The sequence below is a fragment of the Panthera tigris genome, chromosome A2 (genome assembly GCF_018350195.1).
Source record: "Panthera tigris isolate Pti1 chromosome A2, P.tigris_Pti1_mat1.1, whole genome shotgun sequence".
Taxonomy (NCBI): Eukaryota; Metazoa; Chordata; class Mammalia; order Carnivora; family Felidae; genus Panthera; species Panthera tigris.
This window is the reverse complement of record NC_056661.1, coordinates 21,319,850-21,605,638: the sequence shown is the minus strand read 5'-3', so window position 1 is coordinate 21,605,638 and position 285,789 is coordinate 21,319,850. Positions and strand designations below refer to the sequence as shown.

General features: G+C 45.4%; 5 protein-coding genes across 23 annotated transcripts; all 5 read left to right on the top strand.

Moving 5' to 3' along the window:
• The first annotated feature begins 5,823 nt into the window (after positions 1 to 5,823).
• Positions 5,824 to 41,491, top strand: RFT1 (RFT1 homolog). Its single transcript, XM_007081902.3, has 13 exons — positions 5,824 to 5,933; positions 9,417 to 9,502; positions 11,942 to 12,058; positions 13,163 to 13,352; positions 14,126 to 14,227; positions 18,633 to 18,770; positions 25,551 to 25,629; positions 28,512 to 28,562; positions 29,492 to 29,622; positions 30,967 to 31,111; positions 34,722 to 34,827; positions 39,659 to 39,908; positions 40,468 to 41,491. Exons 1-13 carry the CDS (start codon positions 5,871 to 5,873, stop codon positions 40,633 to 40,635), a joined length of 1,626 nt encoding a protein of 541 aa, XP_007081964.2. The 5' UTR covers positions 5,824 to 5,870; the 3' UTR covers positions 40,636 to 41,491.
• Positions 41,492 to 72,860: 31,369 nt separating this feature from the next.
• SFMBT1 (Scm like with four mbt domains 1) lies at positions 72,861 to 200,785 on the top strand. 16 transcript variants are annotated; one of them, XM_042979149.1, is made up of 25 exons: positions 72,861 to 72,878; positions 85,214 to 85,286; positions 94,842 to 94,915; positions 111,630 to 111,699; positions 112,103 to 112,167; positions 139,997 to 140,151; positions 150,347 to 150,441; positions 161,097 to 161,337; positions 169,191 to 169,279; positions 171,400 to 171,646; positions 172,304 to 172,398; positions 172,906 to 173,007; positions 174,471 to 174,621; positions 176,921 to 177,003; positions 181,105 to 181,231; positions 182,452 to 182,565; positions 184,866 to 184,908; positions 186,429 to 186,499; positions 192,060 to 192,199; positions 192,864 to 192,973; positions 193,701 to 193,876; positions 197,233 to 197,411; positions 197,596 to 197,841; positions 198,855 to 198,983; positions 200,115 to 200,785. In XM_042979149.1, exons 6-25 carry the CDS (start codon positions 140,124 to 140,126, stop codon positions 200,253 to 200,255), a joined length of 2,607 nt encoding a protein of 868 aa, XP_042835083.1. In that variant the 5' UTR covers positions 72,861 to 72,878; positions 85,214 to 85,286; positions 94,842 to 94,915; positions 111,630 to 111,699; positions 112,103 to 112,167; positions 139,997 to 140,123; the 3' UTR covers positions 200,256 to 200,785. The 16 variants fall into 16 exon arrangements, with proteins under 16 accessions (XP_042835083.1, XP_042835092.1, XP_042835077.1 ...); XM_042979158.1 differs by lacking the exon at positions 72,861 to 72,878 and adding an exon at positions 73,302 to 73,552 and having other exon boundaries at positions 186,435 to 186,499; XM_042979143.1 differs by lacking the exon at positions 72,861 to 72,878 and adding an exon at positions 73,302 to 73,552.
• Positions 200,786 to 207,914: 7,129 nt separating this feature from the next.
• On the top strand, positions 207,915 to 262,191 carry LOC102958362 (store-operated calcium entry regulator STIMATE). Its single transcript, XM_042979142.1, has 8 exons — positions 207,915 to 208,144; positions 243,947 to 243,995; positions 246,059 to 246,154; positions 249,457 to 249,578; positions 254,423 to 254,535; positions 255,572 to 255,649; positions 256,424 to 256,573; positions 258,430 to 262,191. Exons 1-8 carry the CDS (start codon positions 207,985 to 207,987, stop codon positions 258,544 to 258,546), a joined length of 885 nt encoding a protein of 294 aa, XP_042835076.1. The 5' UTR covers positions 207,915 to 207,984; the 3' UTR covers positions 258,547 to 262,191.
• Positions 262,192 to 263,783: 1,592 nt separating this feature from the next.
• MUSTN1 (musculoskeletal, embryonic nuclear protein 1) lies at positions 263,784 to 265,625 on the top strand. The gene is made up of 3 exons (XM_007081911.3): positions 263,784 to 263,850; positions 264,983 to 265,115; positions 265,278 to 265,625. The coding sequence occupies exons 1-3, from the start codon at positions 263,842 to 263,844 to the stop codon at positions 265,382 to 265,384; spliced, it is 249 nt and encodes an 82-aa protein (XP_007081973.1). The 5' UTR covers positions 263,784 to 263,841; the 3' UTR covers positions 265,385 to 265,625.
• A 2,275-nt stretch (positions 265,626 to 267,900) lies between these two features.
• ITIH4 (inter-alpha-trypsin inhibitor heavy chain 4) lies at positions 267,901 to 284,043 on the top strand. 4 transcript variants are annotated; one of them, XM_042979141.1, is made up of 24 exons: positions 267,901 to 268,038; positions 269,577 to 269,737; positions 271,736 to 271,840; positions 271,987 to 272,149; positions 272,288 to 272,398; positions 272,889 to 273,014; positions 273,909 to 274,025; positions 274,288 to 274,456; positions 274,558 to 274,683; positions 274,866 to 275,047; positions 275,142 to 275,327; positions 277,437 to 277,576; positions 277,837 to 277,991; positions 278,291 to 278,317; positions 278,596 to 278,649; positions 278,805 to 278,858; positions 279,117 to 279,239; positions 279,818 to 279,940; positions 280,065 to 280,091; positions 280,180 to 280,296; positions 281,383 to 281,557; positions 282,989 to 283,143; positions 283,271 to 283,367; positions 283,826 to 284,043. In XM_042979141.1, the coding sequence occupies exons 1-24, from the start codon at positions 267,949 to 267,951 to the stop codon at positions 283,893 to 283,895; spliced, it is 2,853 nt and encodes a 950-aa protein (XP_042835075.1). In that variant the 5' UTR covers positions 267,901 to 267,948; the 3' UTR covers positions 283,896 to 284,043. The 4 variants fall into 4 exon arrangements, with proteins under 4 accessions (XP_042835075.1, XP_007081969.2, XP_007081970.2 ...); XM_007081907.3 differs by having other exon boundaries at positions 279,114 to 279,239; XM_007081908.3 differs by lacking the exon at positions 278,596 to 278,649 and having other exon boundaries at positions 279,114 to 279,239.
• The last annotated feature ends 1,746 nt before the right edge of the window (positions 284,044 to 285,789 follow it).

The window sequence follows — 285,789 nt, the reverse complement described above, 5'->3', positions numbered from 1 at the left end:
CAGACTCATATCTGAAGGCAGACCCTGGCAAATCACCTGCTCACCCATGCACGTGCACACTCGCCTTCCCCGCATGCATATGGACACATGTACCTGAACTTGTATTCTTTCACACATATGTGTCCACACCCTTGAACTTGTTCTTCACAGAGCCCTCAGTCCAGCACTAGGCCCCAGACCAGTCATAGAAGTCTGCACTCCAGGGCGGTCAGAGTCTATTCCTAAATCCTCCAACGGGCTGTGCCAGTTGCCTCCTATGAGCCCTCACTGCTACTGCTCTCTGGGCCCAGCACGTCCCTCTGTTTGACCAAGCCCTCTTGCCCTTTCAGGCACAGCTCAAAAACAGCCCCGGCCAGAAAGCTTCCCTGATGCCCCAGCCAGAAAGATCTGACCCCTCCCCCTGAATTCTCCCGGCCCGTTTTTTCCACCTCAGTGGGCCTGGTATCACTCTTGTGTTTTCCTGGAGAGGGACACTGGGGTTCTGAGAGGACAGTGGTTATGGCTCATTCACCCTCATGCCCCCTCCCAACGAACAGCACAGGGGAGGCGGTGACTCTTAAATAGAGGCTGTTTTGAAGTGAACCACACTGAGCATGGCAGGTTACCCTCTTATCTCTGCACAAGTCAATGACCAGAGGAGCCAGCAAAACCAGGGGCCTGGGGCTGCTCACCCTCAACCCATGGGCAAACCCTGGGCCCCCAGTGCTGCACTGTACACCCTTTCCGGCCTGGAATTTCTCCAAGACCGTCACCTAGGCACTGCCTCCAGCCCCTGCTGCCCTGCCCACTGACCCAGAGCTGAATCCTGACAGCAAACCCCTGCAGCCTGGACAAGCCTGGGGGCAGATCTCAGGACTTACTTTGCCTGCTTTAAGCAGACAGACTCTCTCAGCTCATCGAAGGAGATTTTCCAGGGTGCCTGAAGAACTGCCCTTAAGCAGTGCTTCTCGGAGCCTGGTGCACTGTATCAGAACCATCTAGGGTGCTGGTTAATGCATATATTCCCAGGCCCACCCCAGCCTTCTTGAATCGGAACTGCTGAGGAATCAGCATTATCAATAAACACTCTAGTTTAGTCCTGGTTTGGAGTCTGAGAACCATACTGCCAGGGTCAAATTCCAGCACCACTATTTACTAGCCCTTCGGCAAGTCCCTTAATTTCACTGAGCCTCAGTTTCCTGGTCTGTAAAATGGGGATAATAATGGTGCCTACCTCGTGGGGCTGCTGTGGGAGTAAAATGAGATCATGAAAGCGAAGTGCCCGGCACAGTGCCAGCATGGGGTCAACAAATATGGACTATTAGTCGCACAGCCACGTTCTCATGTCCAGGACTTCTGAATGAGGGGCAGAGCCTTGAGGTTTTCCTGTGGGGAGGGGCCCTGGGGGAGGTCCTCCAGGCAAGCAAGAAACCTTGGTAGAGCAGGGCCCTCACCCAAGACACCTGCCACCTAGCGGCTGGTGTATGGGACCGTGCCCAGCTCTGTCTCCACTCTGCAGAGGCCAGGGGCACCACTTGCCCTAGCTTCCCCCCTGCCTCGCCACCACCTGGCAGCCCCCCTCCCTGCCTGCTGCCTGGGGAGCCTAGCTGGCTTGGCGTCAACCCTGGCACTCCCTCTAGCTTTGTAATAAAATAGCCTGTTTGGGTCAGCTTTCCTTGGCAGGGAGGCCACCTGGCACAGAGGGCAGGACGGAGGGGGGAAAGCCTGGGGAAACAGATCCTTCAGTGACCACTGATTATAGTCTGGTGTCCTCACTGGTTCCTCAAACCAGGTGACCCCTGAGAAAGAACCCTTCTTGTCTTCCTGCTTTTCCTAGAGTTTCATCATTCATTTATCCATGCATTCACTCATTCAATAGCAAAATGTCTAATGTGTGTCAGGCACTGAGGCTTGACGGTGATCACCAGGATTGGCAAACTTTTTCTGTAAAATAGCAAATATTTTCAGCTTTTCAGGTCACACTCGTCTGCTCTTGTAGCAAGACAGTAGCTGTAGATAGTATGCAGACAAATGGGTAGATGTGGCTACGTTCCAGTAACACTTTATTTGCGGACACTGGAATTTGAATTTTATATCATTTTCATGTGTCATAAAATATTCTTCTTTTGATTTTCCCCCCAACAGTTTGAACGTGTAAAAACGATTTTTAGTTCACAGGCTGGATAAAACAGTCAACAGCCAGCAGATAGCCGTTCACCATCCGTGAGCTTAGCCCTCCACACAAAAACCGTGGGGTATGCCATGCCCTGTTGGTGCCAATGCTGTTAGGAGAGGAAAGTCCTTTGGAGAGGCTCAGCATGGAGGTGAGAGAAGCCTCCAAGCCCACTGCCGCTCAACCACTGCAGCCCTCCCAGAGTCCATCCCCTCAATGCCACATAAGTTCCCTGTGGTTTAGATATGCAGACTCTTACGTCTCCTTTGGGACTTGCAGCTTTTTTTTTTTTTTTCAAGTTTATTCATTTATTTTTGAGAGAGAGAAAGCACAAGTGGGGGAGGGGCAGAGAGAAAGAGGAAGACACAGAACCCGAAGCAGAGTCTCTGAAGCAGGCTCCAGGCTCTGAGCTGTCAGTGCACAGCCCAACGCAGGGCCCGAACTCACAAACCATGAGATCATGACCTGAGCTGAAGTCAGATGCTCAACCGACTGAGCCACCCGGGTGCCCCTGAGACCAGAAGTTTTTCAGGGCAGGAACATCTTCAAGCATTCAGAGTCAGAAAGCATCTGGGTTCAAATAGCAGCTTGACTGCTCCCTAGCTGAATGACCTCGGGTGAGTCACTAACGTCTCTGTGCTCCATTGTCCTCCATTGTAATACCCACCCCATGAGTTGTTGAGGGGATAAAGGAGTTGAAACACGCATGTACAGTGCATACGTGAGTGCCTGACATGGAGCCAGTGGTCAGTGCTCATTGACACTGAGCACAGTCCTTTCCCCCACCCACCCCAGCACCCAGTATGGCTCTGGGCACAAAGTGTGTGCTCAGTCTCTCCTCACTAAGTCCTGACTTCCAGAATGAGAGAAAAGGCCTCCAACTCCATGCCCATGATCCCTTGGGGTCCGTATCCTGGACTCCGGATACGGAGGCTTTGCCCTCTGGACTTCACTTGGAGCATTTCCCTTTTGGCTTCTTTGCCCCCAGCAAAATGACCTCCTTGTCCCTCCTAGACCAGCCCAGCAGGTTGCCCAGGGTTAGGAGTATGTGGACATGAAGAGCTCTTGGTTGGTTCTGCTTCAGGGATGAGCTATGGAGGAGGTGGCTGCTTGGCTGGGGATAAAGGGAGCAGGAGCCTACCTTGCCTGCCAGCCCAAGGTCCATGGCGGTGGACAGCCTGCCCAGGTCAAGCCCTTGGGCATCTCAGCCATTGGGCCAAATACCCCAGCCTCCTAGCATTTTTTTCCCTCCTCTTTAGGTACACTCCTCTCCCATGTGTTGATTTACTCTGCCTTCCAGAACAGCATCCTCTCTCCCCCTCCAAAAACCTCTATTACCTTATTTATTTCATTTTTTTCATAACACTTATCACTATGTGAAATTTTATTTTTATTTATGTTTTTAAATGTCTATTTATTTTGAGAGAAAGAGACTGCAAGCAGGGGAGCAACATAGAGAGAGGAGAGAATCCCAAGCAGGCTCTGCACTGAGCCCCATGTAGGGCCCAAACTCACAAACCTTGAGATCATGACCTGAGCCGAAATCAAGAGTCAGACGCTTGAACAACTAAGCCACTCAGGCACCCTGAAATTTTATTATTAGGAATTTTTCGGTATCCCTTCCAATAGAATTTAAGTTCCTTAAGGGCTAGACTTTTGTCTGTTTTGTGATTACCTTCGCAGAACAGATGGATAGATAATCTCTCTTATTTAATAGGTGAGCATACTGGGGCACCTGGGTGGCTCAGTTGGTTAAGGGTCTGACTTTAGCTCAGGTCATGACCTCACGGTTCATGAGTTCAAGCCCCGTGTCAGTCTCTGTGCTGACAGCTCAGAGCCTGGAGCCTGCTTTGGATTCTGTGTCTCCCTCTCTCTGCCCCTCCCCTGCTCATTCTCTGTCTGTCTCTCTCTGTGTCTCTCTGTCTTTCTCTCAAAAGTAAATAAACATTAGAAATTTAAAAAAATTGGTGAGCATACTGAAGTCACCAGGTTAGTGAGTAGCAGAATGAAGATTCAGGGCTAGGTCTGTCTCATAGTCAAATACATTCTGAACCTCTACCATAAGACAGAGCTTGATGAACCTGGCAAGATGGAGTGGTGGAGGAGAAGGCATAGGCCTTGAGTCCCATAGTCTGCTTCCAGCAGCAATAGCAGCTATAACAGGGCAGGAGGCATTTATGGAACTCCTAGGAGCCTCTCCAGCACTGCTGCAGGAGGCAAAGTCAGGTGGGCTTCACTCTTGCCTTCTTGAATTCAGCTCATGGGCTGTTTAGACAGAGACACACATTCTAGCCTCTTCACTGCAAAGCAGACTGCGCTAGAAGCTATAAAGTTCACAAAGTGCTTTCCAGGTGCTGTCGTAGTCTGCTTAGACTGCTATCACAAAATACCATGGACTAGGTGGCTTAAACAACAGGAATTTATTTATTGCAGTTCTGGAGGCTGGAAAGTCCAGGATAAAGTGCTGGCTGGTTTGTAGATGGCTGCCTTCTTGCTGTATCCTCACATGGCAGAGACAGCATTCCTATTCCTCTCTCTCGTCTCTTCTTAAAAGGGCACTAACCCTATTCATGAGGGTACCCCACTCATGACCTAATTACCTCCCAAACACCCCACCTCCAAATACCATCACGTTGGGAATTAGGGCTTAAACAGATGAATTTGGGGAGGGCAACAACATCCAGTCCATAGCAGGTGCTGACTGTATTACTCGGGAAATCCTGGACAATGGGGTCTTGGAGAGTGGTTGCAGGGGGAATGCCATCAGAGAAGGTGCCTTGGGCAGAGGGCAACAGGAATAAAGGCCAATGAGAGAGGGCCTGTTTGAGGAATGGTAAGGGCTCCGATGGCTAGGCCTGGAGAATGCTGGGGAATGGTGGTGATGGTCTGAAAGGTGGTTCAGAAGGTAGGCTGGGGTCAAATCACGGAAAGCCTAAAAGAGACTGGGAAAGTGCCCTCCCTAGGGATGCATAGTAGATAATAAGAACAAGGACAGAGCAGCTGATGCTGTGTGTTGGGTGCTTTACGTTTTACAAAGCAATTCCCAGCCATTCCTCTGCTCTGTCCTCACAGCTGGAACATGCGAGCAAACGCTGCAAGTTTAGGATCAGGAGCCCAGGGTCCGCTCCACTGAGGCAAAAGTTGTGCAGTCTTGAACAAGTCGTCTTACATCTCCACTGTCTCCCCTTACTCCTCTGACAACAGGACCCAATTCTCACAAGTTTAGGAAGGATTACACAAGAGCACACACGTGAAAAAATGCTGCACTTAACTTCTGGTCCTCAGTCCTTTCTTTGTAAAACAGGGACAATTCCTGCCCTGCCTCATTTAGGGGGCTGTGGCGCAACTTTGTAATCAAGGCCAAAAGGGAAGAATCTTATTAACAAGGCCGGAGAAATCAGTGTTTCTTGGTTAGCAGGCTGAGAGCCTCAGGGAAGAGGCTTGGGGCTACTTTAACAGCTTCTCCTAACTTATTTGGGACGGGGAGGGATAGGCACAGAAAACGCCTAAGCTCACACAAAAGGGAAAAGAGATGCGGCGCAGGAACACTGACGTCACTCAAGCCGCTCACTTAAAGGGCCAGAACGTTTCTTGCTTCGTCCCCGCCGCCCCCAAATCACCAATCAGAGAGCGAGCCGCCCCATGACGCTATCTCCCCGCGACTAGGCCGGCTGGCGGCGGCGGCGTTTCCTGGTGACCGAGGCGGGGCGCCGAGGAGATGGGCAGCCGAGAGGTGCTGGGCCAGGCGGCCCGGCTGGCCTCCTCCGGTCTGCTCCTGCAGGTATTCTGCCCGGCCGGCCGCAGACCAACCCGCAGTCCGGAGGCGCGGGGAGGCGGCCCTGGGGCCCTTGAGAGCGCGCTTCGGGGCACACCCAGTCCCGTCGTGGACCCCCACTACTGAGGGTTCAACAGGAGACGGTGGCGGCGGAGAACCGGCACCTGGGCAGGAGTTCAGAGGCCTGGCTGGGAGACTACAAACAAGTCGTTTTCCTTCTGAGCGTTATATTTCCCATATGGTAGTAGGACAGGGTTAGGTCAGGTGGCAGGGGCGCCTTTGGTGCTCTAGAATTGGATATTTTTAAGGCAAGGAGTTCACTCTCTCCTTCCCCCACCGCTGACCCTCAAACATCTTCTTCAAGCTCTCTGACTCTGACTGAGTTCATAGAGACAGTATGGCATAGCTAAGAAAAAGATACCTGGGCTTAGGCAGCCCTAGATAGGAAACCTGGTTCTACTACGTGCTTTCTGCATGAACCAAGACAAAGGATTTCTCTTGCTAAGCCTCAGCTCCTCATCGGGAAAATTGGGGTAATAATAGTACCTAGCTCATAAAGTTTCTATGAGGCTTGACTGAAGTCATTCAGATAATTGTATTTAATGCTGTACCTGGCTCTTGGTGGGCACTTAGTAAATGTTAGCTGCATTTTCCTTCTGGCTATGTGACCTTAGATAAGTCACTTCCCCTTCCTGGCCCTAATTTTCATCATCTGTCAGTTAAGGTACATACCAGTTGGTCCAAATGGTGTCTAAAGATTCTTTTAACACTAGGAGTTAGTCATTCTAAGTGGCTCAGTTCAGCCCTTATTCAGAAGAGTCCTGAATCCACCCTTCCCCTATATTTTAGAGGCAGCATTTCACTTGGATGTTAAGAGAGAGAACCAGGCACATGTGAGCTCAGGTTTGGTCCTTGTCACTTGGTAGTTCCCTGCCCTTGTGAAAATCGCTTTACTTTGAATATCAGTTTCCTCATCTTAAATGAGAACATTAGTGCAACCTCATGGGGTCATTAGCAAGATTAGATGACATGCCTGTTAAGTGCCTGGCGCATTATAAGTACTTAGTGAATGTTAGGTATTTTTATTATAGTAATAAGGATTTTCTTAAATGGTCATTATAGGAATGGAATGAAACAATTTACATAAAGCATGTAGAAGAGTTCCTTGCACAAGTCATGTGCTTAATAAACATTCACCTAACCCTAAATTAACTAAACCTTGAAGGTACCAAGTTTTTTCTTCTATCCACGACATAAAAAACTGAGTTCATTGCTTTATCCGCAGTGCTGATTGTTCAGGCTTTGATGATACCTTACGGCCCAGATTGGCTTCATAAAAAGAAAACAAGTCTTGGGGCGCCTTGGTTGCTCAGTCAGTTAAGTGTCCAACTCTTGATAGTGACTCAGATCGTGACCTCGAGGTTGTGAGGTCGAGCCCCGTGTCGGGCTTTGTGCTGACAGCATGAAGCCTGCTTGGGATTCTCGCTCTCTGCCCCTTCCCTGCTCGTGCGCATACAGACTTTCTCTCAAAATCAATAAACATTAAAAAAGAAAGAAGGAAGGAAGGAAGGAAGGAAAACCAGTCTTAGCAGAAAACACAATGGACTGGGAGTCAGGTGGCCTACCATTAAGTCAAGCTGGGTCATATGATTATTATGTGACATTGGGCAAATCACTTTGCTCTGAGTCTTGCTTCCTGTGCATTTATCCAATTGCTTTTAAGGGTCAAATAACAGATGTGAAAGCTTTTTTAAAACTGTAAAGTCCGTTACAAAGTTAAATGAAGACTGTGTTGCTAAGGGCCACTTACATGGAGCAAATACTGGGTCGCATGAACAACATTAGAGCTTCATTAACTTGGCCCTTTCTTCAAACCAGTTAGGTTTAGACCATGGTAACTTTGACATTAAATTTGACACTAACTGTATGTACGTCATTTTTTTAAAAACAGCCATAATCTAGGCTTCCTAAGTGTTTTAATCTGGTCTTGGATGTATTCTCAAATTACAATGCAGACACTTGAGGTAGCTTTGCAATTACATTGTATCCTGAAAGAATTTGAGCTGGCCATAGTGAAAGTGTTAATTCCTTTCATCTTTTTTTAAAATTTATTTATTTTGTAAGGGAGAGAGCTCATGAGTGGGCAAGGGGTGAGGAGAGAAGGACAGACAGAATCCCAAGCAGGCTCCACACTGTCAGCGGGGAGCCCCAGGCAGTGCTCAACCCCATGAACTGTGAGATCATGACCTGAGCCAAAATCAAGAGAGGCTTAACTGACTGAGCCACCCAGCGGCCCCCATGCCTTTCACTTTCATTGTCAAAAATGCTTTCACCTCTAAGGTCTTATTTGATGGTTGTTACCAACCCTGTAAGATAGGTAACCTCATTTGACAGGAGGAAATTGAAGCTTATAAGAGTTAGGAGACGAAGGGCTTAACAGCTAAATGGTGATTTGAGACTCTCAGCTGAGTGGTTTTTCCATTCAGGGCTCCATGAATTGGCTTCAAATGTCTAAATTTGAGTAAAAAATTTGGTAAGTAGGTATGTATCTGCATGTTTCTAAGGAGAACTTTTCATCAGACTCTCAAAAGGCCGCCTTTGACTCCATATTGTGATATCTTGGCTTTGGAGACCTTGCTGCTCTGTGACACTTCAGGGACAGTGTTAAACTGTACTCTCCCTTTTTGGTCATACCTTTCCCTGGAGATTTTTAGACTGTTGTGGTCCACTGGCATATTTTGATTGAGTCTTTCAAATTGCACCTGTTCACAGATAACTATGAGAGGTTTGTCATTTGCTCTGGAGCACACTGTGGAGTACACCTGTCATGCTTCCTGGATGCAGACGGGGGCTGAGGTTTGCACCCCGCTCAGCATCCCCCTTTAGCATCCCCACTTAGCACCCTGTTGTTCTCTGTCTCATGGAAGAATTCTTTGCTCAGGTTTGAATTGACAGGTTTGAAGTCTTGGGATATATCCCTTTCAAATGGTAATAGCTGGAAAGAGATTGAATGTCATTATCAGAATCCCCAGATATTGCTAGGCAGAGAAGAGAGATTAGACCCTGTGATTCCTGGAGATTCTGCCATTCCCTGCAGGCTCCCACTTGCTAAGTGTGTGCTATTTCTCAACAAGCTGGAGGGAGGGCCAATGTGAAGCACTGACTAGAATTCTCTGTCTCCTGAAGCGCCTGACTTTGAGCCCAAAGGAATTCACTGACTTGTCAGGCCCTCCCTCTTATCAGTAAATTAGAGAGATTTCCAAGTGCCTTTGTGTGCTGTTCTACCATTGCACAGAAGTGCCAGGGGACCCCTCCAGGAATGAAATTTCAGCAGAAACAGACAGGTGGTATGTCTTCAGGAGGGTCTCTATGGCAGAGCTGCTGTACATCAGTGTGTTATTAGAAAGAGCAGCCACATTGTTTTCATTTCAACAAAATAAATATTCCCAACATAATTTATTCTCATGTATTTTTCTTCTTTCTCTGTAGGTGTTGTTTCGATTGATCACCTTTGTCTTGAATGCATTTATTCTTCGCTTCCTGTCAAAGGAAATCGTTGGCATAGTGAACGTGAGGTAAGAAGGGAGTACCCTGGCATTGCCCACAGCTCACATCCCCAGTCAGGGCACCTGTGTGTCACCCTCAGATTTTGGAAGCAGGGGCCTTTACTGGAAGTGGAGTGTTCTAGCAGTGGGCTGAGGAAGAGCACGCTGGGATGGGGGAATGAGCAGGCAATGCTACTTTTAATGGACCCATGGAGTGTTTTCCATTAGCAGCCTCCAAATGCACATTTCTCTGCCAGCTGTTCCGGTTTGTCTGCTCTTAGAACCCAGGAAAGGAGTGGGAGTAATTCACTGCAAACCCTGTCTCAGGTATAATCCTGTGTTCTTGTCCTGCTGACAGCACAGGAAGCAGGAATCCCGCGGCTGGTGAGGATGTGCTTCATAATTGCAAGGCTGGAGCAGCCTGCCTTCCCTCCTCGGTGACTTTTATAATTGGAAAATGGTGGTTAGGGTGACAGTGTGCATCCTTGTCATGAGTCCCTTGGCAGCTCTTAGAAGGCTGCTTGCTTTGTCTTTTAGACTCCATTTGTTCCTTCTACTCTCTTTTCTGTTCAAGGGCACCCACGCATATTCTGTATTCACAAATGACACAAAAGTCTATGAAGTGATGTGAATGCTCAGGTTAGCTCAGCTTCTCAGGTGTATCTTCATGTCCTCATAAACAAGACCATATGTTCCAGACAGCATTTTACATCGAATACCCACCAAATGTATGCTCTGGGCTCCGTTTTCAGAGCTTAGAGAAGGTTCTCAAACTTTGATGGCAAAGGAATCATCTGGGGGAGTTTTGCACTAGGTGGGGCTGAGAAGGGGTCCAGAAATCAGGATTTTGACAAGTTCCTTAAGTGATTTTGAAGCAGGGATCATATTTTGAGAAATACTGTTTTAAAAGTGGGAAGGGGGGCACCTCATTGGCTCAGTGGGTCAAGTGTGTGACTCTGTGATCTCAGGGTTGTAAATTTAAGTCCCATATTGGGTGTTAAATATAAATATTTATATTTATATTTATATAATATATAAATATATATTAAAAATAAAATCCTTAATTTTATTTTTAATAAAACTAATTTTAAAAAACTAAAAATAAAATCCTTAAAAATAAAATCCTAGGGGCACCTGGGTGGCTTATTGGTTGAGCATCTGACTTCAGCTTGGGTCATGACCTCATGGTTCGTGGGTTCGAGCCCCACATCAGGCTCACTCACTGCTGTCAGCACGGAGCCTACTTTCTCTGTCCCCCCCACCCTTTCTCGGCCCCTCACCCACTGGTTCTCTCTCTCTCTCTCTCTTTCAAAATAAATAAACTTAAAAAAAAAATCTTAAAAATAAATCAAGCAAGCAAGCAAGCAGGAAGGAAGAGGACCAAATCTCTTAGGTGTTCAGATTTGAAAGCAGTTTGGGCCTCTTGCCATCTGGTCTTCCCCAGATTCTCAGGTCTCTGCTTTGACAACCTTTATCTGGCCTGCCCTCTGCTTAACATACAGTTCAGTCTCCTCCTTCCCAATGTTGGACAGAAGCACTGCATAGCAGCATGGTCCTTGGACATCCTCAGAGAGACCTTAGCCCAGCTAAGGTCTGTCTCCACGGCTGTCTCCATTCTGACTTCATCACACATGGCCTGTTGATGAGGGAAAATCTCAGCTCTTACTCATGCAGGTGCAAGAGGGTCCACCTAAATATTGCCCACCCGGGAAAGATGGCAGACAAGCCTTGCTGACCTGGGCTGCAGCGGCCTCTGTAATGGCCACCAGCCTATTGCCTATTGCCTATTGCCTATTGCCTGTCCTGAGATGCTTTTGGCCAGCTTTTGCTGCCACTCAGAGCCTCAGCTTCTCTCATAAGAGCTCTCATTGGTCACCAGTCTCAGGGTGACCAAGAGGTCCCCTTGCTCTGTGTGGTCATATCTTGTCCTTTTCTCCTATTGTCAGAGCCATACCTCTGCCTACAGCCATGAGGCCTTAGGCTTTGGGGGCCACTGTGGCACTTTCTATCCCGGATATAATGCTCTATAGGCACACACTCAGGTGTCCTTAATTTGGTTCCTAACTCTGTTGTTCAAATGGATCAGACTAGTACGCGGACCCTGTAAAAACTCAGTGCCCTTCACATCACCACCAGTGATTTATGACCAAGACTTTTTCTTTCTGTCGCTGGCAAAATCTCAGAAATTCTCTCTATGAAAAATAATTAGAGTCACTATTGATTATTTTTTGTTAATGTTTGTTTATTTTTGAGAGAGCGCACAAGAGCGAGCGGGGGAGGGGCAGAGTGAGTGGGGGGCGGGGGGACTGAGAAACCTAAGCAGGCTCCAGGCTCTGAGCTGTCAGCACAGAGCCCAATTCAGGGCTCAAACACACAAACCACGAAATCATAACCCAAGCTGAAGTCGGAAGGTTAACCTACTGAGCCACCCAGGCACCCCCATTATTGATTTCTGCTTTTCCTTTAAAGGCTAACACTGCTTTACTCGACCACCGTCTTCCTGGCCAGAGAGGCCTTCCGTAGAGCATGTCTGAGTGGGGGTGCCCAGCGAGACTGGAACCAGACCTTCAACCTCTTGTGGCTAACGTGAGTTGTGCTTTGGCAGGAGAACGTGCAAAAGCAAGCGTCGTAAGTGTTGTAAGTTAAACAGCAACACTTGCCCAAAGCTGAATTGTCTCCAGCCTGGGTTTCTGGGGCCTGGGCATGGGACAGGAAGGAGAAGGCATCCAACATCTTGGCTGTTTCCTCTCTGGATGGCCAGGAGCCAGGAGGAGGCTGTGGGTGGGGGCTTCAGGGCCAGGTTTCTACCCTCTTGGGAGGTTGTTTCTGCCCTTCCTGATGCCCACTCTGGGCCCCAGTGGGCCTGTGCCGTCTTCTTTAGTCCTAATCTTTCCCCCTCCCTGTGGTCTTTTCTGAGCTTTTAACAACCACTTAGCATTCTTTGAAAGCCTTTTAGGGCTTTCATTATATCTTTCTTCAATTTTGTAATGTTGATTTCAATTCTCAGCCCTTGAGAATATTCTTGAAGATCAAGTACATCAGCTAAAACTTGTAATGGCCTTTCTGCAGTTAGATTCCTGCAGGGAGGGCTGGCACTTGAGGTTTTTTCTCAGTGCTGCCTTCCGTAACTCCTTCTTGCCTCATGGAAATGACTGTCACGAGGCTGGTAGGTATTCATTTTATTAGAGGATGACTGTTGGCTACCCAGTCATATTTAAGTGCTCTGTGGTGCACATGCTAGGGGACACTGTGCACTGGACTGTTGCTTATTTGGGTGCAAGAACTGACTGTATACTATATTTTAGTCATTTGTGTGCAAACCACAGGCACATACTTGCCAGGAGTTTTGTTTATCTCGTCAGTGTCACACTGTGGATAGGAGCATATACTTACGAGTTAGATGGGGATTGGGCCCTGCTTCTGCCCTTGGCTAATTGTCCATGACCTTGGCCAAATTCCCCAGTGCTTGTCAGCCTTAGTTTCCCCATCATTTCAATGGGGTAATAGCAGGATCATTGTGAGGGGTCTGTGTAAAAGGGGTAGATCTGAGTGCCTGGCATGTAGTAAGTGCCTTAATAAGTGGTAGCTATTTTTAAAATTCTATTTCTTTTCTGTTCAATGTTACTATTTTAATATATATATTTTTTATTTTTAGCATATTAAAAAAACATTTTTTTTTTCTTTTTCTAGGGTCCCCCTGGGTATGTTTTGGTCCTTGCTCCTGGGCTGGGTGTGGTTACAGTTGCTGGAAGTGCCTGATCCTAATGCCGTCCCCCACTATGGAAGTGGAGTGGTGTTGTTCGGTCTTTCGGCTGTGGTGGAGCTTCTGGGAGAGCCCTTCTGGGTCTTGGCACAAGCACAGATGTTTGTCAAGCTCAAGGTCAGCATGCCTTCTGCTCTAGTGGGAAATTCGAAGAAGGGAAAGAGTGGTTTCTTAAAAAGATTTTCTAGGAGTGATGATTTTTTTCAGATTTGCATTTAAAAAGAAATTTGGAAAAAGGTAACATGATCAGTTTAATTCATTCCCTTGAAATTTGGCAGATGGGCTGGGCTTAAGTTTACATCTGCTATACTATTAATGCAAAAACAGGTTTGCTAATAGGGAAGTTATTAGCTTAGATAAGAATTTAAGAGGACTGTGAAGGTTTTTCAGATTTTCCTAGTGATTCTATTTTTAATTGTGTGCTAATATTAATTTTTCATCTTTTAAAATCTGTTGTTTAATATGTACAAAAGAATATATGCTGTATGTGTAAATCTTTTTTTAAAGTTTATTTATTTTTGAGAGAATAGGGACAATGTGAGTTGGGGAGGGACACAGAGAGGGAGAGAGAGAGAATCCCAAGCAAAGAGCCCTATGCGGGGCTTGAACTCACAAACCGTGAGATCATGACCTGAGCTGAAATCAAGAGTCAGACACTTAATCAACTGAGCCCCCCAGGCACCCTGCTGTATGTGTAAATCTTAAAGCATGATAATACTGAAAATCTATGAACTTACCACCCAGCCCAACTAGAACATTGTCATGCTATGTCTAACCACATGCCCCACCCCCATTGCTGGGGTAACCACTATCCCAGGTTTCTATTTGTCATTCCTGTGCATCTTTAGTTTTTAATAATGTAAAGTGCACCCTTTACTACATATTTGCAGGTGATTGCTGAGAGCCTGTCGGTCATCTTCAAGAGTGTCCTGACAGCTTTTCTTGTGCTATGGTCGCCTCACTGGGGGCTATACATTTTCTCTTTGGCCCAGGTAAGGGTTATGGCTTTTCACTTTTGTATAATCTAGGTTTCTCCATTTGATTTTCTTCTTCTTCTTTTTTAAGTTTATTCATTTATTATTTCTGAGAGAGAGAGAGAGAGAGAGAGAAAGAAAGAAAGAAAGAAAGAAAGAAAGAAAGAAAGAAAGAAAGAGAGGGAGGGAGGGAGGAAGGGTGAGTGAGCACAAGTGGGAGATGGGCAGAGAGAGAGAGGGAGAGACAGAATCCAAAGCAGGCTCCAGGCTCTGAGCTGTCAGCACAGAGCCTGAGGCGGAGCTCGAACTCTGACCGCGAGATCATGACCTGAGCTAAAGTCAAAAGTTTAACTGACTGAGCTACCCACGTGCCCCTGATTTTTTTCTTCTTGTTCCCGTTACTGTGTGGTTTACATTTGCAGTATTCATGCATGTGAGGCAGGCTGGAAGCTCTAGTAAGATGGTCGTGACAGTTCTTTTCTTTTGGCTGTCCATTCTACACCACGTGCTGATGCTACTGATATCCCCAGGGGCCCCGTGAAGCCCCAGCACTCGGCCTCATTGTCAAACATAACAACTCCTTTAGATGTTCTGTGGGCGAGCCTGTACCAAACTCACCTTTGATTGTCTTACTGTCTCATGGAGGAGGGAGAAAAGCAGTGAGGGAGTGGGGTGGGAACCAAATTGCATGTGCGTTTTTTTTCCCTGGATTTTAATCAGTTGTTCTCAGGATAGGAAGAAACTCTGCCAAGCCTGTTTGAAGCTTGCATTGAAATCTCACACAATGCAGAGCGCATGAATTGAGTGTTAGCAGGCGCACTCTCACTTTCAGCAGCTCTGGCCTCGTTGCCATCCCAGTTTCTAGTTCTAGTTCATATCTGTAGCTTGAATAAAAGTACGACTAGAGTATAGTGCTCATTTTAAAAACAAAACCTAAGATCAGATAGATATCAGAACATCTTATAGGACAAAGCAGTTTGTAATTTTTCTTAATGTATAGGAAGGTAAATTAAAATTCTTAGTCACAGTTTTAGTGAAAGTCTTTCCTGTGTCCTAAGCAAAAACCGCAAATGTATTTGTGAACACAGTAAAAGTAGATTTAAAAATAATATTATAAGAATGACAATTACCTCCCAAAAGCAGTTTGCAAACAGTTGTATATTTTAGAGAAGTTATTTGTGATTATTTTTGCCATGTTTTATTAGATCTGGGATTACAGTACTCTGCATTCATCATGTTTTTGATATATTCTTCCTAATAGAACAGGAGGCCATGGAGACGCCCAGTTATTGGTTGGCCCTTCTTGGGAAAGGTGCTTGCATTATGACTTTCTGATGGTCCTAGCTCCCACTCAGGATACATCATAGGTCAGCAAGGCTCATTCTAAGTTTATTTGCTTTCTTATTATAAGACTTCAGAGAGCTCTTCTCTGGTACATTCTCTGTCAGTGTCTGTATGAGAGGCCTGAGGGCCATCAGCGCCTCATACCAGCAGGCGATCCCTGCCCAGGGCTCTGGGATTCTCCTTTGTCCAATGCACTTCCAGGTTCCTCCTTAAACAGCTCCTTACCCCATCATATATCAAATACCCCATCTTTAGAATATATAAAGAATTCTTACAACTCAACAACAAAAAGACAGACTACCCTAAAAGTGGGTAAAGGAATGGGATACTACTTGGCAATGAGAAAGAATGAAACATGGCCTTTTGTAGCAACGTGGAGGGAACTGGAGAGTGTTATGCTAAGTGACATAAGTCATACAGAGAAAGACAGATACCATATGTTTTCACTCTTATGTGGATCCTGAGAAACTTAACAGAAGACCATGGGGGAGGGGAAGGGGAAAAAAAGTTACAGAGAGGGAAGGAGGCAAACCATAAGAGACTCTTAAAAACTGAGAATAAACTGAGGGTTGATTGGAGGTGGGAGGGAGGGGGAAGCGGGTGATGGACATTGAGGAGGGCACCTGTTGGGATCAGCACTGGGTGTTGTATGGGAACCAATTTGACAATAAATTTCATATTAAAAAAATAATAAAATAAATAAATAAATAATAAAAGGGGGTAAAGGACCTGAATAAACATTTTTCCAAAGAAGATATGCAAATAAATAGCCAATAAGCACATGAAAAGATGCTTAATATCATCAGTCATTAGGCAAATGTGAATTAAAAATAATGAGATAACTTTATACTAATTAGGATGGCTGTTATCAAAAAAAATAAAAATAAAACCCAGAAAATAGCAAGTGTTGCTGAGGATATGGAGAAATTGGAACCCTCATACATTGCTGGTGGGACTATAAAATGGTGCAGCCACTGTGGAAAACAGTTTGGCAGTTCCTCAGAAGGTTCAAACGTAGGGGTGCCTGGGTGGTTCAGTTGGTTAAGTGTTGGACTTTGGCTCAGGTCATGATCTCCCGCATCGAGCCCTCTGCTGTCAGCACAGAGCCCACTTCAGATCCTCTGTCCCCCTGTCTCTCTGCCCCTCCCCTGCTTGTGCTCTCTCTCTCTCTCTCTCTCTCTCTCTCTCTCTGTCAAAAATAAACATTAAAAAAAAAAGTTAAATGTAGCACTGATGTATGCCCAGCAATTCCACTCCTAGGTATATACCCAAAAGAATGAAAGCATGAGTTCAAACAACTTGTACACAGCAACACTATTCACCATAGCCAAAAGGAGGAAAGAACCAGATGTTCATCAACTGATGAAAGGATAAACAAAATGTGGCATATCAATGCCATGGAATATCACTCAGCCATAAAAATGATAATGTGCCACGACACCATGAACTTTGAAAACATTATACCAAATGAACAAAGCCAGACACAAAAGGCCACCTATTGTATGATTCCATTAATATAAAATGTCCAGAATAGGCAAGTCCATAGAGACAAAGCAGAATTTGATTGCCAGGGACAGAGGAGTAGAAAGTGACTGCTTAATGGGCACAGAATTTCCTTTTGGAGTGATGGAAATGTTCTGGAATGAAATAGTGGTGATGGTTGTACAGCACTGTGAATGTATGAAAAGCCACTGAATTGTATGTTTTAAAATGGTTAAAATAGTCAACGTCATGTTATGTGAATTTTTCCCAATAAAAAGAGGGAAGGATCATGTAGTTGGGATTCAGTGCATGAAGACTACTCACAGGTTGTTACTGCCCCCAGGCGCTGCTCTGTGGGAAGATGAAGGGAGGTAGGGAACGGGTCCTCTTGTCACAGAAGATGTTGCATCTGGTGCTATGGCTCACAGCAGAGCTGCTGTGTCTCAGAGGGCTTGAGGCATGAAAGAAGGATGGTGGATGGCGGGCTCTGTCCTCAGGCATGGATAAGGGTGGAGAGCTGAGGAGCCTGAACCCACTAGACAAGACTCCCCTTTCTCCTTGCTCTGTGCCTTTGCCACAGGGGCAGACCTGACGTTACCAGATTGAAAGCGGGGCCTGGAGGTCCTGTTCCTTCCTGAGCTAGTGCACATTGCTGTTCCCAGGGGGGAGAGAAGGAAGAAGAGAGCTTGTGAAAGGGGCTGTTTGGATACTCCTCCCAACCTGCAAACAAAACCCCAGGCTGCCGCTCCTGGCCAAAAGCCACCCTTTTGTCCTGGGTGAGTGGAGGGAAGCGTGGGCCCTCCTATCACCCCCCTGACTCCCTCCCCTGTCCTGTAGTAGCTCTTGCCTTGCCCACACAGTGGACTGAGAGGAGGGAGCCAACAGCTTTTTTCTGCTTTGTAATCACAGTGTGACAGGCTTCCTGGGTTTATGGAAAAGCCCCCATCCTAGATGATGGCAAGTCCCCGGATATTAGCACAGCACATATGGGTCCTCACGGTGTGTTGTCTAGGCGGGAGACTCGTTCCTTTGGCCAACTACAAACATTTTGAGCACATATGTGACATTGCTGTGGTGGTGACACTATGGGATGTCTGTCATGGAAATTATGTTCTGCCTGCCTGGAAGCACTGTTCTCCTAGTCAGGTCAAGGGTTTGGAGCACTTTTCCCAGAGATGCCCCAGCAGAGCTGGCTTTTAGTGAGTAGTGCTCTTTTCCAGAGGGTGGGGCATTGCTCGCTAGAAGGTACAGTTAATAAAGACGGTTCTATTTCTCTTTTTTTTAAGATTGACTGATTGATTGATTGATTGATTGATTGATGAGAGAGAGAGAGAGAGCGGGAAGGGCAGAGAGAGGGAGAGAGAGAGAATCCCAACCGGCTCTGCGCCATCAGCACAGAGCCTGATTCAGGGCTCATACTCACGAACCGTGAGATCATGACCTGAGCCAAAATCAAGAGTCGGATGCTTAACCAACTGAGCCACCCAGGCACCACAAGCCATTTCTTGATTGGCCTTTGAGGTCAAATTCATAGTTATATCTTAATTCTGCCTATATTAAAACTGTGCAATTTAAATCCATTATTTTCTTTTTTCAGCTTTTCTATACTGCAGTTCTGGTGCTCTGCTATGTTATTTATTTCACAAAGTTATTGGGCTCCTCAGAATCAACCAAGCAACAGACTCTTCCTGTCTCCAGAATGACAGATATGTTACCCAGTATTACAAGAAGTAGAGTAAGTAATACATTCTCTTATCATTTTAATCACAGATCCTCATTATCCTTGAAAGGAAGAAACTATTACTTTCCTGTTTATTGCTATAATAGCAAGGATAGTTCCATAGCTTATATTTATTGAGTGCTCACTAAGTGCTAGGCCAAGGTTTCTCAGCCTTGACATTGTTGACATTTTGGGCTAGATAATTCTTTGTTGTGGGGGCTGTCTTGTAGATTGTAGGATGTTTAGCAGCATTCTTGATCTTAACCCAGTAGTTGCCAGTAGCTACCACCTCTCAGCTGTAATAACCAAAAATGTCTCCAGACACAAATGTCCCCTGGGGGATAAAACTGCCCCCCTCGAGAACCACTTTGCTAGCTCCTATGCTGGGTGCTTTCGTGCCTTATTTAATGCTTATACCAACTCTGTTTGCCTGACATTATTATTGCAATTTTAGGGTTAAGGAACTGAGGCTTAGAGACTAAATATCTGCCCGAGGTGAGGGTCAGAGTGAGGGCAGGAGCCTGGAGTGGCTTGAATCGCCACAGAGCACAGGCTGTAACCACCGCGGGCCACTCTCTGTTTTGCTGTGTCTTGGTTTTTCTCAGGACTGCCTTCCAGCACAAATGGTCCAGCCTGCTGACAATGCAGGGTGACCCCTCCAGAGCTCCATTACCTAGTGTCAGGCCAGTCTCTCCGGTGACCCACTTTCCCATGTAGACCACTAAGGATTCTAGCTGCTGATGTGTGGGAGCGAGGAATAACCTTTTTCTTCTGAACTCTCCAGCTCTCAGTCCATTTGACTTCTATTTCCTGACTCTGGTGGGGTCACTGCTGCCTGTGGCCCCGGCGTGGTACACGTGATGTTATGCCACGTTGCCTCTGCTCAGATGCTTTGTGAACTGGGCCGACTCACTTTCCCTTTTCCCATACTTGTTTGCCGCCCACATGTGGTGCACGTAGTGGAGGTGAGGCTTCAGCTGGACTTCTCCTTATTCCTCTTTTGTGATTACTTGAGAAAGTAGGAAAGTATTTGAGATATAAGTCTCAGAACTTATGGAATCCTGTTAGACAGCTTTTCAAGAAAGACCAGATGTTATGTAACAAAGCCAGATATGTTCTCATTTGTTAGATAAGAGTTCTCCATTCCAATCACACAGATCTCACCTTTAGCCTAAATCAGCATGGCAGTTTTGAGATACCATGCTGCCTCATCTGCAGACTTGGAGGATAAGGACTCGGGATCGCTTCTCCTGCGTAGAGCTTCTGCCACCTGCCCACAGAGCAGCTTTTCATACCGGGCCAGCCCCTGGGCCTGGCAGTATTTTGGAAAAGAGCATTTGGACTATTAACACAGGCAAGGAGAGGGTAATGAAAAGAGCCTCAGTGTGTATTTAATTCTGTGGTGGGCGTACAACTCTGAGCTGTAGTTTACTCGTCTGTCAAATGGGGATACTAAAAGTACCTTTCTCCTAAGGTGCTTGTAGGAACGGGATGAGATGGGGCATCTGAATACTTAACACCATGGCTGGCACAGGTGGGTGTCCATAAGTGACAGCTGATACCATGCCCCCGCCCCCCATGCCGCTGCTGCTCTCAGTAGGGATAGCTCCACCGGCACATCCTAGCAAAGCAGACGCTGGTGGCATCGGGGCAGGAACCCAGTGGTTTGATCTGGCACTCCGTCCTGAAGGCACCCAGGCTCATATTTCTGGGACAGAAGTCTTGACCATGAGAAGGTATGTGTACCTGTTACACACAGTGAGCCATTCTTGCTGACAGAGCACAGCCCTCTGCCAAGTGCTGTCTGGGATACAGATATGTAAAGTGATTGCTGGGCCTCAGGGAGCTTCCTGTGCTTTTGGGAGGCAGCTATGGGATGCTGATATGAAGCCTGCATCACTCTCTCCAGACCTCAGGGTCCTTATTTTCTTTTTTTAATGATTTATTTATTTTTGAGAGAGAGAGAGGGAGAGAGAGCGCATGAGTGAGCATGAGTGGGGGAGGGGCAGAGAGAGAGGGAGACACAGAATCCTAAGCAGGCTCCAGGCTCTGAGCTGTCAGCACAGAGCCCGATGTAGGGCTCAAACCCACGAATCATGAGATCATGACCTGAGCCGAAGTCTGACACTCAGCTGACTGAGCCACCCAGGCTCCCCTCAGGGGCCTTATTTTTAAGGTGAGATAATTAGTCTGCACAACCTGTGAGGCCCCTTTGAAGACTTAAGGAATTGTGAAAGTATTTGAACTTCAACAAAGAACTGTTTATAATAACTACCACTGACTGCATGCTTACTCTGTGAGTGGCACTCTGCTAAGCACTTTACATGGATTCATGTGCTTAAACCTCATAGTAATAACCTTATGAGATATTGTCTCCATTTCACAGATGAGAAAACTGAGGTTCAGAGTAGTTAACTGACCAAACCAAAATCCCACATCTGAATTTGGACCCACTTCTCTCTAACTTGTATCTGTGAACTAATCTTAGTCTGTGTTTTTAATCTCCCTGCTGTGTAGTCTTCCAGAAGAAATTGGCTTATTGCCCAAAGTAGTTATTTGTTGACTTAAAAATTGGGAAGTTCTAGGTGGAACAATTCATTATTCAAGTTGTTTTTTGTTTTTTGTTTTTTTTAAGAGAAAAGAAATGAGCTGCATCTGAATGCAGTGGATGGCTTTACCACCAGCAGCATGTACCTACCTTGACCCTTGGGAGCAGTTTTCTGCACTGGGGGTTCCCACATAGAGAGCTGGTCAATTCCATTCAAAATCAATTTGACCAAAATGGGAGATTTATTTCCTGTACTTGTAGAATTCCATCTTCTGCAAAAGAGACTTACTTAGCCTTAAAATAAATAAGTGATACTTCAAATAATGGCTGCTTTTAGATCTTTTCTATTTTTTGACACTTCTGAGTGATTTTTTTTTAATTTTTTTTTAACGTTTATTTTATTTTTGAGACAGAGAGAGACAGAGCATGAATGGGGGAGGGTCAGAGAGAGAGGGAGACACAGAATCGGAAGCAGGCTCCAGGCTCTGAGCTGTCAGCACAGAGCCCGACGTGGGGCTCGAACTCACGGACCACAAGATCATGACCTGAGCCGAAGTCAGCCGCTCAACCGACTGAGCCACCCAGGCGCCCCACTTCTGAGTAATTTCATATGAGAGATCTGCTAATATTTAAGTAAAGCTGAGGCATTTAACACAGCAAGCATGTCAGAAGCAGTATTCTGTGTTAAGCACTGTACCAGGTGCCCTGAGTGGGGTCCCTGCCCTCAGAACTTGCATTGTGATGGGGAGATAAGATGTGTACTCAACTAACCATTGCAAGACAGTGTGTGTGTGTAGTGTTGACAAAATAGAAGCACAGGGAAGGGACTGATGAATTCATGCAGCAGCATTGAGGAAGGCTTCTTGGAGGAAGCTACTTTTGAACTGGGCCTTGACACATGGGTGGACAGAGGTGAATGGGCATGTGTGGTAGAAATGCTCACTTGTGGCTGCGGGAAGAAGACGTTTGCTTGGGCCCCATTATCTGCCCATCACTGTGTTGGCACTGGGATTGCAGAGATGACTGGGGTACTTAGGTTGGCTGAACAGTGGGGGAGGGGAGAGGAAACAAGGTGGAAGGAGTTTATGGCCTGCTGGGCTAAGGCCAGATAGAGGTGGCCTTGGTGCTGTGGAGCGTGGGCTTGATTCAGGGGCAGCGGAGCCTAATGAAAGGTTTGTGAACAGAGCTGTGATCCAGGTGCCTGTGTCGAGGAACTTACCATCTGTTTCAGATTTATCAAGTGTCTTGTTTTCTCTCATTCAGTCCTCATACCAGGAGATAGACTCCTTATCCCATTTTGCATATGAGAAAACTGAGGCTTAGCACTAAGAAGTTGGGACCTGCAGTTTGAGCCTCAGTCTGTGAGCTTGACTCCAAAGCCTGAACCCTCCCAGCAGGATGAGCTAGAGAAGAGGCTGGAAGTGAAGAAGCTCATGAGGAGGCAGTCCAGATGAGAAGTGATGAGGACAGTCAGAGGACATATGAGCGTGAACACAGCTGGGGCAGAGGCCATAGGCCCAGAGCAAGAGGGAGAGGAAGGGGTACTATGTGGGATGTGGAGGTGATATGGAGACTAGACCGTGGCTGCAGACTCCCTGGTGACTGTTGTCAGTGTGGGAGGCACGTGGCTTCTGGACCGTCCTAAGGCAGGAGAGTTTGGAAAGGGGAAGAGTGACCCATTAAAGCATTGTGAGCCCCCAAGTTCAGATTGCAGACATTCCGCTGTGGTTCTGCCCATTACCTTTTGCCATCCACGCCTCTATTTCTCCATCAGTACAGGAGGCAATGGAATGGCTTGTTGGTCAGGGGATTCCAGAGAAATGCACAGCCACGTAGACCAGCTAAGCAGTACCAACCTAGCTCTTGTGAAATAGGCCTCTTTGACCTCCTGCCAAGTGACATATCCATCCTAAACAAAATAGTAAAAGCCCAAAGAATGTGCTGCTTCTTTTCTCCCACTTCTTCTCAGCAGAGACCACTGAGAAGAAATCCAGTCTCTGATCAGACTTCCTGTCTCTATGTCCTGAATGAGCATTTTGGAGATAGTAAGCAGTGTGACCATTCCTTCTAAACTGTGGGTCCATTTAAATTGAAGGCATTAGGAGAATGGAATGCTCACGTGTGAGCTTTCAGGTCAAATACAGTGTCAAGATTTCACTCTGGTAAACAATCTTTTTTTTTTTTTAATGTTTATTTTTGAGAGAGAGAGAGAGAGAGAGAGACAGAGCATGAGTAGGAGAGGAGCAGAGAGAGAGACACACACAGAATCAGAAGCATGCTCCAGCCTCTGAGCTGTCAGCAGCAAGCCCGACGTGGGGTTTGAACCCAGGAACTGTGAGATCATGACCTGAGCCGAAGTTGGACACTTAACCAACTGAGCCACCCAGGTGCCCCTGGTAAACAATCTTTTAGAGTTCAGTCATCTTCCCAACCCCATTTACAACCTCCTGGCAAGTAGGCTTCACAAAAGCCCCATGGGCAGCTGTAACTGTTCATTTCCTTTGAAAAGAGCTCAGGCACTGCTATGCAGCACCCCCCACCCCCCACCCAGCCAAAAAGGACCACTTGGCATTGGGGTGCAGGCGAGCTGCCCATGGCTCCCCTGGAGCTAAGGGAGGGATCAGTGCTGGTGATGATGTGGCTCACAGTGCCCCTAGTGGTGGTAGGTACTCTGGCGCTTTTTGCTGTTGGGAAAGGAGATGCCCAATTTCCTTGACACTGGGGAAGATTTACTCCTGGGTTAGTGCTCCCCATGGCATCTGCTCCAGGTCCAGTGATGCTCTGAGGACAGCATGGCTTGGGAGATTCAGGCTTGTCCTCACAGTGTCTAGAAGAAACGCTCTGAAAACAAGGAGTGAAGATATTTGAAGCCTGAAAATGACCTTCGTTTTTAAGGGATGCTCTAGACTTCCTCTGTCCTGAATGGTAGCCACCAGCTACCCTGGACATTGAGACGGGCCGTAAGCACACCATAAGCACTGGATTTCAAAGACTTAATATGAAAAAGATAATATGAAATGCCTCTAATATTTTTTTACATGTTGAAATGATAATATTTTGGGCTAAATAAAATATACTAAAATAATTTTATTTCCCTTTTACTGTTCACTGTGGCTGCTGTAAAATTTAAAATGATATATATAGCCTGCATTATATTTCCACTGGACAGCCGTGCTCTACACAGATGGTTTTGGGGCCAAGATCAGGGGTTCATGTGATCGGGACAGGTTCCACATCTGCCCTTGGGCCAACTTCCATAGCTGTAACTGATCTTTTGGAGAGGTGGAGTGGACTTGGCCTTTGTGATTCACCCCTTTCCTCCCAAAGAGCCCCCCTGAAATCCTCCCTTTCAAAGTCATCACTTTGAGTTAATAAGAATTTTTCAAAATGCAGGTACCCTGAGATTAAGAACCTAACACCTAGACTGAACATTATGGGATCTCAGGATGCCTACATGAGAGAGGAGGGGCCTCCAGAGGGAACTGGGGGAGATAGAAAGACAAAAGTCACATCCAGCTAGCTGCTCCACTCTTCCAGTTTGTGGTCAGCAGTCTGGCCTTGAGACTGCCTGTGTCTTACAGGTTAAACTCTGCCCTTCCTAAGCATTTACTTTCTCCTTACCTTCCTATCCTTAGGAAATGGGCAGTTTGGTGCCTCCCTGGGAGTTTTGGAAGAGCCATATCAAAAGTTTTGGGTTTGTTTTTTCCTCCCCTGTATCATAACCATTTTGAGTGGTTTGACTGACCTGGGAAGCCCGGCTCCCTTTTGAAATACACAAGCAAAGCTCATATACTTTGTATAAAGGGACCCTGGATGGCAAAATACAGCATTAAGATGTGGGGTGTGTGGAGCAGAATTTGTTCTGCAGCTTGGAATGCTTCAGACCTATCTCAAGGAGATAAACGACTGTGAGCTGTGTGTTAGATACGGTCAGCTTACCATCTGTGCAACAAGGGGATAGCACAGTTCCTTAGGGGTCTCAGTGAATGAATCTTTGTAGGCCCTTTACAGAGAGGCTCTTTCCACCTAGGACTTTGTCTTCATGTTTAGCAGTGGAAGCTCTTTGCTAGGATTTGCCAGGATTTGTTGGTTGCCTTCTGTGTGCTTAGCATTAAATGAAAAATTAATGGACACTCTCCAAATTGGGATTTAGGCACCAAAATGAGTTTCCCTCTCGTGTAGCATTATTGTACCCTTAGACTTGCAATGCCTGGGAGATTTTGTTTTTGTTTTGTTTTCTCTTCTAGGCTTTTGTAAATTGGAAAGAGGCTAAACTGACTTGGAGTTTTTTCAAACAGTCTTTCTTGAAGCAGATCTTGACAGAAGGTAAGTGAAAGGTCACCCTGAGCAGTCTGGATACCATAGTATATATAGGTGAGGGAATTTCACGGAACTGCTGATTACCTAGACCTGGACCATTTGCTTTATAGAGCTCCCTGACCTGAGGAACCTCAGAAATTGGAGCTTTTTAAATAAGGAGGACACTGACATTTACATACCGAGGGTCAGTGCCATTATCTAATTTCTACAGGGTCCTACAGTAATGAGGAACGATTTAATTTGAATCCACATCTAATTCCTAAACCCCATGTTTTATCATTTAAAGAAATGTATTATGCAAGTTCTTTATGAATTACACAAAACTTGGAAAATAAAGAAAATTATCCATAATCTCATTATCCTGTCCTAACTTTTTAGACATTTCTTTTTTTGAACTTTTTTTTTTTTAAGAACCGAGTTTTCATCATTTTATTTTTTTAAGCAGTCAGAGTCACCCTTATGTGATAGTGTGGCCAGGCTTCCAGTTTCTTAAAGCTTTCCAGTTTAACAGTGACAGAGCAATGCAGGCAGAGGGTTGGCACAGAGCTGCACATACAGCTAGTCTTTCTCCATGTGTGTATTGGTTTATTTATGCCCAGCTGTAGCTCAGAGAGTGAGGCTGGAGGCAGCTGGAAGCCAGTAAAGGCAGTGGCTTCTCTCCGCATAAATGTCATATGTCGTACACATACATATTTGTTACTGAACATGTTTTTAAATCTTTTCAAAAAATTATATTTTAATTATAAAAATAATATAATTCATTACAAAAATTTTAGAAAATAGAAAGTTCCCTATAATTCTAGCATTCTAATATAATCATCATTATTATTATCTCGTTATTTTCCTTTTTTCCCCTGTCTTTATTTTTCATTAATTATGGTTCCAAAGGGAAGTAACTCCCCTGAGCCACTTTCCCCGTCTGTGAGTTAAGGCATAGAACCAGGAGGGCTCTGAGGGCTCTTGAGCTTTGACAGTGCTTATTTCTAGCCTGAGTCTGTAACATTGCCATTACAAAAGTGAAACTCACTCATAGGACTTCTGGGGAAAGTAAGGTCAGAAGCCTTTGGAGAGCTGAGTGAAGGTGCCTTACCTCTATGTTGCTTGGGAGCAGGATGTGCTGTTTACCACCGTCTCCCCAGAACCCTGCTGGGACTGCTTGTGATCAGTGTTCAACAAATTTTATTGATAAAGGTATCTGTAGTGAAATTGTATATTGTGATAGTTCACGTTGTTAGAATGGGAAAATCATTGGAAGGAGTTTGGAAAGGGCATTTGCTTTTATGCACTTTGTTTTCCTCCCAGAGTTTTAAGAGCAACTGAAATGAGTTAAGAAGTGGATCCAGTCAAGCGATGGCCTGATTGTCTAGATTGTAGTGGCTAGGTTTGTGGCAACAGGTGTGAGTTAGCCAGGCCTGAATGTGATACCGATGGCTTCCACGGTGGGGCCACCCTGGCCTGACTGCCCAGGGCTGTTAGGAACCTCTCAGGGCTTTCATCTCCATGGCTGTGAAACGAGGAAGTGGCTGGACAAGGACCACCCCCACGAGGTTCTTTTTATCTACAAACTACAACTCTAAAAAACAGTTGAAATCATTCATTGTAATAGCAAAAATATAGGTGCTGTTAACTTCTGCCCCCACATTTCCTGAACACTGTGTGCCAGGTGCTGAGAATACACAGATGAATGAGTTACAGGCCACAGCCTCAAGGAGCTCATTCTCTCACCAGAGACACAAACAGTTGTGTGGTTAGCTTTGAACCAGGGCTGCGAGAGCTATACTTGGAAACATTAGCTCTTTCGAGTGCCCTCGCATTTCCTGGAGCTCTGCTAGGAAACAAGGGACAGCAATGTGAGGGAGATGTGGTTCCTTCCCCAGGGAGCTTACAGAGTTGGGAAGGAGAAGCCGCTTGTACCAGAACACATAGAGGTTCCTGTGGAAAAGCCAGTCTAGGTGGCCAGCATGCTTAGAGTGGAGGCTGGGAGCAGGAGGGGCCCAGCCTGAAGCAGAGCAGCTGGAGGGGCTAAAGCCTGATGGGGCAAAGCAGAGGATGACTATGTGATGGTAGGTGGGGATGAGGTTGGTGAAGGAAAGCTGAAAAGATAGCCTGGGGTCGATTTACAAAAGGCCTCAGGTGCAGAATTACGGAGCCTGGACTTTTTGTAAACATCAAGAGCCATTTAAAGGTGTGAAAGCAGGGGTCACCTTAAGATCTGTATTTGCAGAAGCTGGGACTGTTAGCAATGAGGATGGATCAAGGCAGTGCAGAGACACAGATAGGAGCTAGTGATGTCCTGTGGTCATGTGGGCTGAGTCTGAGAGGGTGCAGGGAGGACCAAAGGGAGACTTGAGAGAAGATCCTCACTGCTTCTAGTCTCTGAATATCGCTTTCCTTTTTGAGCAAGTTTCTAGGAAGTGAGAATTTGCCCTTTACGGCTGTGGGCACTGCTCAGAGCTCCATCCATCCACAGTGGGCCACACAAGGAGGAAACCTGATGAGCCTGTGCACATAATCATGGACCTCTCATTTCACAGAACCTACACTTAAAATTTGGAACAGTCATTTTTATTATTAACATATAGTAATCTTACCTTCCTCCCTTTTTTTAAGTTATCAGACTGGTCTTATTGATTTTGTTTTTGTTTCAATTTAACTGGTTTGGAGATTTGCTGTCAATAAATCCCCCATCACTTGCCGTTATTACTATTTTGAGATTATGGATAGAATCTTGTTTGAAATCAATATTAAGAACATGTCTTTAACTGACTATATAATTTTTCTCCTTTGAGACTATTTGCCAGCTGGAAAGTTGATAGTCGATAAGAGAAAAGGAAACAAGAAAATAATGTGCCCTTGAAATGCTAATTATTTTGGTTTTCTATTTGTAGGCGAGCGATATGTAATGACCTTTTTGAACGTGTTAAATTTTGGCGATCAGGGTAAGATGAAATTCTGTAGTGAACACCATTAGTAGATAATTAGTAATAGTTTTCTCTGCGGTTTGATACAGTTAATGAAAAATATACCTGATGATTATAAAAGATGAAGATTGGAAAAAAATGATTCCTAAAGATTGAAAATTGTTGGTTTCTGTAAATATATAGAGTGTACTGACCGCCCCCTCTCTTGTGACTCGGGTGGCAGGTTCTCTGTTGAGATCCCCTGGTTCCTGCAGAGCTCTGGTGTCCGTCTGGGGTTTGGGGGCACTGACAGAAAAGGGAGCTTGCCATCACAGTCACAGAGTTGCCCTGTGATCGTGCGGCTAGATAAGTCTCAATACTTTCTTTGTATTTATTTTTGACTATAATCCTGAAGTAGTGGAAAGAAAAAAATTTTTAAATCAACTTGGCATTAATGATTTCTATTAAAAAAAAGTGCTGGTGCTGGAAATGTTCTGTCTTGACTGTGTCAGTGTCAGTATCCCAGCTGCAATACTGTGCCCTGCTCTCACAAAATGTTACTATTCATGAAACTGAGTAATGGATCTGTGATTTCTTAAAACTACCTGTGAATCTATAATTACCTCAAAAAAGTTCCATTAAAAAAATTAAATTAGTGGGGCACCTGGGTGGCTCAGTCGGTTGAGCGTCTGACTTTGTCTCAGGTCATGATCTCAGGGCTTGTGAGTTCAAGCCCCACATTGAGCTCTGTGCTGACAGATTAGAGCCTGGAGTCTGCTTCGGATTCTGTGTCCCTCTCTGGCTCTGCCCCTCCTTCACTCATGCTTTGTCTCTCTCTCTCTCTCAAGAATAAATAAAACATTTAAAAAAAATGTTTTTTAATTAAATTAGAAAGAATGTTAATGGTGCCATGAAAACTCAAATCAGAAAACTAGTAGGATTATTGTTTCTTCCTTTTTTTCTTGTAGGTGTATACGATATAGTGAATAATCTTGGCTCCCTTGTGGCCAGATTAATTTTCCAGCCAATAGAGGAGAGTTTTTACATATTTTTCGCCAAGGTGCTAGAGAGAGGAAAGGACGCCACACTTCAGAAGCAGGTAGTCTTGGTTCTTAGGTCACTGTCTCTCTGGTGAATGCTCCAATTTCAGGGTAAACAGACTGAAATGTGCAGCAGCCAGTTTCCCTTCTGTTTGATCTGAAATTTCCTTCTAGATTTCATTCTTCCATCGCCTTCCAAATGATGGTAGGACTCTGAGCTCACTTCTTTTGAAGCCTTCTCCCTTTGCCCTGGCTGGCCCCTCCCTTCTCATTCTTAGTCCTTCTTTGTAAGCTCACTCTTGATCCAGCCTTCTCAGAACTCTCTGCTGCCGTCCCCAGTACGGCGCATACCCCTCCCCTGGTCTAGGCGTAGCTGGAAGAATCGAGGTTGCCTCCTCCATCCTCACATTCTCAAGAACCACAGGCAAGCCGAAGGATGCAGAGTCTGGGACAAGGCTCGTGTAGGGCGTGGGGAGAAAAGGATGTGGTCATTTGGTGTCACTCACCACACCAGTTGCTTAATAAGCTTCTTAAAGACCGTGAAGTGCCCAGAGCTACACTCTTCTATATACTCCTATTGATAAATAACAGAAGAGATTTTAATCCAGGCGTATTTGGTTGTCGAAACTTCCCTTTTTCTAAAACCATCGAAAATGTCTGACTTCTCTTAGAATTAAAAGGAAGCTAAATCACCCTCTTACATGTCTTAGAAGACATTTTGAAAAATACAGTTTATGCACAGTTGACTGGTTCTCAGTCGATTTAGGAATATTTTCCTAAGCATACTTTGACAGGAATGTCAGAATTTGGAGACGTTTGTCAGGAGAAGCACACTGACAAAGCCAGCCGGCTAGCAATGTAAAAACTTGCTGTCCATTTAAGAATAAATACCAGGGGCGCCTGGGTGGCTCAGTTGGTTAAGTGCCAGACTTCGGCTCAGGTCATGATCTCACAGTTCGTGGGTTCGAGCCCCGCGTCGGGCTCTGTGCAGACAGCCTGGAGCCTGCTTCAGATGCTGTGTCTCCCTCTCTCTCTGCCCCTTCTCAGCTCACACTCTGTCTCTCCCTCTCTCTCTCAAAAATAAATAAACGTTAAAAAAAAAAAAAAAAAGAATATCAGAGAGGAAAGCTAATGTTTCCTAAACAACCTTTGAAATAACTTATCCTGAATGAGTTAAAAACCAGACCTCCCCTGAACTACCTAAGAAGGCACAGATTGTCTTTTTTTCCTTCATTTCCTTCGTGCTAATTGACATGGAAACAGCATAGGCTGCAGAAAAGCAGTGACGCCTCTCAGCAGGTGAACAAGTGATCTGTAAGACAGCAAAGAGAGATAAGGCCAGATGTGAAGTTTTTCTTTAGCTCATGATTCATCCAACTTCCTTCCCTCTCCCCCTGTCCCAGGAGGACATGGCTGTGGCCGCCACCGTGTTGGAGTCCCTGCTCAAGCTGGCCCTGCTGGCCGGCCTGACCATCACCGTTTTTGGCTTTGCCTATTCTCAACTGGCTTTGGATATCTACGGAGGGGTCATGCTTAGCTCTGGATCAGGTACGTGCAAGAGTTTTGTCAGATTGATTCTAATTTCTAAACAGAAATAGAAGAGTCTTATGAAATTCAAAAACTTGCATGCATATGGGTTGATACTTGTCGGTATAGGGGACATTGTCAGTGGCTGGGATTCTGAGGCCGTTCCCCTCATACAAGGTCAGAAACATCTGGGTACCATTAGGGGGGTTTGGCACCACATCAGCCAGTCCCCCAAATTCACTTGGAGAAGTCATTATGAATCTTTGGCTCTCCTCCCAGGCTTAAGATGTGTCTTGCGGGGCACTTCCCTGTGCACCCTCTCGGATGAGGGAGGAAGGCAGAGAGCAGGCTCTAATGAGTCTCCGCTTGATACTAAACACATGTGAAGGTAGTAAATGCCACATAAATCTCACGGCCTGATGCATGAGAGCCTCTGAAGGATAACTCAGAGCCATTTGCAGAGAATAAAATTGATCTCGGCAAGTAAAATGGTATATTTAATCCAGTGACTCTTGGTCTTTGAAGGACAAAATTATCGAACGTGTCTAACTTTGAAACAGCGGTGCCCAGGCCACTGAGCACCTCACAGCACTTGCTAGGCCCTGGGGACTTCACCAATTTCAAAATGTGCTACGCCACAGGCTGGCAATCCACTTGCAGTGTTTCATCTTGGGTTGGGTAAAGATGTTTTCAGTTCCTCAAGGCACTAGACAAGAACCCTGAAGTCTTCTTTCTGCTGCCCCATCTCAATGTAAAGGGCTTTGTCAGATGCCATTTTACAAGTTCCCTGGCATGTTTTGGTCTCCACTATAATGGTCCCAAACTTAGGGTATTAGGGGAGGAGGGGCCAAGTTTCTACACAAGAGCCAAGGTCATTAAGTTTGGAGAAACACCTGCTGTGAACCCAATGAGGTGGTTTGCAGCTCCCTGCGGGCTTGTGCTGTGAGACCCTGGGATTCCATCAGACAGGCAGGGAGGCCTCATTAGGAAGCCATTAGTATGAGTCAGTGTGCAGAGATTGGGGACTTGACTATTTCACAGTAGCAGGGCCTCCTTAAAAAAGGTAATCACCAAGAAACAGCTTGTATTGTAATGAAATCACAGGACATTTTCATGAGGAGAAGGCTGTCCCATCAATACAGTGTTCACCTGGTGGAGTAATTAGTCATAGAAGGTACAGAAACAGACTGCTGTGATTGTGTAGCCCTTTTGCTCAAGTAAGAGGCTGGTCCCAGTTTTCAGCATTGATAGATTTATCAGTTACAAGGGTCAGTGTTAGTTGATTTCTAAGGTAATAAATTCTGTTTCTAATGTTTTATGTCAGTCATTAATAATTTTAGATTCAACATGATGAGCACTGAGTAATGTGTAGAATTATTGAATCACTATATTGTACACCTGAAACTAATACAACACCGTTAAAAAAAATAACAATTTTAGATTCAAAAAGATACTCCTTTGGTATCCTCTTCAGAAATAGGAGAGTCTTAAGAATAGTCTGGATTCTCAGTCTCTGAAAAAAATGTGCTGTTTGGTGAATCAGCACTGTTGTTATTTCTTGCCTGGCCCAGGGTTCCATCAGTGCCACTGTCCTAGCAGGGTCTTCTAGCATTTTTCTCCTTGTGGTAGCTGCCTCTCACATTGACCAAACCTTCAGCTCTCTCTCTAACACCAATGGTGGCTTCTGGTAGTATATCCCCAACCTTGGCCCCTGCTGGCTTTCCTTCCCTCATCTCCTTGCTCTGCTCCTGACTCTTTGGACTCATGCTGTGGATCTGAATGCCTTTCCTTTGCCAGAAAATATGAACACTGGAATTCTTTTAGTGACTAAGTTATTGAGGCCTAATTTACATAAAGTAAGATTCTGTACTCTTAAGAGTACAATTTGATGAGTTTTGACAAATATATACACCCATGTAACCAACATCCTGGTTGATAGGTTCAACACTTTCATCACCCCAGAGAGTTCTCTCAGGACCCTTTCCAGTCATCTGCCTCCCTCTACCTCAGAGGCAACCACTGTTCTGATTTCTATCACTACAGATTAGTATTGCTTTTTTTTTTTTTTTAATGTTTATTTTTGAGAGAGAGAAAGCAGGGGAGGGGCAGAGAGAGAGGGAGATGGAATCTGACGCAGGCTCTTGCTGTCAGCACAGAACCCAGTGCGAGGCTTGAACCCACGAACCGTGAGATCGTGACCTGAGCTGGTCAGAAGCTCAATCAGCTGAGCCACCCAGGCGCCCCAGTGTTGCTTTTAAAAGGGACTTCATATAAATGAAATCACATGGGGCACCTGCGTGGCTCAGTTGGTTAAGCGTCCAATGTCAGCTCAGATCACGATCTCTTGGTTCGTAGTTTGAGCCCCGCATCGGGCTCTCTGCTGTCAGCACAGAGCCCACTTTGGTTCTTCTGTCCCCTTCTCTTTCTGCCCCCTCTACTCACTCTCTCTCTCTCCCCCTCAAAAATAAATAAATAAACATTTAAAAAATAAATAAGTTTTTTTAAAAAGCAAATGAAATCATAAAGTATGGACACTTTAATGTTTGGTTTTTTTTCCCTCAATATACAGTTTTTGGGATTCATCCATGTTTTTACACGGATCAGTAGTTTTTTTCTCTTTGATCACTTCTCTGAGAAGTATTCCTTTATATGGCTGGCCCACAGTTTATTCTTTCTCCTGTTGATGATCAGTTTGGGCTATTATGAGTAAAACCGCTATGGACATTTTTGTACAAGGTGTTTTGTGAACACATACATTTATTTTTGTTGGATGGATATTTATGGGTGGAATTGCTGGGTCATAGGTTTTATTAAAAGTTGCTTGGCTGTGGGGCGCCTGGGTGGCTTAGTCCGTTGAGCATCTGACTTTGGCTCAGGTCATAATCTCTGGCTGGTGGGTTCGAGCCCCACGTTGCTCTGTGCTGCCAGCTCAGAGCCTGGAGCCTCTTCAGATTCTGTGTCCCCTCTTTCTCTCTGCCCCTCCCCTGCTCATGCGTGCTCTCTCAAAAATAAACAGGAATATTAAAAAAAAAAAGTTGCTTGGCTGCCTCTTGGTAATGGCCCTCCTAAAAGAGGGGATCAATTCCATTTTTAAGGCTCCCAGTCTTTTGTTAGCAGATTTTTCCAAAGCTTGTTAGTTAGCTATAGAACTACATCACTATGTTTTAGAAGAAAATAACACGATGGTTACTCTGATTCTCCCTGCAGATTTGCAGAGGGGTTCTGTCTCTAGTTTTCTGCCGCTCCTGAGCCCTGGGCTTCTCCCCAGTGTCTTTCGTCCAGGACCTGTTCAGCCGAGGTTCTCATACATGCAGGGCCACTAGTGGCCTTGAGTGCTCAAACCAGCAGACCTCTTCGTGCAGATTTACAAAGTGAGAAGACTTGCTTCCTGGCCAGATGAGAATTTAGTTGTTAAGAGAGATTTGTAGGCTTAATCTCAATTGCTCTTTTGTTTTTAGCCGTTTCTTTTAATCGGTGCCATGGAATACTGGGAGGCCTTCCAGATAGTTAAGACCATAGTCTTGAGCACATGTCTGCCCATTGACGGTACCAGCAGGGCTCCTGAGCCAGTTCTGGTACGTGTGGGCCTTCTGTTTGGGCTCTGGAGTCTCCGTGGGTTGTTTCCTCATAGGTCCTGTTTTGCTGCGTTCCTACTGTCTCTACGTCCTCCTGCTTGCCATCAACGGAGTGACCGAGTGTTTCACATTTGCTGCCATGAGCAAAGAGGAGGTCGACAGGTAGGTAACCTGAAAGACCCGCCTTTAATCACGGCCTTCCCCCGAGTTGCCAGTCTTCTCTCTTTTCGTCCTGAGCGTGGATTCACGGAAAGCTCTCGCAGAGGCAGCACCTACAGCACTAGCGCCATGTCCGGGCTCTCCGGTGTCTGCGCACGCACCATCCGGTTAGTCTTCCCCACGCACGGCCGGGGCAGCAACCCCCCTTCGCCTCCCTTTGGAGGAGGAAGAAATCCGGGCCCCGTGGGGCTGTGTTAGTCCAGGTTTGCAGAGACAGGCACAGGACCAGCTCCACTCCTCCACTGCCTTGCCCAGTGCCCCTGTGGGTTACCACGGAGCTTCTGCAAGATCCAGAGTCCTCCACCTGAGACTCTGATTTGTAGGCCTTGGAGAAACTCAGGGATCTGTGACAGCTTTCCTCAGAGAAAGGCCCAAGTGCGCATATATGTTTGCCACAATTTTTTCCCATCCATTGACCCCAGATCAGGACCTCTGCTCTGGTGCCTCAGACTGGTTCTTAGCACTGGCCATCAGTCAGAATGCCCCCTGGAGCTTGTTTGATGTGCAGATTCCTTCTTCCACCACTCTCCTAGCACGCTTGTGAAACCAGCCACCTCCCGACATGTGTGTTTTTTAAAAGCTCCTCAGTGATTCTGACACCACCTCCTAGCTTAGAGCTTCTGACCCTCACCCAGCATCATTCATCTCTTGTGTCCCAAATGCCAGAAGTAGCATGGCAGTATCTTAAGGCATCACTACAGGATGAGGTTGAGGAGAGGGGTAAAACTGATAGGGGAAAAGGAGAGGAGGAAAAGGGAAAGACCATAGAGGGACGGGTGCAGATAATGAGGCAAGTGGTCCTGGTGATCCTCTTGTCCCCTGAGGCCTGGATCCCTTGTGGGAGGCCTTGTACTGCCTTTCTAAGGCCTTGAGTGCCATCAGTAGCCCTCAGGCCCAGGGGTGGAGGTGGGACAAGAAAGGGTAACTCAGAGAGTTGGAGAACCTTCCTCTCATTCAGAGCAGCCTCTTTATGCTTCCAGCCTGGGGCTGTTTCACAAGGAAGCTTGGTGACTTTGCTACCGCACAGTCGAGAACTGGAGCCCAGAGCAGCATCTTAGCCCAGACCCACCAGAGTCCCCTAGGAGTTCCAGCCCCTCCTAGACCAACTGAATTAGCCTGTAAGGGGCTGGGGCCGAGGAATCTTTCATCACATAGCTCTAGGAGATTTCTGATGGGCAGCTACGGTCTGAGGAACCACTGGCCCAGACCAGTTTATCGGTAAAAACTACATTGAGCACTGTGACCCTGTACATATTAGGTGGACATGACTGAATGAAGCCCTCACGAAGCAGCAAATACCCCAGTTATGTGCAGACACACTGATGATTCTTAATTCTGTTAGATTGCATTTTTCAAACTGCCATGTCATGACCCAGTAAACTGATTTCTCAGCCTACTTTTAAGTCACAACCTGCAGTTCTCAGATACTGGTCCAGATAGGGTTTTTACTTCAGGTAGTTAAATGTGTAGCTATAAAACTACTTGGAGTCATCCTCTCCACCCTTTTTTTCCCCATGGATGAAAAGGTCTATTTAAGTTTAATTTTGAAATACTGTGTTGTTATTTGAAAGGTGTTTCAAACGTGAAATAATTTTTAGATATAATGTAAAATATACTAAATGAGGCACTGGGCCACAGTACAAAGAGCTCTGGACAAGGAATCTATCTCTTTGGAGGGAATTTTGTTGTAATAATTTCAGCATTAGTGTTAAGGGGGAGAGTCAGCACTAAGCCTGCTTAAAATGGTAAAATGTATCTTACAATCAAATCATGAGGGAATATAGACAGTGGCTGGCTGCTTTCTTTCCTCTTACATTGCAATGAACCAAAAGAAACAACTTTCTAAATTCGCTGTAATGCGATTTTGATGATATATAAACATCTGGAAAATTATTTCCATGGTATTAGTAGTCAGCATGGAGAAAACACAGAACCAAAGCGCCTTCTAATGCAGTTTTCATCTGTAGCAACGCACTTCCCCAAAGAGTGAAATGTGTTCCCCCTGTGTGTATTAAACCCAGCAGCCAGGTTCTGTCTGGGCCTGCGGCCCAGCCCCCAGCCCTTGTGTGAGCACATGGCACCTGGCCTCATCACAGACCACAGCATTTTTTATCTCTGTGAATTTAACCAGACATACAACTCCAGTAAGGATTTTTATAGTGGGTTTGGGCAGTTTAGTTAAATGTTATGATTGATTTACATTGGGCATTTTAGATTCTGAATTGAAAAAAAAATACTGTATTGATAAAGTCATGGGCTTTTACTTAAAACTTTAATCAGTGTTTTTCTAAATTAAAATAGGGCATTTGGTTGGACCTGGAATATTAGAAAATCCTTTGAATTCCAAGTTTTTTTGTTAATAACCTCATAATATATATAGACTCTGATTGATGGCCTTTTCGTCTTCCCTGTTGAAGAATTTTTGTTCTGTTTTGTTAAGGAGCTCTCCATTTCTTTTCATTTGACAAATGCTTTTTGAGCATTTGCTTTCTAATAGGCATCGTGTTAAGCTCCAGGAATACAGCAATGAAGAGACAGACGAGATCCCTGCTCTCCTGAAGCTGACGGTGGGGGAGGCAGACAGCAAACACGTAAATAAATAAGGAAATACTGTGCAGCTCAGATAACTACAACAGGGTTATGCAGAGAGAGTGAGGCTCTTTTGGATTGGGAGGCCCCTCTGAGGAGGTGGCATTCAGGCTGAGGCTGGGTGACCAAGCAGAGTCTGCTGTACAAAGATGGGGCAGAGCCTCTCAGGCACAGGGGACAGGGACACAAAGGCCCAAGACTGATTTGTTGGCCTTTGAATGTCCAGCGTGGAGCTGGTCTCCATAATTGTTGAGTGAAGGACGAGTGCCATTTTCTCATGTTGGCTCATGAGAGACTGGCACCATCCTTTTCATGGCTGCGGAGGCCACATTGATGGCTGTGCCTTGATGTGCTCAACCAGCACCCGCTGGGGGACACTGCAGTTGTTGCCACAGCCCACATCTTTGACCATCTATGTCTTGATAAGCATGATTTTAAGCCTAGTATTTTCTTGGGGCCATGAAAAAAATCAGCATTCATAAAGAATTTACTGTTTACATTAACCAAACCTTATAGAATAGTCATTATTGTCACTAATTTTGAATTGATTTAAAAAGTGGTATTTTAATTGCATCTTTAAATTTCCCTTATTTTCCTGAAGTGGATTATGCCTTTAAGGCTATAGATTTGTGAGTTCTGGAAATTTCAACAGCTGTAGAGCCATCTTCTGACAGTGAAAAACACTGGACCCTTATCATTATCAGCTCTTCCCAAATGGCCACACCAAAGAAGCCACACTGTTGAATTCCTTGCTGCTTGAATTAGTATGAATTAGCTACTGGTTTCACCCATTATTGACATTTTACTTAGAGTTGGGTGAGAATGACTTTGAAAGTTTTGGAATCTCTTGCCTCAAATCCAAGGATTAGTGTAGTAGAGCTGTCTGAGATATTTTCTGGGGGAGAAAAAAAAAGATTATATAGCTCTACTTCTTTTTGTAAAAGAGGTCATGTAACTGGTCTGTGATGGTCCCCACCCTCAGTGGCTTGTTATGAAGTTGGCAATTCTGATCATTGATCAGGTGTCAGTGAAAAGTATACCTCCCTTGTTGGAGGATTGTGTGTGTGTGTGTGTGTGTGTGTGTGTGTGTGTGGTATTCTTATCACCTCCTCTGATAAAGTATATCTCCATAGCACCTTGGGCTTGGTCAGCCTGAGGACTAGTACCTGGGCATTTGGCATAGTGGCTTTCTTACCACCCCTTGCGTGCTGAACCTGGGTGACCTATGAGGTTTCCTAACCCAGCAGACATAGCTGGGGGACCTAATGGTTTGGTTCCCTCAAAAACTATGTACCTAGAATGCCTGTTGCTCGCTAGGCAGAAACCATATGCTGGAGAATTTTGTTCATGACTGTACAGCCTTTTGGAAGACTACAGCAGCTGTTTTCTCTTTGCTAAGACTCAGTTGCCCTTGCTGAGACCTAAAGGTAACTAAGCTCATGCTGCTTGAAGCCAGAGAAGTAGAAGGGCAGCATAGTCCATCCAGTCAGGAATCCAGAGAGCTCTGGTGACATGAAGAGCAGATGGAAGGATGGGGACACTGCAGTGGTTCAGGCCTTGCTCCCTGTGTGCATGTCACTTTGGAGGCTGGTCACCTGTTGTGGGTAAAGTCTCCTGGCCAAGGTTACAGGGCTTCTGCATTTCCCAAGGGAAGCAGTATGCATTTCCCCAAGTTTAGGGCCCAGAGTCAGGTCACTCCTTAAGCAGATTATTCAGCCTCTCTGTGCCTGGTTTCCTTGTCTGTAAAATGCATCGAAGCCTCAGAGCAGGGCCACGTGTGTCACTCACCAACGTATCCCCGCACCCCTCACAGTGCCTGTCTCAGAGTTTGCATTCATATGTAATGATTACCCTGTCATATTCTTTGTGCCTCACATTGAAGACCTGGGCTGAACAGGATTTTTATGTGTTTTGACCACAAAGTGTCAAATCACTTATCCTTAAAAACCATAAACATCTTGAATTACTCATTTTCTCACTCTTCTATTCGGTGGGGGGCCGGGGGCGGCGGGACAATGACATTTCCGTGCTACCCATATAGCATTCATGGTTATGAAAACTAGCTGGGTCATGGCAACTCAGAGGTGCTTTCTGTGATCTCATGTTCACAGCCACTTATTTTGGAGCAATCTTATCTTGGGAGAACGTACCCACTGCCCTGCTTTGCTTGTCTCCCTCTCTGCAGGTACAATTTCACAATGCTGGCCCTATCATCTTCATTCCTGGTGTTATCCTACCTCCTGACCCAGTGGTGTGGCAGTGTGGGTTTCATCTTGGCCAACTGCTTTAACATGGGCATTCGGATCACACAGAGCCTTTGCTTCATCCACCACTACTACCGAAAGAGCCCTCATAGGCCCCTGGCGGGCTTGTGCCTATCACCGGCCCTCCTCGGAGCATTCGCCCTCAGTGGTGGGATTACTGGTATTTCTGAGGTGAGACTCCCGGCAGCCTTCACACTACATGATTTTGCAAGCTGCCCACTGTCCCTTACTCTCGGCTCCCCCTTCCTCCTCTTCCTGAATCAGCTGGGCAAGTGCCGTGAAACCTTGGTTTGTGAGCATAATTCATTCCAGAAACATGCTTGTAATCCAAAGCACTCATTATATCAAAGCAAATTTTAGGAACCATTGACTCAGTTGTGATCATGTGACATTCAGCATCACATACTACTCGTTTTGCAAGACATCACTCATTTATCAAGTTAAAATGTATTAGAAGTGTTTACTCATCTTGCAGAACACTTGCAGAACAAGTTACTCACAATCCAAGGTTCTACTGTATTTGCCACCCCTTCCCCTAAGCCTCTAGGACAGCATCTTATGATAGACGTGGCCAAACAGTGTTATCAGTGGGAACAGAGAAGCCCCTCGGTATGCGGTTGTCACCCCTTTCTGACCTGAAGCTGGAATATTAGGGCCTCCGCTTTCCCTGGCTTACCCCAGAGGAAGGCCATACGGATGGAGGGGTGATGACCATGCTTTCTTCCCACAGGTGTTGCTCTGCTGTGAGCAGGGCTGGCCAGCCAGGCTGGCGCACATTGCCGTGGGGGCCCTTTGCTTGGGAATGACTGTTGGGACAGCGTTCCTCACAGAGACCAGGCTGATCCACTTTGTTAGGACTCAGTTAGGTGTGTCCAGACTGGCTGACAAAACCTTGTGACCGCAGAGGCGTGGACACCTGTGGCACCTGGACCAGCCGCGGGGTAGTTTTGTGCAGGTGCAGAAGAGCCCTGCTGGGTGTCTGCGGTGGAGTAGGACTGACCCAGGCAGGTGACACGTCGGAGAGCTGCCGGACTGAACGCTGTCCGTTCGAACCTCCCAACGGGAAGGAGGAGCTCCGCTTCTAAGGGAAGACCAAAAAGCTCTTTTAAAATCGATAACATTATTTTTGTCACCAGTCTGTTCTAATCAGTATTTTTCCCTTTGATTAATGTATTCCTTTCTGCTGTGATTGACCTAAGGCGCCACATACACCAGCAAACTATCTCCTGGACGTTATAGTTAACATCCTGGCCCGGAAACAGATGTGGCCACTTGACCCTTCACAGGAACATGGAACTTACTCCGTAAGAGAAGGAAGGAGACCTGATGTTATGCACCAAATTAGAACAGAGATGGCCCTGGAGTTGTGGCTTTCCCCATGTCAGCACTGTGGTCTGGGTTTTTAGAGAGGGAACAACGTTCCTCAATGAGAAACCCAAGAAATGAAAACGCAGAGTCTTTTGGGTCACATTTCCCGGAGTTAGCTAGGAGGAGTCACACACCTCATCTTGGCTGCTGTGCACCCCAGACCACGTGCCTTTCCAGATTCAGTGCAGGCTGGCTCAAGACCCCCGGCTTGGCTACCTGCAAGAAGGCTCTGAGGGAGCGGTGACCCGGTGTGAGCGGCCTTGGCCCCTGAAGGGAGCGCTGTTCTCGCGGAAATTGCACAGATGGCAGTTGAAGCAGAAGTGGGGTATTTTTTTCCTTCAGAATAAAATGGGGTGCTTTCTGTGTGGCAAGCCCCTCCCTCTGGCCCATTGCTTCCAGCACTGCTCAGTAACCCTGAATGCCAGCTTCCGGACAAGAGTGGCAGGCCTGGGGATCTGGTCCCCCAGATGATGGTCTGAGCCCTGCATCCCGCACCCTGCAGCCAGCAGGCAACATCATCAGGCATCGTTCTCAGGTGGCAAAGCATTTTTCTTCTTTCACTGATATATTAATTCCTTTTGGGTATCATTGACACAAACCGTATCCTGGATGGTAATAGTGATAATGGTGATGGTCATAGTGGTGCTGATGTCCCACACTTTCCATTTATACCCAGAAACAGGGCAACTTGTATCAGGTGGTGGTTTGGCTAAAATGCACCCCTTTAATACACACCCAGGGGCCAAGGACCAAGACCCACAGCACATGGAGACTAGCACCAAGCCACTTGGACTTTTTATCTGTTCAAAGGGAGAATGCTTTGTGCTAATTGGAAAAGTAGCTAAATGCAAGGTATCATTGCCCAGTCAGAGACCCTCCCAAAGCGTGGCCTTGACTATGCTCATGTAAGGCATGGTCGGGCTAGCTTAGAACTGATTGTCCCGTGGGGTGGGGTGGGCAGCACGCACTGAAGCAGCCCTCCCTCCCTCTGTGTACTTTTATTTACCTCTTGAGTGTACAGAAATCGACCTTTAGGGCTTGCAAGTTCCTCCTCTGCTGCCCTTGGCCACCACCCTCTCCCCTGGAACCCTGTTACCCACCGCATGCCCATTTGACCCCGGACTCCAAAAGTGGCCCTTAAACTACCTGCCTCAGGATTGCCTGGTTGCAAGTTAGAAATACAGCTTCCCAGGACCCACTCCAGACCTTTGGAACCATCATGTCTTGGGGCAGGGCACTGGAATCAGCCTTTTTGGCAAACTAAGGTTAGCACACCCCATCGTCCTCACCCGCATCAGGGTTCGGGACCAGTTGTGCACACGTTCACAATGTTCATTCTCTGCTCCAGGAAGAGCTGCTATTGCCTAACAATATTGCCAACTCCCCAGCTCTCGGGAATGGGCCCAGCCAGGTTTCTGCTGTGCTCCCCGGTGTGGAGGCTGGTGCTCTGGTCTCTCATCCCTCACCCCGCACGGTCCACCTGGAACTGCTGTCAGCACAGGGCTGCCGCGGTCAGGGCCAGCTCCTCTGTTGTTGTTTTTTATTTTTTTATTTTAGTTTATTTATTCTGAGGGAAGACAGAGAAAGCGCAAGCTGGGGAGGAGCAGAGAGAGAGGGAGACAGAGAATCCCAAGCAGGCTCCAACTGTCCACGCAGAACCTGATGCAGTGCTCAAACTCACAAAACTGTGAGATCACGACCTGAGCTGAAACCAAGAGTCGGTCGCTTACCCTACTGAGCCATCCATCCTGGTGCCCCAGGGCCAGCTCCTCTTGAAAGATGGCCAGCTAGGCCAGTGGTCCAGGGCTCCTTCCCATGTCCTACCTCCCTGTTTATAGGAAAAGTAGTCCCACGGCTGAGTTTTGGGCAAGCAGGTGTGTTCTCACTATGAGCACCTGCCTCCTGGGCTGTCAGCACGTTGGCAGCAGGCCCTCTAGACTCTGCTGACCTCTGCCTCTACCCCCTGGCCACCTCCTGGAAATGTAGTTGGGCCCGAGCGCTGGCTTGAGGGCTTTCCCTTGCCAGTGCCCTAACACCACACCATGTTTGTGGACGTGTGCCGAGCTCCCTCACTGTACCTGAGCAGAGTTTCTGGGGGGAACTACACATTTGGCTTTAAGTACCACTTAAAATACAGTGAGGCTGCTTCTCCATGGAAACCAGTCTCTAAAGCACATCCTTTTAGTATATGTGCTGTGGCAACAAGCACGTCTAAAGCACGTCCTTTTATGAAACGAAGAAGCCTTTGATGGTGAGAATAACAGTATTCCTTCTGTGCTGCTCTGGCCGTGTGCATGTGTTGGTGACTTCAGATTCGGCCATTTGGGTCCCTTGGTGAGGGGATGCTGCTGCCACGCTACTTAACGCTCACTCCTGGCTCTGGAAGTGCCGTGTGGCCACACGCCAGCCTGCATCCAGCAGGGGGCACACCCTCCTGCCTGTTTCCTGTGGAATTCGATTGTGTTGCTAGTTTCCTGTCAGTCCCCTGATTTTAAAACAAATCCATTCTTTTATTCACATCTTTTCCTTCCACAGAAGAAAAAAATTCAGAAGGATGGTGGGCAGATAGCTGGAGTATGTGAACCACCTTTATTCCTCCTGGGAACTTTTTCTCCTGCAGTGATGCTGTGACTGGCATGTGGGCCCTAACTCTGAAAGAGGGGCAGTTACCCAGCCTCTGCAGGGGGATCTTCTGTGTCTGGGACAGAAAGGCCTAGCAGCACGCTCCTCTTCTCCCCTTCCTGCCCCAAGCACCGTTTCCCATCATTTGCTGGGCTTTTCTGTTTCCTGTCTTCTCTGTCTGGCCTGGTCCTTGTCTTGGTCATTTTTTAAAAATTAAGCAGCCATCCTTTGACGGATCAGGACTCCTGTCAGGCAGGTAGGGCAAGTGTGTGATTTTAGACCGTGATTTGGGGGAGTCCTGGGTACCCTCTCACCTTCACATCTTCCTCCATCAGGTGCTTGACCATGTATGTATTTAATTTGGAAATTTGACTTTTGAGCCCATCAGATGCTCTTGTTTTATTTTGCTCTTACTTGCTGTACCTGGGTGAAGTAGCCCTTAATGTAAATATTTCATTTGCTAGTTAACTTTCAAAGAAAGAAGAAAAAAGGTGCTTTATTTGAAGAATTTGAGGGAAAGGAAGATGCGTACTGATTTGCATCATCATCTGACCCCACTTACCATGGCACGATCAGTCCTGTTAGTCAATGTCATTGCTTTTTAACCAGAGTCATCTGGGTACAACATAGTAAAATTGGAAAACTGGGCTCTTAGTGTCATTCAGCCTCCTTTAGGGGCCTAATTAAGAAGGTCTTATAAATTCTTCTTAATGAACAGAAGTGGCTGGGTGCCCCTGTCCCAAAGTGCAGTCAATTCCTTGCCCAGGAACTTCTCCATCACTCCTGGGCAATGCAGCGTAGGTGGAAGGGGCTTGGAAGTACGATGCAGGGAGTTAGGTCTTTCCCCTCATGAGTTAAGTCCTCACCAGAGTCCGTGCACCCAGAACTCCGTGCTAGCCTCTGCAGGCCCCAGCACCCTCTGGAGACCCTCCCCACAGCTTGTGAGACCTAGTGCAGTACCCTGTGCCCCCCACTGAACATAAAGGGTGCGCAGGTGCACCAGAGCCGTAGTTGGCCAGTTGGCATGCTGTTTTGTTGCTGTGTCAGGTTCCTGAGGAGTTGAGGGCCCCTGGTTGCTGACAACAGGCCCCAGGAACTCGGGAAGGGGGGCTGTGAAGCCCCCTCACCATGAGGCTGGAGGTGAGGCACCAGCGAGCTCCTGGCCCTCTCTGCTTCTCCTGACTTCCTCCTGGGGTGATTCTTACCTCTTCTGGGGCCCCAGATGGTGGGCAGGGCGGTCGGGCTGGCGGGCGGTGCCAAGAGGAGTCTTCAAAACCAGATGCTGCCTCAGGCTGAGCAGCACTGTCATTGATGAGACCTTCTTTCTCACCACCTTTTGTCTCCAGCCCCCAGTCCTCTCAGCTGTAACTTCTGTTCCCGATGCCAAGCCCCTGCAGGAAAAAAGGATCCGGCCCAAGTTGTCCATAGCGGGCAGAGGCTGTGGGGCAAGGTCACAGTGAGCCAGGGGATGGGCCGCTCTTGGGGCAGCTGAGCCCCGGTTCAGTCAGCTCTTGCTGGGTAGGGGCTGGGCAGGGTGGCACACTTCATCCAGGGCTGCTCCTTCAGCCGCAGGAGCTGCCTGAGGGCCTGTGATAGAACAGCCGACTTGCAAAGGAATCTCCGCAATCACCGTTGATTTGTCTCGTTTCCTCCCTCCCTCCAAAATGTAAATGTGTCCCAAAGTTATGACCCCGTTGGCTACACTGTCTCAATGTTGCCCTGGCCTGACAAGTGCATTTGGCAGAGGCCGCCTGGTTCACAGTGCCAGGTGGGAAAGGGGCCCGGAAAACTGACACCTCTTGGTCCTTGCCTCTCTTCTGCACCACCCTGTCACAAAGTGGGGCCTTGGAGCAGGGCTCTGATTCCGTTAGAGCAGGCAGTGAGCAGGGACTGATTAAGACACGACTGCATTAGTCACATTGGACATGACAGCTGAGCAGCATGTTTCTGGTTCGTGTCTGGGAGACCCTGACACCCTTTTCAATTATGTGGAAGTAATAGTGTGTGGCTTCTACATGGCCATGTCTGGCGAGGGAGGAGGCGGTCTGGAAGGAAAGCATGACTCACTGAGGGCAGCGCTGGTTTGTTCCCGGCTCACCTACCCCATGCTCACTTCTTTGCACTCGCTTTTGTAAATCACAAAAGGTGACACAAGGGCAGAATGGCATACAGGGTACCAGAGGGCCTCTCCCAGATGGCCTTTTCGTTTCCACCCTGTCCCCAGGAGAACTATGACACAATTCCGGTGACACGGGAGCCTCCATCCTTTCAACAGGTGCGTGAACCCCTCAGCGCTGGTTAACTCCAGCCTCCCCGGTGTCGGAGCACATTCTTGTCCAGCCCTCATCAGAGCCTCCCGTGGCCATGCAGGGGGAACCATGAAAACAGGAAAAGCGAGACTGTAGCCATGACAGACATGGGAATGTTTTCCTCCAAACGTAATCCCAACCAAACTAGGGAATGTTGCTAAAATAGCTTTCCGTTTCCCCTAGGGCATTAACACAACAATTTTATGAACAAACCAGATGAACAGAGCGCATTTTTAATGTTCTGAACCACAGCTCAAGATTCCTTTCTTCCTTCTGTAGCTCATGAGATCCCTGAGTGGCATCTCTCCAATGACAAAAGAATGCTCTGGCAGGTGTGCAGATGTCAGGCTGTGGGGGGTCAATAGAAGGGACAGAGCTCCTTTCCATTTTTTCTTTTGTATCCATGAGTAAAATCATGTGGCGCCCAGGCTCCCCAGCGGGGCTGATGGCATGATGCCCAGGCACACTGGCGACTTGTCCTCGCCTCCTCGGCTCTCCTGCAGCAAACCTGCAAACACAGGGCTGAGAGCCAGGCTCTGGGCGGCAGGACCCCAGAGGCGTCCTGCCTGCAGTGTTTCTTCTATCCGCGGGGTCACTGAGGAAACCCACTTGCATCCATGTCTGCCTTCGGAAGCACACAAGCAGGGTTTTGTTTTGTTTTTGTTTTAATGTTTACTTATTTTTGAGAGAGACACAGATAGAGCGTGAACAGGGAAGGGGCAGAGAGAGGGAGACACAGAATCTGAAGCAGGCTCCAGGCTCAGAGCTGTCAGCACAGAGCCCGACGCGGGGCTCGAACTCACAAACTGTGAGATCATGACCTGAGCCAAAATCGGATGCTCAACTGACTGAGCCACCCAGGCGCCCCAGGGTTTTGTTTTTTAAATGGCACTTGGTGGTGAACACATGCCGTCAATTATACGCCAACCTGGCTGCCCTTTCCTCACTCACTGGGTGACCTTGAACAAGTCTCCCCCACTCGGCCAATTATGGAGCACTGAGCGCGTGCCAGGTACTGGGTGACCACACACTTGGTATGTGTTAGCAGTTAGACCTTCAAGCTGCCCCATCTGTCGTCTGTGTGTTACAGGTGAGAAAGCTGAGGCACAGAGATGTGGCTTGATTTGCTCCTTGGCCACCCAGCTAGGAAGAAGGTGACAAGGGGAGCCTGGGTGGCTCAGTTAAGTGACTGACTTCGGCTCAGGTCATGATCTCATGGTTTGTGGGTTTGAGCCCCATGTCAGCCTGCTTTGGATTCTGTGTCTCCCTCTCTCTCTCTCTGCCCCTCCCCTGCTCACACTCTGTCTCAAAGATAAACATTTTTTTAAAAATTAAAAAAAGAAGGTGGCAGAACTGGGGTCGACCCTGTGTGCCTGCTTCCTGAGCCCTGCCCTGGACCCCAGCCCTTCCTCCCTGATGCGGGCCCAGTGTGATCTGTGGAGGTAAGGCCTGGGCCTGAGCAGGTGCAGGTGCTGTCCTGCTCCTGTTCCAGCAGGGGCAGCGCTGATTTTATTCGTTTTGCAATTTGAGGGTTAGTTTAAGAGTTTGCTTGACAGAAAAATTCTTTTTGTTAGAAAACAAAACAGAATAAATCCTGAAATCCACAGGGTTTGATGTCTGAAAGCTCTGACCTTCTAGGGCTCATTTTCCCCTGCAACTCCTCCCCTGCTTCAGCCTTCGTTTCGTCTTAAAGAATGCAAGGTCACTGCTTTGCACAGCCATTAGCATTAGCTTGAATAAGAAATATCTGGAAGAAATAAATCTGGCCAAAAAATGATGTTACATTACAAAGAAAGCTCTCTGAAGCCCATGGCCCCCTGTCTATGAACGTCCTTGACCACAGGTGACGCCAGTGGGAGGGTGGCTGGCTTTGGGACTCCCAGGCCACTTCCTTACCAGGAGATCTTGCTCTCTGTCATCTGTCACTAGGCACCCCGCAGGGCCCAAGGGGCGTGTAAGAACAGAGGCAGCTCTAAGAGCTGTGGGAAACAGCCCACAGCAAGTCTTCCTAAACACCTCGTGGTCCTGTCTTTCTTTTCTGCTCTCCATCCCTTGGCCAGGTTCACTCTCTGGACACCCCACCCACATCCGTGCCCACCCAGGCTCCACTCTCCCACCCTGTGGACCCAACTCAAAGGCCTATTTCTGGATGAGCTAGCAGAGGAGAGAGAAGCACAGGCATTACACCCGCGGAGTTCACTGCTTTTCCTTGGCTCTGTCACCCACGAAAGGCATTGACCCAGAATGCACGGTATTATAAACACAGTCCCCGTCCCTTTCCTCGGCTCCTGCCCTGGCTGATGGGAAGGGCGCCCTGGGGAACCCAGCTGCTGTCCACACCTGTCCAGCCTCCAACCCTCACACCTCTCCTCTCCTCCCTGGCTACTGGGCGTTTGCCCCGGTCAGGCTCAGTTGCCTGTGCTTCTGACCTTCCAGGCTGCTCTGTCCCCATCCCATGCCTTTCCCTTTCTTCCGACAGCCCTGTTTACCTTCTACTTCTAGAATGAGGAAGGTGGTTTTTGGTGGGGGTCCCAGAGAGGGGCCTGGAGGCAGACCCAGCCCCACTTCAAACTGTGTGACCTTGAGCAAGGCAGTTTCCCTTTGAGTCTCTGTTTACTCGTCTAAAAATGGGCATAAGACCACTTGCCTCATAGGGTGTGGCAAGAAATAAAGGAGAGGCTGCAGAGGGTGCCCAGCACCAGCCTAGTGTTTGCCCTGTGAGTGGAATAAGTCTGCCAAACAGCGTTTGTGAGGAACTGTGGCCCTGGGAGCATTTGTTTCACCCCTACCTGCTTCCTCTTCCCCATCGAACCCCAGTCCACAGAAGCTATGTGCCTGTGGTTGAGTCCTTTCTTCCTTAAATAGAAACCTTTCTTTCTCCTTTCCTTGAAGGCAAAGCTACAACTGAAGAGGAAATGAAAGCCCCTTCTCAGCCCAGCTTGCCTGGAGGGGTTTACAAGGGTGAGATATGGGTCAGGGAGACTGCGCAGAACCAGGCCCTAGGGCCCCTGAATCTCGGTGAACTCTGGTAGCCAGGCCCAGAGAGGCAAAGCCACAGCTTCCGGGGAAGCCCAGCCTGAGCGGCTCCCCAGAACAAGAGGGGATGCTTCAGAAGCTTGTTAAATGATTTTCAGCCATTTCAGAAATTGCCTCAGCTTGTTGTTTAGATTTCCCTGCAGCCTTAGATTAAAGCAGAAAGAAAAAGGGCCCTTGGCGATAGAGGAGAACGTGGCTTTGTCCCAGGAGGGCCAGCCACTGTCGGCAGCTCCCAAAGAAGACGGAAAGGCCTGAGTTGGTCCTGCCATGTGGGTGGGCGGCCGTGGCTCTGGCTCCCACAGCCTCAGCTTTAGGCCCAGGCCGTGGCACCCCTACACGGCCTCACTCACCAGTTTGCCAGTGCCCTCACCTTGAACCCACTCATCATGGCTGATCTAAAACCTGTTAAATTCTTCCTCCTCACCCTAAAAAAAGACCACAAAGAACAAGCACTGTCTCTGCAATCAGCCCATCTGATTTAACCTCTGTAAACTCCATGTTTGTTCCTTGTGGTTCCCTGGCTGGACTGGGAGGAGGGTGCCAGGTGCAGATCAGCTGGCTTTCTCCTTCCAGAAGCAGCCCGGGAGAAAGAGAAAGGCCAATTGTTGGGGGTACCCATCAGGTGCTGTCTTGAGTACTACTGTTAAGGTGGGTTTCCTAAGAAGGGACAGGTGTTCTGGCCACAGTTAGGACTTGTAGACAGCACGAAGGCACCAGACATGTCTGATCCTTGGGGAAGGAGTAAGGCTGTTGACATTCAGTATCTGGGTCATATCTGAGTGGCAGGGGTCCATCAGGCCTTCCTTTTGCTCCTCTTGCTCCTCTTGCTCCTCCTTAAAGAACTGTGACCTGGGTGTGCCTGGTTGTGACTCACACAGCCCACTGCCCCAGGCCCCCCATTCCCATCAGCCTCTGTGGGCCATTCCTCCAACCTCTGCCAGGGCTCCCGTTGCCTTCGCAGCCTGGGAGATGTTTTGGCCCTGGGACCGGCTGCTGATCCAGATGACCAACAGAACCAGAGAGCCTGAGAATCACATTCTAACTCCAGCCCCGCCTTTGTCTCTTCGTAAGATCCTGGGGGTTAACTTGACCTCTTCTCCATCTCCAGAAGGTTCTAATCCCTGCCCTGTTGTTCTGGGGCCATCATGGGAGCCAAGGAAAAGTCCCCGTGCAGCATTTCTCGGGGGCTGACGTGGTGAGCCGGAGAGCAAGTGTGCCTGTGTGCTCCAAGACTGAAGCAGGGAAGTAGACCAGAGTCAGATGTCTGCATGCACTTTTTCCTGATAGCAAATGATTTTACGGGCACCTGGGTGGCTCAGTCAGTTAAGCGTCCGACTCTTGATTTTGGCTCAGGTCACAATCTCACAGTCGTGGGTTCGAGTCCCACATCAGGCTCTGTGCTGACAGTGTGGGGCCTGCTTGGGATTCTCTCTCTCTGTCTCTATCCCTCTCCTGCTCACGCTCTCTCTCCCTCTCTCTCTCTCTCAAATTAAAAAAAAATTTTAAATGATTTTATCTCCTGATACTGTTATGTATGTTATATATTTTGTAATATTATATTATAAATTATAAATTATGCCAGGGCAGCCCTGTAGACAGTTAAAAAGACAACATCCTGTCCGTGGTCTCTTCACTTCGCATGTGGTGCACTCACCTTGCCCTGCTTATGTTGCCATCTGCAATGCTCTTCCTCACCTCCTGGTGTACAATTTAAGGCTGCCTGCAGTTTTTTGCTGTTATAAACTGTATGACAGTGACTATCCTGATGTGGAGACCTCTAAGTATCGGGCCTTCTTCTGCATTTTGCCTGCGGATTAGCCCTGATAGCCACTTGCTGTAGCAGAGCAGGTCACTGTCTCGGCACTAATCTGGGCCCAGAAGCCTGGGACGGAGAGAAGACTGCCGGGGCCAAGCCAAGGTTATGACTGACCGGCTAGAGAGCCCCTGACTCAGGACCTGCTGGCCAGTGGGCTGAATCCCTCCTTTCACTTGGGTTCCATGTCTGGAAAGGACTACACATGATGCCAGGCACCCAGCAATGGTGAACATTAACTGTGGTGTCACGACAGCCTGTCACTCGGTCATTCAACCAACAACTGCCAAGGCCAGGAAAACCCTGGAGGAGCAGCGGGCCTTGCCGCCCCTGGTGACCGCAGCCAGCGACCGGGACCCGAGACTTCAGCCTCCACTGGATCCTCAGCCGCAGACAGAAGGGTTCGGCAGGCTCGTTGCAGGCAGTGTGCGTCTGTCAGAAGGCATTGCTTCCCAAAAGGTGTCAGGGAAGTCACTGATGCCCCAGCTCTCCTTTGTTTCAGATGACTAATCAGCCTGGCTACATGGAGGACTTGGGGACAAAAGCCACCGGTAAGCAGAAAGGAGGCAGAGCAGTCTGGGAAGGCATCTCTGCTTGCTGCCCCCGCTCTACCCCTGGGATGATGTGCCCTCCATGGGCTAGTGGCTTTGGACCTTGTCTCCCCACCCAGAGGCATGGCATGCATCCCCTTAGGCTCGTGGCCCATTTTTGCAGCCTTTGTGGGTGCTTGGTGAGCTGCCCGGTCCATAGATTGAGTCCCTGGTGTTGACAAGGTCACCCCAAGCTCTCGTGCCTTTGGCCACAGACCTGAGCACCATGCTGTCTCCTGACTCTGCGACCCTGGGTGGTTACTCCCTCTCGGGCCTCAGCCTGCTCTCTATCTAAACCCTGTCTGTTTTTATTTTCAATTTTTCTTTTTTTTTTTAATGTTTATTTATTTTTGAGAGAGTGCAAGGAGTGGGGAGGGGCAGAGAGAGAGAGGAAGACACAGAATCTGAAGCGGGCTCCAGGCTCTGAGCTGTCAGCACAGAGCCTGACGCGGGGCTCGAATTCATGAACCACGAGATCATGACCTGAGCCGAAGTCGGACACTTAACTGACTGAGCCACCCAGGCACCCCTTCAATTTTTCTTTTGATCAAAAATAATACATGTCCAAAGTTTTAAATGTGGAACAATACTACAAGGCTGATAGCCCCACACTGGCAGGTTCTGCCCCCACCCCAAGGTCCCCTCTCCTTTCAGTTCTGCTGGCCATTTCTTCTTCTGTTTCCCTTCTTATTTCTCAATTTGCTCATATTGCTATTGAGAGAGAAGGTGGGGGGTGGGGGGAGCACGAGTGGGGGAGGGGCAGAGAGAGGAGCACAGAGGATCCAAAGCAGGCTCTGCACTGATAGCAGAAAGCCCAGTGCGGGGCTTGAATTCACAAACCGTGAGATCATGACCTCAGCCAAAGTTGGACGTTTAATTGACTGAGCCACCCAGGGACCCCCTATGTTGCTATTTCTTGATTTTCCCCCTTTAGAATATGGCCTCCATAGTATGGGGCTTCATAGTAGGAGCTCTGACAGCCACTTCTCCATACACTTCCCTCCCATCCTCCCAACGTCACAATCTGGGGCAAATTGATATTCAGTGTTTATGTGTCTAAAACTATGTAAACATTGTTCTCTGCTAAACCAAGTAGTACACTATTTCCTTTTGCTAGAATCCATTGTTTTTCCTCAAGCTATTAATTATCTCTTTTTTTCCATTTGCTGCTTCTTTGTGTGTGTGTGTTTTATGCTCTCCCCTACCAAATCAGAAAACTCTGAGCAAACACCATAAAGCTCTTATCAATGTGACTAAGCCCTGCAGTCTGGTAGATTCCATGTTCTCCCCAGAGACGTTGCCCCATGCCCTCACTATCCCACCCATGGGCCCTTCTTCCCTGGAGGGAAAATACTGAGGCTAAGACAAGTTGAGGGACATTGCCAGACAGCCTAGAGGTAGTAGGATCAGGTGGACCTGGGGGCCTAGACCAGAAGACAGCCTCGAGCTGCCACAGCCCAGCAGGGTGGTGGCTCTGTCAGTGGAACCTCGCAGAGGGTTTAACGTGTAGCCCTGCGGAGGGCTGAGTGCGGAGGGCAGAGGCAGGTCCCGCTGCTCATCCCGAACGGCCCTTCCCCGGACGTTGCCCTGTACCTTCCGTCCTTATCCCCAGGCAGACTTGACCACAGGCTAGGCCACTCCTTTCTCTGACCACCCTATGGCCACCTTCCCTTAGATACGCAAAACCAGGCCGCATCCAACTGCCAGGCTGAAACCGTGAAGAGTCGTGGCTCTATAACAGGGGCCAGGCATTCAGCATGAACAAGGTGGGCCTTCCCAGCCCTGGGGGCAGCTGGAACCCAGGGTAGGAGGTAACCACTGACAGCTCAAGCCCTCTAGAGAGAAGGACCCGTCCGTGCACGTGATGCCCCCACCCAACCGCCCTGCATGCCTCCCAGGGCCACCAGTGCCCTCCTCATCCCAGACAGGGCCATTCTTTTCCACCCCCCAGGTCTCCCTCATCGGGGGCCTGATCTCTGACCCACTCCCCACCTTTGCTGGGCAGAGTGGCTAAGGTCAGCTCTGTGGAAAGCGTGGAGGTTAAGGTCATTCTGGGGGCCCGCAGGCCCACTCGTCCAGTTGTTCACATAAAGGCAACTCCAGCCGTGGCTTTCCGAGTCCCTAAAAGCAGCACACATCCCTGACGGGGACAGAGAGAGCCTCCTGAGTCCAGAGCTCTTGCCAGAAACCCATCGTCTGGGGCCACTGTCGGCCACTGTCCAGCTTACCTCAGAGGCTACACACCAGATGCTGTCCGTGTGATTGAGCAGGTGGGAAGCCAGATCTCAGGGGGTCTGCCACTGGGCCAGGACCACCCCAGGGGCACAGGAAGCAGTGCTCGGCACATCTCCCCTGCTTCAGCCATCAGGAAACAAGGAGTGGATGTCAGAGGCACTTGGGAAATTGAAGATGCATAGATCTCTCCAAGCAGCCACATGCTTTCAAAACAGACAACTCACTAGGATTTAATCTGCAACTCAGATTCAATCTGCTAAGTAGAAAAGAAGGTGTGTGGTTGTCATGGCAACACCAAATTGCCCGGGACTGGTTGATCTCTAAGGTGGGGAAGGGAGGGGAGCAGAGCGAAATCTCTGTCTCCCTGGCGGGGATGTTCTGGGGGATGGGGGCCAGGCTGGACACACCTGCATTCTTCCCATCACCCCAGCTCAGGACTGAGGGCCTGAGCCTTGCAGTGTGGCACAAAGGGGGCTGGCCGGCTCAGGGCACTCACTCTGGGGTCTGGGCTCAGGCATAGGTGTTCCAGCCCCACCACACAGCACCTTGGACTTGGAGCCCCCTGCTCCTCCTGACCCCCCGGCCTGGGCCTTCCTGCCAGGGCTTGCACCCACAGGCCTGCTCACGGATGGCACATCCCCTGTGTCCAGTCTGAATGATCAAGGGAACAGCAGCCTCACCCAGAGAGTGCCAACCACAGCCGCACGGAGGAGGATATGGGGCTGATCCTTCCCATAACAAGTACGCCATGCTGCCAGCCTGGCTTTTTCTTCCCACCAAGAACAAAATGGAGCCAGCCCAATGGGTTGCCAATGTGGTCCATGCCAACCTGGGTTCAGGCCTGGGTGGGGGTGAGTGGTAGAGGAAGGAGAGGGCTGTTCCAGTGGAGGAGTTAAGCACCAGAACCTTCCTACCCTGAGGCCCACCTTATCACTGGTCGGCCTCTGACCATCCAGTGCCCTTAGGATGAGGTCCTGACCCTCAGCTGGCCTCGAAGGCCCTGCATAGCTACATGTCATTTTTGTGGTTGCAGGGCCTGGCCATAGGAGGGGCTCAACGAACACTTAATGCATGAATGAATGAGCGGCTGGAGGCATGAATGTGTGAGGACTGGGAGGAGAGGAAATAGAACAGGTTGGGGTGAGTAGCTGGTGTGAAGGCCTCAAATGCGAGGCTGAGAGGGGGCTGTTTGTCAGGCCCCCCATCCCCCAGCTTCTGTCCTAGTCCTGGAGAAGCTCCCACCTTCCAGAGGGACCATTGGGGTCCCTGGCAGATGTGGCCTTGTCATTTGATCCCCGCTCAGAGAGACAGGGACCCTAGGGCCCCATCCCCCAAAGCCTCGCTCACCTGGCCCCTAGTGGGGCCTGCCTCCTGGGACCCTGCAGACGTGACTGTTTTTGCTGCACAGTCTGTGCGTCCTCCCTCTTGTTCAATTAGTGCTAATTGGGAACAGGAAGTCAGGGGCGGGGGGCACTCTGATGTCCTTGGCAGAACCTAGAGGCTTCCTGGAACAGGCCCTTCCCCAGAGCTGCGGGGTCTCCTGTGGGACCCAAATGAGATTATACCGAACCACATGTGCACAGAGTCCTTCTGTCCAGGGGGCTTGGGCTGTCCCGGTCACCTCCTAGCCATGGTGCCAGCTGCCCCCAGGGATGGGCAGGCCCACCCACCCTTGTTCGTGTTGAATCTTGTGCCTGGCAAGATCCACTAACTCTTCAGTTTCAGACTCTAGAAACGAAGGGTAGAAGGATGCGGGGCCTGGCATGGAGGGGCTGGGGGTCTCCTGAAGCTGAGGTCCCAGCCTCAGCCCATGGCTCAGTAAAGGCAAGAAGAGCCTTGCTTGTCTGCCCAGGCACACACTCTTGCCTCCCTGGAGAGGTGGGACTTCCCCTTAGATTCCCCTCCTCCCCATGTCCCTTGCCCCCTTTCTCTTGGGGCGGAGATGGGGGTGTCCAGAGGCAAAGCACATTTTGTGTCAAGCTCTAGGCTAAGTTCTCAACTCCAGTGATACTTCCCCCCGCTACAGGCACTGGTCACAGCCTGATGACAGAGGCTACAGTCAGGGAAGACCACACGCCAGCCTGGGCAAGACACATTCCCCATTCCAGAGCTAAGGCTCTCCTACCCCCCTGGAGTGCTTGTGTTGACCATCTGTGAGTGCCCTCATGCTGGGCACAGGCAGGCATCCCTTATAGCGGACTCAGACCCTGTCACCCTAGGACCATTCGGGGCCTCGGGCTAGGGGGCTCATATCTGGAAGCAGGGCTCTCAGGGCTTCAAAGAAGCTCAGAGATGAAGATTCCTGGGTGCTGGCTCTAGGGACCAGCCCAGTTTCCATCTCTATGAAATGGGCTTGTTCCTGTGCAGCAAATAGGCACTAGAGAAGGCAGAGGGGGAAGTGGGCTCCTATGAGGCCCAGGAGCTGGGGAGAGGTCCGGCCACCAGTGGCCACTAGAGGGCAGAACCTTCCCAAGTGTTTCCTCCAGAAGGCTAGTGAGCAGGTGAGCCGGGCTGAAGGGAAACAATGGCGCTGCGGGCCCCTGGATGCAGATGCCCTATGCTACAGGGACTCTCTTAGGCTCCAGGGGAGCCTGGGATGCTGGCCAGAAGTCCACCTGGGGCCCGAGACCCCACAAAACCGCCCTGAGCCTTTAGACTTTCACTTCTGGGGTGGGGGTGTCCGTTCCTGAGACTGCCCAGTCTCCTCTTCTTAGAACATCAGCAGGCGAGGAGCAATTAGAACAGGCCCTCCAGCCTCCTCTGGGTACATTAAGGAAACAGAGGCAGGGAAGGATTCACCTGACTGCATCCTGACATTTCGGTTGGGGTAGACATTTCCTGGGAGCTGACCATGAGCCAGGCAGCCACACGGTAACTCCCTGTGTCAGTGCTGTTAGAATTACCCTGCTTTTGCAGATGAGGAAACTGAGGCTCAGAGAAGTTTTCATTTGCCTGAGCAAGGGTGGTACCCAGATTCCAGCCCAGGCAGGGTAACGGCAGAGCCTCTGTTTGAGCCACCACACGGTTTCGATCACACACCCTCCTGTAACCCTCCTGACATGAGTATGTGTCTGCATGCCACAGGGCCCTTAGTAGCTATGGCAGGAATGGGGTGCCTCTCCCAGCCTGAGGCCTCTTGCCCTCATCTGGACCTGGCCAACAGCGAGGCCAAGGAGCACTGCCTCTGGGGCACATGCTCCATGAGGATGCTCCCCCTCCACTCCCCTGGGCCAGAAGCTTCTCCATGCTCTGACCACTTCTCATTTAGGCCCACTTGGTGCTAGGGGGAAGTGGGTGCTGATTAAGAGAACCAATGGCAGATTGCTGACCTCATGAGGCCATGCCTGCAGCCACGGAGATCAAGGACCAGCTTTGAGCCCTTTGCTTGGCCTAGCTCCTTCAACCAAGCTTGGAGCTCTCTGACCAAGGCAGGGGATGAGTAGTTCCTGGCTCAGGCAGCCCCACCTCTGCCCTGTGACAGAGAGGGAGAAGCCCTCAAGCCCTGGAGCAGCTGGGCATCAGATCCCTAGTGACAGCCCAGGCAGTTGGAGGCTGATCCTGGCTGTCCCGATACCGCCAGGGACCACTGGAGATCCAGGGTGGGTTGGGGGCCTGTTCGTGGAGCTGTTGTTGTGTTGTGGTCCATAAAGGGCTCATGAGGTTGATCGGAATGGAGACCCCAGCTTGGCTGTTGGGTTGGAGTTCAGGGCCCTGTCAAGGGCTGGGGTCCGATGGGGAGGTAGCCCTGAAACCAGATCTTTCTCTACAGCCCAGACTGGTCCCTGGTGTGTTAAAACCATGAGCATCAGGCAGGCCTGGGAGGGTAACTCTACTGGCAGTACAAACAAGGGCAGAGAGGAACCTTGCCCTCCAGCCAAGTATCTGGAGAATAAACCCTTCAGACTGCAGAGTGCACCCCCATTAGTGCAAGGGTCCTCTCAGCAGCTTCAGGGCCCACAGACGAGGATACCCAGGCTCAGTCTTCACCACCCTTTTGCCAATAGCTTCTTCATGGGTCTCCTCAGCTTCAGTTTTTTCTTTTTCTTCCTTATTTTCAGCTTTCAAAAAAAATTATTTTAACTTCTAAAAGTAATTATTTAGTTTTTATTATATAAAAAATACATGAACACATCCTCATTTTAAAAATGTAATACACAGGGCGCCTGGGTGGCTCAGTCGGTTAAACATCCGACTCTTGATTTCTGCTCAGGTCATGACCTCATAGTCGTGAGACTGAGCCCCACATCGGGCTCTGTGCTGACAGGGCAGAGCCTGCTTGGGATTCTCTCTGCCCCTCCCCTGGACGCTCTTTCTCTCTCCCAAAAAAAAAAAAAAAAAAAAAAAAAAAAGGAAAAATGCATATGCATTGTGATAATCAAGATAATCAATATATCCATCACTTCACGTAGTTGCCTTTTTTGTGTGCATATGCTGAGAACTTAGGATCCACTTTCTTCCAAAGTTCAAGTACACAGTATGGTATTGTTACCTACAGTCACCATATTGCACACTAGATCTCCAGAACCCATTCATCTTGCATAACTGAAACTTTGTACACCTTGATCAATGACTCCCAATATAGCCCTCCCCCCAGACCCTGGTAACCAGTCTCCTTGCTTCTGTGAGTTTGACTATTTTAGATTTCACATATAAGTGAGATCATACAGTATTTGTTTTTTGTGTCTGGCTTAATTCGCTTGGCATAACGCTCTCCAGGTCCATCCATGTCTCCACTGGCAGAATTTCTTTCTTTTTTAGAGCTGTATAATATTCCTGTATACGTGTGTACATTTTCTGTATCCATTTATCCATTGATGGGCACTTAGGTTGCTTCCATGTCTTGGCTATTGTGAATAATGCTGCATCAAACCTGGAGTATAGATGTCTCTTTAAGATCCCGATTTCAATTTCTGTGGATAAATAAGCACAAGTGGTGTTGCTGGGTCACACGGTAGTTCTACTTTTAATTGTATGAGGAACCTCCATACTGTTTTCCATATTTTGCATTCCCAGCAACAATGTACCAAGGTTCTCTTTCCTCCATGTGCTAACCAACACTTACCTTTTTGTTGTTGTTGTTGTTGTTGTTAAATAATAGCCATCCTAATAGGTGCGAGGTGATATCTCATTGTGGTTTTGATTAGTGATGGTGAGCACTTTTGCATATACCTGTTGGCTATTTGTCATCTGTGTGTCTTCTCTGGAAAAATGTTTATTCAGTTCCTTTGCCCATTTCTTAATCAAGTAATTTATTTTTGTTTTTGCTTTTGAGGTGTCCAAGTTCCTTCTATATTTTGGATATTAACCCCTTGTCAGATACAAGGTTTGCAAACATTTTCTCCCATTCTGTAGGTTGTCTCTTCTTTTTAAGTTTTTTTTTTTTTAATGTTTATTTATTTATTTTGAGAGAGAGACAGAGAGCGTGAGCAGGGGAGGGGCAGAGGCAGAGAGAGAGAATTCCAAGCAGGCTCTGCACTGTCAGCACAGAACCTGACCCGGAGCTCAATCCCATGAACCATGAACCTGAGCCCAAATCAAGAGTCAGATGCTCAACAAACTGAGCCACCCAGGTGCCCCTCTAGGTTGCCTTTTCATTTTGCTGACTCGTCTTTTCTAATTTAGTGATCACTTTTATTTCCTCTTCTATAAAGAGTCTGTTTAAAATTTTTTAAGTTTTATTTTTTTATCTTTAAGAGAGAGAGAGAGAGAGAGAGAGAGAGAGTGCATGCGTGCAAGTGGGGGAGGGGCAGAGAGAGAGGGAGACAGAGAAACCCAACCAGGCTCCCTACTGTCAGCACGAAGCCAGTTGCGGGGCTCGAACTCAGAAACCGGGAGATCATCACCTGAGCTGAAACCAAGAGTCAGATGCTTAACTGACTGAGCCACCCAGACACCCCAAGAGTCTGTTCATATCCTTGGTCCATTCCCCACTATGTGTTTACCTTTTTCTTATTGATTTGTAGCACTATGCATTAGGGATTTTAATCCTTTGTTACACATATGGCAGGTATTTTCTCCAGCCTTCCACTTGCATTATAACTTTGTTTATGGTGTCACTTGTCACACAGACGTATATTGCTTTCTAAAATGCATGCCTGACCTTGTCTCTTCCTTGCAGAAATTCCTGGCTGTATCCACAGAGTGCAGTACATGCCTGCAGCCTGTCGGGGGAGCTCAGGGACTGAAAGCCAGGGCCTCCACCAATCGTTCCTGGAGTGGCCCTCTCTGACCTCAGGGTTCACAGCTGTCAATAGGACTAATGCCAGTCCCTGCCTCTGGCGGCTGCAGTAGGAAGATCACAGTGGGAATGAGCCCTTGGTACTGTCAGCGTCAGTATCATTACCATCCCAGCATCAAGGCCTTTGTGATCAACCCCCCCAAACCATTTCTGGTCTTATCTCCTGCACTCCAGCCAGGGGCACCGCTCACCGTTCCCTGCACCTGCCCACGTCCCCACCTCCAGATTTTGTCTGTGCGTTTCTCATTCTTTGTCCCTGACCTCCCCAGGCCTCTCACAATTTCTTAGTCTAACCCCACTAAATTTCCATCCCCCCTCCGTTGGTGGAGACCTGGTGCCTTCACCCCACCCAACTCCCACTTTTCTCCCTCTCCTGAGGCCCACCCCCTGCCCTTGATCCAGAGCTGCCATGATTTGGGGCCCAGCTGGTCTTCCCATTGACGGTGCTCTTCTCAGGGAGGGGAGCCAGGTGTTACTCATTTCTATTAGCCTCCCCCCTCCCTGGCCCATCTGAGAATCTCCCTGGGACCTGTAGCCTATCCTGCCCTCTTATCTGAATTACCAAACCAAGGAGGTTCACACTCAGCTCACGTGGAGGGGCAGGGGGAGATGCCCTAAGGCCTGACCTCTGCCCAACCCCATGGGACATGCCCAGATTACAGAGGTGGGAGGCACCTGGTCCCAAAGGTCTTTGTGTCTACTGAGGCAGGAGCTGTCTGATAAGGCCTCTCAGGAAGCACAGCCTGCCAGCCCCTGACCTCGGCTCCTTCCCTGAGCCTGGGAGACCCTGGAGACTGGGGTCAGCTGCTGGAGGGGCCCTCTCCTCCAGGCTGGACCTAGACTACACCCTGGCCCCAGGTTCTCCCTGACATCTGACAGCAGGGCTGGCTGAAGATGCGCCTGGCATGGTCCTTGCCTGGGCCTAAAAGTGACCCACTTGGAAAAGGTCAACCTTTCCTGGACCTCTGCCTCTGGATGAGTAATCTCATTATCTCTGGCCTTACTTTCTGCCTCCAGAAAATGGGGTGAAGGGGCACCTGGGACAGGAGGTTGAGAGGCTTTGGGCAGCTGGAAGTTTGGGCCCAGTTCCTGAGAGCTCCATGTGGATTCTAGGTGCTGGGAGAGGCTCAAGTGTCCTGGACCTGTGTCAAGCGTTTCTGCACTTCCTCCTAGAGCTCCCCATCCCTCTCCCATGCCCTCCCACAAAGAGCACTGGAGATTTCTGGCTAGCCACCAAGGGCTCCGGGGAAATAGAGTTGGGATGGAACCCCAGTTGTGATGGAAAAGCCTGTTCTTAGGAGGTCCCAACTCACTTCCCTTTGACCAAAGAAGGCTCCGCATGCGAGGGGGTGACCAGGGGGGATGGCAGGATGGGCCTTCTGCCTGACTGAGGCAATTTGGAGGCCATGTTGGAGAATGTCTGAGTAGATGGTTCACAGGCAAGTGATTGTTCTCTGAGCTTCTGCTTTACAGTCTGTAAAGGGGCAGGCTACTGCCTACCTCACAGGGCCGTGGTGAGGACTGGCTGAGCTGGCATGGGGACAGACCACCCAGCACGGTGCTGCACACATACGACACGGGCCACAAGCGATTGCTTGGCTGAAATTGCCCTGGATTTAGTAGATTGATGCCCAATCCATGGTGACTGCTATCCTGGTGCCGGTTGTTGGTGGGGCCATGTCTGCAGCCCCTGTGCACACCTGTAAGTCCATGCCTGTTGCTGTGGGTCCTCCTGGGATGTGTGTGCGTGTGTGTGTGTGTGTGTGGTCTGTTTCCACGTGAGGACAACCATGTCTTGGCACAGGTGTAGGTGTGGGTCCCTGGGGATCGTTTCTCCTGCAGAACCAGTGCTCAGAAGGCAGCAGGTAGGAGGCAGTCTGAGGAAGGCTGGTGCATGAGTGGAGGGAGGAAGGGACAGGTTGAGCTTGGGGAGAAACAAGGCAGGAAACAACAACAACAACAACAGAGACAGGTCACTCCATTTTGGGTGCAGTTGCTGAGGTCTGTTAGCGGCAAGCCCTGTTGTCTCCTACACCAGGGCGGGCCCTCAGGAAAGGGTTGTGCTGAGCACCACCTCCTGGCAAAGTTGGCTTTCACTGGCCCTCATGATCCACCCCAACCACGCAATCCAAGGGCCTCAGAAAAGCCCTGGGATCCAGTGGCAAAAGGTGGTCCAGCTCACTTGAGGGCAGGAGATAGACTATCAGGCTGTGATCTGCTGGCCAGTGGTAAGAGTCTCTGTGCTGTAAACCCTCCATACGTGTTTCTGAGCTCCTTCCCCAGCCAGTGGGCTAGACGTTCAGTTGTGACTGATACCCGAGCGAGGAGGATGAGTTCCCAGCCAGGGTTCTGCAGGATGGGGTGGACAGAGAGGGCACTAGTGTACAGGCACAAGCCACCACCTGCTTTCCCCCAAAGCTGCCCCTTCCCAAGGGCACACCCTGGAGGCTAATTTTTCCTATTGAAGAATAACTTACATTCGGTAAAGTGCACTGATCATAACTGTGCAACTTGACGGCATTTATATAGATGGACACCTGTGTAATTGTGACCCTGAGCAAGATTCGTCATTCCAGAAAATTCACTTGTGTCCCTTCCCAGTCAGGGACTGGGGTAGGGACTGGGGTCCCTTCTTCTGGGGTATATCCTGCCCCAGAAGAAACCACTATTCTGACCTCTAGCATCAGAGATTGGTCTTGATGTCCTAGAACACCAAGTAAATGTACTCATACAGTATGTTCATTTTTGGGTCTGTCTTCTTTTATTATTATTATTATTAACGTTTTTTATTTTATTTTTGAGAGAGACAGAGTGCGAACTGGGGAGGGGCAGAGAGAGAGGGAGACACAGAATCTGAAGCAGGCTCCAGGCTCTGAGCTGTCAGCACAGAGCCCGACGTGAGGCTCCAACCCACCAACCGTGAGATCATGACCTGAGCCGAACAAAGTCGGCTGCTTAACGGACTGAGCCACCCAGGCGCCCTGAGTCTGTCTCCTTTTGCTCAGTATAATGTGTTTTAGATTTATCCTTGCTGTCACGTGTAACATTCATTCATCCCATTTTATTACTGGGTAGTGTTCCATTGTATGAGTGTACCACAATTTGGGTATCTTTTCTTCTGTTGGTGGGCAATTGGGTTGTTTCCAGTTTTTATCTATCATGAATAAAAGTGCCGTGAATGTTCTTGTGCAAGTCTATGTGTGGACGTGTTTTTATTTCTGTGGTTTTATTTCTTCACCTATGAGTGAAGAAACTGGATCACAGGGTAAGTCTATGTTGAACTTTGTAAGAAACTGCCAATAGCAATGTATGCAAATTTCAGTTTCTCATCCTTGGAAGTCCTTCTGCTCCAAACCCTCAGGTGCCTCAAAGAGCCCACTCCCTGGCCCCATCTGGAGATGAACCTGGCTGTTAGAAGTGGCAGACCTCCTCCAGGGACCCAGAATCCTGCTGCAATAGAGGGGTCTGGCTGATGTGGGCAGGTGAGGGCTACACCCTCTGGGAGGGAGCAGAGAACTCACATTTGGTGAGCACCAACTAAAAATCAAGCACCACACAAAAACCTTTAGGTACATGGTCTCTTGGAATCCTCTGGTTTCTGGGGTCCTGTGACAAAGGGCAGATAGACTTTGCTGTTTGAAGACAGCCTGCGCCCAAGGCTGCCTGTCCCTAGCAGCCCTTCTTCCCCTGGCACCATATTGGATCTATTACATGACCCAGCACAAAGGCACTGAGAAGGTCTGTAAAGCCTCTCTTCAACCTGCCCACCCACCCCACCCCCCTGCACAGAGGAAGAGAAGGCCCTGAGAAAGAAGGGATTGTGCCCCTACAGTAATAAGCAGAGCTGGGTTACAACTGAGATTTCCTGCTTCCTTCTCGGGAGAGGAAATCAGGCCTCCTCCCTTAGAGAGAGGCTTTTTCTATGCTCCTCTGTCATGGAACCAACCCTAGGGAGAGCTTCACCCAGCTGGGAACACCTCTGGGTGCAGGGCATGTTACAGTCCTGTCTGTGAGCATCAGCTCAGCCTGCACAGGCACACAGCAGGAATCAACGAGAGGAGGGATGGATAAGTGCTTTAGTCTGGCTCTGCTGCTTGGAAACATGCTAGCAAAGTCCTTCTCTTAAATGGTCACAAGTGTGTTCACAGCTCAAACCCCGAATCTCAGAGCTGAAGACATCACTGAGTGCAGTGCTCGGCTTTCAACAGCCCGGGTGCTACCAGCCAAATTTTAAGGATAAAGTAATTGATATCAGGAAGTGAAGTGACTGCCCCAGGTTTTGTACTCCAGACCTGACTGGATGAAGACAGTGGAGAATGGAAATTGGAGGCCTCAGGAGCAAGACCCAGCACGAATGAAGATCACACACCTCAGGAATTACGTAGTAAGTAATGAGAAAATTAGGATTCAATTGATCACACTTCATTTTGTACAAAGCCGTTGGGTAAAGCAAGGTCCATTGGCATTTTCCTGGATTATGTCTATATTATGCAGAAATCTCTTTCCTCCCAAATCTACCCAGTGCTGACAGGCAGGGACCAAGTTGGGGGCCTAGAGGCAGCACCATGCTTTTGGCTGGTGAGCCTGGCCAGGTTACTGTGAGGCTTTTGTGCATCAGGGAGATTAAGCTGCCCTGTTACTATAAGAGGCATCAAACAAACCTATTAAATGTCCTTGTTAACATTTTATAGATTAACACCAGTATGCTAACAGTTATTGTATATAAGCTGTAGCTCAATAAAAAAAGGGGGGCGCCTGGGTGGCTCAGTCAATTGAGCGTCCGGCTTCAGCTCAGGTCATGATCTCACAGTTTGTGGGTTCGAGCCCCACATCAGGCTCTGTGCTGACTGCTTGCTCAGAGCCTGGAGTCTGCTTCAGATTCTGTGTCTCCTTCTCTCTCTGCCCCTCCCCCACTCACGCTTTGTCTCACTCTGTTTCTCAAAAATAAATAAATGTAAAAAAAATAAAAAATAAAATAAAAAAAGGAAAAATGGCAGCATGGGAAAGGGTGGGGGATGAGACACAGGGCTAGGACGGGTGGAGACTGTGGTCTCCAGTTCAAGCAGGCAGGGTATGGAGAGAGGACCTGAGCATCAGAGGGATTCAGGCTATGTTTGCGCAAGCCCAGCAAGTGGCTCCAGTAGAGAATAGGAGGGTCTGTGGTCACATCTCCCTTTACCTTCTCTTCTCCTGGTGGGCTTGAGCTGCCGACTCCTTTCCAAGGGCCCAATAGCAAGTTATCTTCACAAATGTCCTACTTTTGACCCTCCAAGAGGGCCATGACAGATCTGGAGAATGTTCTGTGGCTAAGTTGGCTCTGCTCCCTACTCCTTCCTGGCTATGGGGTGCAAGCAGCCAGAGATAGGAATCCTTGGCCAGCACAGGGAGACTTGGTGTCCTGGCTTCAAATGCCAGCACCTCAGCCCCAACCTGACCCTTAGGTCTTAGGATTTGCCTTTCTGGGGTGAAGCCTGAGTGACTGTTTCTTTTCAATGTGCTATCCACAGCAAATGGGTAGAGGACCACAAGGCATGGGGACTAAAAGGCCCATTAAGGACATACAAGTTAAATAAAAGTGTGTGTTTATATATTTGCATATATAAGTGTGTGTGTATATACTTGATATGTATGAGTGTAAATAAGGCATTTATATATATAGAATATATTTAATACATGTTATATTATTACATAATACAATTATAGTGTATAAATTATTATAAAATTACATTATATTTTCATTTACATATTTCACATTACATATACAGATTCACTTACTATTTCACATTACATTTTATTATATATATTTTCATAAATATGTTATATTACTAATTAATAATTATATGTTCATAACAACCCTACACTGGAAAGAACCCAAATGCCCATCAACAAAGGAATGGATAAGCAAAGTGGTGGTATATCCATACGAGGAATACTACTCAGCAAGAAAAAAGAATCAGCAACTATTAAGTACAATAGCATAAAAGGATCTCAATATCATGCTATACGAGAGAAGATAGTACCTATCTTCTCTCAGACACACACACACACACACACACATACACACACAAGCTATTATATAATTCCATTTATATAGGATTCTAAAAAATGCAAACGTTACAATTTTTTTTAATGTTTATTTATTCTTGAGAGAGAGAGAGAGAGAGACAGACAGAGTGTGAGCCCGGGAAGGGCAGAGAGTGAGGGAGACACAGAATCCAAAGCAGGCTCCAGGCTCTAAGCTGTCAGCACAGAGCCTGAGGCAGGGCTTGACCCCACCAAACTGGGAGATCATGACCTGAGTCGAAGTTGGAGGCTTAATCAACTGAGCTACCCAGGTGCCCCAAAACGAATCTGTAGTTTAAAAAAGCAGATGAGTGACTGCCTGAGGTGGTGACGAAGGGAGGGATAGATTGCAAAGGGATGTGAAGACACTTCTGGGGATGATGAAAATATTTGTTTTCTGTATTGTACTGATGGTTTCATAGGTATGGTTGCATGTCAAAACTAATCATGTTGTGTAATTAAATATGTGTAATTTATTGTATGTCTTCATATACTTCAGCAATGTAAAAAAGCATTTTCAATCCCATTCTTTTCTTTAATGATATCATTAATATGATTTTCTTTAATATCATTATACAATCATTTAACATAATATTTGATATTTTCTCAACTCCCTTTGAAAATATATATTTGCATATGTTTTATAATAGATGTGATGTTTTACCAGAATAGTATACATGCATAAAATAATATGATTTAAACATAGATAAAGGGGTGCCTAGGTGGCTCAGTCAGTCAAGCATCTGACTTTGACTCAGATCATCATCTCAGGTTCATGAGTTCAAGCCCTGCATTGGGCTCTGTGCGGACAGCTCAGAGCCTGGAGCCTGCTTCAGATCCTGTGTCTCCCTCTCTCTCTCTGTCCCTCCCCTGCTCATGTTCTCTCTCTCAAAAATAAAATAAACATTAAAAAGCATAAATAAACATACTGGAAAGTATGTACTGAAAATGTCACTGATGTGGACACAATATTTTGAAGACCAATAGAATAAACAGCTGCTGAACTTCCATTCCTTGGGCATTCTGTATGATTGAAATAATATTATTTAACCTGAAATAAAGGAGTGGTGGAACGTTAGAATGAAAAAAAAAAAAAGGGAATCATCAGGGTGCCTGCTGGCTCAGTTGGTAGAGCATTTGACTCTTGATCTCAGGGTCGTGAGTGTAAGCCCCATGTTGGGTGTGGAGCCTACTTAAAAAAAAATCATCTTCTGATGCATCCAACAACTGTGGGTGAATTTCAAAAACAGACACAAAAGAGTACTATTCTATGATGAATTTTTAAAAAGCAGACAAAACTTATCTACAGAGATAGAAATCAGATCAGTAGTTGCCTGTGGGTGGGGGAAACCCTGGAATGGGATGAGAGGAATTTTGTGGGGTGATAGAATGTTGTATCTTTAAAAAAATTTTTTTTAGACGTTTATTTATTTTTGAGAGGGAGAGAGACAGAGCATGAGCAGGAGAGGGGCAGAGAGAGAGAGGGAGACACAGAATCCGAAGCAGGCTCCAGGCTCCGAGCTGTCAGCACAGAGCCTGATGTGGGGCTCAAACCCATGAATCATGAGATCATGACCTGAGCTGAAGTCAGACACTTAACCAACTGAGCCACCCAGGTGCCCTCAGAAAGTTGTATCTTAATTGTGCTGGTGGTCACTTCTGTCAGCACTCAGAGAACTGTACATCTATAAAATGGGTACATTTTATTATATGCAAAGTATACCTAAAAAAAAAAAAAAGAATATTGTGAACAACCTCACTGTGCTGTCCAAGCAATATACCACATAGGTCACATCTGACCCAAGAGTTACCAGTTTATGTCCGCTGTGACAGTCACTATAGACTGTCTCATAGACTTTTCTCATACATTAAAATCTTTTTACTGTTTATTTATTTTTGAGAAAGAGAGTGGGGAGAGGGGCAGTGAGAGAGGGAGACATAGAATTTGAAGCAGGCTCCATGCTCCTTGCTGTCGGCACATAGCCCGATGCAGGGCTGGCACCCAGGAACCACGAGATCATGACCTGAGCCGAAATCAGATCCTCAACTGACTGAGCCACCCAGGTGCCCCTCATAATTTTTTTTTAAAGTAAGCTTTCTGTCCACTGTGGGGCTTGAACTTATGACCCTGAGATCAAGAGTTAGATGTTCTACCAACTGAGCCAGCCAGGTGCTCCTCTCATACAATTTTTTGATTGAGGTCCTAGTCACATACCATAAAATTCGCCCTTTTAAGGTGTACAATTTTGCGTTTTTTTAGTGTATGATGAAGTTGTGCAGCCATCACTGTATCGAATTTTAGAACATTTTGCCACCCCAAAGAGAAACTCCAGCCCTGTTGCCTTTGCATTGCTGAGTGTCCTTGATGCCCACCCCCCACCCCCACCCCCAGCCCTTTGGTATCTGTGAGCTCTCATTAATAGATAAGAAGTTGAAGGTGCAAAAAGGCTTAACAAAATGCAGGACCCAATAATATGAAATTGAGAACATTGTGCTCATTAATTTATTTTCCCCCATCAATTGAGAAAAGAGGGGTGTGGAGGCAGAGGGGGCCCCCTGGGAATGAGTGTAACATAGCCTTGGGCTTGTAGTGCTCAAGGATGGAAAATGGAGTCCTGAGGCCTGTGCCTTTCCCAGGATAGGCAACTGGGGAGAAACAAGCTAAGTGACTTAGGCAGACAGAGAAAGAAATGGAGAGATCTTGAGAGGCCTCCTGGAGGAGGTGGCTTTGGGGCTAGGCCAATTATTTCTCACAATTCTGTTGTGCTTTATGGTTTGCAAAGAACATTTACAAACATTATGTCCTTGGATTCTCAGGACCCAGGCAGACGGGTGGCTTCATCCCCATTTTACAGAGATAAGGAAACTGAGGTCCAGAGAGGTGAAAGCTCCCGTAAAGAAAGTCCCATAAAGAAGCAGTGACTACTAAATCTGGACTTGACCCTGAGCTGTCTGCCTCCAAGCACACTGCTTTTTCCATGCCAACACAGGCTAGGAGAGAGGAACCCTGGTGGGGGTGTTTGCAGGAGCTAAAACATGGAGGCAGATCAGGGCAGGTGTTGGGGGAACATATGGCAGTAGCCTGTGCCCCCAGGGCAGCAGGCCCAGCAAGTGGACCAGGCCTCCGTGGAGAGTGGCATGATGTGAGCAGTTACTTGGTGGTGGTAATCACTTGATCACCTGGGTAATTAGCCACAGGGAGTCATTATGTGACTTGTCTCACTTGGGCTGATTAAAGGGTACTGGCTGCCCAGTAGCAATGGAGGACTGCTGATTCCTGACAGGAGGGCCTGGCAGGCTTTGGAACTTAATTAAGTTTTTCTGGGGTTGAATACAGCCCCAAGCCCCGGTTGAGGGCTCTGTTGGTTCCCAGGGTCCAGACCTGGCCCTCATGTTCTCATTCAAAACAAGGCCCTGGGTGGATACACACCCACAGAGAGCAGAGAAGCACTCAGTCCTTGGTCAGTGGGAATGGGAGGAATAACCTCTACCCCACAGAGCCAGTTTGAAGTAGAGACAGTGTTAGGAATGGCCAAGATGCCTCATGGGTGTGCCAACCTCTGGTCTTAGATGCTGCTGGCTGATGTGGGAGTAAGCCTCTCAGCCACCCACTGCCTGTCAGGGAAAGGGCTAGATTCATCTCTGCCCTCAGGGGGACTGAGATCTGTCTATGGGATTAGACAAGGTGACAGAAGCCAAACAAATGACAAATACAGAGGTAAATTATAAATACCAATTGTAAAGAAAAAACTAGGAGGGAGGGAGGGTGAGAAGAGAGAGAGAACCTGTTTATGTGGGATAGGTAGGGAAGTCTTCTCTGAGGAGACCACCTTGTTAAACAGATACTGGAACAATGGGAGGGTACCAGCTATGTGAAGGTGGGTGCAGGAGGAGAAAAGAGTGTACCAGACATTGGAAACGGTGTGTGCAAGGGCCCTGTGGTGGGAAGGAGCTTGGCATACTTATGGGGTGGAAAGGAGATGAGCACAGCTGAACCTCAGCAAGCAAGGCAGATGAGTGGTGACTGGTAAGGTTGGAGGGTGGGCAGGGCCAGGCTCATAGGCCAAAGTCAGTCTTTTGGACTTATTCAAAGTGCAATGGAAATCCCTGGGAGGTTTTTAGGCCAGGGTGTGCCATGACCAGAAGTTAGTTTTCTCCCAGCTCTGCTGGGGGCTGCCCCTTCTGTGCATGATTCCCACCTGAAATTCCAAGCAGCAGAGCGGTTGAAGAGCTGGTGTCCCTGGTTAGTGGCCTAGCTCTGCCTCTCACTAAGAGTGACCTGGAAGTTCCCGGTTTGCTCTTTGTCCACAGGGAACACCATGATCTACCCTGAGGGATGGTGAAGGGTTGAAGGAGATTTTGTGCATGTGCGCCCACACCCATACCCACACCAGCCGGGCACAAGGGAGACTCTCCAGTGGTAGGTTTTAAGTCTTCTTTGTGGCTCTCCTCTCTTCTTCTTCCTCAGAGGTCATGAAGTGGGAGGAGGCAGGAGTCAACAAAGAACCTCGTTTCTGAGTTTTAAATTTTTCAAATAAATCGAAAGATAGCACATGTCCTGGTTGGGAAGATGAAACTTTATAGGATATTTAATCTGTTTAAATTAATTCATAGGTTTAATGCAACTCCATGCAAAAACCTCAGGTTTTTTAGAACTAAAAATATCAGTAACAACAGCTGACATTTACTGAGCATTTACTATGTGCCTGGCATTGAGCTTGTGAAGCAGGGATTACTTTTATCCCCATTTTATATATCCCCTAGGCCTAGATGGGATAAGTAATTTGTCAAGGTCACAGGGCTGCAAGTGTTGGATCTGGATGGTACCGTCTTCAAAACCAGCATTCTTAATCCCTGTATGTTAACTAGAATGTATATGGACACAGACACCAGTATGGTTACCAAGTGATATTCTACATAACAGAAAATTCTATGAAGGGCAATATAGCCCGCCCTGTTAGATGTTAGAACCTATTCTAAAGAACCAATAGTTAGATCCATATGGTATCTGCTCAAAGTGAGGTCTGTGAAAAGAAATGAAGAATTCAGAAACAGATTGACCCAATCAGATTTTACTAAACAAAGGGAAGGGGGGAAATATTTAATAAGTGCTGACTGCATAAGCAATAAAACCTGGTGATGCTGGTGGGGAGTTGAGTCCATATTTTACTTCACACAGCAAAATAAACTTGGGATGGATAGTCGTCAAAGAATTAAATATAAAATGAGATTTTAGAAAACTAGCAGAAAATGGACCATCAGATGGATGGAAGAAAGCTCAATTTGTTAGCATTCAAGCAATAAAATAAAAAAGGACAAGAATGACAGATTGAACATTAAAATAAGACAAAAAAAAAAAACAGACTGGGAAATACTTGCATCACTGATGATACAGGAATAATATTGATAATATAAAAAATGCTTATTCAAAGTTAGAAGAGGCTCAAGTCTGCCAGCTGATGAATGGATATGAACAATCATTCACAGAAAGGAGAATGAATAGTAAATGATGAGAAAAATAACATTTTTAAAGTCATCTAAGAAAGGCTAAAGTAACCTTGAACTACTGACAGACACTAGTAAAGCAGGAGAAAAAAAGGGTGGTACCAACTGCTTAGAGATGTGTATTATGCCTCTTACCGCTCATTCCTGGGAGGCAGTAGTAGCATGAGCCTTGCAACTCTTTGCAAAAGTTCTGGGGCACTGTGGACCAAAACCCCTCTGCCTTGTACCTGCTTACTCAACTGCCAGGAATTTGTCCCAAGTGCAGAATGAGAGGACATATTAGCAAACAATGGTAAAGAATCCAAATATACCATATTAGGAGACTGAGTGAATGGATGAGGATACCTGCACACTTTAAGAATGAACCAAGAACAAAAGAAAATGTTAAGTGGCAGTAACACACACAAAAGAAAATGTGTGGTTGCTTGCAACTATGTAAAGACATGTATATAGATGGAAGGTTTTATGCGTTCCCTAGTATTATGGATACTTTATTTGTACATTTTTCTTTCTCTGGTTGTCAGCTGTCTTTCAAGTGGTGGTTAAAAAAAATCTGGATTCAAATCCAGCCAGCAGCGGGACTTTGGGCAAGTTTGTAAAGTGGGGTAATATTTCCCAGCACGGTAGTGAGGTCAGCGGGAAGTGGCCTGAGCCCGCGTTTGGCACCTCAAACCTCGTTCTTGCAGTGGGGGCGCCTCCTCCTTCCTGAAAGGTAGAAGACATCAGCGCCCTGTCCGAGACCTTCTCCCTGGGCTCGGGAGTCCGGACACTCCTGGGTCTCTGCGGCATGTAGACTCCTTCCGGAGGGAACTTTCCACAGCAGAAGGGGAGGGGTATGGTTGTCCCACGGGCATCTGCGCTCACTGGGGAAGGGGCGAGCTCGGAGAACATAACAGCCTGTGGGCACCTCGGGTTGCGGGGCCGGCTTGCAGCCACCTTTAAGCTTCTGTTCCAACCCCGGGCCCCCAGCTCTCCTGCCCGAATTCGGCAGCCGTCTTGTGCCCCCTCGCTGGGGCCCCGAGCGGCTGGAAAACTCGGATTTACAGGGCGCCTCCTGCGGAAGCCTGGAGAAACCCAGTGCGCCTGGGGGCCCGGGGCCGACTTCGTAGACAAGGGGCACTTGGGTGCCCTTCCAGGTCTCGGAAGGACGCACCAGATTCCCGACGTGGGCCAGGCGGGTGGACGCAGCCCTCTCCCGCTGCGACACGCGCGCACATCTGGGATCGGTGGCGGCTCCGTCCGTTCCTCCGCTAATGCCATCTTGCCGGAGGCGGTCACGTGCGGACGACAGCGGCGCGCTTCGTCCGGCCCGGGCGCCAGGACCGACCCGCGGACACCACTGGGCTCCCTGCACAGCCGGAGGTGAGACTCGAGGGCCCTTCCCTCGTGGGTCGGAGAAGGGATAGGGTGGGTGCTTGGTCCCGGGGCGCGTCTCCCTTTCGGGGCCCGACCGCACGGGGTCGCCGCGCCGTCGGGGGCCGGAGGCTCCGCCGCGTGCCCCACGCCACGGCCTCGGGGATGTCCGTGGCAAGTTGTGGCTCGGGGCACGAGGGGCGGGGGTAGCCGGCGGCGCCCGACCCCGGCCCCTCACTCCCCTAACGCCTCGCATCCCGCGCGGCCCCAGCCGGGTTGGAAGACTTGCGGGCCGGCTCGGGGAGGCCCGGCCCGGGGGCGCCACGCGCACGGCGCGAGGGGCGCGGGCTGCCGGGAGGAGCGCGGAATGGTGGGGGGGGGGGGGGGGGCGCGGGCGCATGCGCCCTGCACCCGTGCCATATTGGAATGAGTCGGAGCGCGGAGCGCCGCCGCCGCCGCCGCCTCCGCCGGAGCGCGGGTGGAGGGGGGCGGGGAGAGCTGCCGGCCGCCCCGCTCCGCCGAGCCCAGCAGGAAGGAGGGCGCGAGCGGGCGAGCGCGGGCGGCGCGAGCGGAAAAAGCGCCCGCGCGGGGAAGCGAAAAGAAGGAAAGAAAGAAAGAAAACGGGCGCGAGAGGAGGGAAAAGCCAGCGATCGAGCGAGGGCGCGCGCGAAAACTCCCGGCAGGTAAAAAAGCGGGGCCGCCAGCTGGGCCTTCCCGCGCGGCGGCCTGAAGGGGCGGCGGCGGAGCTGGGGCGGGGGATCGCGCGGCGCCCCCCTCGAGGGGGCCGCGCAACTTTGCCAACGAAAAACCGCCTCAGCCGGCGGGCGGCGGGCGCGCCGGCTGAGGCGCCAACGGGCGGCGGCGGCACGTTGGGGGCGGGGGCGGGGCGGGGGGGGGCAGCGCGGCGCCCGCGCGCGGCCTCGCGCGCCCCCGCGGCCCCGCGCGCCGGCCGGCCCGGTTGCAGGAGCGCGCCTGGGCGCCTCGCCGCGGCGGCGAGCGGCCGCGGCGGCCGGCGGCCCCGGGAGGGCGGCGCGGCGCGCGGCAGCCCCGGGGGCGTGAAAGGAAAGTGGCCGGGCGGCGGCACCGGCGGGCGCCCAAGTTCCCCGGCGCTCTGGGCCCGCCGCGCGCCCCTCCCCGCGCGTCCCGCGCTCCCGCCCGCCGAGCCCCCGCGGACCCGCCCCCCGGGCTCGCTCCGGGGCCGGGGCGCGAACCCGCAGCTGAGGCCGGGGACGTGCTGCCCTCGCGGCGGTCCGAACTTCCGAGGGCCGAGGTGGCCGCTGCGCTGTTGCGGAGCGTCTAGCGGCCCCCGCAACCGGTTGCTTCGGGCCGGCGTGGTGGAGTGCGTCGGGCCTCCCTGGCGCCGCGCGCGAGCTGGCAGTGGGCTCGCCGGGCACCCGCCGCCCGACCCCAGCCGGACCCGCTCGCTCGGGAGGGCCGTGACCGTTTCGATTTCTGTTCTTAAAGTCTCGTTTTAAACCGTGAAGAAGAGGCTGTGGAGAGGCGAGCAGAGAGTCCTGAGAAGCAAGGCCTGCTCTGTGGGGAGCAGAAACGCCTTGTGAGAACAGAAATAAATTCCCGCGGAAAGGATGTATGTTAAGTTTTTAGCAAGATGTCAGCTCTTCGCTGGGCTCTAAAACTAAGCTGTAAGGCACAGGTCACCTGCAAGTGTTGGTATGTGCAGGGAGCTGGGTAGGACACCCAAGGCAGAGACAAGATTTTTGTTCAGTGAGGGTTTTTCCCAGCGGGTGACTCCAAGCCGTGCTCCTGAACGGCCCCAAGTGATGTTTTCATGAGTCCTACCTAGTGACATAGTATTCTGAACCAAGTAACCATCAAAGAGATTTGAAAGGAAATAGGATGGATTTTGCCAATCCCTGCATATACCTTTTCCTCTTGAACCACATTTTAAAGATGTCACACTTGATTGCATCACAAGAAAAATGCTTGCCTGAAAATATGATCAATCCTTTGCCAACTGTCTTGAGAGGAGGAAGATGAGCGTGTCTTTGTGTATACACTTTGGGGCCTGTTGGTCTGCTATTTTGAAGGCTATGTTGAATCCTTCTAGGCCACAGGTAGATCCAGAGTTCATATTTGTTTACAGTGTCACAAAAGTAACGGCCTGGTGGAAACGGGAGTGGCTCAAGATCAGGAAACAGTTCTGTTACTACTGTTGTCATTGACTAGCTGCCTTATCTCGGTATGGTTCTTACCCTCAAGATTTGGTTTTCCTTATTCGCAAAATCAGAGGATGAATAGGTCATCTTTCTGCATGCTTTCAGATCTCAAATTTGGCAACTTTTTAAAATGAGAGATTAAAAAAATCATGGTCTGTGTTTTGACCGGTTTTACATTAAAGTGCTCACAATAAATATACATCTTTATCAAAATACATTTGGAAAAAACATCTTAGTTGCTACACCTAGGATTATTTTATATCACTTATTATTTGAACACAGACATTTACATATTTATTCAGCGTGTTCTAAAAATTCTATTTAATTTTTTTAAATTGAGTTCTGATTTACAGTAAGACCTTAAATGCATATGCATATGCCCTGATAACCACACTCAGATCAAGATTCACAGAATTTTCAGCCTCCCAATGGGCTCCCTTTACATTCCTCTCATGAGTAAGAGAGGAATGTACCCTCTCCCTAAGGGGACACCACAGTTCTGACTTCTGGCATCACTAGTGCGTTTTGCTTCATAACAGAACCCTTTTGAGGGTGAGGGTGATACTAAGCTAAAGGACAGCAGGTGTGTAAATCTGGAGTTATGGTCATTTTTGCCATGACCCTAAATGCTTTTATAAAAATTCTTAATGGTTGTTACTACCTAGAATAACAAAAAATTCTGACCCAGGAAACTTCTTGGTTAGAAGGCCACTTTTCAGCTGAAGCAGGGCTTTGCAGATTTGGATCTGTGGTTGTTGGGCATCCTTGTGGTCACAGGCCCAGTATCAGTGTGTTACTTACCATTTTTGGAATACTGAGGTATTTCTAGATAGTAGGCTTGGAGGATGGATCATGAACTTTCCCAACAAGTAAGTGTTTAAGGTGTTAGTAGATGAATCAGTTCCTTAAAGCCTACAATTTGCTGAGAAAATTGAATGAAAATTGATTTTTTAAAGTTCAGTGAATTAAAGAATGTGGGCATAAAGCTTTAACAACCTTTTAAATGACAGCAATTAACTTGATTTATATATGCAGGATATTCGCCTGGCTTATCCAGTCATTAAAACTTTAGTGATGAAAGCAAAAACAAAAGGTAACTAAAAATTATGTCAAGTGTGATTATTTTTTTTATTTCAACATGATTAGGATACCTTTTTGTATTAGCCATCTAGGAAGTTTTTATTTTGTTTTGTTTTGTTTTTTCACTGAAGCAAGTACTTCAGCAATTTGCTTACTCTTCCCAAATGCCTTTTAATATATTCCTGTACATTTTCTTGTTTCTGCTTCTGAAGGAGAGGAGTTAGAAGTTGTAAGTGAATTCTTGTCGATTCTTCACAATGGCCTGTGTTTTTTATTGCAAGGATGTCTTTGTGATACAAAGTTGGGAACTGCCTAAGGCCTGTGGTAGTGATGTATGGGGCATAGTCCACTAAGTTCAAAGATTTTCTTGGGGATTTCTGGGTGGCTCAGTCAGTTAAGCATCTGACTTTGGCTCAGGTGATGATCTTGAGGTTTGTGAGTTTAAGCCCCGCATGTGGCTCTATGCTGATAATGAGGAGCCTGCTTGGGATTCTCCCTCTCCCTCCCTGTCTTCCCCTCTCCCACTTGTGCCTGCGCGAGCACTCTCTCAAAAAAATAAACTTAAAAGAAAAAGATTTTCTTTTGTGAAATGGATTTCGCTGAATAATTGTTTTCTGTGACTAAGCCAGTCAGTTAACTAGCCAACAGCTAAGCTAGGTTTGGTTACTCTACTCCAAGATTCATAGCATCATTAGTTAAGACAGTAATTCATCACTTAGTAATTGATCCACTGGTTGTGTGTATGCCTTTTTTTTTTTTTTTTTTTTTTTAGAGATTTTTTAGCTTTTACATGATCAACTGTTTAACTTAAACCTTGTTAAATTTTGAGAGTTGCAACTAAAGATGCAAAATGAGAAACAAAATACATAGGAAAGGTCATTTCCCCTTTTAATATTTGTTCCTTTGAATTTTAATTTTTCTCTTTAAAAATGGTTTTCCTGTCCGTAACTTGCTGCTTCTGTAGGGTACTTTTGCTTTCACAGTGGTGATAGACTGGGCTTAGCTACAGAACGAGGGTATGGATACAGACATCGTTTGACTTTAAAGTCTATAGAACAGGTGAACTCTTAAAACTTCATTGGCCTTTTTATTAAGACTTCATGTTATGCTCATGTTAAATAAATGAATATGATCCAAAAAGCAGACCATTATGTAGGCAGGTATTTTGGTTTTTTTTGTTTTTTTTTTTAAATTTTTTTTAACGTTTATTTATTTTTGAGACAGAGAGAGACAGAGCATGAACGGGGGAGGGTCAGAGAGAGGGAGACACAGACTCTGAAACAGGCTCCAGGCTCCCAGCTGTCAGCACAGAGCCCGACGCGGGGCTCGAACTCACGGACCGCGAGATCATGACCTGAGCCGAAGTCGGCCGCTTAACCGACTGAGCCACCCAGGCGCCCCTGTAGGCAGGTATTTTGAATGCCAAATATTTTTGTACATAAAAAGCACATGATCAGTAAATGGTGTAGCTTTGTTAGGGCGGGCAGTTATCTTTCTGTAAGTAGCATTTGTTACCTAACTGGGATGCTTTGCAATTGAAACAATATTTCTCCCTATACATAGTTGTTAAATTGGGCGAAGGTCTCTGGGGATTTTGGTTATGGGGAGATTTTGAACCATTATACTTCAGGGAGTGGGATTTTGATAGGATTCTGTTTCTTCAAGTGGTACTAGCCCCATTGGAAATGATTTAAAATAAAAAGGATGTGGTCAGGTTGTTGCCAGTTCATTTTTAAATTTTACAAAAGTGGGAGAGAGAATAAGAACAAAGACAAGTTATTAATAGAAAAATTATGACTTCACTGCAGAAGTTTTAACAAGTTTGGATGTAAACCTTTGCCTGTAATTCAGAGGCACCTGAAGATTTGTATATAATTAATTTCTAGTCTCTTATCCAAGAGGATGTTTTTAACCTTATTGAGCTCTCTTAGTCTTTAGGTGATCACTCAAGAGTGTAATTAAAAAACAAAAGATGTAGTCTTTATGTTGTGCTAAAAGATACTAAGTACTGAACTTTGTGGTTTGAAAGTTTGGTACCATCAGAGTCAGGCATTTGGCTGTGCAGGGAGAGGCTATGAGGTGGCATTTCTAACCGTGTTGTGTGTAGGTTTCTTTTTGACACTTTTGCTTAATCTCGAGAAAGGTTAGTTGCTAAACCGATTTGGCATAGGGCAGTTCAGAGTATCTGTTTGGTCTGGGAAAGTTGGTTTTAGTCTGAGATGACGTTTGGAGAGGGTCTTAGATGAGAGATGGAAGGTGGTTTGTCGGCAGTTGCAAGTGCAAGATAGTTAACGTACTTGGAGTGACAACATGAGACGGACGGGCAGAGAACTTTAGCAACTACTAAAATACCTCAAGAGTTTCTGATGCTGACGTTCAGTTGACAGTGTTAACCAACAAATATTTTGATTTGGATTCCAAATTATTTTTTTTACACTGAATAGTTTTGTTTTAATTTTTTAAAAGTTTATTTATTTATTTTGAGAGACAGAGAAAGACTGCACAAGCAGGGAAGGAGCTGAGATCAAAGAGCTGAGCCAAGATCAAGAGCTGGGGAGGCTCAACCAACTGAACCACGCAGGTGCCCCTGAATAGTTGTTTTTTTTTTTTTTCCATTTATTTATTTATGAGAGAGAGCGAGAGCACGTATGAGAGGGGCAGAGAGAGAGAAAGAGAGGGAGAGACAGAATCCCAAGCAGGCTCCACACTGTCAGTGCAGAGTCTGACGCGAGGCTCCATCCTGTGAACTGTAAGATCATGACCTGAGCTGAAATCAAGAGTTGGGCGCTTAACCCACTGAGCCATCCAGGCACTCTGTTACCCTGGATAGTTTTTTTCCTTTTACATTTTTTTAATTTTGAGAGAAGGAGAGAGAGTGCGAGCTGGGGAGGGACAGAGAGAGGAAGACAGGATCTGAAGTGGGCTCTGTGCTGATGGCTGAGAGCCCAATGTGGGGCTTGAACCCACAAACCGTGGGATTATGATCTAAACTGAAGTCCGACTCAACTGACTGAGCCACTCGGGTGTCCCCCTCCTGCAGAGTTTTAAAAAAACACTTGAGGTGGTCGCTGTGTAGCATCTCCTCAGTGGTAAGGCTACCTATGAGCTACCTCTAGTTTTGCATTCTTTTCCCATCTATTTGTTGCCCACATTAGAGTGCTTTCTGGCTCTGAATTTTTACTAGTGGTCTTTCTAATGGGTCATTTCCTGTAAAGCATGCTTTCTCCATGTGAAAAACAATATATGGTAATTTGGAATCATAATTTTAAGGTACCATTTTGGCCCATTTTTGCTTGTGTGTAAATAAATAACTTCCTTGGGGTAATTGAATGAAGAAGACACAGAATCACTTAGCATGTCACCTGTCTAGAACATAGTGAACACAGTGAGGAAGTAAATCTTCATTATATTTAAAATTTTTAATTATTTTGCTTGTAAAATATACATAACATAAAATTTACCATTTTATTTTTTTTTTAACGTTTATTTTTGAGAGAACATGTGCACAAGTGAGGGAGGGGCAGAGAGGGAGGGGAACAGAGGACCCAAAGTGGGCTCTGTGCTGTCAGTAGTGAGCCTGATGTGGGCCTTGAACTTACTAACCATGAGATCATGACCTGGGCTGACATCAGACGCTCAAGCTAATGAGCCACCGAGGTGCTCCCAAATTCACCATTTTATTTGTTTACTTTTTTTTTAATGTTTATTTTTGAGAGAGTGCGAGTGGGGGAGGGGCAGAGACAGAGGGAGACACAGAATCTGAAGCAGGCACCAGGCTCTGAGCTGTCAGCACAGAGCTCGACACGGGGCTTAAACCCACAAACCATGAGATCATGACCTGAACCAAAGTTGGACACTTAACGTACTGAGCCACTCAGGTGCTCCCTTTTTTTAAAAAAATTTTTTTTAGAGAGAGAGAGAGAGAGAACAATTTTGAAGTGTACAATTCAGTGGCGTTAAATACATTCACGATGTTGTGCAGGCAGTTGTCACCACTATCCATTTCTAGAACGTTTCCCAAACTGAAATTCCGAGCCCACTGACAGTAACTCCCATTTCCCTTTCCCTGCCAGGCCCTAGCAAACACGATTCTATTTTCCCTCTTATGAACTTGGCTACTCTGGCCACTTCATATATGTGGAATCATACTGTTTTTGTCCTCTCGTGAATGGCTTGTTTCCGCATAGTGTCCTTGAGGGTCATCCATAGGTACTGTAGCATGTGCATCAGAATTTCTTTTTGAGGAAGTACATTTTTAAAAATGTATTTTCACAGCATGTAAAATAGAGGTCACAGAAACCTCTAGATTTCTACACTAGGACTCGTTTATCTTGCGTGGAAGAACTCTGTAGGTTGCCGGCAGAGCTGGGAGAACCAGGCCTGACATACTTGGTTATTGGGATGCCAGAGACGGATGGAAGCAGACTGTGCCAACGGTGTAGAAGACGGGAAAGTGTAGAAGCAGGGGTTGCTACAGTCTGGGGTCTCACTTGGGTGGAACAGAGAGCCTTGTGTGTCTTAGGATTACATCTTACCGCGTAATCACGTGTTCACAATATAGGTCTGGGTCAAAACATCTATCCAGAACAGTTAACCAAAAAAGTTTGCGTATTCAAAGTTGTAAATAGGCCTTCAGCTATCTGAGAGGCATGATTAGTCAGTGACTCATTGACCAGCTGTTCCGGTTAGTTGAGGTTTTGCCATATTTAACATCTCATTTCTGTATTCATGGAAAACTAGTGAGTTTTTAAAGAGGCTCAATAATCTACTTAATAATATTACTACATAAATAATGCTTTATATTTTAAATTTATTGTATTACTTTAACTTTGCATTTGTGAAATACAGATATCCAGTCATAGAGGGAAAGCAGGTTTGACAGAATTAAGGATTACACGTTGAACAGTTAGCACTTTCAGAATGGCTAAAGAGCTGTACATTTTTTCTTTCATTGTTGTTTTAACTCTTAATGTTTAAATGCCTGTATTAGTGTAGTAAACATGGGTGAGTCTACTGAATACTCTGTTACTGGAAAAGGGCAGATACTTTGGGGCATTTCTTGATCACCGCTCCTATGACTGCCTTCTTGACAAGGCTGCTTTTGATTATCTTTCTTGAAACCCTTGAAAAATTGACAATGGCATGAAGCCTGATTTCTTTTCTTTTCTTTTCTTTTCTTTTCTTTTCTTTTCTTTTCTTTCTCTCTTTTCTTTCTTTCTTTTTTTTTTTTTTTGGTGCCTTAACTTACTGCTCAGTTCTTAAGGAAATCAGAGTGGTTAGTTGCTTCCTAGAGTTAGTAAGGTTTTTCTGAATGTGTCAGTTTCTTTGACAGATACCGTCCCTAGGACACTAGTGAGCACCTCTTTTACACCATTCTCTCCCTATTGTGGGTCATTGGTGCTCCTGAATTGTCAGTTAGATATTTTGAAAAGCCCAATTTATACACCAGAGTCATTTTGTTAATTTTTTAAAATAAACATTGGTGTTTGTGAGTAAACTGTTAGACATTCTTTTTTTTTTTTTTCTTTTTTAAGTGAACTTCCTGCCCAACACGGGGCCTGAACTCACAACCCTGAGATCGAGTCATATGCTCTACCAACCCAGCCAGCCAGGCGCCCCATCCTTTCCTTTTTTAAAAAAAAAATTAGTAGATAGGTGTTCTTTCCAGGAGTATAGTTTCCTTTTTATTCGTTTTCATTTTTATTATTGAGCAAAATGGGCAGGAGTAGGTAGTCTGGTAACTAAAGGTAGAAATTTGAAAAACTTTGAGTGTTTTGTTGTTGTGATTATGGTCATTTATGATATTTGAACCCCTCAACTTCTCAATGTAATTAATGTTTATTATTTCCATTTTGTTTCCTTTTTAAAAAATTTTTTTTTAACATTTATTTATTTTTGAGACAGAGAGAGAGAGAGAGCATGAACAGGGAAGGGTCAGAGAAAGAGGGAGACACAGAATCCGAAACAGGCTCCAGGCCCTGAGCTGTCCGCACAGAGCCCGACGCGGGGCTCAAACCCACGGACCTCGAGATCATGACCTGAGCCAAAGTCGGACGCCCAACCAACTGAGCCACCCAGGCGCCCCCCATTTTGTTTCCTTTTTAAAGCTGGTTTCCCAGTCTTCAATGATGAGTTATATTTACATTTAAAATGTACATAGTTTTTATTATTAATACAAATAACATTGTACATAAATTGGGAAACAGATCTGCTCCTAGATGTTACAGGGGTGGGAGGGTGCTTTTTCCTTAAGGGGCACGTAGGGTCTCCAGGGTGAACTGAGAGCAGCTTTAAATGACTCAGTTGTCAGATCCGGTTGCCAGTAGTGGGCATGACAAGGGAATGGAGAGTTGGGTGGGCTCTTGTGGCCTTCCCTTGTAGGGTGGATCTCCCTTTTTTGCAATGAGTGCTTGAGGAGGGTTGCATGACTCCTGCTGCCAGACCCAGGGCCTTAAGGCACTACAGGGTTCTGAAGACCTTGTCCCAATGTCCCCGCCCAGTCTTTACCCTCATCTTGGCTTCCTATTAACATGTCTAAAAGGAGCTCTTTCCAGAATACCTCTACTAGTGAAATCTTAGATTCTGGTGTGGTGTTTTTCTACAGCCTCCTCAGGAGGCTTCCATACGCCCCCATCTCATTGTGATCTCCTTTTTCTCTGAGTTCCAGCCCCTTCAGATCTGGACCCATTGTCCAGTCTTTCACTTGCTTCCTAGCCAGTACCCTTACTCTTACTCCCTTGCCCTTCTGTAGCCTCTGCTTTGTAGAAAACCATTTCTAACCAGTCTAGCCTGTGCCCTCTCTGTTATCGGACACAGGCTATTGCAAATTCAGGGTCTCCTCCTAAAGTGGCCCTGTGTGTGGATGGCCCCACAGGGTCCTGTCTTGAGGAAGACCCTTTTCTTTTTGCCTTCCATGACCTTTTCAGACCCACCCTTGTTTCTCTGTTTACAGCTCTTTTGGTGGATTCATCCACGTTTAGACCACCTAGCCCTCTTAAACCTTTCTGTTAAGCTTTGTATCCACAAGTCCTTTACTGTCTGGACCTTTCCAATTTGAATGCCCCACTGGTCCCTCAAAAGGCACAGGTCCAAAACAATTCCTTATTCTACTCCAAAGCTGCCACTCTTCCAGTAGGCCTGTCTGCCGAGATCTCCTTCTCTACGTTCCTCCTCAGCGATGGTAGTAATGGTGTTTGTTTCATCGTGCGGCAGCTCTCCTGTGGAACTCAGTCTTCTTCAGTTACCAGCCTCTGACTTAAGAACGTTCATGCAATTCAGACTTGTTAGCTTTCAAACGTTTTTAAAGCTATGGAACCCTTTGTTCAAATGAAATCTTTCTAGGAAGCCTGATATGTAACCTAAATAAAACTAGAGGTCTCCTGGGGGAAGGGAGTAAAGGGTTAGCATCCCATCCTGCCCTGTTGCTTAGCCAGCCTCCCAGGGCTGCCCTCCTCCTCCCCCTCCCACCTCCTCCCCACTCCTCTCCTTCCTCCCCCTCCCACCTCCTCCCCACTCCTCTCCTTCCTCCCCCTCCCACCTCCTCCCCACTCCTCTCCTTCCTCCCCCTCCCACCTCCTCCCCACTCCTCTCCTTCCTCCCCCTCCCACCTCCTCTCCACTCCTCTCCTTCCTCCCCCTCCTCTTCTTCCTCCCCCTCCTCTTCTTCCTCCCCCTCCTCCATCCTCCCCCCTCCTCCTCCCTCCTTTCCCTCCCCCCTCCTCCCCCTTCCCCCCCCCCCCCCTCCTCTGGGCAGATTTGGCATCCGGCGCCTGGACTCTGTACAGGGAGCTTCTGCAGTTACTTCTAGTACTGCCCTGAGGGCACTCTGTGTGTTTGAAAATCGCTTTATGTTTTGCACCCACCTCTTTCCCATTGGTTTTCCTTTGGAAATTTTTAATTGTGACTGATAAACATAAAATTAGTGCCAGTGATGAATCTGCCAAGAAAATGGAAAGCCACTTTGGAAAGTGAAACTGGGTATTAAAAGAGCCAGCTCCTTAAATGCTGAAACCTTCAGAAGTGCCCAACGGCTTCTTTCAAAATTTACATGTCTCTTCTGACTGTACTTTTCTGTCTTTAAAGCTGCATTTCTATAACATGAACATTCAAGATAAACTTAGTTTAATTTTACTGTTTTTTGTTTTGTCCCTTGACCAGTATAGCAGGTTTATTCAACCCACAGTGTTACTAAAATGTTAAGTATTTGTAGTGAAAAATGTAAACATTGTTCTATTGACTCCAAATGGTCCCCCCATCTTCCCTGCTCTCCAGTTAATCTGACACTGTGGCCAGATAGAGCTCTCTAAACAAATTTGATTTTATCATGGAGAACTCTCACTGCCAGTAGGGATGAAGTCCAAACTCCTCCGGAAAGCATGCAGAATCTTCGAAGAGCTCCTCTTGTGTGACCTGTCCCACTCATCTCCCTCTCTCTCACATGCTTCCCCCTGCTCCCAGCTGCACCGAGACCCTGCTCTTCTGCAAATCCTTTTCCATGGATGTCCCTCTGTCTAGAGTGTCCTTCCACTAACACAGCACTTCAGAAATGTCAATCTTGCGTGTACCACTTTCATGCTTTTTGCCGTATTCAATTACCATAATCACTTTTAATATTAAAAAATTGACTTTTGAATATTTGATTTTTAACTTAAATTTTATAAAGTATTATTACATTTAAAAATGAAAAATAATGAAATACAAGTAATAAATCTAATCAGTTTATTAAAATACTTCAGTAAGGTTTTCAACAAAGCCCTTTCTTCATACTTAAATATTTTTATTTTTTAAATTTTTTAAATTATTTTTTTAATGTTTATTCTTGAGAGAGACAGAGCATGAGTGAGGGAGGGGCAGAGAGAGAGAGGGAGACACGGAATCCGAAGCAGGCTCCAGCCTCTGAGCTGTCAGCACAGAGCCCAACACGGGGCTTGAACTCACAAGCCATGAGATCATGACCTGAGCCAAAGTTGGATGCTTAACCAACTGAGCTACCCAGGCACCCCCATACTTAAATATTTTTAAAACTAGGTACCTGATAGTAGATGATATTAAGGAATTGTTGATTATTTTTCCTTTTTCTTTTTTTTAGGTGTGCTAATGACATTGTGATTATATAGGAGAATGCCCTTATTCCTGGGGGACAGCAGCTGAAGTGTTTAGAGGTGAGGTGTCATGATGTCTCCAATACTTCCAGATAGCTCAGGAAGTATACATACATGTAGGTACATATACACAGATAAAGCTAATTGGGAAATAGTTAATCATTTTTGAATCTAAGTGGAGAGTATTTGGATTTTTTCTTTGAAAATTTTGATGAAAGCCTGTTTTTGTTTGAGATGGGGAGAGTATAAAAATGGCTGCGAGAAAAGTTGGTATTAATAAAAATTTTTAGGGGCACCTGGGTGGTGCTGTTGGTTGAGTGTCTGACTCTTGATTTTGGCTCAGGTCATGATCTCGCAGTTCGTGGGATCAAGCCCTGCGTTGGTCTCTGCGCTGACAGCATGGAGCCTGCTGGGGATTCTCTCTCTCCCTCTCTCTCTGCCTCATCTCTCAAAATAAGTAAATTAAAAAAAATAAAATAAAACAAGTTTTTAATCTCAGCTCATGACGAGTAACACACAGACACACAGACACACACACAGCACAGATCCACTTGTTGAAGTGACATGTAGACTTGCATTTTTGTGTGGCGGGAACACCACATAATTGAAGTTCTTTTTAAAAGATAATTAACTTTAAAATTGAGATATGGTTGATATACAGCATTGTATTGGTTTCAGGTGTGCAACACAATGATTCAATATTTGTATATATTAGGGGATGATGACCACAGCAAGTCTAGTTAACATTCTTCACCACACACAATTACAAAGCTTTTTTTTGTGTGTGTGATGAGGACTTTTAAGATTTACTCTCTTAGCATATATGCAATACAGTATTATTAACTATAATCGCTGTGCTGTACGTTACATCCCAGGACTTAATTTATTTTATAATTGGAAGTTTGTGCTTTTGAAGTTTTTAATAAGATTTTATTTAAGCAATAGCTGTGAACTTACAGTTGCAAGTTTTATGTGTTAACACCCCCCCCCCCCACCATCCCACCATAAAAATTCTATATAATATTCTTTAAAAGAAAGAGCCTTTACAGCCCCTACATTTTCTTCTGTCCCACCAGTGGCTTGGGTGTTGTGTAGAGTGGAATGCACTGAGGAAATCCCTGCTTGCCCTGTAAGACTCCAGTCGTGTGTGAGGTCTCCCTTCCTAGACTGCTCTTGGCCACATTAACTACCCTGGGTGCTCATGTGCTAGTATTCTACTCTTACAAATATTACAGTTGTAATTATGTATTCAGTGTTTCTCATCTCTACCAGAACGTGAGCTCAAGGTCAGAGACCGTGTTTTCCTCCCCATCAGTACCTCGCACAGCCTAGCAGAGAGCAGGCGGTGGGTAACTACGCCTGATGGAGGCACACAGGCAGCATTGCAGTACCATAGTCTGTAACATTTCTTTCCCCACGAAAATGCATTGTGTGCAAAACAAGAAGCTATCATGTTTAGTCAGATTCCATCTTGTCACTCCCAGGTTTAGAGCCTGCCAGTGACTTTCCGTAGTCATTACAGTAAAATCCAAACTCCTTTTGTGGCCTGTAATGCCTTTTGTGATTTGTCCCCTACCCGTCTCTGCCATGTTTCCACTGCTTTCCCATGTTTTTTCTGTCCCTCCAAGCACACCAAGTTTATTATAGTTAGTTCCTTTTCATCATAGGATGATAGGGGCTTCAGCTCAGGGGTGAAACTTGCTTCAATATCCTTACCTTCACTCCAGGTACTACTTTCATATGGCTGTTTGGTTTTCTTTATGGCATTTATCACTATATGAAATTATCTTATTTTCAGCTCACTTTTGTATTTAAATTAAAAAATTTAATTTATTGTATATGCTTTGAAGGCACACTGTAGAGAATATTAAAATCTACTCCAGTGATGTTTTTCCTTATTGCTCCTTGTGGGAGAACTAGACAATGCCCTGATGCATTGTTCTTGTATATACTATTGTAAACTTCATGAAGACAGGAACTGGGTCTTTTTTTTTTTAATTAGGTTTTTAATTTCAATTCCAGTGTAGTTAACAGAATGCTATATTAATTTCAAGGGCACAACACAGTGATTCAACACTTCCATACAACACCTGGTGCTCATCACAGCAAGTGCCCTCTTTAATCTCCATCACCTATTTCCCTCATCCCCTACCCCATCCCCTCTGGTGACTATCAGTTCTCTGTAGTTAAGAGTCTGTTTCCTGATTTGCCTCTCTCCCTTTCTCTCTCTTTCCCCTTTCTTGTTTGTTTTGTTTCTTAAATTCCACATATGAGTGAAATCCTGTGGTATTTGTCTTTCTCTGACTGGCTTATTTCACTTAGCATAATACTCTCTAGCTCCATCCATGTTCTAAATGGCAAGATTCCATTCTTTTTTAGGGCTGAGTAATATTCCATTGTATGTACATACCACATCTTCTTTACCCATTCATCAGTCAGTGAACACTTGAGCTGCTTCTCTTAATGTGGCTTTTGTAAATAATGCTGCAATAAACACAGGGGTGCATGTATCCATTTCAGTTAATGTTTTTGTATTTTGGGGGTAAATACCCAGTAGTACAATTGCTGGATCATAGGGTAGTTCTATTTGTAACTTTTTGAGGAACCTCCATACTGTTTTCCACACTGGCTGCACCATTTGGCATCCCCACCAGCAGTGCAGGAGGAGGAATTGGGTCTGTCTTAACCAGCATGGCGTGCCTGCTACTGAGATAGTGCATGGCAAATACATCTATGTTAAATGGAGGTGTGAATAAACAACCAACCCGTAGATGATATAGGAAGTCATTTTTTCCCCCAGAGTCCAGAGATTTTTGTACAGTGTTATATAGTTTAATTCTGGATGTTCAGGATTTTTTTCATGAGAACTCAGCATTTTGCTGCTTAGAGTATCTATTTTGGTTAATGTTTTAGGTTAGCAAAATTTCTTTCCTTAACTTCATTGTCATTATTTCAACTTAGTATTTTTTCCAAGGTAACTGCACATCTATAGGTCTTCAACAAATATATTTCCATTAGTAAAAATCCAGTTGGAGGGCATTAGTTACAGTCATTTGCTTTACTTTTTCTGGTAGTAGTTGTAGAGGTGGTCAGCAGTCTGGTTCTGTGTGGGGGTGAGGTTGTGCCACCTGCCACTTCGTTTGCCCAGGTGTGACTGACTGATGAGAGCCTGTTACTGGCAGGTGTGTGAGCCCCATGCTGAGCTTCGGGATCAGACTGAGCGGATCCGCTGTCCTCTCACTGTTGTTAACTGAATCGGTGCTCTGGGGTCCCTGAGGCCAGGGAAGGCATCTGCAGAGGTGGAGGAGAGTTGGACATGCTTACTGAAGCTTTATCTGCAGTCCCTCTCCCCAGTCCTGCTTTGGAGAAGCTTTGGAAATTTTGAAGCTATAGGGAGAAACCCTCTAGTTTTTTTTACTGAAGTGACTTTTGCTGGGGTGAGTAGGAAATTTGGACTCTTCAGAAATTCTAAAGTTCTTTGTAAGTTTAGAGATAAGAAGATCTTCAGTGAAACTGTTTCCTCATAAAATCTGATTAGAACACAATATTAACATATGAAATGTAACTGACTTTAGTTGTGGACTTACTAATGTATTTGAATCCTTTAAACTTTGGTTACATTAGAGCCAGACATTTAGGAGATTTTTGCATCTTGGTTTGAGAAGCAAGTGAAAAAAAAATTTTTTTTTTAACATTATGGCAAGAAATTGGCTATGGCTTTGGAGGAGGAAGGTAGAGTGGACCTCTGTATATCCACGCCACACTTGTTTAAATAAATTCAAATTTTTCTGCAAAGAATTAGAGATGGATAAGAAAGAAGAGATTGTATATTATTATTTTTATTTTTTAAGATTTTATCATTGAGTAATCTCTACATCCAACATGGGGCTTGAACTCACAACCCTGAGATCAGACTCACATGCTCTACCAACTGAGCCAGCTGGGCGCCCTGAGATTGCTTTTAATAGCAACACTTTTTCTTCCATTGCTTTAATTTTATCATGATCACAGACTTAAGGACTTGTTAATTTTAACAGGGATACGTGTACCTAGTAAAATATTTTCAAATTGTGAAAAAGTGTACTCCTTTACTGAGACCCTCAGTCCCTTCTGTAGGCCACTGTTACTCCTACTTTCTTTTTTCTTTCCAGAAAAATTCTATTTGTATAAAAACATATATTTCCCTACCCACTTAAAAAAAAAATTGGTAGGGCTCTTTTCATTTATTTTTATTTTTTTTAAGTTTATTTCTATTTGTTTTGAGAGAGATGGAGAGCAAGCAGGAGGGAGAAAGAGAGAGGGAGATAGAATCCTAAGCAGGCTCTGTGCTAACGGCAGGCATGACCTGAGCCACAGCCAAGAGTTAGTGCTTTACCGACTGAGCCACCCAGTCGCACCGGTACCCTTCATTTAAAATATCTGAGGTATATCAAAGTACACAAAGCCCTGCCCATTCTTTTTTTTTATATTATTATTATTTTTTAACATTTATTCACCTTTGAGAAACAGAGCACAAGTGGGGGAGGGGCAGAGAGAGATGGAGACACAGAATCTGAAGCAGGCTCCAGGCTCTGAGCCGTCAGCACAGAGTCTGATGTGGGGCTTGAACCCACGAACTGTGAGATCATGACCTGAGTCGAAGTCCAACACTTAACCGACTGAGCCACCCAGGCGCCCCCTGCCTCATTCTTTTAATGATTATCTAGGAGTCTGTTATATTGGATGCACCTTGTTCTTTTTCTTCCTCTTTTTCTTTTAAAGTAGGCTTCATGGGCGCCTGGGTGGTTCAGTCGGTTAAGCAACTGACTTCAGCTCAGGTCATGATCTCACAGTTCATGAGTTCGAGCCCCATGTCAGACTGTTCCAGTGTCAGCACAGAGCCCGCTTCAGATCCTCTGTCTCCCTCTCTCTCTGTTCCTCCTCTGCTTTCACACGTTTTCTCTCTGAAAAATAAATAAACGTTAGAAAAAATGTTTCTTTAAGAAAAAATAAAGCAGGCTTCATGCCCAACATGGGATTTGAACTCATGACCCCAAGCTGAAGAGTCGCATGCTCTACCTACTGAGCCAGCCAGGTGCTCCCAGGATGCATGTTAATTTATTCAGCCAGTTCCCTATTTGTATACATTTTGTGTTATTTCCAGTTTTTTAATGCTACAAACAGTACCATGGATTAATGATAACTGAATGTGCTTGGATTAAGATGAGCTTTGTAATATTTAAAGTTTTTTTCTGAGTTAGTGTATCTGTAGAAAAATGTTCTCCAACCCGTCCTTGTCCCCCAAATCCAGAGAAAAGAGGAAGTGGGTGCAGTGGAGTAAGCGTAGTAGGAGGCAGAGTCATCTAGAGGCCTTCTGCCTGCTCTGCCACTCTCCCCCCTTTCCCTGCTGCAGGAGAGGTGCTGCAGACTGAGTTCCTGAAGCGTCTGTAGATGTCCGTAGATGTCCATAGGTTGCTGACGTGTGGACCAGGCCTTTAGAGTCCCAGCCCTGAGTGCATGCTGCTTGTTACAAATTTAGATAATTTGTTTTGGTTTTTGGTTTTGAGACAATTGCAGCACCATGGATTGGCTAACAAATTATATCACTTTCTGGAAGTGTATTTGTGTTCCTTCGCTCGTTTGGCAGATATGTACCTAAATTAAAAAATAAAAACCAGTTGATTTTTATTTGAGCTACTTGGCAAGGAACTTTAAACATGATGCTTTGGTTCCAGTACAGTAATTTCTGAAGAAACTGAATTTGGAATGTTGATGCATTCTGTAGTTGAACCCTGTTCAACTCAGTATATCCCAGTAGTCCGAGTTCTTAGTTATGACACTTCAGAACACTACTCAGAGCACATATTCATACCCCCATCAGTGTCTCCTCTGTGTACTGCTGTTGCTTCTAAAATACTTTCCTCAAAACATGTGTGACAGTTCTTGGTAGTGTATTCTTTCTCTTTGCGTTCATACAGTCCTAACCCGTGACTGTGTCCTGTGTTCAGAGGACGTGCACACTGAGCCAGTGGCGGGCAGGTGGGCATGTGCTAGTGGTCTGTGAGTGTCATTGCTCTTGGCTGTAGTGATGGTCAGCCACTGAGGGTGCCCCTGGGTGTTCCTGAGCCAAGTGTGTTTGCTCTGCTGTGGCCTTCTTTCTGCCACTTATTTTATGTTCTAGTGAATAGTTCTGACCTATGGAGGCAGGCAGAAGGCTGTGACTTGTAGACTTGGGTTGTGGCAAAGAAAGTGTCACACAGTATCAGATACTATGTCGGAAAGCAAGTTTTAAAGGTGCCTACAAGAAGGGATATGAGAAGTATAGAAATCAGTAGGTTAGTCAGATTCTTTATCTTGTGAAAGGCTTTGTAAGACCACAGGAGAGCCTGGTGAGTTGGACCATCGAGTGCTTAAAGAACAGGTGGCTTGAAGACATGTTTTCACTTGAAGAATTTGAAGGGCAAGCCAATTACTTGTGGACAATGCCTGATACATTTATACAGGGACTCTGCTTTAACGAGCTCTGAGATTCTTCCATTCATTCTTGTTGAAAAAGGTGCTCCCGATTGGCTAGTGCGCACCCTAGGACAAGTCCGAGGTACCTGAGGCAGAGGTAGGCGGATTTCTTTCTTTTGTGACGGTGGCAGTGCTCCTCCCTGGTGGCAGGAGTGTTATTGCTGCTGTAGAAAGTTGTATGTTTCCCCCTCAGTACTGAATCAGAGGTAACCATGATACCATGGCTAAATAGCTATGAAGTGTGAAGCATTAGTGTCAGGAGTTTCAGGAATGCCAAGTGGAGTGAGCTCCCTGCCCTGGAGAAGCTTACGGTTCTGTGGTAAGACATGCCACGGAATAGCTGGTGTTTAAGTGCTGTCAAAAGAGGTACAGAGTGCCTGCCGTGGAATGTATTTTGGCAGGGGTGTCGGAGGGGCTGATGTCTTACAGGGTATTGATTTGGGAAATCATTTTTGTGGGAGGAAAGGTCAGGGAATGAGTGATCAGTGAATACTTATTCATATATTGTATTGTTAGTGTAAGACTTCCTGATAAACTAAATTATTTGGTTTTTTAATGGAGGAAGTGCTCAGTGTAAAGAAGAAAATAACCCTGAACTTTTCCTTTAAAAATCCCTTTCCAAGCCTTTATCTTTAGCGCTGTTTCCTCCTAAAAGCTTTAACCCTGGTGAGATTCCTTCTAGCTCTTTCTCTTTGAAAGCAGAAGAGGAAGCAAAGAGCTAGCTCTAATGTTTCCTGGGCTGTTCACATCTGGAACTTAGGCCTACAGGGACCCACCTGGAATTGGAGGAGTGTGTAGTAGTCAGGATATGGGGGTGGAGGGAAAACTCATCCTCTGGCTGTGAGCTTGCAGCTTGGCAAGAGTTATATTATGTCCTTAGTGGGCCCCAAACTTTGTACTTTATGTTATCTGTTGAGCTCCCGTATTTGCTCTTTAATTGCTGAGGGAGCTTATTATGTTGAGTGCTTATATGTGAATCATTTTAACTGTTTCGATTTATGGTTCTCATTTTGTGAATCTTCCCTTTCCAATACAGGTTAATCTTAAACTTTTTTCTTATTATTAATTTTTAAAATAAACTAGTTTCGGTAGAATGGTAATAAGGGGACCACAAATGTAAGTTTATGTCAGCTGACTAGAGAATTTTGGTGGGGTAGGTTGTAGATGAAAAGAAGTGCCTGTTTGTTAAAGCTTGTTACTTTTCCTATTTATACTTTCTGGGTGTTTGTTTGTTTGCTTATTTATTTATTTATTTATTTTTGAGAGAGAGAGAGAGAGAGAGAGAGAGAGAGAAGAGTAAGAGAGCATGCATGTGCATGGGGAAGGGGCAGAGAGGGAGAGAGAGAATCCCAAGCAGGCTCTGCACTGTCGGCACAGAGTCCGACTTGGGGCTCCATCCCACGTACAGTGAAATCATGGTCGGATGCTTAATGGACCAAGCCACCCAGGTGCCCTGCTATTTATACTTTTAAGTGCTTGTTTGGGAAGTAAATATTACCTTGGCAATTTGGTTTTTTTTCTGTTTTTAAGTTTTTAAAGTTTGTTTATTTTGAGAGAGAAACGGAACGAGTGGGGAAGAGCAGAGAGAGAGAAAGAGAGAGAACCTCAGGCAGTCTCAGTCTGATGGGGGGCTTGAACACACAAACCGTGAAATCATGACCTGAACTGAAATCAAGAGTCCGATGCTTAACTGACTGAGCCACCCAGGGGTCCCAGCAATTTGCTTTTATATGTGGTGATATTTGTAGTACTAATGGTCAAAAGTTAATTTTTCTTTAAATAATTTTAAACTTTATGCTTTCTTAGGAGTGATGAATTACATTTTGGGGCAGAACTTTCTCTAAAGGACTGCACATACGTCGCTGCTCCAGCCATCCATTTGGGGGCAAGCTTCGTTCCCACAACATAGCCCAACACCTTTAACAAGCAAAATCCATTTCTAAGTGTTGGCAATAATTGTTATAAAGCTTGTGTGCCAAAGCTGACTTCTCTTCTTTGGTTCTTACCTCGTCTCACTTCTGTTTATGAATGGGTCTGAACTAGTTTCCAGTCTCATGTTCAAAGCAGACCCTTTCAGCAGGGAGGACTATGAGTGGAGATAGTGGTGGCAGCAGTTCGCAAAAGCCCAGCATTACTTTGGGGCTGGACATAAGGGTTCTTTTGAGAGGCTGGAGTTACCAAGGAAAACTGAGAATGTGTTCAGGACCCTCACTCTTAAACATACAAGAAAGTAAAAATATATTTCAGAAATATTGCCATCCACTGTTAAACTATGTTTTGGTGCATGAAGAAAGACCAAGCTTCATTTATATCTAGGCTTTATTGCCTTCATCCAAAAATTAAGGGAATGGGACTTTCAGATTTCTTCTAGTTTTAAAATTCTTCACTGCAGGCGCTTGGTTGGCTGAATCACTTGAGCGTCTGATTCTTGACTTTGGCTCAGGTCATGATCCCAGGGTCATGGGATTGAACCCCACATTGGGCTCCCCACTGAGCGTGGAGCCTTCTCTCTCTCTCTCTCTCTCTCTCTCTCTCTCTCTCTCTCTCTCTCTGCCTGTCTCTGGCTCATGTGCGTGCTGGCGCTCTCTCTAAAAAAAAAGAAAGAAAAATTTCTCATTGCTTTCTAGAAAATTTACATATGATTATTTTTCTCTTAGAACTATAGTTAATAATGGGGCACCTAGGTGGCTCAGTCAGTTAAGCGTCCAAATTTGGCTCAGGTCATGATCTCGCGGTTTGGGAGTGAGTTCAAGCCCCACATTGGGCTCTGGTGGGACAGCTTGGAACCTGGAGCCAGCTTCAGATTCTGTGTCTCCCTTTCTTTCTTTCTATCCCTTCCTCTCTCTCTCTCTCTCTCTCTCTCTCTCTCTCTCTCTCTCTCAAAAATAAATATTAAAAAAAAAATTAAAAGAAATTAGCTAATAAGGTAATACTTTAATCTGGTCAGCTAAATTTATAGGTACTATAAATTCTGTATTTCTATATTGATTCTTTACATTTGTATAAAAATATTATAACCGTATCATGTTATACATAGTTTTTCCCTGTGTTGACTATTGCAGAATGTTAATTTACAATTTAATTTTCTTTGGCTAAAGCTATTGTATTCTCACTGGGTAGGAATCCTATAGGAATTTCTATTGTGTGAATTCCAGCAAGATTCACGGACCAGCCCCTGACTTTTTAAGGATCAGGTAGGAGTTCACAATCTATTCAGAATTTGCTCAGCGTCCTCATTGTCACCACCTTGGTCCTAGCTATCATCCAGTCTCCTTTGGACTGTTTCAGTAGTCTCCTAACTGGTCCCCTGCTTTCTGCCCTTGCTGCTTCCAAGTCTGCCCTTGACACAGAGGGATTCTGTTGACAGCTAAGTCATGTGATGTCACTCCTCTGCTCAGAATCTACTACTATAGCTAATGTCTTTATTGTATCCTACAAGGCTTCGTGGCCTACCCCCCCACCTCTCAGACTTCCTCCCTTTATCTGTTCTGGCCACGTAGGACTCCTGCTTTTCTCTAGCAGGCAAGAAGGCTCCCTCCTTAGGGCCTTTGCACGTGTTGTTCCTCTGCCTGGAATGCTCTTCCTGTAGATATGTGCACGACTGGCTCCCTCACTTCCTTGGGCTCTTTTCCCAAAAATCACCTCCGTGACCTGTGTATCTAAAATTTCAGCCCTCCTCCGCTTCATATCCCTGCCCTGCTTAGTTTACTTTTTTTTTCTCCTAAGCATTGATTATCTAACACTGTGTGTTGTATTTATGTTTTATGTATTATCTCTCCCTTCCACTAGAATGTAAGCTCTTTGAGGACAGGGATTTTTGTCTGTGTTGTTTACTCCTGTGTGTCTAGCACCTATAACAGGGTCTGGCCTATGGTAGGTGTGCAGTAAAAATTTGTTGAATGAGTTAATGAACAAATGAATATTTCTTAGCACAGAAATAGCATAGGTTCACCCTGGTCTGTGAATTATATAAATTCTGAATTTAGTGGACTGTCAGTGTCTAGTTGGAAACCACTCCAGGTGCTTCAGTCAAAAAGGGGTATATCTCTAGGAACTAGATAGAAGGGCTGGAGGAGCAAATGGGGAAGGTGGTATTACTAAGAGCCCACACACCCCCATTTTGATTTGATGCTGCTGGAGTTCACTATCACCAAGTAGGAACCTGTCCTCCTCTTGGGGCTGCTGGCAGAGCCTCATGGGGGAACCCAGCTACAAGGGCCTGGAAATGTAGATTTCAGGCCCGCTGATTCGGGGACAGTCTAGAAGGGTAGGCTTGGGGCTAAGTACTGGCACAAACTGTCCAGCACAGGGGGTATTTATTTAATTCATTTGGGGAGATAAACTTAGCTGTAGGACAAACTAAATTGAGTAGTTTGGGCTGTGATGCCAAATTAATAGCACAGGGTAAGATTTGAGATCATGAGTGAAACATAGAAAGCTAAGAAATCCCAGCTTAGCCTAGTCACATCCATGTGTTGAACCGCAAAACTGAACTCAGCTTCTAGAAATGGAACACGACAGGAAACATATCTTTACTGTGGCCATGATCTCTTAGCATGATTAAGTGCTCATTTCCGTGAGTTCGTTCAGTAAATCTGTATTTAGGCCCAATTGTGTCCCAGATTAGATCTTTGTCACCTAAAGGATCATACTGGCCTCTCCTAATCTGATTACAGACTGGTTACTCAGAGTCTTGCTGTCATTTACAGGCCTAGGATGTGACAGGCTTGTATTTATGGTACCTCTGACCAAGTGCTCCTTTCTCTGCTGCCGAAATTGTCCCTCGCTCCCCATCCCCCAAGACCAATCGCCAGCATTTTCTTGCTCTTCTCCCTTCCTTTCTCTTCTGACTTTATAACAAGGGCAACAAAGTCTAAATGTATTTGATTGCTAACCATATTCATGTTCAGTACTCATCAATATTTATGACATTGATCTATCAATAATAAGCTTATTTTTATTAGGATGATAGCATTTCTTAAAGTTTATTTTTGAGAGAGAATGAGCGAGTGAGCAGGGGAGGGGTAGAGAGAGAGGGAGAGAGAGGATCCCAAGCAAGCTCCGCACTGTCAGTGCAGAGCTCTACGTGGGGCTTGAACCCACGAACTCTGAGATCATGACCTGAGCCGAGATCAAGAGTCAGATGTTTTTAACCAACTGAGCTACCCAGGCACCCCTAGATGATAGCATTTTTAATCTCTCATGATGTGGAGGGAGAAAATAGTGGAAATGTTAGGAATTGGTGGGACCCCTGTTCCCTTTGCCCTTTTCCTCACTACCGTAGGCCCCAATTAAGACTGGCCCAGGGATTTAGGTTGAGTGTATGTTTCTTACATGTGAAGTTTGTCATTGGTAGATCAAGGAACTAACTCCTCCCCTCCCTGCCCCCCCAACAAAATGAAATCCTGTGCAATGGTTATATTTATAGATTTGGAACTCTACCATGATTTTGTTTTTTTTATGAAATTCACATCCTTTTTTCTCCTTAAAAGCTGAAATTCTGAGGGCTATTAATGTGAAAAAGGTCTCTTCAGAGCGTAATTTATCATGGTTTTTTTTTTGGTGAGTTAAATAATTTATGTTCAAGTACCAGCTTATTTCATTCATCAGATTATTTTTGATTTCTGTAATGCTGATTACTTTTATTTAAGGATGATCCTGTGCTACTTGTAAACATAAATTAATGAATCTTTCATGTGCTGGTTTGGATCCGTCTCATCATATTCATGGATTCACTTGTAAGCATGTAATCGATTTCTTAAAATTGTATCTAGTTCAGTCCCTAACTTTGTAATAGGATTTAAAAATTATTTTCTTCATCCAAACAAACTGAAAATATGCTTCTGTTATTTTTATTTTCCTGCACACCAGAATAATTTCTATAGCAAAAAAATTAACTGGCAGAGCAGCTTAGATCCTTGTGTCCTTTGTGTCACCAAATAAATGAAGGCTTAATATTTGCATCTCTACTGACAACCGTAGCATTTTATTGAATGCTATAGAGATGGAATCCTTGCGAGGAAGGACTGTACTGAGGGGTGGGAGGGACTCTGGCCTCTGGTGTGTTTGCCTGTTTAGTCTTCTGAATGTCCTTTTCTGAATTTGAAACACCATGTTAGAACTATTACCGCATCAAAATTCTGTGAGAAAAATGTTCTATTTGAATTTAAGCAAAAAACACTTATTTTCTTCTTCTGCATGCTTCCCCTACTTTCTCCCTTCAAATGGTTTTATTCCTACCCTGAAGTTGGTCTGGTTTGGAACCGTGGTTATTGGAAACTCTGTAGGAAGGTGCTGGGCTGACAATGCAGGGGCTGGGAGGCTGTGACCCAGAGCAGGTGGCAGGGCAGTCCTGCTTTCCTGTGTCCTCATGTGTTCCCAAGGAGTTGATGTCTTATGAAAACACCTTTAGAACCTGTCGTCAATTCATTTAAATTAAATCTCCAAGTGGCAAGAGAGTGCACTTGAGCCAGGAAAATATCTGTGACCCAGAGACACTTACTTTTGACTTCTTAGAGGCATTTGCTTTTATTTATTTAACTTTTTATTTTGGGACTTTTTTTTATTATGGGACATTTTATTTCATTTTATGTTTTTTAAGTTTATTCATTTATTTTGAGAGAGAAAGAGAGCGAATGGGGGAGGGGTAGAGAAAGAGGGAGAGAAAGAATCCCAAGCAGGCTCTGCACTGTCAGCGCGGAGCCCAATGTGGGGCTTGAACTCATGAGCCATGAGATGACCTGAGCTAAAGTCGGCTGCTTAGCTGACTGAGCCACCCACGTGCTCCTATTATGGGACGTTTTAAACATACACAAATGAAGAGATAGTAATATGATGTACCCCCATTTACAGATAATCCCACATTAATGCTTTGTTATTTTAGAGGCATTGTAATGAATTTAGGCATAAAACACTTGGATTTTATATTTTCTTCTTCTTGGCATTGTTTTTTTAAATCATTTTTTAAAAAGTTTATTTATTTTGAGAGAGGGAGAGAGAGAGAGAACAGGCGTGTGTGTGTGTGTGTGTGTGTGTGTGTGTGTGTGTAGGGGAGGGAGCTGGGGGGGGGTGGCTCAGAGAGAGGAAGAGAGAGAATAGCAAGCGGACTCTGCACTGCAGAGCTCAGTGCAGGGCTTGATCTCACAAAGTGTGAGATCATGACCTGAGCGGAAATCAGGAGTCAGATGCTTAACTGACTAAGGCACCCAGGTGCGCCTCTTGGCATTATGTTTTAAGCAGATTTTTCTCAGTTTACATTACAAGTTTAGGAGTGCCCTTGTAACTCCTGTGGCTAGTTGTAGAAAAGCAGTAACTGAGTTTGATCTTTGAATGAACAGAAATGCACTGAGTCAGCTAACATTTTAATATTTGTCAACTTGCTTTTACAAAAGTAAATTCTAAATTACTAAGCCAAAAAAAAAAAAAAAAGAGTTCTAGTACTTTTTCTTTGATTGTCCTTTAAAAAAAATTTTTTTTAATGTTTTTATTTATTTTTGAGACAGAGAGAGAGCATGAGCAGGGGAGGGGCAGAGAGAAAGGGAGACACAGAATCTGAAGCAGGCTCCGGGCTCTGAGCTGTCAGCACAGAGCCCGACGCAGAGCTTGAACTCACGGACTGTGAGATCATGACCTGAGCTGAAGTCAGATGCTTAACCGACTGAGCCACCCAGGCGCCCCTCTTCCATTGTCCTTTAATTTATTAATGACTATGTTCTGTATGTTAGAATGCTCTAAATTTTCTTTTGCTGCTAAAGTATGATACTAAAAAAGACAGTAGTCTAAGAGAAAAACTTATATTGGTTTTGATGAAATAAATCTTCCCTACTGCATACCTTACCATCTGAGGCAGAAAATTAAAAGACAATTGTAGACTTTATTTTTTCTCTTATTTTAAAAATAGTTTTATTGAGATATGATTTACATATCATAAAGTTCACCTGCTTACACAATTCATTGGTTTTTCGTATATTTACGGTGTGCCACTATCATCGTAATCTAATTTTACAACATTTTCATTATTCCAGAAAGAAACTTTGTACACATTAGTGGTTACCTCCTGTCCCTGTCCCCCTCCTTCCTCAGCCCGAGGCGATCTCTACTTTTTGTCTCTTTAGATTTGCCTATTCTTTTTTTTTTTTTTTTTTACATTTGTTTATTTTTGAGAGACTGAGAGAGACAGAGCACAAGTGGGGGAAGGGCAGAGAGAGAAGGAACACAGAATCTGAAGCACGCTCCAGGCTTGAGCTGTCAGCACAGAGCCTGACGTAGGGCTTGAACTCACAGACTGTGACATCATGACCTGAGCCGAAGTCGGAGGTTTCACCGACTGTGCCACCCAGGTGCACCTAGATTTGCCTATTCTTGACATTTTGTATAAATGATAGAGATGAATTTTTGTTATTGGCTTCTTTAATTTAGCATGAAGTTTTTGAGGTCCATCCATGTTGTAGCATGTATCAGTGTTTTATCTCTTTTTATTGCTAGACAATATTCTACTGTATGGATGTATTTTATGTGTCCATTCATCAATTGATAGACATTCTGGTTGTTTCCACTTTTTGGTGTTATAAATAATGCTGTTATGTACAAGTTTTGTGTGTAATATTTTCTTGGATAGGTATCTAGGAGTAGAATTGCCAAGTCATAACTTTTTTAGAAATTGCCAGACTTTTTCCAAGGTGGCTGTGTCATTTTACATTCCCACTAGCAATATGTGAGAGTTGTACTTTCTCTATATCTTTGCTGATATTTGTTTCTGCCTGTCTGTCTGTCTCTCTCTTTTTGTTTACAGCCATACTTGTGGCTTTAATTGAGGGAATAGATATTAAAACACAGTGAAATGCGAAGAAAAAAAAAACAGATTGCGCACAAAGAAGAAAAAACACAGTGAGATATCATTACACAGTCATTAGATATGCCAGTAGTTAACAATTGACTAGAAAATGAGTAGATGGAGGTCTCTTGGTTTTTATATGACTCCAAGATGATTTTGGCATTTTAAATGATTATTGAGGTGAGGTTGCTTTATTTAAAAAAAAATTTTTTTTTTTTTTAAGTAAACTCCATACCCAGTGTGGGGCTGGAACTCCCCACCCCAAAATCAGGAGTCTCACGTTCTACGAGGTGAGCCAGCCAGGCCCCCCAAGATGAGGTTGTGTTACGTTTTCGTTTTGGGGGCCCTTCCACTTCATGATTTCTCTCTGCTGTATTGAAGTTGATGCCAGCTGTGTCTGTTGATTTATTCACTCCATCAACACTCAGTGAAGGCGTGTCTGCTCTCAAGAGTCCAGTCCCAAGAGAGCCTAGGACACCCCTGTCAGGCCTAGGACATCTGATTTTGTGATTTGCAAATAAAGAATGTTGTAAATGGCTGTACAGTTACAAGGTAGGACTAGATGTGCTGTTTTTCTTCAGAACTTTTTACCAAGGAATACCTGTTGCCTGTGACAACTCTTAGGTGGATTTTTTTATTTATTGTTAAATGATTCATTGGGTAGTGTGGTTCTAAAAACTTTCTGCAAAGTGGTCTGTATTCTTTCCTGAATTGGGGCTTTAGAATGTGCAGTAAAATATCTAAGAGGAAATGATAGAAGATGAGGAAATCCATTTGGAAAAAGTTTAAGTGTAAAGATTATGATTTTTTTTTTATTATTTTTTTTAATGTTTATTTATTTTTGAGACAGAGAGAGACAGAGCATGAACGGGGGAGGGTCAGAGAGAGGGAGACACAGAATCTGAAACAGGCTCCAGGCTCTGAGCTGTCAGCCCAGAGCCCGACGCGGGGCTCGAACTCATGGACCGTGAGATCGTGACCTGAGCTGAAGTCGGATGCTTAACTGACTGAGCCACCCAGGCGCCCCAAAATGTATTTTCTGCAACAGAAATTTGTAAAAATGTTTCTGATAAAAGGCAGAGGGAAATGGTCATCAGTTCATCATTTTTTACCCATTCTTTTGTTGAAAATCGTTAACACGTCTTTAAGAAAACATCTCTTCTTTTATGTAAGGTAAGATGGTATCAGATCATGTTTTGTAACCGGTGAGGTTTGCATCCTGAGTTCATGACTCATTAAGGATGGTGAATGTCTGTTATAGTTCCAGTTAGCTCCAGAATCTGCAAGGAACCTGTTATCTGGAATTTGTTTATCTGGTGGCATAGTTCTTGCATTGTGTTCAGTATTATGAAATTTTGAAACAGTGGTGGATAGAAAGGTGAACTTAGCAGAATGCTTGCCTCTGGCTGGCTCTGAACAACTCAGCCACGAATGTCGAGAGTTGTACTCATGATGCCATATTCTGCCCATTCTTGGTTTAACTGTTACTTATGATTCCCTCTGTTAGAAGGATTTACTCTGTAGGTAAAGGATTGAAGAAATGAATTTATTATTTTGAGTACACACGAACGCATGAGTTATAACTTAGCACTTTTTGTGAAGGGGTCAGACTATATCCACTTAAGACTCCGTACTGAGAGCAGATGGAGAAAGATTTTCCATCGAACCGGTGGGTGTTTTTGCTAACATTATAATCAAATCCTAGAGCAAGTTTCTAGATTTTTTTTTTTTAATATTTTTAAGTAGTCTCTATACTCAACATGGGGCTCAAATTTACAATCCCGAGATCAAGAGTTGCCTGCTCCACCGACTGAACCAGCCAGGCATCCCAGCAAGTTTCTGGATGATTTTGATTAGTCTTTTGGATGTTTTATTTATAATAACATGATTTCAGTTTTGGGAAAGTTAGTATAAAATATTTAATTTCTTAATAGCATAACAGTCTCTGTGTTTTTGTATTAGTCTCTTTAGCACTCCATTTAAAAAAATTTTTTTGTCACACTTATTTATTTTTGGGAGACAGAGAGAGACAGAGTGTGAGTGGGGGAGGGGCAGAGAGAGAGGGAGACACAGAATCAGAAGCAGACTCCAGGCTCTGAGCTGCCAGCACAGAGCCTGATGTGGGACTTGAACTCATGAACCGTGAGATCATGACTTGAGCCAAAGTTGGATGCTTAACCGACTGAGCCACCCAGGCAGCCCAGCACTCCATTTTGAGAGACTGTTTTCCAACAGTAAAGCAGGTGGAATATGTTCTAATAAGTATATGTTAATTTATTATATTGATAGCTGAACTCTATTTGTCGGTCATGGGCTTGAACTTGCAAAAATGAAAATGTGGTTGTCACTTTCCTTTAGTTTGAGCACCTCGAATAATAAGTGTGGGCCCTAACTCTTGACCTTTGCGCTTATTGGTCAGTGTTTTCCTGGTCACTAAGATAAACAAAGCATTGTGAGAACTGCACAGCATGCTGTCCTTTTTCAGTGGCAATTAAGTCTTGTTCACTTGCTGCCCAGATATCTGAATTTACACTTACCTGCCCTTCATTGAATTCACTTTGTATTTACCCACTCTCTCCTCAGCCACCTGCATCACAGCCCCTGCCTGTGGCAGCCCTTGGAGAGCCTCCTGGAGGGGAGGTTGCCAGCGGTCTTCACTTTGGCAAGACCAGCGCCCTTTTCTCAGTCTTCGTTCTCCCTTGAACTTCTTTCTACTTGGCTTTGTCGGTGGCTCACTCTTGGGGACAAGAAGTCTTCTTCTTACCTCTTGGTTTCTCTGTGTAGTGTATACAAAGTGAGTCATCCAGTGGCTGACAAAGTGTTAATTTCTCACCCCTCCCTGCCCTTATTTCACCTCCTTTTCTTCATTCTGTGGTCACTCCTGGAGATTTTGATATCCAGCCACCTGTGCTGTGCCGATGGACTCGTCCACCTGCAGCTCAGCCTCACACTCTGTCTCCTGCCATCAACTGCTTCTGGGATGCTTCATCTGGATAGTGTCCCAGTGGAGCACACCAGAGTCCTTGCCCATGCCCCACTCCCAAATCTCAGTTCTTCTTCGCTGTTTGGCCTTTGCCGTGATACGACTGGGAATCCTCTTTGATTTTTCTCTTATCTCCTACTTTGAAATGTCTCTCAAGCTGTCTTTTCCTTGCCATTCTGAGGCCTGCTTCTCTGCGCCAAGAGCTCATGCCTGGGCTAGTCAGTACCTTCCTGCTGGTCTGCCTCTAGTCCTAAGTGTCCTATAATTGTGTGTATGTCAGGTGACAGATTAAAATGTGGTACTCCTCAAGTCCTTCCTCGTCAGTACCTTTTTGGAGTATACAGCTTTCGCATGTTACATACACTCTTCTTTGTGGCCTTGTTATTCTGTATACCAGGAGACTGATTTCTCCCGCCACCTTACATGCAAGCATCTACCCCCCCACCCCACGCCTCCCACCCCTGCCAGCTGATGCCAGCCTCATGTTACTTTTCTGGCTTTTGCATGCTGCTTGCTCTGTTGGGAATGTCTTCTACCCTTTCCTCTGGCTTTCCAAGGTTTTTTCCATCCTTCAAGGTGAAGCTCATGCTTTGATTTTGATAAGCTGTTTGCAGCTATCTTGGCTCACAGTTAATGCTCTTTTCTCTGTGCAGCTTTTTCTAATGCCTTGCATTTCAAAGATTCTCCCAGTGGTTCTGTCCCTAATTGTAAAATCCTTTAGGGCAGGACAAGACTGAGCTTTGTAACTTGCTTGGCTATCCCCGGGGTAGTGCCAGGAACAAAGGAGATGCTCAGTAGTGGTCACAGGTAAATTGTGAGAATGGTCAAGAAAACATTGTAAACAGGGGCACCTGGGTGGCTCACTTGGTTAAGCGTCCGACTTTGGCTCAACTCAGGTCATGATCTTGCGGTTCACAAGCTTGAGCCCTGCATCAGGCTGTGTGCTGACAGCTCAGACCCCGGAGGCTGCTTCAGATTCTGTGTCTCCCTCTCTTTCTCTCTGTCCCTCCCCTGCTTGTTCTCTCTCTCTCTCTCTCTCTCTCTCTCTCTCTCTCTCTCAAAAATACATAAACATTAAAAAAAAACAAACCTTGTAAACATGTTGGTTTCTAATTGTGTTGGTAAATACTGGGAGACAGTTCTAAAGATATGAAATGGATGTTATAAGGTTAGTGGTCTTTGCCTAGGATAGTTTTATCTTTTACTTGGTGTCCTTTGTTGATAGGATATAGAAAATATTATGGGATTAAATTTCAGTAGGGGAAACTTTGAGCACATTCTGTATTTAAACATCTTGTTTTATGAGTTAGGTTCTATACATATTGACAGAGGCCCTTTTGCCACTTTCAGAGTCAGCTACTGTAAAACAAATACTATGCTATAAATAAAATGTCATTAGGCAGACATACTAGATTTTGTTTGACAAATTAAGGGAATGTCACCTTACTTTGAAACATGACTCCATGTGCCCCCATGTGTATTTTTCCTATTTACTTTGTGTAAAGAAAATTAAGCAAATTCCTGTATAATTTCCTTTCCCTAAAGCATCTTAGGAATAGAAAGGGCCAGGGGCGCCTGGGTGGCTCAGGTCACGATCTCGCGGTGAGATCGAGCCCCGCATTGGGCTCTGTGCTGACAGCTCAGAGCCTGGAGCCTGCTTTGGATTCTGTGTCTCCCTCTCTCTATGCCACTCCTCTGCTCATACTCTGTCTCTCCCTCTCTCTCTCAAAAATAAATAAACACTAAAAAAAAAAAAAAAAAAAAAAAAAAGGAATAGAAAGGGCCTACCAGCCCAGCTCAACACAGGGTTGAATCAGGACCCATGAGCTGTTTTCCCCTGGCTGGACAGACAGGAAGCAGTGTGCATTCACTGCCTAGCTGTTCCCTCTTGATATCTGTCTCCCTTTGCCTTCTCCCCCTGCACTCCAGGCTGTAGGAGCAACTGAGAGCTAGAATAGTTTTCTGATTCTTCTCCCTTTCCCAGATGTGCCCTGCTTGTTTGCTTGACCACAATGAGAGAATCCATTGTTTGAGCTCAAAGGTTTCTATTGTCCTTCTCTTTTAGTATTTAAGTTATTCTACCTTGTTACTTGCTTCTGTTTTCTCTTCCACTAGTTGAAGCAAAGGGATAATGTTTATGTCTATAGTGGCTACACAACAGAGCACAGTATAGAAACCAGAAAATATTTGTTGAATGAAACTCATGTTGTGTTTAAAAGCCAAATTTACTCACAGAATGGAGGATTATATTATCCGGCACCAAACTTTTTTTCCTGTATTCTCTCAAATTCTCATCAGTTATCAACTTTGTTGTTCAAAACCAAGGGTTCTTAAGCTTTTTGATATTCATGAACCCCTTTGGTAAGCTAGTGAAGTGTATAGACCTGTTCTCAGGTTTTAAACAAATGAAATATATAGGATCACAAAGGCAGTTAGTTACATAGATCTGTAACACCTGTAACATGATATGAAAATATCTGTTCTTTCAGTGGTGACAGAGTTACAGTTACTGTGAATGTTGCTGTGATTTGTTGCCTACACTCATGTTTGAAGGCAATCTTTGGTGCCCCTGAGGGCAATCTTAACTTTAGTTGGAGGTTAATGAAAACAGGTGTCACAACTTCCTCTTGTTCATATTCTCGGACCCCTGAGTTCTCTTTGTAGACCCTAGGACTCCAGCTTAAGAACCTTGCTGTAGGGACGCCTGAGTGGCTCCATCGGAGAAGCAATGTGACTCTTGATCTCTGGGTTGTGAATTTGAACCCCACATTGGGTGTAGAGCTTACTAAAAGAAATAAATAAACTTATAAAAAGGTGGGAATAGAGGCACCTGGGTGGCTCAGTTGGTTAAGCATTCGACTCTTGATTTCGGCTCAGGTCATGATCTCATGGTTTGTGAATTTGAGCCCCATGACGGGCTCCGTGCAGACAGTGTAGAGCCTGCTTGGGATTCTTTCTCTCACTCTTTCTGTGCCTCTTACTGCTTTCTCTCTTTCAAAATAAATAAATAAACTTAAAAAAAAAAGGTGGGAATAAGAGAACATACAAAGGTAGGAAGACATTTTAAGAAATTTACCTTATTTATTAGCACTGTTGCTGATTTTCAGTAAACAAGTCTACGATAGGAGAGTGAATATTGTAAATTGCTGAGAATATTGATAGATTTAGGGGTTAAGTAATTTCTGTTTTATAGTGATAACATTTTGGGAACATGGGAGTAAAGGACTAATAGCTTGAGTGTCTAGGGCACAGAAAAGCTTTTATTTGTTTGTTTTTTGTTTGTTTAGAGATTGAGAGGATAGGTGGGGGAGGGGCTGAGGGAGGGAGGGAGAGAGAGAGAGAGAGAGAGAGAGAGAGGGAGGGAGGGAGGGAGAATGAATACCAAGTAGGCCCCCCACTCAGTGTGAAGCAAGATGCAGGGCTCAACCTCACAACCATGAGATCATGATCTGAGCTTAAATCGAGAGTCAGACACTTAACCAACTGAGCCGCCCAGGTGCCCCCAGAAAAGCTTTTAAACCTATACATGTGGTGTCTTTCTTTTTCTTTTTTTTTTTACGTTTATTTATTTCTGAGACAGAGATAGAGCATTAGTGGGGAAGGGGCAGAGAGAGAGGGAGACACAGAATCAGAAGCAGGCTCCAGGCTCTGAGCTGTCATCACAGAACCCGACGTGGGGCTCGAACTCACAAACCGGGAGATCATGACCTGAGCTGAAGTTGGATGCTTAACCGACTGAGCCACCCAGGCATCCCCGCATGTTGTGTCTTTCTTAGTCATGTTTGGAAACAACAGAGATGGCATATAGTGGGAAATTCGTGAATTTTGGAGTCAGGATTCTAAATAAGTTTCTCAGTCTTGCTTGAGCCTTGGTTTCCTCTCCTGTTCAATTATGATAATGCTTGTGTCTGAGTTTTGTGAAGATGAAATGAGAGCATGTGCAAGTGATCAGAGCTCCAAGCCAGTGCTGGTTTCTCTGTGATGGGAGGTGGTTCGTCTCTGCATAGCAGGAGTCCAGGGTCTTATTTCCTATCTTTAAAGCAAGAGTATTGTAACAAAGGGATCTTTTGTATCCCTTTAGCCTGAAAAGTTGTTTGGTGTTAGTAAGCGTACTTCTCAGGTTTACCAAGATGCCACCTTACCAGTTAGACACAGCTGTGAATCAGTTGCTTGGAGCAGGAGAGAACTAACTAGTTTTGAGTGCTATTAACCGGGAAGGCACTCTCAAACATGCCATCTCATTTCCTCCTCAGAGCCACTCTACGAAAAGGTGGCATTCCCACTTTATAGCCTGGAACATTGAGACCCAGACAGTGAAAAATCTTCCAAGGTCATGAATTTGTATGTGATGAACTGGAGTTTGAAGTCGGAATTACTATGTGTAAAGCCTGTTTTTTATTATGCAACACTATTTCACATTACTTCCCTAGTAATCAGATGTGAGACTCACTGAGTACTCTTCATACAAAGAGAATCCTTTGTAGGAAGAATTCTTTCCTCTGTTGGAGAGAATATGTGTGTGTATTTTTTTTTTTAACCACATATATTTATCTACATATGCCAAACCTACAACCTACTGCTGAAGGTTGGAGAGGTAGGGAAGATTTCTGTACTGTACATAAACTTTTCTCTGCTTTTTACTGTTTCAAAAATTGTTAAGTATTTTAAAAATAATTAGTATCTCTCCAAACTGAAAGTAATAAATATAATCTTCATATATACATATATGGGGTGCCTGGTTGGCTCAGTCAGTTAAGCATCCGTCTCTTGTTGGTTTAGGCATAGGTCATGATTTCATGGTTGGTCATGGTTTCCGTGAATTCAAGCCCTGTGTCGGGCAGTGCAGAGCCTGCTTGGGATTTTCTCTCTCTCTCCCTCTGTCTCTGCCCTTCCCCCGCTCACACTGTCTCTGTCTCTCTCAAGGTAAATAAACAACAACAAAAAAAAAAAAAAAAAACAGAGAAGCACCTGGGTGGCTCAGTTGGTTAAGCATCCAACTCTTGATTTCAGCTCAGGTCATGATCTCATGGTTTGTGGGTTCAAGCCCCATGTCCATGCTGGCAGCACGGAGCCTGCTTGGGATTCTCTGTCTTCCTCTCTCTCTCTGCCCCTCCCCTGCTTGCAGTCTCTCTCAAAAATAAATAAACATTAAAAAAAAAATAAACTCAGGTTATGAATTTTTGGCAGGAATATCACAGAAATGATGCTGTGTCTCATATCTTATTGGCAATTAGTATTTTTATAATTAGTATTTTGTGGGTATTTTGAAACTATCCCATTCCTCATCAGTCTGTCAATTAATTTATCATAAATTTATATCAATATGGACTCATTTTTTCTGTTCTTTTCAGTGAAGTATAATCTTGCTATCCTCATTGCTTATATTGATGTGTAAATCATCCCAGATTTGGCCGGTGGGAGCCCTCTCAAGCACACTTTCCATTATTCTCTGGAGCATTTTCTTGCTTTCTGCCACAAATGTTCTAGGCCAGGGTTTCTCACCTCAGCTCTGTCAGTGCTCATGTACATAGTTATTTTTCTTAGTATCCAGTCCATTCTGCAAGAAAATAGAAAATTTTTGAAAAAATACCAAATGTTAACCTTTTTTGTATTCTTAGTAATATATCACTCAGAGTGACTTTCTGGTAACTTCTGTGAAGGTGGGAGAACCTGCTTTACTTTTGTGCAGTTTTTTCTTTTCCCTTCTGAAGGGAAAAAGAGGTATTGTAAGAGGTACTTAAGGGAAAAAGTATTGTAATTGTCAAAGCCTTTTTATTGTCAGAACAGTCATTTAAAACAAAGCAGAACAGGGGCACCTGGGTGGCTCAGTCAGTTAAGCATCGACTTCGGCTCCGGTCATGAACTCACGGTTTGTGAGTTTGAGCCCCACGTCGGTCTCTGTGCTGTCAGCTCAGAGCCTGGAGCCTGCTTTGGATTCTGTGTCTCCTTCTCTCTGCCCCTCCGCCTCTCATGCTCCCTCTTTCCCTCTCTCCCAAAAATAAATAAAACATTAAAAAAAAAAAAGCAGAACAAAATAAAAAACATTTTTGGTTGAAAAAGCATTTTCGTGCCGTTGGAACAAGAGTAGAAAAAGAAATACGCTCTTCACTTGCTGCCTCATCTATCACATATGTAATGAAGATCTACTGGAGGCAGGCACAAAGGGACCGAGTGGGGCCCTTTGCAAGGCTACAGGCATACCGGGGCAAACAGAAATGTACATGGTCCCTGCAGTACCCTCATCGAGCTTACAGTCTAGTGGCTAAGAGATAAGTAGTCACAGAAACATGGAGTGACAGTCACCAAAGGAAATGCCCCGAGCAATGATTCTTATATGTGAAATGACACATGTTCCACTACAAATTGTTCTGAGGGTAAAATGAGATCATTTAAGCAAAAGTCCTTTGTGAATTGTAGATGTGTTACGAAAATGAAGTATTTCTGGTGTCTCAGTTGGGTAAGCATCCGACTTCAGCTCAGGTCATGGTCTTGCTGTCAGTTAGTTCGAGCCCTGCATTGGGCTGTGTGCTGACAGCTCAGAACCTGGAGCCTTCTTCAGATTCTGTGTCTCCCTCTCTCTGCCCCACCCTTGCTCATACTCTCTCTCTTTCTCTCGAAAATAAATAAACATTAAAAAAAATGAGGTATTTTTTTCTTGTCACTTCCTTTTCTCATATTTCTGGTCTTTTTAGAATTACTAAGGAAGCACCCCCTGAACCAGCTTCCAGGCTCTTCCTCTCTGTCCTGAGCATCACTGCCTGTCTCTCTGGGTGCATGCTACCACTTACTTTCAGGTCACTTAGCCCTGTTCACAAACCTTGAGTGTGCCCGTATTTCCTTCAGATTGGAGTCCAACCTAACTTTCCAGTCTTACCCTCTTTCTTGTCTTGAAGTCCTCAACCCAAACCAAACTGGTCAAGTTGCTGTGTCTGAGACACACATTGCACTTCCCATCTCTGTGCCTTTGCTCTTACCCTTTGCCCGGAACGGTGTTCATCTTCCCTGTTTTTCAAAATTACATTCTCATCCTGGACCTGGCTTTTAAACCACAGCCTCCCTGTACTTTACTCCCGTCGTACGTACAGTCTCTCCTGAGCATTTAGTAGTCCTCATTTGCCCTCTTTTGTGCTTTTAGGTTTTTCTCAACTGACGTCCAAGCCCTCAAAGTATAGGGACCATATTCAGTATGTTTTTTTCTATTTGATAAGGAAAGTGATCTGACTACTTTTAACCCCACTCCGAAGAATTTAAAAACAGAAACACACAAAAAAATCTGAATTTGCACTGAAAAAAGGTATTACTCTGTACTAATACTGCATTTTGTTAAGTCACAGCACATCTGACTTAACTGTCCTTTTGCCTCAGCAAAAGATGAATACTTTTGCACTGTGAGTACTTGTCAAGAAACTGAGATAGTTGCGACCCCTTTTGTCCCTCCCTTTGACCCATTTTGGTATCAGGGATAGATCACTTCAGCTTAGCAGATGCATGTAGTGGCTGAGGTCAAGTTGGAGGTTCAAGGTGGTACAAGTGAATGATTATGCTACTCAAGGCTTGAGTGGCTTAAGATCCATGTACGTGAGAGATAAAGAAGTTTGTCTCAAAATCTCAGGAATTTGCCACTTGATTACCTGCCATAAGTAAAAATGAAAATCAGGGGGCGCCTTGGTGGCTCCGTCATTTAAACCTCCAACTCAGGCTCAGTTCATGATCTCACAGAACCCGATTCAGATCCTCTGTCTCCCTCTCTCTCTGCCCTTCCCCTATGCACACATGCACTCGCTCTCTCTCTCTCTCTCTCTCTCTCTCTCAAAAATAAACATAAAGAGTTAAAGAAAGTGAAAATCAGGATAAAACTACCTAAGTCATTAAAAGCAATTCATTAAAAAGAAGTAGAAAGAAATGCCCCTGAGTACTATGAAGGAAAATGTCCATGCTGTGAGAACATAAAACAGGAGGAACCATAAATTTCTGTTCCATTAACTAAATGTGACCTAGCAGTTGCTTCTTTTTTAGTTAAAATCCCATGTTTATAACTTCAGAAGATGAGTTTCCAATGATAGACCAGTTTTTTTTCCTCTTACTTTTCTAGCTTCAACAAATTCATTGTTGAAAGAATACATGTTTGAATAAAAGAATGGTCAGAAATTGGAAATAGCCAGGTAACAGTGATGATCTTTTAGTCAATACATACTTGTTAAATAGCATTGATTTTCCAGAAAGACCTCTAAAATACAAACTGTGTTTTGGATGTTAGTCTTGGGAACCACCCGTCTCACTCCTCAAAATGCAGCAGTCTCTCCAGTAGAGTAATAGCACCGTGAATATCACAATGTCACTTACTATGCATCCTTTTTATTTCTGTGTTTAAAACAATTAATGGTCATGCTGCTGCTTCTTTGTTGTAACTTCTGAGAAGGCTGATTTATCAGTGTAATTTTACTTCATGGTTTACTTTTTATTATGGCAGTATTCAATACACAGAATCAGAAAATCCCATTACTGGGTTTCCACAGTTAGCAACATGTGGCTGGCTCATTTTATCTATACTTTCCTCTCTGACAGGTACACACAGTTTTGCCTCCTTCACTGCATCATTTTGCGGCAAATCTTGAGTATTACATTACTTCGTAAGTAATTCAGTATTTATCTCTAAACTTATGACTTTTTAAAACTATAACATCCTTTATCACATGTAAAAATCAGTTAATCTTTTTAATAGTATTAATATCCAGTTGGTATTGTCACTATTTTAAGTTCTTTTCTGTATGAAGATTGCAATTTGATTTGTGGTATTGGCTGTTATGCAGAACCTATAGAGGTTTTTCTCTTTTGAAACTAAGATATAAAAAGAATAGCTCTGTTTTTGGAATGAAAATGTAATATATTTTTGTAAAATATTTTGGGCAGACTCAAAACACACAAACAACCAGCTACTGGAAATCTATGTATAAATAATAATTCTGATTAAATTAAACTTGACTTATTTTATTTTCTTATTGTTTTTGTGCTTAATAACCTGCATCTTGGGGAAAAGAGGAGGCTGTTTTGAGAATTTTTGCTCCAGGCTTAGCAAGCTGGTGCTGACTAGGTCCAGAGTTGTGGGCTCATCAGCCCCATGGCTATAGGGCTTTGGGTCGCAGGCAGCGGTCTTGGACTGTGGGGTTTGGGGCTCTCAGGACAGGCATCGGTTTTTGCCCCACTTACTCTGTGCAGGGCATTTCACTTAAATGAGCACTTACTGTATGCAATTAAACAGGAGAGAATACTTCCTAACTACTGAATGTGGAGTTAATTTGAAATAATAATTTTCTTACCTTTGTTATAATTCAGAAATAACACAGTATACAGTGCAATTAATATTTGAAACTTTCAAAGAATAAACTGGACAGTGACACAGAAAACAAAGCTTAAAACAGGTGGTGATCTTCTTTTCTCCACTCATTTCCTTCCTTAGCTAGAACAGTAGTGTGGTTTCTGTGTTAGAAATGAAGAGCGACTCATTGGTGAGAGCATGGGGAATGTGAGCTGCCAGCCACTTTCTATTGGATTCAAAATGTTTGAAAGTGAGAGATTCTCTGCTCAGGATGACCAGAGGATTTGGAAAAATTGAGGTTTCTGGAATGTTGATAAATACATACGTACATACATACATACATACACATACACGTACATATATATATACGCACTTGTTTAGGTGTTATAGAACCCCTTTCCCCATGTTGATATTATTAATTAAATTGAGCATAATAAATTGATACAGTCACACAACTATCACCACAATTTAGTTTTAGTTTTAGTTCCATCACCTCCCCAAATGATCTTGTGACCATTACCAATAACCCCTGCTTATGCCCTGGCCTCAGGCAACCACTGATGGCATTTTTCTCTACAGTTTTGCTTTTTGTACAGATTTCATATAAATAGAATCATACAGTATGTAGTCTTTTATGTCTGGCATATTTCATTTAGTATGATGTTTTTGAAATTTATCCCTGTTACTGCAAGTATCAGTAGTTCATTTTATTGCTGAGGATTATTCTGTTGTGTATGTCTTCACTAATAGGTGGCCATTTGGGCTGTTTCCAGTTCATAGCAGTGAGCACTTGTGTAAATGTTTTTTATGGTTATGGTTTTGTTTTGTTTTTTAAGTTTTATTTATTTTGAGAGAGCAAGTGCCAGCAGGGAAGGAGCAGAGAGAGAGGGAGAAAGAGAATCAGAAGCAGGCTCCACGCACTGTCAGTGTGGAGCCCGATGTGGGGCTTGAACTCACGAACTGTGAGCTCAAGGCACCAGCATTGTGTGAGAGCTGCAGTCTCTTTACATCCTTGTTAACTCTTGGTATTGCTAGTCATTCATTTTAGCCATTATCGTTGGTATGTAATAATATTTCGTTGAGGTTTTAATTTTCCTTAATGACTAATGAAGTGTCTTTTCCTATGTTTCTTTGCCATTCATACATCTTCTTTGTTAAAGTCTCTATTCACATTTTTTGCCTGTTTAAAAAAATTGGATTGTTTATTGAGTTGTAAGAGAGCTTTTATATACAAATCATTTATTGGCAGATAAATGTTTTGCACATTTTCCACCCAGTTTGTGACTTTTTTAATGGTTAATATTTTATTCTATTATTATTATTTTTTAACTTTATTCATTTTGAGAGAGAGTGAGTGGGGGAGGGGCAGAGAGGGGGAGAGTGAGGTGAGAAAATCCCAAGCAGGCTCCACACTGCCAGTAAGGAGCCTGACGCGGGGCTCAAACGCAATGAACCGTGAGTGAGATCATGACTTGAGCTGACATCAAGAGGCAGGTGCCAAATCAACTGAACCACTCAGGTGCCCCATATCTTTTCTTTTCCTTTTTTAAAAAAAAAATTTTTTTTTAACGTTTTATTTATTTTTGAGACAGGGAGAGACAGAGCATGAACAGGGGACGGTCAGAGAGAGGGAGACACAGAATCTGAAACAGGCTCCAGGCTCTGAGCTGTCAGCACAGAGCCCGACGTGGGGCCCGAACTCACGGACCGCGAGATCATGACCTGAGCCGAAGTCGGCCGCCTAACCGACTGAGCCACCCAGGCGCCCCTCTTTTCTTTTTCTTAATGAAATCTTTGAATAGCAAAATGTTTTAAACTTTGATGCAATCCCAGTTTGTTATATTTTCTTTATTATTTCTGCCTTTTGGGGGTCATATCTAAAAAAAAATCTTTGGGGGCACCTGGCTGACTCAGTCAGTAGAGCATACTCCTCTGGATCTTGGGGTCGTGAGTTCAAGCCCCACATTGGGCGTGGAGCCTACTTAAAATAAAATTCTCTTTAAAAATAAAAAACAAAAAATGTTCACCAATCCAGGTCAAAAGATTTTCTCCTATTTTTTTTTAGGTGTTTTATAATTTTAGCTCTCTCTTTTTTTTTCTTTTGTAATTTTGGCTCTTACATTTAGGTTTATGATTCATTTTGAGTTTTTATGTATGGTGTGAAGTAAAAGTTGAGGTAAATGGTAAAAGTTGAAGTAAATGGTGATGTTTGTCCTGTTCCTCTGACCTCTCTCTTGGATCTAGAAGCGCCATCCATCCAATTCTGGTTTGATTTCCCACCCCCCCCCCCCCAAGACTTTTTCATAGTTGGTGTTGTATTCTTCCATCAGGGGATACGTAATGTTTCAGGTTGTCTTTTGTTTTGTGATTGATGTGAGCTGTTACTGATGGTCAACACTTAGATCCATTAATTGATTTTATTAGAGGCTCTGTTATTCCCTCATCATTTATTAGTTGGATTACTTTTGTTAAAAGAAACATCTCCTTCTCTTCTATTCTGTTACCCAGTGGTATAGTTGTGTATGATCTCTTTAATTACAAAATGCAGTGACTCTTAGCAAGTCGTTTGTGGCAGGTATTTTTTCTAATGCACCACTACCCAGTTGAATTGGTAGACAAACAGTTGCAACTGATAAGCAAGTTGAAGGTTTTTCTCTTCTCTCTGCATAAATGTCTTATGAACAGACCCTTCTGTTGGAAACTCTGTATAAGAGTATCCTTCTTGGCTTCTTCATTTGTAGGCAAAGACTGTGTGTATGGTGAATTATTGCTTTATAAGAGCAAATTACAATCTCGACCAATTTTTTTTCCAGCATAGTATTTTGTAATGAGCATATAGTAATTGCTTGCTTCTTTTTTTTTTTTTTTACAGGTTTGATTTATGATGTTGCTGTCTCTTATTCTGCTTTATTGTTATGAAATGGTTTTCTGTTCTTTCTTTGATCTTAACTATAAATAAGAAAAGTTACAAAATTGATGTAAATTCATACATGTAAATGTACTTTTACTATTATTACTTTTTTCACTTTTTGTATCTTAGCCATTAACTCCATTTTCACAATTCTTCCCAAATAGGATGATGTTTTTCTTCTTTTGGCTGTCAGTGTATCTGTTTTAAACACTAATCTAATGTCACAATAACTTTGTAGCGTGCTGTAAGTAGATACACTGTACTTCGGATAAAAGGGGCAGAGCTCAGTGAATGGAGGGGGGCAAGAGTGGAGAAGGTTTGTGTACTAATTAGCCCTTAAAGGTGTAGAAGTTTAGTGCCAGCACCTAAAGTTATCACGTGTTTGGTAAGGAGCTGCTGTGAATGTAGCAGGTATTAAAGCAGTGCAGCAGAACAGCTAGTCTGTGTCACATATACAATAGTCCAGGTTTCAAAGTAATTTGTATTAAAGTGGACTTCAATATGTTATGTAATGTATCAGATGTAACAGATTTGCCACAAATAAAAAATACTGCCAAAAGGGGGTGCCCGGCTAGCTAACTCAGTTGGAAGAGCATGTAACTCTTGATCTTGGGGTCATGACTTCGAGTCCCACGTTGGGTGGGGCTTAATTTTCAGAGTTGAGATGCTTTTCAATAATTATTTTAGTTTCTTGGCACTTTTTAAGTTAAAGGATGACTATAAGAAGTATTGAGAGTTGAGACTGGAATCCCACCTAATAGATGGCAGAACTATCCCCATTAATTTCACTGAGTAGACCACAGACTGAGCGCTTACAGTGGCTAGGCATGGCACCATAGAGACTGAGGCAGGAGTGGGCCTTAGGTGCAGGTCGGCCCCTCTAGAAGGGTCCAAAGGTGCTGTGGTCATTTTTAAGGGGGAGAAGTGAATTCTGGAATGTGTGTTTAGTTCTTTTCCCCTTCACGTTGTAGGGTATTCAGATATACCTATGATTTCTCTTAGTTTCTCCTGAAAGGTACCCTGGTTTTGCAAAATGATTGGCATTTTTTCTTTTTTTTTTTTTTTTTGAAAGGCAGTGTTCAGACTTGGGAATCTGAAAATTTAAAAATCACAAACTGAGCTGTAACCACCTTAGATCTTGAGAATTGGCTTTTTTTCCTTCTGTGGCCTTTGTCATTTCCATTTAGCTCTCCGCTTCTACAGTTACAACCTCAGGATGCCAACTGAGATCCTGCCAAGAGAGCTAGCTTCTACCCAGACTCTGGGACTAATCTTCACCCCAAAGGAGATACATAAATGAATTGCTTAAGTATGGCAATAACTCACTACTGCAGCCTTACTGTTGAGTACGCTTTCCAATAACCAGATCCTTGCCATTTCCCCTAGTTATATAATGATTAAGTTGGTGCCTTGAACTCCTGAATACCAGTGGCTAGATTTCATTCTTGAAACTTAATTTCCTTAGTATTTCTTCTAAGTCTCTACAGAGGCCACCAGCCTATTTGCTTGTACCTGTTTATTATTCTGCATTATCTTGACCTGCATTATAAATTTTACTTTCTCACACCTACTTTTTAGCTTGAGAGTTCGTTCTTATTCCTTTTTTTTCTTTCTTGCACACATATATTGAGTATCTATTTGGAACTGGGCTAGAGAGAGAAAATAACCAAGTCCCTGACTTTAAGAGTAACCATGGGTATCAACATCAGCATTCCTTTTTTCTCCAATTAAAAAAAATTTTTTTAATGTTTTATTTATTCTTGAGAGAGAGACAGAGCATGAACAAGGGAGGGTCACAGTGAGAGAGGGACACAGAATCCGAAGCAGACTCCAGGCTCCGAGCTGTCAGCACAGAGCCCGACATGGGGCTCGAACTCACGAGCCACGAGATCATGACCTGAGCCAAAGTTGGATGCTCAACCGACTGAGCCACCCAGGCACCCCATCCAGTTTTATTGAGATACAGTTGTCATATAACATTGTATTAGTCCAAGGAGTACAATATAGTGATTTGATATATGTATATATTGCAAAATTAGGACTACAGTAAGTTTAGTTAACATCAGTCACCTCACATTTTTTTTCTTACGACAGTAACTTTTAAGGTCTACTTTCTTAACAGCCTTCAAATATACGATGCGATATTGTTAACTATAGCCACCATGCTGTATGTTACATCCCCAGGACTTATTTGCCCATTAACTGGGCGTTTGTACCTTTTGAGCATGTTTACCCATTCACACCCTGCCTCCCTCATCTCTGGCAACCACCAATCTATCCTCTGAATCTATGAGTTTGGTTTTTTTATTTAGATTTTATTTTATTTTAATTTTACATCTTTCAAAACACTTTTTTAATGTTTATTTTTGAGAGAGAGAGTGTGTAAGCAGGGGAGGGACACAGAGAGAGGGAGACACAGAATCTGAAGCAGGCTCTAGGCTCTGAGCTGTCAGCACAGAGCCCGACGTGGGATTCGAACCCACGAACCGTGAGATCATGACCTGAGCCAAAGTTGCACACTTAACTAGCTGAGCCACTTAGGCGCCCCATTTGGTTTTTTAGATTCCACATATAAGTGAGATCATACAGCATTTGTCTTTCTCAGACTTACTTCATTTAGCATAGTGCTCTCGAGGTCCATCCACGTTGTTGCAAATGGCAGGATTTCCTTCTTTTTTTGTGGCTGAAGAGTGTTCTGTTGTGTAAGTACAGTATCTTTTCTTTATTCATTAATCTATTGTTGGTCGCATAGGTTGCTTCCATGTCTTGGCTATTCTAAATAATGCCGCAGTGAACTTGGTGGTGCAGATATCTTTTCAGGTAGTGATTTTGTTTCTTTCAGATACTTAGAAATGGAATTGCTGGCTCATATGGTAGTGTTATTTTTAATTTTCTGAGGAACCTCCATACTGTTTTACATAGTGACAGTACCAGTTTACATTCCCACCAACAGTGCATGAGGGTTCCCTTTTCTCCACATTCTCATCAGTACTTTCTGTCTTTTTGATAATAGCTGTTCTAACATGTATGGGGTGATATCTCATTTTGGTTTTGATTTTCATTTCCCTGAAGATTCATGATATTGAGCACCATTTCATGTACCTATTGGCTATTATATATCTTTTTTTGGAAAAAAAATCTATTCTGTGATTGGTTGACTTTAAAGGAACACATTGAGAAAGGAACCGTTCTTTGTTCCATTAAGCCTGATTACCATGATCTCAGGATCAAAGTCTGATAAACTGAGCAAACTTAGCTTTGAAATATTTTGCCTGGTCACATAAGTAGTAGGTTATTTAAAGTGAAATCATAGCGACGCCTGGGTGGCTCAGTTGGTTAAGCGGCCAACTTTAGTTCAGGTCATGATCTCACCGTTTGTGAGTTTGAGTCCTACGTTGGGTTCTGCACTAACAGTGGGGAGCCTGCTTCAGATTCTCTGTCTCTCTCCTTCCCTCCCTCTCTCTCAAAAATAAATAAACATTAAAAAAGAGAATTCTTTAAGAAATAAAATGAAATCATAATCATTTTCAGGCTTTAATTTATTCTTTTGTGTCCTGTTGGAATACAGATAAACTGAAACGTATTTCAGAGGAAGTTCAGGATGGTGAGGGAACTTAGGACCTGTCTTTGGAATAACTGTTAGTTCTCTCAGCTGTGTGAAGGGCTTTTGTGTGAGCAAAGGTACAGACTCATTGTGAGTGGGAAATACCTATGGGTAGAAGGAAGCCTTTGGGACTTGGGGCAGTTGAATGGAAAAACTTTGTGGTGAAGCAACTCAGAAGTGGTATAGATTGTCCCAGAAGGCACTTATGGGAGTTTTTTGTTACTGTGTCATCAGTGGTGCTTGACATAGAATAGATAACTTCTTCCACTCAAGGATGCGTAGATAGGTTCCTCCTCAAGGAACATGCTAGAGAAGCACCCTAGGTTAATGGAGAGGAATTATTTGTGGAAATGTTGGGGCATGAGAATGGTGGATAGGTAACCACAAAACTATGAGGACCATTGGACTAGGTGCTACCTATTAAAGTTTCTTCCAGCTTTTAGATTCACCAGTCTCTGTGGTTAGTGAAACAAAGGTTTTTTTAAACATCTCCCAGGCAGTTGAGTTCATGTCCACGTGCAGTGTGTTGTATAGTTTCTGATGGCACGAAGCAAATGTCTGAAAAGGAGAGAGTGATGTGAGCATAAAGTACCTAATTATTCGGGGGAGGAATGAGCAAAAGGAAAATGTTTACGTATTGAACTTAATCACTCGTCATTTGAGTAAAGTAGAAAAAATTTCCTCTTCAGCCTTCACCCGTCTCCATCAGTATCCCTCTGAAATTGCAAAGTTGGCCGGGCAGCCCTGGGGCAGTCATGTCTGTTTTGGTAGTTTTAATCATTTGCTTTACAGATGTCTCTGTTTAATGCCAAAAATCCATAGTGTTTGTTACAGTTGGGAAAACTGTCTTGACAAGACTTTTTCATTAAAGTGGCTTTTTGAAGTCTAACTGGCAGTCTGAATTTGACATTTTGTTTAAGATTCGGGTAAGAGTAGTACTGTGCTGTTTGAATGGCTTATTGGTATTTTTTTTTTCTTAAAACATTGTTTTGAGAGGAATTTGAAGTAAGCTTATGACTTTTTGATAGTTAGATTTGGCATTAAGCCTCCTCAAGCTTTGGGTTTCCTAGTCAGCAAGGATTGACTGAGTGTCCTGTCTCGTCGTCTGGCTGGAGGCCGTGAAGTTGCAAACCTGATGTGGCTGAGTTTGTAGTCATCTTCAGATTATCATTTTGGGCGGATTTAATGTGAGTTTAGACAAGTGAATTGAGTTTTCTTTTATACTTTAATAGAGAATAGTACCGCATTTGTAATCTCCCGTCTTGTAAGAAAATATTGAAGAAAACACATTAATGATTTTGAGTGTGTGCTTTTGAGTTGTGATGATGATGTTTTTCCTGGGTGTTTTAAGCAACTAGCTCATTTATTTTCTCAACAGTTTAAATACAACAATTAAAACAATAACCTTGTTCTGCCTCCCCCACCCACCCGCCCACTCCATTCCGCACTTTGGAATATAAATCAGAACAGTTTTCATATATGGTGCTGGAATATTTGCCCCTCTGAAATAGATATCAATAGCCATTTACTTGCCTCAAGCCCATCCTGTGTTAGTTTGCAAATAACAAAGGTTTGAATTCTTTTCAGCTTACTTTGATGACTTCAGGCATCTGTCTCTGTTTCAGTTATAGTTTTATCTAAGGCTGAAAGAAGTTTTATATTTTATAAAACCTATTTTTTCCTATACAATATGAAACTTAGTGTAGCATAGTCAGTATTAGTAAGAATTGAAAATTACATAGATATTTTTGTACTACACACTAGAAAGTGGAATTGGTAAGTGCTAATCTTGGAAAAATGTTAGTCTTTGTAGTACTGTATTTAAGTTTACTTAAATAATAATTTAATGGTAGGAAAAATACTGTTTTTAGAGAAAGAATAGAAAAGGGGAAGGGGAAGCATCATTTCTTGTTTAAAAGGGGCAGAGACTTAAGCAAAAATTTCTGTGTATTTAACATAAGCACTTCTAGTTCTCAGAGGAAGTTTAATAGATTAATAGATGTGGGTATTGAACTCTACAAAAGCAAGTAACAAGCTGCAACTAAGTTCTAATGCTGAACAAACCACAGGCTACAAGCACCCTGCTGATCTCTAGCGTAACAGGTAGACTGTTGTTCTGCCTGGTGGGGGTTTTGGTTTTATGTATGAGTTTAATTAGTTTCCTAATACGCATAATTTAGGCTTTTTTCCCCCCTTATGTCTACGTAGCTTTTTTGCACTGTATTATTTTACACATGTAACGTGTTCCAGTTTATCTCTAGTAGTAACCAGAGGTTTACTCCTTTCCTCGAAGCACTTATTTTAAAAGCTACTGAAGAGTTGTTTTGTTTTCTAAATAACTAATGCCTTTTCTAAATCCTTATCCTTGTTCCTTCTATCATTGTTATTAAATGTTGATCATGCTTCTTAGGTTTGTGGAGCGTGACCTGATGGCCCGAATTTGCAGTAGACAGTCGCCACACAGTTTCCCAGGGATGCCCCAGGCGGGCAGCAGCCTTGCCCAGGAGTGGGGAGACGTTCCCACTGATCGTGCTGTTTTGGTGCTTACAGTGATTTTGAGGGGTAGTAGCCTATCCAAAGGTCCTTGGCAGTTACAACCAATGATCTGCTTTTAGGGCCTTAAATGTCTTAAAACATCCTAATGAATTAATTGTACTGCACATGTGATTATAGTCCAGGAGTCTTTAAAGTCTGACATAAAGCTTTCAAAAAAATACCTGTGTGCTTAATATTAATAGAACAAAACAAAGCAGTGGAACCCCCAAAGCCTCCTGCCTCAACATCACACCCTTGGTTGAAGGCTTTGAGAAGAGTGAGTAGAGGTTAAAGTTGAGTGAATGATCGGACAAAAGGCAGCCTCCCAGGGATCTGGAGACATTAGTCACTATAGCTTGCCTGCCACCCACTCTTCTCCAGGCCTCTGGGGGTAAGGAAGAAGCCTCTTCACTCCCTTGGGGGTGGAGGCTTTGTTTATGTGCTTTCCTGCTGATTCTGAGGTTTTTGATGGTGGCTGTTTATCACACTGATTCTTTTTTAGCCTTTTGACTGTTCTTTAAACTCCCTTTCCTTCCATTCCATCAAATAATAAAGAAATGTATGTTAATTAAAGCAAAGTTACTGTATAACTTTGCTAGGAAGAAAGAGTTAGAAGGGTATTTGGTAAGCAAAGTGAGAGTATTCCAAGTACTGAGAGGTTGGGAATCATCCTTGAAATAGTATCTTCATTCTTCTACTAAGAGGTTTGTTAAAGCAAAAATAGCTAATCTGCGCTGAGGGCTTACTGTGCCATAAACTTTTACATGCACTAATGGATTGAATAATCAGAGTAACTATGAGATAGGTGCCATTGTTAACATCTCCATTTTATAGGTGATGACACTGAGGCATAAATTGGTGATACAACTTGTCCAAGGCCACACAGCAAGCAGGCATGCACCTGGGACTCGTACCCACCAGTCTGGCTCCTAAGGCCTCACGCTTCCTTATCAGGACTGTCTGGTTACTTTTGATACGGTGTTGATCATTCTTACATCTTGATTTTCTGCCCTTTAGAAGGCTAAGTTAACCACTTAAAATTTTTTATTAAACATCCTGTACTTTTGGTTCAGTCACCTCTAAAATTTATGACCCCTAACTTCCTTAGCTGAGAAGACACAACTGTATGGGAATATAAGGGTGTAGACATATTTCTAATAATCTAATGAATAGGATTTATTAGGTGCCTGCTATTTGTGTGGTGCTCTAGTCTATGTAAATTCTGCTTTAGTCTTCAGAACCCCTCAATATATGTATATTCCCTATGTAACAGTTAGGGAAGCTGAGCTAGCAAAATGATAGCCTGGGGAACTTAAGCTGAGTCTCCTTTTTATGGTTTGTCTAGTCCATTCTCGCTACTTGCCACTCCCCAGCTAGGAGTCTTGTTGTCCATTGTCCAGAGAAGCATTTGCCCAACCGGCGAAGACAAAGGCACAGAGTCAAAGAGACCTGGATTCCCTTCTGAGCACCTCCACTGGTTTTGCTGAGTGATGTTTTTAAAGATACTTACTGTCCTGAACTTTGGGTAGAACAAATTTAGTTGTACTCATTATTTAGCTTCTGTTGATTCTCATTCTCTTCAAGAGAATAGTCTGCTTTTAACGAAATAGAATTGGCTTTTATGTTACTTCCAACAGTTCATGTACCAGAGAATTTGCAATAAAATAACACATCTAAGGCCACTAGGAATTTAGAGGGAGAGAGCAATGTGGACTGTCACACTGAGGTTTGTTTTGGCCTCATCTGATACAGGCTTTTTTTTCCTGGAGTGTGTATGTGTACTTGCTGTTTCCTCTCATTGACCTGCCTTTCTGATTTCTAACGTAGTTATCAGGGAGTTTTCAGACCCTCCCTCTTCCCCTCACTGGGGGCTACCTATAATGAGATGAGCACATGGGTAGCTATTTGGAAGGTGAAGACAATTAAGTAACTTTCTAGGCCTGATTTGAACTTCTGGATCTTTTTGGTTTGTGGTCAATTCCTTAACCTTGAGCTAAGAACTTCAAAAACATTTGGAGGCCTTTATTTCTGGTTTCTGTTTATTTGGCCTGTAGCTGAGCTCTACAGTTAAACTATATTAGTATCTCTGGTCTCTTGACGATCAATCCCTTTTAAGTATTATTCTGTCCCACTGCCAGACTCCCTTCTAGCTTAATGTAAATTTGATTAACTGTCTGGGAGTTTTAGGCCACCTTTACCAGATATCCAAATTACAGTCATATGACTTGTTCTTCTTGGTCATGGTAATTGGAGGGAGAATAGGGGAATAAGGATATCAAAATTCATGAATAGTTAAAAAATATTCATTATTTTGTTCCTAGCTCTGACTTTCCCTTTTTTACCTTTCACGATAGTTTTGTTTTTAATCAGATTTTGAATTTTGATTTAAATTTTCATTGACTACTTCTCTTTAAACATATTCCTTAGAGGTATAGCAAAATTAATACTAAAGGGGCACTTTCTCTTTCAGTTAGCATGCGTGCGCGCGCATGCACACACACACACACACACACACATATTTTAAGTTTATTTATTTTGAGAGAGACAGAGAGAGGGAGCGGGGGAGGGGCAGAGAGAGAGAGAGGGAGGAAGAGAGAATCCCAAGCAGGCTCCACACTGTCAGTGCAGAGCCCGATGTGGGGTCAGAATCCTCCCCAGTTGTGAGCTCATGACCTGAGCTGAAACCAAGAGTCAATGCCTAACTGACTGAGCCACCCAGGTGCCCCTGCACACATACATTTTTTGATGAGACATCGAAAATTGCTTATAATAAGTATGATTGCCTGCCAGTACTTTTTGCATACATATTCTTTGGTATCAAGAAAAAGAAGTGTGTATGTGTTTACTTGGCCATATAGCAAAAACTGCTTGGTCTAGAGGTGCAATATATACAATTATCTGAATATTAGTTTCAGTTACACTTACAAGTTTTACAATTTAAAAATGGTTCTGCCAAAATTGGTGTTCAGTAATTGATCATTTTAATTTGCAGTTCATTAATTCAACAGATATTAATTGAGTGTTAGCTATGTTTTAGGAGCAGGGACATTATTAGTCTCATTTGTTCATTACTCTGCTGCCCAGCACAGAGCCTCGCATCTGATAGGCATTCAGTAATATCAGTTGAATGAAACGATGCATGTCCTCATGGAGTTTACATGCTGGTGTTATACCCACATCTAGCACTGAAAGAGCCCCAAGAGAAGTAGAATGCGTAATCCATATTTTAAAACTATCTTGCTTCTCTCATTGAGAGTGAGAGTATATTTCCCAGAAGCTCCCCAGCATACTTTCTCTTCTTTTGTAGCCAGGACCAGGTCATATAGCCATACAGAAGGCCCAGAACGCAGTTTTCTGACAGCAAGGAGTGGACTGACTGAGTGCAGTCCATTACGTGGAACGGGGCTTTGCCATGCTAAACGGATGCAGGATTCAGGGCAAGGGGAAGAGAGAGGGAAGGACTTAACAAGGCTACTCGGAGTGTGATTTACAGAATTGGAGAGGTAGATGTGGACTGAGCTTAACTTTGTGCAGAGCTATGAAGAATGTGGTTTCTTGGCGCATACAGAGGTAAACTGGAATTTTAACCTATTTATGAACAAACTTTAATCTTAACACTCGAAGCAAAAAAGTGTCATAAATTACATAAATTCTTTTAAATCCTTTTCTCTGGAAACACTTCAAGATTAGTTTATCATGTCATTTAAAGAATAAGGGCCTTCTGTTTTCCTTTTCATAAGTATTCAGTAATTCAGAGATTTTATTTTAATTAGGCTTTTATTCTTTCATAGGAACTAGTTTAAGGACCTGCTAGAATAACATTTCAGAAGAAGTTCATAAATAGTAACACTTAGGTGCCATCCAGACTCCTGGCTATTCCCCATTCTACCAGAACAATATAGAGCTTTGTAGTTGAACAAGTAACAAACAAAAGAACTAGAGTGTAAGTTATGTGGAGCCATCACATTATGGTACAGGAGATACACCTCACAGTCGCCCTCACTGCCTGATCTCTGAGGAAAGCCTGGAAGTCTAGAGGGGTTCAGGCTCCGGAGTCAGACTGGGGTTCACATCCTGCCCTGCTGTTTGCTTACTAAAAGAACTGACAGGTTATTTCTTTTCTCTGAGCCTCAGTTTCCTCATCTGTAAAATGGGGTTACCATGTATAGGCTACGTAGAGTGGTTAGGATTAAATAAGATAGAATTTGAAAATAGTTAACACTTATGCATACCATATATTATCAGCAGTGTTTTATTTACTATATAACACACAAAAAGTACTAGGCACATACACAGTAAGTACTCATATAGGACTTCTTTTTTTTTTTAGATAAATGGTTAACAACCATTTGTAGGGTTAGAATGATCTGTCATTTGACGTGAGAAGGCTGAGAAACAGCCACTATGAAATTACACAACAGTTTCAAGCCTTTTCATAACTGAATGTAGTCTATTCATGTAATCATTTTATAATATTGAAATTGGTACATTTTTGGCAGTGTTTATGTTGGTGAACTAAATACCTCCTTATTTAATCAGAACAGAGACCTATTGACTATTTCAACGTGTGCTCATGTAACTGGCTTCTATAAATAAAGTCGTCATCCATGAAGAATGTGACAATATTTGTACTCTAGAACATCTACCATTTCTCCAGCTTATAGGATAAGGATAAAGAAATGATTTTTATGGAGTATTACTCAGCAATCAAAAAGAATGAAATCTTGCCATTTGCAACTACGTGGATGGAACTGGAGGGGATTATGCTAAGTGAAATTAGTCAGAGAAAGACAAAAATCATATGACTTCACTCATATGAGGACTTTAAGAGACAAAGCCAATGAACATAAGGGAAAGGAAACAAAAATAATATAAAAACGGGGACAAAACAAAAGAGACTCATAAATATGGAGAACAAACTGAGGGTTGCTGGAGGGGTTGTGGGAGGGGGTATGGGTTAAATGGGTAAGGGGCATTAAGGAATCTACTGAAATCATTGCTTCATTATATACTAACTAATTTGGATGTAAATTTTAAAAAATAAAAAATAAAGTTAAAAAAATGATTTTTAAATGCTACTGTCATATCTTGGTACAATGAAAGATCATGTCAGAACTATGATTTCATAATCTTGATATGTGGTGCAGAGTACAAATATTGTCACTATTAGCAATTGCTGAGGGAACAGGGCTGTGAAGTGGTCCTACTTATAGCTGGAACTAGGGATTTATAAATTGGTTGACATGAGATTTCCAACATCATTATAGTATGAATCAGTTTTAAAAAAATATTTATGCTTGAAATTTTTGAAAGACATGTATTAAAGAAGGGTTAGAAAAGTTGACATTGAGGTGCTTTTAATGGAAAATTTATGGGTGTTGAAATTAGGATTTTAAACACTAAAACAGCGCAAGTTACTGAATTGGTGTGATGAAATGCCTTCATGGATGCTCGATCAGTAAACCTAATGGAAAGAAAGGTGAAGTGTGAGAGTGGGGACTGAAGCTGACAAGAAGGTTTCCAAGGTGCGAAATAAAGATTGAAGCCATTCTAGATATTTTAAAGAGTTTTTATTAAGCTTGAATGAATTATGGCATATGAAAAGAGCTCATAAGTTGGAACCACTGTTCATATAAGGAGTGTTAATAATTACACTTTTGTTGATTGAAAAAAAATTTTCCTGGAAACTCAAAGAAAGAAGCTTTAATGATGAAGAAATTAATCATACTGCCCGATTTTCCATCGGAACCCCTGATTTTTCATTCTCAAACCACTCCTCCTCTAAACCTTTCCCCTAAATGGCAATTTCATCCTTTCTGTGGCTTAGACCAAAAACTTGGGAGTCAGCCCAGATGCTGCTCTTTCTCTCACACCACACATCCAGTTTTCCTTCTATCCTTCTCAACCTTTTCACCGATGCTCTAGTGGATCTAGCCACTAACACGCTCACTGGGATTGTTCCAGGATCTTTTTTATTGATCTTCCTGGGCTCCTTGCTCACTTCACAGTCTATTCTCAACACAGTTGCACAGTGATCCTTTTGAAAGAGAGGTCAGATTATGTCCCTCCTCTGCTCAGAGCCCTCCAGTGTCTTCCTCAAAACCCAGATCTTCACAGCAGCCTACACGTTTGTGTATAATCTGGTCCCTGGTACCTTTCTGAGCTCATCTCCTAGCATCTTTGGCTTGATCCTTCTGCTCCAACAGCAGTGGCCTTGAAAGTGCTACACAAGCTCCCACTTCATGATCTTTGCGCTTTCTGTCTGGAATGTACTTCCCCAGGTACCCTTGGGTGTTGGCTAATGTCACCTCATCACTAAGGCCTTGGTACTCTTTCGAAAGTAGTAACTCTGTGTCCTCCTTCCTTGCCTCATTTTTGCCCCTAACATTTATTTTCATTCAGCATACTATATACTTTATTACCTGTCTCCCCACACTAGATTGTGAGATCTGTGAGGGCAGCACCCCCCTCCCCCGCCATTTGTTTGCCTAACACAGTATGTGGCAGATAGTATGTGCTCAGCAAATATTGATTGACTAATTGCAGTAACATTGCAGTTCATTAGTATCACTGCTGTGGACTCATAGAGGCTTCTTTGAACAAAATCACTGGTAGTATCTGTTAATATCAGTTCTAAAAAATGGTAGTACTAATTCTAAACACTCATATTTAATAGTGGGAAGTACTGCATTATATTTCCCAGCTTCCCTTGTAGTTAGATGGGGTCATGTGACCGAATTTTAACAATAGAATGTGGGTAGAAGCCCTGGATCAAGAAAACCTACGTGAATGATCCCTATGCTGAATGATTTGGGGAACCTGTGTTGAAGATGCAGCGCTCTGGGTCAGAAGGCGCTTGGCTCGATGAATTACCACATAGAGGACAGTTGCCTACTCTTCAGGAACACCTGCTTGGGCTTTCACTGAGTGAGAAATATCTGTTGGATTAAGCAACTGTAATTTGGAATTTATTGGTTAAAGCACTGCATTACCTTAACTAAAACAAACCAGTGACAGCTAAATTCTCCTTGTTCTTTCTGTTGGATATCCAGATGGTACCCAGATTCCTTGCCCTCAGCTTCTGTATTTGAAAATGGAAATAATGTTATTTTAAAGCACAGGTGTGTTCTTCTTTTAGGTTTATTTTGAGAGAAAGTGCATGCAAGAGGGGAACGGGCAGAGAGGGGGAGAGACAGAACGCCAAGCAGGCTCCATACTGTCAGAGCAGAGCCTGATGTGGGGCCCGAACCCACCAGACAGGAGATCGTGACCTGGTCTCACCTGATCCTGAGCTGAGATCAGGAGTCAGACGCTCGACTGACTGAGCTATCCAGGCGCCCCCACAGTTGTGTTTTTTTTTTTTTTTTTTTTTTAATTTTTTTTTTTTTAATGTTTATTTATTTTTGAGACAGAGAGAGATAGAGCATGAACGGGGGAGGGGCAGAGAGAGAGGGAGACAGAATTGGAAGCAGGCTCCAGGCTCTGAGCCATCAGCGCAGAGCCCGACGCGGGGCTCGAACTCACGGACCACGAGATTGTGACCCGGGCTGAAGTCGGACGCTTAACCGACTAAGCCACCCAGGCGCCCCCACAGTTGTGTTCTTAACACAGATGACTTTATTTTTTTGCGACTCGATCAAGATACACTTCACATACCATGAAGTTCACTCATTTAAAGTGTACAGTAGTGCAGAGTGTTTTTTTTTTCTTAACGTTTATTTATTTTTGAGACAGAGAGAGACAGAGCATGAACAGGGAGGGTCAGAGAGAGGGAGACACAGAATCCGAAACAGGCTCCAGGCTCTGAGCTGTCAGCACAGAGCCCGATGTGGGGCTCGAACTCACGGACCGCAAGATCATGACCTGAGCCGAAGTCGGCTGCTTAACCGACTGAGCCACCCAGGCGCCCCCAGAGTGGTTTTTTTTTATTATTGAAGTATAGTTGATATACGATGTCATACTAGTTGTGTACTAGCTGTGTACAACACAGCTGAATAATGGTTTTTATTCAGTTGTAGGGCTGCTGTGACAATCTAATTTCATAGTGTTTCAGTAGCCCCCAGAAGAAACTCTGCATAGTGGTAGTCTTTCCCTCTAGCTCTTGGCACCCTCACTACTCTACCTTCTGTCCCTATGGACTTGCCTGTTCTGGCCATTCTGTATAACTGGAAGCATATAATATGTGGCCTTTTGTGTTTGACTTCTTTCACTTGGTATATTTTCAAAGTTATCCAAATTATAACATGTATCAGTACTTCATGCCTTTTTAAAAAAAATTTTAATGTTTATTTATTTGTGGGAGAGGGGCAGAGAGAAAGAGAGAGAGAGTGGGACAGAGGATCTGAAGTGGGCTCTGCACTGACAGCAGAGAGCCTGACGCAGGGCTCAAATTCATGAGTTGAATCGTGAGGTCATGACCTGAGCTGAAGTCGGACGCTTAAGTGACTGAGCCACCCTGGTGCCCCTCTTTCTTTGAAAATGTTATGCTTTAGGGAGTCTGGGTGGTTCAGTTGGTTAAGTGTCTGACTGTTGATTTCGGCTCAGGTCATGATCTCAGGGTTTGTGAGATCAAGCCCTGCATTGGGCTCTGCACTGACAGTGCAGAGCCTGCTTGGTATTCTTTCTCTTCCTTTCTCTCTGCCCCTTCCCTGTTCACGCTCTCTCAAAATAAATAAACTTAAAAAAAATGTTATGCTGCTTATTTCTTTATCTTCTTTGGGTATTAAATTTTTTTAATGCTTATTTATTTTTAAGAGAGAGAGAGAGGGATAGGGAAAGACAGAGCATGACGGAGGAGGGGAGGCAGAGACAGAGAAGGAGACAGAATCCAAAGCAGGCTCCAGGCTCTCAGCTGTCAGCGCAGAGTCCGATGCGTGGCTTGAACTCAGGAACCACAAGATCGTGACCCAAGCTGGAGTCAGTTGCTTAACCGACTGAGCTACCCAGGCACCCTCTCTTTGGATATTTTTCTGAAATAGATATTGGAAATGGAATTGCTTGGTTTGTACAGAATGCAAGTTAAATTTTTTGATGCAATAAAATTTCTCTCTAAAAGGGTTATACCCATTTGTGCTCTTCAACTAGTAGTGACAACATCCATTTCTCCATAATTTCACCTGTATTGGATGTTATTAATCTTTTATTTTTGTCATTCTGAATGAAAAAAACCTCATTTTAGCCTTTGACATTGAACATGTTTTTGTATGCTTATTGATCATTTGCATTTCTTCTCTAAAATTCCTCTTCGTACCTGACTTTTGTTCTCCGTTAGGTTTGGCCTTTTTTTCTTTATTAATTTATAGATGTTTTCTGTGATTATGACTGTTAATCCTTTATGTCTAATATATGCTGGAAATATTTTCTTCTAGTCTATGGCTTGGTTTTTATATAATGTATTTATTATTTTTTTTTAATGTTTATTTTTGAGAGAGAGAGAGCGTGTGTGTGAGTTGGGGAGGGTCAAAGAGAGAGGGGGACGGGATTGGAAGCTGACTCTGCACTGGCAGCAGCAAACCCTATATGAGACTTGAACACACGAATCGAATTGTAGGTCATGACCTGAGCTGAGGTTGGACGCCCAACCTACTGAGCTACCCGGATCCCCTTAGGGCTTGGTTTTTAAAGTTGTTTATGCTGTCTTTCTGCCAGTCAGAAGTTTTAAATATTTTTAAATGTTCCATTTTATGGCCTCAATGCTTGAGGATGTCTATGCTGTCCCAGGGTTTATAACCATATTCCCATTTTTTAAATTTGTTTGGAGTCTTGTTTTTCATGTTTTGCTCTTTTAATTTGCCTGGAATTTATTTATGTGGCAGCATGAAGTAAGGATCCAGTTTTTTGCCTCTCAGAATGGATAGCCAATTCTTTAATTCCTATTTTACTGATGTATTTGTCTTTTCTTGTACTAATATCATACTATTTTAATATTTTGATAGAACTATCTCATCATATACATCTTTTACAAAAATGTAGCTGGGTTGTACATTTTCTCCTTCAGATGCATTTTAAATTAGCATTTTAAAATAAAATACCCTTTTGGGATTTTTATTGGAAAGAAAAACATTTCTCTAACACAACTTCTTAAAAAATTTTTTTTTAACATTTGTTCATTTTTGAGAGACAGAGACTGAACACAAGCAGGGGAGGGGCAGAGAGAGAGAGGGAGACACAGAACCCGAAGGAGGCTCCAGGCTCTGAGTTGTCAGCCCAGAGCCTGATGGCACAGCTTGAACCTGTGAACCGTGAGATCATGACTTGAGCTGAAGTTGGATGCTCGATTGACTGAGCCACCCAGGCACCCCCTAACACAACTTTTTAAAAATGTTTCTTTATTTATTTAGAGAGAGAGACAAAAGGGCAGAGAGAGAGAATCCCAAGCAGGCTCCGCTTTGTCAGCACAAAGCCCGACGGGGCGTTCAATCTCATGAACCACGAGATCATGACCTGAAGTGAAATCAAGAGTCCGATGCTTATCTGACTGAGCCACCCAGGTGCCGCTTCTCTAACACAATTTTTAATGGCCATGTAGTATTACATTGTATGCTTATGCCATATTTTACTTAAAAATTTCTCATTGTTAGTCTAAAACCACACTTTTAAAATATCGCCTCATAATTTAGCTTTTTAAATTGAAATATAATTGAGATATAACGTTGTGTTAGTCCAGGGTGTACAACATAATGATTTAATATATGAATATATTGCAAAACGCTGGCCACAGTAAGTTTCAGTAATACTTGTCACCACATATACAAACTTTTTGTCTTAGGATGAGAACCTTTAAGATTTACTGTCTTTTGAAATATACGATACGGTGTTGTTGACAGTGAGTCATCATGCTGCACTTGATATCTTTAGGACTTACATATTTCTTAACTGAAAATTTGTGCCTTTTGATCACCTTCACCCATTTTGTGTGACAGTCACCAATCTGTTCTTTGTATCTATGAGTTTGGGTTTGGGTGTTTTGTTTTTATTCCATGTGTGAGATCATATGGCATTTGTCTTTCTCTGTTTGACTTATTTCACTTAGCATACTGCTCTCAGGGTCCATCTATGTTGCAAATGGCAGGAGTTTCTTTTTTATGGCTGAGTAATATCCCATTGTGTGTGTATATGTGTGTGTATACCACATTTTTAAAAATCCAATCATCTGTCAGTGGACACGTAAGTTGCTTCCATGTCTTAGCTATCATAAATAATGCTGCAGTGGATATGGGAGTGTAGATATCTTTTTGAGTTAGTGTTTTTGTTTCCTTTGAATACCCAAAAGGGGAATTGCTAGATCATACGTTATTTCTAGTTGTAATTATCTGAGGAACCCCCATACGGTTTTCCACAGTGGCTGCATCAATTTACATTCCCACCAACAGTGCACAAGGATTCCCTTTTCCCACATCCTTGTCAACGTTTGTTTTCTTGTCTTTTTGATAATAGCTTTGTAACAGGTGTGAGGTGATACTTCATTGTGGTTTTGATTGGCATTTTTCTCATGATTAGTGACGTTGAACACCTTAAAAATTTAGGGTATTCTTGAGTTCTGGGTATTGTTTAGAAGTTCTTTTGGTTTTATAAATTCATTAGTACTGATTTGTTCAATTGAGATAGACATGCCCTGTGTTGGGTTTACATAATCATGGAAAAGTTCAATTAGGGTCAGATTTAATTTAGATGATGTGAGTGGCTAAGATTGACTTTATTAGACTTAATTTATTTTTTAATCTCCCTAGTTAGACACGGAGCAGTGGGTTAAAAACAACGGCAATAAACAACTTAATGAAACAATGGAAGATTTCTATGCTTAATAATCAAATTACATTGACATTTGACAGATGGAAGCAAAACATTTAATTTAGGTAGCCTGTCAGATAAGATGTATACAAGGTCAGGGAGTGATGATGGACTATTGGAGAGAGTAAAAAGCCAGCAGGGATCTATATCTGTTGGGGAACAAAAAAACACAGTGACTCTACCACTAGCATTTGCTGTAAGGGCATTTACTTTGCAAATATGCCCAAAATGGAGCATCTAATTTGCTGAATTGTTTGCATTTACCATATTTAACAGCATAGTTGAAATTGTTACTGGACTTCCATCTGTTAAGTTGAGGGATAGGAGTGAAAATTCAAACATTTCAATGGGAATTTTCCTTTTAACTACCTCATAAATACTTACTGAATTAAAGTTTTGTTTTGTTTTGTTTTGTTTGCAACTACTATATGTACTGGATACATATCTCTGGAATCACACTGAGTTCCTATCCTTCTTCCTAAGTGCTTTAAGAGTTATTTATGTTGGATTTGTTAAATCATTTGGCTGAGGATCCATCCTACAGAAATCTGTTGCATCATTGTAACTTTTCCCATGTAATAAATGCTGTACTCAGTGTTTAATCTTAGCCTTCAAAACAAAGTGCATCAACGTGAAGCCTGGTAGTAGAGGCATAGGGTAATATAAGCGCCCCTCACTGAAATATTCTAGATAAGATGAGCAAGGTTCAGATCAGTTAGTTCATGACAACTTATTTAAATGAATAACTCTAATGTGTTCTGGTCACCACAAGAGAAATTATCACCAAAATTAGTGATAAAATAAACAAAGACAGTAAAACAATTTAATATGAATAGGAAATAAATGAAACAAAAGGAAATAATGAAAAGTGAGTTAAATTTCCGTATTCTAGGGGCACCTGTGTGGCTCAGTCGGTTGAGCATCTGACTTCAGCTCAGGTCATGATCTCACTGCTCGTGAGTTTGAGCCCCATGTCAGGCTCTGTGTTGACAGCTCAGAGCCTGGAGCCTGCTTCTGATTCTGTGTCTCCCTTTCTCTCTGCCTGCCCCCCGCTCACACTCTGTCTCTCTCTCTTTCAAAAATAAATGTTAAAAAAATTTTTTTACAAAATTTCTATATTCTAAGCTCCTGGATATTTTACTGTTTTTTTCCCCCTTCATTGCATAGAAAGAGAGCATACTAGCAGTAAAGAAAGAGATTTAACAGATGTTCTACAGCAAAAAGCTTCAGCAGTTTATTTCTCATAATCCTATTAAGATGATGAACTGATTGTTTATTGGTTAAAATCTTAGTAATGTTGTAAGTTTGAAAACAAATATCATAGCCTTAGCTTTCAGCTTCATAAGACTTGTGGTTTTCATTTTCTCTTGCCTTTGGCTTTGATTATTCTATATTATATATTTGAATATATTATGTATTCAATATTTCCCCATATATTATCATTTTGTACTAAGTGGCTCTTTGCACAAAATATTCTGGTATATTTCAAGAGTTTATGAATATAAGCAGTGGATGCCATCTTCAAAACCTAGTGAACCAACAGATATTTACGTAGCACTGACTTTGCTATGTCAAACCCATGATGTAGTGATCGGGTGTTCTGTGTAGAGATGATGCACTAAGTGCCATAGGAACTCGAATCAGTCAACATTGTATAAAGTTAATATTAACTCAGCATTTACATGTGGCCAGCTTTATGCTAAGTGCTCTTCATGGATTGTCTTACTTATCCTCATAGCAGTCCTCTGAAGTAGGTACAGCACTATTCTCCCTCTTTTACAAGTGATGCCATTGGCACAAATGAGTTAGGTCATTTGTTAAAAGTCACGTAGTCAAGTAAACAATGGACACAGGGTTTTAAAAAGTTAATATAATGCCCTTCACGTGATATTTCCACTCAGCAGCATAGATAACATTCCCATGTGCTTTTATGGATCTACCTAAATTCTTCTAATGATTGTAGAGTATATCCTAGTATAGGTGTATCATAGTGTATTGGTCATCCCATTCCCATTTGGTAGATATACAGGTTATCTGGTTTCCCACTGTTCAAGATAGTACTGTGGCAAACATCACTGGTTATGAAGCCTTCAACACATGTGTTTTGTATGAAAGGTTCTTTTATTTTATTCTTTTAATTTTAATTAAAAAAAAATTTTTTTTTTAATGTTTATTTATTTTTGAGACAGAGAGAGACACAGCATGAGCAGGGAAGGGGCAGAGAGAGAGGGAGACACAGAATGTGAAGCAGGCTCCAGGCTCTGAGCTGTCAGCACAGAGCCTGACGTGGGGCTCGAACTCACGAACTGTGAGATCATGACCTGAGCCGAAGTTGGACGCTTAACCGACTGAGCCACCCAGGCGCCCCTTTTAATTTTAATTTTATTTTTAAAAATTTACATCTAAATTAGCATATAGTGCAACAGTGATTTCAGAAGTAGATTCTTTAGTGCCCCTTACCCATTTAGTCCATCCCCCCTCCCACACCACCCCCCCCCGTAACCCTCTGTTTGTTCTACATACTTATGAATCTCTTATGTTTTTTTCCCCTCCCTGTTTTTTTTTTTAATTTTTTAAATGTTTTTATTTTTGAGACAGAGAGAGACAGAGCATGAGCAGGGGAGGGGCAGAGAGAGAGGGAGACCTAGAATCTGAAGCAGGCTCCAGGCTCTGAGCTGTCAGCACAGAGCCCGACGCGGGGCTTGAACTCACAGAGTGTGAGATCATGACCTGAGCTGAAGTCAGACACTTAACTGACTGAGCCACCCAGGCGCCCCGCCCCGCTGTTTTTATATTATTTTTGTTTGCCTTTCCTTATATTCATCTGTTTGTCTCTTAAAGTCCTCATATGAGTGAAGTCATATGCTATTTGTCTTTCTCTGACAGACTAAATTCATTTAGCATAATACCCTCCAGTTCCATCCAAGTAGTTGCAAATGGCAAGATTTCATTCTTTTTGATTGCCAAATAATACTCCATCGTGTGTGTGTGTGTGTGTGTGTGTGTGTGTGTGTGTGTGTATACACACCACATCTTCTTCATCCATTCATCCATCGATGGACATTTGGGCTCTTTCCATACTTTGGCTATTGTTGATAGTGCTGCTATAAATGTTGGGGTGCATGTGTCCCTTCGAAACAGCAGGCCTGTATCCCTTGGATAAATACCTAGTAGTGCAATTGCTGGATCGTAGGGTAGTTCTATTTTTAGCTTTTTGAGGAACCTCCATACTGTTTTCCAGAGTGGATGCACCAGCTTGCATTCCCAAGATTCTTTTATTTTTTTTAGGTTTATTTATTTATTTTGAAAGAGAGAGAGAGAGCCAGGGAGGGGCAGAGAGAAATGGAGAGACAGAATCCCAAGCAGGTTCTGCACTGTCAGCGCAGAGCCCAGTGCAGGGCTCGAACTCACAAACTGCGAGATCACGACCTGAGCACAAATCAAGAGTAGGACACTTAACTGACTGAGCCACCCAGGCACTCTGAAAGATTCCTAATACTAGAATTACTGCTCAGAGAGTTTGTGTCTTATAAATCTTTGTCGGTTAAATTATGTTTCATTAAATTTCTTTTCAAAAAAAAGAGGTACCAATCTGTACTCCCAATTTCTCCCATTCATCCACCTTCCTTGCCAACAATTCTATTTAGTTTTAAAAATTTTACCAATCTGAAAGGTGAAAAAATAGTATATAATTAAAAATTATTTTCGTCACTACTACTAAGATTGAGCACATTTTTATAAGCTTTAACTCTGATGTTTTTAAATGTAGATCAATTATGGGGCGCCTGGGTGGCTCAGTCGGTTGGGTGTCCGACTTTCCTCAGGTCGTGATCTCACAGTCGGTGAGTTCAAGCCCCGCATCGGGCTCTGTGCTGACAGCTCAGAGCCTGGAGCCTGCTTCAGATTCTGTGTCTCCCTCTCTCTCTGCTCCTCTCCTGCTCATGCTCTGTCTCTCTCTGTCTCAAAAATAAATAAAAACATTAAATGTGGATCAGTTATGTATTTTGCCCATTTTTTCTTTTTTGATGTTGTTGAATTATAGGAGTTTATATATGGAAATTAACCCATTATATTTTCACCCATCTCATTTGTCTTGTTTGTTTGTTTATTTATTTATTTGTAGTAAAGTATAATTGACAAATAACATTCTGTTAGTTTCAGGTGTACAACATAATGATTTGATGTTTGTATACATTGCAAAGTGATCACCAAACTCAGTCTAGTTAGTATCAATCACCATACATAGTTACAAAAAATTGTTTCTTGTAATGAGAACTTTTAAGGTAAACTCCTTTACTTTTGAACTTTATTTATGGTGTCTTCTTTAAAATTTTTTTTTTTTTAATTTTAGGGAGAAAGAGAGAGAGAGAGAGAGAGAGAGAGAGAGAGAGAGAGAGAGAGAGAGAGAGAATGAGAATATGAATCCCAAGCAGGCTCCATGCTGGGCATGGAGCCCAACTTGGGGCTTGATCCCGCTACCCTGAGATCATGACCTGAGCCGAAATCAAGAGTCAGACACTCAACTGACTGAGCCACCCAGACTTCCCATTAATTATGGAGTCCTTTGCCACGTAGTTTTATACTTGTATGTTGTCTTTGCTATCACTCCCTCTGGTTTCTCTATTTGGGTCCAGAGTGATCTTTTGTGAAACACAGATTTGATCATTTCCTTTCCATGGTTAAAGAAACTCTCAGCTGTTTCCCATTGAGAGGCAGTAAAATACAGTGTTTGAGGACATGGACTATAGGCATTTTGCTTGGTTTGAAACCTGGTTCTGCTACTTCCTAGTTGTTGGGCCCTGGGCAGGTCAGGTACCTGTTCTGTGCCTAGACAGAATGGGGAGGAGCTGCAAGTGGGAATGGAGGTTTTTTCATGGTAACAGAGATATTCTGAAACTGGATATAGTGGTAGTTACACAACTCTGTAAACTTATTAAAGCTGTGGAATTATACACTTAAAGTGGGAAATTTTGGTATGTGAATTATATCCCAATAAAGTTGTTTTGTTAATATATTTGTTTACAGTTTATTTTGAGCGAGAGAGAGAGACAGCGTGAGTGGGGGGGGAGGGGCAGAGAGAGAGGGAGAGAGAGAGAATCCCAAGCAGGCTCCGCATTGTCAGCACAGAGCCTGACGTGGGGCTTGAACTCATGAGACCATGAGATCATGACCTGAGCTGATACCGAGAGTCAGACGTTTAACCGACTGAGCCACCCTGGTGCCCCCAATAAAATTGTGTGTTTTTTTTTTGTTTGTTTGTTTTTTTAAGGGGCCTCAAAGGCATGTGTTATATATTTTTTTTTTAATTTTTTTTTCAACGTTTTTTATTTATTTTTGGGACAGAGAGAGACAGAGCATGAACGGGGGAGGGTCAGAGAGAGAGGGAGACACAGAATCGGAAACAGGCTCCAGGCTCCGAGCCATCAGCCCAGAGCCTGACGCAGGGCTCGAACTCACGGACCGCGAGATCGTGACCTGGCTGAAGTCGGACGCTTAACCGACTGCGCCACCCAGGCGCCCCTAAAATTGTGTTTTTAAAAAAAGAATAAATAAGGGGCACCTGGGTGGCTCAGTCAGTTGAGCGACCGACTTCGGCTCAGGTCATGATCTCACAGTTTGTGAGTTTGAGCCCCGCGTTGGGCTCTGTGCTGACAGCTCAGAGCCTGGAGCCTGCTTCTGATTCTGTGTCTCCCTCTCTCTCTGCCCTTCCCCCCTCATGCTCTGTCTCTCTCTGTCTCAGAAATAAATAAACATTAAAAAAAATTTAAAAAGAATAAATTGGTTCAGGGCTTATTTTGGAGGGGTTCCCTTTGTAAGTGTAATTGTAGACTAAGGTAGTTGATAAGTTTTGGTTCTGCATAATATTCTCGATAAATGGAATGGAAAGCTAGATAAAGTAATATATCCTTGATCTTATTCATTGGGTAAGATAGAACATTGAAAGCTACCATTTTTCCTTCAGGAATTCATTAGGAATTACAGTTTTTGTGGGTAGGAGTCAAGGTGCTAAGGATTACAATCTGAGTTTAAAGAGTACTAATTCATATACGTGTTAATTTGTTGCAATTTTTAGATATCAAGATCGCGATAGTGCTGTCTCTACACATACACATGTATGCACACACACTCACACCCACACATACATTCTTCAAAATTAGGTGTCAGTTTTTTCTATAATCCCATCTCTTCTGCCAAGGTGTTTTTGTTTCATGTGCACTCTCAACGGACTGGGGTGCCAGGTCTCAGGAATGAGTAAACACACTGGGGCTTCAAACTGTTTATGTGTTCTTTTTTATCTTTCAGCACTTTCATTTGGACCCTTGGATGCCCACTGAACAGATGCTTGAGACCTGCAAGTAATTTTCAGACCATAGCGGAACCATAAGGCCTGTCCTTTGCGTGGGGAGAAGACAGCCCATGTTCTGTGGAAATGAACGGGGAGCAGCAGCTTGATGCAGGTACTGGCTTTGCTGAACAGAAATCATTTTTCATAGTGCACAGTGCACAGTTGTATTACTTACCTGTACTGTATTGTCCGACTTGTCTTTCTACCACTGAACAGAAAGCCCTTTGAAGGCGTGAGTCATCTTTCTCTGTACCTAGCAGAGAACCTGGCACTAGGGGGTACTCATAACGTTTGCTGGAAAAGCAAATGACTTTTATGAACAAACATCTTTAAATTTTTTTTTAAATTTTGATAGTAACTTTTGAAATATTTTGAAATAACTGTAGATTCATGGGAAGTTATAAAGATGGTACTGACAGGTCCTGTGTTTACCACTAGTTACATCTCCTATAAGTATATTACAACATAAAAGCCAGGAAACTGACAAGGTAGAAAGTGTGTGTAGTTCTCTGTCATTTTATTACATGCAGATTCCTGTAACTACCACCTCAGTCAAGATACAGAACTGTTCCATCACCACAAAGAGCTCTTCCTTGCTACCCCTTCATAGTTACATCTCCCCCTTACTTTCCCCCAGCCTCCTCTAACCCCAGGGAGCTGTTAATCTGTTCTCCATCTCTGTGTCATTCCAAAAATGTTATATAAATAGAATCACATAGTATGTGACTTTTTTTTTAATGTTTATTTTTTAGAGAGAGAGAGAGAGAGAGTGTGTGTGTGTGTGTACACGTACGTGTACAAGTGTGCGCATGGGTGCAGGGGAAGGGTAGGGAGGGGGACAGAGGATCTGAAGCAGGCTCTGTGCTGTCAGCAGAGAGTCTGATTCGGGGCTTGAACTCACGAACCGTGAGATCATGACCTGAGCCGAAGTCAGACACTTAACCAGCTGAGCCACCCAGGTGCCCCAGGTGTGTGACTTTTTGAGGTTAGCTTTTTTCGCTCAAGATAATGCTCTTGAGAGCTGTCCAAATTCTTGTGTGTATCAGAAGTTTGTTCCCTTTCATTGCTCAGTAGTATTCCATGTACTACAGTTTGGTTAACTGTTCATCTGTTGTAGTATATTTTGGTTGCATCCAGTTTTTGGCCATTACAAATAAAGCTGCTGTGAGCAATCATATACGTAAGATTTTATCTTTCTGGAATAAATGCCCAGGACCACAATTGCTGGGTCATATGTTTAATAAAGAAATGGCCAAACTACTTTCCAGAGTAGCTGTACATTTTTATCAGCAATGGATGAGAGATCTAGTTTCTGCACATCCCCTCTGCCACTGGGTATTGTCGCTGTTTTTTAAGTCATTTCTGATAAGGTGTGTAATGACACCTTATCCTGGTCTTAATTTACCTTTCCCTAATGGCTAGTGATGTTGAACATGTGCTTGTTTGTCATCCTTATATCCTCTTTAGTAAAAGTGTCTTCATGTCTTTGGCTCGTTTATTATGTTGTTTGCTTTTTAAATTAATAATGACATTCTTTTTTCACTGTTGAGGTTTTTAAAAAACTTTATTGAGGTTTTTTAAATTTTCTTAATTTTGGAGAGAGAGAGACAGTGCGAGCAGGGGAGAGGGGCAGAGGGAGAGAGAGAGAATCTTAAACAGGCTCCACATTCGGTGCAAGAGCCTGCCACGGAGCTTGATCCCATGACCATGGGTTCATGACCTAAGCCAAAATCAAAAGTAGGATGCTCAACTGAACCACCCAGGCACCTCTGTTTTTGTTTTTTGAGATGTGATTCACATATCATGAATTCATATACCTGTTTAGAGTACACAATTCAATGATTTTTATTATATTCACAAGGTTGTGTGACCATTACTGCTAATTCCAGAATATTTCATCTCCCCCCCAAAGAGAAATTGTTAGCAGTCATTTCTTGCTCCATCCAGTCTTTGGTAACCATTAACTTAATTTCTGTTTCTATGGATTTACCTATTCCTTTTTTCTTTTTGTTTGTTTGTTTATTTATTTATTTTGAGAGAGAGTGAGCGTGAGCAGGGGAGGGGCAGAGAAAGAGGCAGAGAGAGAGAGAGAGAGAGAGAGAGAGAGAGAGAGAGAATGAATCCCAAGCAGGCTCCACACTGTCAGTGCAGAGCCTGACACAGGGCTCAAACTTATGAATGGTGAGTTTATGACCTCAGCTGAAATCAAGAGTTGGACACTCAACTGGCTGAGCCACCCAGGTATCCTGACCTATTCTTGTTTTCTTTTGATTAATGTTTACATGGTATATCTTTTCCATCCTTTCACTTTCTACCTATGTCATTATATTCAAAATTTCCTATAAAACATACAGTCATTTAAAAGAGTTTTAGTCTTATGTTGATGTATTTAGACCATTTACATTTAATGTAATTATTAGGACTCAAGTCTGCTGTTTTTGTTCATTGGTTTTTGGTTTTTTGTTTTTTGTTTTCTTTTTTTTTTCCTCTCTCTTCCTGCCTTCTTGTGGGTTACTTGAACTTTTTTAGAATTCCATTTTGATTTGTATGTAGTGTTTTTTAATGTATCTGTTTCTGTGGCTTTTTAGTGGCTGCTCTAGGTGGAACACTATATATATATAACTTCTCATACTTTGCTAGTGTCATCATTTAATTAATTTGAGCAAAGTGTGGAAACTTTACTCACTTTTATATCTCTTTACCTTTATAATTGTCTTAAATATTTCCTCCACATACTTGAGAACCACATCAGGCACTGTTAAAATTTTTGCCTCAACTGTCAAACATAATTTGAAGTCAGGAAGAGAAGGAAACTGTTTTATATTTTCCAATATTTTTACTCTTGAAATTGTCCCTTATTCCTTCCTAATTTTCTAAGATTCCTTCTTCTGTCATTCCATTTCTGTTTATAGAATTTTCTTAAGCCATTTTTTTTGTGTGTGGGGGGGGATTGTGGGGGATTTTGTGTGTGGGGGGGATTGATCTGGTGAAAAAATATTTTACCTTACTATGACAAGTGTCTTTACTTCCCTGTTCATTACTGAAGGATATTTTTGCTGGAAATAGAATTTTGGGTAGAAAATACTTTTTTTTTTCATCTCTTGAAAAGTAGTATGTATTCTGGCATTCATGCATTCCATGATTTCTGGTGAGAAATCTGTCATTGGAATCCCCTCTCCCCCATTCATCTTAAGAGAGGTATTATTTCCCTTGCTGCTTTCAAGATTTTTTTGTCTTTTAGCTTTCAGAAGTTTGACTTTTGCTGTATCTTTGCACATATTTCCTTGGATTTATCTTGTTTGGGGTTTTCTTAGTTTCTTGAATCTATAGACTTATTGGACATTTTTTTTTTTTTTGCCAAAATTGGAAAAATTTCAGCCATTATTTCTTCAAATACTTTTTCAACCCTGTCTTCCTTCTCTTTTTCTAGTACTCTGCTGGCCCTAGTGTTAGATTTTTTTGTTGCTGTTCCACAACTCCTTGAAACTCTTTTCATTTTTTCAGTGTTTCCTTTCTGATGTTTAGATTGAGTGTTTTCTTTTGCTCTGTTTTTAATTTTAGTCGTTTTTCCTGTATCCTCCTTATTCTGCTAAGGAGCTTACCATGGAGTTTACTTACGGTTATTGTATTTTCAATTCCAAAGTTTCTGTTTTGAGCTAAGGAGGGATGAGGAATGGGAATAGTCCCAGGTTAAAAAGCCACAACCCTGCTGTTCTAACCAGGTCCAGTAGCTTGTCTGGAATAGTACTTTTCAGTTTGTTGTGTGCCTTCAGTTAATTTCATAACTTCGAAATGGTTGCTTTTCATTGTTTAGTCAGTGATCTTGATATTTTTCTGGGAGAGTAGGTTCACTGAGGTACTCACTGTGCCATTTAGGAAGTTGATTTATCTTGTTTTAAATGTTATTGTTAATTCATGCATTTAAAGCGCACACACACGCATGCACGCGCACGCGCGCGCGCACACACACACACACACACACACACACACACACACATAAATGATGAGCTTGATTCTATTGCTGTCATTCATTTGATGATCAAACTGCCACATTCTAGAGCAATGAGAGTTCTTTCAGATTATTTCCTGTGTTTTTTGGTGTGATATCAATGTATCTGTGATAATTCTAGTCCTTGCTTTCTGGTGTAGTAACATTCCCAGGTACTTCTTGAAGGCACATTTTCTACCCCAGACTTACAACCTACCATTTCTCTGGGGAACGATTTTTTCTTTAGGGCAGTGGATACGATATTTGGAGATCACAGTCTGAGTACTGGGGTAGCTCATTGATACTAGGTTGTCATTTCTTACAAGCCTTATCCATAGACATAGGTAGAAACTACACATGTTTAGAAAAGGTGGCTTCATTTTATATTTATAATTTTACTTACTTATTTATTTTTTAATGTGTATTTTTTGAGAGTCAACATGAGTGGAGGAGTGGTAGAGACAGAGGGAGAGAGAAAGAATCCTAAGTAGGCTCTGTACCATCAGCACAGAGCCAGATGTGGGGCTCTGACTCTGGAACTGCAAGATCATGACCTAAGCTGAAATCAAGAGTCCAACGCTTGACTGACTGAGCCACCCAGGCGCCCCCGTATTTATAATTTTAATTTAAAATTTCAGTAATTTAAAACTACTTCTTTGATTTTATGCTTGCGTCTCTTTTCTTTTGGAAATGTGTTGTTTCATAATGATGTTCATATCATCACTTATTTTTACTCTACCATATTTTTTATTGTTTTTTTTTAATGTTTAATATTTATTATTGAAAGAGAGAGAGACAGAGCGCGAGCAGGGGAGGGTTAGAGAGAGAGGGGGACACAGAATCTGAAGTGGGCTCCAGGCTCCGAGCTGACAGCACAGAACCTAATGTGGGACTTGAACTCCTGAATGGCGAGATCATGACCTGAGCTGAAGTTGGATGCTTAACTGACTGAGCCATCCAGGCCCCCCTTATATTGTTTTTTAAAAAATATTTATTTATTTTGAGAGAGAGCATGTGTGTGCAGGGGGAGGGGCAGAGAGAGAGGGAGAGAGAGAGAGAGAGGGAGAGGGAGGGAGGGAGAGAGAGAGAGAGAGAGAGAGAGAGAGAGAGAGAGAATCACAAGCAGGCTCTAGGGAACCCAACATGGGGCTTGAACTCATGAACCATGAGATCATGACCTGAGCTGAAATCAAGAGTCTGATGCTTAACTGAGCCACCAGGCATCCCTACCCTATAATATTTCTATAATTTTTTCAACAGTACCAATATTCCAAGTATTCGTAAGATAACAGTGTGAGGTTTAAAGTTTCTTTATGGTTTTTGCCGTTAAATATATTCCCCCGGGGTTTGCAGTCAAATATTGTATTTTAATATGGCGTAAAGTAATCCTGTTGGTTTTGCCACTAACAGTTAAGCATATTTGTTTCAGTTCATTTTCATTTGGAATTTTTTTCTTTTTTTTTCTTTTCTTTTTTTTTTTTTTTTAATGTTTGCTTATTTTGAGAGAGAACGAGAATGTGCGAGTGGGGAAGGTTGCAGAGAGGGTGAGAGAGAATCTCAAGGAGGCTTCGTGCTGTGAGCACAGAACCTAGTGGAGCTCAATGCCAGGATCCATGAAATCATGACCTGAGTGAAAATCCAGAGTCCAAAGCCTAACTGACTGAACCACCCAGGTGCCCCTGGAATTTTTTTCTTTTGATTTAAATATGTTTCTAAATTGTAAAAATGTCTACATAGTTACATATAATGGCATTCTGATACTATTCATCCTTTTTATTCTTCATATACATAACTGGTTTTTATTACTTTATTACTCATTTAAAAATTATAAACAAGAATGTGTATACGTACATATATATTGATATTCATATCTCTTCTATACTAGAGATTATCCCACATCAGTATGTAGTAATCTTTCTCCTTCCTTTTTCCAGCTGTATAGATGTATCTACCATATTTAATTCAGCCAGTTCCCTGCTGGTGGACACTTGGGTTGATCCCAGTCTTGGTATTACAAATAGGGCTGCAATGAATAGTTTTGCACATACGTCTTTTTGTATTTTTGCCAGCATATCTATCTTTGGGATAGATTCCTAGAAGTGGAATTGTTGGCTCAAAAGGCAAATACATATGTATTTTGCTAGATATTGCCAAGTTCTCTTTCACTAGGGTTGTGACATTATGGTTTACCTGCTTAACTACAGCCTCACTATAGAGAGGAGTATGTTGTCAAACTTTGGAATTTTTTTCCAATCTGATACCTCAGTGTAGTTTTAATTTGCTTATCTTTTAAAATGAGTAAATTTACACATCTTTCCATATGTTTAAGGACTATTTGCATTTCTTTTCATGTATTTTGCTCATTTTTCTTTTTTTTAAAGAAAAATTATTTATTTTGAGATAAATAAAATAATTATTTATTTTGAGAGAGAGTGTGTGCATGCACACAAGCAGGGGAGGGGCAGAGAGAGATAATCCCAACCAATCCCGATGGGTGCTCAATCCCACAACTGCGAGATCGTGACCTGAGCTGATATCAAGAGTCGGTTGCTTAGCCAACTGAGCCACCCAGACTCCCCTATTTTGCTCATTTTTTGATCAGATTATTAGTTTGTTTCTTCTTGGCTTGTTAGTAGTTTTTAATTATTAGAGGTTTTAGTTCTTTAATTCATTATTTTTAGTATTTTTTCATTATTTTTTTAATGTTTATTTATTTATCTTGGGAGAGAGAACGTGAGCTGGGCAAGGGAGAGAGAGAATCGTAAGTGGGCCCTGAGCGCTCAGTGCAGAGCCCAGCACTAGACTCAAACCCACAAACTATGAGATCACAACCTGACCTGAAATCAGGAATCAGACACCCAGCCATCTGAGACATCCGGTTGCCCCTTTTGTTGTTTATTTTTTATTTGTAAATTAGCACGCTGTTTGAGGGAGTAGGTTCCTGGCTGAGGACCATGAATCGTCAGCCTTGTTATGTTTTAATAATGGAAATTGAGTTTCTACTGACCCATACTTTCCAGGATGCTGCCCATGTAGTCTTTGTTGGCTTGTTAAATTTCTGGTGAAAATTTTCAAACATGGAAAACAATATAACAAACACACGTTGATAAAAATGAGTGGAAAACAATATAACAAACACCTGTGGTACCTACTGTGAAGAATTAATGTTAACGTTGTCCAGTATTTGTTTCCATTTTTTAAATTGTTATAAAATGTCCTTAACACAAAGTTTACTTGTGAACCATTTTTAGGTAAAGAGTTCAGTGGCATGAAGTCCATTCAGACTGTTGTGCATCACCGCAGTGATCTCCAGCACTTTTTTTTAAGTTTATTTATTTATTTGGAGAGAAAGAGAGAGTGTGTGTGCATGTGAGCAGGGGAGCAGCTGAGAGTGGGAGAGAGAATCCCAAGCAGGCTCTGCGCTGTCAGCGTAGAGCCCAGTGCGGGGCTCAAACCCACAAACCGTGAGATCATGACCTGAGCCGAAATCCAGAGTTGGACACTTAACTAACTCACCCAGGCGCCCAATCCAGCACTTTTTCATCTTCTCAGACTGCAACTCTGTACCTATTACATGATGATAACTTCCCATTTCCCTTTCCCCCCAGTCCTTGGGAATTACATTCTCGTTTGTGTCTCTGTGGATTTGAGTACTCTAGCTATTGGCATGTAAGTGGAATCATACAGTATCTGTCCTTTTGCAAGTGGCTTACTTCATTCAGTGTCGCGTCCTCCGGTTCATTCATGTTGTCATATGTGCCAGGATGTCCTTCCTTTTTAAGGCTGAATAATACTCCAGTGTATGTATGTATACACCTCATTTTGTTTATCTGTTCATCCGTTTATGGACACTTGAGTTGCTTCCACCTTTTGACTATTGTGAATATTACTGCTATGAACATTTGTGTACAACTATCTGTTTGAGTCCTTGCTTTCAATTCTTTGGGGTATATATCCAGAAGTGGAATGGCTAAGTCACAGGGTGATTGTATTTTTAATTGTTTGAGGAACCACTGTATAGTTTTCCACAGTGGCTGCACCATTTTACATCCGCAGACCAGCAATGCACAAAGATTCCAATTTCTCACATCCTTGGCAACACTTACTTTCTGCTTTTTTGGGATAATAGTCATTCTAGTGGGTATGAAGTGGTATCTCATTGTGATTTTGATTTGCACTTCCCTAATGATGTTGAACATGTTTTCATGTCTTTCCATTTTTTTTTAAGAAATAAAGCCTAATAGAGTTTAAGCCTCTTTTGTACTTCTCTTCCTGTTTTCTCCTCTCCATCTCCCAAAGGTAGTTGATGTATATCCTTCCCACCTTTGTTTCTGTACTCTTATTAATATGCATGCATTTATAAACGTTTATACTGCAAAGTTTGCTTTGAAGCCTAAACTGTATCTTGTGCTTTTCATTCTGTACTTGCTATTTTTATTTGATGTGGGTTTTTTTTTTTTTTTTGAGATTTATCTGTGTCAATACTGGTTCATTCATTTCAGCTGCGATATAGTACTACTCCACTGTAGAATTGCCATAATTTATCTCTTCTTCTGTCTGTTGCTGTCACAGACAGTGCTGTGGTGAGCATCCTTGTACTTGCCTCCTACCATGGACTCCCCTAGGGTGTACTCATTCAGCAGCTGTCTGTTGTGAACCTGCTAGTGCCCCTCATCGTTTTGGGCAGTGAGGATACGTCAGGAAACAAAATCCTGCTCTTAGAGAGTTTATTATGTAAATTGGAATTACTGGATTTTGGAATATTTGAATCTTTGCTCACTCAACAAAAATTTATTGAGTCTGCTGTGACAGAGATACAGGAGTGACCAAAATGAAGTCTTGTCTTGGTAGAGTTTGTTTTCTAACGGGGAGGATACAAAGGTGTATGGCATACTGGCAAGTACTTCTGAATGAATGCCTGTAAGATAACGGAAGCACAGTCTGGGGTGTCTGCTTTAGAGAAGTAGTGATGGGAGGCCTTTCTGGAAACAGGACGTTTGAGGAGAGGCTTGAATGTAATGAAGCGGTGAATGACACTGGGGAAGGAGTCTTTGAGCTGAGGAAATCAATGAGGAAAGAGCATGTTTAGAGAAGAATAGTAAGAATCCCAGGGTCACTTGAGTGCAGTGAGCACACAAGAGGCTGGTTGGGGATGAAGTGGCAGGGAAGGTAGCCAGGGCTCACACCAGATTGGGCCTTCACAGTCTTCCAAAGAGTTTAGATTTCGTTGTAATTTTGATTAAAAGGTGAAAGGATATAGTGATTAGGTCTTGGGCTAGAGAGAGAGCAGTAGAAATGGTGGGAAGTGATTTGATTTGGAGTGTATTTTAAAGGTGGTACCTACAGAGTTTTCTGATGATTTTGATGTATCTGTAGATGTGAAAGAGAAGTCGGAAAAAAAGGATAACCCCACATTTTTGGATTGAGCCAAAATACGGACTGGTGGTGGTATCTTTTACGCAATTGGAGAGTACTAAGAAGGATTCAGGTTGAAAATTTAAGTTTGAAATGCCTATTAAGGCACCCGGGTGGCTCAGTCAGCTGAGCGTCCAACTTCGGCTCAGGTCACGATCTCACAGCTCCTGAGGCCAAGCCCCACGTCAGACTGTGTGCTGACAGCTTGGAGCCCGGAGCCTGCTTCAGATTCTGTCTTGGCCTCTCTCTGCCCCTCCCCTGCTCGTGCATTGTCTCTCTCTCTCTCTCTCTCTCTCTCAAATATAAACAAACATTTAAAGAATTAAAAAAAAAAAGAAATGCCTATTAAGTATCTCAGGTAGTTGGCATTAGATACCAAATTATAGTCCAAAGTGATTATAATAGTTATACTCTCACCAGCTTTTATATGGCCCATCTGGGTGAATCCCTCCCTGATGGAGCCCAGCAGGAGACAGCATGTCACCCTTCCATGTCGTTGAGATTCATTGATCATCAGTACACAAAGGGAACCTGCCATTTACAATGAACATGTGAGGGGTGCTTGGGTGGCTCAGTCGGTTGAGCATCAGACTCCAGCTCAGGTCACGGTCTCGTGGTTCATGAGTTTGAGCCCCGCGTCAGGCTCTGTGCTGACATGTCAGAGCCTGGAGCCTGCTTCAGATTCTGTGTCTCCCTCTCTCTCTGCCCCTCCCCTGCTCACACTCTGTGTGTCTGTCTCTCAAAAACAAACATTAAAAAAATTTTTTAAAAACCTGAACGTCTGATTATTTTGTGTGTAAAATCAAATCGGTTAATTTGATGTGAAGTAAATTGTGTAAGTTAGGGTTACTAAGTTTATGTTTTCACAGTTTTGAGTTTTCTTTTGTTCTGATTTTAATTCCAGATGCTGGATCTGGTGTGGAAGAAGTGGAGTTAAGCTGGGAAGATTACCTAGAAGAGACAGGGTCCGCTGCAGTACCCTACGGATCTTTTAAACATGTAAGCACTACCTGTATTTGTTTTACTGACTGCACCTTGTTCCTTTGACTCACGGTACCATCATTAGAGGGTTTAGAGTTATTTTAAGTTGGGACACTTGAAAGGATTTGGGTGCTTTTTCCTTTTTTCCTCCTCTTGCCACCCTCATTTAAAAAACTGGACATACTTTATTTTATTATTTTAAAGTAACGTCTACATCCAACTTGGGGCTCGAACTGACAACTCTGAGATCAAGAGTCACACTGATCAGAGTGCTCTACTGACCAAACCAGCCAGGTGCCCCTGGACATACTTTAAAGTCTTTTTTTGGTTTTGTTTATTTTCTATCACTCAACGCAACACTTGTCTTTTTCACTCGTCATGAATATTCCTTTTTTTTTTTTTTTTTGTCAATAAAACCCCTCATAAATTGAAGAAAATGGTTTATTTTCTTACACTGTGTGTTATGACTGTTGGTTTGCACATTGAAAATAAGTTCAGTAATGTCATTGCTTTCTCTCACGTTGAGCAGAAACGTAAGTAATATCATCAGTGGTTTATATTCGTGGCTGGGGCAGTATAGTTTTATGTCTTAATAGCTCAATTTAATGCTTAATCCATTGACCACATACTTGCCCCATATGATGCCTTTAGAGTGGAAGAAAACAGTCCAAGTTTTATTAATAATTTATATTCAGACCTAGTTTTTGAGCCTTTTCACTTACATTCCCTCTTAAAACACAGAATTATTGATCTGTTGATTTCACGTTTGTCTTAGTCTGTTCAGGCTGCCATAGACTGGGTGGCTTGAACAACAGAAGTTTATTGTCTCACAGTTCTGGAGACTAGAAGTCTGAGATCGGGCTGCCAGCAGGGTTAGGCTCTGGTGAGGGCTCTCTTCCTGGTTTGCTGACAGCCTGGTCACTGTGTCCTCACATGGCAGAGAGTGAGAGAGCAGACTCTCCTTGAATCGGGGCTCCACTCTTAGGACCTCATTTACCCTTTACTACCTCCATAAGGGTGCTCATGGATTGGAAGAATAAATATTGTCAAAATGTCAATACTACCCAAAGCTATCTACACATTCAGTGCAATCCCAATCAAAATTGCACCAGCATTCTTCTCGAAACTAGAACAAGCAAACCTAAAATTCATATGGAACCACAAAAGGCCCCGAATAGCCAAAGTACTTTTGAAGAAGACCGAAGCAGGAGGCATCACAATCCCAGACTTTAGCCTCTACTACAAAGCTTTAATCATCAAGACAGCATGGTATTGGCACAAAAACAGACACATAGACCAATGGAATAGAATAGAAACCCCATAACTAGACCCACAAAAGTATGGCCAACTCATCTTTGACAAAGCAAGAAAGAATATCCAGTGGACAAAAGACAGTCTCTTTAACAAATGGTGCTGGGAGAACTGGACAGCAACATGCAGAAGGTTGAAACTAGACCACTTTCTCACACCATTCACAAAAATAAACTCAAAATGGATAAAGGACCTGAATGTGAGACAGGAAACCATCAAAACCCTAGAGGAAAAAGCAGGAAAAGACTACCTCCATAAGGGTGCTGTCTTTTTTTTTTTTTTTTCTTGTTTTATTTATTTATTTTTTTAATTTACATCCAAATTAGTTAGCATATAGTGCAACAATGATTTCAGGAGTAGATTCCTTAGTGCCCCTTCCCCATTTAGCCCATCCCCCCTCCCACAACCCCTCCAGCAACCCTCAGTTTGTTCTCCATATTTATGAGTCTCTTATGTTTGGTACCCCTCCCTGTTTTTATATTAGTTTTGTTTCCCTTCGCTTATGTTCATCTGTTTTGTGTCTTAAAGTCCTCATATGAGTGAAGTCATATGATTTTTGTCTTTCTCTGACTAATTTCACTCAGCATAATACCATCCAGTTCCATTCACATAGTTGCAAATGGCAAGATTTCATTCTTTTTGATTGCCGAGTAATACTCCATTGTGTGTGTGTGTGTGTGTGCCACCTCTTCTTTATCCATTCATCCATCGGTGAACATTGGGCTCTTTCCATACTTTGGCTATTGTTGATAGTGCTGCTATAAACATGGGGGTGCATGTGTCCCTTCGAAACAGAACACCTGTATCCCTTGGATAAATGCCTAGTAGTGCAATTGCTAGGTCATAGGGTAGTTCTATTTTTAGTTTTTTGAGGAACCTCCATACTGTTTTCCAGAGTGGCTGCACCAGCTTGCATTGCCACCAACAATGCAAAAGAGATCCTCTTTCTCCGCATCCTCGCCAACATCTGTTGTTGCCTGAGTTGTTAATGTTAGCCATTCTGACAGGTGTAAGGTTTTGATTTGTATTGCCCTGATGATGAGTGATGTGGAGCATTTTTTCATGTGTCGGTTGGCCATCTGGATGTCTTCTTTGGAGAAGTGTCTATTCATGTCTTTTGCCCATTTCTTCACTGGATTATTTTTTTTTTTGGGTGTTGAGTTTGATAAGTTCTTTATAGATTTTGGATGCTAACCCTTTGTCTGATATGTCATTTGCACATGTCTTCTCCCATTCCATTGGTTGCCTTTTAGTTTTGCTGATTGTTTCCTTTGCTGTGCAGAAGCTTTTTATTTTTATGAGGTCCCAATAGGTCATTTTTGCTTTTGCTTCCCTTGCCTCTGGAGACGTGTTGAGTAAGAAGTTGCTGCAGCCAAGATCAAAGAGGTTTTTGCCTGCTTTCTCCTCAAGGATTTTGATGGCTTCCTGTCTTACATTGAGGTCTTTCATCCATTTTGAGTTTATTTTTGTGTATGGTGTAAGAAAGTGGTCCAGGTTCATTTTTCTTCATGTTCCTGTCCAGTTTTCCTAGCACCACTTGCTGAAGAGATTGTCTTTATTCCATTGGATATTCTTTCCTGCTTTGTCAAAGATTAATTGGCCATACCTTTGTGGGTTCCATTTCTGGGTTCTCTATTCTGTTCCATTGATCTGAGTGTCTGTTCTTGTGCCAGTACCATACTGTCTTGATGATTACAGCTTTGTAGTATAGCTTGAAGTCCGGGATTGTGATGCCTCCTGCTCTGGTTTTCTTTTTCAAGATCAGTGAAAATGATAACACCACAACCCAAAACCTCTGGGATGCAGCAAAGGCAGTCATAAGAGGAAAGTACATAGCAATCCAGGCCTTCCTAAAGAAGGAAGAAAGATCTCAGGTACACAACCTAACCTTACACCTTAAGGAGCTGGAAAAAGAACAGCAAATAAAACCCAAAACCAGCAGAAGGCAGGAAATAATAAAGATTAGAGCAGAAATTAATGCTATCAAAATAAAAAAAAACAGTAGAACAGATTAATGAAACCAAAAGCTGGTTCTTTGAAAGAATTAACAAAATTGATGAAACACTAGCCAGTTTGATCAAAAAGAAAAAGGAAAGGACCCAAGTAAATAAAATCAAGAATGAAAGAGGAGAGATCACAACCAACACAGCAGAAATAAAAACAATAATAAGAGAATATTATGAGCAATAATATGCCAATAAAATGGGCAATCTGGAAGAAATGAACAAATTCCTAGAAACATATACACTACCAAAACTGAAACAGGAAGAAATAGAAAATTTGAACAGTAAGGAAATCGACCATAACCAGTAAGGAAATCGAATTAGTAATCAAAAATCTGCCACAAAACAAGAGTCCAGGGCCAGATGGCTTTCCAGGGGAATTCTACCAAACATTTAAGGAGGAGTTAACACCTATTCTCTTGAAGCTGTTCCAAAAAATAGAAATGGAAGGAAAACTTCCAAACTCTTTCTATGAAGCCAACATTACCTTGATTCCAAAACCAGACAGAGACCCCACTAAAAAGGAGAACTAAGACCAATTTCCCTGATGAACATGGTTGCAAAAATCCTCAACAGGGTACTGTCTTAAAATACAGTCACATAGGGAGTTAGGATTTGAACATGTGGATTTTGGGGGACACACAGTTTAGTCCATAGCAGTGTTCAGCAGGGCATAGTTCCTTTGTTCTAGGATTTAGGAAGACACAAATGCTCACTCAGAATTGTCTGATTTTGTGAGGTTAAACTGTATTGTAGGTGTTGTATATGCCAAAGAGTCTTGCTATTTTCAGTTTGTGTAAAAACTCAGTCATAATAGTTGCCCTATTTTTTAGTTCACTTATGCCTTTCTTAAATTGAAGTAGTGAGAACTACATATTTTAAGTAAGGATTTCATTTTATATTACATTGACTAATATTTTATAATTGTTTTCAGTATATTTTTTAACAAGGGAAGTTTATTCATGATCATGTAATGCCTTTGAGTTCTTGTTTTTAATGTTATTACTAATCTGATAGGTATTTATACATATTTATACTAAAATGAAAATGGGGGATAAATTTCCTGAGCAAAATTCTGGATCTAAAAAAATGTCATTTTAACATTTAAAAAAAAGTTTATTCATTTAGTTTGAGAGAAAGAGAGCAAATGGGGAAGGGGCAGAGAGACAGAGGGAGAGACAGAGAATCCCAAGCAGGCTCTGTACCATCAGTGCAGAACCTGATGCAGGGCTCGACCGTGAGATCATGACCTGAGCCAAAGTCACATGCTTAATGGACTGAGGCACCCAGGTGCCCCTAAAAAAGTCATTCATTCATTCATTCATTCATTCATTCATTATTCATTCATGTTTATTTTTGAGAGAGAGAGAGACAGAGTGCAAGCAGGGGAGAGGCAGAGTGAGAGGGAGACACAGAATCTGGAGCAGGCTCCAGGCTCCGAGCTGTCAGCACAGAGCCCGACGCGGGGCTCGAATATTATGACCTGAGCCAAAGTTAGACACTTAACCAACGGAGCCACCCAAGCACCCCAAAAAAATGTCATTTTAAAGAAACAGGTTCCACCTCTCCTCTTTGAATGTCAAAGCAACAAGGAGAATGAAAAATAGATGTATACTCTCTGATCATCAAATGTAGAAAATATTTGTAAGCTTGAATCAGTATATGGTGAAAGACTGCCACATGTGGTAAAAACCAAGCACAGGTATAGGAAGATGCCGAGAAGGAGTGCCTGTGGCTAGCTGATCACAGCCAAAGCTGCTGGAACTCAGATCTCCAGGACTTGTGAGCCACTGGCAAGTTTTATAGTACCCAATTTGGAATGGGGGGAGGGGGAAGGTGGGGCTGAAGAAGAAATTAGAAGTAAACCACATTTGCAAGGATGACAATTCTAAGATAGTAAAACAGTTTTCCTCATATCTGGTCAAGGAAACAGCACAAACTATGGGAAAGACACTAAGCTTTACCTGAATCTTCTGGAACAAAAGCTTTAAGCTTCTAGGGGAAGGAATGCAAACCTTTTAACTGCCTCTCCCCCCCCCCCCCCCAACCGGGTGCAGGTGAAGATTCTTTGCAGCCTGGGGAAAGAACAGAAGAAATAAAAGCCCTCTGTCCTGGAGAGGGGTAGGAATACATGCTAGAGCATTAAAGGTCCCCTACAGTTGGGAGAGGAGTAAGATCACTGAGAAGTTTGCACTCCCAACACCCAGGACACAGAACCTGAGACTGAGGCTGAATCTCAGAGAGTGTCCCTTCCTGCTTGTCTTCAATGACCAAGTTAGAAAATGTTGGGCAACAGAGGTCTGTTTGTAGAAGAGGGCAAGAGTGTGGAGATAGATGGTCTTTGAGATGTAGTCACAAAGAGAGGGCCTAAATCTCAGGGTGGAGCAGCAAATATTGAAGGGAGAAAGCCCTCTGGCAAATGAGCCTAGACCCTCAGTAGAAAATGCTAATGTAGTTTGGAGCCTCTGGTGTACTGTGAAAACCAAACAACAAAACCCAAACCCAATTGCACTCCTCACTGCATTGATTTAACCTTCTCCCTCAAATTTAAGGCCTAAAAAGAAACATCCCCATGTCCAGGCATAAATACTGTCTGCTCAACCTCAGTTATTCTGTACAGGATGTCTGGCTTTCAGTGAAAAATTACGGGACACACGAAGAACCAAGAGAAAAACAGCAAACTGTCAACAGACAAAGCATTCCACAGAACCAGAGTCATAAGGCCCAGATACTGGAACTATCAGAGAATTTTAAATAACTATGAGTAATAGCTTAAAGGCTGTGGCAGAATAGGTGGACAACATGTGTGAACAGAAAAGGAAATCAGGGGCGCCTGGGTGTCTCAGTTAAGCATCTGACTCTTGATTTCAGCTCAGGTCAGGATCTCATGGTTCATGGGACCGAGCCCTGCATCATACTCGTACTGAGAGCATAGAGCCTGCTTGGGATTCTCTCTCTCTCTCTCTCTCTCTCTCTCTCTCTCTCTACCCCTCTGCTAGTCGTGCACTCTCTCTCTCTCTCTGAAAATAAGTAAATAAACTGTAAAAAAAAAAAAAACAACAACAAAAAACACTTAGCAATCGACACTATTAGACACAGTGAAGTGGAAATTATAGAAATGAAAAACGTGGTAATAAGAGATGTTAAATGCCTTTGACAAGCTCATTGGTCATCCTCAAACAGATGAGGAAAGAGTATACTTGAAGATAAGTCAATATAAATTTCCCAAACTGAAATGCAAAGAGGAAAAGAGTGGGGAAAAAACCAGACCAGAACATCCAAGAGCTACGGACAGTATAAAAAAAAGTCTAATGCATGTGCAATTGGAATCTCAGGAGAAAGGCGAGAAAGTGAGGAAGATACCTTTGAAGAGCATAATTCACCATAGTAGCAGAATAAAGGAGAAAAAAATACATTATCACCTCAATATAAAGAGAAAAATAATTGGTAAAATTCCATACCCAGTCATGACAAAAACTCTTAGCAAACTGTAGATGAGAAAATTAAAGAAATCTTTAATTTGCTAAAGGATATCTATAAAAAATCTACAGCAAACTTTGTTAATGGTAATATGATGCATACTTTCTTTTACATATGCAACAAGATAAAAATGTTGGCTAACATGACTTCTGTTTGCTAGTGTATTGGAGGTTCTGGCTAATACAGTAAGGTAAGCAAAACAACTAAAATGTATAAGGATTAGGAAGAAAGGAAAAATGTCATTATATACAGATGAATAAAATAATTTACAGATATAGGATTAATGAGTAACTTTAATAAGATTATTAGATACAGGGTAGCATGAAAAATTATTACATTTCTGTATACTAGCAACAAAGAAAAGTGGGACTGAAAGATGTAATTTACAATACCATAAACACATCAAATGACTAATAAATGTAACAAATTTGCAGAGTAACTTCAAACCATTATTGATGTAAGTTAAAATAAAGGAATATGCCTTGTTTATGTAATGGAAGACTCACTGTTGTAAAGATGACAGTTCTCCCAATAATAAATAAATCTATAGTAGATCTATAGATTTACTGCAACCCATGTCAAATACCAAAAGAAAATTCAGATAGGAATTGACGGTCTGATTCTAAAGTTCATGTGGATATGCGAAGGAGCCAGGATAACCAGATGCAGCTAAGGAATAAGACAAAACAAGAAGACTTGCTGTACTAGGTAGTGAACTGAATTATAGCACTGCAGTACGACTCAAAGGAAAAACAAAAAATCAGAAGCAGATCCACTTTTGTGGGGACACTTGACTTAAAACAAAGGTGGCAGTTTCCAGTGGTGAGGAAAGGTCAATTGTGTATGCATCTTCAAACAAATAAAACCTGACTCCTACCTAATACCATACATGGAGAATAATTCAAAGTGGATATTAGTTCTAAATATGAAAGGCTTATGGAAAATACATCTTTATGACTTCTAGGGATAGGGAAATTTTGTTTAAAAATACAGAAAAAGCACTAACTTTTTAAAGAAAAAACATTGATAAATCAGAGTACATTAAAATTAAGAACTTCTGTTCATCAATCAGAACCATAAAGAAATTGAGGTAATGTTTGCAACACAAGTAACTGACAAAGAACTGATATCCAAAATGCAGACTTGACCAAAAATAGGCAAGAATCTTAGCCATTTCCCAAAAGAAGAAAAGTAAATGGCTAAAAAATATAAAGGTTTCCATCTTCATTAATAACGAAAAAGTCCAAATTAAAATCACAGTGAGAGGGGTGCACAGGTAGCTCCATCGGTCCCACTCTGGATTTTGGCTCAGATCCTGGTCTTACAATTGGTGAGATTGAGCCCTGGGTCGGGCCCTGCGCTGACAGCAAGGAGCCTGCTTAGGATTCTCTCTCCTCTCTCCCTGCTCTCTCACTCTCTCTCTCAAAATGAATAAATAAACATTAAAAAATAAAATAAAATCACAATGAGATACATAACACACCTTCCAAAATGGCTAAAATGAAAAGGACTGAAAATACACAAACGTTGCCTAGAGTGTTGCAGCAAAAGGATTTTTTTTACACTACTGGGAAAGTAAACTGGTGCAGCCACTTTGGAAATGGTTTGACCATATCTGTTATAGCATTCCATGTATGTTTGCCCCAGAGACACAAAGATATTCTGTTTATAGTCTTACAAAGCTGCAAACTTCTCACAGGGCCTACTGTTTGTAACATTAGAATGGATACATTGTGGCATATTTGCATAATGGAATACTATACAGGGGTGAAAAATAGACTGTTAAATGTAACATGAGCGAATCTATAAGCAGTGTTGGGCTGGAGAAAAGCACACACAGGACAGCATTCATACTGCATAATTCTAATACAGTGAGGAGTACAACAGGGCAGTTGATGGGAAGGGCAGGGGGGGTTGTACAGGACGTAGGACTTTCCCTCCCTGGCTGTCTTTCCAGGACTCCCCTCAACTGCCCAGTGTTTGTGATTGCTGGGTTGCATTTATTTGTCAGGTCTTCATAGTGTCCTCCGGTGCTTAAGAGTTCCTCGTTCCTTCTTTGTCTCTCATGGCCTAGACATTTTGAAGAGCATATAATGTATCAGTTATCTTGTGGAATATTCCTCAATTTGGATAATTCATGATTAGCTTGAGCTTATGCAGATTTGGGAAGAATTTCATAGAACGATACTGTGCTTTTCTCGTTGTATGACATCAAGGGTGTATGATTTTGATGTTTTAGAACTGGTAATGTTAACTTTGATCAGTTAGTTAAGGTGGTGTCTGCCGTAGTTCTTCACTGTGATGTTACTGTTTTCCCCTTTATAATTGGTAAGAATCTTATAGGAGAACCTTTGAGATTCTGTGAATATCATAGTCATTTTTGCACTGATGCATGATTCTTGCCTGCAGTGTTTATTTCTGTGTTTTTTCTAATGGTGATTTTCTATTTCTATCATTTTTTTCTATATTAATTGGTCTTCTGTTCTAAGGATCTATCCCCTCTTCTCTGTTAATTATTTTTTACACTGTGGACTCACGGATATTATTTAAATCTATGGGTTATAATCCATTAGTCTGATTATTTACTTTATTGCTCAAATGATTCCTAATGTGACCATTGGGGGATCCTTCTGGTTGGCTCCCATGTCCTTTACAAATGCCCTCATCATTTTTGAAGAATTTCTTTACTTTCTGGTATCACAAGATATTCCAGGCTCTTCCTATGTTTTCTGTACCCCCAAATTGGTGTCACTTATTTCTCCGTGGAGCCCTTGTTCTTTTCATTGGAGAATGGCATTTATAAATCAAGATTTGTAAACTGAATTTGCTTATTGCTAATGAGTATCATTACTTCCAGTCCCTGTCAGTTCACAGAGGTAGGAGATGTATTTGCACACACATACATACACATCTGTACTATTTTCTGTCATTGTGACCTCGTTCTGATACTGCTGATTCCAGTCCAACACGAGTTTCATTCTATTCTCCCCTTTCCTTGTTTGTACTTCTTTCTCCCACAGTGAGAAACCTGGCTCTCATTTCTCACAATATATGTACATACTTTAATCTTAGTATACACATGAAGTAGTTCCAGAATTGCTCACCCATGCCTTTGTGATCATATAATTTATCATTGAAATCAGGACACTTTGAGAGAGAAACGGGCCGCTGTTAATTATCATTCAAGGAAGACAGGTATAAACGTAGACTATTTGAGGGAAACTGGGAGGTATGGGTCTCTACATATGGTACATGTTATACTAATTTATTATCATTATAGCTTATTTTGTCTTTCCCCTTTTCTAGCATCATAAATCTTTTTGGAATGATCTAGAAATCACTCTTGAAAACATAATGTGTTGAAGGCTATTAAAATAGTGAACATTTAGTGATTTATGTACTTAATAGAAAACATTTTCTGTAATCATAGTAGACTGCTTTTGTGAAAATATTGAGTTCTATTAAAATTCCTTTGGAGTCGGCTAGAACAGAGCAGCATTGCTGTTCCTTGTTTTGTTTGGATCACTCCTGTGAGGTAGCATTGGAATTTCTCAGGTTTCCCTTGAGAAGGTTTTATTGCGTTTAGTGCTTCAGAATTGTAAGTCTTAAAAAAGGCTGTCGGAGGGGCGCCTGGGTTAGCTCAGTTGGGTAAGCGGCCAACTCTTGATTTTGGCTCAGGTCATGATCTCACAGTTTGTGGGATCGAGCCCCGCATCTGGATCCATGCTGTCAGTGAGGAGCCTGCTTAGGATTCTTTCTCTATCTCCCTCTCTCTGCCCCTCCCCACCCTTGAAATAAAAAAACTTAAAAGAAAAGAATGGCAAAAGAAATACTCATTTGAGATACTTATTTGGTGGTTAATAAAATTTCCCTGTTCAGGTGGACACACGCTTGCAAAATGGCTTTGCTCCTGGGATGAAGCTGGAGGTGGCTGTGAAAACAGACCCTGAGACCTACTGGGTTGCCACCATCATCACCACCTGTGAGCAGTTGCTGCTGCTCCGCTACGATGGCTATGGCGAGGACCGGAGGGCGGACTTCTGGTGTGACATCAGGAAGGCCGGCCTCTACCCCATTGGGTGGTGTAAGCAGAACAAGAAGACCCTTGAAGCCCCGGAAGGTAATAAAATACATGTTATCAAGACATGATATGGTATGGCCGTGGCTACACCCTTGAGGTTTCCATTCTCCACGCACATAGCTTTCTCTAACTTTTTTGGGTTAGCATTTTGAATGAAAATATTTATAAGGAATAATGCACATTTCCCTATTTTTAAAAATTATTTTCTGGGCTTCATAAAGCCTTGGGTTTTTATGGTACTCATTGGGAGCATCAGTTGCTTATCATCTTGTAAGACCGTGAGGCTCTCTGAGTTTGGGACTTGTAGGTCTGTTTGTCTTTAAGTACGTTGGGCCAGATTGCTATGCTATTGATGCTCAATATCTTCTGAGTTTATTGTCCTCTCTCTTCTCAGCCCTAGGTTATATCTGGGACCTATGAACTCTTAAAATGAGTCTTAACTTAAAATGAGGAACTGAAGTTCCTCTCCAGGAAAGAGCCTTACTGGGAGTAGAATCCAAATTAAGCAGGACAGAGGGTCATGTAAAGGTGGAGAAAGGGAAGAATCCAAATTAAGCAGGAGGAGGAGGGTCATGTAAAGGTGGAGAAAGGGAAGAAAGGCTTCACGCTTCAAGAAAATACCAGAGCTTATATGTTTTTCTTTACTTATTTTGATATAATTTCAGATTTACAGAAAAGTTGCAAAAATAGTATAGAAAACTCTTAGAGACTTTTTGCTAGGTTTCCCTAAATGTTGACATTTTACCAAACTTACGGTGTCCTTCCTTCTCCCTCCTTCCCTCTCACTCTCATACACACACATGCATGATTTTTTAATGAACCATTTGAAAGTCAGTTACAGACATGATGCCCTTTTACTCTTACTTTAATGTTCTTACAAAAATAAGGACGGGGCGTCTGGGTGGCTCAGTTGGTTGAGTGTCCAACTCTCAATTTCGGCTTAGGAAATCCCAGGATTGTGGGATCGAGCCCTGCCTCCGGCCCTGCATTGGGCATGGAGTCTGTTTGAAATTTTCTTTCTCTCCTCCTCTGCCCCTCTCCCACTTGGCATGCACTCTCTTTCTAAAATAAAATAATAATAATAATAATAATAATAATAATAAATTAATTAAAAAGAATTTAAGAAAAAACAAGGACATCCATTGGCACAGTAAAATAACAAAATAAAGAAATTAACTTTGATTTAATACTATAATTTGTAGATCTTACTCAGTTTTTACACGTAATGTTTTGATAGTAAAAGGAAATCCCAGATCATGTATTGTATTCAGGTGTCATGTCTCATAAGATTCCTTTAATCTGGATGTTTCTCAGACTTTGTTTTTTGTGACTGACATTTTTGAAAGTTACGGGACAATTTTCCCAATAATGTTGATTATGCCTTGTTTCTTTTCCTAGTCCAGGATTCAGTCCAGGATCACACATTGTATTTGATTGTCACATCTTTTTAGTTTTCTTAACCTTTCTTTGTCTTTCTTGGTGTTAATGTTTTTGAAGAGTACAAGCCAGTTAGTCTTTTGGACTGTCCCACAGTTTGGGTTTGTCTGATGTTTCCTTAGACTCAGATTATGCACTTTTGGTAGGAAAACTGCAGAAGTGACACTGTGTCCTTTAGGGCATCAGTCATTATTAGGATGAGACACCTGTTGTTGGTTTGTTCTATAGCTGGTGATACAGTAACTTTCATCACTTGACTAATTTGATGTATGTCAGGTTTTTCCACCATAAAATTACTTGTACAGCTTTTAATTAATAAGTATCTTGTAGGAAGATACTTTGAGGTGATATAAATATCTCATTGCTCTTCAAACTGTTACCTGCTATTTTTAGCATTGATTGATCATTTTTATCTGAAACAATTATTACTCTAATATCACCAAATAGTATTTTCTAATTCTGTCTACATTTCATAATTGGCTTTCTGCAATAGAAAGAGCTTTCCTTTTCCTCCACTTACATACATATACTTATATATGTGTATGTGTATGTGTATTTACGTACACATGTATGTCAGTGTAGACTCATGATTCTTATTTTACTCAATGGGTTATGTTCCTTTACTGTCATTATTTATCTTGATGCTCACATTGTCCTAGATTTGGCAAGTGGGCACCCCTTTAAGCTGCCACTAATGTGTCCTTTGTTATGTTCCCATCATTCTTTGAGTAATTTATATTTTAGTTCAAGAAGCTTTTCTCTGTCTCAGCACTGAAATCAGTCATTTCTCTAAGAAGTCCTGGTTTCTTTTGGTGAATAATGGTATTTTGAAATGAATATTTAGGGGGTGCCTGGGTGGCTCAGTCATTTAAGCATCCAACTTTGGCTCAGGTTATGATCTTGCAGTTGGTGAGTTCGAGCCCCGCATCAGGCTCTGTGCTGACAGCTCAGAGCCTGGAGCCTGCTTCGGATTCTGTCTCCTTGTCTCTCTGCTCCTCCCCCACTCATGCTGTTTCTCTTTCAAAAATAAATAAACATTAAAAAAAATTTTGAAATGAATATTTAGGTGTTAGGGTTCTTGGGGTTCTGTGGGCTTCTATCTGCCATATTTTTAAGTGTTTTGTGGAAAAAAAAAAAAAAAACAATGTAAGGAAGCTCTAGAGACATGAAGCTACCTAGCCTACCATCTCATCTTGAGTCTAGGAAAATTCATCTCATTTACATGATTTTAGTTGAATACAAGGTTATTATAATGAGAGAGAAGGATGGAATAAAATACTTCTGGAGAAGCATAACCACAAAAGAGATGAACACTGTGTCACATAAAAACATTTCAAAACAAGCTAAGAGGAAGTAGTAACAATGATAGAAGCAGTGAGAAAAAGTATAAATAAAATTTGTAAAAATTCAGAAATGAGATGATTGGAGAAAAGGAAGATTTGAAAAGAGAAAAAGTAAAAGTTAGGCAAGAACTAGAAATATAAAAAAATATATTAGAAATGAAGACTAAGTTTATTAAAATGAACACAGGAGCACATTTACCATGGATAATATCTGAAGAGAAATAGCAGATGAAAAGGAAGAAAAATTGCAAAATAAAAAAGATATGAGAAAAGAAAAAAGACGGGGTAAAGTCCCTAAAGAAAACGGCAACAGAGAAACAATAAAATACTATAAACTATAATTCAAGAAAACCTTACTGAAATAAAATAGGACTTGAAATACATCTAGAAAGGGCTCACTATGTACAGGGGAAAATCCAGTGAGAACAGCTACATCAAGATGTGTTCTAATGACACTTGGACTTCAAAGTAAAAAATAATCCTAGGCAAAAAGTCTAAATTTCTTAAAAAGGAAGGAAAACAAGATTATTTCAGACTAATTGACAATAGTGCTTTTCTTTTTTTTTTTTTTTTTAACTTTTTTTAATGTTTATTTTTGAGAGAGAGAGAGAGAGAGCGTGAGTGGGTGAGGGGCAGAGAAAGGGAGACACAGAATCCAAAGCAGGGTCCAGGCTCTGAGCTGCCAGCACAGAGTCTGATGTGGGGCTCGAACCCATGAACTGCGAGATCATGACCTGGGTGAAGTCAGGTGCTTAACCAACTGAGCCACCCAGATGCCCCTTGACAATTGAGCTTTTTGATAAAAAATAGTAGGGTAACATAGTTAAGAAATTCAGTAAAAGAATCTATGAGACAAGAGTTTTACATCTCGTCACACTGAGCTTTAGGTGTAAAGGCCATATGCATATTGCTATGAAGATACGAAGATTCAGGTTCCTTTGAGCCCTTCCTAAGACATCCACTGGAGACTGAACTTTAGAAAACCCAATGAATGAAGAAACATCAGCATAAGAACTGTTAATGAAACATTAAATATATATGTAGCTATAGAACTTGGAACTAAATGAAGGGTATGAAGGAGACAGTGTAATATATAATAGCTACATACTATGACAATGTAGATACAGTGTCACTATAAAAATGTGGGACAGCAGAGTAGGGAGGGCATGTGCGTAGTGGTAAAGCTCACTCACTGCCTTTTTTTCTTTTTTTAAAAACCAGCTTTATTGCAGAGTAATTTAATTGCCTTTTATTTTTTTAGCTAATTACCTTTTAAATGTTAATTGAGAATAAAAGGCTATTGCCTGAAATGAGATGGTGAGGAAGAAGAGAAAAAAGAAGTTTTGGCTAATGTTACTGCTGTTTATAAAAGAATAGGAAATAGTCCAAAAATAGAACTAAAGTGTTATACAAAGGTATTAGTATAAAGGGAACGAGGAGAATAAAAATACAAACCTTTCTAAATGCCAAAATATAAATTTTAAAAAGAAAAAAAGAAAAAGTATATGTTCAAATAAAATAGATAACATAGTGAAAGACTATTATATATACATACACACACACACCAATAATCTATATGATATTTAACAATATGACAGAATTGAAGCCATACCTATTGATAATATCCATAAATGTCAATGGGCTTACTCTTCTAAAAGTAAAAAAAAAGTTCAGGTTGGTCCACAAGGCAAAGCCTACTTTTGTGCTGTTTATAGGAGATCTACATAAATGGAAAGATTCTGAAAGGGTTAAAATACAAGGATGGACAAAGATAAATCAAATAAAAAAGAAAGTAGGAGTGTCATTCTTGGTATTTTACAAAGGTAGAATGCAGATTAGAAAGCATTACAGGAGACAAAAGGATACTTTATAATGAAAAAAGCTGCAGTGCCTGGTAAAAAGAAATGGGGACCATCTGCATACAGGCAGGAGCATTCTCCAGGATGTCTTATTTTATGGAAAGAGAAAATGTGTAAGAAATGAAGGAGGGGGAGAACATATGAATATGTATATGTGAAGTTCATTTTTTTTTAAATAAAAGGATAAATCATTTTAAAAAGTTACCTGTGGGGAAACAAGGGAATGGAATGAAGTGGGGAAAGGGATAGAAGCTAGATTTTCTGAATGCGTCTATTTTGTAGATTTGATTTTGGAATTATGTACGTATTTTATAGAACTATAAAACATTCTAAAGAAATTTCTAAACAAACAAACAAAAAAAACCCACAAAAACAAAAGCAGCAGAGAAATGTAACTGTGTATGGAGGTTGTGAAGTGACCTCTCAGACAACTATTTCGTTGGCTTTCAAATACACTAATTTAAAGTAAAGGTACATCCCTAATAGGGGTATAGCATAACAACAACAACAAAAGTAAGCTGTTTTTAGTAATCATTGTTGGTCGCAAAGTTGATACTATTTTGAAATAATATTTGGGTATTGTGGAATAAAGTCATTATGAAATGTGTAATTAAGAACTAGGGTTTTCAGCAGGATAGAAAGGAGAGCTTAGGTATATGAAGTAGAAACAATGTCTTCATGAATTTGTATTGGCAGTATCCATATGAACTCCTAATCTGATTTATGTCTTTTAAAAAGGATCTTTATTCATTCTAGATACTGAAAAAAACTAGAAACACAAACTTAGTATAAAGAATATTTTTTTAAAAACAAGCACTCAGCACCCTAAGTATGATCTCTGAATACCATTTTCACCCAGACAAATTCGAGCTCCTTGGAGAAGGAGCTGGTTCTTGTACCGGGGCAGGAAAGGTGCCAGCTGAGCCTGGGACACCGTTCATACCAAAAGTGAGAAAGATGTCAGTGCCTGTTTACTAGGGTCATATCAAAAGAGACTCCTTCTGGTTAAAGACAGGACAGTGTGAGCATCAGTAGGAGAACAGCTGCGATGACCTGAAGCATATCGGATGTGCTTTAATCTATAATTTCCTAGTGTGACTTTTAAACAGAACTCTCCTTGATCGCCTTTGGAGGATGATGGGGACGCCACTGACGATTTTGAAAGCTGGTAAATACAGGGAAAGATAGAGAATCAAACATATATCCTGCTTTTTTTCTTTGTGAACTATAACGCAAGGTAATGAAGTAGTTGAAGAAGAGAAATTTTTCTTCATAGAATATTTTTGGTTAGTAAACAAAAAAAGGGATGATGGGAAAATCACCACTTTTAGCCCTAACGAATCATGTATCTGTGTAGTGACCATTAAAAGCTGCTAACACCACAAAAGGAGAGACAACCAGACTGAGTCTGCTTCCTGATGGTAGTGGTGGAAGATTACGACTCCGCTTTTGAGCTGTTTTTGACTCCCCCTCAAAAGAGTCAAATCTGAATTTGATCAAGCCTGTAGCTGTAAACACTGATTTATACAGAATACAGAGGTCATTGGAACAACCGGTTACCTCCCACATGGAGGCTACCAGTAAAAGCAGACTCAGAAAAATGTTAAACAGACAAAAGGCTGTTTTTCAACAAATATGCTGCTAGAAAGAGAATGGGGAGATGGAGGGGAGAAAGAACATACACCTTAAAAGAGACTTAAGCAATAAATCAACCATTTGCAGTGTGTACATCTCATTGGGATCCTGATTTGATCAAGCAAATTGGAAAAAACTGTGAGACATTTGGGGGCATTTAAACATGGACTAGATATTTGATATTGAAGAATTATTAATTTTTAAAGGCGTCATATTGTGCTTACATAAAAAGTTATTTTTTTAGAAATACATACTGAGGGGCGCCTGGGTAGCTCAGTTGGTTGAGCATCCGACCGTTTTTGTTTATTTATTTTGAGAGAAAGAGCACGCGTGTGTGTGTGTGTGCACAGGTGAGAGAGAGTGGGGAAGGGGCAGAGACAGAATTCCAAGCAGGCTCCACACCCAGAGCAGAGCCAGCAAGGGGGCTCGATTCCACTACCATAAAATCGTGATCTGAGCCAACATCAAGAGTTGGACGCTTATGTGATTGAGCCACCCAAGCACCCTGAGCATCTGACTCTTGATTTTAGTTCAGGTCGTGATCCCAGGATCATGGGATGGAGCCCTGCATCGGGCTCTGGGCTAAGTGTGGAGCCTGTTTAAGATTTTCTTTCTCTCTCTCTCCCTCTGCCCCTCTCCCCAGTTCATGCTTGCCGTCTACAAAAAACAAAAACAGAAACAAAAACCACTGAGATTATATTGGATGAAATTACATGATATTATATGATACAGTTATATCAGGAATTGGGTTCTACATAATCTGTGGTTGGTTGGCAGAACATCTGTAAAGGACCAGACAGTAAATATTTTAGGTTTTACAGTCCATGTGATCCTTGTAACAGATACCTAACACTACCTTTGTGGTGTGAAAGCAGCCACAAACAGTGTGTAAACAAATGTGCATGGATGTGTTCCAATAAAACCTTATTTACAAAAATAGACAGTGGACCAAAGTTAGCCCAAAGGTTATTGTTTGCTAACAACTCCTGGTCTGGATGGAAAAGTTGACCATGAAGTGACAGTTGTTGAAGCTAAGGTACATGGAGATTCATTATACTATTTTCTCTACTTCTATATATATTTGAGAATTCCCATGATAAAAAATAAAGTAGTGGGGCACCTGGGTGGCTCAGTCAGTTAAGCGTCTGACTCTTGATTTTGGCTCAGGTCACGATCTCACAATTTGTGTGTTCGAGCCCTGCATCAGACTCTGTGCTCAGAGTGCGGAGCCTGCTTGGGATTCTCTTTCCCTCTCTCTCATTGCCCCTCTCCCACGGTCTCTCACATGTGCACGCTCGCTCTCTCTCTCTCTCTCTCTCTCTCTCTCAAAATAAATAAAAATAAATAAAGTAGTTAGCTTTTGGATAAAATTAGGCCGCTGTTACTGTATTCTCTTTTGTTTTGTGTATCCCTTTTATTAAACTAATTAGGAAGGAGCTTTATCTAGCTGGGGATTTTTTTAAGCTCTGAAAGAAGTAACATGTTGGACTTAGATATTAAAAGTACAAATGCACCTCTAAACCCATTTTCACTGGTTTAACTTCTCTGTATTAGGTTTTGTTTCTCTGTGTTCTGTAGCTGACATTATGAGTAATCACTCATTTATTCCCTCATCTAGGCATCAGAGACAAAGTGTCTGATTGGGATGAGTTTCTGCGGCAGACCCTGGTGGGAGCGTGTAGCCCTCCTGTTCCCCTGCTAGAGGGCGTGAGTATTACTGCTTGCAGAACCAGTGAGGAAAACTCTTTTCATCTTCAGTGATATTTCTTGTCCAAGGAATCTTAAAATTGGTTGCTCGTTTAGCACTCTAAAGCAAATAAGCATCATTACTACAGACATAGACAATGGGTACTGCTGGGTTTAAACGTATCCTCAGAAGTTGCCAACTGGTGCCTTAGTGCCTAGAATATTCCAAATTAGTTGCTGACACATAAAAATCTAGCTTTCCAGATTCTTTTATGAAGTTGGAAAATGTGGCCTTTTTGGGCTCTCTGTAACTGAGCAGGTGTTGATTCTACTTCAGGAATTTGTAACTCCCACCCCAGGTGGATTGAGACCCCCTTTTCTTTCACTCAGAAGACGCTGGACCTATCGTATCCTTACCACCTATCTTCTTCCAACAGTCCTTTTAAATTAGAGTAGCTTTTGAGCTTGTTAGTGAACATAATATAGGTTTCTTGTCTTTGTGAAATCAGTTTATTGGTTATGACATTTCTAAGTTCTATTTTGTCGCTTTCTGTCCTACCACTTACATGCTTTGTGGCATATGTGAAATGCAATGTATGAATGTTCCAGTTTCTCTACATCTTTGCCGACACTAGTTACTCTCTTTTGGTTATAGCTATGCTAGTGAGTGTGAAGCGGTATCCAATTTTGGATGCACATTTTCCTAATGACTAATGATGTTGAGCATCTTTTTCTATACTGTTGGCCATTTGTATATCTTTTTGGAGGAAATGTCTTTGCCTGTTTTTAAATTGGGTTTTTTGTTTGTTTGTTTTTTTTATTACAGAATTGTAAGAGCTCCTTGTATCTGATAACAAATCCAGACCAGATATATTTCCAGATGTTTTGTGGATCGTCTTTTCACTTGTTTGACGATATTGTTTATAGCACAAAAGTTTATTTTGATGTAGCCCAATTTATCTGTTTTGTTGCTGTTGCTTATGCTTTTGGTGTCATACCTAAGAAGGCTTTGTTTAATGCAAGGTCACAAAGATTTACTCCTATGTTTCCTCCTAAGTGTTTCATAGGTTTGACTCTTATGTCTAATTCTGTGATCCATTCACATTCCTCCTTTAAAACTCGATTGGTAAATACTCTCCCGGCTGATCTTTATATTTTATACTCAGACTCATTTCATTATGCTTAGCCAGAGCCTGGCACATACTAAGTAAACAGTAAAATTCTAATGATGGAATGAAATCATGAACAATGAATTAATAGATACCCAGCTCTACATCGACCATGATTCTGACATTCTAATACTTAGCTGTGAATGTGTTTCTCCATTTGTTCGTATGTTCTTTTGCATACATATGAATATGTGAGCAGCGTCACAGAGCAGTTCTTATTAGGGGGAAAAAGTAAGTTTGAATATTAAGAAATGACTAAGTGATAATGGAATCAGCATTCTTTTCTATTCTTTATTGTAGCTTTTAATGTATTTCTAGAGAGTGGTAATTAAACTTTTTCTTTCCATCAGCATAATCAAAATGCTGTGTTCATAGGAACATTGTTGTGAAATGAGTGAAAAATCAGAAACAACTGAAATGCCATCAGTAGATAAGTGGGTAAATTACTGCTCACTTATAACACAGAATATCAATAAAATGGTCTAACACAATGAAGAGGATTTATATGTACTATAATAGAAAGAAAGCTGTGGTGTATTCAGTAACAAACACAAATTAAAAAAGAGTATACAGTGCTCCCATTGTTCAAAAAATATAAGATAGACAGACACAGGTAGATACTGACTTGGGTGCAGAAAACCCAGTGTCAGAGTAAGACTAAGTGCTAAGTAAGACTTAGTAATAAGACTCAGTAACGACGATATTTTAAAAATTCTTATTAGATGAGACTATATACCATAGTCTTAGAGATCTTAGAATAGTTTCATTGCATTGTAAGTAAGATTTTCTATAAGATAAACATTTTCATATCATCTAGAAATAATACTGTAGAGACTTGTATGATATTAGGCCATTCAGTGACATGACTTTGAGTGGATAAAAATATAAAGGCTAATCTGAGATAATTTAAAACTTGACTTTTTAGAATACTGTGTTAACTTCTCTTAATCATTTTACATCTTGTACCTACAGCTCCGTAATGGGAGGAACCCTTTAGATCTCATTGCCCCGGGCTCCAGGCTAGAGTGTCAAGCTTTCCGGGACTTGTTGAGCACTTGGATCGTTACGGTAGTAGAGAACATCGGAGGAAGGCTGAAGCTGCGCTATGAAGGACTGGAAAGTTCTGACAGTTTTGACTTTTGGTTGTATTACTTGGATCCATTTCTTCATCACGTTGGTTGGGCTGCTCAACAGGGATATGAGCTTCAGCCCCCATTAGGTGAAGAGTAATAGGACTTTTTAACTTTAACTGTTACGTTATGGTCATAGTATGTTTTTATTAATGTTGATAAGACTGAAAAACGCCATTACTCTACATATTACAAAAGCCTTTGTGTAATAGAGATATTTCAAAAAAATGTGTATGCAGTTTCGTGCCTATTTTTTTGTTTTTTGGTTTTGTTTTGTTTTGTTTTGTTTTTTTGGTTTATTAGTAACTTGCCACACATATTGATGTACTCATGGACTCCTGCCTCACCAAAATTGAAGAAAAATTCTCTAGGTAGCATTTAGATACATATAGGAGTAGTCTAGGTCTTGGTTCAAAGTGGATTAACGTGATTAAAAGAAATAACAGTGAGATCAAAACGGGAATGACTGTTTAAAGCAAGTTTGGACGTTCTGTTATTTGGTGGCCTACAGCAATCCTTATAATCTCCCTGTAGGTATTTTCACCAGACTTGCTACCCACGCTCTGAATAGGGGAGACAGAGTACTGAAGTTAAGATGCAGGTTCTTTTGAATGAAGATGGTATAAGTGGGCTGGAGCCCTTTCTTTTCCCCGTGGAAAGTGACTTTTTTGTTTACACGAATGCTTTCAAAACAGTTATAAAGTAAGTTCTCCTCATTTAAAACATCCTGTCTTGTTTTACTAAAGCCATCCAGCATCTAAAGAATGAAGCTGAGTGGCAGGAGATCCTGGCCAAAGTGGAAGAGGAGGAGGAAGAGCCATTGCCATCGTACTTATTTAAGGTAAGAACAAAAACATGATGGATAGTACTTACCTCTCACAGTGGGCTAGGGCACAGTAACCCCGGGTCAGTGAACACGCTGTGATAGTTGGAGGAGGAAAGAGGTTTGAAGTTTGAGGAAAGAGATTTGAGTGATGGGCATCCTGTTTCTCTTCTAAAGGTAGTCTAGGTTTTCTCCCAGAGTTCTCTTAAAGTGTTTGAGTCTTGTCTTTTCCACTTGTAACTACATAGCCCCAGTTGTTATAAAATAAACTTGTTTTCCTCCAGATGGCCTTTGTGTGCCAAATAGAGTAGGAGTACTTCCAATACTTTTTTTTTTGAATAATTTTTTCTGAATAATTTTTTTTCTGACTAATTTATTCAAGGAAAGAAAATTACAGGATTAAATTCTTTACCAGAAGTTGGACAGTTACGTTATTTTAATTAAGAGTAATATTCTGCTATATATGAGTATAAAATTAATGTGAAAATACTATAGTTTTATTCCCTCTTGGTGTTTGCATTTCAGGACAAACAAGTGATTAGCACTCATTCATTCTCTGTAAATATGAAATTGGAAGCTGTGGACCCCTGGTCTCCTTTTGGGATCTCTCCTGCTACGGTTGTTAAGGTAAAATGGGGGCAGCTCTCTTGGTAAGAATTCCTGTCAGGGTGACTGGTTTAGGAAAGTGGTAGTGTTTTGATCTTCAGGCTCTGCTGATCTGAGCCATGTTTCTCCTAAGCTGTGAGGCTAGAATGACTTCTGTGCACATTTTGTATTTGTACTGTCCAGGTCTCTGCGGCCCGTTCCTTCTTCTGGGCCTGCTCACCCCAACCGACCAAAGCTCGAGTGCCAGAGTAGTGGGGTGTGTGGTCTTGGGAGCAGGCCTTACTGAACACTAGAGGGGACTTAACCTGGCAGGCAGCTTGCAGTGTCTGAGAAGTACGGGCACAGGCATCAGCGTCGGTATCCACCCAGGTGCAGGGCTCACTGGGTGAGGGGATGTTGGGGAAGCAGGTGGTCCATGTCATGAGATCTGCCCAGGATTGCTCCAGCATGGAGTCCAGACTCAGACTTCAATCTTTTGGAAGGCTGACTAACGTAAGGCTCTGGTTGAGAGTAACCACAGGAGCTGGGCAGGTTGTCAGGCCCTGGTTACTCAATTACTAGAACTGAGGCCCAGGAGAAGGGGTTAGTTCGGCACTGGAGCAGAAGCCCATTTACCCAGAGTAGAACCAGAAGACTGGCATGACTGGAGCAGAAGTTGCTTGGATGCTGAATCATCTGATTGGTCGAGATTTAAATTGTTTTGCTTTAGGAGAAGATTATTTTTGAACAGGGAGGGATTCTCAACCTACAGTGGGGTCAGAAGGCCCTATCTGAAGTCTAAAGGGCTGTTGGGTGGCCAGGAGCCAGAGAAGGTTAATAAAACCTTTTAGGCATTTGAAACTCGGCTAGGATCCAAAAATTTAATATACAAGTGTGGCCGACTCCTCACTAAACCTAAACTAAATTGTGTTTGGAGCCCAAGTACTTAGATTTGAGCCCAGGTTCTGCTGCTTCTTTGCTGGGCAAAATGGGGCAAGTTATTTAACTTCTTTTTCAATCCAGCTTCCTTATCTGCAAAATGAGGTTGATAATGGTCCCTACCTTATTAAGTTGTAAGGAAGATTAAAACAGAATTGATGTGTGGAAAGCATTTAATTAAAACAGTGCCTGGGGGCACCTGGGTGGCTTAGTCGGCTCAGATCATGATCTCACAATTCGTGAGTTCAAGCCCCATGTTGGGCTCTGTGCTGACAGTTCAGAGCCTAGAGCCTGCTTTGGATTCTGGGTCTCCCCCTCTCTCTGCCCCTTCCCTGCTCGCGCTCTGTTTTTCACTCAAAAATGAGTAAACATAAAAAAAAACAAAAACAAACCAGTGCCTGACACAGAGGTAACATTTATTGAGTGCTTAGTGTTGCTATACCCACTGTGTCTATGAAGTTTTGTAACATGTTTGTCTATGCCGAGGAATGACACACACACATATGTGTGTGTATACATACACATAAAACCATTTGTCTGCGTTGTCTGTTCAATTGTATGTGCAGGTTTTTGATGAGAAGTACTTCCTGGTAGAAATGGATGATTTGCGACCAGAGAATCACGCACGGCGATGTTTCGTGTGTCATGCTGACAGTCCCGGTCTTTTCCCCGTGCAGTGGAGTCTGAAGAATGGTTTACACATCAGCCCCCCTCCCGGTATGTAGTTGTTGTTTTCTGAATTGTCCATCAGGGGCTTCTTTTTGAAATGGCATTTATCTCCCTCTCTCTCTCTCTCTGTGTGTGTGTGTGTCTCTCTCTGTCTCTCTCTCTCTTCATTCCCCAGCTTGTCCTCAACATTTTTTGGGTCCCAAAACAAGTATAAGTGAAGGCCTCGATTCCATATATTTAAATATTTGCAAGTTATAAGTTAAGCTAAAATGATTAAGTCGAGTTACGTTCTGTCCTCCTACCTTGACAAATATATCTTCATAACACCTGGGGTCCCATGCACGTTCTTGGTTGGCCCCTCCTATGTGTGTCATGAGGGCACAGAGGAGTGTGAGAGTAGGACACACAGAGAGTGTCAGCAGGGTTGGGAGTTGGTAGGGGAGGAGAGACCTCAGAACCAGAACTCGGAGGTAGGAGGCAGATATCAGATGACTTTCAGGTTTCTGGGCATCCGCTTGGAGTGCAGCTCTTCAGACTTGAGAGGGAGGTTTATGATTAAGAGTAGGACTCAGAGAGGCTGTAGGTAGGAAACCAGCAACTCATTTTCCTGGTGTTTGCAACTTTGCAAAATATCTTTGATCCTTTAATCAATGCTCTTAAATATGATTTCGTTGACCTTGACTGAAATTTTTAATAATTATAGCATAGAATATCTGGACATGTTAAATGTTTATCTGCTTTTTATATCAGCAATCAGATTACTTGATTGGAAGTCTGTGTATCCTTTATTAGTAGGCTTTGGGCAAATACAACTTCGCTTCTTAAACGGTGAGTGCTGGAACACTGGGCTGGAATTGCTCTTATGTGTTAACAAGAGTCATAAACTCAGAACTTGTGCTGTTTATTCAGCCTTCATTCATCCAAAAAACATTTATGGAATGTTTGTTATGAGCCAGGTATTGGGCGTGTCTGTCACTGGGGAGGCAAAAGTGAGTATGATGGTTCCTTCAAGGAGCAAGTAGGAGAAACAGTAATGGAGCCTCCCAGGTTCTCTCATCAGTGAACACACAGTGGGCACACCTGCCTGGTGGTGGTGGCAGAGGGGGACATGACTACAGGAGGAAGTTCTTGCTTTGCTGGAAGACTCTGGACATCCCAAGTTCTTTATCTTACCGCTGCCTTTGTGTGAAAAGGAAAAAACAATTATTAACGATACTGGAGCTTTCAGCTTTGTTACAGACAATCATCTATCTCTGTAAGTAGGAGGAAAGTAGTGGATTATGTCACTGGAAATGGCAGCTGGTTTACTGTGAGGAATAGAGGTGGAGGCAGAAGTGGAGTAGGGGGGACATGGTAACAGTCTGAGTTGGGCGGGGGAGGGACTGCAGGGGCCGTGTGGCTATCAGCTGGTGTGGTGTGGTGTGGTGTGGTAGCCCGCTGTTGCTCAGCTCTGCACGGCGGAGAGCTGGTCCAAAACGGTGGGGCAGCTGGGCAGATAGTGTTGCCAGGGCATCAGATCTGAGAGGCTTCTACCAAGAACCATGGTGGACTTAAGCAGACAGTTAAGCTCAACTTTTTTCTTCGGAAATGACTTCATGATTCAGGTTACAAGACGGCGTTGCGCTTCTGTACAACATGAATCTGGAAACAGTGCTGAGACTTTTATGTCAGGAGTGGCTAAGATGTGTAAGGACAGAGCTTCATGAGGGAAGAAAGATTATTTGCTGTCCCGTCCTTTAGAGCCTAAGTTGGAATAGAATGGATAGTAAGACTGGATTTATTAGTACAAATCAAATCCAGTCATAACTGTTTTAAATTCTTTTGGTAAACTGCTAGCAGCTAATCATATAAAATATTGTGGAAAATAAATGCCTAGTTTGAAGCTTGAAAGTTTAAAAATTTATTCAAAGTGGGACGCCTGAGTGGCTCAATCTGTGTTAAGCCTTCTGCCCTTGATTTCGGCTCGTGTCATGGTCTCATGGTTCATGAGATGGAACTCTGCATAGGGCTCTTCTCTCTCCCTCTCTTTCTGCCCCTCTCTGCACATCTCTCTCTCTCTGTCTCTCTCTCTCTGTCTGTGTCTGTCTGTCTCAAGAAAATAAATAAACATGAAAAACAATTTTTTTAATTTATTCAAAGGATTTTATTGTATTGCTATAGTTTGACCAAAGTTGATCTGTTTTAAAACATGAAAAACGCTTCTGATTTATAGGGTGTTTTTCCTCCTCCTTAAAAAGAACAAAGTCCTCAAATTAGCCAATGAGAAGTTGTGGGTGGATATCTGGGGGAATGGAAAAGCCAGGCAGACATGTGTGGTGTGAATTTTTGTTCTCATATTCTTACCTAGGCTACCCGGGCCAGGACTTTGATTGGGCTGACTACCTCAAACAGTGTGGTGCCGAAGCTGCTCCCCAGAGGTGCTTCCCCCCGGTGAGAACCCTGGTCCCCTCGCTGCCACGCTCCGGGTCCGCTGGGGACTGCTGTGCTTTTCACGCTCGTATGCTTCGTACTCAGTCCCCTCGCTCAGCTCAAATAAGCATCTCATTGATTGTAATACAGTGGTGCAAGGAAAATTCATCGACTGTGGAAGTTAATGAATTTTTAAAGTTTATCAGGTTTTTTATTAGCTAAAATCGTGAATTTTTTTAGTTCATAATTATTTTTGGTTGCTTCAAAATATGAAAAAGTGTTAAGTGGAAAGAAATGGTTAAACTTATTTAAAAATACTTGTATGAAAATATTACATGCGTATGGTTTACAACGCTAAATAGCAGTAAAAAGCTCACAGCATAAAGCGGTAGGTCCCTGTCCCATCCCTCTCCGTGGTCTCCCTTCCCGGGAAGATTCGCTCCTATTGTTCTCACTGTTGTTCTGATGCTTATACTTAAATAATTTTCAAAATAGTATGCTGCCGTCTTATGAGTCGTTGATTTTAGACATGTCTATGTTATGGTAAGTGAACACTTAGCTATTTTATATTACATTTTTCCTCAGTCTTAACCCACCTCTTTCTTCCTATAATTTTTGATTAAATCTGAATTGATTATTTACACTATGATATGTATTCAGGTATTATTCACAGCCAAGCACTGCAGTATTTTATGGTTTTCTCTTTTTTATTTATCCTCAAGTTAATAATTGCCTTGTTTTTTCATGGCTTAATTTTTTCCGTTTCTATTGTAGTTCTTCCCACACCTTCCAGTAGCTTCTCCTAAGTCGGTCACATCGGGAAATCTGTCATTCCCCCCCCCCCCAATTCTATGAAACTTACAGTTTATTTGAGGGGTGGAGGAAACATTAATTATATATGCAGAAATTCCCTTACCTGACTCTGTCATTGAAAGTCATCTAAATCAGGGAGTCATCTTTTGATGAAACAGTCTATTTTAACTTAAGATGTATAAATCTGCATTCATGTGCTAATCTTTTGGTAAGGCCTTCCCTTTGCATATGGGTTGTCATCTCGTGTTCCCTTGAGTCTTTTCCTGACATGTACCTAACATATATGCTGTACACACATGTGTATATACATCACATACACCCTAGGATTTTTTAGTACAGTGAGAACTCTTGATACTTTGAAACAATATGAATGCAAAGTTCTCAATTTGTCATTACTTTTCCGTTCCCCCCCCCCCCCCCCCCCCCATCCTTTCACACTTGTCTTGCCCACCTGTTTTGGCAGCAGTTTCCTGGTTACTCCCACGTATTGTTCTCAGTAGCGGCTATAGTTATATGTGGGTGTGTGGTGGAGGACGGCAGCTGTCTCACCAGTAGGAACCCAGGAGCACCAAGAAAAGGCTCTGCAACCAACCACTTCTGCCGGCGTCTCAGGTTCTGCCATTAGCACAGGTTGCTTTGGCTCCCTCCGCCTCAGGAGTGGGCCCTGACCAAGAGGACTGTGAAGAATGCAAGCATTTGTGCCTGGGTCCTAGTTCCATGTTTAGAGCCAGATGCTCGCATTGCCACCCTGTAGCCTTTCCCAGAAGTCTCTTTGATCCAACTAGACCTGTGTATATTTTTGCTGTTTAAAGTTATTTCTTTGTATTTTAGGATAGAAGGGTTAAAATGCAAGATGTTCCCTAGGCATGTTCTTTTTTCCTCATGTCCATGACCACTTAGATACCCTGATGTAGGAACTTTGTCATTTTTTTTTTTTTTTTTAATTTTGTTTTAATGTTTGTTTATTTTTGAGAGAGAGAGAGGGAGACACAGAATCCAAAGTAGACTCCAGGTTCTGAGCTGCCAGCACAGAGCCCAACATGGGGCTCAAACTCGTGAACTCTGAGATCATGACCTGAGCTGAAGTCAGACGCTTAACTGACTGAGCCACCCCGGGGCCCTGGAACTTTGTCATTTCTAAGATTTTTCTGAGAGACATCCTTCTTAGCAACCTCCATTCTCTCTTTCTTTAGACAGGTTGCTCACTAGACTTGCCATAAAATTTTAATCCTGGGAACTGTCCTTCAGTGCCACCCAGGGATTTGTCTTTCCCCTTTCTTAAGATTTGAGATTCCTGTTTTCTACATCTAATGGCCTCCTTCCTCTTTCTTGGTTTATTCCCTTGTTTTGATGGAGCCCATCTCCTAGTAGCTTCCTGAAAAGGAATGCAAGAGAGGTAAATTTTTATAGACTTCGCATGTTTGAAAAGGTCTTCGTTCTATTAACTTGATTGATAGTTTGGCTCAATGTGGAATTTTAGGTTAGAAGTTACTTTACCTGAGAATTTTGAAAACATCATTTAGTTGTTTTCTACCTTCCAGCGTAGCAGTTGAGAAGTTGACATCTATCTTTATTCTTGATCTTTTATAGATGACCTGCCTTTTACTCCTCCCTGAGGGGTTATAGATTCTCTTTGTCACCATGTTTCATAGCTAAGCCATGGCATGGCCTGTCTTCATTCACTTGCTGGGTTCTCAGTGAGCACATTCTCTATAGACACTTGTTCCTCTGTGCTGGGAAGTTCTCTTGAATCTCTTCTTTGATTTCCTTCCTTTCATTTTCTCTCTCCTCTTTTTCTGGAATTTCTTTTATTTGTATGTTGGCCCTCTCGATCAGACCTCTACTTTTCTTACCTTTTTCTCCTGTTTTCTGTTTCTTAAGTCTTTTTGCTTTGCTTGATGAAAGATTTCCTAAACTTTATTTCAGTCCTTCTTTAGAGTTTTTAATTTTTAATATCACATTTTTTAATTTTCCAGAACTATTTCTGTTCTCTGAATATTTATTTTTAGCAGTGTGCTATTCTTGTTTTAAGGATGTGATAGTTTTTCTTATCACTCAGAGGATGTTAATTACCCCTGCCTTTTGAGAAATTTTCTTCTTGCATAAGAAGTTTTCTCCATGTTGCTTGTTTTGTCTATTTTGGTCTCTAGCTTTCATATTTTTAGATGTCTGATAATGCTTGGTGGTTTGCTCCTATTTGAGAATGGGGGACTAAAAATAGATAAAGCTGATTGGAAGTTCTGAGCATGTTGGTGGGGATTGTCAACCCTAAAGTTCTCTTTAGGGTGGGGTCTGGCTGGCCATTTGTTGGAGACTCCTAACGTATCTTCACGTGTTTCTTCCCGGGCTTGTCATATTACCATAAGAAGTCTTTTCCAATCCCTGCCTGGAGGGTAGAGGCGAGGGCTGGACCTCTCAGCATCCCACGTGCAAACCCCTGTTTTGGGTGCTGCATACATGCCCTCAGTGGTTCCTGTGTCCTTCTGCCTTGGAGTCTTGTGTCCTATCCTCTCTGAAAGATAAATCTCATCTCATATACAGGAAGAAATGGGATAGTTTCCCTGGGGTGTGGAGACATGACCTAAGTGCTTCTTAAATGTTTTCAACAAATTAGTTCTAGATACTGTTCTAAATTTTAGCTTATAAAACGTTGCTGTTGTCTCCCGTTACATCCATACTAGTAGGTTTATGTAAAAAAACAAAACAAAAACCCCACTTTAGTTTTAGTGCTGTCAGAAGGAAGAGAGAATAATCAAATACAGAAATTCAGTTCTCCGTTTTGACCCAGAAGCTGCAGATTTTAAAAACACGTATTTTCCTTCTGTTCATAAGTGTCATTTATCCTGACTGACTTTCATGATCTACACGGAAGTAGGAACCAGGCAGCTTATCTATCGTGTGTTAGAGCCCTTTGTGGAAGGGAAGCAAACCAGCCGTGGGTGAGAGCCAATTGGTTCAGGGCACAGAGCCTTAGGTACTTTATTTATTAAAAACTCATAATAACCCAGTGAGGTAATGTTCTCAAGGTCATCTGACAGATGACAAAACTCAGGCAAAAAGAGGTTCCACAGCTTGAGTGAGGTCACACAGGTAGCAGTAATATGGGTATACCTGACCTTAAAGACCATACTGCTTATAACACCAAGAGAGACAGACAGTTTTCCTTTGCTTCTTTAAGAAACAAAGCAAAATACATTTATAGCTTTAAGTGTTACTCTAGGGTTAAATATTACTTGGAATAATAAATCTCTCGGATCAGCACGAGTTAATACTGAGTATGTGTTTGGATTTGATTCAAATATTTTCTAGTCAATTACTGAGCATGAATTTAAGGAGAATATGAAGCTTGAGGCAGTGAACCCTCTTCTCCCCGAAGAAGTGTGCGTTGCCACCATTACTGCAGTGAGAGGCTCCTACGTATGGCTCCAGCTGGAGGGTAAGTGCCACACTCCTGAGAAGCCTTCCTGTGGCCCACTCTTCTGAGCCTTCCTGTTTACCCCTGTGATGTGACTTGTTAGACTTAGTCAATTAGCTAAATAGGGGCCTTGCTCAGAGACTTGTAATTTGTTGTCCTGGTTTTTTTTAAATTTTTCTTTAACATTTATTCATTTTTGAGAGTGAGAGAGACAGAGCATGAGTGGGGGAGGGGCAGAGAGAGAGGGAGACACAGAATCTGAAGCAGGCTCCAGGCTCTGACGTGGGGCTCGAACTCATGGACTGCGAGATCATGACCTGAGTTGAAGTCGGACTGAGCCACCCAGGCGCCCCAGAGACTTGTAATTTGTAATGCAAGATTCTTAGCTAAAAACTTGAGTTTCAAGTCCTTGAGTTTCAAGTTTTAGGAAATGAATGTAAATAAAAAGCCTTCACTTCAGAGTCCTGTTTTCTTGAAGGGAAAGTATAAGGCAAGTGGCATGTGTTTTAATGTCACCAGAATATATGAGCATGAGCATTCACACGTATTTAAGAGAGAATATTTTGTTTGCCCTAACCAATAGAACCAAAGTGTATGTAAAATAGAAAAGACATACTGAAAGTAATATTCAGTGATTGAATGGGTTTGTGGCTGGAGAGCGTTACGTGAGCACTCAGCTGCAATTACTGAGTATGGCCTGGGTTTCTTTTTTTGTTCGCCTACCAAACAGTCAGACTTGGTACCTACTGTTTCCAGTTTGTAGACTTGATATTTAATGCAGATGTCAAGGATGGTATTGAATACAGACTTCTGTGTAGTCCCTGCTGGGCAGCCTCACTTCCTGATTGGCACCCACAGTCTATGAGTACCAGAACCAATGTTCTTAGTGTGTGGAGCTGCCCCTGCTGCCTTTTGTTTCCCAGTTATTGCGTGGAACTGACTGTATTTGTCATTCAGCCGAGTGTTTCTACTGTTAGTTCCAGTTGCCTGTTTGCTATTCCGTAACTAGGGGTCATTCTGTGTATTTGCTCCCCACTTTCATTTTTATACAGTTATGCGTAGGGGATGGTTTACCCTTTTTTCTTAATGTTTGTTACACATGAACAAGTATGAATTCTGTGTAAAAGGAACTTATCGAAAGACTTTGTGTCTGCATTATTGCAACAGTAGAACATTGTCCAGGAAGTACTTTATGAAGAAGGCTATTTAATGGTCTAAAATTTTTTTTTTAATCTAAACAGGTTCTCAGAAGCCCATACCTGAATGTATTGTGAGTGTGGAATCCATGGATATATTTCCTTTGGGCTGGTGTGAAACCAATGGCCATCCCCTCAGCGCCCCTCGCCGAGCACGAGGTAGTGGTCTATTTCTGGGCCAAGGGGTTGATTGTTAAATAATCTGTCGTGTGGCTGCCATCAATTAGGATGAATGTGGACATTTCAGAGAAAAGCAGAGTGGTGTTCTGATTGTTTATTCCTACATAGGGAAATCACTTATTGCAACCTGCCTGGATTGCCTGAACAGTTTCTGTGGGTCAGGAATGTGGGCACGACGTAGCTGGGTGCTTTGGATCCAGGCCCCTTATGAGCCTGCAGTCAGGGTATCAGCCAGGACCCCAGTCATCTTAGGGCTCAAGGCAGGGAGGCTCTGCCACCAAGTGTACTCAGATGGTTGTTAACAAGACTCACTTCCTCGTGGCTTTTGGACTGAGGGCCTCAGGTCCTCGCTGGCTGTTGGTGGGAGTCTTCCCTCAGTTTCTTGCCATGTGGACCTCTTCGTTGGCAGCAGGGCAGTTGGCTTCCATCAGAACCAGCCAGGGAACAGAGCAAGGTTGAGGAAGGTAGAAGCCAGGGTGTTTTTGTAACCTAATCTTAAAAGTGACATCCCATCCCATAAAGTTTGTTTATTTTTGAGAACAAGTGAGCGCGCCCAAGCAGGGAAGGGGCAGAGAGAAAGGGAGACAGAATCCCAAGCAGACTCTGCACTGTCAATGCAGAACCCTCCGAACCACGAGATCACGACCTGAGCCGAAATCAAGAGCCGGACACTTAACTGACTGAGCCACCCAGGCACCCACCACCCTTTTAAAAACAGCTCTATTGGGATAGCATTTACGTAACATAAAATTTGATCCTGTTATTTAGTGGTTTTTAGTACGTTCATGGAGTTGTACAACTATCACCGCAGTAAATTTGACAATATTTTCATCATCTCAGAAAGAAACCCTGTACCCCTTGGCAGTCACCTCTTTGTCCCCCCAGCCCTAGGTAGCTACTTCTCTACTGTTTTCTCCTATATAGATTTGCCTATTCTGGACATTTCCTGTGGAGCCAAATGATGTATGATCTTTTATGACTGGCTTCCTTTGCTCAGCATGATGTTTTCAGAGTTCATCCATGTGGCAGTGTGTTCTCAGTACTGCATTCCTTCATATGTTTTAATACTATTCCATTGTAGTGATATGCCGCATTTTCTTTATCCAGGCATCAGTCAGTGGCCATTTGGGTTGTTTTCCGTTCCTAAGTCATTATGAAAAATGCAGCTGTGAACATTTGTGTACAGGTTTTTATGTGGACACATGTTTTCATTTCTCGAGTATAACTCTGTGTTTAACACTCTGAGGAACTGTTAGACTGTTGGCTGAAGTGGCTGCACCATCTTACATCCCCACCAACAGTGTATGGGGATTCTCCTTTCTTCTCACTACCCCAACCCTTGTTACTTTCTGGGTTTTTTATTTGTGTTTTATAATAGCCATGCTGGTAGATGTAGGGTGGTATCTTACTGTGGTCTTGAGTTGTACTTCCCTGATCATCAGCAATGTTGAGTATCTTTTCATGTGCTTATTGGACATTGGTATATCTTCTTCGGAGGAATGTCTGTTCAAGTCTTCTGCCCATTTTTTAATTGTTTTTTGTTGTTGTGTTGTTGTTGAGTTGTAGGATTTTGTTACATATTCTAGATATTAATACCTTCGTTATCAGATATGTGACTTGCAAATATTTTCTCCCCATTCTGTGGGTTGCCTTTTCTCTCTTTCTCGACGCACAGGAGTTTTAACTCTTAATGTAGTCCAATTTATAGTCCAATTTATTTTTTCTTTTGTCACCTGCGCTTTTGGTGTCATGTCTAGAAAATCATTGCCAAATCTGATGTCATGAAAGATTTTCCCTATGTTGTCTTCTAAGAGTTTTATAGTTTTAGCCTTTATGTTTAGGTCTTTGATCCATTTTGAGTTAATTTTTGTATATGGTGTAAGGTAAGAGTCCAACTTCATTACTGTGGGTAGTCAGTTTTCCCGGCACTATTTGTTGGAAAGGCTGTACTTGTCCCATTGAATGGTCCTGGCATCCTTGCTGAAATCAGTTTTTCTTTTGAATACCTTTTCCTGTGTAGAAAATATTCATAGGAGTCAACTGACTTGTGAGCCTTGAAAATATTATTTTTGGTCTTTGTGTAAAGACTCTTCGTACCCAGAAAATGTGCCTCAGTCTAGATATTCAGACATATCAGCACTTAATTCATAGTACTTACTAGTTAAATATACACAATGACCAGGTTTTTAAATGTGCTAATGTTAGCTTAATACATACAGAAACTATTCTTTTGTCTGTTTGTTTTTCTTGACATTTATAGTTTTGTTTTCTTCTTACAGTCCAGAAACAGAGGAAAATTGCAGTGGTTCAACCAGAAAAACAGTAAGTAATAGAATAGTATAACAGTATGTTTAAATAATTGACATTTGAAAATTAGAGTATCTAGAAAAAGAAATCACTATTTCAGAGAGTATATCTCATGTGTTATTTTCTCAGGTGGAAGCATAATTCTTTAATTCAGCTTTTGTTAGGTTACATATTTTTCCTTACAGCATATATGTTCTCTAAAATGGCATTGTATACGAAAGCGTAAAATGCCTTCTCAAGATGTTCCCCCCATTGGGTCTTCTTTGGCTTTTAAAGCCTGAAGGCATTTGAATAAGAGAGGAAATAGAATCTCTGTGCTGTTATTTGTTACGGAAGAACAGAAATTATAAATTAGGATATGACTTGTCACAGTGAAAAAAACCTTGAGGTGGAAGACAGCAGCTCTATAAGAAAAGGTGCACTCAAAGGGGTGACTTGGTGTCCCATTGGGGAACCCTTTGTAGCATACCTTCATACACAGCTTTTGGGAGGCATTTATTTAATTAGTGGTGCCTTAAAAATACACATACATGCGTGTTTCCAGATGCTGGGTTTTCAAGTCTGTATTAGTTTGCTCAAGCTGCCATAACAGAATACCATGGACTGGATGGCTCAAACAACAGAAATTTATTTTCTCCCAGTTGTGCAGGCTGGGAAGTCCGAGATCAAAGTGCCAGCCTGATTCCATTCAGGGCTTGGCTCTCCCTACAGACTGTCAGCTTCCCATGCATCCTCACATGGTGGCACCAGCTGGAAGGGAGAGCCAGCCCTCCTAGATCAGAGTCCTGCCTTTATTTACCTCACAAGCGTTCTATCTCCAGACACAGTCACAGTGGGGCTAAGAGACACAACAAGTGAATTTTAAGGGGACACAATTCAATCTAGAGCAGATTCTCTGTAAGTTATGGCTATTTCTGTGGCGGTGTGAGTAATAAAACGGACAGCAGAAGTGGAGAGAAAGGCCACAGACTTCAGTCCCAGGCAGAGAAGTGAGATAGCAGTGTCAAAAATCCAGTCCCGGACTTCTCCTTGACTTAGTTGCCAAGACGGATCCAGAGTTTTAGTCAGAAAGCATTCCCAAAAAGATAAATCAGCCTTTTTCATTGATTGGTGCATATAGAATAATTCTCTGATTTGTAAAACATAATTTGTCTTTAATTTTGAAGCTAATAAAAGAAGAAAACAGACCCTTGTAATAAATGTGTTTGTTCTTTGACTATTGAAGAAAATGAACAATTTACTTATGGTTTGAGAATTCCAGAAGGAATTCTATAATTTGTTGTTCACATGAATGAAAAAAAGTTGATTTAAATATGAAGTATTACAGCACTGTCTGCAGACTGTCTGTTGGCTCATTAAACCATGTACATAGTTTTAAAAACAATTGTTAAAAAAAAAAAATATGAGCAGGGAAGCACCTTCTGTTACACATTTTGCAATCTGCCACATTTGCTTTCTTCTTAGATTTGAAGGAAACTAACCCTCAAACTTTACTGACCATAAGGATTATCTCACTATTTTGTTGTGTTATCTTGACTCAGAATACCATCCTCCAGGACTGTCCATGAGGGCCTGAAGAATCAGGAGCTGAACTCCACAGACTCAGGTATAAGTGTATGCAGTCTTATGGAAAGGAGGACCTTTATTTTCTTTTAATGGGCTATATCTTAAACAGTACATTTGATTTATAGGATGTAGCTTCATACTTTTTTTTTTAAGATTTTAATTTATTTCTTAATTTTATTTATTTTGAGAGAGAGAGAAAGCACGAGCAGGGGAGAGGCAGAGAGAGAGAATCCCAAGCAGGCTCCATGCTCCACACTGAGCCCAACTCGGGGCTCGATCTCACCACTGTGGGATCATGACCTGAGCTGAAATCAAGAGTAAGCGCTTGACCAACTGAGCCACTCAGGCACCCCAAGGTTTTATTTTTAAGTAATTGCTACACCCAGCCTGGTGCTTGAACTCACAACCCTGCCATCAAGAGTTGCATGCTTTACTGACTGAGCCAGCTAGGTGCCCCCAGAATGTAGCTTCATAGAGGGGGCCCTTTTTTTTTTTTTTAAGTTTATTTATTTATTTTGAGAGAAAGTGGGAGAGGGGCAGAGAGAGGGGATCACAGGCAGGCTCTGCACCGTCAGTGCAGAGCATGATGACCTCACAAACCGTGAGATCATGACCTGAGCCGAAGTCAGACACTTAACCGACTGAGCCACCCAGGCGCCCCCATAGAGGGTTCTCTTTTTTTTATTTTATGTTTTTTGCTTGTTTATTTTTGAGAGAAAGAGTGCGAGTGGGGGAGGGGCAGAGAGAGGGAGACACAGAATCTGAAGCAGGCTCCAGGCTCTGAGCTGTCAGCACAGAGCCCCGATGGTGGTGCTCGAACCCACAAACTGTGAGATCACGACCTGAGCCAAAGTCAGACATTTAACCGACTGAACCATCCAGATGCCTCGAGGGTTCTCTTAATTGTGACTTTAAAGACTTATAATTGTCCAAGATGTATCTAGTTTAATAACTATCTCTAGGATGATATTTCTGTCCATTTATAACTGTTCTCTGCTGATCACTTGGGTGCCAAGGTCGCTGGAGGTCAATATTCTCGTTCCTGAGTTTAGATAAAGAACCAGAGGCTTTCCAGGCAGTGCACTTTCTTTTTTCCTTTTTTTTTTTTTTTTTTAATTTTTTTTTTTAATGTTTATTTATTTTTGAGACAGAGGGAGACAGAGCATGAGCAGGGAAGGGGCAGAGAGAGAGGGAGACACGGAACGTGAAGCAGGCTCCAGGCTCTGAGCTGTCATCACAGGGCCCGACGCGGGGCTCGAACTCACGAACTGTGAGATCATGACCTGAGCCGAAGTGGGACGCTTAACCGACCTGAGCCACCCAGGCGCCCCCAGGCAGTGACTTTCTTAAGCTGTGTGGTTGGGAGGTGGATGTTTATTGTTCTTTAAACCTTTTTTGTGATACAGGTTGTGTGTATATATTTCACAATTAAAAAACAGCGCTGGAAAAACAGATTGTCCCAGAGGCAATGCCTGATAAATGAAACAAGAATCATTGCTGGAGGCCAAAGCCTGTTGTCAGGGGGTCTCTCCTTGGAATTGCTCTTGGCTCCACCTTTGCTTGTTGTATGCTTAGCATCTTGGCTGTGTGTATTCTAGCACAGATTATGCATTTGGATGGTATTTAGTAAATGCTTAGAAAAGAAAAGAAATCAAAGCTCAGAGAGGCCACACAGCTTTATGAATATAGATGGGTCAAAAATACAACTTGGATCTTTCTTGGTTCAAAACACACACTTTTGTCTCTTCCACCCACTGCCTTCTCATTATGTCACTTACACATAAAAAAGTAATTAACTTTAGTATAATAACCAGTTTGCTATACTTGCTTACTTTATTTTCTGATAGCTCCTTATGAGACTTTTCCCTGTGTTTTTTTTTTTTTAATTTTTTTATACTTATTTATTTTTGAGAGACAGAGAGAGACAGAGTACAAGTGGGGGAGGGACAGAGGGAGAAGGAGACACAGAATCCAAAGTAGGCTGCAGGCTCAGAGCTGTCAGCACAGAGCCTGGGGCCAGGCTTGAACTCACAAACCGTGAGATCATGACCTGAGCTAAAGTCGGACGCTTAACCAGCTGAGCCACCCAGGCACCCCGGCTTTTCCCTGTGTTTAACACGCCTGGTGATAGTGGCACTATTGTTTTATTCATAGTACTGTTTTTGAATTTTTTTTTTAATGTTTGTTTATTTTTGAAAGAGAGAGAGACAGAGCATGAGTGGGGGAGGGGCAGAGAGAGACAGAGACACAGAATCCAAAGCAGGCTCCAGGCTCTGAGCTGTCCACACAGAGCCCAACATGGGGCTTGAACTTGTGACCCATGAGATCATGACCCAAGCTGAAGTCGGACGCTTAACCGACTGAGCCACCCAGGTACCCCTATTCATAATATTAAAGGGAAGGTATTTAATCTTTCCCTATTAAATAGGTGACTGGCATGTAATTGCTAAAGAAGTTCCTTTCTGTTTCTGGTTTTCTAGGAACCTTGGTCATCAACACATGCTCACATTTACAAAATAATTTTTCCTTAGCATTGGATGATCATATGATTTTTCTGTCTAAGCTTATTAATGTGGTGCATTTCAGTGGTAGATTTTTTTTCCTAATGTTGAATCATCCTTGTGTTGCTTGCTAGGGTAACTCTTACTTGACTATAATGGTATCTTTTGAGTACCCAGCAGAATAGCATTAGTGAATATCTTTTTAAAAATTACCCACTTTTTTATTGAGATAAAAGTGACATATAACATTATATTAGTTTTAGCAGTGCAACATAGTGATATGATATTTACATATATTACAAAATGATCACCACAGAAAATCTAGTTAATACCTACCACCACATATTATACATTTTTTTTCTTGTGATGAGAACTTTTAAGATCTGCTCTCTTAGCAACATGCAAATGTACAATACATGAGATTATTACTATACTCACCATGCTGCACATTACATTCCCCAGGACTTATTTATATTTTATAACGGGAGGGTTGTACCTTTTGGCCACCTTCACCCATTTCGCCCACTCCCTGCCCCTGCTCTGGCAACCACCAGACTGTTCTCTGTATCTGTGAGTTATGGCTTTGTTGTTGTTGTTGTTTAGATCCCACATTCAAGTGACATTATATGATATTTGTCTTTTTCTGAATTATTTCACTTAGGGAGTGAACTCAGGGTCTGTTCATGGTGTCACAAATGGCAGGACTTCCTTTTTTTTGCATTTTTAATTATTATTATTTTGAGAGAGAGTGCACGTGCTTATGAGCGGGGAAGGGGTAGAGGGAGGGAGAGAATCTCAAGCAGGCTCCACACTGTCAGCATAGAGCCTGACGTGGGGCTTGATCATGATCCGAGCCAAAATCAAGAGTTGGTCGCTTAACCGACTGAGCCACCCAGATGTTCCAGGACTTCCTTTTTTTAAATGGCTGAATAATATTCCACTCTGTGTCCATTCATCTATCCATGGACACTTAGGTAGCTTCCATTGCCTTGACTGTGGTAAATAGTGCTGCACTGAACATGGCAGCAGTAGGTGCAGATGTCCTTTCAAGTTAGTATTTTTGTTTCTTTCAGTTAAATTCCAACCAAAGTGGAATTGCTGGATCATATGATAGTTCAATTTTTAACTTTTTGAGGAACCTCGATACGCTTTTTCCTAGTGGCTGTACCAATTTACATTCTAATGGTGTACCAGTGTTCTCTTTTCTCCACCACCTTGTCAACACTTGTTATTTCTTTTCATTTTTTTAAGATTTTATTTTTAAGTGATTTCTATACCCTTTGTGGGGCTGGAACTTACAACCCCAAGATCAAGCGTCGCATGCTCTACCGACTGAGCCAGCCCGGTGCCCCCACACTTTTTGTTTGTCTTTTTGATGATAGCCATTCTAACAGGTATCTCTAATGAGGTAATATCTCATTGTGGTTTTGATTTGGTATCAAAAGGTAAGGTAACTCTTTAATTTTGATGCGCTACTGGCTATTCTAATGCCTACTAAAATTCTAGGATTAAGACATTAATATTTCTCAAGTGACCTCAGCCATGTTCTTTTTGGTTTGCGTTTTGTCATTGTTCTGGTTACCTTGGAAACAGTCAGACTGGTATTTGCATGCAGGAGTTTCACTGGGCAGTGCTTTTTGGGAACAGCTCCAGGGTGCGGGAAGGTAAAGGAAGCAGGATTGGGCAGAGGGAGAAGTTGAGTTGCAGTGCGGATGTAACAGAAGTTTCTTCCAGCCTGTGGGGGAGCCTTTTAGCTGGTGTGGCCACTTGGAGTTGTCCCTAATTGAGGGGTGGTGGCCACACCTTTGTACTCCCTCTTTGGTCAGTGGTTAGAAGTGGGCTGCTGCTCCCTGCCCACTCACATAGAGTGGGACTTTGGGCAGGGTGCCTCCTAGTGAGAGGGTAGGCAGAGGGTAATTCTGGGATGCCTTACAGCTGAAAGCCATAAGCTGCCAACACTGCCAGCAGCGGGGAGCGTACGGGCCTTAATCCTGAAGAGGGGGATGTGGGTGGCATAGTTCAGGTGGAGAAGAGGGCACAGACCTGCTGATCTCTGTGCCAAGACCGCATCCTTAGTTCCGCAGGGAGCGTTGTATGCTTCAGGATCCTGTCAGCAGTGGGCAGTGCTTGCGTGCCCTTTCCCCACCGGTGTCCATCAGCAGGGCTTCTCTCCGTTTTATGTTGAGAGGAAGATTTGCTAGTGTCTTTGAGTCTCTCCTATTTATTAGTGGAATTGACAAACATGATGAGGGAATAAAAAACCATTACATTGAAGTATAGCATTCACACAGAAAAATAGTTGAGAAGAGGGGTCTCTAGGCACACTTAGACCCCACGGTACTTAAAGAACTTAGAGATGTGTTCATAGTACACTTTCAGCCCTCTGAGGAGTCCCAGACATGGGAGGGTATCCACCTCATGGAAAGAACATTGCCAACATGCTAGTTTGGTGGGTTTTAAATTTTTTTTTTTTTTCAACGTTTTTTATTTATTTTTGGGACAGAGAGAGACAGAGCATGAACAGGGGAGGGGCAGAGAGAGAGGGAGACACAGAATCGGAAACAGGCTCCAGGCTCCGAGCCATCAGGCCAGAGCCTGACGCGGGGCTCGAACTCACGGACCGCGAGATCGTGACCTGGCTGAAGTCGGACGCTTAACCGACTGCGCCACCCAGGCGCCCCTAGTTTGGTGGGTTTTAAGGGGACAAACTGTAGTTTTGGAAAAGATTCACTATCACTGTCTAGAAACTTTTCCAAAATAATTGAATAGCTGATCATCAAGAATCACCATGGGTTCTTAAAGTCAGTCCTTCACTTCCTTTATTGATAGCCATGTGGGACTCTGGAACAGTGTTGAATTAACCCTGAAGGTAATCTGCAGATAATTCAGGTCGGTGCTTGATTTGGGCAGAGGGATAAGCTCCGCGATGGAGCTGTCATAAGGATAAGGCATTTCAAGGCACACTCAGACAACCCTAAGCTTCAGAATATGTAATGGTGGATAAGCTTGTCCCCCCCCCCCCCGCCCCCCGTAACCCAATTTTGGAAAGACAGAGTGGAAAATGACCATTGTAAACATTCATTTCTCTTCACTCCCCAGTTATGATCAATGGAAAATACTGCTGTCCAAAGATATACTTCAACCACCGTTGCTTCTCAGGGCCATATCTGAACAAAGGAAGAATCGCTGAGCTGCCTCAATGTGTAGGACCTGGGAACTGTGTTCTAGTCCTCAGAGAGGTGAGATTCTTGCCTCGGGCTAGAGAACTTGGGGATTTCACAGCAGCCTCAGAGACTCGTGTACACGAGAGTCCGCCCTCCATAAATGTGGCAACTCTGGGGTTATTGGAAGCAGCTCACTCTTTTTATGTATTGTTCCACAAACCAGACACATCATTACTTTTGCTTCCGAGGGAATATCACCTAAGCATTTCTCCACATACAGCAGCAGGTTCACCTCTGCCAGCATAGACAGGTCTTTTGTCAGAGGCCACCTGAGCGCTGTGCAAGGATAAGCAGGGGCATCGTCTGGGAGTCAGAGGCTGTGTGGCGCTCACGGGACCATGAGACAGCTGCTCACCAGCTGTACCTCCTGAGCTTTCCAGCCAGCCGCCATGTGCTGCGCACAACAGCTAAAAAGACTGTTGGGATTTTTAGTCCGTGGGATGGCAGGGCAAGGTCTGGGGAGGCCGAGCTTCTGTGTATACCATGACTGGCAATGGATTTAGAAGCATGTGCCAGAGTAGTTTTTAATTCATGGTGCCTATTTCTTCCTGACCATAATAATGTTTTGAAGGTCTAAGAGGGTGTGATCTCCTAAATGACATTCTGGGGGATAGCAAGATTCTAATGGTCTGCTTTTCTCATTCCCAACCCGTATTTCGGCTTTAAAAACGGAGCACAGGTCCTCACCTTACTTATCAATGCAGCCTATAAACCCAGTCGTGTCCTTCGGGAGCTGCAGCTAGACAAAGACTCTGTGTGGCATGGATGTGGGGAGGTCCTAAAAGCCAAGTGAGTAGACTTTTCTGCCCTTTATTCTTATTTGTCTTTAATGGGCCATAGAATTCCTTCTTTCATGAATAATGTTAGAGTAGTTATGTTCCCTCAGACAGTTCTTCAACTGTTTGTGGTGAAGGACCAGGTTTGTTTTCTTTTTTGAGTTTCTATCCTGTTGTAGGCCAGCACTGTTATGAAATACGGTAAAAATGAGGTGTAAGGAATAGGAAATTGAAAGGACATAGAACGCAAAAATAATTTGTTTTTAGATTTAAGAGCCATAAAATTACTTTTGCAAATTACTGTGAAAGTTTAAAAACATTTGCTCTTGTTTTCTGACCTGGTCTTGCCATGCAGGGATGGGGGACAGTTAGCAGGTCAACCTGGTCCATGACCACGCTCTGAGGATCACTGCCCAAGGGTAAAGAAAGACTTCCTAGAAGTCACTTTGCTTTTAGTAGTTAGTGTAGAAGCACCTATGTGAAAACCTTAAACTGAGGAGCTAGAAAACAAGAGTCTTATTTGCTACTATAAAAATTCAGTGCTTAGCTGTTAGAGCTACTTAAGTGATAAATTTGATTTAAGTACAATATGCATAAACTCATATTCAGAATCCTCAGACTATAAAGGGCATAGACTCTTCTGAAAAGCAAAGATATTTTTCAGGTCTTTGAATGCACTTGATTTTTTTCTGGGTAATCACTAGCCCAGTAAACTTTGTGTCTGGCATCTTCCACGGCAGATACAAAGGAAAGAGTTACCGGGCTACTGTTGAGGTAGTGAAGACAGCGGACCGGGTGACCGAGTTCTGCCGGCAAACCTGCATCAAACTGGAGTGCTGTCCTAATCTCTTCGGCCCACGGATGGTTCTGGACAAGTGTTCTGAGAACTGCTCTGTGCTTACAAAGACCAAATATAGTGAGTCAGGTTTTTCAAACTTGTTAACTATAACAGCTGGCCATACTTTATATCTTGGAAAGTTTTTATTTTGCAGACCTTCACCTATAGCAGAGGTATGCAAACTGTTTCTGTAAAGGGCCAGATAATGAATATTTTAGGCTGTTGGTCAGATGATCTCTATTGCATATTCTTCTCAGTTTTATTTTTACTTTTTAAAAAACACTTTTAAAGATGAAAAAGCCATTTTAAGCTCGAGGCCATGAACCAGATTTGGCCCACAAGCCCAAGTTTGCTAACTTTCACATACAGTATGTATATAAATCAGCTGTTGCATTGAATAGGATATGTAATTCATTCATACAGTGTGCGAGTATTTATTATGTGTCTACTGTGTGCCACCACTGTTCTAGCACTGAGATTGGGATGCTACAGTAAAGAAAAAGAAAATTCCTGTCCTCATTGAGTTTACATTTTAATGTGGGAGATAGATAATAAACAAGTGAACAAATAGAGATAGGTACCGTGGAGAAAAGTGAAGCAACTTAAGCGAAGTAGGGGTGTGAGGAAGGCTAGGGTGGGTTGCTGTTCACAGATGGCTAGAGAGATCTTCATGAAAGGTAACAAGCCAAAGGAAGCAAGAGAGCCAGCTATGTAGACCACAGGGTGAGAGTGCTCCGGGCAGGGGGCAGCCAAAGCATGCCTCGAGTCTGCCGGGAGCGGCACAGAAGCCTGGGTGGTTGGGAGGCATCAATAACAGGAGAGGAGGTGGCTGCGGGCCTGACTCAGAACTGTCAAAACAACACCTGTTCCCTCTCATTGCTTATCTTCTCCCATGTGAAACTGTACCCAAAAAAAAAAAAAAAAAAAAAAAAAAAAGTCATACAAGATGAAATTTCCAATTTGGAGCCTTGTCACGGCATTGTTGCCCAAAGACAAAATTCTGATCCTACCCTTCCTTAAATTTTGCAAGCCCTGATGTCACTTGGGAGACTTAATACAGAGGAAGATTTTACCTTGTTAGATTTGAAGATTTCTTTTAGGGACCTCTAATCCTGTGCCTCTTAAGCTTTATCATGCATGCAGATCAGCGGAGGATCTTGTTAAAATGAAAGTTCTGATTCATCAGGTCTGTGGGTATCTGGGATCTAAATGTGTCTGCTTTTCCAGCAAGCTCTGAGACACTGTGTTTGATGCTGCTGAGCTGAGGTCATTTAGCATGATGAGCTTGCTAATCAATGTTTGAATCACAAGGTCATATAGGAGCCTAACTTTGTTGTTTCTATTTATATTTGTTGGACTTAAAAGCAGGGATTGTCTTGGCTTATTATTGTGTCAAATTCAGCACTAAGTTTAGCATATTGCAGGTATTAGTATCTAAGTGAAATATATCTTTTCTCTAAATACATGTATGTCACTTTGAGCTTATGGAAGATATGTGGATTTTATTATGCTTTTTGTCTAAATTTATTTTTCGTAATGATATAAGCCTAGACTTTGGAGAGAGTGTTTATAATTTTTCCCAGTTAGTAATTTGAGTGATACCAAATGGATTTATATACTTTAGAATTCATTTTTTACAAAAAATTACATTCTATTTTGTTACTACTTTAATAGGTAACATATATATTTAAAATTAGAATATATATGGTTCATTTTTGGACTTGTCTTTGTATTCTAAAATTTATATGAAAATGCACAGGATCTAGAATAGCCAAAACAATCCTGAAAAAGAAGAATAAAGTTGGAGAACTTACTCTGACTTCAAGTATTACTACAAAGGTTTAGTTATCAGTAGTGGGGTATTGATTAAATAGTTACACACAGTGATGGGACAGAACAGAGAGCCCACAAATAGACCCAAGTTTATGTGGTTACATGATTTTCAGCAAAGATGAAAAACGTAACAGGGAAGGGAAATTCTCTCAACAAATGGTACTGGTACAATTAGATTTCCAAATCCAAAAAACAAGAACAAAACTCCTTGGCCCCTACCTCACTGTATATGAAAACTAATTCAAGGTGTATCACAGACCTAGTGTAAAAAGCTACAACTATAAAGTTTCTAGAAGAAAATAAGATAGCCTCAAGATCCTGGGGTAAGGAGAGATTTCTTAGAGAGGATGCACTAACATAAAGGAAGAAATCACCAAAATTAAAAACTTCTCAGAGAATTCCTCTCCAGAATAGAGCAAATACTCCCACAACTCAGTAGTAAGAGAAGTGTGGCAGCAACAGAAAGCTGGTGGTTGTACGACATTGTGAATAAGCTAAATGCCACCAATTGTGCATTTGAACATAGGTTAATTGTATGCGACTTTTACCTCAATTTTTTAAAAATTAAAAAGAAAATGTTCTGGAATTAGATAGTGGTGATTGTCACACAACATACTGAATATACTGAAAATCACTGAATATGTACACTTTAAAATGATGGATTTTATATCGTGAATTATATCTCAATAAAAAAGCAAAAAGAGAAAACCATTCTAAAAATGAATAAAAGGCTTGTATAGGCACTTCACAAAAAAGATACACACATGGCCAATAAGCACATGAAAACATGCCAATACCATTCGTCTGGGGAGATGCAGATCTAATCTATAATGAGAAATTACTGCACATCCACTAGATTGGCTAAAATGAAAAAGATTTGACAGTCTTTCAAGTTGGCAGAGGTGTAGAGCAACTCATACATTGCTGGTTGGGATGTCAAATTATGTAACCCTTTTAGAAAACTGGCAGTTCCATACATCTATGGTATGGTCCAGCAGTTTTACTCCAGGAAAGTGAAAACATGCCCACCAAAAGCCTGTACAAGAATGTTCATTGCCACATAATAACAGCCAGAACCTGGGAACAGCCAAGATGCCTGTCAACAGGAGAATAGTTAAACTAGTATATTCTATACAATGGAATGCTGTTCATCAATAGAAGAGAATGAACTATTTATACGTACTGCAGCATAGGTGAAACTCAGGAACATTATGCTGAGTGAAAGAAACCCTGTCCCTAAAGTATCTACTGAATGGTTCCATAGATGAGGCAAAACTAATCTATACCAACAGAAATTAGAATACAGTTGTGGTTGCTTCTGGTGAGGGGGACTGACTGGGAAGGGACCCTGGGGACTTCCTAGGTTGATGGAGACATTCTGTATCTTCATAGGGGGAAGGTTAATTCAGGTTTATGCATTTGTTAGTACTAATTATACTGTACATTTAAGATCTGGACAGATGAGATTACTCCACAGGATGGAGTTTAACCTTAATCAAATACACTGTACCTGTTTTCTGCTGTGCTAGTAGAATCTCTTGCAGTGCGAGGTGTACAGAAGTCATGAAGTTGTCTCATTTTTCTTTGTCATTCACATTTAGCACACTATTATGGAAAGAAGAAAAATAAAAGAATCGGAAGGCCACCTGGTGGGCATAGTAACTTAGCATGTGCCCTGAAAAAAGCCAGTAAGAGAAGGAAGAGACGGAAAAATGTTTTTGTCCATAAGAAGAAACGCTCCTCTGCATCTGTTGATAACACCCCAGCGGGCTCGCCCCAGGTATGAGATCTGTGAGGTACCGTCTTGTCTAGAAGCCGAGATTTACTGCTCTGTAGTCCAGACACAGAAGGAACACCTGCAGGCCTCTCTAACTCAGATCCCTGCTCAATAGAAGGTGGTTTTGTGACCTGAGAGCTGGTTTGTCTTGAATTTCAGTGAGACTTTTCTCTCCCATTTCCTCTAGGGAAGTGGAGGTGAAGATGAGGATGATCCAGATGAAGGAGATGATGATTCCCTAAGTGAGGGCAGTACATCTGAGCAACAGGACGAGCTACAGGAAGAGTCAGAAACGTCCGAAAAAAAGTCATGCTCTTCCTCTCCCACCCAAAGTGAGATATCTACATCACTGCCTCCAGACAGACAACGGAGAAAAAGGGAGCTTCGCACTTTTTCATTTTCTGATGATGAGAATAAACCTCCTTCACCAAAGGTACCATTTTTAAAATGCACTGTCATTTTTTTCTCTCTCTAGACTTGCCCTCTGAGAAATGATTGTTAATGATGTTGTCATTCCATTTATTTCAGTGGCTGCTTATTTTAAGTAAAAAAAAAAACAAAAAAAGTTTCATTGCTAATTTATCTGTAGTAGCCTGTCATTTAGTTTAGGGAAAACTGCCCTTTTTTTTTTTTAATAATATATATGGTCCTGTAGAAACAAGTTATTTATCCTTTTGATTCTTGTTAAACTATTTTGTTTGGTGTATTTAACATACACATACATGCATATTACGTAACATACACACTATAAGAATGGCAGTTAAGTTACTGTTTTAAAACTGGGCTGTAGGTGCACCTGGGTGGTTCAGTGTCTGACTCTTGGTTTCGGCTCAGGTCATGATCTCACAGTTCATGAGTTCAAGCCCTACATTGGGCTACATGCTGACGGTGTGGAGCCTGCTTGGGATATTCATTCATTCATTCTCTCTCTCTCTCTCTCTCTCTCTCTCTCTCTCTCAATAAATAAATTAATTAATTAATTAATTAATTAAAAAATAAATATATTAAAAAAATAAAACTGTATTTTAAATGTATTGCATGAACTGAAGCAGTAAATGATTTCTCCTTATGATTTAGTTAAGCCTTCTCTCTTCCTAAGTAGCATCCCATTTGCTTCAGCACCCTACCAGAGACTGAGTTGAAATAGACCAAGGAACAAATGGGAGATTTAAAAACCATTTTTCTCTGTTAAATTGTCCAAATTATTTGTGCTGAAACTTCGAGATAAATTCTTCCCCATTGGTATTTCTTATTATCAAAGACAAATATTTCCTGAATACCTAACGTATATGGACCTTGGCCATCTTTGCTGGGAGAAATCATGCCCTAAAACCACTTTAAATCTTGCCTCAAAGGGTTATGGATTTCTATAGAGAGACTTTTTTTTTTTTTTAGAATAAAATAGCTCTGACATCTTTTGGTTTGCTTTTGTTATGGGGACTGAAGGAAATAAGGATTGAAGTTGCTGAAAGGCTTCATCTGGACAGTAACCCCCTGAAGTGGAGTGTGGCAGATGTTGTTCGGTTCATCAGATCCACCGACTGTGCTCCATTAGCAAGAATATTTCTAGACCAGGTAATTTTAGAGACCTTTGATGTTCATTAATTTGTCTCTTTTGCAAAGGACTATGGATGTAACAGCAATTTATTTACAAGTCAGGAGAAAAATATTTCTATCCAAAAGGAAAGAAATGTATTTCCTCTTTTACGAGTAGTAGAAAGATGATTTTATTTATTTTTATTTATTTTTTTTTTTAATTTTTTTTTCTTAACGTTTATTTATTTTTGAGACAGAGAGAGACAGAGCATGAACGGGGGAGGGTCAGAGAGAGGGAGACACAGAATCCGAAACAGGCTCCAGGCTCTGAGCTGTCAGCACAGAGCCCGACGCGGGGCTCGAACTCACAGACCGCGAGATCGTGACCTGAGCCGAAGTCGGATGCTCAACCGACTGAGCCACCCAGGCGCCCCGAAAGATGATTTTAAAAGGCTATTGAGCTGACTTGTTCCACAGTTGAAGCAGATTATCATTGCATTGCCATTTTTCCTAAGACTTTGTTTCCATCCCCCAAATGTTTAAATGGCTTAAAATCAAGCATGCCATGCTTAATTGTGCTCTTCTTTTCCAAAAGAATGACTTGCTTGTTTTTAAAAATAATTAACATCTATAATGTGTTAGAATCTAAAGTGGTGATCAGTTTGGAGGCAAGTTTTCTGAAACGAATAGTCTGTGACCTTAAATAAATACTAAATTAAATTTTGTTTGGATAATTGGGGAGATTCCAAACTGACCATGTTTGAAGAGCTCATCAGCCTTTTATGAATGTTACAGAGTAGGAAAATGTTGAAATTTATAATTAATATTTTCTTTCAGTTTTAGAAAGAGTTCTCTAAAGAGATGTTTCTTTGGCACATCTAGTTGCCAGTTACAAAACTAGTTTGTTTATTGAATTTCTGCAGAGCAAAAAGTGTAGAATGGTTTCTTATCCTTGGTAAAAGTTTGTCATTAATTCTGAAGACTCATTAGTATGGAGGACTGTGAGGGGCACTTAGGAGAAACTGTGTGATACTTGTTTAAAGGGGAAAAATTATAAAGGAAAGCACAGGGACTCTGATTTTGACACAAGCCAAAGTGAACAGGGGCTGACTTGATGGAGCTGCCATCCATGTGCACATCATAGATAATTTGTATTTTATGCCTTAACAGGAAATTGATGGGCAGGCCCTATTGCTCCTTACCCTTCCCACTGTTCAAGAATGCATGGACTTAAAATTGGGCCCTGCCATCAAACTCTGCCATCACATAGAGAGGATCAAGTTTGCTTTCTATGAGCAGTTTGCCAACTGAGAAGGACAACCAAAGTGAGCTGTGTCTTTGAAGCACAAATGCAGCGAATCCTTCTCCCCACTCTACAAGTGGCGCTGACACGGTCCTGGGGCTCCGGGCCCTGCAGACGTCGGCTTGCTCTCTTTGCACTTTCAGGGAAGGAGGACCCACACTGAGGAAGCAAACACTGCACAGAAGTGGCTCTCCTGCCAGTGGAAATGTGGGCATCTGTTGGTCAGCAGATTGCAGTTTTAAAAAAAATAAAGGTTGTGAAGAAAAGACTCCTGTAAGAAGAATAAGCATTTCCAGTGGTGTGGCCTGAAAACAAAGAATAATCTAGGCTGCTGGAAAGCATCCTTATGGTTGTTTTCTTTTTGTTCTGTTCCTTCCCATTGTAGAGTGAACTTTGTTCTCTGCTTTCCCTTTCTTGGAAAGAGAGGACATAGCTTTAAGTCAGCACTGATTTGGGACTGTGCCTAAGGCACATCAGTGCTTCATTGTCATTGTGTTTTTAAGCTTTTTTAAATTAAAACAGTTCATTTTGGGGATGATTACGTGGCTCTAGGGTTTTGAATGTACAGTCACACTTTGATCCATTTTAAAAGCTATTCTTAGGAGTTCCTTTGTTTACTACCTCTGTTGATGATTGAGCTTACAGCCATGTATAAGGTTTTTTGTATGATGCCATTTTTAAGCAACATGAACACTAAATCTATGACAGAAGCTGGAGGGGGAAAAAAAACACTGCTTAAAAATCACATGCGAGCACTTACACAGTTCCTGACCTGATCTGAGAACCCCACTGTCATTGTTCCCTGTCTGGACCCAGCGTGGGCTCCCGGTTTTAGGTGGTCTCTCAGAGATTGTGGGCATTTCCATTTAGTTGCTCTCTTCCTGTCAGTTCTCAGAGGGACTTCAGTGGCTTTTATTCTATGTTTACTTTTCTCTACAGTTGTCTGTTTGCTTTCTAGAGTCCTCACTTTGGGTAAAAATCAGTAGGTGTTCCTTGGACCTACAGTAAACCCATCTCCCTTTCTTTCTTGGGGTCTCCAGGCAGATAGAGTAGAAGTACAAGAGAGAAAATGTTTCAGGGGGTGATGCAGAGCACGGAGTTTCTGTAAAACTGTGTCCTCATATCCTCAGTGGCTGCACAAAGATTGAGAGGTGGTTAAGGATTCTGGAAACCTCTTTGCCTAGTCACATTTACATGTCTTTTTGGTTAAACCTTTAAATGGCATGTAATCTACAAGCTGAAGGTTCCCACTCAGCAGCTCAACAACTTGGTTTTCTTTTCGGTGTTTCTCTTGGCCCGGCTCAAGTTGACATGAAACTACAGGCGAATTTTCACTTAAGACAGCACTGCTAGCTACTATTAAGTAATGGCATTTGCTGTACCATTCCAGCTGAGACGAATGAGGAAACACACACACGTAGATTGCTTCCTTTAAGTGGTTTGCATTGCTGACTGTTTTGTGTTTTAATTATCCTAGTCACCCACAAATTTATAACCTAATCACTCATCTTTAGGATATAAAAATGTTTTAAAACTACAAAACTGAGTAAATTCTCAACAGCTATACAAATATAAGGTAATACTATTACAGATTTAAACGGACTGTGATACTTCCCTTTTCTTCCTCTCCCCCATCCACACCAGTTTATAGACATTGGCAGACATTCTGTGGTCTGCACCCCTATCTTCATTGGATCATTTATGAACCACCTTAACTCAAGCCTCCAACCAAATCATATATTAAAGCATCCACTCTTTGCTTAGGTTAGCACCATGTAGACCTGGAAAGAAGCTTCATTTAAATAAAAATTAATATGTTGGAACTTACTCAGAGATCCAAGTTTAAAAAATGTAATTAATTCTGTGCCCATGGAAGAGAAACTTATATATATATATATATATATATATATATATATATATATATATGTATATATATATGTATATACTATATATACTAATTGTTATATATATGTGTGTGTGTATATATATATATATATATATATAGTGTGTGTGTGTGTGTATATATATATATATATATATATACACACACACACTAATTGTTCCATATAAAAGATGCTTGGGAACAATTAGTATAAAGTAGATAGAATTGGGGGAGAGAGGTGTACCTTACACAATTAAATTTCTGGAGAGCTCAGCAGTTAAGGCACTAAGGCAAAGGGGGTTCCTTAAAGAAGATCAATGGAAAAAAAATCGACTTAATTAACAATGTTGTTTTATTTAGGGAAATGAGATTTACTTCCTATGAGAGGGAATTTACCAAATTCAACAATGAATATGTTATATTGTCTCTCTTTGCCTTCTCCAGAAACCATAGATGGAAGGGGGGGCAAAGCCCCTGGAAAGGTGAAACTCACGGCCCTGAGTAGTCTTGGATCTGGATGTAGTCCGGGCTCAGCCGGCTTGTCTGTCCATACCATGATTATTCAGGCTCAGCTTTGTCTTAGAGAGAAGCTGACTCGAAGTTGGGTTTCCCTTAATGTTTCTTGTGTTCCTCATAGTGAGATATAGTTTCTCAGGCAACCTCATTAAAGAGAATTATATACCCCTGCCCCACTCCCAGATATCAAATGAGAGAGGATAATTGTTTGGGAATTTGGTCCAGGGCTTTTTTTTTTTTTTCTAATGTATAAAATTTAGACTCCATTTCCCTTATAAAGCTGCTGGGGCTTGGCTGGACAACATTGACAGTCTGATTCCTGTGATTCTGAAACACAGATTTTAAACCTGATAATAACTCACCATGTTGGGATAAGATGTTTGTATATTGCACATAGGTACATGGTACATGAACTTTGTTTTTTAAAGGTATCAACCTCTTAAATTTATGAGAGGCACATTGTGAGGGGCTGCATTTGTCTGAATTTCACCTTCAGCTGGCCCCACAGCTGCCTGAGGTCAGAAAGTTTTCCATGATCCACTTTTTGATCCTGAATTAACAAGCTTGGAAACAGGTGAATGGACTTATATCAGCCCCCTGGAACTTGAAGTTTATTGACCACTATTAGCCCATGTTAGTGTGTTAAGGAAATCTTTCATTGCACGTGAAGATTTGCTGTAACATTTTGACTATATTTTGTGGGCTTCTGGGAACTGTGCTATTTTCCTTTGTAAACTGCCCTCATCCTTTTCATTTGAAGGAGAGTTGAGGTGTCTAATGCAGGGGATGCATTTAATGGGGCTTTACTTATCTGCCTTTCTTTAGCAACGTAGGTGGCTCTCAGCATCTATGTTGTAGATACATGAGGTCAGGGAAGGATACCTAGCAACCTCTGGAAGAGATGGGCTTCTTGGTAAATGTTTATTGAATTACAATAGAGGCAGATGTGGAAAACCAATTCAGAACTTGGCCTTTATATGCCTCTTCTCCTGGAAGTAAAATTATTCTCACTGTGAGAGAGAGGGCCTTGGACCAAAGCTTCCTGAGGACTTGAATATATTTTACTCACTCTTGTATTAATCCTGTCACTAATGTGGCATCTGAATACAGATTACAAGCTTTAGGAGGCCTTAGGTAGAGTAGGACTCAGAACCATTCCCCTGTCTCAAGCCAAAAACTAGTTCTAGGGGACACACAGAACATCAGGGAATTGTTAACAGTAGGCAAGAATTATCTAGATGGGAACATGGGGAAAACTCACAGACACTTATATTTACTTGGCACCTATCACCAAAGACTTGTATTTAAGACACCATTCACTAGTTTGATTGATACCCACAGCGGCTCTGAGAGAGATGTTAGGAGCTTAGTCTCAACAGTGGAAACATGTACTTGGTTTGAACACTGGTCCTGTATTCTAGGGGTGTGTGTGTGTGTGTGTAAGCATAAGTTCAAGTGTTCTGTGCTATCATTTGGCCTTATGAAAATAAAGGAGAAGAGATCACTAACAAGTGAAGTATAAATCTTAGTGGGAACCAGGGACCCCCTTTTAAAATTTGAATGTCTTGGTCCTGGGTCCACTGTAAGTAACCATGGTTATGGTCATGGTGCTGTCTCAGAAACTGTAGAACAAAGCCTCCTGCAAAACCAAAAAAAAAAAACAAAAAAAAAAAAAAAAAACCCTTTCGTGCAGTTATAATTCTTTCATGACTTTATTCACTTTACAACGTTCTGTTCGTGAATTTTATGATTCTCACCCCTTGTGTGAGAATGTACATACTTTGGAAATTTGAATCTATCCAAGTAAGCCACCTGTGGACTTGGAGTTTTTGCAGAAGAGTTCTAAACTCAAAGCCCAGTCCATGTGGATCTGGTTCCAAGCTTTCCCACTTGGGGTTTCCTCTGTACTTTTTCCAGACCACATAAGTAGCCTTATTTCTGAGGGCAGCCTTCGGGGTAAAGGTATAGAAAAGGTGGTGGGCACTAAATGCACTGGAGGTTTTCTTGCTTCTGGTGTTTCAGAACTCTTGGATTTTTCACAAGAACCAGCAAAACTAGGAGAGGGGGGAATGGAGAAACAGGCCTAAAACTGCCTCCCTACTTACGTCTTTTCTGACTTAACACACTGTTTGGGTCTGGTCTGTCCTGGTGCTATGGCCTATCACAAAGGACTGTTTTAAAAGGAAAACAATCTACAGCCTTGCCGGACAAGTCCTCAACACCAGCAGTCAAGTGTGGACCCTGAGCCATGGGAGGCAAGGGCCTCTGACTATTTTTGGGGACAAAGGATGATATTGACTAGTGAAATGATGCCACCATTGCTGATGGTGCCTGTTCTCACAGTGTGTGGAAGCTCAGTCCTGAGGTTTCTACGTGGTTTAGTCAACCTAACTGCGTGCTTAGCTTGGCCAAACGGAGGTGGGCAAATAGTGCTTGAAGAAGGATGAGGACAGGCTTTAGGGGTAAAATCAAGTCACAAAGCAGATGACTAAAGGGCCCCTACAAAGTTGAGACAGAATTAAAACTGGACAGTTCCTTATCTCCTTTTGCAAGAAGGCTCTAAGGAAGTGTAGTTCAAATGTTTCTTTTGAGATTTTAAAGTGCTCATTTCTTTTCCTCTTCCCTTCTTCCTTTCTTCCTTGTTTTGGTTGAATATTCTCTAAAGACAATCGGAGGCCTGCCAGGGTGGGACTTCTGGCTGGTTCCAGCCCTCTCCTTAGGCCTCTTTCTAATACTAACTTGTTGGAACTGATGCACTTTGTTTATTGTATGCTATCTTTTTTTTTTTTTTTTTTTTTTTTTTAAGCTGCTTGTTTGGAACAAAACAAAATGCATATTGCATTGTATCCTTCCTGCTTGCTGTTTTTCTCTTAATTTTAAAAGTTATGAGTTGAGGATAAAGTATAATTAAGGAGAAATATGCACAAGAATACCTATTAAAAATAATTCCCATCAAGTTTGATGGGTATAACTTCAAGGGATTAAAAAATAACTATTTTGGATTAATATTTTGCGTGGGTTTTTTTTTGTAATTAAGAGTGTATATAAACTTGTGGCATATTATGGCAGTTTTAAGTGGTTGTAAGAACATTAATACAGGTCTTAAGCTATGTTTAACTTCATTTGACAGCAAAGAAGACATCTTGGCCAGAGTAAATCCTTCAAAACTCTTTCCAGTGGGGCCTCAGAATCATCTCTGGAAGGAGGAGAAAGTTCCTTTCTACTTTAATAAACTGAGCCTTTCCAGAATTCTCCCCCCTTCTCCTGCTGTCTGACCTTTACCCTCTGGACTTAGGGACTTTTTAATTGCAGGTCAGGAAAGGTAGGAAGAGCAGAATTTCCCCACAGCGACCTTGCTCCTGGCGTTGGGGAATCTGCCCCTGATCTCGGAAGAATGCTTCTTGTTTGTCTACATTTGTCTTGGTACAGCAGCAACGGGCCTTAAGGATCCCTCACCTGGAAGGACAGAGCAGTGCTTTGTCAAAAACGTCATTCTCCAGCTCTTATGTGCAACTTCCCTTAGGCTGCCTGTATCTTCAAGCAATTAACAGTCTCCTTATACTCAGCCCACAGTCTCTTCTGCTTTAAGTACACATCCTCTTGTTTGATTCCCTCTGAACATGGACTGTAACTGTTGAGCATCCCCGTAAGAGACCTTCTTAGATTTAAAGGCAGTAATGCAATTTTCCCTTACCTATTTATTTTCTTAACCTGATTTTCTGTATTTTCCCATGGTCAATACTTGTGGAGAGTTTTAAATTTTATAAATTAAAATTCAGTTTAATTTAAAAAAAAGTGTTGCCATGTTCTGTGTGCCAGGCGCTATGTTGGATGTAAGGGTGAATAATGTAAACCAGTTCCCGCCCTCCGGGAACTCACACTCAGCTGTGTGAGAGACACATGTAAAACCATCTGATTAGCAGTATGAAAAGCTCTAGTGGAGCAGTATATGCAAGGTAGTATGGAAGCCCACCGGAGAGGGAGGTCAGGCAGGCCTTAAGCACGAGGAGTAGTTCATTCAGCAGAAAAGGGAACAGTAGTACACACAGCTGAAATGCCGTTTAAGACCCAGAGCTATGAAGTGCATTGTAAGAGAAGGGCTCTAAAGAGCCAACAGCATTTCTGTTCTCTGGATAATCAGGTTAGTATTCCTGTTAGCCATGAAAGCTTTTGTGTGGCATTTAGCCCTTTTATATAATTGGAATTCGTTGGTGACTATCTTTTAAGGGTAAGTTTCCCTAGGTGGAGTATCTATTGTTCCACAAATACAGCCCAGTGTCTATTGGAATAATATGTGTACATGGTCATTAAGCAAATGCAGCAGGAAGGCTGGGGACTTGAGGGAATCAACAAGAAGTGTCTGGAGAAAAGGCAGAGGTGTTGGGAGGATAGATGGGACAATAGAGACTAGAGGCCCTAATAGAGGTAGAGAGCTCCTTCCAAGGAGTCAAGAGGTTAAGGTGGGAGTAAACGTGCATGCGTGAAGGGAGGCATTAGAGACTCTGAGAGTTACCAACAACTTGGCTTTATGAAGCACGTTCAAAATGGACATGATGGGGATATGTTGACCTATTTTCAGTATAAACCTTGTATATTTCTAAACGACCACAACTGGATTGAAATAACCATTTACATTATGCTCAGGGAAGAAAAAAAAGTCGACTCAGGCGGATTGATCAATCTAAGATAAGCTCTTGGCCACAATTTCGTACTAACAAGGAAAATAGAAGAACGTCGAACGTCTGTACTGGAAGGAATATTACTGTGTGCAGAGTCTTGGATTGTTTGCCTCACTGCCTCCTTCAGAATAATCTAGGCCGCTTGCTGAAAATGCAGATTATTCTGCTTGGTCTCAGAGCTACTGAATCGGAAACTGAGGGTGGAATCCAGGAGTGTTTTTAGTAAATTCTGCAAGCTACGATGGCTTAATCTTGGAAAGGAAAAGAATTTAGTCGCAGACGATCCCTGCTCCTGCCTTGCCGACCTGGAGCTCAGGGTCCCGGGACTCGCTCCCCCCAGTCCGTGCTGCCCGGCTCACCTGGTCCGCTCTACCTGTGGCCCGGACGCACCACCCCGCCCCCACGCCTGGCGGGAGCCCCGCCCGTGGTGGGAGAGAGCTGGAGCGGCCGAGGCCCGCCCCCACGCCCGGCCGAGCCAATCGGGCGCTGCGATCTCAGACGTCGGGTTACGCGCGGCGGCGAGTGGGCCGCGGGGCGGAGGTACCGGCTCCTGTCTCGGACTCCCGGCCCGGGGCTCAGCGGTGCGGCCCCCGCACGCAGCGAGGCCGGCCGGGCTGGCGGGCTGGCCGCGGCACCCCGCGCCCCTCCGCCAGGCCCGCCATGCAGGGCCCCGCCGGGAACGCGAGCCGCGGGCTGCCGGGCGGGCCACCGTCCACCGTCGCGTCCGGTGCGGGCCGCTGCGAGAGCGGCGCACTCATGCACAGTTTCGGCATCTTCCTGCAGGGGCTGCTCGGCGTCGTGGCCTTCAGCACGTTGATGCGTGAGTCCCGGACCCCCGTTCTCCTGAGGCCCTGTACGACCACCGCAGGCCCTGCCCAGCCTCGGGGACCCTCCCGCCTCCAGAGTTAAGGCCTGGGGTGCCTTCTGCCCGCGAGCCCGGGCTGGGCATTCCCAAACTAGAGGAGGCTCTGGCCCCGACCCAGGGTCCTGAGTCTCTCGCCTTATCGCTGCAGCCTCTAGCCAGGGTTCACCCCACCTCCTTTCCTCCAGCTTGCTCATGCCTCTCTTCCGAGATACCTGCCTAAAACTAAAACTAGCTCCCCGCCCCTCCCCCCCCCCCCCCCCCCCGCCATTCCCGCTACCTTGTTACCGCGACTTAAGGCTACTCCACTTTCCAGCCTGGGGCCGTGAACGCCCAGTTGGAACAGTCCTTTGTGCCCCCTTTTAGAGTCTCTTCCTAGCCTCCCCTTCTCACTTTTAACCTGCATCTCTAAATCCCTAGTCTGATGCTGGGCTTTTTCCTGCTCTTTCACATCCCAAAGCTTTGCTATCTCCAGTTCGCTTTTAAATCCTGTTACTTTGCAATGTCTGGATTGTAAGGCCATGCATTGCGTCCCCAGTACTACTCCCTCCTGCCCCTTCGCCCTCACCTTTCCCCCCAGCTTTTTTTTCTGTTTTGGTTGGAGCAGGACCCACTCGGACTGCCTTCTTCCCCACGTCTCCTCTTTCCCCTCCTTCCTGAATAGGTCCGCCTGTTCCGTCCCTGTCCCAAGCTTTCCTAATTAAGTTGCTTCTCAGGCCTCCCCTGGTGGTTCCCTTTCCCAGCGCAGTTCTGTTATTTGTATTTCAACTTTTCTTCCTTTCCATGAGACTTGGGACAACCAAGTGGCTTGCTGAATGGAGGAGGAGGTTCAGAGGGTCTCGGGAGGTCTCCGAATCCCTGTGCTAAGTCCCCGTTGGTTCTTCCTTGAGGGTTTGCTGATGGAGGAGAAAACCCCAGATGGCCCTTCTGGAGAACTAGAAGTTCCACCCTGTTGTCATGTGTGCTGTGTGTCATGGGTTTGTATTGTTTTCTTGGCGCACATCCTTACCTTTATTACAGTAACAGGAGGCTTTGGTTGGCTGTAGGCCTAGGAGTGCCCCTGTGATTGCATTTTGGGGAAGGAAGGGTTATAACTATCTGTACAGAGGCATTAATTCCAAAATGACTGGTTCTCAAAACTTCCCCACTGTGCTCACATGGGCAGAGTGGGAAGTTTCTGCAGAGAGTATGCTCCTTAGCGTTAGGGAGGGGTCCTGCAGCTGTGTGCATCTTACAGCATGGAGTTGCTAGACTTAGAGTTTTGCTTGTTATAACTAACACGGGGCTTATTTGAGTGAATTATCCCAGGCTCCAGGTAAACCCGAAGAGGCTTTTCTTGGATGCCATTTTCTTGTGGTTGTCTGGCCTTGATAAGTCTTACAACAAGTGCCTGACTGTATATGTTTGCCACTTTTTCTTTCCTTTTTAGTCTCTACTTGTCTTGCTGTTTTCCCTGTTGAACAAATACCGACTTGTTCCCCCAGGAATAATTTGTGATGACTTAGCCCAAATCAGCTGCTGACTTGGGTGCATGAACTGTATGTGTGTGTTTTCAAGACATTGTGCGTGGGTCTCCACTCCCCTCCTACTTCTGTCTCCTCCAGCTGGCCCTCCTTTCTCTCTGAAGGAACTACAGGCTTACTTTGCATTGTGTTCCCTGACCTAAGATTTCCTAGCCTAGCTCTGGCTGTTTCCGTGGATTTGATTAATGCCGATGGCCCGACTTATTCCTGAGGGCTTGATACTTGTGGTTGAGAGAATGAAATGTGATTATGACGGGCAGAGTTGCCCACTGCTGAGAAGTGTGCCAGGTTGCCTGTGTTCAGAGTGATGGCACTGGCCCTGAAGCCTTCAGGGACACACTTGCTTTGCTTAATCTTCGGTGTGAGCACATGTGCAAACCCCACTGCGGTTGGCGCTTTCTGTATGCAAAGACCGGATGACAGCATGGCCTTTTGCTCAGCGTAAGGCTAGACGTGGAGGGAGCGTGTGGAAATGGGCACTGGGTCCTGGGACTGTGATGAGGAGGAGGGTCGGGGAGAAGAGGTAGAAGGGCGAGGACTGTGTCTGCCCTTGCTCATCTCCTAGACTTGTTGGTTCTGTCCAGAGAACTGTGGGGCTTTTCCCTCTGGGAAAAGGGAGGGGGTCTCTCAGGGAAGTCTGTGAGTGGTTTGGCTTTGGGGGGCTCTGTCTTCCCAGACACGGCGTCGGCTCCCCAGTCCAGCAGAGCTGCTGGCTAGAGTGCCAGGCTCCCATGACAGGAGCGTCCACCTTGCAGCCCTTGCGGGAGGTCTTGGTGTGTGAAGATGAGGCCACTCCATCCTTCATCATCAATTCCACCGTTTATTTTGTTGAGCATATTTAAAATTTTTTTTTTTTTAAGTTTATTTGAGAGAGTGTACAGGCGAGCTCACAAGTAGGGGATGGGCAGAGAGAGAAAGAGAGAGAATCCCAAGCAGGCTTCTGTCAGCATGGAGCCCAATATTGGGCTCGAACCCACGAACCATGAGAACATGACCTGAGCCAAAACCAAGATACTGATGCTTAACCGACTGAGCCACCCAGGCGCCCCATTGTCAAGCATATTTTAAATAGCAGTCATCTCTGCTGAGCAGTTTAACAGTCCCTACCCTCTTTTGGGGTCATAGTCTTTTCTTCCTGAGAGCTTTTGTCCCCCTGTGCCATGGGCTTACTTCCTCTCTTCTCTGACAGTTCCCCAGCTCTGCGGGCAGGTACTGTCCCATTTTCCTGTCAGACCAGCTCTGTGCCATCAGCTGCACCCCCTTCTCTGCCAGACAAGCCGAGGGACTTTTCATCACTTCACATCCCTGATTTCAGTGGATCCTTAGACCACTGTCTTTGTTTCTTTTTCTACCCAGAATATCACTTTTGGTCTCCATTTACAGGTTGTTGTGTTTTTTACCTGGAGGGTTTTGTCCTGGAGGATGGCTTCTGATATATACAATCAAAATCCTCCCCTGAGATGTTAACGTATATATTAATGATAATGTTATTATATATAACAGTGTATAATATATATAACATATTATAGCATAATATATAATATAACAATATACAATATAGATTAATTTATTATAATTATTGCTACATAATATTATTATATTAATAATTAATAACATTATTATAGTATATATTAATGTCTCAGGGGAGGATTTTGATCCCCACAAGGATCTCCCATCGCAGTGCTTACCTCTGTTGTGGGGGTTTTTAGACGGTCTCAGCCCAGGTGGATGAGAGTTTGAGTGCCAAGTGATGCCTGGAGTCTTTCTTCGAGCTACATAAACACACTGACTATTATGGGCCAGCATCCACAGACATGTTTCAGTGTCAGCGACACCTTGCTAAGTAGTGAGCTTTCCAGAGGCTCCACCTAAGCTACCCCCTGTATGTGAGGAAAGCTGAACGCACTCAGAGGCAAGCTTATTAAGGGACTTCCCGCTCTGGTTCTCTGGGACATCACTGAGAAGCCTTGGTGTCTGAGTAAAAAAAAATGCTTTAAATGAGGGACTTGTTGGGGGGCGGGAGAGGGGAAAATGGGTGATGGGCATTGAGGAGGGCACTTGTGGGGATGAGCACTGGGTGTTACATGTAAGCGATGAATCACGGGAATCTACCCCCGAAACCAAGAGCACGCTGTACACACTGTATGTTAGCCAACTTGACAATAAATTATATTAAAAAAAAAAAAAAAGTCAAAAAATAAATAAATGAGGGACTTGTCATGACCTGCCTGCTGAGCAGTTCCTCATGTTTTGGTGGCTTTATCTCCAGTCTGTGGCTCAATGAAGTCACTCAGCCCAGAGTCCCAGCAGAGCAGAGCTGAGCAGTCCCGGAAACTCAGCACACTGTTCCACTGCAGGGCAGCGGCCCAGCTGCCAGCCAAAGGTCAGCGTCGACCAGTGTGTGTGTTGGCATTTGGGAGTGTTTACTCCCAGAACGTGTGATGCAAAGCAAACGCAAGCCTCTTTCGCCGTGCACAGTTGAAGTTCTGGACCAAAGTATAGACAGAGTTGGTTTTTAACACAACAAGCATTTTGAAAGCTTGGATAAATCTACCTGTGCCTATTTTCGTGTTACAGATGTGGGGACTAGCCAGCTGGGTGAGGGTAGCCGTGTTTTACAAAAATACTGCTGGCATTGAGAAATGATAGTGTTCCTGAGACCCAAAGTAACATCACAAACCAGTCTGCCCAGCCTTGAAATCTTAATCTTATACAAGAGTCCCTGGTGTTTTCTCACGTGGTGAACAGCCTCCTTATGTGTTCTGTACACACAGACCTGCTGGGACCACCCCTTCCTGGAATCACCTCTGCCTACCCTATTCCAGTTTTTATCATACAAAACGTCAAACATGCAGCAAAGATGAAAAATAATACAGTGATAATACACTATCTGCCCAGTTCAGAAATTGTTCATGTTTTGCCACATCTGTTTTCTCTCTTTGTACTTTTTTTTTCTTTTTTTTTTTGGCCAAGCCATTTGAAGCTGAGTTGCAGCCAGGATCATACTTTACCCTGAAAAATTTCAGTTGAGTCTCCTGAGAATAAGGACAGTCTTCTACATAATCACAGTTTCACGATCATGCGTAAGAAAATGGATAACTCCACAATATCATCTAACATCCAGTCCATGTTCACACTACCCCACACATCACAAATCTCCCATAGCTGGAGTTTTTAAAACCTGTGAGCCAGTCAAGGTCCACACATAGCATTTGGTTGTGTTTTGAAGTCACTTTTACAGTAGAAAAATCTCCCCCTAAACACACACACACGCACACACACACTTACACACTCACACACTGGTTTTTGTTGTTACTTGTTTTTAATGGCCTTGCCTTTCTTTTAATGTTTATTTATTTTTGAAGGAGAGACTGAGCACAAGTTGGGGAGGGGCAGAGAGAGAGGGGGAGACACAATCCAGAGCAGGCTCCAGGCTCCAAGCTGTTAGCACAGAGCCTGACATGGGGCTCGAACCCACGAACCGCGAGATCATGATCTGAGCTGAAGTCGGACACTCAACCAACTAAGCCACCCAGGCGCCCCTTCTCTTTTTTTTTTTTTAATTTTAACAGTGCAGGCCAATCGTCATGTGCAGTGTTCCATGTTCTGGAGTTGTCTGGGTGTTTCCTTGTGGTGTTTGAGCTGTTTCACTGACCCCTGTGTTTCCTGAGTTTTTTCTGGAGGAGGTTTTCCATTAAGGTAACCTTTTTTACAGCAAGAACACTCTGTAGGCAGTGCTGTGTGCTTCATTCTACATTGCACCAGGAAGCGTGTAACATCAGGCAGTCTTGCGATTAGTAATAATAAGGCTGACTACTTGGTGGAGGGGTGAGGTTTCCTGATCTCTCCCTTGAAAAGGTACGTTTTCCCCTTCACAATGAATAAATTATCTCTCTGGTGGTGGTAATACTTTGAGATCGCATGAATGTCCTATTCTGCAGTAACTTTTCACTCCGTGGTCACCTGGTAAGATAATGAAACACAGTGATGGCTGAACTGGATCTCAGGAGAAAAGGCACCTGTCTCTGGGCCTGGCACCCAGCACACTCAGTAAATGTCCATTTCCTTCCTGCCTCCCGAGTGCCAGCCAAAGCTAAGGAAGAACTTCCCTTTTTCTTTCCCAGGCTGGTATTGTGCCCACAGGGGAAAGGAGGACGGCTGACATTAGTGTGGTAGCCGGTTAGGAGTCTTCATTTTTAGAAAGTTTTCAAGGTTTCTAAATGCTGATTTATCTGGTATAGCATGGATCCATAATGGTGATCTACTCCTTTATTTATAGTAAAACTTAATTAATTTGGAGCCAAATTGGGGCAAGAGGGCAAGAGTTGTCTGAATTAGAGGCCAGTCTGAGTTGTAGGATAAGTTAAGGAAATGCATTTTTTTTAGCCTTTTCAATAATGTTTGTCAAGCGTTACCCTATAGGGGCCTATCAAGCCTCTATTGCTTTAATGATCTGTTCAAAATCCTTTGCAGTTAGTATAATATTTGCATGAAGATGAAGTCCCTTTGAAGGAATTTTAGAGGTGGTTAAAAATAGTGGGATCCCTGGCTCTGGAACCAGTCTGACCTGGCTTCCACGTCTGCTTCTGCCACACCGTGCCCTTGAGCAACCTATGTATATTTCCCAAAGGTTCTGTTTGCTCCCCAGTAAGAGGGGAATAATAATTTTTCTGGGACTGTGGGGATTAGAAAGAATGTGTGTAAGGAAGCTGGATCAGTATCAGGCATTTGTAAGGGGCAGGGAGCGAAGTCATCCTCATTGTTAGTACAGTATTTGCACTCATGAGTCCCATTGAAGAACGTTTCACAGGTGCTTGAGTAACTTGTTTTCTGAATTAGGTTAAACATTTCCCTTGCTGTCTTGTTTGCACAACATCTTTACCTTCAGCTGTCTTTTCATAGACTGCACAATGGTAGAAAACTTGATTAGCATGTACCCGAAGCAGGTGGCTATAGTACAGGTAATGCTCTCCTTTCTTCACCTAACCCTACCCTGTGTTTTCACCTGCAGAGTCTCATGTGGGCCTGGAGAGGGCAGTGGGTAGAATGGGGCAGCCTGGTTACTGGTGATTAACCTGTATCCGAGTTCCTGGCCTTACACGCCCCAGGGCCTGTGATGGCAGGTGGGGGGCGCCGGCAGCTAGAGCCGGTGTCTTTCTTGCTGCTTGCTCTGTACTGAGTCTCCACTGTGCTGGCTCTTGTGCCCAGCACTTCATGGACCTCCCAAGCACCCTGGAAGGAATGGGGACAGCAAGCAAGGTCCTGGTTAGTAGCTGTAGAGCTGAAATGTAAGCCAGATCGGTCAGACTCCAAACCCCCTTAGCCGCTTCCTCTACTCCAGCCTGCCTTCTTGCCTCTCTTTCCACACAGGCGCGCCCTCTGATTACCCTATACCCTGGCTACTTTGCCTCATTTTTTCCTGTTTAAACAACTCTGATTTTCTTTCTTTATGATTCTTTTTTTGTGTCCAAAGTGTTATCTGGAACTTCAGGCTGTTCTATGGCTATTGATAGCATGAAAATATACGTTTGAAATTACTTAACCAATCATTTTGTGCACGTACGAGTTACATCTGAGGTTTTGCTTTCTCAGCCTGGGCCTTCATGCAGGTTCTCCGTGGCTGCATGAGGATGGCACTTGTACCCAGAGACGGAGCCTCCCAGAAGCACTGGGGAGGGGGTACCCGAGTCCATTGAGGAACTGGTGAGGAGGAGGCCTATTCACAGCCCTCCTGCTGTGTTTCTTTCTTTCTTTTTTTTTTTTTTTAACGTTTATTTATTTTTGAGACAGAGCATGAACGGGGGAGGGGCAGAGAGAGAGGGAGACACAGAATCGGAAACAGGCTCCAGGCTCTGAGCCATCAGCCCAGAGCCTGACTCGGGGCTCGAACTCACGGACCGCGAGATCGTGACCTGAGCCGAAGTCGGACGCTTAACCGACTGAGCCACCCAGGCGCCCCCCTCCTGCTGTGTTTCCTTGGGGACTAAGGAGTGTGGTTGATAACCTTGAGTTAGGGATAACCCATAAGTTATCCTTTTCCTCACGTATGCATAGAAGTAGCCTTTGAGTGTCTCAGGCACCCCACTCCTGGGAAGTTCTCCATCAAACCCACAGTTTTTCACTTTGACACTGTTGACATTTGGGGCCAAGTAATTCTTTACTGCAGGGGCTGTCCTGTGTGTTGTTGGGTGTTTCGCAGCATCCCTGACCTCTACCCACTAGATGCTAATAGCACCCTCCTCCCTCAAGCTGAGACAGACAAAAATGTCTCCAGGCACTGCCCAGTATGTCCTGGCGGGGAGGACGCACAGTTGTCCCTGTTAAGAACTACATGTGTTCAGTTTGTGGATCACTCAGTGAACTCTCAGGGGAGCCCTGGAGAGCAGATTCAGTCAGTATGTTGCTCCTGAAGGATGAGAACAGTGCAGCGACAGGGCTTAAGGGCCTGGGTGCCACACGTGGTGCTGGGTGTTGCCTCGACAAGGGACTGCTAGGACCCACACCCCGTCCTCCGGGGGCTCTTGGCTGGAGGGGGCTGTGTCCCGGACAGTGCGAAGGGAGTCAATGAAGCCTTGAGGGGAGAGATGAGGGGTTCTGCCTACAGCTCGGGAAGTGTCCATGGGGGAGCCCTGCTGGAGCACAGCACCAGGGAGGGAAGCAATGGGAAGGGGACATGCGGTGGTGAGAGCTGAAGTCCAGAGGAGGCTGTGAGCAGGGCCGTCCTCCTCGGGGCTGGAGAGCATGGGACAGAGGCTCTCAGAGAAGGAGGCCGAGTGTTCCAGAGACTTCTAGATGGCTTTCCTTGTTCAGCGTCTTTTCCTATAGCTTGCACTTAAAAAGGAGGATGCGTTAAATTATTGGATGGCAAGTCAGCCTCTGCATTTACCTCATGCTCCATTTGGACTGTTTTTCTGAGAGCCTTTCTTTTGAAGCAACTTTATCATGTCCCACGTATTTTTTATTTTTGTTTTTTTAGAGAGAGAATAAGTGAGGGAGAGGGGCAGAAGGTGAGAGAGAATCTTTTTTTTTTTTTTTTTTTTTTTAATGTTTATTTGTTTTTGAAGCAGAGAGAGAGAGCATGAGCTGGGGAGGGGCAGAGAGAGAGACACACACAGAACCTGAAGCAGGCTCCAGGCTCTGAGCTGTCAGCACAGAGCCCAATGTGGGGCTCAAACTCAAACTGTGAGATCATGACCTGAGCCGAAGTCAGATGCTCAACTGACTGAGCCACCCAAGTGCCTCTGGAGAGAGAGAGAGAGAGAGAGAGGGCTGGAGAGAGAGAGAGAGAGGGCTGGAGAGAGAGAGAGAGAGAGGGCTGGGATCATCACCTGAGCTGAAATCAAGAGTCAGACGCTCAACTGAGCCACCCATGCACCCTGATCATGTCCCTTTTGGATCTCATGGGGTCCCCCTGAGGAACAGGCTGTCCAGCTCCAGAGACCTTGCTTTTAGCTAATAAATGAAGCTGTTCCTTATTGTTAACTAGCTTTGTTGGCTGCCCACCATATTCCACCCAGGTGTAGAGGAAGCAGGGATGCTCCTGGCCTCCATTCTGGACAGCTGCCTGGTGTGGCTACAAGACTGATGCCAGGGCGGGGGAGGCATGGTCTGTGAGCATGGTCCCAGGCTTTGGTGAGCTTGGGTTCTGCTGAAGAACGTCTTATGAGAATGCCAATTGTCAGGTACATTCTAGAAATCCTGTACCTGCCACAGGATTGTCAGCCACTAAAACCACCTCTGTACCTATGATGAAAAGACTTCGAACTGGAGTTACTGCAATCCTGTCTTAGCATCTGACACATCCCTCCCACGTTTAGTTTGATGTAGTGTCCTCCTCATTCTAAAGGGCATGCCGTGCTGTAGGCAGGCCCAGCTCGAGCAGCTTTGTGTGAGGCTGGGCCTTACCTGGGGCGGGCTTTCATGTGGGGGCAGTGGAGTGGCACGCGGGTAGGGGAAGAAGGGTCACTCGGCTGGCTGGGGCACTCGACCGGTGTTTTTTTCTTGGCTCTAAAATTTCTTTGAAAGACTTGGTGTTGAGTATCTGTGGCTTTTCCTGTATTCAGTCAGTGAGAGGTATCAGGAGCTTTCATGCTTTTTCTTTAGTTTTCTCTTTCGTGGGCTAAGTTATATGCACAGTAGTTCAGGACACAAGCAGGACCAACCTTATATTTTTCATATGCTCACTTCTCTCAAAATGCTTTTCTGCCCCCAGCTTTTGTTCTAGTCCATGGGCTCCTCTAGCCTCTTACGCTCATCAGTGTTCTTCATGGACTTTTTTGTTTTCTTAGAAGACATCTTCACTTAGTAACATGAAAAATGATGTAGAGAAATGAGGTACTGGCATCGTCCCAGTTAAATGACAAGCCTGAGACACAATCCTGCGGGAGCAGGGCACACCGCCTCTCTTGCCCAGACCCAAGCACAGTGTGAGCATTTTGGCCGAAGCGGCGTGAGAGTGCCAGGGCAGGGTTTCTATTTGGGTGATGCGTTTGGGCCCAAAATATTTGCAGGTCGTTCTGACGCAGCAGACTTGAAGATTATAGGTCTGCTGTTTCCACTGCTGTTCCCACCCTCTGTCTGAGCTCTGCAGGCAACTGGGCTCCAGAAGCCTAGGAAAGAAAGAGATGGGTCTGGGGGGTCCTTTAGACACAGCGGAGGGGGCCCTGGTTTGTAATTCTATCCCCAAATTTCTCTGTGAGAAATCTCATTAGTTGCTGGCAAAAAAAAAAAAAAAAAAAAAAAAAATTCCATGAAATGAGAATTAACAAGAACGTTAAATTGCCTTTCAGTCCACTGAGCAGATTACATATGGGTTTGGTTTTTTTCAGCGTGTTTAAGTAAACAACTTACTAATACCCCCTGCCCTAACAGGTAAAAATCATCAGTGAATACAGCCGACAAATACACTGTAGTCTTGCTATGGACCACCGTAGTTCAAGGGCCACTGCTGTGGATGGGACAACATTCTGGGTGCAGCTTTTTTATAGTGATCTTGTTCCCCCCAAAATGGACATTCTTGGGCTGGGCCAATGTGGGTGGACGTGGCTTAAGCTGAATTTTGGTCTCTGATCACGTGAGGCACGAGGGTGAGGAGAGGTGATGCGGGGGCGGGGGTGGAGCAGGCGATTGCTGTCTGAAGGTGTTCATAGCTGGTGAAGCATTGAGCTGTACCAGGGAGCTCCTCTGCCCTCACTCACGCTGACCATAGCATAGGTGCCATAGGTACTCTTATGTGGCAGGTCCTTCTTTGCCTTGACCTAAAGTGGTGTGGTGTCCTGGCATCCTGCAGGACAGCTAGGCTCCTGGACCTGGTGCCCCCATCCTCCTTTTCTGAACTCTCTCTGTACTGCAGGCAGTGCAGCCACCATGGTCTGCCCTATAACCTAAGCCAAGAACAGCAATGTTATTGGACACTGGGATGCAGCAAGATGCCCCAGGGCTGCTCTTCTCCCAGCCCCCCGAACCTGCCAGACCCGTTCCTGCCTCTTCCCCTTACTCACATTCCTTCCCCTGAATGCTTTTCTCCTTCCTTCCGGCCTAGCCACATCCTCCCCAGCTTCCAAGAAACTTCCCCCTAATGACCTTTGCCCATACTAGTCTCCTTTGAAGTTGCAGGACAGTCAGTCAGTACTAATCAGGTATGACCTCCCTGTGGCTCTGCCTTTCCTTGGGCCTTGTCTGGCTTACTGGCCAGGCTCGGGGCTGGCACATGCGGGCGCTCTGACTGGGTGCTCCCCACCTGGAAGCTGGTCAGGAAGACAGCAGTGAGACATAGTACACTTAGTCTCTATTGGTCTTGGAATAGTTTCTCCACCTTTCTTTGTCTTTCTTGGCCTTGATGCTTTTTAAAAACTAATTAATTTTTTTTTAAGTTTATTTTTGAGAGAGAGAGAGTCAGCGGGGGAAGGGCAGAGAGAGAGGGAGAAAGAGAATGCAAAGCAGGCTCCACACTATCAGCACAGAGCCCGATGAGGGACTCAAACCCATGAGCCATGAGAGCATGACCTGAGCCAAAACCAAGAGTTGAATGCTTAACCAGCTGAGCCACCCAGGCGCCTTGGCCTTGATGTTTTTGAAAAGTACAGGCCAGTGGTTTTGTAAATGTCCCAGATTGGGTTTGTTTAATGTTTTCTCATGGTTACCTTTGGGTTGTTTGGGGGAGGGGGGGTATGTTGCATAAGTGATGTTGTGACCTCCTCAGTGCGTCAGAACCTGGGGCACCTGATGTGGGTTTACCCCAGCGCTGGTGAAGTTCTCGTGATGATTTGAGGAAGGTGGTCCCTCCAGGTCTCTCCCCTGAAGTGAAAAATTTTCCCTTTGCAATTAATAAGTAAATTTTGGGGAGGTATTCTGACACTGTGTAAATGTAAGATGTGTTTTCATTCTTCTTGTAAAGCCTCCCCTGCTTGGGAGGTCAGAACCACAGGCACTGAAGGTATTTTGGCCAAAGGTGCTTTGGCCAGTGTTTGATCTGGTGACGATACTGAGTCACGTTTTTTAGTGCTTATTATGTGCCAAGTCCTGTAAGCACCATAAATATATGTTAACTCATTTATTTCTCACATTCGCCACACGAAGCAGGTACTCCTGTTATATTGTATACCTGGGGAAACTGAGGCACAGAGAGGCTGAATGAACTGTCTAAGGTTGTGGCAGCTCCTAATTGGAATCCTGGAATTCAAACCGGTGAGTTTCACCCCAGTGCTGGGACTTTCCACTGCTCTGCCCGCCTGTTGTGTGCAGTGTTCACGTGTATTTCATGACATGGGGACACTGCTTTCCTAACCTCTGTAGACTTCCTGTCTTCTCTGCACATGGAATTCTTTACCACCATTTGGTTCCCATTGTCTTTCATCTGCTTGGTTTTCCTTCAAGAGCATCATTGCAATCATTTTTGTAGTCATGATAGGTGTGCCAGGAAAAAGCCATAGGCTTTTCCTTTTGAGATTGGAATCCCGTAGGGCTTGTCATTGAAGTCCGAGGACTCTCTCCCATGTGGATAAATTTAACATTTGAGCCTGTACAAAAGTGGGTAAAGAGACTTTTGCCAATGAAGGAGTCACTGGTATAGAACTTGCCCATCTTCTGTTAGCAACCAGAAAACAGACCAAAATGTGTGAAACAACTCTTTGCAAACATTGGGCAACGGGCGGCTCAGGATAGTGGTCCCTGAGAGAAAGAAAATGATGAGGTGAGCCCTGTGGTCTTTCTGCCGGAGGCAATTTCCAAATCCCAAGCAGAAACCCAAGCAGAGCCGAGCAGCCTTGCCAAGTTGAGAAGACAGAATTGAGGAAGCCAGAGCAGTTGGAATTTCCAGGAACAATGTGGAGAAAAACAAACTACATAAAAGAAAAGCTCTAGACATTTGCTCAGGGGTCTCCTCAAGGCTCTTTCTGAACATTGGTTTGTGCGTGCATGGGGTAAAACTCATGAGGCAAAGCCAAGAATAGCTGCTGGGAAGATGTAAGCTCAACTCTTTCTAGGGCCGGGATGTTTTTCTTCCCAGTTAGGTGAGAGACCTTACTGAACACCGGGGGCACTGGGTGGATACCTCAAAAGATTGTGCCTTATTTGAGAAAGCTGCTTGCAAACTTAACTGCCAACCCAGGAAAGGGCACAGAGCTTAAAAACAAACCAGATACCATACACAGAAATTGAGCAGAAATATATCACAGATCTGGATGTAGAAGCAAACGCTCTGACACTTCTAGAAAGAAACATCGGAGAAAGTCTTTGTGACCTTGGGATAGGCAGAGAGATCTTAGGACACAAAAAGCTTGAACTTAAAAAAAAATAAAGTAAATGGAAGATAAGTCAGACTTCATCTAAATTAAGCATTTCTGACATTCAGAATAGACTGTAAAGAAAATGGAAAGGTGAGACGCAGACTGGGGAAAAACTATCTGACAAAGGACTTGCATCCAGCATAGGTGAAGAATTCTAACAACTCAGTTAAAAGACAGTGTTGTTTAATGATAGGCAAAGGATTGGAATAGGCATTTCTCTGAAGAAGATATACAGGTGGCCAATAAGCACATGAAAAGATGTTCATCAGGGAAGTGCACATTAAATGATACCACTGCATACCCAGCAAGGATGGCTAAAATTTAAAAGATTGACAATACCAAAAGTTGAAGAGAATATGAACTTTGACATTCTTGTATACTGATAGCAGAAATGTAAAATGACACAACCATTTTGGGAAACTGAAAGTTTCTTACAAAGAAAATCACACCTGCCATATAACCCAGCAATGTTGTCCCTAGACGTTTACTTAAGAGAAAACAGGGCCACAAAAGGACTTGTACATGAATATTCATAACAACTTTATTCATAATTGCCCCAAGCTGGAAACGATCCAAATGTTCATCAGCATGTGAATGGATGAACAAATTGTGATCTATCCAAATGAGGGGATACAGTCAGCAACAAAGAGGAATGAACTACTGATTCGTGCAACAACATAGATGAACATGCTGAGCAAAAGATTCCAGCTCAAGAGAATATGTCCTATGTGAGTCCATTTGTATGAAATTCCAGAAACGGAATCTTTAGTGACAGCAAGCAGATTAGTGGTTGCCTTGGAGTGGTAACGGTGAGACTGACCACAAAGGAACATGAGATAACTTTTGGGGGTAATGGAAATTACTATGTTGGTAGTGAGGGTCACATCAGTGTATACATTTCTCGAAATTCTTGAACTGTATTTAATATGGATGTATTGGGTATATAAATTATACCTCTGAATTGATATAAAAGAGAAGGGAGAGAGGGGCGCCTGGGTGGCTCAGTTGGTTGAGCGTCTAACTCTTAGTTTCGTCTCAGGTCATGATCTCACAGTTTGTGGGCTCGAGCCTGCATTGGTCTCTGTGCTGTCAGCACAGCTTGGAATTTTCTCTCTCCTTCTCTGACTGACCCCTCCTCACGCATGCTCTCTATCTCTCTCTCAAGATAAATAAACTTAGAGAGAGAAGGGGCAGAAGCCTCAGAATTATCAAACTGTTTTACAGACTTAACTGCTTACTCCAGCAAACTTCGGTACTCATTAAAGGAAGACCACAAAATTCAAATACCTAACAATGTGGCAATCATAATGTATAGCTTCTAATAAAAAATTATGGGACAGGTGAAGAAGCAGAAAATTATGACCTATAATCAGGAGAAAAGTCAGTCCATATAAATGAATTAAGAATGAAACACAAAAGGAAGTCAAATAACAAACAGAGCCCCAGTGACCCATGGGAAAATAGAGGGCCAACCTGTAATTAGATTTCTAAAAGAGGCAGAAGAGAGGGCAGGAAACATATTTGAAGACTAATGGCTGAACATTTTCCAAAGTTGATGAAAACTGTAAACATAGATCCAAGAAGCTTCATAAACCCCAAGCAGATGAACCACACAAAGTAAATGACACTAAGCCACATCGTAATCAAATTGCTGACGAACAATGATAAAAAGAAAATTGTGAGAGCACCAAGAGAAAAAAAGACACTCTGTACAGAGAGACATAAGAACTGATACAGACTTTTCATCAAATTATTCAAGCCAGAAGACAATGGAACAACATCTGTAAAGTGCTGAATGGAAAACCCTGTGAATCTAGGATTCTCTGTCCAGGGAGAAATAGCTTTCATAAATGAAGGCAGGGAAAATAAAAAAAAAAATGGGTAAAGGCACTTTGATCCTTCCTTACCCAAAGCAAGTGGCCCCAATCCTTACATACTGCCTTATCAACTTAGCTCTTGGACCCTTTTACAAATTTTGTCAACTCTAGTTGTAATCTCAGGACCTATGTTTGATGGTAGGAATTATGTAAATTGGGGAGAAATTGAGTCACTTTGCTAATTTTAAAAAATTACCACCACCACACTAAGAAGCAGTGCAACAGTATGGCTTTGGGCTTCAAGAGGCCATGTGGGAAATCATGATCCCAGTGCCTCCTTTGTGTGGTCAAATAGTCTGCCCTGCATGGCTGTCGCAGGCCATAAGTGCCAGGACCTTGGCCCTTCTTGGTACCCCTCCACAGGAACATTTGGGTCTACACTGCCCTTGTCGGCAGACTTCATCGCACTGATAGGATGTCCCCTTGTTTGGGTAAGCGAGAAGCTGAATTTGGCTGAAAACACCTTTTTGGTTGTTTTCAGTAACAACCAAAGGGGAAGGGAAAGCTCTTGTAAGGTTGGACAGAAACACTGGTGATTCCTTCTAGTGCCTTGTTCGGTTTTCCTTCTTTGGAAGGTGTTAGCCAGCCAGGACAGCAAAGAGCATGAGTGTGTTGGCAAAGATGGAATTGAAAAGCAAAGGAACAGCTTCCAGGTCCCCCTGGAAAGGTTCATCCATTCCACATTCAGTAAAAATTTCCTGCAGACGTAGAAGGGCTCATGTGGCAGCCAGCCTCCACCACAGACCCCAGTGATCCCCACTCCTGATACTCACGCCCTGTGTGGTCCTCTCCCACATTGCATCAGGGTTAGTCTATGTGACCAATAGAATATAGCAGAAGTGATGGTATATCACTTTGGAGATTAAGTTATTAAAAACCGCAGCTTTTGTCTTGGATGTTCTCCCTCTTGGATCACTTGCTCTGGGAAAAGCCAGCTGCCATGTCTTGAGGACACTCAGACAGTCCTTTGGAAGGACCCTTCTGGTGAGGAGCTGGGGAGTCCGGCCAACAGCCATGTGTGTGTGAACCTTCTCGGAAGTGGCTCTTCCAGCCCCAGCCAAAGCTTCCCATGCTTTGTAAGTTTGCAGCCTTACAAGAGATCATGGAGCCAGAACTACGCAGCTAAGCTGACAATAAATCTTCTGGTTTTAACCCACCAAGTTGTGGAACAATATGTCACATAGCAGTACAAAACTGATATAGTGAAGGTGGGCATGAGAAAAGTTTAGGAGACTTGATCCCTGTTCTCCAAGAGACTGTGATCTACTTAGGAAGACAAATCACTTGAACCAGTAACTAATACTTCCAGATTTGTATGCTGAGTGGCCAAAGAGGATCGATTCGGGTATATCTCTATATTGGGTAGATAAGTGAGAGCTTGTTGATTGGATTTTATCTTGGTGAGTGGGCTGAGCCCTCAGACGTGGTTGGAACAGGCCCAGGATGCCAGTGGACAGCTCCTCCAAGACAAGAGTTGGCTGCTGCTTTAGCCTTTCTTTTGAATTTTTGTTCATGTTTACTTTTCAGAGAGAAAGAGCTGAGGAGGCACAGAGAGAGAGGGAATCCCAAGCAGGCTCTGCACTGTCAGCACAGTGTCCAACACGGGGCTCGATCTCACTAACCAAACTGTGAGATCATGGCCTGAGCCAAAATCAAGAGCCAGACGTTCAACAAACTGAGCTACCCAGGCGCCCTGGCTGCTTCTTTAGTCTTAAGAGCCTCAGAGAAGCAACTTGTCATATTCTATTTGCCAAGCCAACTTGGTTGCTCACTGCTTATATTTTAACTGGTAGGAAATCAGAGTTTCTACAGTCTACACTAGATTGTTGAACAAGATACATTTCAGACTAATTTGTATAATGAGCCTTTGAGTTATGTGTGGGAGGAAAACGGGGACTAGTAATTGAAATGGAGCCTATTCATTCTGTGTGTACAGTGACTTTTTACACGTGTTCGGTCTTCTCAGTACCTTTTTTATAAGAACGCAGTTGATGGATCTTCCTTTTCACCCCTCTTTCAAAGATACCAGCAGCTCAAGGAGTTCATATTTCAATGGTGAGAGAGAAGAAGTGCCAAAGTTCTGACTTGTGTACAGTATAGAGCTTTGTTCTATAGAGTCTTTCTTTGTATAGAATGCTCACTGCCCTGAGCCCTCAGTAAGTCTCTTCCTAGCCACCTACTCTTCCCTTGCCCCTAGCGTATATATAGGCATGGTCACTCTCCTGATACTTGTGTCAGATTATTTTGGTCATTTCCTGACAGAGTATTCTGCTTTCTCTGGGTTCTGTACTTGCCCACCCACATGAGCAGTGCAACCTCTGGCTCCTCTTGATTGGATGGCGTCAGATGTGGAAAGGTGCTTATTATTTAAGCCTTCTGCAGGTGTCTTGGTGGACCAGCAAGCCCAAGGGAAGCATGCTCCCTGGCACTATTGCTGGGTTGGAGAGTCTGAGGACAGGTAGGGCCCTATGCCTCCTTTTTGCCCAGCGTCTTGTGAATTGTGCCTGGCCTTCCTGATTGAGGGCTGGCATAGGCAGGCCTGTTTAAAATGCTAAGTAGCCAGGCCAGGGTATTGTGATTTTCTGAGATTGATTTATGTTAATTCTAGACTTCTAAGAAGGCTGGAACCAAGGAGGATATGTTGTGAGTCAGTCCCAAAACAGCACCCAGCAAGCCCCTCTCTAAAACCCAAGAGGCTCGGTGGCTTTCCCTCACTACCTGTAGCTGTGGTTTTTGTTGCCCCCAAGGGAAAAAATGGAGGCAGACCTCCCTTTTGACTTGCTCTTCATCCAGGCTGTCTGCCTAGCCTTCATCCCTGCGACCACTCACTCTGCAGTCTGCATAATGGGACGATTGCAGAAAAATTTGAAAGTGACTCTTGTGACCACCATGCCATACGATGGTAGTTTGTTAATGTCCTCATGGAAGAAGAATTGGAGGGATCCCAGCAGACAGGTGGACAGAGTGAGCACTGGGAGTTGAGAAATGCTAATTTGACTCAGATCTGCCTTTCTTAGGGCAGCCCAGTGCTCCTGGTCCTGAGTCATGGTCCCTTTACATCCTTCCTCTTCCTTTACTGGTGTATGCACTGCTCACTTGTTCCTCTCACCCCATCCACCTGTTCTTCTACATGGAGAAGAGGAGAAATAGCTGTGAGCAGAACCCAAGGCACCTGAAGCATCCACCATACCACTTTGGATAGGATTCCCACTGCCCACTGAAGAGTACTTCAGATGTTGTAGCTGCTAGGGGCCTGATGATCTCAGCAAGTAAGGTCCCAGGCCTCCTTAGGCCAGCTTATTATATAATAAGGTCAGCTTATTATTGTAGGGTGAAGGCTTCCTCAGCTGCTCTCTTCCCTGGCCCCTGATTCCGAGGCTTTGAGACTGGCGAAATGAAGTCTGTTGCTTCTCTTCTGCTGAGGTTCTAGTTGGTTATATACCTTGGATTGTTTGAAAAGAGAAGACTCTGGGTACTAATTGCCCTGGGTTGAGAAGCTAGGGAAAAGGTCTTAAATGTAGCTTTGTAACTCTGATATCAAGAGAAGAGCCAATCTTCTATTAATTTTTCTGCTGCGGGTGCTTATTGATTCACTTCCACTAATAAAATTCAAAGGTGAAGCCCCAGTGTGTCCCAGACAAAGTCTTCTGCTGGGTGAATGCGTGGTACTCTCACAGGAGACATGGTGCCTCTCATGACCACCATGTAACGTTACAACTGTGCAACTTCATCCCAGGTGACTTTATGCCTCTGAGATTGTTTCTTGTCCTCAAAATGAGGGAGGTGATTTCCCTTTTTTTTTTTTTTTAATATTTATTTATTTGTTTATTTAGAGAGAGACAGAGAACATGCGCATGAGCAGGGGAGGGGACGAGAGAGAGAATCCCAAGCAGGCTCTGAGCTGTCAGCACAGAGCCCGATGTGGGGCTTGAACTCGTGAACTGTGAGATCATGACCTGAGCCAAAATCAGTGGCCAGTGGAAGGTGGCAGAGAAATGTGGTGATGGAAGAGGGGGGTCACACACTCGTGGTGGGCCTGGGCCAGGGGCTGCACATGTTACCTGTGAGAAATGCAGGCTCTGGGTCTGTGTCTTCTGTTTGATTAGCCATGAGGTTGCAGAGGCTGAGGTGTTTTCTGTCCCCAGGGAGTTCTGCCTGCTGGAAGCTTTTCTCTTAGAAGGAGATTTGCTAATGAGTTAGGTTTGAGGAAGGCTTTTAATGACCTAATGTGCAAAATTGTAATTTTGTCATTTTTTAATTCTTGTTTTTAGTTTTTTTCCCCAAGTAACCTTTTTTAAGACTTTTTTTTAACTATGAAAATAATGCATGCTCTTTGTAAATAACTAAAACATTATGGAAATAAATACACAGCATAAAATGTGAAAGTTCCCTATAATACCATCCTCTAGAGAGTTAACCATGGTTCACAGTTAATGTGTGTGCTTTGAAATGTCTGTTTGTATAAGTTACTTAAAAAAAAATGAAAGTAGGTTCACACGACACAATTACTGCTTTGGTGACTTGCTTTTTTTCCCATTTAACGTGGGAATTTTTCCAAATCAAAACAGATAAATTTACTTTTTAAACAGTTTTGCTGAGGTGTAATTTACATGCCATAAAATCTGCCCATTGCAGGGGTACCCCGTCTGCTGACTTTCTAAGCATAACTTCCAGTGCATGATAACTTACATTTAACTCCTCCCCCATTGATGGACATTTAGGTGGTTTTTAAATCCTCCACGCTTATAGACAGTGCTGTAGTACACCCTTTTATGTAGATTTTGGGCATTTGTGTGAGTGTAATTAAAGAAGAAAATCCTAGGAGTGGAGTTTCTGGGTCACAGCATTTAAATAGTTGAAGTCATAATAGATATTCCCAAAATACCCACTGCAACTTTTCAAGTGATCTATGGATCGATGGGGGAAAAAAAACCACACACATCTCCATCTGCTGTGAGATCAAATTAAATTCCTACATTTACAGCCAGGGAGTATGGGGTCGGCAGTGCAGGGACAGCACAGGGTGGGAGCAGGTACAGCATGTCTCAGGATTCCCTGATGCCGGCTCGCGGCTTGCGGGGTAGGGTCCTTCTTGGACAGCCCATTTACTCTCGGTGCTTCCATCAGTGTGAACGAGGAAGTTACACTGACAAGGTAACTTGTCTCCCGCTCCTGCTGAAGGCCGCGGTCATGCCACGTCCAGCACATCCCCAGTTCCCAGAAGGCTCCGTTCACTGGGGCCACCCCAGCACCAAGAACGAACGTTCCCTCTCACCTGGGAGCTCCGGGGACAAGATCACAAAGCCACTCCCCCACACATCCCCAGGGGTCCTAACATTTACTTTTCCACCAACAATTTAAGAGCCCCTGTTTTCTAATATCCTCACCCGATGTTTTTGTGTTTGCTAATCTGGCTGAGGGTTAATTATTAATTCACATTTTTAAAACCCACCTTATTGGGGTTGCATATCTTCTCCTGTGTTTATCAGCTATTCATATTTCTTTCCATCAAACAGAGCCCTGCGGGATGCTCACACAGTGACAGTGCGCCCCTCACCCTGCTGAGGTGTCGTCATCGTCAGCAGATGGCGCCACCGCCCTGCTCCCAGGGGAAGCTGCGGTCCTAAGGAAGCCCCGTGTTTAGAGCTAAGCATATTTATTTGCTACACAGTTTGGGGTTTTTTCTTATTTCTTCCTCAGCCTTTGGCAGAACCTCTGCGTAGGAGGATTAAAGCTGGCTAACTGTGAACCTTGGCTTCATCTAGTCCTTACTAAAAAATGTTCATGAACACTTCAGCTGTTTACAAACCCAGATTGTCTGGTTCTTGCATCTAAGGCCAAATTTGGTGAGGGAGACCTTGACGGGCCGGTTCTCCCTGCCCTGTGGTCGGGGAGGAGGAAGAGAGGTTTTGGGTGGCTGTCCTTTGGGAGTCTTGCGGGCAGATTACCATGTCCAAAACCAAAGAGCTAAGCAATTTTGTCCTGTTGCAGGACTAAGGGCTTGCAAGCTAAGTTTCTGGGAGAACCTGCCAGGCAGATTCACAGACCTTATTGAATTAAAAATAAATACCTGGACAGTACTCTAAATACATCTGAAGCGACAGACTGAATCAATTCCTTTGTTCAACAAATACCGTTTAGCTACCTGTTAAGAGCCCGGCACTCTCTAGATGCTAGGAATATGGGGGTAAACAGAACCAAAGCTCCTGGTCTTGCAGAGCCTACTTTCCAGGGGGAGAAAAAAAGATAGTAAAGAGATGAGAGGGGTAATAGTGGCGAAGAAAATAGAACAGGGAAGTGAGAGTGAGGGCGGGGGGCAAGGCAAGATGTGCACACCCAGGCATGTAGTGGTTGCGAGAGGCCTCCAAGGAGGTGACCTGGGAGCCAAGAAAAGAATGAAAAGGAGGAGCCACCCGCTGGTTGGCAAACTGGGAGAAGAGTGTTCCAGACAGAAGTCCAGTGTGAGCCAGGGGTGCTGAGGCAGGATGCAGCTTGGTGTGTGTGATGCATAGAGAGGAGGCCCTGGTGGCAGGCGTTGGAGGGAAGGAGAAGATGAGGCCAGAGGCAGAGCCCTAAGTCATATGGTCCCTTGGCCAGGAGAAGGAGCTGCTATGGAAAGGCACGGGAAGGATTGGTGTTCGTTTTGTTGTTTTTAAATTTTCTATTGAGATATCGTTTACCTAAAGTAAAATGCACCCATCTTCAGTGTAAAGTTTGGCTTTTGACACATTTATGTGTCATGGAAGTTTTAAGTGGAGCAGAGGGTGACGTAATTCTGTTAACATTGAGACCTCTACCGGCAGCCATTTGGAGGATAGATGGACAGATGGACAAACAAATGGAACGATTAATTGTGTCTTATTACATAAAGCGTAGAGTCACTCTGAGCAGGCCATTTTGTGGCCAGGAGCCATGGCAGGTGGCCTCTGAAGCTCGCTTCCTCTGCTGGCCTTGCCCCAGGAAAAGGCTAAGGGGCAGGTGTCAAGTGGGAACCGCACAGTCCAGCGCAGGCTCACGCTGGCTCCACCCTGCATGTTCTTCAGCTCTCTAGTGGCATTAGCGGTTGTTTCTGCTCAGACAAGGCCCTTGTTGATTGTATTGGGCAAATCTAGCCTGGTCTCTGCTCTCTGACTGGGCCCAGCTAACTCAGCCTTTTCTCTGCCTGGGGTAAATATCAGTCCTATGATCAAAAGGGCAAAGGCACTGACCCACGGGGTGTGATTTTTGAGGGTCACTAGAAAGGTCTCTCTTCAAAGATAGCTTTTGCATCTACCTTTTTTGGTGCCTGAAGTTCCACCATTAAAACGTCTTGATTTTAGAAACAACAGGTGTTGGTGAGGATGTGGAGAAAGGGGAACCCTCATGCACTGTTGGTGGGAATGCAAACTGGTACAGCCACTGTGGGAAACAGTGTGGAGGTTCCTCACAAAGTAAAAAATAGAGCTACCCTACAACCCAGCAATTGCACTATCAGGAATTTATCCAGAGAGTACAAAAACACTAATTCAGAAGGATACATGCACCCCGATGTGGATAGTATTATCCACAAAGCCAAATTATGGAAACAACCCAAGAGTCCATCAATGGATGAATGGACAAAAAAGAAGCGGTGCGCGCGCGCACACACACACACACACATGCGTGCACACAGTGGAATATTACTCAGCTATAAAAAATGAAATCTTGCCATTTGCAACAACATGGATGGTGCTAGAGAGTATAATGCTAAGCAAAATAAGTCAGAGAAAGACAAATACCATATAATTTCACTCATGTGGAATTTAAGAAACAAGCAAAGGGAGAAGAACGAGAGAGAGACAAACCAAGAAACTATAGAGGACAAACTGATGGTCACCAGAAGGGAGGTGGATGGGGGGATGGGTTAAGTAGGTGATGGGGATTAAGGAGGGCACTAGTGATGAACACCGGGTGACGTATGGAAGTGTGGAATCACTATATTGTATGCTGAAACTAATAGTACGCTGTTAACTAATGGAATTTAAATTAAAACTTCAAAAAATCGACTCCCATTGTAAAAAACTTAAAAATGTCTTGATTTTGAGTGTGTGAAGCCACCTTTCTGTCTGACACGGATGGTGGTAGTATTTTGATTTGCTTCCCAGTGTAACGGTGAAAGGAAGCAAGGTGCAGGGCAGGTGGGTTAGGAAGGTGGCTTGGGGACTGAGAAGGACCCGGGGCGGCAGCACTCTGTCTTGACCGACAGGCCCAAGCGAGGGGCCCGTGGTTACATAGACCAGGAAGGCTAGAGTGTGCAGGAGTGCTGAAAGGTGCTGAATTCTGGGGTGTCCATCATCCAGCCCGCATGGGCTCTGACCTGCTCCTCCTCCTGGATCACATTCTGGTGACAGGGGTCAGGTCTCGTGGTATTTCTTGAATCAGCGCCACATCGGTTCTAGTTTTTTCCTGACTCTGATGATAGAAGAAATTCTTCATTGCCCCGACTTGATTTCCCAGCGCGTCTCCTCTCAGCAGCTGAGAGTAGTGCAAGGTAGGACAGGAACCAGCCCTGTCCAGACAGTGGTCTTCTGAACCTTCGCAGTTAGTTTTGAGCCCCTGTTTTGCCAGCCCTTAAGCATTTCTACACCTCCCCTGGGTCCTGCCCTGCGAGGCGGGAGGACAAGACTGGTGCCTGCACCCCAACCGCCCACCCCCCACCCCCGTGCTGCAGCCTGGAGCGTGCCGTGCCGCCCTGCCTGAGTCATGCCTGTCACTGTTCTTGTGTGCTCACCTCAGAGAGCCGCCGCACCTAGAGAATTCTGAGTGATCAACCTTTGGGGCTGATAGAGGCTGACAGACCAGGGAACAGAGCACACAGCCTGACGGGGCTTTGTACTGCTCCCTCCTGGGACATATAGGCCAGGAGGAGCTTTGGAACCAGAACTAACATGTTGTAACAATGCAGGCTTGGTTGTATCCCATGGTTACACTTTAGATAACTTCTCTTAAGTTTCCAAACTTGTTACAGTGATTTGTAACAGAAAAGGAAGGAGAAAGACTCTGGGGATACACAGGTTATACTCTGATGTGTGCTTTCCTGCTCTCTGCCACTGGGCTTTGTGCCTGAGGATGGACTCTTTCTCCAGCAGTAACGGCACTGCTACTCCCTGCTAAAATGTGCACAGTACTTTCTAAGTACTCTGGTATATTGTCTTACTCTTACCTGTAAGAAGTGGGTACTATAACTTCTTCCATTTTACAGAGGGGCAGATTAAGGCCCAGAGAGGTTAAACAACTTTCCCTGGCCCCGCAGTAAGTGTTGCAGCAAGATTTTGGACCAAAGGTTGCATCCCCCGCACTAAGCTATTGCCTCTTTTGACTTGAGCATTCTTCCAGTATGTTCTGCTCTGTTTGTTCTGGTTAGTAGTTAAGTGTCTGCTTCCTTCCAGGTACAGGGCCAGGTGCTGAGGTTATAAGCATGAATAAGACAAGGTCCCTACCTGCTTCCTTAATCTAATTGTCTGGTGGGAGAGACAGACAGATCCTCAATATTGCATGGGAAATGCCAGTACAGAGGTATGTGTAGTACGCATAGGAGACTCTGGGGAGCCATGCGGATGGATGCTTTCCTGCTGCAAAGCAGGAAAGTCTGAGAGCTGCCAGACCTAAATGTGGAAGGATGCCTAAGCGTTATCTGGGAGAAGAAATGTGAGGGCCCTCCCAAGCCAAAGTGACTGTGTGAGTGACAGCACCAAGGAAGGTGTCACGCCTTGGGGATGGCCCAGTTTGTGAGCCCAAATAGCCTGAGTTGTGTTCCCTGAGGAAGGGGAGGTGGGACACACACTGAAAGGCTTGACCAAGGGGGTGTCATGCTCAGTTCATTCTAGCTCATGTGAGGGCGGGTTTAAGGGAAGAAGACTGGGGTCAGGAGGCCTCCCTGTTGAGGTGATGGAGATGGGCCCTGGTCTCAGGAAGCCTCCTGGGCACCAAGGCAATGCCCCTTCTACCCTTATGGCTCATTCATGTGAGAATCTTCGTTGCCTTGTATTAGGCTTCCTCGAGACAGTGGAGATATGGGCTTTGCAGTCAGAGGGCCATGCATGTAGACAGACCTTGCCTGTGCCGTTTTTGGCCTTACCCGTAAAATGAGAATGATACCTTTCAGGGTTGTCATAAAGGTTAGAAATAATGGTGTGTAAAGTACCTGTCATAAGTAGCCAGTGATGGTGGCCACAGCTGCAGATGCTTTTCTCCCCACATTGACCCTCTTAAGTAGACAGTTGAGGAAACTGAGACCCAGAAAAGTGACTTGCTTAAAATGACAACATTTTTCATAAAACAGGGGCTAGATTTCAAGGCAACCCCAACTTGGCTGCCTTTAGTTCCTTGCTGTAAGAATCAGTGGGCCCTTCATTTCTCCTTGAAAAGTAATCACCCTGTGTTTAACACTCTCATAGGCTAGGACTTAGTCCTGTGGTCACCGCCAGCTGCAAGGTCATTCCCCCAGCTGGGAATGTGGTCTGTCAGCTGTGTAGCTGAGGCCTTAGGAAGGAAGGGAGGAAGGGGGTATGTAGGTTTTGGGGAGGCAACCAGCAGTCTGCCTCAGTGACTTTCTGGGACTTTGTCCTGCCCTAAAGGAACTGGTACCTCTGGGGTTTTCCTACCACTGCGGGCATTAGGAGGTTTGGAATAGGGCTTGGCTGTTTATAATCTAGGGAAAGTGCAGAAACATTTTCCTTGATTGCTGGTTCTGCTAGTGAGAGTGGATTTGCTCACCGCCACCCAGAACAGTTTCTTTCCTTTCTGAGCAGTGGGGTACTGGGCTTACAGAACCAGCAAAGTGTGGCTTGAGGTCTCTGGCCCAGCCAGGGCCAGTTGGAGGAAGAAGTTGGCTCAGGTGGCTTGTACTTCATCCCAGGTCCACTAGTAACTTATGCGGTGATCCTGGAGGGATCACCCCTTCCCCTCCATTTTCTCCGCTCTTTACACTGGAGGTGTTGGACCCTCAAAGACCCTTCTGACTCTGACTGAGAGTCCAAACTGCCTACTTTGTGAACCAGTCCCTTGCTGGCATTAATGGCAGCTGTTTTGCTGCGGACTTGCTGTTGAGTGGGGCCTGGAGCTGTTTGCCATTCGCCGTGGTGAACGGTCTGTTGCCCTCGATGGAAGCCTGTCTTGGATGGGACACTGACCTGTGGTACACCTTGAAAAAAGAGGCCATCACGTCCAGGTCAGCAGTGTGTCAGTGGACAGAAAGCTCCAAAAGTGCGAGGGATTTTTTTGGCTCCAGCCCATTGGAAGAAAGCAAGAAAAGAAAGAAGAAAGCAAGAAAGCACATCAACTTCTGGCATGAGCTCATGGTCTCTGGAGCTTCCCGTAGGGTGGGAAACCTTCTCACATCCCTAGACCCATGATGTGATGAAAGGACCTGTGGTTTCCTGGCCCCAGGGAAGAGCATGCGTCTGTGATTCCCTGTAGCATGTGGGGCAGAGCCATCCAAGTTGTCTTCTGTTGTGTCACATTTTGAAATAGAAGCTAATGTGGCCACAGTGTGGTCTGTGATCACCCCCCTGCTTTAAGATTATGCTTTGGGGGGCGCCTGGGTGGCTCAGTCGGTTAAGCGGCTGACTTCAGCTCAGGTCATGATCTCGCGGTTTGTGAGTTCGAGCCCCACGTCGGGCTCTGTGCTGACAGCTCAGAGCCTGGAGCCTGTTTCAGATTCTGTGTCTCCCTCTCTCTGTGACCCTCCCCCGTTCATGCTCTGTCTCTCTCTGTCTCAAAAATAAATAAACGTTAAAAAAAAAATTAAAAAAAAAAAAAAGATTATGCTTTGGGCGCAAGAACATGAACATTCCACACATTTATATTCCGTATGTAGTTGGATTGCCTCCGTGGATTTTCACAGCAGAGGGTAGCGCTGTGCCAAGAGCACTGCCGGGTTCAGGAGTCTCTTCCTGTGCTGTATCCACAGGGCGGGGTGGCAGTCTTCCCTCCACGTGCTGGTTTGGGAATTGTCCTCAGATCAGGAGAGGTGCAACGGACTGCCACTACCCAGTAACTGAGTCTGCAAAATCCCTGTTAACCCCACCTCCATTCGACCATAAACCTTTCTTTCTCTCCACCTGGTAGCTAAGCAGCTTCTTACTGTCTCTTCCATTCCTGGCAACTCTGCTTCTCTCAGGCTGTGCCTGACATTGACCAAATGGCTCTCTTAATTGTGTGGTTTAATTTCAAAACAGTTGTGCTTTTTATGACTCAGTTTCTAGATAGGACTACATGGTAATTGTTCCCCTTCCAAACCCCGTGATTTTTTTAAAGGTTTTATTTTTAAGCAATCTCCAATACCCAACATGGGGCTCAAACTCAGAACCCCCGAGATCAAGAGTCACATGCTCCACCAACTGAGCCAGCCGGGCGCCCCCGTCAAGCCCTGTGATTTTTAACACCACCTCTTATGTCTTCCTCCTTGTGACATGAAAGAAAACACCTGTATGTGAAACTCAGCTGTCCTCTGTCATGCAGCAAGGCTATGGGAGCACCACTGGCAAGGCTCTGAAAGGGAGAGCGAAATGGGGTATGCAGAACTTCTACAGGAGTGATCGCTGTGCCTTGCCCCCTCAAGGGAGGGCGTGAGCCGAGAGCACGTGTGAGAGAAGGGGCCAGGTGGGGGCCTTGCCAGCCCCACCGGAGGTGCTGGGCAGCAGCGAGCCCTGCGGGCATCTGGGCACCCACGTGACCCGGTTAGTACACACTGAAGCCATGCGGAGGAGGCAGCCTGTCCGGTGACCAGATTGGCAAGGTTTGCTCCTGCTCCCTGCCGGCGGGGATGTGGGGAAACGGGCAGTCGTGGGAATTGCCACACCCCCTGGACAGCGGTGTGACAGAATCAGCTGCATGTACGCGACCTTTGACGCGGCGAGTCCGCCACTAGACATTCACCCACACAGGCATGGCCGGTACGTGGCAAGGATGTTCACTGCGTGGTGCACGGCCACGCCCTGGCAGACCACAGAGCCTCTGACAAAAGAGGCAGAGCTGCGTGTCCAGGAGGTGAAATTTCAATGAGAGCAGCAAGGTCCCACAGTGTGTAAACTATGTGGGTGTCTGTCTCTGAAAAGAGACATCTGTCCATCTTTGGTCTCATGTGGCATGTCTCTGGAAGGCTGTGCAAGATCTGGGTGACAGTGGTTGTCTCTGAGAAGGGAAACATGGCCTAGGGTTTCAGACAGAAGGGAGACTTCTCACTGAGTGTGTTTGTACTCTTCAGATTTTTTTTTAGGAGAAAAAAGAATGCCTTTATTTACTAGAGGTGCCATACAAATAATCACAAACTTCTTCGCTTAACACAACCTTTCTGGAAGCTCAAAGCCCAGAATCAAGCTGTTGGCAGAGCCACACTCCCTCCAGTGAGTCTGGGGGTGAATCCTTCCCCATCTCCTCCTCTTCAGGGGTGTGGCTGCAATGCTCCAGCCTCTGCCTTTGCCTTTACAAGGCCTTCTCCTTTCCCCTTGCCTTCTACTGTCTCTCAGTGACACTGGTAATTAGATTTAGGGCCCACCTCATTTATCCAGGATGATCTTATCTCAAGTTCCGTATCCTAATCACCTGTAACGACCCTTTTTCCAAATAAGGTCACATTCACAGGTATGGGTGGGGGGTCAGGATTTGGACATCTTTTTGGAGACAACTATTCAACCCACTACAATTGTGAGCCAGATTTATAGGGGAAAGCTCACCTATATGCTGTTTACGGTAGACCCACCTTAAATATAATGTTGAAAAAAAAAAGACATTAAAAAGGATATACCATCCAAATATTAGCCAAAAGAATGTTTTTTCTGAAAGTTTGTATATGTTCATCTCTTCCAAAAGATGTATTTTAATTCAAAAATGGGTAAGAGGGGCACCTGGGCAGCTCAGTAGTTTGCACATCTGACTCTTGGATTTCAGCCTAGGTTACAATCTAGGCACCTATCAGGCTCTCACTGAGAGTCTGCTTAAGATTCTCTCTCCCTCTCCCTCGCCATCCCACCCTCTCTCTCCCCCTCCCTCTCCCGCCTTCCCTCTGCCCCTATCCCATGTGCAGGCACACGTGCTCTCTCCCAAATTAAAAAATGTGTAAGATTAGGAAAGAAGGGAGCGGTGTTTCAGGCAAGTCAACAGTGATGTGCACTGTTATGGATGGAAAGTTGCCTGAGGGCAGGGACCCAGCTGTATTATCCAGTGATATGTCCCAGGCACAGTTGGTGCTCAGTGTAGCGGAGGGAGGCACAGGTGGGTGGGGTGGTCAGAGAGCCAGGGGCAGGGAGCCCTGTTAGGAGGCAGTCTGCTTAGCACAGGAAAGCAGTCATGAGGCCCCAACTACTTTGGTGGTAGAAATGGGGAAAAGGACACATCCAGAAGACTTGAGTTGCACAATTGGCAGGGGCGATTGACAGTTGAGTCAGAGAGGAAGGTAAGGAGTCCCCAAACAGAGGATGCATCCATTCTGTGAAGCCAGGGAGCGAGGGCTGGCCGGGGGAGGAGGCTGGAGAGCCCTCACCTTGGAAATCCTGGTTAGAAGGGGAGCCTGTGGAGAGAGGACAGACCATGGAGAGGCAGAAGAGAGACACAGAGGAGTACTCAGAGCACTGGGGAGTCAGCCCAGGGAGGATAACAGGGTTGGGGAACCCTGGGACCCTCCTAGCATTTAGGCCCCTGTAGAGAGGTCATGTTGCAGATGGCAGACCCAAGGTCACATGCTTCTCAGGGACCCAGAGACTAAGACGAGGTGGTTCAGCCCCAGGCCTGAGGAGAGTAGACACCGAGAGGAGGAATGGGAAAGCAGGGCCAGGGCAGGGACCCCTGAGTGCACATCGCTTTCCTGAGCATATGTCTATGCCAGCATCTTCCCCCTGTTTGTTCTCATGTAATCCTGACACCAACCTGGCAGCCCCCCCCCCCTTTTTTTTTTTACACACAGTCAGTTGGCTATATAGTAGCAAAGACAGAACTCCAAGCCATATCTGTCTGGCTCTTGGCCACTACTCCTTTTCAGAGGTGACAGGACCCCATGCCTGTCTTCAGGACACGTGTGCGTAAATGCAGAGCACCTGCTTAGGGGCCCACCACAGCCTGGAGGTGGTGGTGCACAGTGTTGTCAAAGGAGTGGAATGGGGTCTGTGTGCCAGGTTTCAGGGACCACTGAGTACTGCACACCCCGACAGTCCCTCTCCTGTCCCTGCTCCACCCCCCACTCTGCTCCTTCCTTTTCTTACTGGGGGCTCTTTGAGGCTGTCAGCCTGAGATTCTGGTGTCCCGCCTTCAAGGACCTGACCTACCCTTGAGTTGTGCTGTCCTTCCCAGCCTCTTGCCTCAGGCTGTGCAGTGAGTGTTAGGGTGGATTGTGCTTTGCTTTGGTTTCTGGCCCCATCTCAGTTCTCTGCATCCTATAGAAGCACCACCAATAATTGAGCAAAACTCATCTGTCCTGTGGCTCTGCCTGAGCCACTCTCTGCTCAAGCTTTGTTGTTCATGGCTTCCCAGGGAGCAGCTTCCAGGCTCCTGCAGGGAACGGGCGTGTTTCCATGGGACTGGTGCCTGGCTCACTGTCCATGAGGGACTCAGGGGCAGCTCATTTCTTGTGCACAGAAGTCTCGTGTCTTCCAGGTTCCCACAAACCCCCCCCAACACCCCCCCCTCCCCGTCCAACCACCACCACCAAAACAAAACCAGAAATGGGCAGAACTGTGTCAGCCCCCACCATACCCGCATCCACCTTGTCGGCAAATCCTGTAGGTTCACTGCTGAAGGTACCCTGTGGCTCCCACCTCTGGTCGCGCTCTCCTCCACCACCCAGGCCGAGCACCCAGTCACCCAGGGTTATTATAGTGGCCTAATCTGCCTCTCCGCTCCCGCCTTGGTGCCCTCAGGCCACTCTCAGCACAGCAACAGTAGACCACAGCCCCCCCTGCCCTTGGCCACCCCCAGGTCACCCTGGCCACGAGGCCTGGGCTATCTGACCTCATGCCCACATTCCTGCCGCTCGCTGGCCCCAGCCCTCCACCTGAGGGCTCTTCCGCAGACACCTATGACTCACCCCTGCCTTTCTTTGGACGTTGGCTCACCTTCTAGACCTTCTGATCTGCAGTCTGCCAACCCATTTTCCAGCCCACTGTCCTTTCCCGCTTTGGTGTCAAGTCGCCATCCTGCCACTCTCCACATATCCTCTCCCCTCTCCCTGCCTGGAGAATGCGAGAAGTGCAAGAATTGTGTCTATTTCGTCTGCTGCTGAATGGGGCCTGTCACACCGCAGGCCCCGCAGTACAGCATGACTGCGTGGCAGAGCAGCTTCCAGAGTTTTCCTGCCACATTAGATCTGGAGGAGTTCTTTTAATGTTTCTTCTGCCTTTAATTAAAAAATAAAAAGATTTTAGACTTTGAAATGTTCTAGGGGGGAGGGGATGGCAGATGGAGAGGAAGAAGGCAGGAGTCACACTGCTCTGTTCTGGAGAATCACGAGTGGGTTCTGAATTCTGTCTGAGGTGCTCCTACATGAGGCTGCACCCCTACCTGTGAGCATGATCAGCACGCGCACACATTCTTCTCTCTTCTTGTCCCATAGGCCCCCATGACCCATACCACATCTCCCCATGTCCCGCTTTGCTGTATTAGCACAGGTGTCTGATGGGTTTATTTTTAATTCATTGAAATAAAAACAACATGAGATTAGAAGAATGTTTTAAACCATTCAGAATGATGTAGAAAGTCTACTCCCCTGATCTATAATTCCTTTCACCAAAGGCAGCTCTTGTTAATAGCCATGTACCCTTCTAGGGAAAAAACACATGCATAACACCAACATAAATATATATCCTTTAAAAAATGGATATGAACAGGAGTGCCTGGGTGGCTCAGTTGGTTAAACATCTAACGTTGGCTCAGGTCATGGTCTTGCAGTTCACGAGTTCAAGCCCCATGTCAGGCTCTGTGCTGACAGCTCAGAGCCTGGAGCCTGCTTCGGATTCTGTGTCTCCCTCTCTCTCTGCCCCTCCCCCCCTTCTTTGTCTCTCTCAAAAATAAGTAAACATTAAGAAAATTTTTTTAATTAAAAAAAATGGATATAAACATGGGCACGTGGCTGGCTCAGTAGAGCATGCAACTCTTGATCTCGGGTTTTGAGTTCAAGCCCCACATTGGGTGTAAGGATTACTTAAAATCTTTAGGATACCTAAGTGGCTCAGTCAGTTGAACGTCTGACTCTTGATTTTGGCTCAGGTCATGTTCTTAGGTTTTGTGAGATCAAGCCCCACATCAGGCTCTATGCTGATGGCATAGAGCCTACTTGGGATTCTCTCTCTCTCTCTCTCTCTCTCTCTCTCAAAAATAAAAGAAAAAAAAAAGCTACCCTCTTAAAATAAAAATAAAATCTTTTTGGGGCGCCTGGGTGGCGCAGTCGGTTAAGCGTCCGACTTCAGCCAGGTCACGATCTCGCGGTCCGTGAGTTCGAGCCCCGCGTCAGGCTCTGGGCTGATGGCTCGGAGCCTGGAGCCTGTTTCCGATTCTGTGTCTCCCTCTCTCTCTGCCCCTCCCCGTTCATGCTCTGTCTCTCTCTGTCCCAAAAATAAATAAAAAACGTTAAAAAAAAATAATAATAAAATAAAATAAAATAAAATCTTTTTTAAAGGCTAAAAAAATAAAAAGGGTATGAACAGAATGGTGGTAGGCATATTTTTCTGCAATTTATTAATATAATTTGGAAATCTTTCCACATGAGTCCATGCAGATTACCTTGTTGTTTTCAGTGACAGCCTAATGTTGCATAGTACCATGACGTATATACCCAGCCACACACTGGCAAACGTTGGTGTCTTTCCGGGTACTTGTTAGGACAATATTACAGTGAAGATCCCTGTATATCTTGGCACATGTTGTGCCTGTAGAACACACATCTGGCAGTGCATTGCAGGTTAAAGGGGTCTGGGCACTTAAAATTTTGATTGATATTGCCAGATGAAATGGTTGTCCTGGTGTATGCTTTTACAGTATGTTTTCCTCTCAACTTTTTATTTCAAAATGTTGGGGCGCCTGGGTGGCTCAGTCAGTCAAGCATCTGACTTCGGCTCAGCTCATGATCTCACGGTTCGTTTGAGCCCCGCTTCAGGCTCTGTGCTGTCAGCATGGAGCCTGCTTCAGATCCTCTGTCTCCCTTTCTCTCTGCCCCTCCCCTGTTCATTCCTTCTCTTTCTCTCTCTCTCTCTCTTTCTCAAATAAACATAAAACAATTGTTTTTGAATGTTCAACCTACAGAAAAATCTAAATAGTAATTTAGTGAATACTCAAATAGCCTTCCTCTGGGTTCTCCAACTACTGTGTTGCCACACGTGTTAGTGTGCTAGGGCTGCCATAAAGTACCACAGACTGGAGGGCTTGGACACCAGAAATGTCTCTTCTCACAGGTCTGGAGGCTGGAAGTGCCAGGTCAAGATGTGGGCAGGATCAGATTCTTCCAAGTCCTTTCTCCCTGGCTCGCAGATGGCACCTCACAGGACCGCCCCTCAGTCTGTGTGGGTCCTAATCTCTGTAAAAGGACACCAGTCGTGTTGGAATAGGACCCACCCGTATTACCTCCTTTTACCTTAATTCCCTCTTTTAAGACTTTCTCTCCAACTATAGCCACATTCTGAGGTACTGGGGGTTAGGAACTCCCCCAGCGTGAATTCAGGGAGTGAGGATACAATTTTTCCCATGACACCACATTTACCTCCGTTCATATGTTATGTGTCATATTAATATAAATAATAGGTTTATTACATAATTACTGAGATTGTATTTATTACAATGTGTTATAATTACACCCTGTGTAATATGTAGTTACTTTATATGATTATATAAGGTGTAATTTTTTCCCTAAACTAACTGCCAGTGAGTTGCAGCCATCCTGGTACTTGAGCATGTGTCTCCTCAGAATGAGAAGGTGCTGCTCCTCGGGACATGTTTATTTTATACTGATGAGGACAGAGGCCCCTGAGGCAGAAGCACAAACGCCCATGAAGTGGCCCTGGTCCTCACTGGGGGCTTTCCCTCCAGATTGTTTTCTCCTGGCCCAGTTTCCTCTGCGTCTCCATCCCCCAGCACCCAGGCCCTCAGTGAGACTTGGGTACTTGTGGGGAGGAGACCCCTGCCTTTGAGAACCTTTTGGGCCAGCAGAACCTCCTGGCCCCACCTCCAGATTCTTTGACGTTGTTGACATTTGGGGATCTGTGATGTATCAGCAGAGTGACAGACGTCCTTACAGTTCCTCCTGCTTGTTGGTCTATCAAAATGTCTCTCTGAACACCATACCTGTTTTGTTTCTGTGTACAGGTAGTCCTTGCGTTGCAGACTGCAGACTGCCTGTTTTCATTTAAAGTAGCAGGGTCGGTTGATTCGGGCACCAAGCTCTCCCTCCCTGTGTCCTCCTCCTGCGTGCTCATTGGCAACTCGGAGCTCTGCTGTTGGTTTTCACCCACTGCCTTAGTAACGAGGACCCTCCATAGGCTTGCGTTGTTGTGTTTCTTCCTTGGTACTTTTGTGACAAAAGCGACATCACACATGCAGCACTTTCGGTGTTTGTGTCAGGGGATAGACCCGTGGAGACAGTCTGCAGACCCGAGGTGAAAGTGCCAGTGTGGGCGGTCCTTTGCCTTTTGAGGTCGACCTGCTGGTGAAGGAGCGCCCCACCCCGCTGGCTGTTCTGTAGCCAGGAGCACCCCCGCCTGGTGCTAGGGCTCAGCCAGCATTTTCTCCAGTCCCAGAAACCCACCATCTACATGATTCGGAACCATGTTTCTAAAACACAATCCCAACTATGTCTTTGACTCTGCTTAGCACTCTGCCCTGGCTTTTCCTTCCCTATGAATTCATTCCAGGTTCCTTAGCCTGGCATTCAAGACCCTCCGTCATGTGGCTTCTGCTCCATTTGTCTGCCGTGTTATGTCCCTGCACCTATGAGCTCATGGTGTGTGCTCTGTCCCCTCCCTGGTCCATTCGCTCAACTTTGCTAACCTTCAGGACCTGGGTTGGCCGCCTCGCACCAGTGAAGTGTCTCCTGACCAAGGCCCTCCCAGGCAGGCAGACGTGGTCATCCTTCCCTCATGCCCTCACTCTGCCTCAGACATACCTCTTCTCTAGCACTTGCCTCACTATATGGTTGCGTGCCTGCCTTCCTGCTGGACAGCTGCCTTCGTCTTTGTCTCAGTGCCTGGCTAGTGGCCCCGCCACTAGATGGGTGGATGAATGGATTTGTCATCATGTAGAGCAAATTCTGAAGTTGGAGGTAGCTGCATTCCACTTTGTGGTTTCCAGGCCCTGAGGGAACCTCATCACAAAAGAGAAGAAAACACAGTTTTCCACACATTGTGAGGAGTCTTTCTTCATAAGTGTCCAGTTCTGAAGAGTCTGTACTGGTCAGCAGCCAGTGCAGGGCCTGGGGCCTCAGTGACCTTCACAGCTTATTGTGCATTGGCACATGTTAAAAGAACAAGTACCTTAACTTAGTAGTGTCAACCCCGAGTGTACTGATAACCCCACTTGTTGAATGCATTTTGCTTCGTTGTCGCTGTGGAAAGCCGCTGAATGGTGTGTGTTTTCTTCCAGTCAAGCGCTTCAGAGAGCCAAAGCATGAGAGACGGCCGTGGAGGATATGGTGCGTATTTAAATATTAACACCTTCCTAGAATGCCATGGGCTATTTGGGGTTTATTTGCAGGGAGGGCAGGGGGCAATGTGAGCGGTTCTCCAGAACATAAAGTGTTAGGATCCCTTAGTTGAATCAATCATTAGGAACTATGAGTAATATGAAAGACTTCTATTTCTCCAGATAACATTGAGCTTTGCCTTTAGTCTATCATCACACCGCTGGCCAGTTTTAGAAAATGGAGGATCAGACAGATATATCACTGTGTGCTGCAAGTCCCTTTAATTATGTCTCCCTGGTATTAGATTGTGATAAATCCTCAGATTCTGTAGTCTGTGTGTGTGAGCAGAACGTTATCTATATTTGGAGATTACTCAGATATACTATGTATATGTTTCTCTCCCCAAAACTAGTCTTTCCTAGTCCTAGGATGACCCTGTGGTAGCAGTTTTTCCTTCATAAAAGGAGCGTAAAGCTTCAGACACGGCTTCCAAAGACAAAACTCCAGAAAATAAGGCGACAGCCAGCTCTTCGAAACAACATGTCCACAAGAAGCTGACTTTCTTGGGCTGTGTTAGGCTTGCAGGTGTGCTAACAAAATAGCCATTTTCCCCTCCGGAGAAGACGTCAGATAAATCACTGTGATAAAGGCCCTTTACAACATTTTAAGCATCTCCTTATTGATCTGCAGTGCATTATTTGTGAATGTTGATCATTCTTGTTTTTATTTTCCCCGGTCGGTTTCTCTTGAATCTGGGTATCTAGCTTGGGCTGGGGGACCTGGGGAGGGTCTGGAGCTGGGGCACTCTGTGGGGCACACATTGTCCTTTGGAGGGGGGACTTCTACTTTGCCATTATTTCAGGAAATGATTTTCAAGCTTCAGTCACGGGGTTGGTCTGGATAATCTCCAAAGTCCATTCAGCCCTAAGACCCCAAGGCTGATGGTCCGTGCCTGTGTGCCCCTCACCACCCCCTTCAGTGGCCTAGCCCAACCCTGGATGCCCAGCCTGGGAGACCAGGAGATTGACTGCAATCCAAAGACTACCTGTGGTTTCCAGGTGTTCGTGGCAGGGGAGAAACTAAAGACCCCTCATGGATGGGGCAACATAGTATCTCCAGAACAAACACCCTGCCATCTAGCCCAAGGGTTGACAGACTACAGCCCACAGGCCCAATCTGGCACGCTGTCCATTTTCATAAAGGGTTGCAAGAATGGCGGGCTCTACAGCTGCTCTCACACTGCAGTGGCAGGGGGGTGACCAGTTGCTGCAAACAGTGGCCTGCAAAGCCTAAAATATTTACTCTCTGGCCCTTTACAGAAAATATCTGTCCACCCCAGGCTGGCCCAGGGCATAAATGGCAGCAGCCAGAAGTCGTTAGAGTTTGAGCTGCAGTGCTGGATTTGGGCGTCTTGTTAGTCTTGCACAGCATTTAGCTCTGAGTGAGGTTGAATGGGAGCTCTTTATTTTTAAAAAAATTTTTTTTTAACGTTTATTTATTTTTGAAACAGAGACAGAGCATGAACGGGGGGAGGGGCAGAGAGAGAGGGAGACACAGAACTGGAAGCAGGCTCCAGGCTCCGAGCCATCAGCCCAGAGCCCGACGCGGGGCTCGAACTCACGGACCGTGAGATCGTGACCTGAGCTGAAGTCGGACGCTTAACCGACTGAGCCACTCAGGCTCCCCGAATGGGAGCTCTTTAAAACAGAGGCACCTTGGACTTCATCGCAAAGCTATGGTCGAGCATTTTGAAATAACAAAAAATGAAAAAGTAAACACACCTAATTTAAATATATGTTTAAACATGTGTTATACATCAGTGGCCTTTTAGGGATTTATACATTATTTATGATGTTATACATCAGTGGCCTTTTAGTGTTATTGAAGGGTTCAAAAGGTAGCCGAGATGCCAAGCCTGAGTTAGTGCTGATGCCGGGGGAAGAGGTGACTAGTAATGGTGAGGTTGAGATCTCCCTGCTAGCTTTCTTCCTGTTTCAGACTTCTCATTTCCCCTAAATTGGATATTACCCTCCTATTGGGGTGATAACAAGTGCTGATCCTATTTTGTGCAGGTTTTTAGACACTTCCAAACAAGCCATAGGAATGCTGTTCATCCACTTTGCAAATGTGTACCTAGCAGATCTCACTGAAGAGGACCCTTGTTCACTGTAAGTGGCTGATATTCCAGTACAAACATCACCCACCCGTCCACTGAAATTGTAGGCTGGTCTTGCTTTCTGCCACCAGTCATGTTCCCTCTAGCTTGGGGAGGGAGCAACCCCCCATTGTGCTCTGTGTTCCCCCAAATGACCATATTCTATGTGCTCCCTGTGGTTGCTCAAACACAGCTGTCAGTTGACCATTAGGGCTTTGCCTGCTTACGGTTGCCCTGCGCGTTGGCTTTCTCCTCATCAGAACTTTGGCGCTTGGTGTTCTGGTACTTTCATGCCTCCTGGCAGGGAGCAGTCCCTGGCAGGATGGCATCGTGCCCTGAAGGAGTATCTCTGCTGGAACTGGACACACAAGGGCTCCTCTGTGGTGCCACCCGCTCAGGGTCAAAGCCATTGTTGACCATCATTGACCTCTTTGACCTGAAGACCACAGGTTGTTCCAGCACATCCCTGCAGTGTGTGCCTTCCACACAATCCCCCACCCCAAGAAATCTGACTGAATCCCCAAATTGTGCCTCTCCTGGCAGATGGAGTGGAAAAGGAGGCTCACCTGCCCTATCCTGGCTCCATCTCCTACCTTCCTGGCTCAGACTTCCTCCAGCCAGTGCTGTGCTGGTGGCCCTGAACGCCACCAGCTACCTCCTGCTTCTGTGCCTTTGCTCATGCTGCCCTCTGCCTGGAACACACTGCCCCCCACCCCCCGCCCCACCACCACCCCCACCCCCACCCCTGTCCTGCCCCTGCCTCTGAGAGAGCAGGGCGGATGGCTGGTGAGTCCCTTGCCAAGAGGTTTAGTGTGTATTTAAGAACATTTGGACTGGAAGATTCTTTTAAGGCTCCTTCCTTGGTGACTGTGTAGATTTAGATTTCAGAAGGAAGTTATGAAGTCTCCCGGAATCTTTCTCTAAGAATTGGACAGGTTGTGATCTGTTTGGATGTTTGGGTGTATGTAGTCACAAAGTAGAGGAGTAGAAAGGTGACCCTTCTGTAGGGGAGATGGTTAGGAAAGGGCCTTGTCCTTCCAACTCTTGAGTCCCCCAGCAGGCTTGAGTCATTGTCTGATCTTGTTAATCATCTTGATGTCATTGACCAGGATAGACTGAGACCCAGCTGCTTGCACAGGAGCCTCTAACCTAACTCCTGGTGTAGCCTCGGCCATGTGCAGGACTCTCCCTTGCAGCACCTCCATTGCCCGTCTGCAAAAAGAAGATGATACAGCTTTAAGAGGGACATTGACAAACTGAATCATAGCCAGGATGGAGAAAGGGCTGTTGACCGATCTTGAGTGCTCGGCCTGGAGGAGAAAAGGCCCAAGATGGAGCTTGGTATGGTGAAGGCACTTGCCTGAGAGGCCAGACTGAGCCATAGTTTGCTCCCCTGTCCTGTGTGTCCTGCCAGATCCCCAGGATTCCTATGAAGGTTTCAGGAGTTGATGAGTATAAGCGCCACTGGAAACCAACCAGTGGGGCACTTCTCAGGAAGTTAACAGTTCAGTTAGAGGAAGTTGTTGTTAAAACTTAGGAAAGGCATGAGAGCCCCAGCAGTGGGGACAAGAACAGGTGGTGCTTGGGGAGTAGATTGCATGTGCCCTGGGATCTGTTCCAGGTCCTACCATCCTTGCTCTGTCCTGTGACTTTTTACAGGTGGGCTGGGTTGGGCTGGCCCTGGGGCATCATGGGAGTCTGCAGACCGGAAAGGAAGCCGGCCCCAGCACAGGGAAAGCTCAAACAGAAGGAGACAACTGCTCCCTGTGGCTGCATGGGTCCCGTGTGCTGGGGGCTCTGCTCCTTCCTCTGGACAGCTTTGTTGGCCAGGTGGGGGGGGTGGTAAGCTTTCGTGACTCTGAGGAGCTATGATTCAGACAACACATTTGTGTAGTATCTACTAGGTGGCAAGCACTGTTCACATGTGTTAATTCATTTGATCCTGCCCTACAATTTAGATACTTTGGTTATCCTCATTTTACAGCTTGGGGAACTGAGGCACACAGAGAGGATGTAAGTTAAGTTCTCACGGCTCAGTAGTGACAGAGTGGAATTTGAAGCTGGCCAGTCTGGCTCGGGGCCCACTGCTGTCTGCCGGTCTCATCTGTGCTGGATAGAGGGTATGGAGCTTTCTGTCTTTGTTCCCAGGGCCTGGCGCACAGTAGGCATAAATATTTGGTGAGGGAATGAATGAACTGACGTGTATATATGTATCAGGTGTTCTTGTTATTTTCAGGGTGAGCCTCAGATGTGAGAACCACTTGAAACCAATTAGATGTAAGCGTCCGAGAGCAGTTTAGCTTAGGGCCAGCTGTGAACTTGGAGAAATTGCCTTGGAAGCAGTTGCTGTGCTTTGGTCTCTGGTCTGAGAGTGACCCCTTGTGATTTTAAAGAGGAAGGGCAGACGGGAGAAACCACCTTCCCCTCTGGTTTTCTTGCCACTCCAGGGCGCCCCTCCAGTATCAGTGTGCTGTGCGTATCGCCAAAGCCTGGGCCTTATCTTAGGGTGGGGGCTGTGAGTCTGCATAAAATGTCTGAAGCCTCAGAAAGTGGAAAGTGTCACAGTTGATCTGTGGCATCTGGCACTACTTTGAAGGCTTTCCGAGCCACTTGGCATCCCAGAGGGCTGTACCTGACCCAGTGATGGCCTGTCTCATGCTTTGTGTGGAGAACTGGGGCCTGTGATCAGTAAGATCTGGGTACAGGCCCTCGAGGGAGGCCCTTTCCTTGGTGAGGGAAGAGGTGCGTATCAGACACATGGGAACAGACCTTACAAGAACACATGATCAAGGTGGGAGTGCTCTTCCGACCCTCCTCCTCTCCTTCTCCCGTCATCGTGCCTTTTCCATGGGAATAAAGCTTCTACTCCTTAGAAGTACTTGTACTTGCCTCCATGGTAGGCTCTGAATCTGAAATATGGGGATGAACAAGGGCCACATGGCCCTGACCTGGAACAGGAGCACTGTCTCAGGGCTTTGGGTGGACTGGACCGTCAGGATGTGAACAGTGTCATGGAACAGACTTCTTTTACTGAATTAAGTTCTGTTTCCCTGCTGACTCCCTTGCTGTTTCCAGGCACTCTGTCTTATGAGAAGTCTTTATTTGCTGGGAGTGTTTGAGGTCTTCCAAGTTTCTTTGTCCCTGATGAGTGTCAGCACACTGTCGTGGGGAGGCTTCGTTGGGGTTCCTGGGAGTGAGCCCCGCAGCCTCTTGCACGGGCCCCAGAACAGGCCAAAGTACCAGGGCATCAGGCTTGAAGTTGGCCCACCAGGGGCTCTTGCTTCCTGACAGTGCTGCTATGTCCTCTCCTCCCAGGTACCTCATCAACTTCCTCCTGGACGCCACCGTAGGCATGCTGCTCATCTACGTGGGCGTGCGTGCTGTCAGCGTCTTGGTGGAGTGGCAGCAGTGGGAGTCTCTGCGTTTTGGCGAATATGGTAACGTAGCACGGACATTGGTAACGTCGTATGGAGTGTGGGGGGCGCTTCCTAGAGGGGGCTCTGCTCCTTGTCCCATACAGCCCTCCAGGCCAGTGGATTCAAGGGTTCAGGAGCCGGTGACTGTCTCCTCTGTGTGCTTATGGGGCCAGTTCTGGTCCCTTGCTGGTATCTGAGTGCCACACGTCTGAGGTGGGTAGGTACGCACATCACTGCCACTAGACCACAGGAGCCAAGAGACCCTGGACACAGGGAGAGCCACAGCATTGGCCTCTTCCACCAGAGGGCACTGGAGGCCACACCTGCTGGCTGTAAGGCCACCTCACTGTGCCGAGCTTCCCACTGAGTACACACCGCCTGCCCACCTCGTTAGAGAAGGGACAGCTCTTGGTTTGGGAGGTGCTCAGTAGGGAGCTGGCCCTCTTTGTGCCGCATGTCTGTGCTTGTCCTGCCATTGGGCCATTTCACTACAGGGGCTGCAGGGCAAGATGGAGGATTCTCCCCTCCCTGGGGCCAAGTTGCCTTGCTGTCTCCTGACAGTAGGCTGGCCCCCACCGGTTTCTGGCACATACGGCTGCCAGGGACACCAGGTGCATCCTCCCTCAAAGAGACGTGGCTTAAAACAGGTGACCTCTGGCTGCTAGCTCATCTTTGACCCACCCCCCTCTCCTCAGGCCCCAGGGACAATGGCCTGGGCAGGAAGTTCCCCTGAGGCTGTCTCCCAGCACAAACACATCGCCCTTGACTTCGACTTCGTACTCCCAGGGAAGCGGCTGGCTGTGGCCTGAGCCGGGCTGCAGAGACAGGTGCCTCCTTCAGGCCTTGCCACACCCTGGGAATTCAGGACCACCTTCATAGCTGGTCCCTACTGTCTGGGAGCAGGAGCTCCTGGTCTCAGTGGGAACAGCATCAGCGGGGCCTTGGCCACATAGGGGCACACACAGAACAGAAGGGAAGGAATTCTGGACCTCCACTCTGTTTCCTGTTCATACCTTCCACAGAGCTCCTGGGTCTGGGCCTCAGGGCCGGTCACTCCTAGATGACTGAAAACTCACAGGGCACCAACATGTAAAAGGAGCCGATTCATGGAGCTGGCTCTGAGTGCCTTGGGTATTTCTAGAAATCTTAAGTAATTGTTTGTCTCCATTGAGGGGAGATGAACTCAGGGGAGGGCTTTTCTTAGCCCCGTTACTCGATGCCTGGTGAGTCATGGACTTAAAGATAGTGTCTGACACACAGTGTGTGCTCCTGTGGCTCAAGAGAAGGCTTCTGAGAAGCCCCGAGTCATGACTCCTCAGCTTAGAGGACACACTCGGACCACAGCGGTGCCATCCTCATTTATAGGCTCATGCCCAGAGAGGTTAAGTGACACAGCGAGCCAGTGCACAGCTGAGGTGGGGCGGGGGGCAGGGGGGGGTCTCCTCTCCCACCAACTCCAAGGACGGTGCTGCTCACTGCTTGCCACTGAGACCCGTCCCGGAAGGCGGGGCTCTGGACTGCACTGTGGTGACCAGTGCTGTGGGAGGTGCACCCATGGCCCCTTGATGACTCGCGGGAGGGGAGGCCAGGCTGGCCCTGTCACAGCAGGCACTGCACCCATCCCCAGTGTGTCGGGGAGGCAGCAGCTGTCTGAGCTGCTTGCTTCCGTGCAGTCCTGTCTTCCCACCACTGCATTTAGGAACCCAAGTCTTCAAGCCGGGTGTCTCCAGATGTAGCTGCCCCTTATCCAGGACCATCCCGAGTCCTCCCTCCCTAGGCTGACGGAGGACAGCGCATGTGATGTTCCCTCATTCTGTTTCTGTCCATGTTACCGGTTTCTATCGCTGCTATAAAAAGTTACCGGGAAATTAGTGGCTTCAAATAACACGGATTTCTTGCCTTACAGTCGTAGTTCAGACATCCCACGTGCGCCTCCCTGGGCTAAAGTCAAGGTGTCGGCAGGACTGGTTCCTTCTGGAGTCTCTAGGGGGGTACCCGTGTCCTTGCCTTTTCCCGCTCCTAGAGGCTGCCTGCACTGCCTGGTCGTGGCCCCTTCCTCCCTCCGAGGGGCCCGCAACCGGTCCTCTCACGTGGTATCACGCTGACCTTCCAGCACCTCCTTCCAGCTTGAAGTGCCCTTGTGAGCACTCTGGGCCCACCTGGATACTGCAGGATGCTCTCCCTTTCTTAGAATCGGCTGGTTAGCGACCTCCCTCCCCTCTGCCAGGTTACCTGACACGCGCACAGGTTCCTGGGACTAGGATGTGGTCTCTCTGTGGGACCGTTATTCTGTCTCCTGCACCTGTTGACCAGCCCACTGCTTGAGGCCATGGTTCCATGTAAGCCCCAGAGCTCTCTTCTCAGCTAAGCGAAGAAGAAGGGCTTGTTTTCTAGGTGCTTCCTTTGTCCCTAGAGGAGAGGGTGAACTTGCTGAGAAGCACCTGGGACTTGAGGAATCAGCCACGCGGCCCTGAGGGGTGAGACGAGATCCAGGTGACAGGTGTGCTTACAGTCAGATGACCAGGCAGCTTCTCCCCAAGCGGAAGCTCTGAAAGTGGGGTCTCTGCCCCAGGGGCACCAGTGGTTTGTGGGTTTTGCTGCCTGCCCCTGTCCTAATGGTCCCTTCCTGAAGCCTTGAGAGACAAACATGTTCTGTCCGTTTGTCCCCTATTCCTGCGATTTATCCTGAGGAACTTATTCAATAAAAAAACACCCATGGGGGCACCTGGGTGGCTCAGTCGGTTGAGCGTCCGACTTTGGCTCAGGTCATGATCTTGCGGTCTGTGAGTTCGAGCCCCGCATCGGGCTCTGTGCTGGCAGCTCAGAGCCTGGAGCCTGCTTTCGATTCTGTGTCTCCCTCTCTCTCTGCCTCTCCCCTGCTCATGCTCTGTCTCTCTCTCTGTCAGAAATAAATAAACATTAAAAAAAAAAATTAAAAAAAAAAAAAAAAACACCCATGTGTGAACCTGAGGCTGTCCATTGTGGTAAAAAGCAGGACACATCGAGAATGCCTGACGTGTCTGTTTTTAAACGATGAGACAGTGGGGAACATCTGAAAGGCTCTCAAATGAAACAAATCTGGAAAACAAACCGCACATGTGCCCATTCCAGCTGGGGCTGCATGTGGTCCGGACACAGCAGAGGAAGGGACGTGTGGGAGCAGGTTTGCACAGGTTTTTTTTCATTTTTTTCCACCATGTTTTTTATTAAAGCGTGTAAATGAAACAAGCCGCAGCTGCAGCTAAGCTTTGAGAGGGCAACACGAGGGGAGGGAGGAAAACACGTCCCCCTTTGTCAGTCACCTCAAGCTGAAGGGCAGAGGGAGCAGACACACAGAGCAAGTGGGTTTTCTCTTGACATTAAGTGTGGCCCCTTGTTCTGTTGACTTTAAACACGGCAGTCCCCATTCAGAGATACTGCCTGCTAGTGCTCTGTCTCCAATCTTAATGATTTTTAACAAATATTTTGATTGGTTGTTTCTGAGAACTTTTCTCGGTAAGGTCACGTAGTTTACTGAGGGGATTACAGAACTCCATTAAAAGTCTGGCTAGGAGGGATTGTGCTTCTGAAGTGGTTTCTTGGCTCAGCTGCGTCTAATCCCAAAAGTGAAAGTAGACAGAACGAGCTCAAAGGAAGGCCCTTTGGCTCTTCTGCATGCCTTCTGTACCCTTCTCCCGAGGCTTTCCAGAAAAGGGAATGGCCTGATGTTGTGTCCATTACAGCTGCGTGAAGGCATTCACTTGCTCTTCCACTGGCAGGCTCTGGCAGGGCTGGGGCCTGTGACAGGGATGGCTACGGAAACCATAGACTCCAACGAGAAGCTGGCGCCTTCTCTCTGGGTCACGTTCTCTTCTCACTGCCTATATTAGGGCCTTTGCCTCCCCTGAAAAGCTACCGTCTACCCTGCTCTTCTGGTCAGCGGTGGTCATACAAGTGCAGCAGAGCTCCCAGAGCCGGCCCCGGGGGACCCCACCCCACTCTCCCTGCATCTCCCACTTTGGGAAGGCATGTGTGGCTCCCCGGGAGGCCCATCCTGTGGGTTCTGCCTGTCCCTGAGGATACAGATCCTTCCCTGGGACTGGTCCTCCACCCTTCCTTCTAGTCCCTGTTGAAACATTCTGGAGGCCCTCCAGGGCCTGCGTGTACCCCAGCTTGGACTGTTGGGATTTCTCCATTTCTCAAACATGGTGAGTGATGGGATCACAGATGGACCCTTGGCACAGCCCCAAGGCACAGCCCCTCACTGCTGCCCCCTTGCTGTGAGGGCTGCCCACTTTTCTTCTTTGTCCCCAGCCAAAGCTGTCTTGGGCTGCCCTGTGTAGACAGAATCAGAATCCCTCCGGTCCGAATTCTGCCTTCAGGGCTGAGGGCGGCAGGGACAGCCGGGGAGGGTAGGTGGGGGTAGCAGATGAGCAAAGAGGTTATCTGCTGCCATCACAGTCACAAACATCAGCCAGCCCACAGATGGAGGAAAGGATGGGTGGCACCACAGTCACTGGAAAAATCAACAACGGATAATAATAGCAGTCTTGCTTCACACAGCTCTGCCAGTGGACAAAAAGAGCCAGCTCTCCGAGCCCCAGCAGGGAGCACTTACTAACTTTAGTTTTTTTAATTATATCTTAGAATCTCTTGAAAGAAACGCCACGCTGGTATCTCCAAATTAGGAATTCTCTGATTTTGTCTAAAACACTCACATTTGTCTACTTGCGCTGAAGTGATTCTTGGTGCTTTCAGGGCTCATTAAGTGGCTTTAGAGCTGGCATTCTGGTGTGAGCTGGGGGCGTGAGGGCTCACAGCGGTGGGTACGGGACAGAGGTGTGGTGTCCGGGCCCCACGTGACTGCACACCCACTGTCCCCACAGGAGACCCTCTGCAGTGTGGAGCCTGGGTTGGGCAGTGTGCTCTTTACATCGTGATCATGATTTTTGAGAAGTCTGTCGTCTTCATCGTCCTCCTCATACTTCAGTGGAAAAAGGTTTGCCTCTTGTCCCTTCTCTACCAGCTCCTTGGGACACCAAGCAAGGTGGTACTTTTTCCCCTACCTCCCACACATTCCCAACCTTATTAGAAAACCAAATTTGTTGTTTCTTTCTTTCTTGCCTGCATGAATGCAGCCTGGATTCCACGTGATAGGGCCACCTGTCGAGAGCAGGAGCTTGTTTTTCCACTTAGCCTCCATCTCTTTGGATCATGCAAACATCTGCTCTAGATTAAGCCTTGGGATACGTAATGGAAGTAAGAGTCCCTGCCCTCGGATTGCTTACTGGCTGATGCGGTCTTTAGGCCTCATGACTGCAACCCTCAGGAGGGTGTTCTCTACATCTGCACATGTCCTCACGCACCCGTCTTTGCCAGTGGTTTAATTGAGCCCTTTGGTGGCACAGGAAGCTCCTGGTTGCATGTTGTTCCCAGGGTTCCCTTGGCTTTGCCCTCTGGCCCCGGTGCCCATTTCCTCCATGTGGCCACATGAAACCAGCCAAAGAGCCTTTGGAAACAAGTAGCTCAGAACTTGGCTTTCCTTTGGTTTTATTTGTATCTGCTTTTTATTTTTTAAGAAAATAAACCAAGGCTTTTCAGAGCTGTTGTCCTTCGGGAGGTGGTTGGAGTGCAGGACTTCTGTAAGAAAGCGGCCTGGCGCCTCATTGCTAGTGTCTGTAATGAGCATCCACTGACCTCGCTCCCTCTATCTCCCCAAAGCCTCCCACCCTCCATGCCTCCTGGTGTGTGGTTGTAAGCCCACTACGTTTCCTGAGTCCACAGCCCTGGGCAAGCTGTGAAAGCCCTAACTGCTCCAAGTGCTCTCTCTGGCCTGCCTTGTTAGCAGTCACACTTTGGGACAGCCTGTGCAGCCCTGGGCGTGAGGTGCTCTACCCATCAGAGTTTGGGGGACTGTGGTCTAAGCTATGCCGCCCTGCTCGGGGCCTCATGGATTGACCTGTGCCACCACCCCCACCCTCAGGTGCCTTCCCTGTGGTGTCTCCCTACCTCACGGAGTCTGCTTCTCTTTACAGGTGGCCCTGTTGAATCCCATTGAAAACCCAGACCTGAAACTGGCCATCGTCATGCTGATCGTCCCCTTCTTTGTCAATGTCAGTGCCATGTTGCATTTTCCTACCCCCACGTGCTCTCTGCCTTCCAGTGTCCCATTCACAGTTCAGAGTCTGACAGAGAAAGCCCCTTTTGGCCCCCACGTCCCTCTGTGTGAGCATTTGCCCTCTCCCCACCCCCACTCCAGACGTGAAGATGGCAGGATTGCTTTCTCAACAGGCACACCCCATGCTCCAGGCCCCCTGTGCAAGATGGAGGGTCCCGGGAACTGTCTTGCCCTCCCTGCCAGGGGACCTCCCACCAACGAGGCCCACCACATGCATGACAAGGATTTCTAGATCAGGATGCCAGGCTTCTATCCCTGTCGTTTACACAGAGCTCCAAGAAAAACTCACAAGCACACTGGCTAGACTTAGGAAACAGTGAGAAGAAATGCTACAGGCACCTGGGGCTGACAGACGTGGCCGACTATGCAGGCCAGCCGCTCAGCCCGTGGAAGGAGCCCCAACCAGGAGCCCAGAGACCTTGTTAGTGGCTAAGGCAAAGGCTCAAGGCAGGCTGTCCCCATCAGTCACCACCACTCGGGGTGAAGAGGGCCAGGGCTTTCTTACCAGTTCTCTGATAAGAAAGTAGAAACAAAGGAAGTGGAGAGTGGGTGTCTCTTTGAAAGCTTGTGAGAGCAGGGGGACTGGATGAGGGTTTTCTTTCCCTTGTCCTGGACGTAATCTGGAGCGGGTAGGAGGCATGCCGATGGGGTCTGCTCTGCTTTCACAAACGGCTTATCCCGGAGTAACGCTCAGGTTCCCTCCCCACAGGCTTTGATGTTCTGGGTAGTGGACAATTTCCTCATGAGAAAGGGGAGGACGAAAGCTAAACTAGAAGAAAGGGGAGCCAACCAGGACTCGAGGAATGGGAGTAAGGTCCGCTACCGAAGGGCCGCATCCCACGAGGAGTCAGAGTCTGAGGTAGGGCTGAGCCCCCGTGCTACCACCCGACCCAGGGAGGTCTCTGGTCTCTGTTTGCATCTGGTCCTCTCAGCACTAGCCAGGGGGAGGGAGAAGAGGCTGACAGCTCCATCTGGCAGGGACCCATCCCTGCAGCCCCTGGCCTTCCCAGGGCAGGAAGGTGGAGCACCCAGTGTGGTGAGGGCCCTGACAGTCCCTCCCCAATCCCTCCGCCAGTGGAGGAAGACAGGGAAGGGAGGGGCTGCCTTTCCCTGCCTTTCCTTCCAGGGAAGCTGGCACAGACTCTCCTGAGCCTGATCATTGACCTTTAAGCATTCAGGTGTTTGAATCCCTGCCCACCACTACAGAGCAGCAGAAGTGTTGGCTGAGCTCACTAGAAAAGTCTAAAACGTAGGGATAGCCAGACCTTCCCAGGGCACCTCACCTTCCCATATTTTCAGGTTTCCTACATTCAAGGGTTTGGACTTGGAGGAGACTGGTGGTCATAACTAGGAGCATAGAGGCAAAGTTACACTCCCTGGGCAGGCTGCACTTCTGTGTGCTGCAGGGTGAGGCCAAGGCTGCCTCCTGAAAGGGCCTCCAGGGTGGGGCTACAGAAATGGCTGAGGTGACATTTTCCCTGAGAGACATTCAGACTGCATGAGGTGAACGTGTCTGAAGAGCTCTCTGTAAGACTGATGGTTTTGAGATTGAGGTGTTAACAAAAGCCCTGTGAGGACCCTGGAACAGTTTGTTTAACTCCTGGGGGCATCCTGGAGGGAGTTTTGGAAGCTGGGTAGAAGAGCAAGACAGAGGGTAAGCCCATGTCTTCTCTAGGGGTGCCTAGGATCCGACCCGGGGCCTGTCGTGTTGTAAGAGCCTGGCGAACATTGGGTGAATGACAAACAGCACTACAGGCAGAAGCAATGACTCATGAGCAGTCGTGCTCATGTGGTATGGCATCTGGGCAATGTGAAATCCATCATGGCCAGAGCAGCCTGTGTTCCTCAGGGTAGGATGGGATGACAAGAAATGAGGTACAGGCAAAGGTCTCGGCGAGACAGGCAAGGTGCTTTGTGGTTGGGGCACACATGTACAGGCAGTCGGGAGCCAGAGAGAAGGTTTAATCTGGGAGCCACCAAGGGAGTGGTCCAGGAAGAGGTGATGTCCCCATCCTACCCCCGGGAGAGCATGAGCTCATGGTCCCCTGTACAGCTGCAACTGTCCCTGTCCTTCTGTGATGCCCAGAGGTCTGCGGAGCCAGGCAAGTGGTGTGGCAGGTTGGCAGTGAGTGAGTTTGCCCTGGATGCCCTTGCTCCGTGGCCGAGTCATTCCAGGGATTCAGAAGAGTGAAGGGCTCCTTTTGTCTTCACAAGTTACAAAGTTGGCTTAAAGCAGCTGCTCTGAAACACACCTGCCTCGTATGTGCTCCACAGATGTTTTCTTTTCCTCTTGAGAAAGGGGACTCTTTTGTTTGCTTTTGCTTTATTGAAGGCAACTTCAAAGACTTGTGATGCCCCTGGTCAAGATTGGGCTTTTTTGCCAGGATGACCTTAGGTTGTGGGTCCTTGCTGAGTTTGCTCTGACTGGGGTTCCGTTCCAGCCGGAGGTTGGATGGAGAAGTGGGGAGCACTCCAGAGAGGCGGGTATGTCAACTCGATGCTGGTTTCAGTAGCCCGTGAATATCCTGAGAGTAAGTGAAGTCTGGGGTGGTCTTACTCTGTAAAGGGGCCTCCCCATCACCCTTTCCTCAAGAAACACGAGACCAGAGGCCTCCTACAGGGGTCGGCACCCTGGTGCTGGGGTGGAGGGAGGGCAGAGGAAGAAGGCACCGCTGGTGGTGACGCAGACCGTGCCTCCCCCGCCCCCCGCCTCAGATCCTGATCTCGGCCGATGACGAGATGGAGGAGTCTGACGTAGAGGAAGACCTGCGCAGACTGACCCCCCTGAAGCCCGCGAAGAAGAAGAAGCACCGCTTCGGGCTGCCCGTGTGACACACTCCTGCGCTGGGGTCAGGTTTGGGGGCCCAGCCGGCTGCCGGGTCCTTCCTTCTCTCCTCCCTGCCCTTCCTCTTCTACCTCCGCCCCTCTTGCCGTCTCCGCCCGCTCCCAGACTACTGTGACTCGACAGAGGGAGGACGGGCCGGCGCCGAGGGGTTTGCGGCAGCCGGAGGCTCCCACTCAGTTGCACTACAAACACTGACCAAATATGCAAGCGAGGCGTTTTGTCTGTCTGTCGTCGTCCCAGACGGTGTTGTGAGGGACCCAGAAGCCCCGTCCTGTGTCTGGCTGGGTGGCATCGAGGAGGGAAACACGCACACACACAGGCTGTGGGCAGAACCTTTCCGCAAGGCTCTGGGCGCGTGGACACATAACACGTTTGGGGCTAAAAGTCACTCATTGACCAAGTTGGAACCGCAATGCTTTCTTACTCGAAATGGCTTTGTAACTACTGATTTCTAAAGCCGGTTTTATGAGCTGTCACAGTGTTAATGTTTTTTGAGTATGTGTTTATTTCCTATGGGACTAATGGGCAAAACATAGATTTTTTAAGTCTTCCGTACGCTGTTGACTTTTATATTTTTAAGTTATATTTTCATACTATTGTATTTAAAAACTCTTTTTAATCCCCAAAGAAATGGGTTTGTTTGCCTTCCATGAGATGTGAACTGGTGGGAAGAAAAAGTCAAGAGTTTTGTTAATTTGGAATATTTGTAGGCAATCTGCGATAAGATGAGGTAAATGGTCTCAGCAGGAAGGGAAATGAAGCCTTATCTGAAAGGAACAAACCCAGTGAGTCTGTGTAGGGCAGGCCTGACTGGGAGGCAGCTGGTCTGAAGGTCGAGCTAGGGCCCTGGTGCGTGTGGGACAGGAAGTGCTCTGTCCAGTGGCTTGGTTTTTCTGCTGGCAGGTAGAGGTTTTAGTTAAATGTGACCAAGGAAAGAGCCTAAGAGGTCTGTGTCCAGAGAAACTGAGACCTTGAGGCCAGCCCTGTGTGTTCCCTGTCTCTCTTCAGAGCCTCCAAATCTGTAGTTTAAAATTCAGTCTGGGCCTCCTTGCCTCCCACTGGTGCAGCCTTCAGAACCAGCTGCTGGACCAGCCCCAGGAACTTCCTCCCAGGCTGCCCTCTGCCTGTTGTCTTACTGTCATCCCCTTGTTTTGCACAATAGTCTGAGGAACCCCTGCCTGCCCAGTGATCCTGTTTCTCACGTCCTTCAAAGATACAGGGCAGCTGGGGACGGGGCAGGTTGAGGTGCAAGAGCTTACCATCTGCCTCCACAGGTAGGCGAGGTGCTTCTAAGCCCATGTGCCCTCCCTGGGGAGCGGCCCCACTCCTCAGCATGGCCACAGGCCCCCGTAGCTTTAGGAGTCTGCTGACCACAGTGGAATGAGTTGGCCTGGGCACTTGTCCTACTGTGGAAGCAGCACGGTGGAGCAGCCAGGGTTTTGTCACAGCCCAGAGGCAGCCACAGAAATTAAGGAATAGATAACTACACCACTAAGGTGGGAGCTGGAAGTGAGACAGGTGCAGAGAGGCCACCTGGTCCAGAACCTTCCTTTTAGACCTACATACAAAAGTGCTGCCCTTGTGTAGATTGGGTCTGAATTGTAGCGTGGGAGCCAAACTGTTAAGCCCTGGGCCTGCCTCACCTTTCACATCCCACCCAGGGGCAGGGCAGGGGGAGTGGGCTTCTCAGCCCTTCTTCCCGTGGGAGTCTGGACCCAGAGGGCTGAGAGGAACTGGGACCTGTCACTGCCGTGAGCAGCGACTCTGCAAAAGTGGGCATCTGCCGCAGGAGGCAAGATTGCGTGCAAGACTAGAGGCTGTATCCGCTTCTGCCCTCATTTAGGCTGTTAACACCCTCCCGTCCCTGGCCACAGTGAGGTGTCTGCCCTGGAGAATCGGTGCTGGGGAAGACCAGAACTGATGTTGTGCCTGCTGCACATCAGCCCCTCGTGGCATTGCTGGCTCCCTGTACTTTTCCCTCCTGTTTCATTTTGTCTGAACAACCTGTGCCCATCGCTGTTTCCTGCACCTTACTGAGCTCAGAATCAGAGATGTGCTTTCAGCCTTGAGCTCCAGGCACAGCGAGTAGGAGAGACACAGTCCATGAAAGATGGAAAGTAGGGGTTATGTAAGCCTCGACAATCTGTTCTTCCGAAGGCCCTTCCCAGTGCCTGCTGGGCAGTGGGTTTGGGGGACAAAGTGGTGGAGAGTGAGTGGTGGTTTTTCCCTGTATCCTGATTTTCAATAAGGGCTTTAGTCTCTGAGCCACAGTCATAGAGCTGGCTGACTAGGGGATGAGTGTCTAATCATAGAGGGCCTTGTGGTGTGTGGGACTGGACAGTGTGGCCTTGCCTGTTTGGCCTTATCTTCCTGTGTGTGTGTGTGCATGGGTGTATAACACACACACACACACACACACACACACACACACACACACACAGAGTTTGTATTCCCTGGAGTGTTTCTTGCAGTCACTGGGGGTTTTTCTGTGGTACACTGTCCCAGGAGAGACCAGATGCAGAGGACCATGGTCAGAACTTCCCCTGAGCTGTCCTCCCTCCCTCCCTGGGATGAGTCTCCTCTCCACCTGCCCCAAGGTGCCTTACGAGGTACAGCTCTTTACCCAGCCACATGGCAAGTGTCACTGTGCTTGAGAAACCATGAGACACCAACTGGACATTGTGTGCTATCCATCTGATCTGTCCAAGAGTGGACCTTGGCCAAGCCATGCATGATGAAAGCTTATAAGTCAAGGTCATGAACAAGTTTCTTGTAACTGATGGAAATAACCTGATGAGGTAAAACTGTCACATCTCAATGGAAGGAATCATTGTTGGCCTTATTTCCTTTTGTTGTCAGTGGCATGTGGACAGTGGCAAAGGGGGATGTTGGTGAGATCCTGGGCCGCAGTGGCTTCTTGGTCTGCTCAGAAGACCTTCGAGATAAGGGCCCGTGGCCCATTAGTTAACCCACAGGCATGCTGGTGGCCTCCTGCCTCAAGCTTTAACTGGTGCCCCTTCCTGGCAACAGGGAGTCCTAGGCGAGTATTGTCCTATCATGCCTTTAAAGGGAAAAGATAAGGCTCAAATCCTAGGCAGTGTAGTCCTGTGGCCTGCAGCACAGAGGCCCCATCTGTCAGCTGCCCAGGAGCCCACTCTGGCCTCCAGACAACAACTCACTGGCCTTTTCACAGCCAGGCCAACATAGACAGCTCTAGGAACTTCTCATTGGCCAAAGCAGCCACCTTGTAGGGTGTAGGGTTGGCGTTGAGATGTTGCACACACTTCCAGCCAGGAGTGGAGAGCTCTCTGCTTTGCCCTGTGCGGCACTGGCATCTCTGAAGGGCTTTGCTCTTGGTGAGGGACTTCTGGTCCAATGGCTGTCAGCTACTTGAGCTCCTGGCTAGGTGGGTGGGTTGGTTTCATTTGATTTCTCTTTTCATGATGTTTCTTAGAACTCAGACCAACGTGAGCAAACCGTGGCTTATTTCCACTGCCCTTCTGGTGGGGGTGTTTAATCAGTGATGACTCACAGAAACCCGTTTTTGAAATGAAAGGGAAGATGATGTACTTAACATTGTACAATGGTTTACAATAAAGTTTCACATCTTAATACATTTTTTTAAAAAAAAACCATCACTTGTGGCTGTGGTTGTGTGTTCTTTGGAGTTGAAACAGCTTAATGGGGTCAAGAAGATTTCCCCAGTGAGTTAGAAGATTCTCCCCCAGGAAGCCAAGTGTGAATGAACCTACATCACCTCGTGACACACACCGGAGCCAGAATCTGCCAAGGGAACAAGCTAAAAGTACTCTTGCCTTTTCCACTTACCTGCTAAGGCGAGTAAAAGCTGCTTTACCTCCTCCTGAGGAGCAAGCAGTACTGGGAGGTTGAGGGGTGAGGAGCAAGGCCACGGGGCTGGGAGGCAGGTGCCTCCCTGGGCAGAGCCAGCTGGGGTGGCGGGATTGGGGGCAATGCCAAAGCACCCTTCCCAGGCTGGGCCCACCCTTGGTGCCTTTCGGCCCCGTTTGCAGTCCTGGGTCCGTGCCCCTGAGCGCTGGTCTGAGATGGAGCCTGGCAGTCCTCTCATTGGCCTCCTGGGACTTGGAGGGGGAGATTGGAGGCATGACAGCAGTGGAGTGGTATTCGGGATAACCAAGTGTCAGTGCCTGGTGGGGTTCTGTCTGCCTGGAGCCTCCAAGGATAAAAATAATCCCCACCACACACTGACCAGGAGCTGGAATGTGGCCGACCTCCCACCCACATCCCCTCCCCACACCCATCTCAGGTGGAGAATTCTGCCTTGTGCCCCGAGGGTCTCCCCTTCAGGGATGGGCTATTAGGAGCTAGCAGAAAGCTAAATGGCCTTCAGGAGAGACCTTGGGCCTGTCCCTCTCTCCACAGCTCAGTGCCTGGAATGGGCTTGGATCTCGCCCACCTGCTTTCAGCAACCTAAATGTCAGGCCAGGCACCTTTGGGTGACCTCACCCAGTCAGAGGCTCTGTGCCCTTCCCAGCCTACACTCACCGGTGCCCTTACCACAAAGCAGGTTTTCTTCTGGTCCTTTCTGGGCACTTTACCTCCCGCCTTTTGTCCCTTTGCTACCCTTGCACTAGGAGCCAGGCAGAGGGCAAAAACACAGATGAAGCAGCTCCCCGAGCTTCTCACAGCCTCAGCTGCTCACCTGTGAACCATGGGGGGCTGTGCTCACTGTGAGCAAGTGCTCCCAAGTGTCACACACAGGAAGCTTCTGCTCTGCTGCCATGCAGGATGGAAAGTCTCTTTTCTCTGGAATCCATAGAAGGGTAAAAGAGAGGGAAAAATAAGCTCAGAGCGGTCCAGCCTAGCCCAGGGCCCTCTCTTCCCTCAGGGACACCCACCGCATTGGGATGGACTCTCCCAGGTGGACAGCTCAGGCTGCCACACACATTCCAGGACCCACGCTCATAAATCCTCATTGCGCACTGCCAGGCCTGGCACCTCCCGCCTGCATAAGAGCACCTGTTCTCGAGGGCCCCAGGTCTCCCCAGCTGTCCTTTTCCACCAGGGCTGTGGCCCCCGGGCAGCAGTGCTCAGCGAGCCCCTATCATCTCTAAGAATAAACTCTGAAGCTGCAGGCTGTGTGGACCTGAATCATCGGGAAGCCCATCGAGGAGGGGAGTGGCTTTCCGGGGCAGGCAAGTGGACTATATAAGCCCCAGAGGGCTGGCGCTGCCCCGATCTCTTCCACCGGCTTCTGCCTGCCAGAGGGGAGCCTTTGCAGCAGCTCTCGCACAACGCCCACCATGTCCCAGGTAGGAGGGTCCGGTACAGGCCGGGTTGGTGCCGGGGGGATGGGGATGGACAGCTGGACACTGTCACCTCTGACAGTTGTGTCCTGAGCTGAACTGCAGGCGTAACGAGAAGCTCTGTGAGCCCCTGGGAGGCCGGGGCTCAGGAGGGGCAGCGCTGGGCCCCAGCTTGCCGGCAAACCCCCATTTATCTTGGGTTTGGTGGTGTTCTGTGGCTTGTCAGGAGGGTAGAGACAACATGTATGATACTTCAATTTGTGTCTGCCTTTGTGTGTGAAGAAGACCATAGGACTCGTTTGTAGCCGTGTGTGTGTGTGTGTGTGTGTGTGTGTGTGTGTGTGTGCGCGCGCGCGCGCGCGTGTGCGCGCGCACGCCAGGCGGGATCTGTGGGTGCATAACTTCCCCCAGGCATCTCCCCAGCAGGATATATCTCGGTGCAGGGGGTGTACTGTGTTGCCACAGGATCCCAGCCCAGACTCAGGGACCAGGAATTCCCTGCACCTGTCCCCAGGGCTTAAGAAGGAATGAGGCCTCAGACTCCTGGGCGCCTGGGGTTGAATGGTAGGATAAGCACTGAGTCTGAATATCCCCAGTCTGGAGGGGGATGGACTTGTAGGTCAGTGCTAAGGCATGCTAAGTGGAGGTTCTCCTTGCTACCTGCTCCATGGGTGGGTGCTGACTTCGGACCGACTTCACGGGCATCTGATTCTTCCACCAGATTCCCACCGCAAAACGCACGAGGTAAATGCCAGCAGTTTGGGGGAGAGAGAGACAATCCCTGAGGGGCCCTTGCCACCCAATGAGCAGATCTTGGAATTTACCCAAGGAAACTCCACTCAAAACCAGCCCCTTTCCCCTTTGCCCTTCGTTCCCAGGCCTGAGCCTGGCCAGGCAGGCAGTGTCAGGCCACAGTAGCCAGGGTCCCCATGCTCCTGGTCTGTGGGGGAAGTAGAGAGAGACGTGGAGGTGGGGGTGGAGCACGGTTGGGAGAGCTTCCTGGAAGAGGAGTGCAGCCTTAAATTGGCTTGAGTTCAGTGGCCAGAGAAGAGGGGTCTCAGGGCCAAGGCACTGAGGTAGGAAAGGGCTTTCACCCTTGAGGCCTCGGGTTGTAAGATGAGGTTCTGGGCTCTCCAAGGCTGGTGCTCAGGAGGCCCCCATCAAGAAGAAGCGCCCCCCCGTGAAGGAGGAAGATCTGAAGGGGGCCCGTGGGAACCTGGCCAAGAACCAGGAGATCAAGTCCAAGACCTACCAGGTCATGCGGGAGTGTGGTGAGTATCCTCCTGGGCAGTGGGGGTGGAGGGGGGAGGTGTCAGTGGGAGGGGGGGATGGGGAGAGGGGTCCCAGCATCCTTTCCTGAGTCCAGAGCTCCTGAGCAGGGGGGGGCGCTCCCCACAAGTGCCCCTGCCCACACCTCCCCATCCTGCCCACAGAACTAGCTGGTTCCACCGCCCCGTCGGTGTTCAGCGGCACCCGGACCGGCACCGAGACCGTCTTTGAGAAGCCCAAAGCTGGACCTGCCAAGAGTGTCTTTGGCTAAGAAGTGCACACCATTCCTCTCGCCACTGCCAACTCCTAGATGCAGGAGCCTTTCCCAAGAACTTTTTTTATGCCAGAATACACCTTCTCACCTGCTGCCTCTGGGACTGCCACCTATCCCTCAGAGCCCTGGTCCCTCAGCCCAGGGAGTCTGCACCGGCACCTGGGGAACAATAAAGAGGATGCCCAAGTGACTCCGGCATTTGGAGGGTGTTAGTTGGTCACCAGCCATAGCCGCTCAGTGTAGGGGAGGGGCAGGTGGGGTAGGGGGTGGGGCATGTTCTGTACCCTTTGTGGGCTTTTGGGAGGTCCCAGAGGATAAGGCAGGTGCCATTACGGCCACTGCCACATGCCAGAAAGTCTTGGACGTGGTGAACTGGCGCTGAGCTGTGTGGCTTCAGACCAGTCTCTGCCTTTCTGAGTCTCAGTTTTCCCTCCCATCTGAAAAGGGACTAGAACAGGAGCCTGTTGCATAAAACAGGCCACAGTAACACTGCTCAGAGTGAAGCAGGTGGGGGCCCGAGGCTCACCCCTCCCCCTGCCTTCCACAGAGGATGTTGAGATGCTTCCAAGGACACCAAGGCTCTGCAGGACCAGGTCACCTCAAAACCCCTTTCCTCTGGGGCCCTTATTTGTACCACCTCCTTGCCAGCTCACACCCCTTAAAGACAAAACCAGGTCGAGGCCCCTTTCTGGCCAGTGGTAGTCTGCTTACTGAGCTGCTCCTTTCTCAGACTCGGGGTGAGCCTCCCCCTCGCCACTCCCACCGCTCCGCCTGCATTGTGAGAACTCCAGGTCCTTGGCTCATGAGCGGTTCTTCCGTTCTCAGGCTTCAGTGTCCCCTGTGTGTGTGGAACTGTCAGATCCAGGGGACTGCAGAAGTCTGTCCCCCTGTGACGGCAAAGCCATAGGCAGTCCTGCCTGCTGCCTACACGGAAGTCCGCCTGTCCCCTGGGCACGTGGGGGTGGCTGCTTGGAGCCTTCCCCACGTTCTCAGCCAGCATGGCGTCCTTATATAGCTGTCTTCAGGCTGGGCCCGTGCTCTGTGCCCCGAGTGGCCCTTCTGTGGGGCAGGGCCTGGGCCTGCTCACCGTGCTCCTCGGGGGTGGGGAGGGGGGGCTCTTTGCTCAGATTGCTGACCAGGTGTGAAGCCCTGGATGATCCCAACCATATTCAGAGCCAAAGGGCAAGCAGTATAGATGCGCACAGAGATGCTTTCTGGAGGGGAACATTGACTTGCAGCCAGAGACACAGCTCCAGAGTCCTGGATGCTCCTGCCACTGATGGAGGGGAACATGGGGGCCAGTCACTGCCTCAGAACCTTGTGTGGGCCCCCAAAATGGCTACTCCCCTTCCTCCCCACCCCCATTGACAAGTGTCACCAAGTCACCCTCCTTCCTCAACCCAGGGCTTGGGACCTGGCCACACTTTCCTGAAGCGACTTTACCTTATCTATGGCCAGACTCGGGAGCTGGGCTATCCCAGAGCCGCCAGGGACGCGAGCACCAGCTGCGTCCGGATCCCTTAATATTTATTCATTTTATTGCTATTTGTTATAAAAGCAGCATTTCAAGTTTATTAAAGAAAAATTGAAAAAAGCTACTGGTAATCCTACCCCAGGCCCTCGGGTGCATTCCTACGGGTCTGGGCTCAGGACAGTGGCACTGCCTTGGTGTGCTGATGGCTGGGTGTCCTGTGCTTTCTCACGCAAGCTGTGAATCATGGGCTCCCTTGGCACGACCGACCTCCACAGGCTATCTGAGTGCACACACCCCCACAATGAATCACCCCCTTCAGGACTTGTGTTGCACGATTTCCTATCAATAAATTACCCGGAAGGAGACTTCCGGGCCACAAGGTGCAGGCATCTTTATGGTTCTCAGTTTGTATTGCCAAAGTGCGGGTCTTGTTCTGGCAGCCTTGCTGGAGTTGAGCCAAGAGGCCTGGCTAGGTTAATGGGGGCTGACAGCAGCCGGGGACCCAAGGAGAGAGAAGGGGACCCCTGGACCCAGCCCCTCTCACCCCAGAAATGAAGTGTCTCCATCCTGCCTTGGCCCCAGCATATCTTGCCCCACTCAGACACTCCAGTGGCTCCTCAGAGCCATTAGGGCCCTCACTGCCCCATCGCATCAAGCTGGCCTCCGGTCCCCCTGCCTCCTGGAAGCCACCCCCTAGCCCTCCTGTTCTGGGCCATCCCTATTTCCCCCAGACTGGGCTTCTGGAGAGCAGGCTGGTTCACTGGTGTATCTCCCAGACCTAGGGAGCTGGCTGGTGCAATGGCTGGTATGGGGGGTGGTAGTGGCCTGGGGTGACCGTGGACCTTTCAGAAGGGGTGCCGTACCCAACTCCCACCTGAGCTTGCTCTTCCTCGGTACATGTTCCTGTCCCCAGCCAAGGTCCACAGGATATTCACAGTTTACTTATCTGAGGCAACTGCAGTTTTTGGCTTGTAGATCCCAATTTCCCAGAACCTGCCCCCACAGGGGCGGGACAGCAAGCATGTTATTAATTCATTCCCCACTTCTTCTCGAGTTCAGAAGCAACCTGCCAGGCACGGGAGCCAAAATGAAGACTTCAGCCCCTGGCCGCACCTGTAGCATCGCGACGGTCCTGCTCTCGCTGCTGGCTGTCCTTCACACCTCCACCCCCCAAAAGGTAGTGGGTGTCCGTGGGGGCCTGAGTGTGAATGGTGTGAGCTGATTAGCAATGGTGAGAGCCTCTGCATGTGCAAGCATTATGTGGACAAGGGAGCGTGGATCAGTGTGTGTGCAAAGAGTTGGTGCTGACCATCCACCAGGCACTAGCCCGGGCTGTATTGTTCCTCTCTTACTTAACAGTAGGGAGATCTAGTCCCATTTTACGGGGAGAAAATGCAGCCCAATAAGTTGCTGCTAGAGGCCGGCAGTGGGGGGCGTGGGGAAAGGGGTAGGAATGGGCTTCACGAGGGGCACCTGGGTGGCTCAGTTGGTTGGGCAGTTGAATATCCAGCTTCGGCTTAGGTCACGATCTCACAGTTCATGGGTTTGACCCCCGCATCGGGCTCTGCACTTTTGGTGTGGAGCTTGCTTGGGATTTTTGCTCTCTCCTCTCTCTCTGACCCTCCCCCACTTGCACTTTTTCTCTCTTTCAAAATAAGTAAATAAACTTTTTAAAAAATGGGTTTCATGAGCCCAAGTCTACCTCTCCCTGGCTGAGTGGCCATGAAGGAGTTATTTATTTAAAGTTTGTTTATTTATTTTGAAAGAGAGAGAGAGGCATGCAAGCAGGGTAGGGGCAGAGAGATAGAGGGACAGAGGATCCGAAGCAGGCTCTATGCCAACAGCAGAGAGCCCAATGCGGGGCTCGAACTCACAAACTGCAAGATGATGACCTGAGCCGAAATCAAGAGTCAGAAGCTTACCCAATTGAGCCACCCAGGTGCCCCAGGAATTATGTACTCTGTGTCTGTTTCCTCATCTATAAAACACTAAAAAGAAAAGCTATTCAAACCTGTAACATTTATAAAGAACTTAGTACAGTGCCTGCCACCCAGCAGACACTCCCGTGTATACATAAGCTGCCGGGCCAGTCACCTGTCTCTGTGCTAAGCTGCGTGCACAGCGGAACATACCGTGTGCAGGTAGCTGGTGTGCACATGTCCTTCCCTGGGGACCACAGATCTGGAGGAGAGCATATGTCTGGGGAGGGTCCACAGCTGCAGGGTCAAGGGGGCAAAGAGGAAGGCTCCCAGCAATTAGAGACTGGGTCCTCATCACCTCCAAGTTCTAGCTCCTGTGAGCACCTGGTGGGAGACAGGCAAGAGCTGTTTTTCCCAGTTTCCACGAGGCTGAGGTCACCAGAAATCACAGGACTTGTTCATTACCCTTTCAGTGGACAGAGCTAAGATCAAATGTGAAGCTTCCTGACCCATCTAGGGCCCCCTGCCTGAGGAGTAAGTGAGAGTTGCTTCCCAGACGCACTGGGCCACAAGCTCCACCATCGTGGCCCTGAAGGGTGGGGAACGAAGCACATAGCTGCCTCTTATGTGAGACTGGTGTTCACATGTAGAATGTATCATGGGGTTTGGCTGGAGGCCTGGTCAGTGGCTCAGTCGGGGATGGGGGCCAGGGCTTGGTCCGGGACTCTTTAAAGAGTGCTGCCTCAAGCTGGACTGGCATTGAGACAATCCCATTCCTCCTCCTTCATTGGTCCAGAATGACATTGACATCTACAGCCTCACCGTGGACTCCAGGGTCTCATCCAGATTTGCCCACACAGTCGTCACCAGCAGGGTGGTCAACAAGGCCAATGTTGTACAGGAGGCCACCTTCCAGGTGGAGCTGCCCAAGAGAGCCTTCATCACCAACTTCTCCATGTAGGTACCTTCCTGCCCTCCTTGTCTCCCTCCCCAACCCAACACCATGATACCAGCTTCCCCGATGGCACCCAGTCAAGAAGAGCAACTCTCTTCCTGATGTGAGGTGTGCCTTAGGTGTGTGTGCTCGGCCTGTAGGCAATACAGGGAACCAGGGACTTTACCCACGAACTTCAGTACATTCTCAGAAGTGTTCCATACCTCCGTCCTCCACACCTCCTTCCCTCCACCCCTCCCTCCTTCCATCCACCCCACCGTCCATCCCTCTGTGCGCCATCCCCAAATACTGCCCAGTTGACAGGTGGAAAACCACAGCATCTTGGTTTCTTTGCCTCTGAGGAGTACAGAGTTGGGGCATCCTGAGGCCCAGGCCCAGGCAGGAGGGAGTCACCCAAAGGCAGAGTCCAGCTCAGAATACAGAAGACTTCCTAACTCCGGGACTGCCCCACAATGGAGCAATGCCTTGAGGAGGGGGATCTCTTTGTCATAGGAAGTTCCAAGCCAGGCTAGTCCCCTCCCTCCCACCTGGGATACTGCAGAGGGCGTTTCTGCTCTGGACCAGAGGCCAAGAATTGGGAGACCCCCTGGGATTTCTGTGGACTCTGTGGCTGAGTGCTGATCCTCACCTTGTCCTCCTCACCCTTCCCGAATGTTTTGCAATGTTTGTCCAATACATGAGAACCCTCTCTATCTGTCCTTGTCCCCACCAGAGAGGCAGTGATTGAGGGCAGGCCAGAGAGAGGCTGATCCCAGCAACTCAGGGAGGGCGCTGGGTGGGACAGAGAGCGGGCTCAGCCGGGGTCCCCAAACTACCCTGAGACCTCTGAAAAGGCTCGGCTCCTTCTTCTCTCTTGGCCACTGCTTCTCCTAACCCTGGAGCAGGGGCCTGTGCTATGTGAGCACTGTGTGCAGTGTGCGCTCTGCAGGAGGCCCCCAGCCAGCTTGGGGAGGAGGGCACCCTGCCCCCTGCTTCCCTATGCCCTGCAGCAACACAATCTGGGCCCAGGGAGCGGCGCCAGCCCGGGGCTCTCAGCGCATGTGATGGGCCCGGAGCCTGGCAGCCTGCTGGCCTTGGCACCCCAGCTGGGCGTCCAGGAGGAGGAGCCCTGTGGCCCACTCTGCAGCCCCATCCCTAGCCCAGGGTTAAATTATGACCAGGAATGTCAGGAAGGTGGGGAGGAGGAACACTGGGTCCTAATGCCCTGGCTACCCCCGCCGACCCCTGCACACCCTTTCATGCCACCCCCAGGTGGAGCAGGGCTGTGTTTGCCCGACACATCCCTGCTCGCCTCCCAAGGAGGATCTGGAGTAGTCATTTTCATTCCAGAGGAGAAGCCCTGGTAGCTCTTTCTAGTCCCCAAAAATAGGATTGTGGGACCCACACCCCTGGGAGTCCAGTCCACCCGTTGTCCAACACCTGCTTCCCCAGAGGCCAACCTCCCTGAAGAGCCCCCTGCCCTGTGCTGGCAGGGGGAGGGGCCAGAGGCTTTCAGTGCTGCATTTCCCACTGACCTGGGAGCCCGGCATCTCTCCCCTTCCCAGTCTTCCCCGCACAGGTGCATGCAGGGCTGGACACAGGGGCACCCCAGAAAGCTCACTGGTGACTGACCAGTTCTTCTGGGAGCAGGCTGTGAGATGAGAGGGAAAGCTGGGATGTGGGGCCAGACTGCAAGGGTGAAGAGAGGCTGGGACTTAGCTCAGTCCTGCCTCCTCTGCAGCCTCCTTCCCCTGTGTGTTCGGTAAACACATGTTTGCCAACACTGTGCACGCCTCAGGGTAGATGGAGGCGTGGCATAGCATGCAGAGCTCTCCTCCCCACCTGGGGTCCTGCAGAGACTTGTATACAGTAAGTACATAATAAACAGGGATGGCCTCAGGCAGAGACAGGAGTTACTCTGTTAAGAGGCACACTGAGTCAAGGGAGGCTCCCTGGAGGAGGTGGGATTGGAGTGGGCTGCCCCTATCAGGCCCTCCACAAATCTTCCCCTCCTGCCGCAGGATCATCGACGGTGTGACTTACCCCGGGAACATCAAGGAGAAGGCTGCAGCCCAGGAGCAGTACAGCACGGCCGTGGCCAGAGGGGAGAGTGCTGGCCTCATCAAGTGAGCCAAAGATGGTGGTGGGAAGGGACCCCAGGGGGGTGGGGGCAGAGGCTGCCCTGCCTCCTGCCCTTCAGACCCTCTCCAGCCTCCAGTGGCCATACCCCCGCCCGGCCTGGAGGGACAAACCTGACGTCCCTCTCCCCCAGGGCCACCGGAAGAAAGATGGAGCAGTTCCAGGTGTCAGTCAATGTGGCTCCCTCTGCCAAGGTCACCTTCGAGCTAGTGTATGAGGAGCTGCTCAAACGGCGTCTGGAAGTGTATGAGCTGCTGCTGAAAATCCAGCCCCAGCAACTGGTCAAGCATCTCCAGGTACTGGCACCGCCTTTTCCAGGGAGGTCTCCAGGAACACACCTGCTCTGCTGAGGGCAGCCCCTCCTTCCCCCTCTGCCTCCCCGGAGGCCCAGCCCCAGCTCCCTGCCAACCCAGTGACCCGCTTCTTGTCTCCAGATGGACATTCACATCTTTGAGCCTCAGGGCATCAGCTTTCTGGAGACAGAGAGCACCTTCATGACCAACGAACTGGCAGATGCCCTCACCATCTCACGGAACAAGACCAAGGTGGGCCTGCCATTGTCAGCAGGCAAGGGTACCAAGGGGCCTGTTGTCCGGCCAGCCTTATGAGTCTGTCCGGAGAGCGGGACAACTGGGCAGAATCTCTGTGCTGGAGGGACTTCTGAGGTCTGTGTCCATGCTGCCACTTGGCAGAGGTGGAGGACAAGGCCCAGAGAAGGGTGGTAGGTGCTGGTGTGGAGACCACCTTCGCCTTGGTGGGGAGAAGGCTGTGGGGAGGAACTTAAGTGAGGGCCCCATGGATGGAAAGGGGCCCGCCAGCTGGATCATGCATATCCTGAGCCGGGCCCCTGCTGGTGCAGCTCTAAGAGCAGAGGTTCACTCCCCCACTCCCCTATGGGGAGTCATTCTCTCCAACAGCTCAGCCTCAGGGAACATTCCCTGGACTGTGGCCCAAGGCCATATCCTGGAATTCTTGCTTCAGATGGGGTGGGTGTGGCCATGGGGCTCTTCTCAACCCCAGCCTGTCCTTTCCCAGGCTCACATCCGATTCAAGCCCACACTCTCCCAGCAAAAGTCACCAGGGCAGGAGGACACAGTCCTGAATGGCAACTTCATCATCCGCTACGATGTGAACCGGACCCTCTCCGGGGGCTCTATTCAGGTGTGTGGGCTCCAGGCGAGAATAGGGGCAACCAGAAAATCCATCCATACTCAAGGGCTTGAGCTTACATGTTCTAGAAGGAAAGGCAAAGTAACTGCCCCTACTCATCAGTGTGAACCAGTGGCAGCACAGACCAAAAACAAGCAATTTTGTTATGTTGTCCCTGAAACAATTTTCTTTTGGAGGCACAGAAGTTTCATCTCTGCTAAAGAAATGCCTTGCAGGATTTTCCTTATTGCCTTGGCTGACAGGAGGCTCACAGTTCAGTTTGATGTCCAATGGCAGTAGCTTCTTTCATGCAAGTTTCTGGCTTCATTGTGCTTTCCCTTTACTCTTTTGATGGACCTTGTTTTTTAAAACTTTTTTTAACTTTTTTTTTTTGAGAGAGACAGAGTGTGGGTGGGGGAGGGGCAGAGAGAGAGGGAGATACACAATCCAAAGAAGGCTCCAGGCTCTGAGTTGTCAGCACAGAGCCCGATGACGTGGGGCTCAAACTCACACACCGTGAGTCACGACCTGAACTGAAGTCAGAAGCTCAACCCACTGAGCCACCCAGGTGCCCCACTATGGACCTTGTTTTTCAAGTCCTTACTCTTTTAACGGATCTCAGGTTTATTATGTCTAAACCTTTTAGGATAAATTGCCTCAAATACTAAAACAAATAGGAGGTAAAGTGGGGGTAGAGTTCTAGTAGGCCACACGTGAGCAGGGAAGGCAAGAGAGGGGCTGGACTGAGCCCTAGAAGATGGTGAGGATTTGAGGAATTTAGCAGTTGGACAGAGACAGATGGGGCTGCGTGAAGAGAGGAACCCAAGTATTAAGCTGAGAAGGCTGGTTGGGGGCAGGGCAGGGCTGCAGCTCTTATTACCTGTGTTTGTTTCACTCTGATCACAGATTGAAAATGGCTACTTTGTACACTACTTTGCCCCCGAGGGCCTACCCACAATACCCAAGAATGTGATCTTTGTCATTGACAAGAGCGGCTCCATGTTGGGCAGGAAGATCCAACAGGTGGGTCCCACAGGTTAAGACCACAACTCTGGAAACTCATACATGCCTCACACCATCACCTCTGGCCCAGTAGGCAGATTCTCCCTCCTCCATCTTCCTGAGTATGGGGTACCCAGGGGTTGAGATTGGTCAGAGTATCGGCAGGTCCTGGCTCTAGAGCAGTCACCATGCAAGTCCGGGGATGCCAGCCCAAGTACACAGGATGCCAGCCCCAGGGAGGCTCCACTGAGACACCCACCTTGTCTCCGATCCTCCTGCTCAGACCCGGGAAGCCTTAATCAAGATCCTGGATGACCTCAGCCCCAGAGACCAGTTCAACCTTATCAGCTTCAGCGGGGATGCAACCCAGTGGAAGCCGTTGCTGGTGCCAGCCTCAGCCGAGGACGTGAACCAGGCCAGGAGATATGTGGCTGGCATCCAGGCCCAAGGCGGTGAGTGCCTCTGTAGCCTTGCTATGGTGTGGGGGCTTCCGGGGCACCAAGCCCAGCCTGAGGCGCTGGGCTGGAAGCCATCCTGAGTGTGTGCCCCCCAGGGACCAACATCAATGACGCAATGCTGATGGCCGTGCAGCTGCTGAGTAACGCCAACCGGCAGGAGCTGCTGCCCGCGGGCAGTGTCTCCCTCATCATCCTGCTCACCGATGGTGACCCCACTGTGGGTGAGGGCACCACCAGCAACTCCAAGGCACACGGCCCAGAGGGATCTGCTGAGGCCTTCCCCTGGCTTGCTGTGGAACCTGAGGCAGGGAGGGGGGGGGGGTCTCTAGAGTCCAGAAATATCCATTGAACAAATCTCTGTTTTCTCATGCCCCCCACCCCCTTCCCAAACTGCTGGGCCCAGGAGAGACCAACCCTGCGAGGATCCAGAAGAACGTGCAGGAAGCCATAGCTGGCCAGTACAGCCTCTTCTGCCTGGGCTTTGGCTTCGATGTCAGCTATGCCTTCCTAGAGAAGCTGGCACTGGACAACGGCGGCCTGGCTCGGCGCATCTATGAGGACTCAGACTCTGCCCTGCAGCTCCAGGTGCCAGAGTGTCCCCAGTGGCCCCTGAGTGAGGGATGGCACAGAGAGGCAGGCAGACCCCAGCCCCGCACTCGTGACACCCGCCACCTTGCAGGATTTTTACCAGGAAGTGGCCAACCCACTGCTGACAGCAGTGACCTTTGAGTACCCAAGCAACGCTGTGGAGGAGGTTTCGCAGGACAACTTCCGGCTGCTCTTCAAAGGCTCCGAGATCGTGGTTGCTGGGAAGCTCCAGGACCAGAGCCCTGATGTGCTCTCAGCCAAAGTCAGAGGGCATCTGGTGAGTGTGGCCGGCCATTCTGCAGGGGAAAGGCTGCTGGAGCAGGGAGTCAGAAGGGCTTCATTCACACCCCAGCCCCACAGGGCTCCAGCAGTTGAGAGAGCAAGTCACGAAGTGCTGTCTCCCACTTAGAGATGACACTCAGCAGTCCGTCTGTGCTCCTGCTGTTCCTGAGAGAACCAGAGGCCTGGCATTCCCTCCTGTCCTCACACTGCCCTCTGAGGTTGCAATGGGGCAGAGAGGGCTGCTCCCATTTCACAGATGAGCAGGCTGAGATCCAGGCAGGGCAGGCAACTTGCCTGGGGCCCCTCTGCAGCCAGGTCAAGAGCCTGGCTCCCCACATGGTGCCATCTCTGCCCAGTCTTCCCCTGCCTCTGTGCCACAGGAGGCCCTGTCATTCCACAGAGAGAAACAGCACCTGCTCTGCATGCACCAGGTCCTTCTCTAGGCCCTGGGGACGCTGTCCTCCCGACAGTGACAGTGCGTGTAAATCCTCACACCAGCAAGGAGATTCGGGCTGGGATGTCCCTGACACAACAAACCCGGGAACTCAGGGGAGCAGCCCTGGGAACCCAAACCTGGTCTGGGAATCAGGGAGGGATGCCTGAAGGAGGCCCAGCTGAGACTGAAGGATGAGTAGAGGATGGTACAGGCCAGACGGTGGGGTGATGGAGGAACATTCTAGGCTTGCATGGCAAGCAGGCGGTGTGTGTGGGAAGAACAGCAGGTAGGTGAGTCAGAAGAGAATGGGGGGGTCCCGGGCCTCACCTCAGAGGAAGTGGCCGAGTAGTGGGATGGGCAGTGTGTGACCTATGGCCAGCCTGCCTGGGTTCAGACCCAGCTCTGCCACCTCCCAGAGGTGAGTCCTGGGGCAAATCACTTAACCTCACTGTGCCTCAGTTTCCTCCTGTGTAAAAATCAGAATAGGTCACCCTACCCACCTTGTAAGACTGCTGTGGGGATTACAGTCTGGCCCCAGTGTAAATATTTCATTCATGTTAGCTGCTAATATGAACCTAAAGGCCCAGGCGTTCCCAAAGTGTAGGACCCAAGGTGACTCAGGGTAGTTCACAAACATGTTTGTTTTAGTAGTTGTGTATTTATTTTAATGTGTCTCCTGAAAAATAGAACTTGAACCCCAGACCTAAGATTTCACAGGTATTATTGCTTGGGACAGGGCCAAATAAATAGTATTCGACTATTTAAAGTTCATTTAAGGAAAACCATCAAGCAAATAGCTCTATGTGTGGATAGGACAAAATTCGTGCAGGTGGCCTGCATGTGACAGTGTGGGGAGGCCTGGCTCTGGGTGAGAGACAGAGGAGGTAGTTCCAGCAGGGGTAGCGGGATCTGATCCACACTGAGAAGTTCTTCGACTGCGGTGGGGAGCAATGGCAAGAAAGGTGGGGTTTCCTCTGTCCCCCCACCTCCCGCCACTTCCCAGGCTGTGGGCAGGGCAGCCCCAGACCAGAAGCCCCCTCCCTGGGGAAGGATGCAGCAGTCACTCAGAGCTCGGCATATGCCTTGCTGCCTCCATCCCACAGTGCCCAGCCCCAGCAGAGGGCATCAGCATGGGCCGGGATAGCTGGTTGCAGGTGGACGGGACCCCAAGCCCTATCAGGGCCATGACACCGGAGTCCTCTTTTCAACTCTGCCACTGACTGCTGGGGAAAGCTCTTCCCTCTTTGTCCCCAGAGTCTTTATCTTTGGGGTGAGTGTGGAATGCATCTGGGGACCCTTTCTGTCCACACACCACACTTGGACTTCCTTCCTACTGCTGTTTCTACACTGTCCTGGGCTTCACATCCCATTCTCATTTCCCTTTCTCTGGAAGGATCCGTCTGACCTGAGCTCCCAGCTCTGTGTCTGCCATGTTCCACTTGGACGGTTTACTACCTTTTATCTCCACCTCCTTCTCATCTTGGGAGGCTCTGTGACCAAGACTCTCATTCCCCAAACTCCCTCCCCACGCCCCACTCTACTCAAAGGTGGTGCAGTCCTTGCAGCCGATGCATGGGGGCTGCCCCAGCTACAAGCAGGTTTCACGTGGGAGCACTTGGAAGACCTAGGCCCTCACAGCTCCTGCCCCGGCTGGGCCCCTCTTTCTAGCACATGCAGAACATCACCTTCCAAACGGAAATTAGAGTGGCGGAGAAGGAGGAAGAGTTCCAGAGCCCCAAGTACATCTTCCACAGCTTCATGGAGAGACTCTGGGCATACCTGACCATCCAGCAACTGCTAGAGAAAATGTGGGTAGCCCACACCTTTGAGGGCCCACCAGGACAGCTACACATAGCCTGAGCACCTTCACAAGCTTCCCATGGCAGCGGGGGCGGTGGGGGGAGCAGCGGGCACAGGGTGTCTCCCAAGTCCAGAGAGAGGGGGTTGTGGCACCACGTGTGAGCTCCAGACTCTCCCAGTGGAACCTTCCCAGAAGGGTCTGGAAGGGAGGAAGAATCTGACAAGGCATCCAGGGACCTGCTGAACCTGTGATGTCCTCAACCTGCAGGATTTTGGCATCTGATGCTGAGAAGCAGGCCCTTGAGACCCGAGCTCTGAACTTGTCGCTCCAGTACAGCTTTGTCACACCCCTCACGTCCATGGTGGTCACCAAACCCGAAGGCGAAGAACGATCTGAAGTTGCAGAGAAGCCCGTGGAAACCGGTGGGTGTGAGAGCAGGACCCCAGCCTCCTTGGCAGCACAGTTTTGACCCAGCACCCTCCGCAGCCTTTCCTCTGCATCCCAACCAAGACCCCGACCCTGCCACCCCTAATCTCCCAGGAGCCCTGGGAGACTCCTCCCATTTCATTGATGTGAAAGCTGAGGCCAGGTCTCCTGACCCCAGAGTTCACTGCACCTGTTTAGTGCTGGGGTTGGAAAGCAAGGTTAAATACAAGCATGTCAAATTTATTGAAATCACTCTAACAGTGTATTTCTTTCTTTCTCTTTTTGTTTTATCCAGAAAACAAACGCAAGCACTTCCACTTAGGTAAGAGCCTCAAAGGCTGGGCTGGGGGACAGTTGGCTGACACAGGACCTAAGGCACCAGCCCCACAAGGTTGCTGGCCAGGGCCTCTCCAGCCCAACCCCACTGCCAGCAGGGGATGTCATCTGCCTAAGCAAATGGGTGCATTTAGTCACTTCGTTCATTCAGATACTGGCTGCCATTTGGGGCCTGCCCTGGGCACTAGGGATACAATCCCTGTTCAACTGCAGGCCCCAGAAAGGTAAATCTAACAAGCAAACCCAGGTCCCTCTGATTTCCAGGTCTTCCTCTCTCCAGATTTCATACCATGGGAGACAGAAGGTCCAGATTAACAGGTGGCAAAGGAGGAGAGGGGAGAGGGGTGGGAGATTGACAGAATCGTGACCCTGGCCACAGACTGGGCTCTGCCCTGGTTGTTGGGGGAGTGACTTTCCTGGTTCACCTGGCTGGCTGGCGGGGCTGGGACTCACGTCCAGTTATGTCTGATTAGGGAGCAGCTATGCAGACTCCTTCCTTACCGAAAGAAGCGGCTATAGAGGACCAAGTAATTTGAATTGGGGACTGGGGGTGGGGGCTGACATCCCAGTGGCAGGGGCGGAGGGGTTCAAGAAGGGTCCTTTGTTCCCACTTTGAATTTCTTCTGGCCATGGGAGAAGAGGCTCCCAGAGTGATGAGTGCAGGGAAGGGAGCCATCCGCCCTCTCCACATCCCTCTCCCGGGGTGGGTCCCAGAGCCCAGGTTGGGGGGGGACCATGACACCACTTTAGAGAAGACTGTGTGTGTGTCAACTTTTCCAAAGCTGGACCTTCTGGGAAAGCACCTGGTAACCCAGGGAGAATCGGACCACAAGGACCTGTTCATTCTCCATCTCATCGTCTAACCTACCATGGGGTTAGGGACTTGCTGCTACCAGACATGTTGTTAGGTAAGCCACTTTCTGACCCTCTGAGAGTCTAGTTTCCTTAAGGTGATCATTAAACCTGCCTGTAGAGTTGGAGAGGTAAAGCACCAGCACAGAGCCTGACACGGGGCTCAAACCCACGAACTGTGAGACCATGGCCTAAGCCAAAGTCAGACACTTAACTGACTGAGCCACCCAGGTGCCCTGAAGTAATGTGTCCTTTATTTTCACTGGATCAGATTCATTACACTCTGGAGGCTGGCTCAGGATGGAACCTTCTAGAAAGGGAAGGCTTCCTCCATTTCCAAAGCTAACAGTGGTCCCTTGAGCTATTTCCAATCCCAAATCTGGATTCAGAAATGGCAGAGTCAGGCTAGACCCCATGTCCTCTGCATTTTCCCTAATAGTGTGCTCTCCTGTTTGAAAATCTCATTACAAAGGCTCTTCCAAGTTGGATGTATGTTTGGCAGGGGTTGTGGGGCCGGGGGGGTGGCGGGTGGCAACGATGGCTGGAGGATGTGAAGATTACTCTCAATCCTGACTACCTTCTTCCTTTCTGTTTCTGGCTGCCCCTGCACTAATGCCTGCTTTGGCACCATCAGCCCCATCCACTCCTGATGAAGTGGATTTAAGAATCAAGGCCAGAGTTTCTGCAATACCTTCTGACACTATGACACAGAGACACCAGGAGAGGAAACACTCGGGGAGCTCTGAGGACACATCACGTGGGTTTCCCAGTGTTGAAGTTGAGAGGGAGCCCTGGCCACGGGCATCTGCTTCTCCATCTCTCACCTCTTCCCCCACTCCCCAGGAAGGGGTTGTCTAAATCCAGACTTTTTCTTCTTTCAGAACCAGCCAAGACAGACTCACCCCCAGGTAGGTTGCCAGCCTCCCTCAGGCCCCCTCCCTGCCCTTACCTCCCAGCCCGCTCTACCTGCTCTAGGAACTACACCTGCTGTCCCAGCCCCCATCCAGGCACCTCCTGTCATCCTGACACTGCCCGGACAGAGTGTGAATCATCTCTGTGTGGACATCAAGCACTCTCAGGGGCCAATGAACCTGCTCTCAGACCCTGACCAAGGTGAGAGGTGCATACCCAATCATCCACCCAGAGAGACCCAGACACCACTCACTCCCAACTTAACCACCCCAGAGACAATGATGGGACACCAGCCCATGGAGACACACCTTACCCCATGTGGGCCTGTCCCAAGATCACGGTGTGGCCTGCCTCTGAGCGCTGACACTTGCACTTACATGGCCACCCCACAGACTTTCCCCTGAACACCACATATGCAGGTCCGGGTGGCCTGGGCACTCCAGGGAGACCAGATGTGGACTTGCCCCAGGCACTGCCATACTTCAGGGGTGGCGAGACAGACTTGGGCACACATAAGCTCAGAGGCCTGTAGTCAATGCCCAGAGTGACATGGAAGTGAGCCCAGAGGAGGAGACAAGAGCTGTCCGAGGGTCAGGGGAGGCTGCACGGGGTCATACAGGAATGATTGGGCCTTGGCAGACGAGTGGGGGCCACTGGGCAGAGGAAGGGGAAAGCAGCAGCGGAGCCCTGGAAGGTACTGATAGGACTCTGGAGGGTGTGGAGCAGGTGAATGGGAGGAAGGGGTAGGTGTGCTGACCAGGCCTGCACTCCCAACCCCAGAAGGGTCCTACTGGTTGAACCGAGTGTCAGGTCAGATGTGAGGATACACAGCACTCGGGGATGCTCACACACACCTGCAGAGCCACCCAGAGCCAATGAGTCTCTGCGGCTCCCCCATTCCTCCCACATCCACCCAGTCTACCGCTCATCTCACCAGGCCGTGGTCTGCTTGCTCCCAGAGGCTGGGCATCACTCGTTTTCCATCTCGCTCTTGGCCACAGCACCTCATTAGGCCAGCCACACTATGGGGGCTTTATGAATATTCCCTGATTTCAGACAGGATCTGCCCTCTCAAAGGGCTCGTCTGAAGGTGGCCATCGCTGAGGATTCAGGGGCCCTTCCAAAGCCACATGAAATCAGGGGATGAGGGAGAGGTTGTGGGAGGAAGTGTTGGGAAAAGGGGACTGAGAAGGTGAGCCGGTGAGAAGGGGTTTGGGTGGACCTGTCATCCAGGCCAGCGCCCAGCTGGGGCCATGGCCTTGACCTCTGTGCTCCCGGCCCTCTTAGGGGTTGAGGTGACTGGCCAGTATGAGACAGAAAAGGCCCAGTTCTCGTGGATCGAGGTGACCTTCAAGAACCCCCAGCTGCAGGTCCGCGCCTCCCCTGAGCACGTGGTAGTGACTCGAAATCGAAGAAACTCTGCCTATAAGTGGAAAGAGACGCTGTTCTCGGTGACACCTGGGTATGCCCCCCGCTGGGTACTTCTCTGGCCACATTAGTTGGCCGGTGACTGCTGCTAGGTGATCTGGGCCCATGCTCCTGGGGATGGGGTGGCGGAGCATGCGTCTCCTGCGGTGGGCTGCCCCCGCAGAGAGCCCTGCACCATACCCTCCCGTTCTGGAGGTCACAGAGGGGTTGTGCTGGGACCCAGCTGCCCTCACACCTCACCCGGGTCACTACCCGACGTGGGGCACAGTGTGGTTTGGAGCTAGCTCTACTGCCAGTCCTGTGTGACCCTGGGCAGGCTGCCTAGCTGCTCTGTTTCCTCACTCGTAACTAGAGACAATCACCCAGCCCTGAGTCAGAGGGCTGAGGAGAAGGTCCAATGAGGGGATGGGATCCAGGAGTACTGTGCCCATTGGACAGTATGGTGCCCACTGGGTACAGGGGAGGGCCGTGCTGTCTGTGTGGTGAGGTAATGACGACAATAATGAGAAGCTGGAGAGCACTGTTCCCTGGGGGAGGTTACGAATGTCATCCTTAGCATAGAGGTGGACGGCCACCTCTTCTGGGTGAGGCTGCCCCACCACAGAGCTTTCCAGAGGCAGCTTGCCAGCTCTGGAGGCTACCAGGGGCCTGGGAGTGGGGCCAAGGACCCTGGCCCTCTTTGAGCAGTGCGCAACACCCCAGCCTATACTGAGCACGGAGAGTCTTGTCCTCTGCCCTCTCACTGCGCCACACTGTAGAGACCGGTTTCCACTTGACAAATGAGTGGGTGCCTAGAAAATCTGAGGGGCTTACCCGAAAACCATCCAATTTCATAAGAGATCTTAAAGTCTCCTATTATCTGATAAATGCACAAAGAATGACAAGAGTTTCTGTGCCCTGGACGTGCACACTAGAAGGTAGAATGAAGAATTCCTAACACCTGCAGTGAGAGAAAATCCAAATACTTTCATGAGCTGCAGAAGATACACCTAAGGGAAAACAGACCACATCTTGTACATTGAATCAAGGGCAGTGTAAATTTAGGGCAGTTCCATTTCAAATAACCTCAGAGTAACAGCAGGGTCTTATTCAACATGCTTTAAGGAGCCTGACATTCAAAGCTTATCTTAAGTAGAAAAGGACAGGATAGGATGAAAAGGGACTTGCTCTTCTAGACATAAGTAACACTAATCATCAGAAGGAAGTGGCACTAGCCATAAAAACGAAGGGGATAGAATGAATGTATCAGGCAATTGCCTAAATCATATAAAACTAATTTATGAGAAACTAATCTAAGAAAACCAGGGAGGGAAAGGAATCTGGTTTATCTTATAAATAATACACCAGATACCGCTAAGACGGTCCCAGTTTACCAGTGAGGAAAGCGAAGCCCAGAACATTTAAGGGACGTCCCGCCCAAGGCCACTCCCACCTCGATTGCTCAGGATGCGGGGTTTCCCCACAGCCTCAACATGACCATGGACAAGGCGGGGCTCCTGCTGCTCAGCAGCCCAGACAAAGTGACCATCGGCCTGCTCCCCTGGGACGGTCCTGGGGAGGGACTCCGGCTCCTTCTGCGGGACACCGACCGCTTCTCTAGCCACGTTGGCGGGACCCTTGGTATGTTGCCCACGGCTCAGGGCACCCTCAGAAGCCACCTCTGCCTGCGAACTGGCAGTGCCCTTCACCTCTATGTGTCTCCCAACCTCCATCTTTTTTCCTTGCTGACCCGCCCTTTGTATTTCAGGCCAGTTCTACCAGGGAGTGCTCTGGGGGCCCCCAGCAGCGGCAGATGACAGCAGGCGAACACTGAGCGTTCAGGGCCGTGACTACTCTGCCACCAGGTGACTGCGCAAGCAGGCCACTGAGCCTGGCTGGGTGTGGAGGCCTAGAGGCTGGGAACTGGGCTTGGCGGGTGGCCCTACTCCTCTGTCCTTGCCTGGAACCTAGAGACAGTGAGGGCAAAGGTTGATACTTTAGATATCTCTGACCTAGCTCTCAGTGACCTCACAGAGGACAGTCAGCTCAAACCTGCAAAAAACACCCCAGCCCAGAGATCACTAGGGTGAGTCGGGGACAGTAGGAAATTCCTCCCAAACTCTCAGAGCCCTGGGCCCTGAAGACCACACACAGCTGGGTCCACTTGGGTGACCAGGCCTTGTCGTCCTGTGCTGGAGGAAATTCTAAGGCTCCCAGCCTCTCTACCCTCCACACTCCTAACCCCAGCCATCTCCCTCTCTTCCCACCACACCTGGGATTTGCTGACCACCTATCTTTCTGTCTGTCCACGTATCCATCCCAGATTGCTCAAGCTGGATTACCAAGAGGGTTCCCCAGGAACAGAGATTTCCTGCTGGTCCGTGGAGCTGTAGTTATGTGGGAGGGGTTGTGCCCACACCCCGGGCCACCCCACTGTGTGCAGAGAGCTGCCACCCTGTGGCCAGAAGACCGCCCGTGGGGCCCGGACTGCGATGGGGAGGGATATTCCCACTCATTCCAAATAAAGGTGCTGTGAGCCCAGGGAATGGACATCTGTGGTTGCATCTGGCTACATCCCAGGGCCTCAGAATCCCATTAGAACCTTCCACTGTGAGCCCCTCTAAGGCCTGTGGCCAGTAAGGCCCATGAAGAACTTTTAGTCCAACCTCTTCATTTTACAAGCAGAGAAACTAAGATTTAAAGAGATTAAATCACCCATTTAAAATGTTGCTGCAGCCCCCAGCTGGGGGTCTAGGGCGGGAGAACATTCTCTGGGAGCAAAGGTTCAGTCTGCTTAATGGTCACTGAGTCTGTGAAACCCCGTTTCGACTAAAAACAAAAACAAAAACAAAAAGAAGAAAAAGAGTGAACTGGGTAGAAGTTCTTATTAGAAACACAACTGGCCCTGGGTGGGCACAAACTGGGTAGAAGTTCTTTATAGGCCAACTCTCCAACTTCTCAGCAAGCTCTTGGGCCCCTCGGTGATGGGATTTGCATGACACGGTTTGGTTTTTGCACCTGTGCTCAGGATGTCCGCTCGCCACCGGGTCAAGAGGCCAGCACTGGAGATGCGGGAGGCAGAGATGAGGTCCCCGGCCCACGGAGGAGGCAAGCGTCTGTCCCCAGGAGCCTTGAGTCTCATGAGGGTGCTCCAGGCCTGGGCTCCAGGCCCTGGGTCTGCTCTCCCATCCATGCTCTGGGGGTGGGCACCCCCAAGATTGCACTCAATCCCCTGCATAGGCGAAGCACACCTAAACATCTACAGTTACTCCACCTACTTCTTAAAAAATGACACGTCTTTGGCTTACAAATAAAAACCATGAAGAGAACAAAAGCAAAACCATGAGAATAGAATAAAAGAAACAAGCAGGGGAGGAGTTAGATCACAGGCACCAGGGTAAGGCAAGCTAGAGCGGCACAAAGCTTTGTGCAGAGCTTCCTGGCAGCCAGGGGAAAGCAATAAATGAGCTCGTTTGCTTGCTGAGAGGAAGCAAACTAGATCACCAGGGAAAGCATTCTGTTCTCAGCTCTAGAGCTTTATAGGTTGTTTGCAGAGTGAGTCTTTCTAGAAGGGTCAGGGGAGAGGCCAGTGGGAGGGGGTTCCAGCAGCGGGTTTGCCAAATTCACAGGAACACCCCTGCTGAGCTGCTGCGTCTCCATTGAGCCTGGTGGGCAGGTGGGGGTCAAGGCTGAGTCACCTTGTGAAGGTTGCTCCGAGGGGCTCAGACCAGAGCTCTGACATACCGGGATGCGAGATGAGTGCCCACCCCGACTCACCCCTCCAGGACCCCAACAGCTAGGCTGGGCTGTGGAATTGGTACAGCAGCAGAGGGGTCATGGGTGACTTTCTGGCCCAGCCGTACTTGCAGAGGTGTTCTCCGTGAACAGGTGAAAGGAGTTCGGTGCCCTTCGCTGTTTTGTTCACCGAGTGCTTTCCAGCACTCACTTGGGCCAGGCCAGGGGCTGAGTGCTGCAGGTCCATTGGATACCATGGAGACACATTACCTCGTGTGACAGCTACCACCCAGAGAACAACCAGGTGCCACCAAGAGTCCGGGGAATGTCAGGGAAGGGTTCCTAGAAGTGGCATGGTTGGGGTTGGATTTTGAAGAATAAAGAGAAGTTAGCCCAGTGAACAAGGAGGGCAAGGACACCAGGCCTAGAGCGAGGACACTGTGCACCAAGTCAGGGAAGGTGCAGTGCCATGGGGTGAGACGGAAGCAGATGCTGAAGTAGAGAAGCAGGACCAGGCCATCACTGGCTGAGTGCCCCCTGCCATGAAGCATA

Excerpts from the sequence above, each read along its gene's own strand:
- LOC102958362 (XM_042979142.1), top strand. The coding sequence starts at position 207,985 with ATGCAGGGCCCCGCCGGGAACGCGAGCCGCGGGCTGCCGGGCGGGCCA. Across the intron at positions 246,155-249,456 it reads GAAGAGGACCCTTGTTCACT|GTACCTCATCAACTTCCTCC; the intron begins GTAAGTGGCTGA and ends CTCTCCTCCCAG. Across the intron at positions 249,579-254,422 it reads TCTGCGTTTTGGCGAATATG|GAGACCCTCTGCAGTGTGGA; the intron begins GTAACGTAGCAC and ends CTGTCCCCACAG.
- ITIH4 (XM_007081907.3), top strand. The coding sequence starts at position 267,949 with ATGAAGACTTCAGCCCCTGGCCGCACCTGTAGCATCGCGACGGTCCTG. Across the intron at positions 274,457-274,557 it reads TGGCATCCAGGCCCAAGGCG|GGACCAACATCAATGACGCA; the intron begins GTGAGTGCCTCT and ends TGTGCCCCCCAG. Across the intron at positions 277,577-277,836 it reads CAGCAACTGCTAGAGAAAAT|GATTTTGGCATCTGATGCTG; the intron begins GTGGGTAGCCCA and ends CTCAACCTGCAG.
- RFT1 (XM_007081902.3), top strand. The coding sequence starts at position 5,871 with ATGGGCAGCCGAGAGGTGCTGGGCCAGGCGGCCCGGCTGGCCTCCTCC. Across the intron at positions 25,630-28,511 it reads GAAGCAGATCTTGACAGAAG|GCGAGCGATATGTAATGACC; the intron begins GTAAGTGAAAGG and ends TTCTATTTGTAG. Across the intron at positions 39,909-40,467 it reads GGATTACTGGTATTTCTGAG|GTGTTGCTCTGCTGTGAGCA; the intron begins GTGAGACTCCCG and ends TTCTTCCCACAG.
- SFMBT1 (XM_042979149.1), top strand. The coding sequence starts at position 140,124 with ATGAACGGGGAGCAGCAGCTTGATGCAG. Across the intron at positions 161,338-169,190 it reads GACCCTTGAAGCCCCGGAAG|GCATCAGAGACAAAGTGTCT; the intron begins GTAATAAAATAC and ends TCCCTCATCTAG. Across the intron at positions 177,004-181,104 it reads CCCAGAGGTGCTTCCCCCCG|TCAATTACTGAGCATGAATT; the intron begins GTGAGAACCCTG and ends AATATTTTCTAG.
- MUSTN1 (XM_007081911.3), top strand. Across the intron at positions 265,116-265,277 it reads CCAGGTCATGCGGGAGTGTG|AACTAGCTGGTTCCACCGCC; the intron begins GTGAGTATCCTC and ends TCCTGCCCACAG.